At 41.1% G+C, this 288358-nt stretch overlaps 5 protein-coding genes and 2 long non-coding RNA genes across 13 annotated transcripts; 5 read left to right on the top strand and 2 right to left on the bottom strand.

The window, feature by feature from the left end:
* The first annotated feature begins 109215 nt into the window (after window positions 1–109215).
* On the top strand, window positions 109216–112236 carry msx3 (muscle segment homeobox 3). The gene is made up of 2 exons (XM_067972362.1): window positions 109216–109740; window positions 111264–112236. Exons 1-2 carry the CDS (start codon window positions 109323–109325, stop codon window positions 111677–111679), a joined length of 834 nt encoding a protein of 277 aa, XP_067828463.1. The 5' UTR covers window positions 109216–109322; the 3' UTR covers window positions 111680–112236.
* Window positions 112237–124119: 11883 nt separating this feature from the next.
* znf511 (zinc finger protein 511) lies at window positions 124120–135412 on the bottom strand. Its single transcript, XM_067972592.1, has 6 exons — window positions 135128–135412; window positions 132505–132575; window positions 132164–132365; window positions 129224–129348; window positions 126204–126413; window positions 124120–124627 (listed from the first exon to the last, which is right to left on the bottom strand). Exons 1-6 carry the CDS (start codon window positions 135320–135322, stop codon window positions 124558–124560), a joined length of 873 nt encoding a protein of 290 aa, XP_067828693.1. The 5' UTR covers window positions 135323–135412; the 3' UTR covers window positions 124120–124557.
* Window positions 135413–135483: 71 nt separating this feature from the next.
* tubgcp2 (tubulin gamma complex component 2) lies at window positions 135484–167275 on the top strand. Of its 4 annotated transcripts, none has more exons than XM_067972591.1 (18): window positions 135484–135590; window positions 138151–138309; window positions 138683–138811; window positions 142257–142433; window positions 143500–143659; window positions 144426–144633; window positions 144871–145070; window positions 145447–145636; window positions 146079–146224; window positions 147807–147987; window positions 150003–150183; window positions 152481–152653; window positions 156061–156189; window positions 157914–158034; window positions 160611–160754; window positions 163743–163871; window positions 164501–164664; window positions 166413–167275. In XM_067972591.1, the coding sequence occupies exons 2-18, from the start codon at window positions 138160–138162 to the stop codon at window positions 166522–166524; spliced, it is 2694 nt and encodes an 897-aa protein (XP_067828692.1). In that variant the 5' UTR covers window positions 135484–135590; window positions 138151–138159; the 3' UTR covers window positions 166525–167275. The 4 variants fall into 4 exon arrangements, with proteins under 4 accessions (XP_067828692.1, XP_067828691.1, XP_067828690.1 ...); XM_067972590.1 differs by having other exon boundaries at window positions 138124–138309; XM_067972589.1 differs by having other exon boundaries at window positions 135484–135976.
* A 13454-nt stretch (window positions 167276–180729) lies between these two features.
* adam8a (ADAM metallopeptidase domain 8a) lies at window positions 180730–229155 on the top strand. Of its 2 annotated transcripts, XM_067972584.1 has the most exons (25): window positions 180730–180832; window positions 181465–181574; window positions 184767–184843; window positions 188141–188219; window positions 188323–188399; window positions 191027–191210; window positions 191353–191418; window positions 192161–192232; window positions 193936–194105; window positions 195501–195582; window positions 196229–196380; window positions 197079–197256; window positions 198204–198293; window positions 207244–207439; window positions 208931–209033; window positions 211342–211519; window positions 212309–212386; window positions 213051–213135; window positions 214343–214466; window positions 216273–216453; window positions 221527–221586; window positions 222360–222431; window positions 223053–223106; window positions 223898–223975; window positions 225644–229155. In XM_067972584.1, exons 1-25 carry the CDS (start codon window positions 180781–180783, stop codon window positions 225692–225694), a joined length of 2649 nt encoding a protein of 882 aa, XP_067828685.1. In that variant the 5' UTR covers window positions 180730–180780; the 3' UTR covers window positions 225695–229155. The 2 variants fall into 2 exon arrangements, with proteins under 2 accessions (XP_067828685.1, XP_067828686.1); XM_067972585.1 differs by lacking the exon at window positions 222360–222431.
* LOC137304110 (uncharacterized) lies at window positions 185278–186224 on the top strand. The gene is made up of 2 exons (XR_010958513.1): window positions 185278–185425; window positions 185986–186224. It is a non-coding gene; the product is annotated as an uncharacterized lncRNA (long non-coding RNA).
* Window positions 215249–231863, bottom strand: LOC137304108 (uncharacterized). 2 transcript variants are annotated; one of them, XR_010958512.1, is made up of 3 exons: window positions 231782–231863; window positions 222884–223242; window positions 215249–216704 (listed from the first exon to the last, which is right to left on the bottom strand). It is a non-coding gene; the product is annotated as an uncharacterized lncRNA (long non-coding RNA). The 2 variants fall into 2 exon arrangements; XR_010958511.1 differs by lacking the exon at window positions 231782–231863 and adding an exon at window positions 231180–231684.
* spef1 (sperm flagellar 1) lies at window positions 231305–265865 on the top strand. Of its 2 annotated transcripts, none has more exons than XM_067972587.1 (7): window positions 231305–231510; window positions 233754–233865; window positions 240569–240704; window positions 246543–246585; window positions 249192–249273; window positions 257933–258029; window positions 265316–265865. In XM_067972587.1, the coding sequence occupies exons 1-7, from the start codon at window positions 231402–231404 to the stop codon at window positions 265427–265429; spliced, it is 693 nt and encodes a 230-aa protein (XP_067828688.1). In that variant the 5' UTR covers window positions 231305–231401; the 3' UTR covers window positions 265430–265865. The 2 variants fall into 2 exon arrangements, with proteins under 2 accessions (XP_067828688.1, XP_067828687.1); XM_067972586.1 differs by having other exon boundaries at window positions 240569–240734.
* The last annotated feature ends 22493 nt before the right edge of the window (window positions 265866–288358 follow it).

Genomic DNA, 288358 nt, shown 5'->3' with positions numbered 1-288358 from the left:
TTCGTGTTTATCCTATGTTTACTCGAATATCTGATTAGGAATGATATCTGTCATGAAGTTTACTTGGGATTCCCCATTGATTTTTGTGAAATCTTCTGCCAAATTCCATAGCCGTCTGCTGGGACAACCAAAGCTGGCTTCACCAAAAAGCCCATTGGCAACCCTTTATTTCTCTTTGTTTTTACGTATTAGCGTAGATTTTATGTACTTTCACTTCTGTGGAGCTTCGTGCACTGGTACAGCACATGCACTCCTGAGGAACTGAGCTCCACGCTGGGACCATGGCTTTCTAAGATCTATCTTGTTGTGTTACCAAACCAGTTTGTTACGCTACTGCCTCATATTTCTCCAATTTCTATTACATTTATGACATACCAGTAGCATCCTGTTATAAACTAGCATATTGTAAGATAAATTTCCACAGTTGTATTGGAGTTGCACTGTGTTATGCCACCTAACATAAAAAGCACAAGCTATTCCGGCACAGGCTCAATGGGCTGAATGGCCTCCTTCTGTGCCGTAACCATTCTATGATTCTATTCTATGATTTTATGAAGAGGTGTAAAACAAATAAATGCCACCGTGCAAGTTTAGCTTCCATGTTTCTCATCATCAGTAAAAGTAGAACTGCCATTTGTAGATTAAAGAAAGAACTTGCATTTATATAGCGCCTTTCACAACCTCAGGATGTCCCAAAGCGCTTTACAACCAATGAAGTATTTTTGAAGTGTAGTCACTGTTGTAATACTTGTTAAAACAGCAATCAAAGAAATATCATACGAATGCATTAAATGTTTGCAATTATTGGCAACAGTAACTTGTTGCTTTGTGTTTTAAGGGTTTTAAAGCAGGTTAATCAGAATTGAAATGAGGGAAAAATGTGTTAACATTTGGGTGTCAGCCTTTATTAGAACTCAATTCTACTTTTTTTCTGATAGTATTGACTCACCCTTGTCACTGATGAAGATATTCAAGAAGATATTTAAAAATATATATATTTTTTAAATAGTTAATTGAGCAAACCCCCCACTGCACCATCTGCTTCTGAGCTGCTGTGGGGTATGGGATGGGGGACAGGTGTTATAGAGAGCTAGTTTTGTCTTGTGAATGTATAAAGCACTGTTATAGGCACACAGGAACAGAAGTAGGCCATTCAGCTCCTCGAGCCTGTTCCACCATTCAATTAGGTCATGGCTGATCTGTATCTTAACTTTATCTACTCGCCTTGGTTCCATAACCCTTCATACCTTTGCCTAACAAAAATCGATCAATCTCAGTTTTGAATTTTTCAATTGACCCCTTGCCTCAACAGCTTTTTGGGGGAAGAGAGTTCCAGATTTCCACTATCCTTTGTGTAAAAAAGTGCTTCCTGATATCATCCCTGAATGGCCTAGCTCTAATTTTAAGGTTATCATAGAATCATAGAATGGTTACAGCATGAAAGGAGGCCATTCGGCCTATCGAGCCTGTGCCGGCTCTCTGCAAGAGCAATCCAGCTAGTCCCTCTCCCTTGCCCTTTCCCCGTAGTCCTGCAAATTTTTTCCCTTCAAATACTTATTCAATTCCCTTTTGAAAGCCAAAATTGAATCTGCCTCCACCACCCCCTCAGGCAGTGCAGTCCAGATCTTAACCACTCGCTGTGTAAAAAAGTTTTCTTCAGGTTGCCTTTGGTTCTTTTACCAATCACTTTAAATCTATGTCCTGTGGTTCTTGATCCTTTCGCCAATGAGAACAGTTTCTCTCTATCTACTCTGTCTAGACCATTCATGATTTTGAATACCTCTATCAAATCTCCTCACAACCTTCTCTGTTCTAAGGAGAACAACCCCAGCTTCTCCATTCTAGCCACTGGAGTCCCTCATCCCTGGAACCATTCTAGTAAATCTCTTCTGCACCCTCTCCAAGGCCTTCACATCCTTCCGAAATTGCGGTGCCCAGAACTGGACACATTACTCCAGTTGTGGCCGAACCAGTGTTTTATAAAGGTTCATCATAACTTCCTTGCTTTTGTACTCTATGCCTCTATTTATAAAGCCCAGGATACTGTATACTTTTTTAAACCGCTTTCTCAACCTGCCCTGCCACCTTCAACGATTTGTGCACATATACCCCCAGATCTCTCTGTTCCTGCACCCCTTTTAGAATTGTACCCTTGAGTTTATATTGCCTGTCCTCATTCTTCCTACCAAAATGTATCACTTCGCACTTTTCTGCGTTAAAATTCATCTGCCACATGTCCGTCCGTTCCACCAGCCTGTCTGTGTCCTTTCGAAGTCTACCACTATCCTCCTCACTGTTCACTGCACTTCCAAGTTTTGTGTCATCTGCAAATTTTGAAATTGTGCCCTGTACACCCAAGTCCAAGACATTAAATATATCAAGAAAAGCAGTGGTCCTAGTCCCGACCCCTGGGGAAGACTACTGTATACCTCCCTCCAGTCTGAAAAACAACCGTTCACCACTCTGTTTCCTGTCACTTAGCCAATTTCCTATCCATGCTGCCACTGTCCCTTTTATTCCATGGGCTTCAACTTTGATGACAAGCCTATTATGCGGCACTTTATCAAACACCTTTTGGAAATCCATATACACCACATTGCCCTCATCAACCCTTTCTGTTACCTCATCAAAAAACTCAATCAAGTTAGTTAAACATGATTGGCCTTTAACAAATCTGTGCTGGCTTTCCTTAATTAATCCACACTTGTCCAAATGACTATTAACTTTGTCCCAGATTATCATTTCTAAAAGTTACCCCAATGCCGAGGTTAAACTGACTGGCCTGTAGTTGTTGGGTTTATCCTGACAATCCTAACATTTGCAATCCTCCAGTCCTCTGGCACCACCCCCATATTGAAGGATGTTTGGAAGATTATGGCCAGTACCTCCGCAAATTCCACCCTTACTCCCCTCAGTAACCTAGGATGCATCCCTTCCGGACTGGGTGATTTATTTACTTTAAGTACAGCTAGCCTTTCTAGTACCTCCTCTTTATCAGTTTTATGTCCATCCACTATCTCTACCTTTTCTTTTACTGTGATTTTGGCAGCATCTTCTTCCTTTGCAAAGACAGATGCAAAGTACTCATTTAGTACCTCAGCCATGCCCTCTGCCTCCATGCGTAGAACTCCTTTTTGGTCCCACCCCTCCTCTTACTACCCGTTTACATGCTTATTGTAGACTTTTGGATTCCCTTTTATGTTAGCTGCCAGTCTATTCTCATACTCTCTCTTTGCCCCTCTTATTTCCTTTTTCACTTCCCCTCTGAACTTTCTATATTCAGCCTGGTTCTCACTTGTATTATCAACCTGACATCTATCATACGCCCCTTTTTTCTGCTTCATCTTACTCTCTATCTCTTTCATCATCCAGGGAGCTCTGGCTTTAGTTGGCCTACCTTTCTCCCTTGTAGGAATGTACCTAGACTGTACCCGAACCATCACTTCTTTGAAGGCCGCCCATTGTTCAATTACAGTTTTGCCTGCCAATCTTTCATTCCAATTTACCCAGGCCAGATCCATTCTCATCCCATTGAAATTGGCCCTCCTCCAATTGAGTATTTTTACTCTGGATTGCTCCTTATTCTGGACTCCCCCACCAAAGGACATGGTTTCTCTCTATCTATCCTATCAAATCCTTTAATCATCTTAAATACTTCAATTAGATCACCCCTTAATCTTCTATACTCAAGGGAATACATAACTTAACCCTTTTAGCCCTAGTATTATTCTGACTATTAGGATCATTGTAGGTGCCTGTTGAAAATAGTTTCAATTCACAAATTAACATGATCTGTCTGGGGTTAGATTCCCAATGAAAGGCGACGGGCCCTGAAAAGTTGTATTGTAGCCTGTAACCCACGTTTATATTCAGATATGAAATATCTGTAACCCTTCCACGATACACTGGTTTTGGTTTGAAAGATAGAATTACAGTAGGCTTCAAATTGCCAGAAACTGCATCATTAAACAATTTCTGAATGGCATGTCCCCAGACACTCTAAGAAAGTAAATCTTGGCCTTTCAAGATTCACATTCTCCATCAGTAATTTCTAAATCCACTACTGCTGCAAACTGTATTTCTGATTTTGCCCCTGCAATAAAAGTGATTGAATGGTGGACTAGATCTACTGCCCATTCATAGTTATTATACAGAAAATCTAACCCACACATGTCATACGGTCTATATTCATCTCTGGTCTTTAACTGTTAGCTTTTTTGAAGCTGTTGATTAGCTTTTGCTAGTTTTCTACACCAACAGGTAAGCAATGATTAAACATCACATAACAAAAGCCCTATTGAGCATTAAACACCCAATGCATTACTTCACTTCAATAGAACAGATTTGATGCCTCATTTCTCCATGTGCGTCCAACCAATAAAAGTTTCATAGGCAAACTCAACATTGAGATAATACTGCAGAAGAAAGGAGAGAAAAAAAATCACTAATTCTTGGTCATACAGTCTGTACTAGGGAAGATCCTTCAGTGATGAAAGATTCTTATCCAGTAAATCTTCATGTAACTTTTAAAAATATGACAGAAACCTCTGTTTATCAGTATGAGGGCCAATTTTAATTGTATTTTGTTTGAGGGGTGGTGGTGGTGGTGTTGGTAAGTTAAAGAATATAACTATTACTTAAGATTAATCAACCATAAATACAATCAGGTGAAGTACTACAGGTGCTAGCCACAATGATGGTGTGGCTCGAGAGGGCTCTTAATTAAATCCACATAGAGATTGAGCAATAGTTGTAGAAGGTCACAAGACAAAGTAGACCAATCGGCCCATTCATCCCAAAAGAACCTATAGAGTCCCTGTCACAGTGTTTAACTTTCTTAAATGAGTCCAGGTTTTGATTTTGCCTTCTCCAAGAGCCCATTCCACGTGTTGATCACTATTTTAATTGGAGAAAAACTTCCACACAGCGGTTCTAAATTTGTCTTTTGCCTTCTGTCTTGCTGTAATGGTTTAGTGTGTTCTGGATTCATCTTTTCTAAGCTTTTTTCTATCTGATGTACCTTTATGAGGTCCCCTTTTCGTCACTTCCTTTCAAGACTACACAACCCAATTTTTGCCCAGTTTTTCCCCATAACCCAATGGTCTGAAGCTAAGACCCAGCCTTTAGTTCTTCTCTGCACTGCCTCAGAGATTGACTGTATCCCTTGGTGACCAGAGCTGAATACAATACTCAAGGTGTTCTGACCAGAGTGCTGTAAATCTTAGCAAGACTTTGTACAACTTGTACTCTACTGTCTAGATCAGCAGTCCATTTGCTACTGAGCAGTAACTAGACATGTTAGAAACTGACTCTACTAATACCCCCAGGGCTGGTCAGAAACATTGTACTTAATTTGGTTAGCTAATTCACCATCACCCCACTAAGTACCTTATTAATCCATTCAGGAGCAAGCCATTAGTTAGTTATCCAGTTAAACAATTAACTATGTTTAACTAAGCCTGCTCAGTTGCATGCTATAAGATCCCATGTATAGCAAAGCAGTTCAATTGGTGGGAGGAGAACACTGGAATAAGCCATCATGATCCAGAGCCAATATGCATGATTTTATGGGGCTGTCTTAAAAGTTCAAAGTTTTCCTAAATGTACATTGTTCCTTTAGTGGTGGATGGTTTCTATCTGATTATACCATGGAAGTGAGGAGGTACACTATTAATAAAAACACTATCACTATTTAAAAAAAATTCATTCTCAGGTTATGGGCATTGCTGGCGAGGCCGTAATTTATTGCCCATCCCTAGTTGCCCAGGAGAAGGTGGTGGTGGTCCTTCTTCATAAACCGCTGCAGTCTATGTGGAGAAGGTACTCCCAGAATGCTGTTAGATAGGGAGGTCCAGGATTTTAACATCCTAACTCCCAATGTTAGAAACAATCGATAACATACTCGGACAATTGATCTGTTCCTGACAGCCGTGCTGTGACAGAGATATACTAAATCCTGGATCTTCCGAATAGGTAATGGCCATTTCAAACCTCTGAACTCAGACAACTTCATTGTAGACCTTTGCAACCCCCAGGCTTACAGAGAAGGCTTTATCTCAGTTCGGTCATTGAGAACAGCACTCTTCTTGCTGATGGAGGAAAGAACAACAACATGCATTTATATAGCGCCTTTAACGTAGCAAAACATCCCAAGGCGCTTCACGTGAGCGTAATCAAACAACATTTCACACCAAGCCACATAAGAAGATATTAGGGCAGGTGATTAAAAGCTTGGTTAAAATGGTAGGTTTTAAGGAGCGTCTCAAAGGAGAAGAGAGAGGTAGAGAGGTGGCGAGGTTTATGGAGGGAATGTCAGAGCTTAGGGCTTAGGCAGCTGAAGGCACGGCCGCCAATAGTGGGTCGAAGGAAATCGGGGATGCGCAAAAGGCCAGAATTGGAAGTGCGCTGGGATCTCGGAGGGTTGTTGGGCTGGAGGAGGTTACAGAGACAGGGAGGGGCGAGGCCATGGAGGGATTGGAATACAAGGGTGTGAATTTTAAAATAGAGGTGTTCTGCCAATGTCACTCAGTGAGTACAGGGGTGATAGGTGAACGAGACTTGGTGCGAGTTATGACTTGGCACTGTGTTTAATGTCAACTCAGGGCGCAGTGGATATTTAAAAGCAGGGTCAATTGCTGCTGAAGTAGGGGTGTGTTTTTGGCCTGATTGCACCTTATCATCAAGTGAATAGTGAAACAAAGTCAGCCACAAATTTCAGATACACCTGTGAGCTGAGCCTAAGGTAGTTCACATGGATTACATCAAAATCTATCAGACCGAGTACATATACATCCGGTTACTCACAGCCATGGAAGAAATGGAGGGATATTTCCAAATGGAGCCAAGAAAGGAACCATGAAGCTGAAGACCAAAATTTAGTCCCTCAAATGGGACACTTTGTGATCTATTTTGGAACACAAGGAGAATCAGACCAAAGACATATTAGACTCAATTACAAGAGATCTGAGACATGGCCTGTGGCAAATCCATCCTCAGGAGGTACATTCAGGACTAACCAAAATGTGGTGGTTTATTATTACTGTACATAATGAAATCTTGTTTGTGTTTAAATATAAACCTTTTGACAGTTTGTCCTACATAAAGATTCATGTGAGAGCACATGATATTTTCTCGGTGTGAGTAGAATAATAAGTTGTGTATTGGCACATTGCTTACTGCAGCTGCGGAAAATATTCATCATGTTGTGTTGAAAAAGAAATACTTATTTTGTATGATTACAGAATGTTAATTAATTACAGTCCTAAGTATTGAAAATGGGTAAACAATTATAGAGTTCATGAGTGCAATTGTGCAGCACACAAGTGTATGCATGTACCTAAATAATCAAGAATTCCTACTCCAATATTGGTGGTACATGCAACTTTACTCTCCGAATGTGTTAACTGATAGTATCTACCCCATACGGCATAAAGTCTAGCATAATCAGGCTAGAAGATCATCAAAGAGAGTTGCCAGGAGCCTTGAAGTTAAAGGCACTGTGGTTCTGATCTAACAGTTATACAATAAATTACCATCTTTTTTAAAAGTCTCGCAGTCTCAGAAAATGTTGTCCTATGTAGAGTTACTTGAATGATGATCCCTTGGGTTAGAGTCCAGAGGGCTGATGATGCTCATACACCTGTATCCCAGCTTGAAATACCAGGTTCGGGAGGGAATGGGGAGAAAGCTGTTTCAAAACGTGTATTTTAAACTGTATGCAGTGAAAACAATTCAGGATATCACAATAACGGCTCTGAGGTCGCAGCAGCTTTTCATGAGATTCATATTTTCAGTCCAAAATAAACAGCAGAGAGATTTTGACAGTCATTGGAGGCGATTTTAACCCTACCTGCTGCGTTATCCGGGTGGAGGGGCCGTTTAAAACGAGTAGGTTACTCACCCACTCAGATCTTGACCATTTGCGATGTAAACTTCCAGGCAGACGAGGTGGCCACATAAAGCAGGCCGAAGCCTCACAAATTTAGGCAAATTGGGGTCCTATTAAGTCAATAGGACCCCGTTGCAATTCTAACTGGGCCCGAGCCGGAAGCCATCATGGTTTTCCCACTGGGCAGAAGCAGGTCTGCAGCTGGCATAAAGACAGAAGAGGCGCTTCCGATAAGTCAAACACTTTCCTTTGAGGGGCCAGAAGGAGCAAGAGTACTCCTGTGAAGCGCCTTGGGACATTTTACTATGTTACAGGCGCTATATAAATACAAATTGTTGTTGTTGAGAGCCCTGGTCCCACAAGGGTTTTCCAGCGGGTCCAAAGAGGTCGCCGAGGTCATCAGATTTCTGTCGCTCTGCCATCAGGCCTCTGTACTTGCCTACATTTGTTGTTCATGTCTGTTGCTGCCAAAAACATGTTTTCTGCAATGATTGTGTCGTTTGCTTTTGAGTAACTGACAGTCTTTCAGATGTTAGGACAGTGTGTCCCTGTGAGGGTGTTAAAATTTGCAGGGGTTCCCCCCACACAGAAAAGTTTTGAAAACCATTGCTTCAGACTGAATGTCATAAGTTCTTGGCAGTGCCAATAAATGGAGCACATCCCAGGAAAAGAGGGGAAAAAATGGTTTAGTCAACTCGGCATGCCGATCAACCGTTGGCCAAACATGAAGAGCCATTTGGCAGTGGTCATGGTGAAAGACCAAAGACAATTCCATCAACCCTGCCAAAACAGGCTGTCTCATCAAACAACTCCAGGAAAACAATGGGGGAAAAAATCAGGAACAAAAAAAATACAGAAAGAATTATAGTCACTTTTTTTTTTGTACTGTAGCTGCAGTCACCAACTTTTCTTTGAGAAGCCTTTTATTTTAAGTAGCTCAAATGTATTAATCTCATCTCCCCTGAGAGACTTGATTATCAGGGGATGTAAAATTCCACTTAGGAGCTGCACTAGGCTACCCATTCTTTAAAGAATTAACAAAACGGTTTTGATAATAAGCTGGTATTTATGCCCATGGTAACTTGCTTTCTAATTTAGGGTGCAAAATGCAAAATGTTTCCAGCAAGAAATTTCTTGGGATAGATTCAACACTAGCACAGCTGGGAAGATTTTTCTTGGCATGGCCCTCAATGTGATTACTTGAGACGAGTTGAAACATGGAGAAGCTTTACTTGGCAAACTGGTCTTAAATTGGTATTCGAACCTCACTGGGTGCTGTTTTTATATAGAATAAACATTTTCTTAAGTCAAGACAACTCTCTTTGGCAACATATTAATCCCCGTCAGTGTAGCTTCAGGTTATTTTCTTTTTTGGTCAGGTAAGATGCTCATTACACTAGCAAAGCAGTGCATTTGGTTACAGGCTGATCATTTCACAGACTAGATCATGAAGCGTTAAAAAAAAATCAGTTTTAAAAAAAATGCCATTTTCTCATTCTTTCCGAAATTTAAAAAAAAATGTTCTTAACTTCAACAGTCGGGGATCTGTTTCCAGTAAGAAAGAACTGTTTTGTTGCAAAAATTCTTGTTGTCACCATTCTTACAAGGGGATTGGCTGTGTAGAGTCCAATGGGCCAGACTAATTACAGGGTAAAGACTCTGAATAGCGTTCCATGAACCTTGTCCAAGTCTATTGTACAGTTAAGTGGAAATCTCTAAGCATTTAAGAGTCTCCTTATGGTTATGGAGAAAATGGATAGGAGCTACATGACACTCGGGAATATAAACATGGAGCTTTTTTCACTTGTGGGCAAGAAAAAAAAAATGAACGGGGAGAATAAAGCTCAGCCCAATCATTTGAATTTATATGGTATTATTTACAAAGTGTGTTTCTCATATTATTTTACCCAAGGGCTCTCCAGGGGAAACTGGCACAGGAGCGCACATCGGATCACTGCCCACAGCCAGGGGCAGTAAGCTGTAAAATTCCTCCTGATCAAACGCCACTTTAATCATGCAGCTAAAAATGTAATTAAAACAATATAAAACCTTCTTTCAAATGAAGGTTCGAGGGTGGGAGGCTGTTTGCAGATCTATAGTACACAACATGTTGGTGGGGGGGTGGGGTGGGGACTAACAATGCTTAAACTGTATGATAGGTTGGCTTCGGGTTTTGGATACAAAAAGGTTCTGTGAATCTAAAATGAATTAAAAGCAGCTGTTGGTTGAAAACACCATTATACTGAGAGCAGCTCCAAACAGCTATCACTCTCAACTTCCATTAGACTCAGATATCATCATTTATTTTTATAGCTGAATTTGCAAAAGGTCCAAGTCAAAAATTAATTCAGATTTCCGCAAGCCAACATCAGCAGTAGGTACCAATGGATGAATAGCTTGTTAAAAAAAATCACTGGGTTAAAAAGAAAATTAATGTATCCAAGTGTAGAGCTTACTGTGCATTGCCTCAAAGATGCACTGCTGAGCAGCTCAGTCCAACAGAAACAGACTGATCTCGCGGATGCAATCGTTCTACGAGCCTCCTTTAAACAAGTGTGTGTGTGTGTGTGTGTGTGGGTGTGTGTGTGGGTGTGCAAATATCAGAAAAATATATTGGCAGTCATTTGACTAGGTTATCGTGCACTGATGAAGATTGCCAAAGGTTAGCACAAGTTCCTAAACATTCTGCTTATTTACAGTTCTTTCAAAATATATTTCAAATTACATCAACTGATACTTTATACCCATTAACCCACTGTAATTATTGTATCCATTAACCCACCATTATAAAAGCCTGTCCTAAAACAGCCACTGACTGTGTTGCCACAGCAACAGGCATTTTTTAGTCATTGCAAATGTATCACTGTTTTCCTCGCATTGGTTCGAATCTCTGCTATGTTTACCTGGAGTTATAATGTGATTATAGATACCCATATTTAGCACTATAACCAAACTACAACTCCCGGAACATATAAGGGACTTTACTTGCCTGTGTAGTCGGGCTGAATAGCCTGTTTCTGTGTTGAATTTCTACCACATGTCATTAGATTTCATTAAAATTCTGAGCGTTATCACAGCTTAATTAATTCTAATCATAAATGCTAGCATTACATAAATATTTATTTTCCTGAACTAAATGTTCTCCTGTTAGCCCGACTTCAAACTACAGGTGATTGTTACCATGGTACCGGCAAATAATTAGGTGTCTGTTTCTCATTGGCTTCAAGTCGTCCAATAAATACTGGCAGCAATCTCATTGTAGGTTTCCTGAAGTATTTTTTTGCATGTTACATACATTACCGGACATCGCAGCGTGACAAGCTAGATGACATGATAATTCTGCTATTCACTGAGATAAATATTAAACAGACATTAGATAATTTTAGAAAGTAAATTTTGAAGTAATTTGTGACATGACTTTTGCAACAAACAGTGCAGTTAAAAAACAGACAGCAATAGAGCTCAAATTAAAGTTAGTTCTCTATTCGTCACTGCTCTGTAGCACCACACTGCTCAATGTTTCATCTATCTGGTGGCATTTAAACCATGCAAAAGTAAAATAATTAGCAGATGAGAAAGGAGCCAAAATTGGGAGCATGTGCTGAACGGAGCAGGCATGAAGGTTCAGGCACAAGTCTTCAGCACTACAGTTGCTTCATCAATTGTTCAGAAAAGGGACTTGGAGATTATAGCAGAAAGTCATTGAAACCACCAGGCCAATGCATTGCTGCAGGAGAAGATAAGACAATGGGTTGCATTATCAGAGAGATAGAATGAAAATCAAAAGAGGTAGCGATGTTACTGTCTATATCCCATGTAGAGTAGTATCTACAATAATGGCATATAACTTACAAGGGATATTATTGACCTGACAGTGTGCAGCGAAGGGAAACAAAGATGATACAAGGTCTCAGGGATGTAAATTGTGTGGAAAGGCTAAAGAAGTTGGACTTGTCATTTGAAAAGAGGCAACTGAGAGGCCCAAGTAGAAGGGGACCATTAAAGTTGATCTAAAGAAATTGTTCTCAGCAATAAAAGGCTTAAAAACTAAAGGACAGAATTTTAAAAAAAATTAAATTGGAGTAATTTGAGAATTCATGTAATTTTTTTTTCCACACAGAATGCAATGGATGTGGGGAATAAGATTCCAGGGAAGCAGGAATTATAAATAGGTTCAAGAGACAACTCGATATATTTATAGGGAATTGAGGGATTCAGTGAGGAAGTAGAAAGGTGGGTCGAGATTAACAGATGAGTCGGTTCGATTTAATGATCTTTTCCAATTAAAATTTCCTCTCTTCCTATCAGCAGTGGTGCTGAAATTAAAAAGCATCTACGCAGAGTAATACGGAGTAATATGGAGTAATACGGAGTAATATGGAGGAAAATGGAGGAAAATACCAGAAGCTAAATTTCTCAAGATTTTGGTTGTGGTATATCAGCCTTGGCTCTTCACAGTCAATCCCACCAATATCTCTAAGACAAGTGAAAGGGCGAGAATGCTCAACATTGAATTTTTAAAGTTTTTCACACGCCTATCTTTCTTTTCTGCCCCATGGTCACTGCTGAGCTGCCGGGCGGGAATTTCGTTGTTGTGGTATCTTTCTTCACCGTGGACAAAATGATTCCTTAAACTTCCTGTGCCGCAAAGGACAGTTCCCAGATCGCAGTCGTGATCATTATCGTTAATGTTCTTTCCTGTGGCACGCAGGCTAGGATGAGCAGCGAGAAGTCCAGGCCTCGGGATTACCGGCCCAGTAACTACCAACACACCCTTCAGGATTAATAGTCCATTTATCAGTGTAATCAGATTAGACCTAGAGAGAGTAGATCAGAACACCTGGTCAACATTCTTTGGACCATCATGGTTTCAGCATCTAGGACAAGAAAACTCTGTCGAATGTAATTAGTTCAAAACAATTTACATTTCCTCCAATGTATGTTTAAAATCATCAGAGACAAAACCATCCTCCTTTCAAGAGATGCACCAGTTGATTTTTTTTTATTCGTTCATGGGATGTGGGCATCGCTGGCGAGGCCGGCATTTATTGCCCATCCCTAATTGCCCTTGAGAAGGTGGTGAGCCGCCTTCTTGAACCGCTGCAGTCCATGTGGTGAAGGTTCTCCCACAGTGCTCTTAGGAAGGGAGTTCCAGGATTTTGACCCAGTGACGATGAAGGAACGGCGATATATTTCCAAGTCGGGATGGTGTGTGACTTGGCGGGGAACGTGCAGGTGGTGTTGTTCCCATGTGCCTGCTGCTCTTGTCCTTCTAGGTGGTAGAGATCGCGGGTTTGGGAGCTGCTGTTGAAGAAGCCTTGGCGTGTTGCTGCAGTGCATCCTGTGGATGGTACACACTGCAGCCACGGTGCGCCGGTGGTGAAGGGAGTGAATGTTTAGGGTGGTGGATGGGGTCATTGATGAAGCAACTGAAGATGGTTGGGCCTAGGACACTGCCCTGAGGAACCCCTGCAGCAATGTCCTGGGGCAAGATGATTGGCCTCCAACAACCACTACCATCTTCCTTTGTGGACAGGACATACCTGGGCAATTTTCCACATTGTTGGGTAGATGCCAGTGTTGTAGCTGTACTGGAACAGCTTGGCTAGAGGCGCATTTAGTTCTGGAGCACAAGTCTTCAGCACTACAGTTGGGATGTTGTTGGGGCCCATAGCCTTTGCTGTATCCAGTGCACTCAGTCGTTTCTCGATATCACGTGGAGTGAATCGAATTGGCTGAAGACTGGCTTCTGTGATGGTGGGGATATCGGGAGGAGGCCGAGATAGATCATCCACTCGGCACTTCTGGCTGAAGTTGGTTGCAAATGCTTCAGCCTTGTCTTTTGCACTCACGTGCTGGACATTTGATTAGACGTTTGTCAAAGATTACTGGAATTCCTCAGGGAACATGTGCATTCACTCATTCCACCCTCCCTTCCCCTCAAGAGGTGCAAAGACAACAAGAGATCTCTTCCAGAAAGCGGTCAACAGACATCATTTTAAATTGCTACAATGCCAGGATAAGGGAAGAATTTAATGGAAAGACTGAAATTGAAACAGCGCAGATCCTAGATCCATGCCACTGGTTCTAAAATTGCAAATATTGACCCATTTCTGTGGACCCACAACAAATATTGACACCCTCCCATGGCCCGAGTTAGGTTGATATTTTCTCTCCTTAATAGCAGAGTCTCTGTCAAACACGGCGAAATTGGCCCCAGTTTTAATGAGTTAGTAACCTAGTGCTGAGTGTTGCCTTTACCCACTACATCACTGGGGCTGGGGGCTAACTCTTGCAGAATCAAAGTTACCCTGTGGGTATATTTACATCTTAAATAAGCAAACACATGAATAGATTACATTCTTCGTGATATTCACACAAACATTATCTGATTCCCAACATCCTGCCAATTTTGTACGATAAAATCCAAAGTCAGGGCTGTGTTTTTTTTTGCTCCAGGTTGAGGTGAGGCTTCTCTGCCCAGCTGTTGGTTCACAGACGGCCAGTAGGGGGCAGTGAGTCGACTGGACGCAAAGTTTTGTGTCAGCTCATATCAATAATTACTCAAAGCTGCCTTGTGCAGCTTTAACCTTGTGCAGGGATCCAGTCTAATGGAGGATGCAGAACAATGGGCTGGGGATCAAATTTAAAGGGATTTGCACACTTTAAGGTGAATGGCTGCATACAGGGACAGATATTGTTTCAGTTTTTCTTACAAAGCTTCAAAATGAATTTTAATTATTTCAGCCTTTGCCAAGGCCAGAATCTGAAGGCAAGAAACAAACTCTATGGGCAAGTGCCAGAACAGTAGAGCCATGTTTTGACGCCTGGCCTGTATGTGCAGCTGGAGTAGGTGGGTACAAAGGGAGTAAACATCCTCCTCAGAGAACGATAGTTTTCCATTCCTGGCAGGAGCAAGTGACTAGGCTCAATACTGTGTACATTACTATAAGGACTGGGAACAGATGCATAAAAAGACAACACCCATTGAGGAACCTGGCAGGTTAAGACTACTCGACTGTGTCATGCATTGGGTAAACAGCCCAAAACTACTCGCCATGAAGTGTTGTCTGTCAACCTGTTCCAAATTTACTGGCCCTCATATGGCATTATAGCTCTTCCCTTGCATCTCCGCTGTCCCCTATACCTCAGTAGGGCATGCCTTCAAGATGCAATGTACAATTGAAAGCCTCGCCTTGCCCATATCTTCCAACGGTATTGTGCCTCATGTTATTGTGCAGCAACCCAGCTGCATGACCCATAGTCATTTACATATGGGGCATTCAGGTCCTGCATGACTTTCACTGTGAATACACCCCCTCATCTTTCAACATCTCAAGATGATTTTTCTGCTTGTACAAGATGGCATATTGAGGCCCCAACCTTGACCTGTAGAAAGGCCCTCCTTTACTGAAACATGTGGGTTAGGGTTAGGGTAAAGGCACATCTCCTATGACGAGTAGCTCTGGTGGCTTTTGTGGACCCACAGTTGCGCTGTGCAAACCGGCTCTGTTGCAGGCAGACCATGCTTACCATTCCTCTGCATCATCCTCAAGCAGGTAAGAGCAATTCCCAGAAGAATGCCCCTCCTAACAGTGTACGGTGTCAGAATTAAAAGTAGAATTCCCTTCAACAGTAAGAATTGAAAAAATAAATTAAAATGATCCAAAATTTCATTGCAAAATGACCAAAAGTTGCAACTATTGAAACACAATAGAGGAAACCAAAAAGTACACCTGCACTGTCACTTGTAAAACCAGGGGACAGACATCTCTTAAGAACTTAAGTTCTCAAGGTCAGGAAGTCAGGTTGAAAACATTCTGTGCGCAACAATGATGTTACATTTCACGTGAAACTATCAGAAAATCTGCGATGGGGATGCCCTGCTTCCCTCCTTTAAGACTCTTCTTAAAACCTATCTCTTTGACCAAGCTTTTGGTCACCCATTCTAACTTAAGTCCTAACGTCTCCTCCTTTGGCTTGGTGTCAATTTTTGTCTGATAACACTCTTGCGAAGCACCTTGGGACGTCTGACTACGTTAAAGGCGCTATATAAATGCAAGTTGCTGTTGTTGTCCTTTTTGCACATTTTTGAGACCTTTATTGAAAATCTCACACTCCAGTGGTGTGAAATCTCCTGAGTACCCAGTACTGTTCTGTTGGATATGCAGCATGCTTTGATACGTTGATAGGATGAGATGAAGTAAGGTGGGAGGAGGCTTGTGTGCAGCATAAACACCAGCATGGACCTATTGGGCCGAAAGGCCTGTTTCTGTGCTGTAAAATTCTATGTAATTCCAGCGCACTTTCACCATTCCTGCTCTGCCCCGAATTCCTCCCTCCAGCACATTGGAGCAGAATATCTCCCATGTAGATACTATCAGCTTTGGGTTTGTTATCAGCACAACGGGCACCTGGTTTAAGAATTCAAATGAAAACCCAGTTCTCAAAGGGTTAACTTAAGAGATTCTGGTTGAGACAGAATTTTGCAGCAACCAGTGTAAGATGTTTTATTCATAGTTTCTCAACAGTTGCTTTGATTTTCTCTTGAATGTACACTGTGTTTTGCTGACATTACAGTCAATAACACCTCATTATGGGGATACACTTTGAAACCTAATTGGCAGAAACATTTATTTTTGGTTAATAACATACCAAAAATAATGTCTCACTTTATAATTCTGTAATTCAAAACTAATCAGTACACTTAATTAAAAACATTAGGAGGGTGTTTGAAGGAAGACAGCCTTTAACTGTGAGTGGTTTTCATGATGAGTGGAGGAGGAACTGTCTATGGTCAGCCTTTGATCTCATTACTTGTCTGCCATTCTGTTTTGCTTAACAGTTTCCTGGTTTGTTTCACTAAGCACTGTCGCACTCCTGGGGATAGGATGTTAATGCATCAGTTCTAAAAAAGCTATTCATGAGTTGCCGGGCTAAATGTTACCAGCTGGGAATGTACCTTGGCACCAGCTTTTTTTTTGCAGGACACAATCAATTAAACACTTAGAGATAATGTATTGAAGTTGATTTGCTAACAGTAAATAAAATGGTCTCTGCAATAATTATTTCCAATTGCTAGGAAATTATATATTTTTGTTTAAACTGCTATTCACTTCCGCTTAATATTTTCAAAGCAAGAATCGTCCAATTATCTTCAGTCATGTTAGTGAAGTTCAAAGGTTTCATTTTCTCCTTGAAGCAAGACTGGATTGCGATCATCTGCAGCCAGAACTGGTGTCAATAAAATGGTCTAGCAGCCATATTTCTATCACCCCCACTCCCTCACTCACACAATTGCCGAGTAAGTTAGGGCTGTGGCAAGGCAGGGAGGAAGTGTTGGTTGAAATTGGAAGGTCAGCCCTTGTGAGTCATGACTATTGTCGTCTAATTTGCATCATCTGCAGAGCTTCCAAAAGTGTATGGTCACATGACCAATAAGTGGCTACAAAACGGGACTTCTTTTTAAAGCCTAAAAAAGAGAAATTTTACATGAGCCAAGAGTCTAGGAATTCTGCTGAAAATATCGTTATTTAGTGTGGGCTTTGGTTCAGTGGGTAGCACTCTTGTCTCTTGAGTCAGAAGGTTGTGGGTTCAAGCCCCTATCCAGTGACTTGAGCACATAATCCAGGCTAACACTACTGTGCAGTAGTGAGGGAGTGCTACATTGTTGGAGGTGCCATCTTTCAGATGAGATGTTAATCTGAGGCCCTGTCTTCCTTCTTATGTGGACATAAAAGATCCCATGGCTCTAATCGAAGAAGAGCGGAGGAGTTCTCCCAGTGTCCTCACTACTGTTTAGCCCTTAACCAACATGGCTAATTTGGCCACTATCTCATTTGCTATTTGTGGGACCTCACTCTGCGCTATTTGGTTGCCGCTTTTCCCTACATTACAACAGTGACTAGACTTCGAAAAAAAATGCTTCAGGGCAAACCTGAGATTGTGAAAGGAATTGTATAAATGCAAGTTCTTCCTCCTTATTTGAAATAATTTGCTGTCTGCTTGCAATCCTTCTTGGTGGGCTACTCTGATGGTTCACTAGGTTTATTCAGTGTGTAATTGAGTCACACAGACTTAGAACATTCCAGGTTTGACTGCCGGCTGGACTGAATTTAGTTGATCTCAGCCACGGCGGCAGTAAAGATGCCAGTGATTTAAGGAGGTGGATATTGGTCAGGGTTCCTGCCCCTGATCGTGAACCAGTGTACCCTGCTAGAAAGAAAGAAAAAACTTCATTTATATAACACCTCAAGACATCCCAAATGGCTTCACAGCCAATGAAGTACTTTTGAAGTGTAGTCACTGTTGTAATGTAGGAAACATGGCAGCCAATTTGCACACAGCAAGGTCCCACAAACAGCAGTGAGATAATGACCAGATAATCTGTTTTAGCGATGTTGGTTCAGGGATAAATTTGGCCAGGAGAACTCCCCTGCTCTTCTTCGAAAAGAGCCATGGAATCTTTTACATCCACCCGAGAGGGCAAGTGCTGCCCCGGTTTAACGTCTCATCCGAAAGACCGCACTTCCATCACTGCAGCGCTCCCTCAGTACTGCACTGGAGTGTCAGCCTGGATTATGTACTCAAGACTCTGGAGTGGGAAATGTGGTGAGGACAGGATCAGGCGCACCTGTTACAGCTTCCACAGCCTGCTGTCACTTGCCGCTGAGGCTCACATATGAATGATAGCCAATTGGACAAGGTGTGCGAGGACTACCAGCAACTATGGAAAGTATACCCCAGCCAGGAGACAGTGCCTTGAGAAAGGAAAGGGATGAGAGGGGAGAAAATTGGTGCGGAAAATTGGCATATTTAAAAGGAAATATTTCTTGGTTCAGAGATCAAAATGTCAGAAAAAGCAAAGTTTTGACATGTAGTAATTTACAAAGCATTAAAACTCCGGCAGAGAATTAACATTTTTCTATACGCAATTCTGCCCAACTTTGAGTACTACTTTGTAAACATTCCTGTTTGGAGACTGTTGTAAATATATTGCATTCAAGTAAAACACTTGGACCAATTGGGTCCAGAAAAGACAAACATCTCCAAGGTTTTGATTCTAAACAATGCTCAACACTCCGAAATCACAATTTGTTTTAATGGAATTGGTAGCTGTGCAATGATTTAGGAATTCATCAGTCAAATTCTTTTTATTTTTTCATGGGTCAAGGAGGAGTCAGGAAACCAAAAACTGATGTGAAACTATTAATACCCCACGCTGTGATATCCTTGTTCTCCTGACCCTCTTGTACGGAGAGTCGGTTAACAGATCATAAAATACAATATTACACAGACAGAGCCGCATATGACATCCCCTGTGTCATCTATTGTTGAAGTTCGAGGAATGTGTGGGTCAGTTAATGTGACCAGGGCACATCCTGCAGTGAATAAATTAGAAGCTGATTGAGTAGGTCACATGTTCTACTCATCCTATTGATGTATTCTATTGACACATATGGAAGGATGGTCTGTGTTGCAAGAAGATACATTTCAAAGGTTTTGCATCAAGATTAAATAACGCAATGTGCTTAACCCTTTCTGACCTACTGACTTTTCTCAGATTAAAGCTTCTGTAGAGCAGATTGACACCATTTGCCATCCTGAGCAGTAAAGGTATCTCCAGCTAGCAGAATGGGTATATTTTATTGTATTCCATCATTTAAGCAGTTTAAAAATCCATAGTGAACAGAAGCTCATCCCGTGTGCAATCCAGTGCTCATCATTTGCCAGCTAGGGAATGAATGTCAACTCCCAGTTATCACCCAGCAACATAAAGGCCAGTGCTGGCCCTCGGGTTGCAAATCCTCCAGGATTGCCCTGGGGTCTTCAGAAATTAAAGACTAATCTCCAGGACATTGCTGCGAGCAAACCAGGGAGAAAAATCAGAGGGGCAACAAAAAAAAATACTTTAAAAAAAAATTTTCTTTAAACACTTCTGTTTACTGGTATTAAAAATATTGGACATGGGGAAAAAAGGCTGTTTGACTGACGGTCAAGAATCATCCAATCGGGTAACGAGGAGTCTATTCACTTTCTGATTGGAGTAGGAAGGCGGTGCACTGCGAGGATGGACGTGTCGGACGACCAACGGCGAGAGCTTGGGGGCGGGGCGGTCGGAGGCAGGAGGTCATGTGATGAAACCTCCAGGAATATGTCCAACCAGGGATGGCTATCCCATCAGGCCCTCAAGGATTGAGCCCATTCATGGCTGCCATCACTGAGTCTCCGCCTCAACCTCAAGACTCCTCAATGACAACAGTATAAATCTTGATTTCTCCAGGCAGGTTGGATTTTTAAAAACGAACGATTTGTTTCTGACATTAAATCGAGAAACACTCAACATTGAAAGTATTTTCCTACAGAATATTTTACCCCCTTAAAAGTCTATTGTAAATAAAATGAAGACACTTTATCATGATATTAAGACGGGCATTTATATGATGTTGGTAACCAACTAGATCAATATTAAATATACGTACTCAATAAAAAAATCAGTAAGTAAATAAAATTTGTAGGAGGAAATGCACTTTGCAATTTCTATTGAGTACTTCTCCAGTTGATGTTTGAGGGATTGGAATTGCCCAAGAAGATGATAGCGACTCTTTAAATGGCCAATTTAACTCCAGCTGGATGTAATTACCTTTAGTGACAATTTAAAAGGCAGTAATATTCTGAGCTGTCCGATAACCCCTCAATGTAATAATATTTAACTGCTGGATAGAAGCATGCTGAGAGTAGACATAATAATAACATTAGGATTACTGACTGCTCGTCCCACTGTTCCACTGGAGTAGGACATTATTGTGTCACGCAAGAGAATTCTTTCCAAATCGTCTGTTCCCCATCTGCCATAACCAGCAATTCTATGAATGAAACACAATGCAAGGAAGAAAGGAGGGGCACTAGTAATGGGTCATATATCTATTTCTTTAATTTTTAGTATTAGGGAGGAATTCAGTAGTGTCTACTACCCTTTAATAGTACTCCGCTACATTCAGACTGATAAAGCTCTTCCGATCTAGAGGAATGATGTGGAGATGCCGGTGATGGACTGGGGTTGACAATTGTAAACAATTTTACAACACCAAGTTATAGTCCAGCAATTTTATTTTAAATTCACAAGCTTTCGGAGATTCTCTCCTTCCTCAGGTAAATGTTTGATTTAGAGGATCTAGAGGAACATCAGGACCATCTCCATTTGGATGACTCAATTAGAAGTGGACCAAGGTCCAGCAAGAGATCCAGAATCTGGGATTAAATAACGACTGTATTGCAGTGTCTGGAGGGGAGAAAGAATTTAAGAAGGCAAGGACATCCAGTTTGAAAAACTTGCCATCTTTGTACGACTTCACTTATTTCCAGTTACATTTCTCTAAAGACCTCTCTGTAGAATCTAGCTAAGCTAAATTCAATCACTGAGTTACTTCAACAGCTCGGGATCCATGATAGATTTCATCCAGTAAGAACCATTCACTTTAGTGTTTTCCATCTGCCTGTAATCTTATCAGGACACGATAAGGAACGCTTCATAAATACAAGCACTCTTCCTGATTGGTTGTGTGCCAGCTGGGCTGCACTGAAGAGGAACAGGATTGCTCTTCAAAGGCGGGGCTTCTGTTTGAAACCAATTCTGTGGGATGTGCAAGAGGATAAATATCTTACAGTGTCAGTTCCTCCCTGGCCCACATCATAGTGCAGCACGTGAAGGGTAGGATTCCGTCCACAATCTTTCACGTACTGAACTCCCATTCACGGTAAGAGAGGCTGGGGTAGAGGCCAGTCACTTCCCCACAGTGAGAGATGGAGCATCAGCAACAATACCCTTGGCCTCTTGCAGCACCAGTTTCATTGTGACATTGGCAGATTTCACCTGACTGCCCTCTTAACCCGGGGTGGAGCTACACCTTGAGAGATCGAGATAAGGAGGTGAAAATACCATTTTAAAAAGGGAGCGTCGCCCAAAGCTAAATTACATAGAATGTACAGCACATTAACAGGCCATTCAGCCCAACTGGTCAATGCTGGTGTTGATGCTCCACACAATCCTCCTCTCACCCCTCTTCATCTAACCCCATCAGCATAACCTTCTATTCCTTTCTCCCTCATGTATTTATCTAGCTTCCCCTTAAATGCATCTTTGCTATTTGCCTCAGCTACTCCTTGTGGTAGCAAGTTCCACATTCTACCCATTCTTTTTACGCATACTTTGGTAAAGATAAACTACATTGGATATTGTGACAAGGTTTCCATTTTTCTGTTTGCATTTTGATCCCTTCAATGTTTTTTAACCTCACTTGACAGAATTCAGGTTTTGATCATCACAACTGATAATTGACGCAGCTGTTTTAACCTTTTGCAACTTTTTGTAAAGTCCACACATCTAGTGTGCTGATGCACCAAATCCTATCCGAAAACATCAAGTTAACTCTCTCAGCTTCCTGGAGGTATATATGTGGATTTATACGTCCATAAGTACAGTGGCCTTGATGTGATATAATGGGTAAGTACCAGCTGTGTAGGCCAGAGGAGAACAAAAACACAATTTTATCAGTTAAAACCAAAATAATTCACTCCGTAACTCTAGGGCAATTTATGTTATCAACACATTGACTATAAGGGATGTCAACCTGGGTTCACTTAATCCAGCAACAGTCAGGTAACTGCCTCAACATTACCACGAACATGCCTCAGTCTGGACAACACTGAGACACTTTAACACTGATGATGTGTGTATGCGTGGTGCTGTTTTGTCTTGTTTCGTCTAAGAGTTAAGAGCATTAGATTTTTTACACTAATTCTGTTTTGCAGCATAACAAACAGACATTTGACAAAAGAGCTTCAAATATCGGTCATGTTTCTACACATTTGAGCATACTATTGCTAGAACTGGCTGTGTTATGGTGCACTGTAATTGTGGAGAGTATTAATAATTGTTTTGGTAAACCTCGTTCAATTATTTCTTGCGTTGTCAAATGTTTTCAAATGTTCAGACTGCTTGCTTGTAAGCCCAATTACAAACTAGCAGAATTGCATAAAAATGACTCCGTTCCCCATCCTGTACCCTGTCCCTCTGCTCCATTCCCCATCCCGGGCCCTGTCCCTCTGCTCCATTCCCCATCCTGTACTCTGTCCCTCTGCTCCATTCCCCATCCTGTACCCTGTCCCTCTGCTCTATCCTCGAGCTTTCTACTTCCTGATATCGATGGTCAAAGTTCAGATTCATTGCTGCTCTTCTCTCCTGCTTTCCAGTGAGTGAGTGAGAGGGAGGGGGATAGGCCAAGCAGGGGAATGATTTTACTGTTATCCTATCAGCTATTGTTTAAGTAAAAAAATCTATTAAAACTACCTTCCAAACATTGCTATAGAGATATAAAGGTGGAATGGCCAGCCTGGAGAGCACAGCAGATGCATATAGGGTGAGATGGGCAACCTAAGGGATGGGACAAAGGCACAACAGGCAAGTGGAGTGTCCTGGAGAACGAAGCAAAAGCACAGAGGATGGTTTGGTGGCAGGAAAACAGTGTGGAGTCACAATCGTATTGCCTGCAATATAATTCTGCTTTTTAAGCCAGTTGTTTACATAGTTACAAATAGAATTTACTGCTAAACAACTTACAAACCAGCAAACTTTGAGTGCAAAAAACTTGATTAGTTGGGGAATTCAGGAAACTTGTAAACAAACCGGATTTGCATGCAAGTGGGCTTCATTATTAAAACACCAGAGGGGGTTCTGATAGGAACTGAAGAATGTTACAGGAGTTTCTAGGTAATGAGAAAATTCCAGTTGTGTATAATCATTATTGCAGACGACAGTGTAATTGCCCTTATGACATGAGGTTATTCTGTGTGTGTCGAATTCTTCCTTGATGATATTGTGTTGTCCCCGTGTAATCTGATCTAAACTGTATATACGTGACCGGGATACTGGAAAATTCCTATCTTCATCAAGCCCATTGTGTTCGGCCTAACAAGAGTTAATTGGAATGTGCGTGTTGTTGTTACTATGGTTTTGAATGATCAGATCTTTGGAAAAAATTGTAGCCCTATTGTGCGGAACTGAAACAAAAACAGAAAATGCTGGAAACGCCACAGCAGGTCAGTCAGTATCTGTGGAGAGAACAGGCTGGTTTACATTTCTGGTATGGCTCTTTCTTAGAACTTGTCTGTTCACTCCACAGATGCTCGCTGACCTGCTGTGTGTTTCCAGCATCTCTGTTTTAGATTTCTAGTATCTGCAGTATTTTGCTTTTTACTTGTGAAGAACTGGTTCTCCCTCCTGAGGAGCTCCTATAGTGAAGTGGCAATGCTACATGACATTAATGTGATATGAGTGCATCTACCAACCCTAACCCTAACCCTAACCCAAATCATTGCTGTGCTGTGACTCCAGTGGGTTCAATTTGCACTCTGCAGTTAACCATGGAGCATGTGGTCACCTCAAAGGACACTGAAGCTAGACCCTCCCTGCAGGAGTCTCTGGTACCAGTAACAGCATCTCTCAGGGATGCTCATACTGGGGCCATGTAGGCTGTGGGCTCCACCATCTCCTCCGCCTTGAACAGGGTGGGAGACCAAATGGACGGGGGACACTACTCGGATCACGGATCTCTTATAGTCTACTCTCCCGCAGATCAGTGGCCGTGCTGAGCTGAGCCCGAGATAAGGGGGCAGTCATGCAATGGAAAGGGAACAGCTTGCCATCTGTCAGGAAGACAGCATGTCTGGGCCCTTGCCACCCCCCCACCCCCACCCGGAACCAATGCCTCCCTTGGCACCAGAAAGCCAGCTGAGCCACCCTGTCTGCTGTGGGACCATCTCGGGCCTAAGCTGCTAGCAGTTGCTGACCACAAGCAACTCATCCACCGCCTTAAACATTCACTCTCTCCACCACTGGCGTACCGTGGCTGCAGTGTGTACCATCTACAGGATGCACTGCAGCAACTCGCCAAGGCTTCTTGGACAGCACCTCCCAAACCCGTGACCTCTATCACCTAGAAGGGCAAGGCGCAAGGGAACACCACCATCTGCACGTTCCCCTCCAAGTCGCACACCGTCCTGACTTGGAAATATATCGCCGTTCCTTTATCGTCGCTGAATCAAAATCCTGGAACTCCTTACCTAACAGCACTGTGGGGGAACCGTCACCACACGGACTGCAGCGGTTCGAGAAGGCGGCTCACCACCGCCTTCTCAAGGGCAATTAGGGATGGGCAATAAATGCTGGCCTCGCCAGCGACGCCCACATCCCATGAATGAATTTTTAAAAAGCCCTTGACTGAGCAACAGCAGCTTCCCATACTGCAGCAACTGGGGGAGTACCCCATAGGAGCACTAGACGAAATAAGAGAGCACCTCAGATAGGCACCGGGGGATAATTAGTATGAAGCATGAGTCCAAACCTGTAAAATTATAATCCTATCTGAAATCTTTGTGCGCAGAGCATGTTCCTGTAATAACAGGTGGCCTTGCAGTGTTAGTTGACATGAATATCATTGTTGGTCTTAATGTGGAGATGCCGGTGATGGACTGGGGTGGACAAATGTAAGGAGTCTTACAACACCAGGTTATAGTCCAACAGCTGTTGTAAGACTCCTTACAATTGTTGGTCTTAGGGCAGGTGCAGTTTATTTGAGGGTGGAAGGACGCAAAGAGATGTTGGACATGTCTATGAATGCAGGGGAGCAGGAATTGTTTGACTGAAATGCTCTTCAATGAGCTGCTGCAGGCAAGTCCTGGAGTGGTCTCCCTTCTTTGCCATCCTCTAGGTCGCCAGTGTGCGCTCCCTCATCAGGCTGAAGGTCCTCATCCAGTGGTGGCTCCATGTGTTGTCTCTTTCTATCTGCTCCTCCTTACTGCTGCTCTTCCTCCTCCTCTTGGCAGAGTGGGATTACCAGAAAGAAACGCCCCCATGAAGTAAAAGCTGCGTTGCCAGTAGCCCTGTGTGAGTTCAGAACATTCCACAGCAACTACAAGCACTTTGAAATGGTCTAAGTAGCCAAAAAACTACAATGCAATACAAGCAAAATGACTCCCAGAACTTTCGAGTGTTTTACCTAAGAGCAGCTGAGGGTCCCTTTAAATACCACTTAAAATGGCCGCCTCCTGACATGTACCGGTCATGGTTTGCGGGCAGGGTGAGGGCCTGACGATAGCGATGTGGGCAAATACCAAAGTGCTGTTGGGATTCCTGACAAAGTTACTTGACCGCGATTTGCATATATTCATCTGGCCCCACTAGTTCCAGGCAGGAACTCTCACTCTCTAATTTGAGGTCCGCCTGAATATTAAAACAGGCAGATGACCAGCAGTAAGTCAGCAGGACTCTTCTCCACGTGATTTGTGCCTCACTGCTGCCCCATTTTGTGGCGTAAACAGGACAATAGAGAGACAAATATCGCCCGCCGTGTTTTCTCCATGTAGCTGATTCTTTCACAGAAAGTCCTGCCCTTTTGAGTTAATGAAGCTCCTTTTAGAGGAGACTTTTTTCAGTTCTGTTTTAAAAACCATTTCAGCAAATTTTTCACTTTTTTTTCCAGTAAAAGTGGCAAAAGCTACTTGAGAATTTGCAGGTATATGAAATTCAAAAAAATCAGGCTGAGGTGGGAATTATATTGAGCCACTGCGATTTTACTGAATTCCAATATTAAACAATAAAACTCAAGGTATGGAATCGGTAATCCTGCACATTAACACTCCAAGTAGAGTTGATGCTGGATTTTCAATCTGTGCTTACGTGTCACTGTCAAATTGCTCTGTCGCTGATTTCATCTCTTGTCCGGGCTGTTCATTCCTCGTTAACCATGTGGCAACAAGCTGGGAACTAGCAACAAGCACCCCAGGAGAGAGCACTGAATTCCCCTCTGTCCCCATCATCCATCAGCCTACGGAGGATCCTGAGCTCAGCACTGCCCGGGGTCGTGTTCTTTCTGTCCTTGCAGAAATTGCATGTGCGTCAACTTCTTATTAGATTAGAAAACATTTCTACGCACAAAGGGTGGTAGAAGTTTGGAACTCTCTTCCGCAAACGGCATTTGATACTAGCTCAATTGCTAAATTTAAATCTGAGATAGATAGCTTTTTGGCAACCAAAGGTATTAAGGGATATGGGCCAAAGGCAGGTATATGGAGTTAGATCACAGATCAGCCATGATCTTATCTAATGGTGGAGCAGGCACGAGGGGCTGAATGGCCTACTCCTGTTCCTATGTTCCTATCTTTCCTATGTTCCTATGTTTTATCCATAAGCACATGAAGGAGAAAGGAATAGAAGGGTATCCCGATTGAGTTAGATGAAGTAGGGAGGGAGGAGGCTCGTGTGGAGCATAAACGCCAGCATAGACCAGTTGGGCCGAATGGCCTGTTTCTGTGCTGTAGTTTCGATGTAACTCAATGTAACTATCCCTCATTGTCATTTCAGATGCCAGAAGGGAGTCTAGCTTCAACATATCGACATCCAGTTCAGAGTGTGCATCTCTTGTGGCAGATAAGCACGTCCTGTTGGTATTCCTTTTGAACTCAGTGGCACCATCACACACTCCCAAGAGTCCCTGCAAAGAATGGCATAAGTTAGATGATGCAGAGAGCTCCTACTGCACAATCCTGGCAAAGGGTCTTAGCTCCAGCTGTGCAAGTTTACAGATGTGCTGAAGAATCTCTACCATATTCTGCAAAACAATGTTGCTATTTTTAAAAGGGCACTGTCTTCATGAAAAAGTATTTTTTGTTGTTGCTTGCAAACACAAAACAAGAGGGTTAATTGACCTGGCCTGCTCTCCCAGAGGGAAGCCATGTTCCGAGGAGCACAGTTTGGAGAATTGATGTTAGTGTTACAGCCCTAACGCTGACCTGTGTTTACTTTGAACACCAAACCCCTTTGGGAGCACGGGACCGGTGAACTTATTCTGTCATGACATAGTTCACCTCTATTGTGTGTCTTCTCCACCCTCAGAAATAGGTTTGACAAACAGTTTCTTCATGAAGACAGCCCCCCTTTAAAGAATTACAGATGTTTCTAAAATCATGCACTGTGATGCCAGTTCAAATAGAAGAGCTATCTCAATTGCATAACAATGTTGCACAGGGTGCAACTGGAGCCCGACGTGCAATTTTTGTACCAAAATCAATACAGGACAGGAAAAATGGTGACCAGTAATTCTTGGAAATACTGTGAAAATTCAACAGCAATAGAAGCCAACACAAGCAAGGTATGAGTAGCTGGGATACGTGGAAGGCTCAGAGTTCACCAATTCATGAAAACTGAAGCTAAAGCCACAGCAACATCAAACCAATAAGGACACTGAGAAAGGCTGCATACTGTCACTCAATATTATTAGTGCCCCTCCACTCACCAGCAATATCTCACTCTCACTAATTCATATTCCCCCACTAAGTATACTCTCCTCTAGACCTTCAGCAAATACATTTGCACCCTCTGCATTCAACCACCTATCATACCTTTCATTGACCAGCAGGGTCCACCCTCCTAAGGTCAGGTATATACGAGCTCCCCAATGGTTTACTGGGTACAAAGCCATAAACAACAAACATGCTCTCTGGTTCAATCCTTCATCTGTGTTGAGTGCATTCATCTCAAGTCAGAGCAGTAGTGGGAGGTGCTGAATTTGGCCTCAGCACTCTAGGTCTAGGGAAGGGGGGGAAACCAGACGGAGTTCCCATTTCTGGTTGCTATCCAATGCCCCTTCCCTTGCTGGAAAGTGTACATTTGCAGATGTTGGGTGAAGACAGGATGCCCCCCCCATGGCAGAATTGCCCGTTGCCTTTCACTGTTGCGGCTCACATGAAAAATGGCCACTTGGAAGTTCGGGAGAGCTACCAGCATCTGTGGGACCATACCCCAGCACGACTCAGTGCCACATTTGTATCTTCCAAGGGCTTCATACACCAAACCATCGTAACTCACATATGGCCACTTACAGATGCCCAGTAGGAAACTGGAAAACAAATCTTAAAAATCTGATGCGTACTGGGTTACTAGGCAACCAAAGATCAGATTCCACCAAAGGGCTACAGTTCCAAATAAAAGAGATGAAAAGTTATGGGGCTTAAAAATGCGTGAGGGCAAAAGGAGGGACAACTCACTGTGGTGACGAGAAATGGAGTCCGTGGGTAAATGGGAGAGCAGCGTTACCCCCCTCCCCTGTTAGCTGGCTTGCAAAATGGACGTGCTGCTACATTAGGAGGGTGTAAGGAGGACTGTCCTATGGCACCATCCCCAAAGGATAACAGTGCACTATGCCTGGCAAGAGGTGACGGCCTGGCTCAGCATTGTGCTCAGTACCTGTAGGACCTGGAAACAGATGGAGAAGATGGCACTCAAGGAATCTGGCAATGGAAGACTAACCAGCAGCCTCATGCAGCAGGTCAACTGCCCTCAGATTCCATGCCACAAATATTGCCCACCAACCTGTTCCACATTGACTGCTTGCCTATGGTCTTGCACAAACTTACCGCTCTTTCATTGCATCCCATGCCTTAGCAGGGCATGCATTCAAGCTGCAACTTACAATAGAAACCACACTTGTATCTTCCAAGGGCTTCATACATCAAAGCATCCTTACTCAAATGTGGTAACTTACTGATACCCAGGATGGTCATTTTGGGCACATGGCAGCCTGCTGTGTTGTGAGAAATGCAAAAGGCGCAGTGACATTGAGCAGCTGTGCCGTGCTAGTCAGGGGGGAAGGAGGTGAGAAAGTGCAGAGCTTGCTGATCATTGCATCAGTCGCCTGTTTGTTTCTTGTGTGGGCAGTACATTACCTAATATTGCAATGCAAGCTGTGAATGTACCACTGGCATAACATTTGAGGGCAGCGGTGACTCAGCCAACCACATGCAGTGCCTCCCTATGTTGCGAGTTGGCTGCAGGTGATAAAACTCAGTCCTCCTGACTTGGAACAAGCTGAGGCAGTTGTCCTTTCTGATTGACAGGTGGGTATACCAAGGCCAGCTGGTCTCCATGACATGCCACCTTTTATTTTGTTCCACCTCAACCATGAAAGAATGTGTCTGAGGTCAGGTTCCGAAAACCAACTCACCATAACAAATAAATCAAACATGGCCCTCAAAAATTTATCAGAAAATAAGTATTGATAAAAATTTGGGAAATATAAAAAAAAAATTTTTTTACAAAAAGCCTTCACTAAAAAGGTGTTGTAAACATAACACATACAAAGGCAGTTTAAGAACTCTGTGCCCATCGAGCTTCCCTTGCTCAAAGTCCAATTGGGCAAACAAGGAAAAAAGAGCAAACCTGAGGCAAATACCAGATACCATGCAAATGGCATGTTGGCCTTTATTGCAAGGGGGTTGGATAAAAGAGTAAGGACGTCTTGCTGCAATCGTACAGGGCTTTGGTGAGACCACATCTGGAGTACTGTGTACAGTTTTGGTCTCCTTATCTAAGGAAGGATATACTTGCCTCAGAGGCAATGCAACGAAGGTTCACTAGATTGATTCCTGGGATGAGAGGGTTGTCCTATGAGAAAAGATTGAGTAGATTGGGCCTATACTCTCTGGAGTTTAGAAGAATGAGAGGTGATCTTATTGAAACATATAAGATTCTGAGGGGGCTTGACAGGATAGATGCTGAGAGGTTGTTTCCCCTTGCTGGAGAATCTAGAACTAGGGGGCATAGTCTCAGGATAAAGGGTCAGACATTTAGGACTGAGATGAGATGGAATATCTTCAGAGGGTCATGAATCTTTGGAATTCTCTACCCCAGAAGGCTGTGGATGCTCAGTCGTTGAGTATATTCAAGACTGAGATCAATAGATTTTTAGACTCTAAGGGAATCAAGGGATATGGGGATTGGACGGGAAAGTGGAGTTGAGGTCGAAGATCAGCCATGATCTTATTGAATGGTGGAGCAGGCTCAAGGGGGCGTATGGCCTACTCCTGCTCCTATTTCTTATGTTCTTACCACTAAATTACGTTAGGTGTTCATTTAAATATTTTTGCATCAAATCTGGTGCTTTGATGATGCTTGCAAACCAAATAAGCCGAAGTAATTCAGCTCAGTAAATGCAGGCGAGGGCTGAATTGCGACCCAAAAACAAATTGCTACAGGGCCTATTCTCCTAATTTAGTCCTCCCTTTGAGCCGATTAATCACTTGCTGCCCAGGACTCCTGAGTCAGCCCACACGTACTTACCTATCCCCTCTTATTGTACAGTAAAATCCCAAATAAAAGCCCAAAATATGCCCAATTGAGATGTTGGATTTGTAATTCAGTTCATCATTCATTACTTATGGCAACCTCCCCAAAAGCAAATGGACAGTTACAAACGCATCTGTAGGTACACTCTCAATCTCCGTGTATTTTCCCAACATGCTTTATCATGTGTTTTAGTGCATTCCAGATCATCACAACTCGCTGTGTAAAAAAATATTTCCTCATGTCGCCTCTGGTTCTTTTGCCGATCACCTTAAATCTGTGTCCTCTGGTTACCGACCCTTCTGCCACTGGAAACAGTTTCTCCTTATTTACTCTGTCAAAGTGGTTCATGATTTTGAACACCTCTATCAAATCTCCCCTTAACCTTCTCTATTCTAAAGAGAACAATCCCAGCTTCGCCAACCTCTCCACATAACTGAAGTCCCTCATCCCTGGTACCATTCTAGTAAATCTCTTCTGCACCCTCTCTAAAACCTTGACATCCTTCCCAAAATATGGTACTCCAGCTGAGGCCTAACCATTTTTTTAATGAAGATTCAGCATAACTTCCTTGCTTTTGTACTCTCTGCCTCTATTAATAAAGCCCAGGATCCCGTATGCATTTTTAACAGCCGTCTCAACTTGTCCTGCCACCTTTAAAGATTTGTGTATGTGCACCCCCAGGTCTCTCTGTTCCTGCACTCCCTTTAAAATTGTACCATTTAATTTAAATTGCCTCTCCTAATTTTTTCTACCAAAATATATCACTTCACACTTCTCTGCGTTAAATTTCATCTGCCATGTGTCTGCCCATTTCTCCAGTCTGTCTATGTCCTTCTGAAATCCTCCTTGTTTACTACATTTCCGAGGTTTGTGTCATCTGCAAACTTAGTTGTATCATAACCGGTACAAAGGATAGCAGTGTGGGAGCAACTTCAACACGCTGACTGCACCGGTTCAAGAAGGCAGCTTTCTCAAGGCAACTAGGGATGTGCAATAAATGCTGGCCTTGCCAGTGCCACCCACATCCCGAGAATGAATTTAAAAATATTATAATGTTTTAAGAGCAAAAGTGTAAGGGGCACAAACACTGGAGTGTCACATTTAATGGTTGGACACCAGAAAATGGTTTGATGTCAGATCCTTCTCTCATCTTTTGTCTCCAACCTCTTTGTCTCTCAGCACAGCCTTCCTTGTCTGTCTTTTTTTGTTCAACACAACTCCAGATGGTGCTCCTCTGAACTTCTCTCTCTTTCTCGTTCCTCCTAAACTCCAAATGTATCATCTCACATGTTGTTCCTCTTTCCTGTATCCTTACTGTGGCAAATTCAAGATTCACTGCACCATCTCTCTCATTAGTTTGTCTCCATGGTCTCAAAACTGTGGAACTGCCGACCCAGTTCAGTCTTCCCTTCATCCTACAATCTGGAGGCCTTTAAAACCCAAGCTTAGTGGCAGCTAACCACCACTTCTTGAATTAATTGATTCTCTCAATTATTTTCAATCTTGATAGTGTCTTGAGTTATGGGACTTGGGCCAACAGCTAAGTTTTTAAAAAATGAAGTTGAACTAACATAAAGTGGATATGAGAAAATAGAGGGAAAGTAAAAAAAAAGTAATGTGTTATGGGGACTGGATGATGCAGTGAATTATACTTATCACTCATTTTCATCTCTAGGACCTAAATTGGAACCCAGCCCAGACTGGCAGGACAGAAGTTTCCTCTCTCGTGGCTGAAAGGGACCTCTGTGAAATTAGTTGGAGTTGAAATTGTTTCTGTGTGGTTTATAATATATAAACTTACATAACCCCCATTTTCCTATAAGGTACTTTATTCCATTACAAAATAGCCCAAAGAAAACATTGTGAAAGATCGTTGACCAATTACGAGGCACTTGCACAAGTTGGAGTTTTTGAAAATAACATAGACCACAAATAAATACCACAAGCCCATCTTGTGCAATATCAGGAATCCTGCAAATGACATATTATGGAGCCGCAGAGCAATATAGTCGAAAGTGACTAAGCCTTAACAGAAGGAGGTTCTCCAATGCCTATTGTACTATTTCCATTTCCCAGGCTACTTTCCCTTATGGTTTTCTTTCAGGCTGTTGAATTAATGCCAGCTAATTCAGAGTTATAAACAGTTTGTGCCACGTAATCATGCCTGCTCAAAAAAAGATGAGAGAGACTGTCTGAAAGAAGACAAGCGTGAGCCTTGGAGAAAGCGAGCGCTCCCATTATCTAACTATATATAATAGCCCATCTACTTGTTCATGTCACTGTAAAACATTCCATGGCACTTTTTTTAAAGATGTGCAGGAAGTGCCCCTGATGTCCTGGCCAATCCCACAACCAACATTGCCAGAACAGACTAAGCAGTCGTTTGAATCACTGCTGTTTGTGGGACTTTGCTGTGGGTGCTGTGTTTGCCTGCACAACAACAGTGACTACAATTTAAGATGTCCAGAGATATCAAAGATGCTATATAAATGCAAGTTCTATTCTTCCTTCTATTAGCATCCATGGTCAGCATCAAGCACTCCCAGGTCAGAAGCAGCATGGGCAGCTCCTTCAACTTTGCTCCAACACCTTAATCTCATTCTCCAGAAAGTCATCCCTATGGCAGCAGTATGAACTTCTCCACTTCCCATACCAGTCACCCTGCCAATTTAGTGCTAGTTCATGCCAAATTATGGGCCATTTTGTGCTGCCTGCTCAATCTCTCGGGTTGAAACTGCCCTAGCTATTTCTCTCAGAACCTTGACAGCTGGCAAAGAGAGGAGACTCAATCCATCAGTCTGCGTGGATTCAAACTCAGGATCCAGATGTCAAAAGGAAAGGGTACAAACCTGGACATCATCTCCCGAGCGTGTGCTAGCAGTGAGAAACCTTGCCGGCACTACCACATCAGAAAATGGTGATTCTCCAGTATACACTGTCGGCGAGCAAGAAACCCCACCGTCAGCAAACCCTTGGTAAAATTATGAGCCCTTTCAGGTGGACGTAAAAGACCCCATGGCACTATTTCGAAGAAGAGCAGGAGAGTTCTCCTTAGTTATTTATCCCTCAGCCAACATCACTAAAACAGATTATCTGGTTGTGGGACCTCGCTGTCCGCAAATTGGCTGCCACGTTTCCTACATTACAACAGTGACTACACTTCAAATAGTACTTCATGGGCTGTAAAGAGCTTTGGGACATCCTGAGGTCATGAAAGGCACTATATAAATGCAAGTTCTTTCTTTCATTTGTCCTCCGAATATGGCGCTCAGTTCATCTTATAATGGGGCCTTAATCTAGATTTCACCTTGTTTATTGTGTTCTTCATTTTCATTACTTTTACTGATTTTCTCTGGTAGATTTTTTAATTATTCAGATTGTGAGGATTTTCATCCCCCAAAAATTAACATTCCTCACCAAGTTATGTAATTTCCTGAAATCTTATAACTTTTGTGCATGTTGACGTCTTTCAGCCACACAGGGAGAGTGTCTGGTGTGGCACCTGTGCCATTTCTGCTTATATTCTCTTCAGTACACAATCAGAAAGTACATCATACAAGCGATAATTAAATTATATTATTTTAAATCAAATTAAATTCGAGAAATTGTATTCCGAACTATATAACCAGCGAAAAGTGCTACATTTTCTCTATCGTCGAATTCCCCACCCTCCCAGTTTTCATCAACAAAGTTTATTTATTCATCTTCACTTTCCTGCCAATCTTCGCCTTGCTTCATTCTTTAAAGTAAAAGCATCTCCAGTGATTTTGAGCATACATGGACCATCCAATGTGGAACTGAGCCTACCGACTAGGCAATTGAATTCCCGATCGATGCCTGCTTCCACTGATCTCAGCCAGAGTGGCACTGAGGGCATTATGACTGGCCACGGTATCCGTTGGCAAGGAAGGGGTAAAGATCAGCCTTTCCTCATTGCTATTAGTGACTCCTGCTGGAAGTGCATGTATATGGATGTCAGGTGAGGACAGGATGGGGCTTGGCTGTGAAGCTCTACATGGTCGAATAGTTTGCCAACACTCACATGCCAGGGCCACTGATGAAGAATGGCCATGTTGGCAGGGAATGGATCTGTACCCCAGCATGAGTCTGTGCTTTCAGGAAGGGGAGAAAAATCAAAGGGAAAGAAAAAAATAAACCTGCAAAAACTCCTGGGGAATTAAAAAGCAAATAAGAACTGCAAACTAGGAACACAAAGAATGTTCCATTCATCTTTATTGTGAAAATACAATTGATATACATCTTTTCTTGAAGTGATAAACAATTAAAAGTGTGCTATAATTAATTACAACTCATTATTGAATGATTAATTACTGCCGAATCCATCAAGGTGTCTTTGACTGACCTTTACTGTTTGTGCCGTGATTTAAAGGCTGTCTGAGGTATAACAATGAGTGGTTCAGTTCCTTATGTGAATCCCACTGTGCTGCGGATCTAAAGGGACTGAACTGCATATCTGCCTCTCTTCTGCATGTACCACTTGCTTGCTGTTCATAGAAAGTCAAAGAACCTCACTGTGCTGTGAAACGGTTAAAAACAATTCAGCGATGTGTTATTTTCTTCCGGGTGCTAAAGTTTTAAAAAAAAGTTTAGAATTCAGAACGGGAAGCAAAGAGCCTTCAACTATTGGCTGAAACGTGTAATAAATGTGACATGGGTTCAGCGTTTAGCAAATATATCTGTCAAAACTCAACAGCTCTTTTGAGGAGTAGTAGCGGATCCTGTCAGTTTTATATATACATCTGCTCCGACAGGAATGAGCAGCACAGCCAGACGGCTGAAAAGAAAATCAAACAGTGGTCACCAAGGGCATTCGGCACCAGATGGAATATGAGCTGTCGGTTCAGGGAACCCAGCATGGAGTGAAGTGTGAGCCAGCAGTAACTGGAGGAACGAGGGAAACCTCCTGTAAAATAAAGCAAGACAAAGCAACGTGACTCTGGGGTCAGGTCTATCCTTACATGTTCACTTTTCAATTCTGTACAAGTGTTACTTAATTGACCCAATTTTATATGTAAAAATAAGATATATTAAACCTTCCACCAACATTCTAGGACATACTGTAATCTGTCCATGGATGCGTTATTGGGCAAGTTTTAAAAGATGCATGATTGATTCAGTCAATGGGCTCGTTGAAATATATCTGACAGTCTCTGTTGCTGGGTTTTAGAGTTATAATTATCCCACATATATTTTATGAGAAATTGTTGATTTTTATCTGCTGTTGGAACTTAACAAGAAATGTTGCAAAATTGAAAGTTTTATAAATTCCCGTTTCCGGTTGCAAAACTTCACTAACCAGGAATTCATATCAGGAACCTGGGCATACAAGCCCTACGATGTTCTGTCGTTAACCTTAATCGTCAGGAGCACGCAACTGAATTCTTGATTTTTTTCAAATTCATTCTCGGGATGTGGGCATCACTGGCAAGGCCAGCATTTATTGCCCATCCCTAGTTGTCCTTGAGAAGGTGGTGGTGAGCCTTCTTCTTGAACTGCTGCAGTCAGTGTGGTGAAGGTTCTCCCACAGTGCTGTTAGGTAGGGATTTCCAGGATATTGACCCAGCGACAATGGATGAAACTCCAAGGTAGGAGTGTGACTTGGTAAAATTACCACTATCCTTATGATGAAGGGAAAGTCATTGATGAAGTAGCTGAAGATGGTTGGGCCTAGGACACTACCCTGAGGAACTCCTGCAGCAATGCCCTGGGGCTGAGATGATTGGCCCCCAACAACCACTACCATCTTCCTTTGTGCTAGGTATTACTCCAGCCACTGGAAAATTTTCCCCCTGATTCACATTGACTTCAATTTTACTAGGGCTCCTTGGTGCCACACTCGGTCAAATGCTGCCTTGATGTCAAGGGCAGTCACTCTCACCTCACTTCTGGAATTCAGTTCTTTTGTCCATGTTTGGACCAACGCTGTAATGAGGTCTGGAGCCGAGTGGTCCTGGCAGAACCCAAACTGAGCATCGGAGAGCAGGTTATTGGTGAGTAAGTGCCGCTTGATAGCACTGTCGACGACACCTTCCATCATTTTTCTGATGATTGAGAGTAGACCGATGGGGCGGTAATTGGCCGGATTGGATTTGTCCTGATTTTTGTGGACAGGACATACCTGGGCAATTTGCCATATTGTCAGGTGGATTCCAGCACTGTAGCTATTTTGGAGCAGCTTGGCTAGAGGCATGGCTAGTTCTGGAGCACAAGCCTTCAGCACTGCAGCCGGGATGTTATCGGGGCCCATAGCCTTTGCTGTATCCAGTGCACTCAGCCGTTTCTTGATATCACGTGGAGTGAATCGAATTGGCTGAAGACTGGCTTCTGTGATGGTGGGAATATCGGGAAGAGGCCGAGATGGATCATCCACTCGGCACTTCTGGCTGAAGATGGTTGCAAATGCTTCAGCCTTGTCTTTTGCACTCGTGTGCTGGACTCTGCCATCATTGAGGATGGGAATGTTTACAGAGCCTCCTCCTCCAGTTAGTTGTTTATTTGTTCAGCACCATTCACAACTGGATGTGGCAGGACTGCAGAGCTTTGATCTGATCCGTTGGTTGTGGAATCGCTTAGCTCTGTTTATAGCATGTTGCTTCCGCTGTTTAGCATGCATGTAGTCCTGAGTTGTAGCTTCACCAGGTTGGCACCTCATTTTTAGGTACGCCTGGTGCTGCTCCTGGCATGCTCTTCTACACTCCTCATTGAACCAGGGTTGATCCCCTGGCTTGTTGGTAATGGTAGAGTGAGGAATATGCCGGGCCATGAGGTTACAGATTGTACTTGGCAGATCTAATTTCCGCTCAGGTTGAAATTGGCCAAATTCGGGCTCCCCATTGGATGAATAGACTGATGACACTGCTATCTGTGCTCGGACATAAACAATAGCAACTTGCACAAAGCACCAGATGCTGCCTGTGTCCACTGAACTACGTAGTGTCAGTTTGGCTCAGTCGGTAACATTCTTGCCACTGAGTCAGAAAGTTGTGGGTCATAAGAACCACTCAAAGACTTGAGCATGTAATCCAAAGTGACGCCTCAGTGCGGTACTGAGGGAAGGCTGCACTATTGAAGGTGCAGTTTTTTGGATAAGATGCTCCGACTGCCTGTTTGGGGGGATGTAAAAGATTCCATGGCATTATTTGAACAAAAGCAGGGAATCTTCCTGGTCTCCTAAGCAATATTCCACTCTTCATCCAACATCACCAAAAACAGATTAACTGGTCATTCATTCATTCATTCATTTGCTTACATAACAACAGTGACTACCTTTCAAAAATAGTTACATAGAATTATCTAGAATTTACAGCACGGAAACAGGCTATTTGGTCCAACTGGTCTATGCCAGTGATTAGTTCATTGGGTCTGGGTTGTCCTGAGGACATGAAAGTGGCTATAAAACCTAAGTTCTTTCTTGTACCCCAGCATGAAACCCCCCCTTCAGAGGCACAGCAGGATGGGGGTGGGGTGCGGAGTGGGACTAGAAGTACTACTATAAAGTTATCAATTAAATCCTGTTGAGCAACTCACTGCTACAAGCTATATGCACAAAATCAAACATTCTACAGCACTGTCCAATGGTTGTATGCGGGCAAAATTGCCAACAGCCAGTTAAGGGTGCCTGAAAATGAAATGGTTTCATACAGATCCCTTTATCTTTTGCACCGTGTATTTAATATTCATTCCAGAGTATTCATATGGAACAGGCTGCAACATGCGTTTGATCAAAACTTGGAACTGCACCTATGATAATATATGCAAAGCAGGCTAAAATCTCCATGTAATACAGATCCCAGGATGAAACTATTCAGTTAGCAAAAGTAAGTACGAGTATTTTATTCCTCGTCACTTAACATGGAGGATGGGCAACAGTTACTTTAGTAGACCCACTGCTTCAGGCAATGAAAAATGTTAGATGTGCTACTAAATTTTAAAAATCAGAAGTCTTGACAACCTGTTTTCGTTACTAAATGGAAGATAGCAATGGAATAACAGATGGCCCCTCTCTGATCTCCATTTGTTAAAATGTGCTAAAACACTTTTTTAAACCGGTAATAAAATGTCCCTTTTCACGCTGTAAAAACATGCTGTGACATATTTTATGCTTACTCTGCGCAGCTAAGGGAACAGAAAAAAGAAAGAAAAAGAAGGAAAGATGTGCATTTACATAGCGCCTTTCACAACCTCAGGACATCCCAAGACAGCAGCTGGGCCAGGCAGACTCAGCGGAATGAAGCATGGAATTATAAACGCATTTCAGTGCTGGATTTACCCCTGGGTGCTCAATGTGGTTTCTGCTCACACGTTTAAAACTCACATTAAATATTACTTCCTGCATGTGAAGGTGCTGATATTAGAATGTATCGGGGCACTCACAACCACTCCATCGCCAATATTCTTGTTGCTAAACAGGCTACACTAAATGCAAGCAGGTCTATACATAATTGATTAGCATTAATATTACATTAAAGAGCCGATTCACCTTTTAAAATAAAATTCATTCTCAATGTGGGTGTTGCTAGCGAGGCCAGCATTTGTCGCCTATCCCTAGATGCCCTGAGAAGGTGTTGGTGATGGGCCTCCTTGAGCGGTTTGATACAATTGAATGGCTTTGTAGGCCATTTCAGGGGGCAGTTAAGAGTCAACCACTCTGGTGTGGGACTGGAGTCACATACAAAGCAGGCCGGGTGAGGACGGCAGGTTTCCTTCCCTAAAGGACATTAATGAACCAGTTGGGTTTTTAACGACAATCCGACAGCTTCATGGTCACCTTTATGGCAGTCCCTAATCTCATTACACCTTAAAGCTTAATAAATTGCACATTAAAGCCTTTGGGTCCATTTATTTTTCTGGATGATTTTGCAAACATAGACACTGAACAAATGGGCCCAACAGTATCTGTTGTGTGACAAGTCAGTTTTGTTGTTGATGCTGGAAGCCGCTAACCTAACATTTAATAGTCAGGGTAATGAGATGGAGGCACTTGGAAGCATGTTAATTGGCCGGTATGAATGGGAGGGTCAGATGCACGAAGCTGTTCCTTGGTTTAGTGTTTGCCAGTAAGGAAGTCCAAGGTGTCAATGAAAAAATCTTCCCGCCTAATGCAATTTTCATGATGGAAAATAAAGCAATCGTCTGTGCATTATGAATAAATTAACCATCTGCTCCCTTTCCCCACCCCACCACTAAAGCCAAAGCCTTCAGTTGTCTCAACCCTACTGTCTGGAACTCCCTCCTAAACCCCCTTGACTCTCTTTTTTCCTCTCTCTATGAACCTAAGGATAACCCAGGGAACTATAGAACCATGAGCTGGATACTGGTGGTTGGAAAATCATGGTTAGTACACTTGAAAGAAGAGTGAAGCATCAGGAGAAGTATAGAATGGTAAGAAGCAGTTAGGTTGACCATTCATTTGGTAGAGCTGGTTTGGCACATAGGAACAGGAGTAGGCCATTCAGCCCCCCAAGCATGTTCCACCATTCAATTAGATCTTGGCTGATTTCTATCTCAACTCCATTTACACATCTTGGTTCCATATCCCTTACCTAACAAAAATCTATTAATCCCAGTTTTGAAATTTTTAACCGACCCCCCTAGCCTCAACAGCTTTTTGGGAGAGAGAGTTCCAGATTTCCACTACCCTTTGTGTGAAGAAGTGCTTCCTGACATCACCCCTGAACAGCCTAGCTCTAATTTTAAGGTTATGCCCCCTTGTTCTGGACTTCCCCCCCGCCCACCTCCACCAGAGGAAATAATTTCTCTCCATCTACCCTATCAAATCCTTTAATCATCTTAAACACTTCAATTAGATCACCCCTTAGTCTCCCATACTCAAGGGAATAGAAGCCTAGTCTATGCAACCGTCCTCATAATTTAACCTACTAGAATTCTTTGAGGACATACCAAACTAGTTGACAAGGGGAAATCAGTAGATCTAATACACCTAGACCTGAGCAAATCCTTTGATAAAGTACCACATAGGAAATTACTTTACAAATTAGAAAAGCATGGAAAAGGAGAGAAACGTTTGAAGTGGATAGCTAACTGGTTGAGTCAGAGGATGCAAACATACTTGTTAAGGGAGCAGCACCTACATGGAAAAATGTGATTGGCAGACAGCAAAAGGATTGGTTCTAGGGCCATTGGTGTTTTAGATATAGAGGGGGTTGTAAAGAAACTCTCCAAGTTTGCAGATCACAATAATTTTTTTTAATCATTCATGGGATGTGGGCATTGCTGGCAAGGCCAGCATTTATTGCCCATCCCTAATTGCCCTTGAGAAGGTGGTGGTGAGCTGCCTTCTTGAACTGCTGCAGTCTATGTGGTGAAGGCTCTCCCACAGTGCTGTTAGGAAGGGAGTTCCAGGATTTTGACCCAGCGACGATGAAGGAACGGCGATATATTTCCAAGTCAGGATGGTGTGTGACTTGGAGGGAATTGCAGCCCGAATTCACCCACAATTATATTTCATTGTAAATGACCGAACTAAATTACCCGGCTCAGTGCCAGGTTAGTGAGACCCCACTCTCGAGCAAGGATCATCCTCCTTGTCGGGGAACGGCTCACTGGAACTTTCCCAAGCAGAGCATTCCCAAATTCTTACTACTCTTACCCTATTACATCAATATTTCTGCCCCCTCTAGTCTAGAGCTCTGCATTAAGCCTAAAAGGAAAATAGAGCACAACTTTTTTAATCAAAAGAATTGCTGTGTCAGTTGTATTCTTTAAGGACTAAAAACATCTCTGTGTAACTTGAAATGACATGGCTTTGTGAACCAGCCATGTTTTGGCATCTGCCTCTTTTTACACAGCAGTTCTGCCTGGTTCCTAGTTAGGGGGAGATAGTTTGCACTGGTTATTTACCTAGCCTCCTACATGCTGTGCCCTTTGAACTTGCAGACCAATAATCGGTATCATTACGTCAATGGGAGGAGTTGGACGACAGCATTCAGACTGTATCCCTGGTGCCTCCTGTTCTGTGCACCTACCCCATGGTATGGGCAGTGTGGGTTCATGAAACAGGAGGTGTCAACTTCCAGTGCTGAGTCCAGGTTACAGGCTTCAGAATTCAGCTTTAAATACAGCACAAGTTCCCTACAAATACCTTAATCAACAATGAACAATCTAGAAAATATGGGGCTACCTAGGGGAATCTGTGGGATTTGTATGTAGGGGAGGGTGAGGAGCTGTGACTTACAACCTCATCATGCACAAGTGGTGGGAAGATTCATTTTGATGTGATTTATGTAGCTGTGGTGTGTATTTCTAAAATAATCCAGAAAGGGTTTGTCAACCAGTTTTATTTCATAAAAAGCATCATTCTTGTAAAGGACAGTCATTTTATAGTCTGTTTGTACTTTCTTTGAGAGTAAACAGGAACCAGGAATGAATGGGGGGCCTGGTTAAGTGGGGGGGGGGGAATTACATTTAATGAAGTTGTTGGAAAGTTATTCAGATCAGGTCTCCATTAAAAAAAACAGCTAATGTGCATCTCACCCTCATTAAATTGGCTTTCAGTTATAACAACCTTTATAACAAGGCAACTGGATCTTGGCTCCTAATTCTGTGCTGCCCTGTCATACATTCACTAACATGTGCCTTGCTATAACATATAAGATGCTGGGTCCCCAAGGGTCAAGTTATAATAAGGGCAGAATACACTTGGTAATTGATGCAAGAAAACATCCCTCTCCCCTTGTCTGGTGAGCAATCTCTGTGAATGGAATCTGCTAAAGTATCAGTGCTTATAATCATCTTTAGGGCTTTTCTTGCATGTTATTATCAATGATGGATGTTTGATAGATTAACTTCAACACGGTGGGAACATCCACACTTCCAGTATCCTTGACATTAAAATCCTGACTCTAGAAAATCAGAGTGAGCACTCGGTTGTTTGATGGGAAAATGAGTTTCATTCCAGTCTTCCCTCAGGGTGGCTGTTCTCCAGCAGTCTCCGTTCTGCAGCCTTCACTTGCTCCCACTGCCGCCTCGCTGTTTGAGCTGTCAAAGATCAGACGCTGCTTACAGCTTGGTGATCCGTGATTGACAGCTCTAACAGCAAACGAGCAATAGGAGAACGATCATTAGCAGCGCTGCACCTCAGTGCTGTGAGGAAAGGAGGACAGCGTAGAGCAATATACCAGTGAGGCTCCAATCAATTTCTCTCTGACTTTACAGGGGGACAAAAAAGGTAGAGACACAAAAGAAGGAAAATGCTTGATAATTATAAATGACCTTTCTGCCCCATTATATTGATCTCGGAACTGTCAATCATGATGCTTTCATGCAGCAACAATGCAAATGATATTTTTTGTACATACATAGGTCAGGCTTGACTATAGGTTACACATAGCCAGGCCTGCGTACAAAAAGAATGACAATAACACTGCATACTTCTTAAGGGGGACATTTGGGAATCAATAAAAAATAGGCATACATTGGGGAATTGCTAGGATTTACTCAGATCCACACTTCGACCATGTGGATTGGATTGTGTTTAAATCTCCTGCACTACTGGAATATACAAACAATGACTCAATATTAGGTCACTCCAAAGTTTGCATATCTGAACTTAATATCGAAGGGGCCCATCTCCCACAGAATGGATTGCTGCCAGCAAGAATTAGTCAGGGTCGCTGTCCAGTTGGAGCCATTTATGCCAACAGTTCAGTTCATTGCCAGTGGTGTTGTGTGTTCTGCGCTGTTCAGCAGCGGTGAAGGTGAGTGAAGATATCCAACCCAGGCGGTAATTTTGAGCAGGATGAACTTTGTAAAAATAAATCAGTAATTATAGTGTTTGGCTGTGGAGAATTGTATATCTGAGGTTTCAGTCCTGCTGAAGAAAGAAAGAACTTGCATTAATATAGCACCTTTCACGACCTCAGGACATCCCAAAGGGCTTTACAGCCAATGAGCTACTTTTGAAGTGTAGTCAATGCTGTAATGTAAGAAATGCAACAGCCAATTTGCGCAAAGCAAAATCCCACAAACTGCAATGTGATAACGAGCAGTTAATCTGTTTTAGTAATATTGGTTGAGGGATAAATATTGGCCAGGACACTGGGGAGAACACCCCTGCTCTTCTTTGAATAGTGCCATGGGATATTTTACGTCCACCTGAGAGGGCAGGTGAGAAGGTTTAACATCTCATCCAAAAGACAGCATCTCCGACCGTGCAGCACTCCCTCAGTACTACACTGGGAGCGTCGACCTAGATTATGTGCTCAAGTCCATGGAGTGGGGTTTGAACCCATGATCTTCTAGACTCAGAGGCTGAGAGTGCTACCCACTGAACCACAGCTATGATAAGATAAGATTTCAGCCATTTTGAATGAAGCCAAACCTTTAGTTGTTTGTATTATAAAAATATAACGTTGCTTGCAGTGTGTTGCAAGGATGTTCCACATCTCGAGTTCAGATGACATTGATGAACTATTCAAGCTTCTTCACTGTATATTCAAATTGACTTAAAAGCCTTGATATGTTGCTGCATTGCAACATGCTCCAGCTGTCAGGGAGAGCTTTGTAAACAAGTACAAGGATTGAAATCAAAGCTCTGGGGAATTGGAAGCCAGTGGAAGCCAAGGACTTGGGTGAGAAGTGAGCATGACTTAGTGTTTTATTTTATTCGTTCATGGGATGTGGGCGTCGCTGGCAAGGCCAGCATTTGTTGCCCATTCCTAATTGCCCTTGAGAAGGTGGTGGTGAGCCGCCTTCTTGAACCACTGCAGTCCGTGTGGTGAAGGTTCTCCCACAGTGCTGTTAAGTAGGGAGTTTCAGGATTTTGACCCAGAGACGATGAAGGAACGGCGATATATTTCCAAGTCGGGATGATGTGTGGGGGAGAATGTGGAGAATGGAGTAGATCTTTAGCTCATGTTTCTGGTACCTGTAGCAATGTAAATATCTACCAGCAGAGAGGAAATGCTAGCATATTACACTAAAGGCCCAAAATGATTTTCCCCTTTAAGATGGAAATGCTCCCTATTGCATTGCCAATTGAGCAATATTTCATCTGCTCAGTATTTGGTAACATTATTGAAACATTTCCAAAATAGAATGATATTTTTAAAAAGAACATGACAAGTATTTAGTCAACTCCCACTTTGGAGATTGCTAAACAGATGTGTCATCATTTGCGTCAGTCTGTATTTTCTGTACTTTTAATGACAAGTTAACCTGCTGTTGGTGGCCTTTGGGCAGACATCTTGGATCTGTTGGCTCTGTCATACCTGTGTTGTCCCCCAGACTTCACCCTTGCACTCTTTCTCTGTCACACCTGTGTTGTGCCCCAAGGTTCACCCTTGCACTCTTTCTCTGTCACACCTGTGTTGTGCCCCAAGGTTCATCCTTGCACTCTTTCTCTGTCGCACCTGTGTTGTGCCCCAGGATTCATCCTTGCACTCTTTCACTGTCACACCTGTGTTGTGCCCCAGGGTTCACCCTTGCACTCTTTCACTGTCACACCTGTGTTGTGCCCCAGGGTTCATCCTTGCACTCTTTTTCTGTCACACCTGTGTTGTGCCCCAGGGTTCATCCTTGCACTCTTTCACTGTCACACCTGTGTTGTGCACCAGGGTTCATCCTTGCACTCTTTTTCTGTCACACCTGTGTTGTGCCCCAGGGTTCACCCTTGCACTCTTACTTTTTAACATTTACATGCTACCCTTTGGCAGCATCTTCCAAAAACAGGGGGTCAGTTTTAAGTCAACAACATCTGGTTCTATTTTTCCATCACTATCATAGACTCTAAAGGTTTTGCTGTACTATCCAACTGCTTGTTTGATCTCAAGTCCCGGATGTCAAAATTCCCTTCAGCTCAATGTTGGCAAAGACTAAACTATCCTTTTCAGCTCCCATACATGCCTTTCAGCACAACACCATCAATCTCCGCAACTGCTCGCTCAGGTTTGATCCGGGCAACACAATCTTTGACTTTGAGATGAGCTTTTTAGCCCACATCTGGTCCATTGCCAAGGACCCTTTCTTCCACCTCCAGAACCTTTCCTGTTTGCGTCCCTATCTCTTCCCACTGCACTATTGAAATCCCCATCTACGCCTTCATCACATTGCGGATTTATTTTTCAACTGCTCTCTTGGTTGACCTCACTGTCCCCCCCACCCTTCCCACTTCACAGACTACGGTTAATCCAGAACTCCGCAGCCCAAGTCCTCTCTCTCTGCACTCCCATTGCTCAGTTTCACTGGCTCCCTGTGCCCCAGCGAGTCGAATTCAAGATCTTTATCCTCAATTTCAAATCACTTCATGGCTCTCTCCGCTGTATTTGAGTGATCCTATCATGCTATATGTCCCTGCCCGGACCCAATGCTTCTCTAACTCTTGTTGCCAATTCCCTCCATTCTACCATCAGAGACCAGTCATTGCACTTTGCCCTCTAGAATTCTCTCAGACGTCTATATTTGTAGGGCTTCCTCTCTGCCTGCCTTCAAAAACCTCCTTCTCTTTTCTTCTTTTCTCTTACTCTGTGACTTCATCCCCTTAATTCCTGATCAGTGTCACCTTGTGAAGAGCTCAGAGATATTCTTTTGCAATGCAGTGCTTTACAAATGTAAGTTGTTGTCAATTTGTTCAGAAGCAAACACAGGTCCTATCTCAACCCCTTCTCCTCCTGCTGCATCTCACTACCCCCCTTCCCATTGGCATCATGGACATGAGCTACGATAAGACCTTGTACCCCTTGAGCACTTTTTAAACTTAATTGGAGCTAATTTAAATGCTTAGAGTGTGGGTGTGCCTGCCCACTCTCTTTAAACACTTACATTTTACTGGCTAGTGGGGGAGCTCTGGGCAGGAGAACTAGAATTGGAGTCAGGCAATATATATGAGGTACTGCCTGACTGGGACCCATCTCCATATAAATGCACTGTAAAGTTGCTACTTATAATGCATATATTAATTATTCTGATAGGGATAGATGAAGTAAAGTGGGAGGAGGCTCGCGCGGAGCATGAACAGCGGCATAGAACAGTTGGGCCGAATGGCCTGTTTCTGTGCTGTAAATTCTATGTATGCAATTCTATGTGGTTTTTTTTAGCAAAAGCACACCGAAAAAGGGTTAGCATCCAAACACAGCCCCGTGTCGAGTTGTGGATCTGTAGGCAGATGAATTGTATTAACAGTGCGAGATGGGAAGTTGTCTCACAGACCCAAATAACGGACAATTCATTAGCCTTATCTGGTTATTCAGAAGGACACTTTGAATCTCGGTGTTGGAAACCTTTTGTGACCTCTAGCGGTGATGTGAGAGAGGCTCTTAAAAATCAGAACGCGAGCAGCAGGATGCTGCGATAGGAGCAAATCACTGTACTGGACAGTAGGACAGTGGACAGAGAGTCTGTGCCTTTAAGTTGACTTAGACAACCCACTGAAGTGGGCTAGAGTATGTATGTTCATTCTTTTATAATACTGCATGAATGGAAATCATACTGTCATATCAAGCATCTCTCCCATTATACTGTGTTCTGTATGCTTTGTCTAATGTGGAATAAAGCAGCTTACCAGTCAAACCCAACATTGTATCACCTAGTGTTAATGTGGTCTGACTTAGTAGAGATTGAAGGAATACAAGTGCACAAGACTCCGAGATCTGGTCTAGTACGCAAGGGTTACACTCCTGGATCCCGTTACGATGCCAGTAGATACAGGACAGTGGGAGTCAACTTCTGTATAAAGCAGGCAACCGGATCACTTTAGGAAGTCGCTGACTCCACTGAACCCAGTTAGATATCTGCTGTAGACCCAAATTTGTATCATCCCTTTTAGCTTAAGAAATGGAATTTGTTTTGATGTACATCACTCTGAAAAGTAAACACAACCCCATGTGTTTAAATGCCTTTCCAAAATGCGTCATTCTTGCTAAATCATAAATATCAATCTCAACATTTCCCCAATGTTGCCTGCTCGGCGTTACTTCCAGATGTTAACTCCCCACCTCCAATTTGCTTCATGTGGGAAGCTGTGTTGAGCTAATTCCCTGCTATTTGCCTCGTTGTTCATGACGCACATGTATTTACGTGCCAGTAACAAGCAGCTCCAGTTCCTGATCATTAAAATGATCTTTTCTCACGGCTGGCGTTGGACATTCTCTTTGCATCATATTCTGAAAGTACACTGCTGATCCCTACCTCAGTTATTGCTACACACACATTCACAATGCACTCATTCTCAGCTCACTAACACGATGCACATATTTTCCTGGCACACTAGGGCATCAGTGCTACAAGTGATGATGTGGGCAGTAGAGAGTCAAACTGTGGCACATAACCAAACTGCATTGGCACATATGGTGGCACCACATCACCAGGGTTGCCAACCCTCCAGGATTATCCCGGAGTCTCCAGGAATTAAAGATAATCTCCTGGACACGGCTGTGAGCAACCCAGGAGAAAGATCTGAGCATTAAAAACGAAAGTGTTTCTTAAAATTTTCTTTGAACACTTTTGCTTATTATATTGGAGATGGGAGGAAAATGGCTATTTGACTGTGTGGGGAGGTTGGAGGCGAGAGGCCATGTGATAAAATCTCCAGGAATATGTCGAGAGTTGGCGATTTGTTGGGGAAAATAGAGAGAAACTATTTCCTCTGGTGGGAGAGTCCAGAACAAAGGGGCATAACCTTAAAATTAGAACTAGACCATTCTGGGGGGGTGATGGCAGGAAGCACTTCTTCACAAAAAGGGTAGTGTAAATCCGGAACACTCTCCCCCAAAATCTGTTGAGGCTGGGGGTCAATTGAAAATGTCAAAACTGAGATTGATAGATTATTGTTAGGCAAGGGTTACAGAACCAAGGCGGGAAGATGGAGTTAAGATACAGATCAGCCATGATCTAATCGAATGGCGGAACAGGCTCGAGGGGCCGAATGGCCTACTCCTGTTCCTATGTTCATACACATCACCCACCTACACTTTTACACCAGGGAAAGAGTACAGCCAAGGCACAGAGTCACATGGAATGATGGAATGGGTCTTCTTTTCATTGACAGCAGTGTGCCTGGGGCCAACTGTATGATGAACCATGACACAGACTATGTCCTCAACCTGTACCTTCAACTGCTGGCTGGGGGCAAACGCACATCTGTTTGTTGCTCATCAAAATATTAATTCCCTCTTGTCCGAACAAAATCCAAACCTAAAAAAAATTAAGTCGTGTATAAAACAAAAGAAACTTTGAAGGTTGAGCTTTGTTTTTTCTTCTGCGTACTTGCGTTTTGAGTTTGTCAAGAGAAGTTAGTAACGTGATGCAGCGTGTGATTTAAGACTAGTGCGAAAAAGTGCTGAACTGACAAAAAAATGATGGGATGGCTTGGCCTGTAACCCTGAATAACTCCCAGCACGATCGCTCCATATCATCTAGTCCATTGTGAGATGCTGGAATCAATATGGTCTTTCACCACATGGACGAACAGGAAGATCAACTGCATGAACCCACTTACCTTGTTTGGCGACTGGTTAGACATTAAATACTGAGTTTTTTTATTCAACCACGCTGCATATTCCAAACGTTTTATGCTTTTCCAAAGTAATTGACATTTAATCACTTTAAGCGAAAGCCAAATTTGAAACCACAACATTTTCTGGTGGGTTCTGACACTGAATATTTTCAGTGATTATGCCTAGTGCCCTTTAGAATTATTGTGCAGTTTGAGTGCTTGCCAAACATATTGTAAAAAGACATTCAAATATTCCATCAATTAATGGAAAAACCCCATCAGTGTGCACTGTCAACTTTGTACCGTGCGTGGTTTTGACAAATAATATGAAACAGCAGGTTCAATTAGTGAGCGCAGACAGTACAATAGATGCAGAGGCACTCCCTGAAACACCAGTTACATTCTGTTTTGATGTTTGTCAGGGCCCGGTTCAGTGTGGGTTATCTGCTCTTAGAGGCCTCGTCCTCCTCCCCATCACAATAACTTTACTGGAGCCACCGTCTGCTGATGTTTAGAATGAGTAACATTTTATTGCTGCTCCTGTGCACTCTTATCAGCTGTTGACACGATTGTGCCTTCAAAATATAAATCAGCAACCACGTCCCCCTCCCCCGTTGGTTTAGTGGATACAGTGGCTGGTGTGATACTGAGCCATACAGATCGAGAAGGTGAGAGGTTTGGTCCCTGATCTGTGCTGAAATGGCTGATCCCTGCCAGCGTAGCTTGCTACAATTGGCTTCAGTGCACCTGGTGTGAGGAAGGGAAAATCAGCCAGTGATAATTCGGTTAACTCCACTAATGACTATCCAGCGACTCCAACTGGAAAGTTCGTGTGTGTGTGTGTGTGTGTGTGTGTGTGTGTGTGTTTGGGCCTCAGTTGAGAACAAGATCAGGCTTCGCTGTGATGCCCTCCACAGTTCAATAGCCTGCCTGCTGTCCCCTGCCATACCTGATGTGATCAACAGGGAACATCAGCATTGACTGTGCGGGCTGACGCGTGAAGAACAGACACTTGAGCAAAGAACTGAAGGACATACTGACGGTTTTCCCCTTACTAATACTTTCCTTCATTATTCTTGGTTGCAGCTGCCATTTAAATTACATCATACAAATTAGCAAAGGATGGGTATTTTTTGGGGGGATTTTGAAGGTGTTCCATGATTTGAGGTGAGGAAGAGGAAAGAATATAGGCACAGGAGTAGGCCATTCAGCCCCTCGAGCCTTTCCACCATTCAATTAGATCATGACTGATCTGTATCTTAACTCCATCTACTCGCTTTGGTTCCGTAACCCTTAATACCCTTGCCTAACAAAAAGGAGTTTGTGAGGGGCCAAGATATGCAGGTGCAATGACACCTAAGATGTTTTGTCACTATCCCAAGGCCTGCTGGAATGGTATAGACCCCTCCCGCATATACCTGGAGATATCAGAGCAGACTTGTCTTCACCGCTTCTGCATCACAGGACAAGGTGCGACCAACTGATGACCTGCGACAACATTTGGAACAAGGATGGTTCCCCTGTAGAAGTGAAGGTTTCCGCAGCTTCGAAGTTGTTCATGCTACTGGATCCATTCAAGCCACCCAGAGGGACATCTACCACCTCAGATAGTCAACAGTGCACACGTGTATCAAGCAAGTGACAAATGCTGTATTTGCAAGGGGCCAATGCCTACATCACTTTCCCTGTTGGAAAGGATGCTTCACCTGGACAGTGCACAGAAGTGTCATCAGATAGGAGTGTTGAATACAACAACAACAACTTGCATTTATATAGCGCCTTTAACATAGTAAAACGTCCCAAGGTATGTCACAGGAGCGTCATCAAACAAAATATGACACCGAGCCACATAAGGAGATATTAGGACAGGTGGTCAAAGAGGTAGGTTTTAAGGAGCGTCTTAAAGGAGGAGAGAGAGACAGAAAGGTTTAGGGAGGGAATTCCAGAGGTTAGGGCCAAGCCAGCTGAAGGCACGGCCGCCAATGGTGGAGCGAAGAAAATCGAAGAAGAGCAAGGCTTCAAAGATGGCATCCATGTAGGCATGAGGCTTCCTTACATCAACCGCACTGCCAGCGATGCCCACATCCCAGGAATGAATTAACAAAAAGACTTCCCAAACACATTGCACATAGGACCTTTACAGCTGAAATGTTAAAAACCTAAAACAGAGCTCACCACAGATATTAGTTGGAGGTTCCATGGGTTTGCCTCTCACTGAGTAGCAATTGGATTTTCAGCCTCAGTGTTCTGAATGAATGAAGCTTCATTTTTCATCTACTTTACATACTGCAAATTCACTACTGAGTTGGCATGCATGTCGTGCTTGAGTGGGGGGAATAATATACCAGTCCAGCAGCCATCACTAATGGCCTTTTATACACAGGAAAGATCTAAATTGGAAAATGGATGGAAAATGGGAAACTTATTCAACCAAGATGAGAGGTTTTGTAAAATATCAGATAAAATTGCTTTATTGGCAACTCCTATAGGAAAAAAATTATCATCTGTATTATCTAATACTAGATTGCCAGACAGTAAATAATGAGCTGACACTGCAAGCAAGACAAGATTTACAATTAATGCAGAATTGAACAGTACCTCCGTTTAGCATATTTAAGAATTAGGAGCAGATTTATTAACTATTAGATCGTACGTTAGAGTACTTGGATAAAAGACTGTGAGCCATTGGTTAATGGACTGGAGTAGTGATCCGATAGCTAATTCCCCCCATCCCCCGCACCGACATTTTGCAAGGACCCCTAAGTCTGCCATATCAGGATGTGCTGTGCTTTCCGTAACATTTGAACGATCGTAGTATGTTACTGAAAAAATCATCCGGGGAACAAGAACAAACTCTTCAAAAATATTTGGATTCTCTTTGAAATTGAACCGCGCGTGTGTCTATTCAATGAAAACAGGAGCACTAGGAAAAATAAATGATGGATTATCAATTTCCAGTTGTTTAGAACAGTTTCTGGCATAAGGATCCCACAAAATATCAAGTTGCCTTTCATGCTTTCTTATACTGGGTTATATTTTCCTCTGTAAGCTGATTATAACAAAAATGTAGGCAATAAGTAAACAGAGATTGATAGCAGTGATGGACTTTTCTTCAATTTTGACCAGGACTCTGAGTTTTGCTGGCTAAAATGTGCAAAGGAAAATTAGGGGTAAAATTTGCTTCTGAAGGACAGCTAAGGTCAACCCATGTTCAGAACTTGTGTTATGCAAAGGTTGGGAAAGATTTCAAAGTTTCAACACTTAGTGCATAATAACAACCAAAGGACCGCAGTTATACTGACAGTTGCGATAAAAGGAAGATTTGAGTGTGTTTCGATGCAGAAGTGTCATTATAACTCAGGAGTCAGATCAGCAATCAAAATATAGAATGCACTAACCTGAGAGATGGGAAACCACACTGAGTAGATAGTTTTGCACCAATTGGTCTTTGCACCACATGTAGTATAACTCTAGTCCGGTACAAAGCCACTGGACCTCCTGAGAACTTTATAAATTTATTAATTTATTTATTCTTAATTTCAGGAAAATATGACCACTCCTATCCAGTACATTGCGCTCCACAGACACCTGTCTGAGAGCAGTGGTATAACCAAAGCCTAAAGATAGCAGTGTGCAATAATGATACAACAATGTTATAGATAATTGAGATGTGTTTCATTAAAGTGTTATTATATAACTAAAATAATTTAGTGGCAATATTTTATTAAGCATCCAATTTAGTATTTATGTACCTAAATACTATAAAAGTTCAATTATTGCCAGTGAAGTGCATCCAAAACAGTGTTGTGGCCCCTTTAAGTTGCTGCAGCCCTTTAAGACCTGCCTAACCCTCAACTACACCCTTGGGGTATTGATAAATATACAGATTTGACGATGTTTAAGATCACAACAGTTCTGTAGAATAGACATCTCCCCTTAAATGATTTGCAAATGGCCCGGGTGAATTCCATTCACATCACGTAGATGCTTCAGGATTTTGTCCTTCCGGTTTTGTCCATCCGGTCACACCAAAATCAAGAAGGGACAATAGGGATCATTTTACTAATTCACATTTCCATCTTGGAACTTCACTCACCGAGAGAGCATATTGGGAATTCAGGCAGCTCCTCACAATTCTTCATCCATTTCATGTATTCAGTATCAATCTGAGATGTTCCCAAATGTACCCAGTGTATGGTGACCTGTGAAATCACTTTCCGTATATCAATTTTATTTAACAACTTTAGATCTTAACAAGCGCTCCCATTTTCTCTTGGACATTCTGTAACCCTTTACAGCTCCTCTGGACCCATCTTTTTGTTTCCATGTTTATCCCATGATCCCCTCCTTTTGCCTTTCACCATCATCCTTTTTGGTCATTTAATCACTCCTACCCTCCACCCTATTACAGACCTCTCCCTTTTCTTCTTTCCCTGCCCTCCCTTTTCCCTGGTTCTGCACTTGCTTAAAAGCTGTTCGTCACCAGCACCTTCCAGTCCTGACGAAAGGTCATCGACCTGAAATGTTAACTCTGTTTCTCTCTCCACAGATGCTGCCTGACCTGCTGAGTGTTTCCAGCATTTTCTGTTTTTATTTTGGATTTCCAGCATCCGCTGTATTTTGCTTCTGTTTTACGAGATTTATCTTCCCTCCCTGAGGGATGTTAAGTGTTACTATAGCACCCGCACTTACAGCCTGGCAATCCAAACAGGAGTGTTCCTTGTCCTTGCAGCTCAAAGCCAACCCTCTATCTCCCAAATGAAGCATTAAAGAAGTGATTACGCCATTTCTAAACATATCACACCCAGAATTAATCAGAGGCAGATACAAGTAAAACTAGAAGCCCTAGTAAAGGAATTACTTTAATACATGTGCTATGGAATTACTGTGTAGTTTATTTTGCCAGTGTGTTTTTTTTTTAAACAGATGCTGCATTGAATGCTGTGGCACTTTCAAATGTCTTATATCTTTCAAAAGTGATAATGTATTTTAGTGGAACTATCAGGTGCATTTATCGCTTTTTTAGTTTTGAATGTTAAAGTGAAATAGTTTCATATTAAAGTGAGTTTTACTCCCACAGAGTAGACAGAATGTAATGCTCCCAAAATGGCTGTGCAGTACAATGCATCAGCTTTTTTTGTTGTTGACTGGTAAATTTGTCCATAACACAGTAAAAAATGAAGGAAGATAAAAGAAGCCGGCGCAGGGAGCAATGGTCTCCTGTCGAGCTGGTTAATTAGCTGAGAAAGCTGTCCCGGTAACGAGTGCCCATTGAGTGAAGATGCCAATGCTGATAGCAGCCACATGTATCCCATCAGGCTAATTGAAGCCGTCTGGGATACGCAAACTCGTCGAAGAATATGACAAAAAAAAAATGAAGTGATTTCAGGAAATAAGAAAGGGGTTTTGGAGGATGAAACCTCCTGCCAGCTTAATGCAAAGCAGAGAGGCATGTCGTGGCTTTGGGTTTTCCGATAGATCTTTCGATGTAAACACTCGCCTCCAAGTACAATGGCTAATTGTGAATGTTTAACCCTTTCTCCAAATCACTCTCATCTCTACAGTGACGAAAGCACAATGTGATGCAGATAATCACAGCAGTCGAGGACGATAGTCGTAAACGTTTGTCCTGAGAGCGACTGAAGGCAGCCCATTTAAAGCAGAATATTACTGTGAGAATGGAAGTACTTTCAGGTGAAATTATTCCCTCTTATTTAGTTGTTTCATTAAATCCATTAAAAAAAAATCCTACCCGCTTGGGAACATCTGGTTTTACATTCCTCCACCCCCCCCACCCCGGCAGCCTCGTGAAGACCCGCCATTTTGGATACGGGAGGCCTGCAGGGTGACGTTAGCAGGAGGGCTTCCAATGTAATATCAGCTGGGAATGGCATCCTTTTTCATGCTGTATTTCCATGTGAAGCAGTCAGTGTTTTAAAATTCAGCACTGCTACGCTCAACAAGTTCATGCAACGAGTAGCCGAGCTGTTAACAGGACAGGAAAGAATGAAGGAAAGACTCGCGTTTATATAGTGCCTTTAATGACCTCAGGACGACCCAAAGCACTTTACAGCCAATGAAGAACTTTTGTAGTGTTGCCCCTGTTGTAATGTAGGAAATGCAGCAGCCATTTTGCGCACAGCAAAGTCCCACAAACAGCAATGACATAAATGACCAGATAATCTGTCCTGATGTTGGTCGAGGGATAAATATTGGCCAGGACACCGGGGAGAACTCCCATCCTCTGCTTTGAATAGTGCCATGGGATCTTTTACTCCCACCTGAGAGGGCAAACGGGGCCTCAGTTTAACGTCTCATCTGAAGGACGGGCCCAGGTGTGACCCTCAGCCCATGCTGGGCTAGCTGGACTCGCCAGGGCTTGGCAGAGGCACTACAAGTTGGTCTCCGCCTCGGTGGGTTCGTAGAAAGGGAAATCAGTCAGGTTACCCGTTACCTAGTGCCCGCTTCTGTGTGAAAGCACATGTGAGAAGCAGATTGGGCTTAGCCACTTCATCCCCATAAGCGAATGGTCTGCCAACACTCATAAAGAATGGCCGCTTCTTCCACAGCACCTCCCAATCCCGCGACCTCCACCACCTAGAAGGACAAGAGCAGCAGGTACATGGGAACACCATCCCCTCCAAGTTCCCCTCCAAGTCAAAATCCTGGCACTCCCTACCTATCAGCATTGTGGGAGAACCTTCACCACACGGACTGGAGTGGTTCAAAATAACAGCTCACCATCACCTTCTCAAGGTCAACCATGGATGGGCAGTAGATGCCAGCCTTGTCAGCAACACCATGTCCCAAGAATGAATAAAAAGAAACTAGGGCGAGATACATGAAGGTGACCAGTTCCTGTGGAAGTGTCCGCCAGTGAGGAGTCGACATTGTCTGCAGCGGAGGGGAGAAAAGTGACAACAAATAAAATAGCTGGTGTTCTTTTCATAATAATTAGGTCATTCTGGTGATGGTGGTGTGTGGCACTCATACTAGCCTCGGTTTTAACTGGTGGCGGGTGGGGTGTGAGGCAGGAGGAATCCTCGAAGGCCCGGGGCCATTTTAAATAATTTAAATGGTTCAGATGTGTCTCTTGCCTGAAACTATCATGGCCGGCTGGGGGGGGTGGGGGGGGTAGTGACGTCACGGCCGTGAGAACATAAGAACATAAGGAATAGGAGCAGGAGTAGGCCAATCGGCCCTTCGAGCCTGCTCCGCCATTCAATAAGATCATGGCTAATCTGATCCTAACCTCAAATCTAAATTCATGTCCAATTTCCTGCCCACTCCCCGTAACCCCTAATTCCCTTTACTTCTAGGAAACTGTCTATTTCTGTTTTAAATTTATTTAATGATGTAGCTTCCACAGCTTCCTGGGGCAGCAAATTCCACAGACCTACTACCCTCTGAGTGAAGAAGTTTCTCCTCATCTCAGTTTTGAAAGAGCAGCCCCTTATTCTAAGATTATGCCCCCTAGTTCTAGTTTCACCCATCCTTGGGAACATCCTCACCGCATCCACCCGATCAAGCCCCTTCACAATCTTATATGTTTCAATAAGATCGCCTCTCATTCTTCTGAACTCCAATGAGTAGAGTCCCAATCTACTCAACCTCTCCTCATATGTCCACCCCCTCATCCCTGGGATTAACCGAGTGAACCTTCTTTGTACTGCCTCGAGAGCAAGTATGCCTTTTTTTAAGAGTATGGACACCAAAACTGTATGCAGTATTCCAGGTGCGGTCTCACCAATACCTTATATAACTGCAGCAATACCTCCCTGTTTTTATATTCTATCCCCCTAGCAATAAAAGCCAACATTCCGTTGGCCTTCTTGATCACCTGCTGCACCTGCAAACTAACTTTTTGATTTTCTTGCACTAGGACCCTCAGATCCCTTTGTACTGCAGTACTTTCCAGTCTCTCGCCATTAAGATAATAATAAGGTGACGGCCGGGGGAGTGACGTCACAGCCGGGGGTGACATGACGGCCGGGGTGAGTGATGTCACAGCTGGGGGTGGGGGGGTGACAATTGGGCCAGGAATCGGGCTCTGCCAAGAAGCCAAGGGACGGTTCCTGGCATAAGGATGAGTGTTAGAGGGGAGTTGCGGAGCCGATGCTGGTCGGAGGAGGGAGAGGGAAAGGCCGCAGCGGGGGGGGGGCCTAAAGATTCCAGTCGGAGGAGCATTCCTGCTTCTCCTGGACCCCCATCGAATCCTTCCAAGGATTAAAAAGTTAAACTTACCTTGGCCTTTCTGGTCACGTTTCAATCTCCCGCCAGGATTCACTGGCAGGTCTGCCACTGTACAGGCCTCATAATCTCGTAACGGCACCAATGAAGCCATCGGGCCACAACTTTCACATTTTAATTAGGGCCCCACCTGCCCTCTCGTGCCTGAAATGATCCTGGTTAAAATGGCGGTGGGTGGGAATGAGTCGGGAACGCAGCGCGAACCTCCAAGACTGCCATTTTAACTAGTCGCCTGTCCCATTCGTGCCGGACGGGCTGGATTAAAATCGGGGCTACTGCATTTTAATGATTTGCATGTCAACCACTGCAAACATCATCACTTTGATCTCTGGCCAAGCTGAAAGAGCCGTTCTCACCGTCACTAACTCTCTGCAAAATTAAACAACTGTAGCTGATCTGTCATTTTCATTCAACCGAGGAGTGCTGAAAACATTCTTATAGAAGGGCAGGGAGGAATGACTGAATCATACACCGTGACAGGTAAGTACACAGTTGAAGTGACGTATTTACTGACGCACAACAATGCAAGAAGTAACATGGGGGACAGATGATATTTTAAACATTTTATTCCATTTACAGGAAAAAATCCAAAATAGACATCCTTGTATGGTGTCTTTGGGTAAGTTTCCCCTTTGCTTTATGGGGTATTTGGGTAAATTTCCTCATTCTTTTATGGGGCATTTGGATAAATTTCCCTTTTATTTTAGGAGAGATTTGGGTAAATTTCCTTGTTCTTTTGCACGAGTATTTGGGTAAATTTCCTTGTTCTTTTACAGAAGTATTTGGGTAAATTTCCTTGTTCTTTTACAGGAGTATTTGGGTAAATTTCCTTGTTCTTTTACAGAAGTATTTGGGTAAATTTCCTTGTTCTTTTACAGGAGTATTTGGGTAAATTTCCTTGTTCTTTTACAGGAGTATTTGGGTAAATTTCCTTGTTCTTTTATATGAGCATTTGGGTAAATTTCCTTGTTCTTTTACAGGAGTATTTGGGTAAATTTCCTTGTTCTTTTATATGAGCATTTGGGTAAATTTCCTTGTTCTTTTACAGGAGTATTTGGGTAAATTTCCTTGTTTTTTTATATGAGCATTTGGGTAAATTTCCTTGTTCTTTTACATGAGCGTTTCGGAAAGCTCCCACTTTATTTTGTGGGGTACTAGGTTATGTTTCCTCCTCATTTCTGTATTTCTGTCGCATTTCTTCAGCCTCTGGGCTTGGTGCCTCTAACAGAAAGGACAGCTTTACAGCCTGTTCCCAGGCCCTTTGTCAGACGCTGCCAGCGACTTGCCTTGGCATAGTTCATCCTTCTGATTTATCCTTCCCCTGCTGGGAGATGGCACAGCCTGTACTTGGCACCTCCCCACTCGTGAGCCAGATCAGAAGTGGTGGGGAATTAGAACCTGCATCCATTGGTGCTCAGCGTTACCTATTGGGTTGGTCTATTTTGATGGACCAATAAGGGTCATATTGGGTTGCCCCAGGGTCACCAAACAAGAATCAGCACAAGTGCCCCTTTTAGGGTACCACTAATATAAGAAAAAAACATATGGTCCAATCAAACTAAAAGAAGCTCAAAATAAGCAAGAAAAGTCCCAACAAAAGCAAAGGGAGCCTTCCCAGCTAAATCAGAATGTTGCTATAAGACACTCTATACCCTGCGGTGCCCACCAGTCACGAAAGGCCTCAAGCTTACTGACAGACAATTAGGGATGGGCAATAAATGCTGGCCTTGCCAGCGACGCCCACGTCCCATGAACTAATTTTTTAAAAAGACACCGCGTGCTCCCTCTCCAAGGCCACGGGGGCATGGAGAATTGTGCGGAAGAGAGACAGGATTGGCCTTTATTCATTGAAAGCAGTTAAAACAATTAAGATCCTTAAAAATAGAATCCTAATTGTATCCCTGAGCTTCTTGGTAAATGCCAATGTGGACAGTGTTTAATGATGTCAGGAGTAGCAATCTCCATTCTGATTCCGAATGACATCACCGCCAGCGGGCTGCCTCAATTAGTAAGCAATAACTGTTTTGTAACCCATGACGACACCAATGCTGTTTAGTGTTTTGGTCGAACTAACAATACGGCTTCACCTTGTCACAGTAAAAGTGGCCTCATTCCATTCAGGGCTCAGTTGTTTAACTTTTTAATTCAAACTGAGAACCATGTCCCTCCTAAACATAGAAACATAGAAAATAGGAGCAAGAGTAGGCCATTCGGCCCTACGGGCCTGCTCCGCCATTCAAAATGACCATGGTTGATCGTCTAACTCAGTACCCTGTTCTTGCTTTTTCCCCATATCCCTTGATCCCTTTAGCATTAAGAAATATATCTATCTCCTTCTTGAATACATCTAATGACTTGGCCTCCACTGCCTTCTGTGGTTGAGAATTCCACAGGTTCATCATCTCGGTTCTAAATGGCATACCCCGTATCCTGAGACTGTGACCCCTGGTTCTGGACTCCCCAACCATCGGGAACATCCTCCCTGCATCTAATCTGTCTAGTCCTGTTAGAATTTTATATGTTTTGATGAGATCACCTCTCATTCTTCTAAACTCTAGTGAATATAGGCCTAGTCGACCAAATCTCTCCTCATACGTCAGTCCTGCCATCCCAGGAATCAGTCTGGTAAACCTTCGTTGCACTCCCTCCATGGCAAAGACATCCTTCCTCAGATAAGGAGACCAAAACTGTACACAATACTCCAGATGTGGTCTCACCAAGGCCCTGTACAACTGCAGTAAGACATCCCTGTTCCTGTACTCAAATCCTCTTGCAATGAAGGCCAACATACCATTCACCTTCCTGGAAGACAATAAACAAGTCCCGACATTAATGTCTCGTTTGGAAATTGTGTGATGGCAAAGAATTATAATTAATCTTAACATAGAATCATACAGAAGGAGGCCATTCAGCCCATTGTGCCTGTGCTGGCTCTTTGAAACGGCCATCCAATTAGTCCCACTCCCTTGTTCTTTCCCCCACAGCCCTGCAAATTTTACCTTTTTGAGTAGAGATTAAATTCCATTTTGAAAGTCACTATTCAATCTGCTTCCACCCTTTCAGGCATTGCATTCCAGATCATAACAACTCGCCGAGTAAAAAAATTCCTCCTCGTCTTCCCTCTGGCTTTTTTGTCAAATATTTTAAATCTGTGTCCTTTAGTTACCGACCCTCCTGCCAGTTTTTTTTTTGTTTTTTTTTCTCTCTATGAATTTCTTTCAATACTTAAATTGCAAGCTGGTATAATTGAAACCAGCAGAGTGACAGAAATGAACTGATTGCAACGGAACAAGGAATAGCTGGCTGTTAGAAACATAAAAAATAGAAGCGGGAGTAGGCCGTAAGGCCCCTGGAGCCTGCTCCTCCATTCAATAAGATCGTGGCTTATCTTCGACCTTAATTCTATTTTTCTGCCCGATCCCCATATCTCTTGATCCCCTTAGATCTCAGCCTTGAATATATTCAATGACTCAACATCCACAGCCCTCTGGGGTAGAGAATTCCAAAGATTCACTACCCTCTGAGTGGAGAAATTTCTCCTCATCTCAGTCCTAAATGGCCGACCCCCTTATCCTGAGACGATGCTTCCTTGTTCTAGACTCTCCAGCCAGGGGAAACAACCTCTCAGCATCTACCCTGTCAAGCCCCCTCAGAATCCTATACGTTTTAATGTGATCACCTCTCATTCTTCTAAACTTCAGAGAGTATAGGCCCATTCTACTCAATCTCTCAATTAGGTGGGCCTTTATTAATTAAAACCAATTAAAAGGGCATTAATGCACATCAGAAAGCAGCAATGGATGCAGGATTGGTAAGTCCTGTACCGGTGTTAGCTCCCATGTACTACAGGTACGGTAGCATAGTGGTTATGTTACTGGGCTAGTAATCCAGAGGCCTGGACTAAAATCCAGAGTCATGAGTTCAAATCCTGCCACGGCAGCTGGCGAATTTAAATTCAATTAATTAATTAAATTCAATTAATTAAATTTTTTTAAAAATCTGGCATTAAAATACTAGTATCAGTAATGATGGCCATGAAACTACCGGATTGTCGTAAAAACCCATCTGGTTCACTAATGCCCTTTAGGGAAGGAAGCCTGCCGTCCTTACCCGGTCTGGCCTATATGTGACTCCAGACCCACAGCAATGTGGTTGATTCTTAATTGCCCTCTGAAATGGCCTAGCAAGCCACTCAGTTGTAAAACCTCACTACGAAAAGTCACAATAAGAATAAAACCGGACGAACCACCCGGCATCGGACCACTAGGCACCGGACACGACAACGGCAAAACACCAAGCCCAGTCGACCCTGCAAGGTCCTCCTTACTAACATCTGGGGACTTGTGCCAAAATTGGGAGAGCTGTCCCACAGACTAGTCAAGCTAACAGCCTGACATAGCCATACTCACAGAATCATATCTTTCAGCCAACGTCCCAGACTCTTCCATCACCATCCCTGGGTATGTCCTGTCCCACCAGCAGGACAGACCCACCAGAGGTGGCGGTACAGTGATATACAGTCAGGAGGGAGTGGCCCTGGGAGTCCTCAACATTGACTCTGGACCTCATGGCATCAGGTCAAACATGGGCAAGGAAACCTCCTGCTGATTACCACCTACCGTCCTCCCTCAGCTGATGAATCAGTCCTCCTCCATGTTGAGCACCACTTGGAGGAAGCACTGAGGGTAGCAAGGGCACAGAATGTACTCTGGGTGGGGGACTTCAATGTCCATCACCAAGAGTGGCTCGGTAGCACCACTACTGACCGAGCTGGCCGAGTCCTGAAGGACATAGCTGCTAGACTGGGCCTGCGGCAGGTGGTGAGCGAACCAACACGAGGGAAAAACTTACTTGACCTCGTCCTCACCAATCTACCTGTCGTAAATGCATCTGTCCATGACAGTATTGGTAGGAGTGACCACCGCACAGTCCTCGTGGAGATGAAGTCCCGTCTTCACACTGAGGACACCATCCAACGTGTTGTGTGGCACTACCACCGTGCTAAATGGGATAGATTCAGAACAGATCTAGCAGCTCAAAACTGGGCATCCATGAGGCGCTGTGGGCCATCAGAAGCAGAATTGTATTCCAGCACAATCTGTAACCTCATGGCCCGGCATATTCCTCACTTTACCATTACCAACAAGCCAGGGAATCAACCCTGGTTCAATGAGGAGCGTAGAAGAGCATGCCAGGAGCAGCACCAGGCGTACCTAAAAATGAGGTGCCAACCTGGTGAAGCTACAACTCAGGACTACATGCATGCTAAACAGCGGAAGCAACATGCTATAGACAGAGCTAAGCGATTCCACAACCAACGGATCAGATCAAAGCTCTGCAGTCCTGCCACATCCAGTTGTGAATGGTGGTGGACAATTAAACAACTAACGGGAGGAGGAGGCTCTGCAAACATCCCCATTCTCAATGATGGCGGAGTCCAGCACGTGAGTGCAAAAGACAAGGCTGAAGCGTTTGCAACCATCTTCAGCCAGAAGTGCCGAGTGGATGATACATCTCAGCCTCCTCCCGATATCCCCACCATCACGGAAGCCAGTCTTCGGCCAATTCGATTCACTCCACGTGATATCAAGAAACGGCTGAGTGCACTGGATACAGCAAAGGCTATGGGCCCCGACAACATCCCAGCTGTAGTGCTGAAGGCTTGTGCTCCAGAACTAGCTGCGCCTCTAGCCAAGCTGTTCCAGTACAGCTACAACACTGGCATCTACCCGACAATGTGGAAAATTGCCCAGGTATGTCCTGTCCACAAAAAGCAGAACAAATCCAATCCGGCCAATTACCGCCCCATCAGTCTACTCTCAATCATCAGCAAAGTGATGGAAGGTGTCGTCGACAGTTCTATCAAGCGGCACTTACTCACCAATAACCTGCTCACTGATGCTCAGTTTGGGTTCCGCCAGGACCACTCGGCTCCAGACCTCATTACAGCCTTGGTCCAAACATGGACAAAAGAGCTGAATTCCAGAGGTGAGGTGAGAGTGACTGCCCTTGACATCAAGGCAGCATTTGACCGAGTGTGGCACCGAGGAGCCCTAGTAAAATTGAAGTCAATGTGAAACAGGGGGCAAACTCTCCAGTGGCTGGAGTCATACCTAGCACAAAGGAAGATGGTAGTGGTTGTTGGAGGCCAATCATCTCAGCCCCAGGGCATTGCTGCAGGAGTTCCTCAGGGCAGTGTCCTAGGCCCAACCATCTTCAGCTGCTTCATCAATGACCTTCCCTCCATCATAAGGTCAGAAATGGGGATGTTCGCTGATGACTGCACAGTGTTCAGTTCCATTCGCAACCCCTCAGATAATGAAGCAGTCCGAGCCTGCATGCAGCAAGACCTGGACAACATCCAGGCTTGGGCTCATAAGTGGCAAGTAACATTCGCGCCAGATAAGTGCCAGGCAATGACCATCTCCAACAAGAGAGAGTCTAACCACCTCCCCTTGACATTCAACTGCATTACCATCGCCGAATCCCCCACCATCAACATCCTGGGGGTCACCATTGACCAGAAACTTAACTGGACCAGCCATATAAATACTGTGGCTACGAGAGCAGGTCAGAGTCTGGGTATTCTGCGGCGAGTGACTCACCTCCTGACTCCCCAAAGCCTTTCCACCATCTACAAGGCACAAGTCAGGAGTGTGATGGAATACTCTCCACTTGCCTGGATGAGTGCAGCTCCAACAACACTCAAGAAGCTCGACACCATCCAAGATAAAGCAGCCCACTTGATTGGCACCCCATCCACCACCCTAAACATTCACTCCCTTCACCACTGGCGCACAGTGGCTGCAGTGTGCACCATCCATAGGATGTACTGCAGCAACTCGCCAAGGCTTCTTCGACAGCACCTCCCAAACCCGCGACCTCTACCACCTAGAAGGACAAGAGCAGCAGGCGCATGGGATCAACACCACCTGCACGTTCCCCTCCAAGTCACACACCATCCCGACTTGGAAATATATCGCCGTTCCTTCGTTGTCGCTGGGTCAAAATCCTGGAACTCCCTTCCTAACAGCACTGTGGGAGAACCGTCACCACACGGACTGCAGCGGTTCAAGAAGGCGGCTCACCACCACCTTCTCAAGGGCAATTAGGGATGGGCAATAAATGCCGGCCTTGCCAGCGACGCCCACATCCCGTGAACGAATTAAAAAAAAGTACTGTTGGGCTTCGTAACCCTTGCCATGATGACATCATCATCGGTTTTAACAAAATCTTGAAGAAATAGACAGAAATGAATTAGAATTCCTCTTGCCCAATTCAATGCTGAAATGGGGGAGTGAGAGTGAGGTTCTCAAGCTTGTTTACTCTTCTCTTCTGAAGGCAGCAAGTCATGTTAGGGCATCCAACAGACTTCCAGTATCTCGGCCATTCTTCATATGTAGGCCTATATCGTCAGTGGGCTATTTGACCATTTGTCTCAGCCGAGCCAATCCTATCCTCATCAGGTTTTCACACCAAGGTCCAGCAGTGGTCACTGGTTAGTTATCGGGGCAGAAACCCCACACAGCTGTTTCCTCACCCAGGCACAGCACACAGAGGCCAATTACAGCATCTCCATCACCGTCTCAGTTGAGAATAACCAACTTAAAATGGTTCGGGGATTGAACATGAGTCCTTTTTTGAGAAAGAAAGAAAGACTTGCAATTATATAACACCTTTCATGACCTCAGGACGTCCCAAAGCACTTTACAGCCAATTAAGTACTTTTTGTTTGAAGTGTAGTCACTGTTATAATGTAGGAAACATGGCGGCCAATTTGTGCACAGCAAGGACCCACAAACAGCAATGTGATAATGACCAGATAATCTGTTCTAAGTAATGTTGGCTGACAAATAAATGTTGCCCAGGATAACTCCTCTGCTCTTTTTTGAAATAGTGCCATGGGAACTTTTACATTCACCTGAGAGGGCAGACAAGGCTTCGGTTTAATGTCTCATCCGAAATACGGCACATTCCGACAGTGCAGCACTCCTTCAGTACAGCGTTGGAGTGTCAGCTTAGATTTTGTGCTCAAGTCTCTGGAGTGGGACTTGAACCGACAACCTTCTGACTCAGAGGCGAGAGTGCGACTGCTGACTATGGTTCAGTACGCACGCTGGGAATTTTCTCGATCGGCCCCCTGATGAGCGTATCCATGGTTTCTGCTAATCTTTCCTTGAGTAGATTCCCAGCAATACGACCTGGGACTCCCTCTTTAAACTTTAATGCAGTCAGGAGGCAGCAAACACCTCAGTTCAAGATTTCACGCTAGTTTGACCCGAGGTGATCCTAAAAGAACTATTGCAATGAGCTGGAAAGCCGGAATCTCAACTAATGCTAAGCTGAACATTCAGCAAACACTTTTTTCACTATCTGAATAGGTTTCTTGTCCCTCCCCACAGTTCAAATGTTGATGCATAAAGTTCACAACCAACAACTCTCAGGCAAAGAAACAGCTCATCCGTGACTGCTTATGATTACTTTGTACTTTTGTGGATCTGCCTTACCGCATCAAAACTTAATGACAGACGGTGTTGATATTTTAACGAGTTCGAGTAGATTGTCCACGGCATTACTCCACAAGCTGGTACAGGTTTCTGATATTTGCTGTGGTTCTGCTGTAGCCTAAATGTGACAGTGAATCACCTGTCATATAATACAGCAAATGAAGGAAAATGTCACTCGTGTGCGACTGGTGATAAAAATTAACATACCATACTGATATTGAAAAATACCTCACACATTTATTAGGCATTTGTACCCTCCACTTTACAAAACTTGCTTAAGCTACAAGTCATTTTTTCTTCCCTCCTTAAAACCTCTTTCTTTCCAGTTATTTATATTATAAAATACTTTCTTTTGCTCTCTCCCGCTGGATTTGTTAAGATGCACATATTTTATATATCTATTTATTCCTCCCTCCCTAAAACCTTCCTCCTTTTTCTCAGTTATTTACGTGATTATAAAAGATTTTTTTTCTCTGACTTCCTTCCCACAGTGGATTTGTAGTTCTTGATGAAACTTCTTGTTGCCATAGTACTGCTCTGGGATTCTTTTTCCCAGCGTTGAATTTTTGCCATGCTCTGGGCCTGCTGGAATGACTGACATTGACTGCAGTGCCCCAGATTAGCATCAAAGTTTTTTTTTTAAATGTGTTCTCGGGATGTGGGCGTCTCTGGCAAGGCTGGCATTTATTGCACATCCCTACTTGCCCTTGAGAAAAGTGGTGGTTGGCCGCCTTCCTGAACTGCTGCAGACCATGTTTGCTCGGCCACTTCAGAGGGCAGTCAAGGGTCAACCACTTTAGTGTGGGACTGGAGTCACATATGGGCCAGACCGGGTAAGGACGACAGGTTTCCTTCCCTAAAGGACATTAGTGAACCAGTTGCGCTTTTATGACAATTCAACAGCTTTGTGGTCACTTTTACTAATTCCAGTGTTCTCATAAGCATCTTGGCCTTGCTATAAATATGAGTCCTGCTGACTGACACCAAAAAAACTCAACCCAAATAACACTGTTAAATTTTTTATTTAATGGCTCAAATATATAAAATGCTGAATTTATTTAACCTCATAGTTGTAATTTGTACATTTCCTGCCAGGTTGTCATGTGACATGGGTTATTGCAGAGCACTCTGGGTATTTGTAGTTCCACAGGAACAGAGTGAAAACTACAACTTCCTCCCTCTTACACCCACAGAATTTGTCTACAGTAGTTAGACATCCCCCATGACAAAGATTCCACTCAGAAAGTATTAATTAGGAAAGTATTTAGATTCCACTCATAGAATATTTATCGGGCAAGTATTTAGGTTCCATCATTAGAGTATTTATTGGGCGAGTATTTAGCTTCCACCATTAGAGTATTTATTGGGCGAGTATTTAGGTTCCATCATTAGAGTATTTATTGGGCGAGTATTTAGGTTCCATCATTAGAGTATTTATTGGGCGAGTATTTAGCTTCCACCATTAGAGTATTTATTGGGCGAGTATTTAGGTTCCATCATTAAAGTATTTATTGGGCGAGTATTTAGGTTCCATCATTAGAGTATTTATTGGGCGAGTATTTAGGTTCCATCATTAGAGTATTTATTGGGCGAGTATTTAGGTTCCATCATTAGAGTATTTATTGGGCGAGTATTTAAATTGCATGGTTTGGGATGGTAGAAAGTGGTAAGGGTGTCACAGTTGGATGTTGGAGCCCCAAAATACTGTGCATTAGATTCAGGACACAGGTTTGTGGCCGTTATCGCTCACTTGTTGACATCCTGTAAATGAACTTAATGAAGACCAGGTCTTCCCCAGGGGAGGGGAAGAAAAATCACAGAAAAGGTTATCCCTCTGGCCTCCAACAGCCAATTGCAGTGCGGTGCTGGCACAGGCCTGGGAGCAGGGACCCTGCCTGTTCATTGATCAGTGTATGGTGCGTGGAATAGTAAGAGGGGGTTGTTAGAAAGGGAAGCAAAAGAGTGAAAATACATTATTAAAAAAAAAATAGAGAAACAAACTTTAATGGCAGCAGAGCAAGAACCAAGAAATGGCCATCTCGTCCTCTTAGCCACTACTGACTGGGCTCTGATACTAATTTGATGATGACAATGCAATATTTTCAGAGCATTATTTTGTTCCCAAATCTGCTTCATCGTAAAGAAAATGAGGTCAGGCCATATTTGGCTGTAATATCTCTCCCTGTCAATGGAAATGGATAAAGAGGCCCGATGCCAGAAACAAGAATGTATTTCACCGCAATCGAAAAGCGAAATATGATGGTAATGGAAATAATACATATTATTTTTGCCCAATGTATTTATTCTAGGCCTTTGATTATTGTTTACATATAACCTCGGCAACTTTGAGGTGACATTTTTTAAGATGGAAAATTTTTCCCGGCAACATGAAAGATTAAGGGTCAACACAATTCGACCCCTCAGTGAATGGAAGGAGTGGGGTTGGATGGTGGGGGGTGTGTAGTTGTTGGGTGATTGGGGTGAGACTTTACATACAGCAACCTTTCAATGTCATTCAGAAAACTCTCCCGGTTGACAGCCTACTCTGAAGAACTTATTTCCTTAAGAGTTCTGGAGGTCTGAAGTTCTCTTCCTGGACGTTCAAAGTGTTTTATTTTTAATACTTTGTTCATATAATGTGGTTTCCTAGTTTTTTTGAACAACCTTGATGTGCCTGTAACCCTAATTATCCTCCAAGTTTGCAAAGGAAACAAGTCTTTCAAATTATTATGATAGCTCCGTAATTACAGCTGTTTGAAAACAAAAGGATATGAATATGGTCAGTGATATATTGTGCAGAGAGATCCTGTGTTTTGCCAGCCAGAGATCGCAGTTAGACAATAAATAGTGTAATGGGAATTTTTTTTTCTCCAGTTTTCTCCTGGTTCGTGCTGAGCCGAGGATCCTTGATTCTTGAAAGGCCTGCAGTGGTCACGTGAGCCTGGACACTGAGCGTCAGCAAGCTAATCGCACGAAATGCCATTCGCCAATCACCCCTGTGCTCGCCGACCTAAATTGATTCCCGGTTCGGCAACACCTCGAATTTAAAATTCTCATCCTTGTGTTCAAGTCCCTCCATGGCCTCACCCCTTCCTGTCTCTGTAACCTCCTCCGGCCCTACAACTCTCCGAGATCTCTGTGTTCCTCCAATTCTGGCCTCTTGCGCAACCCTGATATTCTTCGCTCCACCATTGGCGGCCGTGCCTTCAGCTGCCTAGGCCCAAAGTTCTGGAATTCCCTCCCCCAAACCTCTCCGCCTCTCTCTCCTCCTGTAAGGCGCTCCTTAAAACCTATCTGTTTGACCAAGCTTTTGGTCACCTGTCCTAATATCTCTTTATGTGGCTCGGTGTCAATTTTTGTTTGTAAGTTAAAGCCGCTATATAAGTGTGAGTTGTTGTTGTTGTTGTTGTTTGACCCTGGAGGAAATCGAGCTTGATCCTGCCCTCGTCCAATGTCCACGTGTTGGATAGCAATCAAAAGCAAGGGCCCTGGCTGATTCTTTTGCCTCCCCAGCCCAAAGACGTAGTGGCCAGTTGTAGTTTCCTCACCATATCACTGCCCAATGCAATTACTCACGGAGCCATTAGAGAAGCCAATAACTGGAAAATGTTAATTAAACAAGTGCAGGCTACATCAATAAATTGCCTCAGCTTCTGTCAGACGTAATGTGTGGTCTTAAGTCAACTAGTCCATCCACAGCTTGGCAAGACCGTACGCAGGTACCTCCATTATTAGCTTAATCAAGCACTGAAGGCATATAATTTGCTGGCTGGTTTAATATAATTTCACTCCAGCATGGTTTGAAATTTTCCTCTGATGCGTAATTGGCAACCTGGTAGGCCTATTATTTCCAAAGAGTCGATTTAGCTTGGCTTTCAGATATTTATGACTAAACTACTCAGGACTGGCGCCTTTAAGACTGCTGTTACCTTTTCTTCCGCCTTTGCTCGCTGTGAGGATCGTGCTGAAGGGAATAAATTAAAAGCAGTTTTTTTCAAGTTTATGTATCCCAATTAGGGCTCTTATTCTGATTTTAAACAGGTAAGTGCCAGGCAAGAAAATAGCTCTGAGTAACGGATTTGATAAAATGCAGAAGGGCTCAATGGTTTCGTCCATTGACTGGTGGCTGTATCTTCTTCATTCCACGTGATGTGGAGATGCCGGTGATGGACTGGGGTTGACAATTGTAAACAATTTTACAACACCAAGTTATAGTCCAGCAATTTTATTTTAAATTCACAAGCTTTCGGAGACTTCCTCCTTCCTCAGGTAAATGTTTCAGGAGCTCCTTGAAGCCTACGCATTTATACATAGAACAATACATGGTGTTTACAGACTGCCCCTGCAACTGCCCGTTGCCAAGGCAATCACCGTGTTCAGACAGAGAGGTGTCACCTGCAGAACCCCCGAATACACATTCAACAAAAAAACAAACAGGGAAAAAAAAACAGAGAAAAAAAACAGAGAGAGGCAGAAACATCCGGAAGGCCATTTGCTGGCTCTCTCTGCCTTCCGGATGTTTCTGCCTCTCTCTGTTTTTTTTCTCTGTTTTTTTTTCCCTGTTTGTTTTTTTGTTGAATGTGTATTCGGGGGTTCTGCAGGTGACACCTCTCTGTCTGAACACGGTGATTGCCTTGGCAACGGGCAGTTGCAGGGGCAGTCTGTAAACACCATGTATTGTTCTATGTATAAATGCGTAGGCTTCAAGGAGCTCCTGAAACATTTGCCTGAGGAAGGAGGAAGCCTCCGAAAGCTTGTGAATTTAAAATAAAATTGCTGGACTATAACTTGGTGTTGTAAAATTGTTTACAATCATTCCACGTGAGCAGTGATTTTTTTTTTGCAGCTGTTTTGAAAATTCAGACAAAATAACGACCGTATTTTGTGGGATTTTTGCACGGGGAATGTGTGCCCCGTGATACAGATTTGCGTTAATGTGATGTGGCAATATGACACTTTAAGAAATCAGGACGGAGGCCAACTATGTGGTGGAAAATAAAAAGCAGCATTCCTGTTGACATGCAGTAGGATGTACTGAGAAAGGTGGGGCTGAGAAACAGGAGAGAGTTTGAGGGGAAAAGGCATTAATGAGACAACCCCTTCACCAATTGCAATAAGCATAAAACAGAGATGAGGATAAGCAAGAGAGTTTACAATTGGTGTAAGGGAGTCTGCCATAACTAGTCCTGCACTTGTGTGTCACATGATATGTCACATGATTTCAGATGTTAGAAAGTGCTGCATCCAGAAATAAATCTACATTTAGGCCATACAGGTGATTAAAAGAAACATCGCACCCTGGTTTAGAAAATTCAAGTCATCCAATAAATATCGAAGGGTATTTTGTATCTGCTTGCATTTTGTCAATGAGCTGTTTTTTTCTCTCTCAATGTCTCTCTTTAGGTCTCCTGTACCACAGGCTGGTCCTTTGATAAAACCATGAGTGGGTGACACGCACCCAGGCTGCCGATAATGATACTGACCAATCCAAAAACTGCTAGTTTCTGCTCAGCACCTCCCTCTAGTGGCTCAGCTGGAATCAGCACTCACAGTTTGGAGAATTCCCACAGCATGAACCCATGTCTGCCTATACATTCCTTCACTTCAATCCTTCCTTCCTGTCGTTCTACTTTTCTGCCTAATTTTGACTTTCTTCTTGTCCTTGCCCCCCTGCTAACAATATATATTTCTCTTGTCGGCTCCCTTCCCTGCTCTCTCCTGCAAAGCAAAGGCTCTCAGTGGGGTGAGATTCCATAGGCGCTGGGCGCTCCCTGGTACCTTGCAAAGGTGGCCATCATTTCTGTGCGAGCCTCGACGCTGAGTGTTGGCCAACCTGTTGAACCATGGGCAACATCAAAGCCAAGCCTCAACCTGTCCTGACCTGGTTCCAGAGACTTGAGCACATAATCCAGGCTGACGCTCCAGTGCAGTACTGAGGGACTGCTGAACTGTTGGAGTTACCGTCTTTCAGGTGAGACATTAAACTAAGGCCCGTCTACCCGCTCAGGTGAACTCATTGCTGTTTGTGGGATCTTGCTGTGCACAAATTGGCTGCTGCATTTCCTACATTATAATGATGGCTACACTTCAGAAGTACTTCATTGGCTGTAAAGCGCTTTGGGACATCCTGAGGTCATGAAAGGTGCTATATAAATGCATGTATTTATTTTCTTTCTTTCTATTTATCACAAGATAAGTACAGATGAGGAATTCCATTCGGCCCCACTTAATTCCCCCATCCAGAGAGATCCTAATGACCCCAAACTCCCATTGCAGCATCCAATTGTTTCTCAAATGTCGTAGGATTTTCCTTCCACTATCTGGAAGTTTGTTCCACATGTTGGTCACTCGTTGAAGGATTTCCTGACATCAGCCCTAAATTTACCTTTTACCTTTTTACTAGTTTGAACCTGTGTCCCCTAGTTCTTCGTCCACAGTTTAGTTTAAAATAATATCCCAGGTTCACTTTCTCTATACCCTTAACAATCTTATGCACTTCCACTAGGTCACCTCTCGGACGCCTCCTTTCCAGGTAGAAAGCCCCAAGTTTCTTCAGTCGTTCCTCACAACTCAGACCCCTGACATTGGCTTTTCTGAGCACTGCCTCCAGCGCTTGAATGTTCCTCTTATTTCTTGGCGACCAGAACTGGACGCAATATTCAAGCTGCAGTCTGACCAGCACACCATAAACTTTGATCATTACCTCCTCTGACATATATTCTACATTTTGGCTTTGTTGATTACTGCTCTGCATTGGTTGGACCCTTAGGTCTCTTTGAGCTTCATCCTTAGCTGTTCATTCAGGAAGTACATGTGTGTCCATTCTTCCTTCCTGTGTAAAGTTTTCTGCATGACATTTTATCTGCTGCTGTCCACTTACATATTTTATCCAATTCATTCCATCGCATCACCCGTCTCCTCCCCGCCTCAGCTCATCTGCTGCTGAAACCCTCATCTATGCCTTTGTTACCTCTGGACTCGACTATTCCAATGCTCTCCTGGCCGGCCTCCCACCTTGCACCCTTCGTAAACTTGAGCTCATCCACATCTCTGCTGCCCGAATCCTAACTCACACCAAGTCGCGTTCACCCATCACCCCAGCGCTCGCTGACCTACATTGGCTCCCGTTCCGGCAGCGCCTCGATTTTAAATTTTCATCCTTCTCATCCATTCGTATCAGGAAGATGGACTCCAGCCATCTCCGTTCCACTGGCCGCACTGATCGGCGGGATGGCTGGTCTAATGGCAGCTATCAGATCCTGAAGGCCCTGAGAGACGGCAGCATGAATCATGGTCTCCTTGATCTGGAAGCAGTTATGCAGGTTGCTCTCTACTCTCTCGCCTCTTGCCACCAGTGCTGCAGTCAATGGAGGTGGAGGCACTAACTGGTCCCTGGCCGCTTCCGAGCAGGGAAAATGCTGCAGACTCCATTGAAGCTGCCACACACTCCTCTGGGTTCTGCAATGAAGATAAAGCTTCAGTGATGTTGCCACAAAGAAAAGCTGTATTATTGAGAGTTACACCTGTCAGTTGCTGCACATTCTCGGAGATTGACCTCAAAGCTGGCACGTAGATGTGACGTTCCTCGAACATTCTTTTCAAGTTAGCCCCCATGACTTCTGGATCCTATGACCCTGAAGCCATAGGATTGTTTCTTCTCAGCCTCTGCTGGGAAGATGCTACATCTTTATTATTATCAATTAAATCATCAACAGTGTTATCAAGCAGCACTTACTCACCAATAACCTGCTCACCGATACTCAATTTGGGCTTGGCCAGGGCCACCCAGCTCCAGACCTCAATAGAGCCTTGCTCCAAACATGGGCATTAGCTCAATTTCAGAGGTGAGGTGAGAGTGACTGCCCTTGACATCAAGGCAGTTTTTGACCGAATGTGGCACCATGGAGCCCTAAAAACTATTTCCTCCGGTGGGGGAAGCAAGAACAAGAGAACATAATCTTAAAATTAGAGCCAAGCCATTTAGGAGGAGAATCAGGAAGCATGCTTTCACACAAAGGGTGGTAGAAATCTAGAATTCTCTTCCCCAAAGGCTGTGCATGCTGGGACAATTGGAGCTTTCAAGACTGAGATCGATAGATTTTTGATAGGTAAGGGTATCAAGGGATATGGAGATAAGACGGGTAAATGGAGTTGAGGTACAGATCAGCCAGTATCTAACTGAATGGCGGAGCAAGCTCGAGGGGTTGAATGGCCTACACCTGTCCCTATGTTCCTAGAAGGCCAAGGGCAGCAGGTGCATGGGATCACCATCACCTCCAAACTGTGATGCACTTTGGGACAGCGTGAAGACATGAAAGGCAATATATAAATGTAAGTTCTTTTCTTTCTCTCTCAGTCCACGATGCTGAAACAAGTGTTGAGATTGAAGTTATTGTGTGATTGTCTGTTAGTAGAGAAAAAGGCCAATACTTTTGTCTACTTCCATATTCGTTTTTGGTATTTTGTCAAGTTTAGACAGTCAATACGAGGGCACTAGCACAGTACGTTGAGCTGGATGGATGACAGTTTATGCCCATGATTCCTTACGCAATCAGTTCTAGATTTTAACCATGTCGCAGGTGGGGTGGGGGGAGGTGCCAAGTGGAGGTCAAAGGGAGGGAGAGAAAATCAGAAAACAAGTCAGCTCTGTCCATTCTTTAGCAACAGAGCAGTTTTTGTACAACAAATCACTCAACTGGAATGTGGACCGGTGGGTGAAGATCTAGGAGATGGCAAACGCAGGAATGACCCAAGGCCAGCAAGACTTTTTCCCCCCTTCTCCTCCTCCCTCTTCCCCGAAGATATTACTTTTGGCTGGGATAAGATTCCACAGGCACTGGGCACCCTATTGTACCTCACTCAGCACCAAGCTCTCCTACATCACATGTAAGCTTGGATCAGACACGGGGGTAGAATTTCCACTGGGGGTCCACTATCTCCCGCTGTAACTTCGGTGGAAGAACGGCAGAAACGCTGGCCCAGAATTTCCTGGAATGGCGCACTTGGCCCTGAATGCCATAAGTTAGACCATTGTGCAACCTCCAGTGGCGAAATTGGGCCAAAATTTGCTGGAGAGCTCATTTGAATGCACCGCAGATAGGATAGTGGCGATTCGGAAGTGGCCATTGTCAAATATTTGCTATCAATTCCGATTTTGATCCCTTGAACGTTATCGCATTATTTATCCACTTTTTTTATACTGGATTATAAAAGTGTGAATTCGACCTGTGTGTCCTATTTCGCAAAGTTACACAAATCCATTAGTCAGTTTACTTTGTTTGTTAATCTAAAGTTGTGAAAATGTAATTCCTGGGTGTAATATGGGCAGCCTGTGTGTGGCTGCAGGTACCTGAGCTAATTGCAGGCTTCTAAATTGTAATCGTTTTCAGATGTTGGTGGGCAAATTAATTTCAAAGCATGTGTTTTGCAGGAGAAATATATTAAAAACCCAATACAAGATCTGCAGGAGGTAATTATTTAATAATTCATTTCTCAGGTAATCCCTGCCTTTAAATTCAGAGCAGCTGCAGGTGAAGGTCACTAATAGTCGTCTTAACACCTTAAATAGAACAATTCCACATTTATTCCCCTAACAAACTATTTACTGTTGCAGTATCCTATTGATATGGAATCAAATGTGTTTATCAATATTAATTCAGCAAGAAACACCTATTTGGATCAATATTCTATGTTAAAATTAGCGATTGACACTGTTAAGGAATCAGAGATCAGTGAATTGAAAACAAACATTAAATGGCTTTCAAAAATTCAATTCCATTTAACAAGGAAATGTTCCGACCAGCTAGTATGCCCGAAAGCCAATTATTTTTGCATTAGCTAGATAAATCGGCCAAGCTCAGTATAAAGACATCTATCTTTAAGGGAAAGTGATTTTGGAGCAATAAATCGCGTTGCTGCCAAGTAACCAGTGCCGTTCAGGCTCAGTCTAAGTGGCAGTGGCAATCAAAGCAGCGTCAATCCAGCAAATGGGACATTGCCATCAATTTTGCAGAGCTATGATAATGGAATTCTCACTCTTTTGACAAGGGTCCCGGCAGAGGGCCCCAGGAAATTTTGGCATAAGTAATGGGTACTGTCCACAGGATGCACTGCAGCAACTCGCCAAGGTTTCTTCGACAGCACCTCCCAAACCCGCGACCTCTACCACCTAGAAGGACAAGAGCAACAGGTACATGGGAACAACACCACCTCCCAAGTTCTCCTTCAAGTCACACACCAGCCCAACTTGGACATATATCGCCGTTCCTTCGTCGTCGCTGGGTCAAAATCCTGGAACGTACTGGAGCGCTCTGGGAGTACCTTCACCACATGAACTGCAGCGGTTCAAGAAGAAGGCTCATCTTCTCAAGGGCAACTAGGGTTCAGCAATAAATGCTGGCCTTGCTAGTGATGCCCATATCCTGAGAATGAATTTTTTTTTAAATCACTCACGCCATAATTTCCTGGAAGATCTGTGCCATAATAATGGTGCATGCTGTAGCTGTGTTATTACCACGGCACAAGTTTTCAGGAAATTCCAGGCCTCTGTGTCTCTGGGGTTTCCACCGAAGGTACAGCGAGAGATGGGAAGAACTCCCACGGAAAGTACTGGCAAGAGTTCCTACTCTCCCAACAATGTATCAACTTAATCTGAACCCAATTGTGCACCAATCTGATGTTTCCAGATCCCAAACTATTAATTGGCCTTTTTAGTACCTATAGGGTGTTTACTCAGTCCTCTCTGGGCCATTGGGCCTTTGATACTAAATCAGTCATCATACTCAAATATCTTTGTCCTGCAAACTCGATTCTAAAACTCGTTTTACTTAAGACCTCTGCAGTCATCAGAAAGGATAAACTTTCATCTGATTACTTTGGACCAAATTCAGAAAGAACAATCAAATGCTGTACCAATAACTGACTGCTTAAAGTTTCCACTCTGGGCTGGTTTACTCACAGTGGGTTATTTTTAGAAATCACAGGTCTTGACAAGTCAAAAGACCCACATAGGTGGGAAAAATCCTCACAAAACACTCAGCTGGCGAGTTCACACATAAGGTGCTCTATCTTTATTGATTTGTTATAAATCCATTTTCTTAACTCTGAAATACGTGAAACATTCAACAAGAAACTTAATATCAACAGAAACTAGTACAATGCCCATGTACTCTTTGCCTGTTGTTCTGATGCAACTTACTTTCCTAGAGTATTGGATTACAAAGAGATTGGATCAGAAACCTTTTGATTTGTGCCTGTAGAAGTATCGTGAATGCAGTTAATTAAAAACTCTTCAATTGGATTAAAGTCAGACTCAAAAGTTGGGTTCCAGTTCAATTAGATTTCAGTCTGAATTAAACCTCACGTTCAACTTAATTTTCAGGTGGTTTCCTTCAATGCAACCCATGCACCGGTAAATGGATTAAGAGGAGATCTCAAAGAGCCCACTTCACAGCCTTTGAGGTAAAGATTGAATGTTCTTTAGGTAATGGTTGATGGAAAGTCAAACCTTCATGTTAAACAGAACCTACAAAGGCTTTAGATGCAGTGGAACCTCATTATTACCAATTCCGTTATTACACACCTCTCATTACAACAAACCACTTCCCTGGTCCCAGCAGAATTCTCATTATAGTCAGCATGGGAGCTTAAGCAATAACGAGGTGAAGTCCTGATGGAAGAATTGCTTTTGCCTCCCCCAATGACTCAGTTGGCACAAGCACCACCAGTGTGGAACTGAGCCATATAGACCAAAAAGATTCCAGGTTCAATCCCTGGTCTGTGCTGAGTTACCTTATTTCAGCTGAAGATGCTACATTTGGCATCCGAGCCCTTGACCTAAGGAAGAAAAGATGTGAGGATTCCCAGAGAGGGAGTGGGCAAAGGGACGTTGCATTCCTCCTCCATGTGACGTGCCTCTAATGATCTGTTATTGGACTGGACCTGGTGCAGAGACATTAATAGGACCACATTAAGACTAATGGAGTAGAGGTGCATCATTTTCAACATAAAAAGCTTCACAACATATGGATTCCTGCATCCACTGAAGAATCTCTGTGTTCATTAACACTACTGTGTCAGCCAATGAGTTGGAGTTGGGGTGGGACTTATGGCAGGACTTACAGCAAAGAGTCTATTTTACAGCAAACAGAATCTATTTACTCAGCAAATAGAGCCCATTTAAACAGTGTACTATGGCAAACAATCTATTTACTCAGCAAACAGAATCTATTTAAAAAGAGCCTCTACGAACTACAGCAAACAGAACTCAACACGAAACTATAGCAAAGTCTCCAGATGAAAGCAGGGTTATTTCTCCAGCAAAATGCAGTGAGTGGAGGATAATTATATAATACAAATTATGTGCGAAAAATCAATACCAGTCACTTCCACCAGTGACTAACAGGGGAATTTCCCAATCATCTCCATTCTGGCTAAGAATAGTGGTGTCCCTATTTGCAGCCCTGAAGAATAGATCTCAAAAGACAGTTGGGCTATTTGCAGCTGCTTTTTAAAAAATATACATATTTATCCTTATCAGTGAGTGAGTGGCCCTTTAAGTACTCACTGGATGTGTACTCTGTCCTCTCTGGCATTGCAGTGATGGTGACTATTGTGCTGAGGTGTATAGAACAAACATTTATATAAAACAAAGATTGGCACTTAGATAGCACCTTATCAAGTCTCTCAAAAACATCCCAAAATAGCTTCACATACAATGAATTCCTTTAAAGTGAAGTGACTGTTGTTATGTAGGCAAAATCAGCAGCCAGTTCCACACAACCAGATCGCATCAATAGCAATTAGATGAATGACCAGTTCACCAATTGATGGTGGTGGTAGTTAAGGGAGGGATGTTGCCCAAGACACTGCAAATAGTGCCAAGGGAACATTAACATCCACGTACAAAGGCTTTAGATACAACATATTTTATCTGAAGGATTAAACCTACGACACTGCTGCACTCCCTCAGTGCTGCACTGGAGTGTCGGCCTAGTTTCATGTACTCAAGACCTAGAGTGGGACTTGAACTCACAACTTTGAGTCTGAAGTGAGATATATATTATATACACACATACTGCACCGCACTATTGAGAGCAGCTTTTTATGCTATGAGTACAACAGAACAATTGGCACCAATACTGCCACAAAGGAAGATAAAGAAAATTCTGCCAAGTTATGACAGTTACGGTGAATAAAACAGTGTTAATTTTATTCTTTTCAGTTGATGTTTAAGGCTCCAGTTTCCTGCTCTATGGGCAACACGACAGGAGAAAATCTGAAAATCAAAACGGAAAGGTTTATCATTTCCATCCACGTTCCTTAGTTTTATTCTTAATCTGGTTCTCCTTATTTTAATTTTTATTTGAAAGCAGTATCCCTGCATAAATAGATTGATGGAAGCAAGTCTGCAATGGATTGGAGGAGTCTCTCTTTTATCCATGACAGCTGATTCTGCAAAAGGTAAACAATAATCAGAGCCCCTCCCCATATATTACCAGATCTTCAACTTTATTAGCAGATGGGAAAGGGTAGAGACAGTGGGGGTCATTTTAACCTATCCCCCCTACCCCCACCCCCGGCGGGAAACTGGCTTGATCGGATCGGCCGACCAATGGAGAGTAAAATCTTGCGGAGTGCTAAACGGGTGACAGACCCACTCCCACCCCTTTCTCACCCGACGGATTGGGTTAAAATTAACCCCAGGGAGTCTTACGCCATTGTGGTGATGACATGAGGGATATGTTTCATAATCGCTTCCAATTTGTGTCAGGGATTGGCAAAAGACTTGCAAAATGACAGATGCAGAAATTATTCATGAATTAGGCACACATTAAGTTCAATATTTTTCAATGCCATAAGTTCAGGACATTCACAGGGTGTCAGAATACATGTAGCACAATTACACGTCTTTGCAATAATATATCGGAGCTGGGAAGGAAGGTTTTGTAAATGATATAAATTAACATTGCCACGCAGGGCTAATCAACATCAACATGATGCACTCCCAATAAACTGCCAACATAGGTTGAAACAGATGAACAGCAAAGGGCATTATGGTGGTTATCAGAATAGTGTGGCTAATAACTATAACTGTAGTCCATACAATTTATAATTGTAGGTGGTTGAGAGGGGAACCTAACAAATTGAACTGGTGCATTTACTGATTGAACTTTGTGATATTTCCAGGAAAGCTGAAGTTGGCAGCAAACCATGTGACTTGGTGGCTGCTCCTTAGAATCAACTCTACACGAACATAAACACTCTACAATCAAAATACAACTTCACTTGCTGCATCGCCCTCATTGTCAGCACTCAGTCTCTTAGTCACAAAGTGCATCAGTTCCCACCAACGCAGCTCTATAAGACCATAAGAGATAGGAGCAGGAGTAGGCCATTCGGCCCCTCGAGCCTGCTCCGCCATTCAATGAGATCATGGCTGATCGGATTTTTACCTCAACTCCACTTTCCCGCCTTTTCCCCATCTCCTTTGATTCCCTTGCTGATCAAAAATTTGTCTAACTCAGCCTTGAATGTATTCAATGACTCAGCCTCCACAACTTTTTGGGGTAAAGAATTCCAACGATTCATGACCCTCTGGGAGAAGAAATTCCTTCTCTTTTCCGTCTTAAACAGGCGACCCCTTATTCTGAGATTATGCCCTCTAGTTTTAGATTCCCCCATGAGGGGTAACATCCTCTCAGCATCTACCCTATCGAGTCCCCTCAGAATCTTGTATGTTTCAATAAGATCTCCTCTCATTCTTCTAAACTCCAATGAGTATGGACCCAACCTGTTCAATCTTTCCTCATAAGACAACCCTTCCATACCTGGAATCAACCCAGTGAACCTTCTCTGAACTGCCTCCAATGCAAGTATGTCCTTCCTTAAATAAGGGCACCGGAACTGTATGCAGTACTCCAGGTGTGGTCTCACCAGCACCCTTGTACGGTGCTTTTACATTCCATCCTCCTAGAAATAAAGGCCAATATTCCGTTTGCCTTCCGGATTACCTGCTGCACCTGTATGTTGAATTTTTCTGTTTCATGTACGAGGACACCAAGATCCCTCTGCATTGTAGCATTTTGTAGTATTTCTCCATTCAAATAATATTTTGCTTTTTTATTTTTCCTCCCAAAGTGGATGACTTCACATTTTCACACATTATATTCCATCTGCCAAATGTTTGCCCATTCGCTTAACCTGTCAATATCCCTTTGCAGACACTTTGTGTCCTCATCGCAACTTGCTTTTCCACCTATCTTTGTATCATCAGCAAATTTGGCCACAAGACACTCTATTCCTTCATCCAAGTCATTGATATGTATTGTAAATAGTTGAGGCCCCAGCACTGAGCCCTGCGGCACCCCACTAGGTACAGATTGCCATATTGAAAATGACCCTTTTATCCTGACTCTTTGTTTTCTGTTAGTTAGCCAATCCTCTATCCATGCCAGTATATTACCCCCAATACCATGAGCTCTTATCTTGTGCAGTAATCTTTTATGTGGCACCTTATCGAATGCCTTTTGGAAATCCAAATATACTGCATCCATTGGTTCCCCTTTATCCACCCTGCCCGTTACTTCCTCAAAGAACTCTAATAAATTTGTCAGACATGATTTCCCCTTCATAAAACCATGTTGACTCTCCTTGATTGTATTATGAGTCTCCAAATGTCCTGCTACTACTTCCTTAATAATGGATTCTAGCATTTTCCCCATGACAGATGTTAGGCTAACTGGTCTATAGTTACCTGCTTTCTGTCTCACTCCCTTCTTGAATAGGGGTGTTATGTTTGCGGTTTTCCAATCTGCTGGGACTTTTCCAGAATCTAGTGAATTCTGGAAGATTACAACCAATGCATCCACTATCTCTGTAGCCACTTCCTTTAAGACCCTCGAAGGCAAGCCATCAGGTCCAGGGGACTTGTCAACCTTTAGACCCATTAGTTTATCTGGTACTTTTTCTCTAGTGATAGTGATTGTTTTTAGTTCCTCCCTCCCCTTTGCCCCTTGATTTTCTACTATTATTGGTATATTATTAGTGTCTTCTACTGTAAAGACAGTTACAAAATATCTGTTCAATTCCTCTGCCATTTCCTTGTTTTCCATTATTATTTCCCCAGTCTCATCCTCTAAGGGACCAATGTTTACTTTAGCTACCCTTTTCCTTTTTATATACTTGTAGAAGCTTTTACTGTCAGTTTTTATATTTCTTGCTAGTTTACTCTCAATTTATTTTTTCCCTCTTAATTATTCTTTTAGTCATCCTTTGCTGGTTTTTAAAGTTTTCCCAATCTTCGGGCTTACCAGTAATCTTTGCCATGTTGTAAGCTTTTTCTTCTAACCTGATACCATCCTTGACTTCCTTAGTTAGCCATGGTTTGTTCACCCTTTTGTGGAGTCTTTCCTCCTCACAGGGATATATTTTTGTTGTGAGTCATAAAATATCTTTTTAAATGTTTGCCACCACTTATCCACCATCATACCATATAATCTGTTTACCCAGTCCACTTTAGCCAATTCCGCCCTCATTCCTTTATAATTGCCCTTATTTAAGTTTAATACAGTAGTTTCAGACCCAAGATCCTCGCTTTCAAACTGGATGTGAAATTCTATCATGTTATGATCACTGCTTCCCAAGGGATCCTTTACTTTGAGATCATTAATTAATCCTGTTTCGTTACCCATCACCAGATCCAAAATGGCCTGTTCCCTGGTTGGTACCCTGACGTATTGATCTAAGAAACAGTCCCTAATACACTCTATGAACTCCTCCTCAGAGCTATTTTTGCCAATTTGATTTGTCCGATCCATGTGAAAGTTGAAATTGCCCATAATTATTGCATTACCTTTTTTACAAACCCCCCTTATTTCCTGATTTATATTTTGCCCTACAGTGTAGCTACTGTTAGGGGGCCTATATACTACTCCCACCAGTGATTTCTTTCCCTTGCTATTTCTTACCTCCACCCAAATTGATCGACATCTTGATCTTCTGAGCCAAGATCATTTCTCACTATTATACCAATTTCATCCTTTATTAACAGGGCTACCCCACCACCTTTACCTCTTTTCCTATCCTTCCGAAATGTTAAATAACCCTGAATGTTTAGCTCCCAACTTTGGTCACCTTGCAACCACGTCTCTGTAATGGCCACGAGATCATACCCATTTGTTTCTATTTGTGCCATTAATTCATCTATCTTATTATGAAAGCTGCATGCATTCAGATAAAGAACCTTTAATTTTGTCTTTTTACCATTCTTTCCTACCCTGGCCCCATTTGCTAGTGCACTCTTATGTTTGTTCGCTCTGTCCCTTCCTGACACACTCTGTTTATCATTACCCCCATCACTTTCCCGTACTACTTCCTTGTCTTTTCTAAATGGGGGGGGGGGGGATTCAGGTGGGGCGAAGTTATCAATCTAAACTTCGCCCCACCTGAATCCCCCCCCCCCATTTAGTTTAAAGCCTTCGCTACCACCCTAGTTATTCAGTTTGCCAGAACACTGGTCCCAGCATGGTTCAGGTGAAGCCCGTCCCAAAGGAACAGCTCCTTTTTTCCCCAGTACTGGTGCCATGAATCGAAACCCACTTTCCCAACACCAATCTTTGAGCCACACATTCATCTCTCTGATCTGATTTACCCTGTGCCAATTTGCTCGTGGCTCAAGTAATAATCCGGAGATTATCACCTTTGTGGTTCTGCTTTTTAATTTGTTCTTCCTTAGTTCTTCAGCTCTGTTCTACAGCATGCCTAATCTTGTTAAAAATAGTCAGAAGATCATGGAGGTCAGCGTCTATGTGCAGTGTGGTACTACATAATACATTCTATTTGGACTTGGGATATAGTCATTTGTATATAAGTGTCCATATATATTTTGACATTGCCACAATGATGCTGATGAGGTGATGAATGTACCAGGGCCGTGAGCATCAAGACCGTGAGACCCTGCTGGAAATTACAAATGGTGAAGTGGTGGCCCCAAGTCATTGGATAAATACAACATTTCTGTATTTCATATGACTTGGGGCCCTCAATTCAACATTTGTAATTTGTAGCAGGACATAAGTAGCTGAATATGAGGGAGCTTGGATTCCTGCATCAGGCCCAATGCACCTCCCTATCTTTCTCCTAGCAGAAACAAAGGTTTCACTTGTAAGTGGAGTAAATTCATTATTTAACTATGAGGAAAGAAAGAAAGAAAGACTTGCATTTATATAGCGCCTTTCGTGACCTCAGGACATCCCAAAGCGCGTTACAGGCAATAAAGTTTTTTTCTTGAAGTGTACTTATTAGCTCGTTTTATGATATACTTGAAAAGGAAAAATCTGCAGGGCTATGGGGAAAGACCAGGGGAGTGGGACTAATTAGATAGCTCTTCAAAGAGCCAGCACAGACACGATGGACCAAATGGCCTCCTTCTGTGCTCTATGATTCTATGATTCTATGACCTCAGGACGTCCAAAAACGCTTTACAGCCAATTAAGTACTTTTGAAGTGTAATCCCTCTCTTGATTTATCCGCCATTTACTGGATTATTTGGGAGAGATTTGTGGGGCTTTGTGATGCAGGTGTTACACATTGAGTTGGATACCAGCTTGTATTTATTCGGTTAAATGTTTTGTCTTGTAGTTTGTGGTTCCAGCTCAAAAAATAAACACAATTTTATTCATTTTCTTAAAAAAAAACTCTGGAAATGCACAGCGGGTCCAATCAGCATCTAAAAATAAACAAGTTAATGTCTTCGGTTGAGATACTTCACCAGAATTTTCTGTAGATTGTGAACGGGCTTTCTTACAGTAATATTGCTAACTAAACTGTGTTACGATATTGAGGGCTAGTTTCAGGCAGACCCCACACTGCATCGATCCTAATCTGCTTGATATCTCCTTGATCCAAAAACAGCATTCAAGTCATGCTTTTGCTTTGGTTAAAGGAAAGGAAAAGGAATACCGGGGCTAAAAGGGTTAAATTACGAGGACAGGTTGCATAGGCTAGGCTTGTATTCCCTTGAGCGTAGAAGATTAGGGGGTGATCTAATTGAGGTGTTTAAGATGATGAAAGGATTTAATAGGGTAGATAGAGAGAAACTATTTCCTCTGGTGGGGGAGTCCAAGACAAGAGGGCATAACCTTAAAATTAGAGCTAGGCTGTTCAGGGGTGATGTCAGGAAGCACTTCTTTACTCAAGGGGTAGTGGAAATCTGGAACTCTCCTCCAAAACGCTGTTGAGGCTGGGGGTCAATTGAAAATGTCAAAACTGAGATTGATAGATTTTCGATAGACAAGGGTATTAAGGGTTACGGAACAAAGGCAGGTAGATGGAACTAAGATATAGATTATCCATGATCTAATTGAATGGCGGAACAGGCTCGAAGGGCTGAATGGCCTACTCCTGTTCCTATGTTCCTAATGCTTGAGCTCTAAGCGCAGTAATCTACTGTTACACAGTGTCAAACAGAAGCAGCTAGGGTGTTTATTAATAGAAGAACACGATGCTTCCTCTTCCCAGAGCTGCAACAGGGACGAGGAGGAAACCTTCCGAAGAGGATTGCTTTCATTCCAGAGGGAGTCCGGTGCGCCGCTTTGATTCTTGGTGCTGATCTGGTTATGGTGCGGTTAAAGTGAGCAGAAATCCCACTCGCCCGGCTCAGTGCCCGCGTGAAGTCACTGTCAGCACAACACAGCAGTGTCGCACTGGATACTAAAGCTGTTACTAATAAAGTTAAGAGGCAGAGGATGAAAAGGAGTCGAAACGGGGCAGCCTGGCAGTATTATCTCTGCTCGGTATGGGAGCTGCAGTTCCGAGGTGCTGAGGGGGTGGTGGTGTTACCATTACAGCCTGAGGACAGAGCAAATTATTTGGTACTCTCAGGCTTCAAAGAGAGCAATTATACTTAAGCAAAGCAATGACCTAATATTACAGCCTGCCAGCGGCTTTGAAGACAGAAAAGCTCTTTTGCTGAACACCACACCTTTGACTAACATATCCTAGCACGTATAATAATTGAACGCTGCCCTGCCCTGAACCACAGAAGCTCACGCCGACCATCAGCTCTCATAATAGACCCCAACGCAGAATGGCTCCACTCAGTATGATCTGCATATTTAGTGAGAGCAGTCATTGTTGGAGGGAGTTTGAGCGGTGGCACAAAACAAAGTCAGATTCCTTGTGAAGTTCTGAAAGAGTCTTTGATTGGAAATTGCTTTGGCAGGAGGGTTCACCTGCCGAGAGGACTCTAAAGCCTTTCAGGACTGAGCAGCTGCCAGGGCTGTAAGTCTGGGCACCTAGTGGGATGAAGAATAGGAGATGAGGGGTTGTTGAATATGGGGCCACTTAGTAACAGAAGGCATGTGCCAAGCTTGCGAGAGAGAAAAAAAGAAGTGTCTTTGCAAGTTTGCTAAATATTTGCAGGAGACTCCTCTCTCCCATTGTGCTGCTCATGCGCATAACAATGAATAACACAGGGCTGCATGACTGTAAAATATGCGAGCAGTTAGTAAATCAAGGGATTAGGTGAAAGGACTGCAGCAAAAGTTAGAAAATGCTACAGGAAATAGGTGCTTCAAGCTACAGTCGAAAGCCACAGTCATATGTTGCTTAAGTAACTGCGTTATATCGTCTTGCCTGGAAGAGTATAACAGTGCAGGCCTTTATATTCACTTCACACTCCATGTTCAATGTATTTTTAGCCCAGTTGCCCAGTCAAAATGGGGCCAGCTCCTATTGAAATGGCCCGGCTTTTGATCCTTCATAATTTGCTCAGTGCGCCTGCGGGAGGATGTGCCTGAACACAGGCCCTGCACAGAGAACACAAAGGCAAATCAATTTAAGTATCTCACAGCAGCTAATTTATGATGCCCTCAAAGCAACTTTCACAGCCAGGAAAGTGCAATTGTATTTTCCAGCTCATTAAGCAGGAGTACAACAAAGCAGCCCCAAAAATCTCAGCTGAAACAGACTCAGCCGCAGAATTAAATAAACTTGAGTGGACAACGCAGATCTCTTTTCCTCTCACGGAAATCTGTCTGCTACTTAACCATGTATATTCCTCAAATCCCACTTCTTTTGAGAGTTGAGCGGCTCATTGTCAAAAGAAAATTTAATGCTTGTTTATTCAGGATCCTTTTAACATTCCTCCCACTTATTGTTCCCGCGGATGGGAAGAATTCTAAACTGTAATCTGGGGACAATTGGGCCCACTTATTTGTTCTGACCTTTCTCTCTGGTAATCGAAGTCAACCCATAATCACATAAACATCTGTCACAGTGGTAAAGGAAAAAGGATTTTATGACCCTTTTTTGAGACTCCTACAGTGTAATTATAACATTAAATGGTAGGAATAACTCTGTCCAACGCTTTTATTTAAACAGAGGTCATAAAGCTACTGTGAAATGGATACTGTCAACAAGATCAACAGAACTGGATCACAATTTGCTGCAAGAAAGATACAGATAGAACGAAAATCTTTTTGAAATTGCACTGAGGTTAGTTTCACTCTGCCAGTTGCTATTTTACATTAATGCAAAAGCAGTCAATCATTTTTTTTATTGAAGTGATTTTTCTCAATAAAACAAACTCGCCAAACTGGCATTGCTTTTGCTGAGATTGTAAGCAGATAAACAGTGAGCCAAAGGGAAGAACACCATTTAAGCTGTGCAGAAACATAAGGATTTGGGAAAATAATCCTAAAAGGAAAAACTTGTACTCAAGTCATTGGTTTGATATCTTGATAATATCTTCCATCATTTTCCATTGTGTTCGCCAGTTCCTAAATGTACTTGGCTCCGCGCGTGACATAAAGAACTTTAAATGCACCAGCGTTTTATCATCTGTACCCATGGCAGCTCAAAACCATGATTCATCTGTCTGCTACTGCTGTAGTCAATGAATTTTACAACTGAGCTGGTTTCTGGTTAAAAAGTGCCGGTGAGGTTGGATTTCATATTTTATATTCAACAGCAAATAGTTAACTGAAACAAAATGAGGGATACCTGGGATGAGTTAACAGACTGTAACCAAATTGAAAGGACTCATATATTTTCATTGATTTTAATAATAACATATTTCGTGTCATTCTGTGGTCATCTGCAGTGTGACCATCACCTGCGCTGTGATTGTCGAGTCTGTCTATCTCCTTTGTCATACCAGCAACTGCTCCCTCTAAATAAACTTGCTGTTTGCTTGTCAGAAATATATACATTAGAGAGAACATGGGCATAGATGGCGATATAAATGCATTTAATGCTCTTTTTACATGAGTAAACCACATGACTACTTACGTGTATATTGTGCACTCCTCCCCCTGCAAACCACACTTTCTTCTCACCCTGTGAGACGTGATTATGGTGATGCTCTCTGTGTCCCTCTTCTGGTAATAGTACCACTGCCGGAAAGTAGCTTATCCAACTGTGGACTTTCAGACTGATCAAAGGGACTGGCGGAGGGATAGGCAGCCCTCCTTGATAGTGAAATATCAGGGCAAGGATTGCTTTACACATTTGTCTTAGAGGATACCCTGCCTTCCAGTGGGACACCAAAAGAAATGTGGCCCAGGTAGCCTGGTATCAAGGCCAGGCTGCTGGCATAAATTCCAACATTCTGGCTCTGAACTCGCAGTGCCTTACGTAGTCCACGGATAGTGGGCACCTGCTCATGGCACCCACTGTTCCATCTAAGGACAGAACAATGCGCATCTCTATTACACTAAACCCTGCCTATTAACTGACTGGCTCCCGGTTCGCTAACAGCTTGATTTTAAAATTCTCATCCTTGTGTTCAAATCCCTCCATGGCCTCGCCCTCTCTATCTCTGTAACTCCTCCAGCCCTACAACTCTCTGAGATCTGTGCGCTCCTCCCAAGTCTGGCCTCTTACACATCCCCGACTTTTATCGCTCCACCATTGGCGGTTGTACCTTCATCTGCCTGGGCCCTAAGCTCTGGAATTCCCTCCCTAAACCTCTCCGCCTCTCCACCTCTCTCCTCCTTCAAGTCGCTCCTTAAAACCTACCTCTTTGACCAAACTTTTGGTTACCTGTCCTAATATCTCTTTATATGGCTCAGTGTCAAATTTTGTCTGATAACATTCCTGTGAAGTGCCTTGGGAGGTTTTACTACATTAAAGGCGCTATATAAATGCAAGTTGCTGTTGTTGGCTGACTGTATTTGTTCTCCGCGACTATCTAGCTCTAAATGCAGACCTCTTGGATATTAACAAAACAGCAGAATTCAGAGCAGTAAAGAAAGAAAGAACTTGACTTTATATAGCATCTCTCTCATTCTCAGGACTTCCCAATGCACTTTACAGCCAATGAATTATTTTTGAAGTGTAGATGTTGTTGTTTTGTAGGCAAACATGGCACAGCAAGATCCCACAAACAGCAACTGAATGAATGATCAGGTAATCTCCTCTTGGTGACATTTGTTGAATGTTGGACAGGACAACTCCACTGCTCTTCAAATAGTGCCATGGGATCTTTCACCTGAGAGGGCAGATGGACCTCAGTTTAATGTCACATCTGAAAGGGACCTCCAACAATGCAGTGCTCCCTCAATACTGCACTGAATTGTCAACCTAGCTTACATGCTCAGGTTCTGGAGTAAGGATTGAACCCAAAACTTTCTGACTCAGAGGTGAGGATGCTACCACTGAGCCAAGGCTGATTATGGAGCAGTGTCTTTATTTTGCTCAATGTCCAGGTCAACAAGATTTCTACTTCAGCAAACCATTGGTCCAACACATTATGAATGTCAAAGGTAAAGATATTCATCCCTAAGATATGGTTATTTAGCTCAGACATGGAGGTCACCTGAGATGGACGTCTCCATTCTGCCCAACGTTTCTTCCACTATAATATACATGTTGACTCTAATGTTGTGAACATGGCAACAATTTCCCACTATCTTTAATTTTGTGCGGCAAGTCTAGGACCGCTGTAACCTCTCATTGGCTTCTCCAAATAGCATTCAATTAATGGAGGTCCTACCATGTTCTGTGATTCACAAGTTTTATAGTCACAGGTGGTCCTGTCTCTGTCCTGGTACATAGTGATGGTTGTGTCAATATCTTCTGATGGTGTGTGATGTAGCTGTGCTCTGGAGTCTAGATGGTTCCCATTCTTCTTTAGAAAGAACCCAAGTTTGCATAATACCCTGTAATGGTAGGGTAGAATATGAATTCAAAGCATTATTTGTACCAACTGCAGACAGAGGTTGTGCAATATGAAGACTAGCCTTATTGCAGACCAGAGTTTTTATCCAGCAAGGTGTATGAGATAGCTTAAGATAAGAAAGACACTTACTGGAGCATCTGTCATCCTCTCCAGACTTTTAAGGCCAAACTATTGCTCAGTTTCTTCTGGTAATGTGAACACTTTGGTCTCCTGTGGCTGGTCAATTAAAAGTTATATTTTGCTTGGGTTTCTTTGAACATCATGGAGTTTCTTCATGACCTCCTGCCACCTTTCACATGTGGCGCACATGGGCTGACTCAGCTGGTGATCTTCTCCTCCTCAGTTTGCTTCCAACATTGCGACAATAAAATGCACATTTCTGATTGATTTCATTTTTCCATTCTAGCCATTAAGTTGCCGCTCAAAATGTCGATATCACTGAACAGTTTGGGCTAGAGTTTCCGCTCGTTTGCACCAGTAATATCAGCACAATCCAGGCGGAATCGGCCGAGCCAGCGTAAAAGATGGGGGGAATTTAAACGTAGGTGAGTTACGGCCAAAACCATTTACGTACATGTTGCCCGCAATCTTTTATGCTGGTTCAAGATTCAGTTCGCCCGGATCAAGCCCCGCCCACAAAATTGGCCACGCCCCCCCCCCGTGTCAAAATTGCGAGATTCCAATGATTGAGCTGTTTCTGGAAGGCCCTTCAAAAATTTCAAATTGCGCTCATTTTCTTAGGCACACAGGCACTAGGAGGCACATTTTAAAAGTTTTTTCATATCAAAATGTATTTAATTTACTAAGAAACTGACTAGTGTACACCCATGAAACTACTAAATGGTTCAGTATAGTTTTTTTTAAGTCATTTTCAGTGATTTTAAATCAGGTTACTCACAGGTGGAGGACTGGACACTTATGAAAAATGCTTATTTTTGGTAATAAACCCATTTTCAGCTGTATTAATAAAACTGCACCAGGTTACCACTCTTAAATACATCAAGGAATACTTTTTAATGGAAAGAAAATAAAAGGAATAATTACGTTCTATTACACTGCCCAACTGCGCTGGCTCATGGAAGATTTTACCCTTGTGATTATGCAAATGAATTTTCACGGAAATTTGAGCCTAGCCTAACCAGCACAATTTTGAGCACATTTTGGGTGCAATTTCCCGATTGCACTCAAAGTGGAAACTCTACCCCAAGAGGCTTATCTCCTACTTGTTAAAATGCTAAACTCTGACAGTCACTGCTTTGCTGCGATGTATTTAAAATCACTTAGTAAAACTTTATGAACACTGAGAGGAAACGCCACTATTCCTATCAGGTCCAATTTTTGCAATTTAACTGACTGATTCCGTGTTTTTGTTAACTTGATACAAACTCTCAAGTTTCTGTCGTGCAGAATTTCACCACAGTTATGTATAACTGTAATGGAAGATCATTATCGAAAGGGAGAATGGAGTCATGGCATCACAACATGCTGATAGAAATTAAGAACAGGTTTGGAAAGCACACTTCAAGTCAACATAGGAGGAGAAAAGAAAAGAACTCAATGTGTGGAAAATATGAGATAGAGAGACCAGTGATGGTTACTGTGTATGAAAGACGGGGTCTTCTACATGGGATAGTCACTCAGGAGATGCACTGATGAGCTCATCTGCAGATAAGTGTCACCAGGATGCTCATTATTTTGTCATACAGAGTATGATTCAAGAGGCTCACTATAAGACTATCTTGTTGTATACAAGGAATGTCATTTAGGTAACTCACTGCACGACAGGCTTGTCTACAGAATCCACCATTAAGGTGGCTTAATAATGCACAACTTGTCTGTGTAAGCATCAGTGAAGAGGTTCATTCATGAATTGTTAGGGAGTATTGCTCGATAGGCCCAGTATTGGATAGGCTCGTCTGTAGGAAATGTCATTGAGAAACCCATTGGTGCATTGACTTTCCCAGTCTGTTGCTGTTTTCTTTATTTAAAACATACACATTCTTGTAATGTCATTCACACTCCATTTATCCTCTATTAGTTATATCAATGTCAAATAATTATATGTGCTGCTCAGCTTAGGTCTCAGCTCCAGCCCAGCCTCATACAGTATAATAATAGATTTACAACATTAGAGACAGAGAATTCAGAGACAACTTTGATCAAGTTGAAACGGCTTTCTCGGATATTGCAGTTATGTAGTAAGATCAAAGATGACTGTAGTCAGTGCAGAAAATCAAGTAATTTAATTGACTGACTCAATGCTTTAACTAACCTGATATAAACCCTGAAAAAGTTCAGATGTATATCTGTATAATTAGAAGTCTTACATCTGGCATGTCCATTACACTTCAAAGTGTCACGCATGTAAAATGTTTGTCACACTGTATGTCACACTTGCTTGTGATCTGCTTTTAATATTAAATTCATCTTAAAAAGATGACAGTTAACTGATGCTGATTCCTTGAAATATTACCGAACCTGCTTCCACCACTCTATCAGGCATTGCATTCCAGATCATAACTACTCGCTGCAAAAAATGTTTTTCCTCATGTCGCCTCTTTTTTTTTGCCAATTACCTTAAATCTGTGTCCTCTGGTTACCGACCCTTCTGCTACTGAAAGAAGTTTCTCCTTATTTACTCTATCAAAACCCTTCATGATTTTGAACACCTCTATCAAATCCCTCCTTAACCTTCTCTGCTCCAAGGAGAACAGTCTGACACATAACTGAAGTTCCACATCCCTGGTGCCAGTAAATCTCCTCTGCACCCTCTCCAAGGCCTTGACATCCTTCCTAAAATGTGGTGCCCAGAATTGGCCACAATACTCCAGCTGGGCCTAACCAGTGTTTTATAAAGGCTTTGCATAACTTCCTGCTTTTGTACTCTATGCCTCTATTTATAAAGCCAAGGATCCCATTTGCCTTTTTAACAGCCTTCTCAACTTGTCCTGCCACCTTCAAAGATTTGTGTACGTCCACCCCCAGGTTTCTCTGTTCCTGCACCCCCTTTAAAATTGTAAATGATTACCGGAGCTGCATTTTTTATGTGTGTGTATCTGAAAGAGAGTTTTAGCAACCAACAGAAAAAAATAATATTAGAGCAGGAAGGACTGTACCATTATTCAAATTTGGAAGGAGGTTCTGAATATAATTCGTGAAACTAAACATATTTATCTGAGTAAAACCTTTTAGTTACAATAAGTACTGCAGCAGATATATAAGAGGAGGGTGGAAAGGAAAAATACAAATTTTCATTTAAGTTCTTCATCTTCACTATAAAAACCCAAACCCTAAACCAATAGTATATTCTGCCCATCTGATATTCTAGGTAAGGGGGTATTATGACCAGTCTCACAAAGAATGTTTGAAAGGAAATATAATTTGTATTATTTTTGCTCAGAACATTGTATTTTATTTCTCTTAACATGAAGGAACCCTAGAAGAAATGCTAAGGCAAAACATTAATGTTTAAAGCTATGTTTGAAATTGAAAGTAAAACTTGATAAATACTTATGTCAAAATAGTAAGAATTGGGGCCTATTTTTAGCAAAATATAATGAGGAAAAGAATCATCAGTAATGTTTAGTTCATATATTGTAAGATAATGCCTGATTTGCCCTGCCCTAATCCTAGGAGATAATACTAGGACCTGGATGGGCTCATGGGTTGGGTGGGCCATTGCTGGATATAAATGCAAGTTCTTTCTTTGTGTTCAAAGTCCTGTAACTAAATGGCCTTTATTTGCTGCTAAAGCACTAAAATCCTTGAAGTATTGTTTTATTTTGTCTTCCTTTCCTCAAGTTTCAGTTAATTTATGTAAAACAAGTTAAATTGTGCTTTTGTGGACCAGCCTAAACTGCATAATTAGTAATGTGCTACTTAAATATTCATTATCCTACTTAAAATTTTATTACACTACAGGAAGTAAACCTTAGCCAATCAAAACACCTAAAAATGCTCAGCTGACTGAAATAGGCTCACTTATATAACTGTGGTTTTTCAACTGACACTTGACCATATTACAGAATTACCCAATTATGTCTGAGAACATTCATCGCTGGCACCAACTAACCATTCAAACTTAAAGCATGCCTTACTTGTCGAAGTTGGCTTTTGGAAAGCACTAAGGCCTGGAATTTCCTGGAAAGTTTGGGCATAGTTATGGCGTAAGAGCAGCATTGTGCCAATTTTCTTCCAAGGAAATTTGCACGCTACTGATTTACGCTGGTTTCACGCTAAAACAGCATGAATGTCCTCAATTGTTTATGACGCTTCCAAGAGTTGACCACTGAAACCCTCTGCCGCTCATTGGTATAGCTCCACCCCCTTGTAAAAAACTAGCTCACGCAAGTTTCCTGGATTTACGCTAATAATGAGTTGGTGTAGATCTATGCCCAAAAGTTTAGGCTCAGCATGGCATAAAGTCACCTGAAATCAGCATAAGTGAGATTTACGGAGTTTGATAGTGATTTTCTTTGCAGTTTTTTTTACTTGAGTTTTGAATTTTTCTTGCTGAGACCTGCACTATACTTACCCAAAATGCTGTCCGTCTCAGTGCACCTGAAATTCTTCAGACCCTCACCCCTCCCCCATGCATTCAGACGGACTAAGCAGCCAGAATGGCCTTTCCAGTGGGGATACCCCCGTCCTGTATAATAATGAAAGTTGAAGAGGCACACTAGAGGCAAGAGGCTCTGGAGTGAGGCTCCATGGCAGAAGACAGCAGCTCCATTTTATGCCGGTCTTTACGTTCCGGCACGGGCAAATGAGTTCTGCAGGAAATTTTGGTCCAAGTTCTCATCGGCAAAATGGGTGCAGAAACCGTGTAAATTTAGCAGTAATTTCTGCATAAATGCGATCCAGGAAACTATAGGCCTAAAACAAAATCTCATTCAACAAAATGCCGGACAAGCAGCATAATCAGTGCCTATTCATATTTCTAAAATGATACCAAAAGCTCCATCTGAAAACCACAAGATAAATCATGCAGTGTAATAGCAAAATGTACTGAGCCCCTGGTTAATATTGTGATGAACTGCATGTTATGATGTGGTGTTAGCTACAGTTGTGGGGCACATTGATAACTGTTGTGGTAAAAGATATATTTCTTTGTTTACAGAGTGTTCTAGTTAATTATAAGCTGAGCTCTGCGTTTCCAGATTTTTTTTTACCAAGTAAGGGATTAAGAGCTTCTTGCTTGTAATTTTTGTGGGTGCAGTACTTTGTTTTTCCTATGCGTCCTACAAAGCCATCTGAGTGATGTGAGGTCATTCAAACCAAGTGCATTTTCTCCATGCGATCAAATTGTAAGTGCACCGTTTGGAGGAACAATCCTTGATACTGAGTGTTGTGCCCCCCCCCTCTCCCGCTAAGTAAGGGTTTCTAATGGCCGTTTGCAATCTTGCGGTTGGCTACCAAAAATCTTACCCCTTGTTATAGGCCCAATATTCTTCAATGGGAATGAATATTGACGTATTTCAGACAGCACATACAATATTGCCTGTTTTGCTCTACCGCCAAAGGCAAATTTCTACCCCTTAGATCCCATTCACCCACCCCCCCCCACCCACCCCTTTCCCCCAAAGATTAGATCATTATCTTGAGCACATATACTCCAGGACAAGGGAGAAAAGTTCACATCGTAACTAAATTGCATATTTGAAACTGAAAAACCAGCAGAGTTGAGCATGTTATGCTGATGATCTTATTGACTGAAAAAGACGACAGGTTAAATTACCAGGAGGATTACCACGCCAACTAAAACTCAGCCCTTATTGACCAGTAAAAAGCAAAATATGTGGATGCTGGAAATCTGAAACATAAACGGTCAATGCTGGAAACAGCATCTGTGGAGAGAACAAAAACGCTGACATTTTGGGTGAGGATCCTTCTTCAAAACTTGTGTTTCCAGCATTTTCCATCTTTGTTACAAACTAGAGGATAGTTTCAACTCTGCGTAAAATAAAGTAACTGGGGACAACAGTTGTTGTGATGCCACAATGGTGGAAGTAACCATCATGCACCTGGCAAGGAGAACAAAAGACAATAAAGAGAGAAAAAGGGAAAAGATTGAAAAGCTGAGGAGAAAGATGCTTGTTTTCAAAAAACATATGAAGTAACAGATAACGGGATGGAGCAAATTGGGGAGAAAGCAAGCCACTTATTTCAAGCAAGTGGCAAGGAATGACAAATAACAATTAAAAGGAAAATCATTCTCTGAATTTTAAAAAATGAATAAAATAGAAAGCAACTTTCTTTAATGGTTTGATTTGTTTTTTGATCCCCATTAGTTAAAACTGTATGGTGTAACCCACCCCAGCCAACCTCGGCCCTGTTTCTCTGACAGCACTTTGTTGTGCTAACCCTGGGTTGCTTTCATATCTGACACCATGCCTGACCCATGATGATCAAGAACATATAGTTACGATTATTTTTGGGTAGAGGTTCTTAATTCCTTCCTTAACTCCCACATTATTTTTCTAGGTTGTTGGCCCAAGACTGTTGTTCTCAGGTATCTACCAGATCACAGGTTTAGGTAGCTGTCTGATTCTCTGTACCTCTATGGATTGGTGACTTTGAAGAAGCAGTGCCTCAGTACTACACTGATGAGCTGGTATGCTCAAGTCTGGAACGGGCCTTGAACCCACAACTCTCTGACTCAGAGGTAAGAGTGCTATCCCTGAGTCAAGGGTAAATATAATGTTAACAAGGTCAGCCTGATATCATTGAGCATTAACATTAGCACAGAGCAGGGACAGACTCAAGTTTGAGTTGAGCAGGGAGATGCTGAGTGTAAACTATCATGTCTCCCAACTGGTGTGGGTGGGTGGGGCACAAATCAGAAGTAAGAGTCATAGCTGACCGGGAGGGGAGGTCCTGGCATCATCTGCTATTGGGCTGAAGTTTGTCATCTAAACTGTTTCCTTTAAAATCCATTTGTGCCCTCTTTGTTTCCCCTAAATACCAGCCCATCTCAAATTTCTCTTTCTTTTTGATGTGTCCTGCATGCTTCATTACCACCCAGCTAAAATTATCTACTCTCACCTCCATAACATTGCCCACTTGTATTATTAGATTACCTCCACCCACCAAAGAAATCCTCATCCATGTTATCATCTCACCTCAGTCAGCCGTGGCACAGTGATAGCACTCTCACCTCTGAGTCAGAAGGTTGTGGGTTTAAGTCCCACACCAGAGACTTAAGCACATAATCTAGGCTGACACTCCAGTGCAATACCGAGGGAGTGCTGTGCTGTCAGAGGTCCCCTCCTTCAGATAAGACTTTAAACCAAAGCCCCATCTGCCCTCTCAGGTGGACGTAAAAGATCCCATTGCACTATTTGAAGAAGAGCAGAGGTGTACTCCCAGTGTTTATCTCTCAACATCACTTAAAAAGAAACAGATTTATCTGGTCATTTATCTCGTTGCTGTTTGTGGGATCTTGCTGTGTGCACATTGGCTGCCACGTTTGTTACATTACAACACGTCAAAAGTACTTCATTGGCTGTAAAGTGCTTTGGGACATTGTGAAAGGTGTTATATAAATGCAAGTCTTTCTTTTCTTTTCGCAAGGCCAAATTTTTTCCAGTGCTCTACTTGCCAGTATCCTGGGCTCCATGCAGCATAAACTCCCAACTCAAACAGAACTCTGCTGTTGGTATTGTGTGCCATATGAAGTCCCGCACACCTATTGCCCTTATCCTTGCCAATCTGCATTGGCCCACTATCCCCAAAAATAGGCTTTAAAATCCCCTTTCTTATTTGTATATTCCTCAATATCCTTTCTCCCAGTCCCACCCTCTGCTCTTCCAACTCTGGTCTACTGTGTATTTTCTCCTTCCCCCCAACCGTTCCACAGTAACCGAGCCTTCACCCACAATGTCCCTGCACTCTGGAATTCCCTTCCTAATCCCCTCCACCATTTCCATCCCCACCTTCAAAAGCCTCCTCAAAACCATCTCCTCAATTTGCCTTCAATCGCCTGCCATAACTTCTCGGCTTCATGCACAGTGCCCTCCAATCTTTTGTAAAGCACCTCGGGATATTTATTGCATGAAGCATGCTATATATAAATGTACATTGTTGGTGTCTACAGGGGCGGTGTTGGTAGTCTGGGAGCAGTGGTGCACCTGCCTTCTGGGCAACAGATGTCCAGCCGGATAGATGAAGAAAGAGATTTTATTTAATTAAAAAAACAAGGGAAGCTTACCCAAATAGCTCCATTTAAAAAAAAACTAACGTTAAAGAAGTAGGAAAACAGGATGGTGTTGGCAGGGCACAATTAGTTAAAGTGGTTCCACTAACTCAGCTCAATGAAAGTGCCAACCTACTTACCCAGCATGGCGTAGCGTGACTGTTGTGGACTAATCTGTGGACCAGATTGTCCCACCCTTCTGGCAAGAGGATATTGCAGGATAGAAAATGGCTTCCAAAGAAAAAATGTGGGAGGCAGGAATTCAGATCGAAAAAACCCCTCTCTTTTTATAACTTACAGTTCATGATGTTGAATGACATCTTCGCCTTTTCAATTTCAATGCTAATTTGTTTCCCCAACCTCATGTACATAACATGTGTCTACGAGCAAACCCATATGTGTGTGCGTCTGCCAAATAGTTGGGATCTACACCATATGTGTGCATATTCTGCACCCACAAATTTACATATGAATTTGAGACATAAGCTAAGAAGACTGCAGAGCTGGCTGAATTGGAGCATGGAGTATTATTAAATGTCACATTTCTGGAAGGTCTCCTAAAGAGATTGGCACACAGACTGATCCTCTGAAGTTGGTCATAAGGGAGACGGGTAGCTTTCTTGTGTGAGAGAGACAGCAGGTAATTCTGCAAAGAGTGAATTGTGCCACAACCCACTAGTCTGTATGGATCAGTGGGTGCAAGTCACCCTACTGGTTCAGTTGCTGAGTGCACTGCCTCATATGTAATTGAACTATACAGACCAGGAATATCCCAGGTTCAGTCCTCGGTCTGTGTTCAGTTAGGTAATCTCAGATGGCTGGTGATAGAATTGACTTCAGTGCCACTTGTGATCCCTGCTACAAAGTGTGGATGTAGAATGAGGATAGGATTAAGCTCTGCTATGATAATCGCTGCGGTTAAAAAGACTTAACTCAGCAGAATTGAATTTGCAATAAAGAATAAAGCCATTCATTCCATTGTGTCTGTGCTGGTGCCAGTTCGACACCTGGTGCTTTCTACTCTAATCCCATTGCCCTTTCCTTTCCCCATATCCTTGCATTACATAGAATTACATTGAATTTACAGCACAGAAACAGGCCATTCAGCCCAACTGGTCGAATATATTCTTCCTTTTCGTATACTTATCCAATTCCCTTTTCAAATAAAATGATTGTCTCTGTCTCAATAGCCATCTGTGGTAAAACATTGCATGATCTATTAACCATCTGTTGTGGAAAAACACATTATTTTCATTCTCCCCTTACAGACTCTAGTCATCTGGGCTGATGCATAAAGAGTAGCCACTTGGGAAAGGACTACAAGGTGGCCAATAGCTATTGAACTGTGCTCAGCATGAGGTAGAGCCTTCAGGAAAGGAGAGAAAAGTGCCGGGGAAAAAAGCTCAAATTGGTAGCCAGAAGAGCTCTTACCTGATAAAATATAGTTGGAGCAAACTGAAATAGTGCATTGTTAATTTTGTCCACACTCACTTAACTGTTTATAAAGGGCACTGGGATATTTGTTACTGTATTTGACAGTGCAGCATCTTGATCCACATCTATTGTCCTAATTCCAAGATACGTACACAGCACCTGCCTTACTTCTGTTACATTGTGTTAAGTCATTTTTAGATTAACCAAAATAGCACCTAGAAATTTAGCCTGCAGCTGCCACAGACATTTCAGAGTCTTGCCTTTGGATACATGAATACTCTTAGAATCATAGAATCATAGAATGATACAACAAAGGAGGCCATTTGGCCCAAAGTACCTGTGCTGGCCCTTTTGTAAGAGCTATCCAATCAGTCCCACTCCCCCGCCCTTTCCCCATAGCACGGCATTTTTTTCCCTTTGTGTATTTATCCAATTCCCTTTTGAAAGTTATTAATGAATCTGCTTCCATCACCCTATCAGCAGTGCATTCCAGATCATAACAACTCTGGAGGTTATTTCTACTGTCTGGCAGCTTGTGAAGTGATGCCACTGCTCTTTTCACTTAGTCATCTGTTGCATGGAAACAATGGGCCATCGAAGTCTTCCAATATCCCCAACAGAAAGAAAAAATAATCAGTAATAACGAAGTTCATTATGATTATTCATAACTAATTTCTAAGAGATTGAACTGAAGGACAAGGCACCTACTCATAGGAAGCACTTTCCAATTATCAAATATGATATATTTGGAACGATTGCACCAGTTCTATTCAGTTTCCATGTATGATATTATTATTTAATCATTCACACAGACCTTTATTCCATAGAACAGGAAATAGTACACAAGGAAATCAACTCATCCCTTCCTTCTCAATAGTCTACTATGCCCACGTCACTGTGCCTCTTTTTTTGTAAAATGCACTCAGGCAGTCACATGGAATAAACCTGTGCCCTTGCCAACTGATATTCTAGTCAGTCATGTATGCATGTGTTCTTGTTGCATCACGCTGCACTCATGCAGTCACGTGGTAGAAACAGAACCTCTGTAATGATATGTAAAAGTTGCACCCTTGTATCATGTGCCCAAAATTTCAAAAAAATGCAGAAATTATGCTCAAAATAATGACTCTACTGACAGTTCTTGAGACAACTAATGACCCAAGTCATGTTGAAGAGGTGCAAGATGTGCATGATGCTGAGGACAGAATTATTGTTATAATCCTGCATCTCTTTACTCAGAGAGTGGTGAGAATGTGGAATTCGCTACCACGTGGAGTGGTTGAGGCGAATAGCATAGATGCATTTAAGGGGAAACTAGATAAGTACATGAGGGAGAAACGAATAGGATATGCAGATAGGGTGAGATGAGGTAGGGTAGAGTCGTGTGGAGCATAAACACAGGCACAGACCAATGTAATTGAAAACTGCAGTTAGTATTTGTTTTATTGTATTTTTAGTCTATAGTTTTCTTTAAAAACAAAAAAAAAACCTTTTACAAATTAAAGCCTAAATTTTGCATTGCACATGGGCACATTCTCTTAGTACCTACTCAGGTGTATAGCATCGAAATGACTGTGGGAGATATTAGCGGATGAATGTTGAACAATTCTTCTCTCCACTATTTTAACGGAGGTGCTAATCCATTTATTTTTAATGGTTTAAAATCTCCACTAAGGTAGCAGATAGAGGAATGTCCTACAAATGGATGAAATGTTTGTCCACTAATATCACCAACAGTCATTTTGGGACTTATATAATCCGTCGCCGATTCGAAGAAATTAGGTGAAAGTTATTTCCATACAGGTGATGTCACTGCAACCCACCTATAGTAAATTAGATTGCAAGAAATGTTCAGTTTTGTTACATCTATGTGTAAAATATTCAGTCAGTGACAGCATAATCTGGCATTACATTGTGTAGGGATTTCCCAACAAATTTCGACTTCACCGCACGTCTTGAACTCATGATTGAATATACACAAGCAAATTTCCAATGGCACTGCTCATAATGACTGACTTGATACCTCGTTTATAACAACAGAGGTTTTGTCAATACAATGTGACTACACACCTTGAGGGGGAGCCGGTTACAAAACGTGAACGTGACATTTACAGACAAAGCAAGAATTTTCATATTATGGATATGGAGATATAGATAGCATACATTGAAGTGTATATTAACGATTTTTTTGCATATAGTGTAGGGTATATGTGTCTGTGAGATTGATGAAAGAGACTTTCTTACTGCCCTATATATAAAATTGTGTTTCTGTCCTATTCCTTCATCTGCGTAATTGGAGCTACTACTCGATTGGGAGTATTTGGAAAATTTATTCACTTCATAGGCCCGTTTTATGCAATTTCAAAGGTATTTACAACGAATGAATTTCCTTTCTAGGTGGGTAACTAATACTCATGCTCGTTAGGGTTCTCCCGGTTAATAGAAGATAAGGTGTGACTGTGCAGGAGCCGGGGCGGAGAGGCTTTGCTAGACAGGCGCTCTGTACTTCTGTGCACTGAGAGCTCTGAAGTACTGGCAACCTACGGGTGGTTGAGGAAAAAAAATTCTCTGCATCGTACACGTTTCCTTTTTAACCCACAACCAGCTACCTAAGCAAAATATGAGATGTGATTAACATCACTGACTCAGCGGGAGATTCTGGACAGTATCATCTCGGTTTGGCTAGTGCGCTTGATGGAGAATGGTAAAGTGATATATAGGACCAAAACGGTCCAGTGGTTTGTATTTCTAAAGCTCAACATTACTTGTTGGTTACATCAGCAGATTGCAAGTGCTCCTTACCGCTGCATAAGTGCTAGCAATGTGAGAAGTCTTGTGGAAAGGGACATAATGGAAGCCGCCGTACAGCGCCTTAACGCTTCAATATCTCCGATATAAATCGACAAAGCGACAACACCAACTGCTCTAAATCGACAAGGCCCCTGTGGGGTGTGTGAGGGAAAGTCTGTGACCCTTGTCTGGTCAAAAGATTTACCAGAAATATTGACATTCCTCAGTAAATGGTTCACATTTAACCATCAGGACAATACACGAGATCAGGGGAGCACCTCAGCTGTGAACAGACGGTGACCTGAGGAAAATCCGTTTTAGGCGGCATTGTAGCATCACAGAGCACCATAACCCCCCACCCCACCAGAGCAGCTTCATTGGGCGGAGGGGCTCACGTCTCACTGCTGCTGGAAGGTCGCAATAACACAGAATTTCTGCTCTCACATGTTCTTTCTCCCTGTGTAGGACAGTGCGCACAGGGATATGTCCATCAGTCTTAGTTACAATCACACGTGCACCTTCCCATTGCCATTTTGAAGTCGGCGAGTGATCCCCAAAGAACGCGGAGCTTTTAAAAGTCCTTATAAAGACATCAGGCAAGATGGGCTCAGCCTGCGCGCTTTTCACTGAAAATGTGTTTGGGATTTGTACGGTATTCCATCCAGAGTTTCCTCTCCTGGAATGAATGGGACACCTTCCCCCCCGTGCTTATTATGTGCTAGAAACCGGTTTCTATGTGAAAGGCACTTGCAATGAACTTGGATTGGGAGACATTGGACACAATCGAATCCTATCGGGCAGAAATAGCTGTTGCGTTAAGAAACTGTGACCAATAATCCAATTTTAACATGCAAATTGGACGAGATACCGCGCATTTAATGCTGCCGAAAACAGATGGCGAGAGATGTCATTACATCAACGTTTAAATGTAATGGCTTAAAGGTACTTTCGCCCCTTTGAAAAGATTGCCTAACATTTAAAGACTATCTCAACAAACAACTGTCCAACAGTATTATTTAACAGGAATACTCCCCGTCAGCTATTTCCTTGTGCAGTGCGCAATGTGCATAGTTCCGAATTATATTTTCTTTGTGTCGTTTAAGATTTTGGGGGGTGGGGGAGTCGGGGTGGGGCCGGAACGAACTCGGAAACGTTCCTTAAGTTTCAACTTCGGTCCTTTTACCTTTCAACAAGCTCTTTCAAACGGTCGAATTAAAAGCTGTAGTGGGGCTTGCATTAAAAGCTCTCCCGCGTGCATATGTTAACAATATCATTACTCACTGTCTGGTTCCACTTAAAATTAACAGTAAGTGAAAGACCAAAAATTAGGCTGGGCTGAATTAATTACTAACAACATATGTCAAGCTACAAAGAAGTTCTAACATGAATCCTCCCCCAGCTCCGTGCCTCCGCTCCTCGCTGACAGTCAGCTGGTTATGAACAAAAGTTTTTGTATGATTTTTCAAAAAATATATATTTCAGGCAATCACATAAATCATGAAACAGCCAAATAAAGACGGTGGCTCTTTTAGATGTGAAATAATGTAGGTTTTTGTAGAGCTTGCAATTTTCTTTGGTTGTATTCAAAACCCAGTAAGACTTTCTCTAGTGGTTCTATTTAGTTGCAGAGGTCAACTTTACTACAAAGTAGCCGTCTTGTTTTATAGGGAATGCGCTTGCAAACAGTTACACCCCAACACAAACATCTCCCCTTTACGTCAACGCTGTTCGCGTAAAACTTATTTCTAATGAAACGTTATAAAGCCATGTACAATCACTAAAGTGCTTTGAACCTACGCATATTATTTGAACCGTCCAGGTGTTGATGAAAATCCATTTCGGATGCAATTTGTTACTTTAAAAAAATAGCATTTAGAATCTGTTATAGAAAACGGCCTTAAAGTTGTGCATTTCATAAAGGTTTGGAGTTACATCTAGAAACGTGTATTATAAGACAGAGATGGGCGTTTTCTGTAACCCAGTAGTCACTGGGAGATAGTTTTATGATTTAAGCCGGTCATTAACTATAGTAAACGTACAAGTTTGATGATCTGAATAAATGAAAGTGCTTTTTCTTTTGGACTCTTGGAAGATTTTGTTTGAAAAAGTCCCAGATATCTTATGTCTTCTCTTGTCTTGATTTTAAAAAACATTTTTTGCTGAACACATTTCTCCTTTGTTTGTTGAACTCATTCTGCGGCCGAATTTTGCAATGAAAACAGAATTATCCACTAAATGTTTGTTTAAAATAAAATGGGTCCAGCCACAAACTCGGCAGCCATTCATCTTTAACTCGTCCAGAACCTCAGGCGAAAACTTTTATTTGCTGAGATATTGTACTGATTGAAATCTTAGTCACTGACTGGACGATAGAATCGGACAGTAATCGCCATGTGTTTTTGAAGTTTGATGACTTAATTAATTCGATCAGTTGCTAAATGAATTTAAGAATCCCGAAAATTAAGAGCATATTTTTATTTAATATGTATAGAAACTGGTTGCAATTCACCCGCGAAAAAACAGATATTCTGAAATACAGCAGTAGACAATCTAGTTTAACGCAAATAATGTAGGTGTAATTTGATTACACTCAAAGTGAATTTGCAAACTTGATACTAAAACTTATGTAACAACTGTTGATCCATATGTACGCCTATCTATATATGTGCATGTCTTTCATGTGTTACTGTATATATTTATTATGCACAGGTATAAAATTGCATGTACGGTGCAAATTCCTCACAACCACACGTGTTAACAACGTTGAATCTACGTCTAAACTTGAAAATAGTGTTTGTTTTTATTTCTACATATACATAACCCAACAAAAAAAAAACAAGTGCATCTTCCGAAGTGTCTTATTTGTGCTTATTGTAAAGTGAGAAATATTTAATGCCCAATTCGTTTAACACACAATCCTGACAAACTTGAAAGGAACTAATTAGCCACAAATAAAAAAAACGGTTCATTTGGGAAATCGAAATACATTTCGCAACTAATTATTTAAGCATACTTTGTTGGGGGGGAGGGGTGGAACCCGATCTACAATTTTTCGACGTATGTCAACATTCAATAAACCCGAAGACAGTTTAAGATTCTCTGTTAGGCAGGAATCCTACATTGGACTTCGAAACAAATAAATGTTTTATGGAGCTTTGAAAAACAGTTTTTTTCCCCTGAACTCAATAGCGATTCATTAAGCCCAGTATAATTATAAACGAACAATAATAGTAAAATGGTAACGAGAAATGATTTAAAAGTTTGTAACATACAGCTAACGGTAATATAACGGATAACGGTCGGGCACTTCACTCAAAATAACCAAGTTGCGTGACGAAGGAGTAAAGTTGCAATATAGCAAAGACAGTTTGGTCTGAAGATTAATAATTATTTGAAATATAGAAGTGCAGTCTTTGTTTCTAATTCCTCTTACACGTTACTCTGATGTTATGATAATTTATTGTAACGTTTATATATTCCGCTCCAAGGCATTTATTGCTCCACAAACGGACTTTCTTCTTGACGCTTATGATTATTACAGTAAAAAGGATTCCTAAGCTAGCAAACTTACTTTGAAGGTTCTGAATTGCAAGTTGGCTGAACTAGTTCTACCTGAATCATTTCAATGTGCCTGGAATTGACCAGTTAACTGCAGCGGGGGCCAGCAAGTAAGCAGCAAATACAGTACACTTTCAGTTTATCCCAAACACAGACATTTCGTTTCTGAAAAAGGAGAGAACAACAAGGTAGACCCCACCAAACTTTCATTTTTATACTCAGTTAAATTGATTAATTGTGTGTGTGTGTGTGTGTGTGGAGAGAGAGTCGGTTCAATATTAACAGATCTGATCTGATTATGTAACAATTTTAACAGTGTAAAAGCTGGGTCTTTCAATTAGTATTAAAACGAAATGAATACGATTGGATTTCGTTCTTTCAACATTCAAATGAATTAGAAATGTTATATAATTGATATACTGTGCAAAATAACACTTTTGTGGATGATTTTTAAAAATCAGTCTGTAATAAATGAAGATAATTCAAGAGTATATAATTGTGTTCAAGAGTATATAATTGTGATCTTTCCAAACCAATGCCCTGCGAAACTTTGTTTGGATTAACATGCGTTTGGCAGTTTTGAATTATTGGAGGGGAGCAAATTCAGGCAAGTCCGTGTTCTCGCATTTTGGGTTTGGTACATCCGTGGCAGATTGTTCCTGCTGATCTATCTTTCTCCCAGGCCCCAGTGGCTTTTTGCTTAGTCAGTGCTGATCCAGCGATTCTTGTTCAATACAAGTCTGGTTATAATGTCCCTCCCGACCTCTCGACAACTCGCTCCCAACTGTGGTACTCTCTCAAACTGCAAGAGGAGTCAGTTCTTAATAGCAAAGATCCAACAAGCTTATACTGGTTGCTGTAAATAATTCAGATATTTCACAAGTGCAGGAAGATGCACTTTAGATGAAGCGAATATACCTCTAGAAGTGAAATTTAAAAACCAAACTGGCTGCTTTAGTCACCCGAACCTGGGGAGACGTGGGGCGGGGGGAGGAGAGAGAGAAGGGTCTTTGTCCGTTTGAGGCGCGGGATGCTCTTTCCCTGGGAATGTGTCCTTACACTGTCTAATCTCCCAAATTCGGGTCAAAATGTTACACAGTCAGAAAATCTGCTTGAACAACATTTAATAAAAAATCTTTCTCGTTAATGCACGGCCGAATTGAAACAGTGGCAACTCTGTACAGTAAAATCATCTTATTTAATTAGAATTTGCATAAGCAAAATATCGATTTTTAACAATTCTTACGCTACAAGTTTTTTTTAAAAAGAGGATATGTATGACAAAGACTAGCACTGGACTTTATAAAAGTTTACATATCTCCCATTGTAAAACGCCATAGTAGCGTTCAAAGGCTTATGAGAAAAGTACATTTGACCTAAGAAATTATGTATTTCAATATTCTGCACCTCTAAACCGAGTGACTCATCCCACCGTTCTACCGCTTATATTATCTTCATTTATTACAGACCTGATGTTTTTAAGGTAGCGAATTCTTTATTACTAATAAACGCCCAACGATTGAAGCCCAATGCTCCCGTTATACTCAAATATAGAAAGTCATGGAATGAAAGCGGCAGCCGCTTGCTCCTGGTGTCTCTGTGCAGTAACCGGTTTCGAGCTGAGGGCTGGTCAGAATTCGCTGGTACCTTTTTAACGGGGCCCGGGTAAACTTGTCCAGCAATTTGTAGCGCGACTTTAATGATGTCAACAACGTGGTAATTTATGGTGTATCCAGGGAGTTTTATTTTAATTAACACAAACCAGCGAAGCACCACGTCGCTTTTGGTCGTCACACCGAACTGAACACTGAGAACAATCGTTTGAAACAAATTTTAAAAAAACTTTTCTTGCAGATGAAAAGAATAATTTCGTCAAACTTTTAACCACAAATATATAAAGTGACGGAAGTTAACAGAAGTTCGCCGAAATCCCTTTTAGAAATTAAATACAAAGAAGGTATTTCCGTACAGAATGTGTCTAACATGTAGAATATAATGTGTATATTATAGACAGCTTTTTAAAATCATACTTTGAGTTGTGAGAATGGCTTCAGCACAGGGTGAGAGTGATCGGAGGAAGACATGCAGGAGACATTAAAGTTTGAGGACAATTGGTTAAGTTGGGTTAACTGTTGCCTGTTCTCCCTGAGGTAGCTTCTCTGTTTGATCTTGCCGAAGCTGGCGCCTTCCATAACATAACTTGTCTGCCTATTAAATGCCTTGACTTATCTTGAAGAATTGCCTTTGCTTTTAGCTCAAGCATGGGGTTTGGGAGGGGGAAGAGAGAGAGAGAGCGAGAGAGGAGGCAGACACGTTACTAATAAAAAGATTATCCGAAGTGAAAATATGCAGAAAATGTATCCTGGACCTCTCATATTTAGGAGAAGCTTGTATTTAAATACCAGCCGAGCTGTTTTTTTCTCCTAAAGCATGGTTTCAATAAGTCACCAGTAATGAGAAAGGGATCTTGCTAAAGGCTGCCCTACTGCTTAATTGCGTTGAAATTGCTCTTGTGGGTCTGTGTTCCTAGGAGATTACAACCCCTTGAGCTATCAATAAACGTGCCCAGCAAGAGATCCATGATTAACTACTCATTTCTTTCAAAATGATTGTTGTTGCCTTTTAGAATCGAGAAGCCAATCGGGGCCGCACTTTCGTCGTCAGAACCCTGACCGAATCATCTCATTGGAGGGCGGCGAGATGACAGAAAAGTTCCAAGAACTTTATAGCCGAGCAACTCGGCTCCAAGTTAAGAAAAGTCAGACAGCGATTTTGGCAGATTGAGATTGGGAGAGTTAATTGATTGCCGTTGCTCCCCATGTCAAAAGAAAAGGACTGAGGGCTTTAAAAAAAAAGTGATCTGTAAAGGTGTATGGCCCCTTCCTCTCGGATGATGAATACTGTGCAAGGATCTCTCAACCAGGGAATTAAAGAGCAGGAGAAAGGCTCGGAAGCTACAGGAAAGGGGCGAGACTGCAGCGAAAGTTCACCCATGGACTCGAAGGGATGTAAGATCCAGATTTCCAGTCTCCCCTTCAGTGTGGAATCCCTCATATCAGATAGAAAATCGTTCAGGGCTCAGCTACCCTCCTCGGAGCCCGGGCTGGCCGCGGTTAACCCTTTAGCTTCTAAGGACCAGCCCTCCTCCAGAACTCATTACCCGGGTAAAAGTGACCCGTTGGAAGACTTTCAAAACTTTCCCGAGAATTCCTCCTCGCACGAATCGGAAAACCTTAGCGACAAGGAACAGTCGGCTTGGATTCAAAACGGTTCTTATTCACCGCCTCCAAGTAAGTCCCGTGAGCGGGTCACCCCTCTCGGGGCCGACTCACTGCTGTTAGAAGTTTTACAACCACTGGGGTACTTAAAGCGAGCGACGCTAAACTCACAATCGTGACTTCTTGCCGTTTCTCTCTGGGTTTTTTTCCCTGTGAGCTAGAATAATATATATATATATTTTTTTAAAAATACAAATCTCACAACTGTAATCTTTCCCACGAGTTTGGAAATTAAATGGTGGAGTCGGGCGGGATTCTAATAAGTTTACTTGAAGTCCTTCTGCTTCGAGCAGACAGGAAGATGAGCGCAACTGACGCCTGGGTTAGGGCGAGGAATGGCGATATCTGTACAGGACTCTGGGCCACAGACAGGACTGTGGGCCAGAGACAAGTTGGTAACCAAAAAAAAGTGGGAAGTGGCTGGTGCCAGATTTGCAAACTCCTAATATCTATTCCAAGGACTGCCTTTAATCCATGCCCTAACCCGGTTTAACTCGGAACCGTGCCTCCTGAATTATTTCTGTTTGTAATACAATAAATTAAAATCCGCATTTTACACTGCAGGAACAAGACATTTATTATTGGATAAACGGAACCCTGCCTGTAAATTGAAATTAATTCATGACATTTTGAAGGGAACAGCGAGTGCGTTCACCAGGGAAGAGATAAGTTACAACGTACGTTGCAACTCGGAACCGTCAGCCCTTGGAACACGGGGCACCTTTGCGCTGCCAAATACGAGGCGTGTCTGGCCTGCTGTGGAACAAGCTTGGGTGTCCTGTTTAGAACATTTTCGAGAGGCCATTAACTTGCACTGAATTCTTATTTATTGTATTTATTTAATACCCTAAAGTAGAGTTGAAAGTTCTGCGCGGACTGACCAGTTTATAATTTACACAACCGCAATTCAAAGCAGGTAATTTAATCTCCACCCCCCAGTAATTGCGAGTAGCCGTAAACTTCAGTAAAAAGTCTCTCATTTCTGAAGAGTTAGGAATTGGGGGTGAGTGGGGAGGGGCTTTGATTTCCCGTGGATCCCAAATTAATGGACGTTCTGGGGAACTAAAGCGTCTGTGTGGACATGACATTCCCCAAGTCCTGATCAAAAGTTCGGTGGAGTTGTATTCGGGCCTCCCTCAATGCGATATTGAACGAATTGTTCATTTAATATCGATTTTATTATCGTCAATGAAATACATGCATTTTTTCAGAATATGTGGACAACATTCTCCGCACTAAATCTGTGAGAATTCTTTGGTCCATTTACACTGTGCCGGGTTTTAAACCTAAAAGTACAGCTGCTAGAATGTGTAAGAATGTTGCATTCCGTTCGTGTATCCTAACTGTAAATAATAAAACCACACCCCACAAGGTCATGTCCTTTTAATTTAGGCATCCTTTGAAAATTCTATTCTTCTAGAAATAATTTCTGCCTATTTCGAATGCTTTGATGTCCTTCTGGATGTTTCAAAATTCCGCTACACGCAGAGAAGCTGAAATGGTTTGTTCCCTTCTTGCTTTTTTTTTAATTACAGGGCATCCCAGTCCCCCGCCATGCACACTGAGGAAACATAAAAACAACAGGAAGCCCAGAACTCCCTTCACGACGTCTCAGCTCCTGGCGTTGGAGCGCAAATTCCGTCAGAAACAGTACCTGTCGATCGCCGAGAGGGCGGAGTTCTCCAGCTCCCTCAACCTGACCGAGACCCAGGTCAAGATTTGGTTTCAAAACCGAAGAGCGAAGGCAAAAAGACTACAGGAAGCCGAACTGGAGAAACTCAAACTGGCCGCCAAACCTCTGCTGCCCTCGTTTGGGTTGCCATTTCCCATAGGGACCCATCTCACATCTCCATCTTTATATGGACCGTCCAACTCCTTCCAGCGCCCTGGTCTTCCTGTCCCGGGACTCTTTACAACCCCAGTCACATATGGAATGTATTATTTATCGTAAATTGTAACTGTTCTCCTGACTTGAGAAAGACATGATTCCCTTTTCCCTCTGATAATGAAGTCAGCTAGCCAAATTCTCCACCACGGTGTTTTTGGCTATTGAAACTTGCTTTTAAATAATTCAGATAGCCCTGGAATCACTGTAGCGGTCTGTGCTAGCCGCGCTAAACCCTCGAAAATTAAGAGTTTGTCTAGTTGATCTATCTAAACTGGGTCAACTGCTAAGATTATTTGTTATCCTATTTAGTCATTTTCCGGTATTATTGAACCCAAAGTGCAATTCAAGATCATCAAAAAAAAAATACAGAATAATTTATATAGAAAAGATAATTTTTCTAAGTCTGTTCCGTTCAACTCGATTTTTTAAAAAAAACTTTCTAAATTCCATAGCAAAAAGGCGACAAATCATTCACACAATAAAGCTGTCATCTTATTTGGTTTAAAGTGTCTCGGCTTTAATGATAAGTGGAAGAGAAAAGTTGACGCTTGAATGTTGCAGTGTCTCTAGACTGCGCATCATTCCTTGGAAAAAAATTACCCTCCAGGTTTTTTTTTGTTGTTAGGTGAATTATAAGTAATTCGGTTGCTCAGATTTCCGTGCAACCCTTAAGTTTGAAATTCATTGAATTGAGCTACTCTACGCACACACCCGTTCCCTTAAAACCAGCCCCGGCTGAAGAGATTTTAACATTTCACGGCGATGTAATTAACGAATATGCAGATTGAAAGCCGAACTTGCTGCAGGCCACGACAGGGAAAGAGATATCTGCTCTTTAAAAGGGAGTACTATGTCATTTTATAAAATTGTCACTTATAAAGCAGCCCATTAGAGACGGAAGTTGCACCTATACAGTGATTTTAAAAAAAATGTGTTTTGATCATTTGCTTAGGAACAAAATCTATTCCATCACTTTATAATAATAAAAACTGGTGACCCCGCGCTGTAAATATAGTGAATGTGTATCTATAGGACTAGGGTTTGCGTTTGGTTTTGGACATGTGTTGTCAGCCGCAACGTTTATAAATCAGACGAGACAACTCTGAAAATTGTTTACCAATATTTAAATATATATATTAAGTGCATTTAAAATACGTTTTTAAGAACTGTTTACATTTTCTTAAATAGTGTACAGGTTATTGTATGTACAGAAGGTAAATTCAGTCACAAGGATCCCATTTGTTTTTGTACATTAATCGTCCAATAAACTCTTAATTGTGTTTTTTCTAACTTACTTTAATTTTTTTGATAATTAAAGCAAACTCGCTGAAGTTACTAAAAATGTTTTGCGAAGGAGATTAGAACTATATATAATAGACCGAGTTTAAATTGATAACTGGGAGAGAAAAAAGTTTGGGATTGAGTGTCGAGCCTTTATTTATTTGGTGTGGGGTTTCGGGCTGTCGCCGCGGGAATTTATTGCTGCAATAAGCCCCAAAAGTCATTTCGATCGCAATAGGAACGGCGGAGGTCACGGATAAATGAACATTAGACTGGTGCGTTTTGATCCGGCGATTTATGAGAATTATACAGAAAACAGCGGATTTCTGGTGTTATTAGGACGCAGCTCTCGGTCGGATGACAGCAGCGGAAGTGTAGCCCCAATCTGGCTTGGTTCGTATTTTGGGTGAGATTTTGTTTGTATTGGATTTTTTTTAAAAAAGCAAATCACGAACCAAAAAAAAACTCAAAACTTTTTGAGTTGTGTCTCTGTTCTGCGGCGTGCGGTTTATCGATGGTGTCCGATCTTGAGTTAGATCTGGGGTTTTACCCCAACAAATACAGTAAACTTTTTTAAAAACTTTAATTTTACCTCCTGACATTTAAAATAAATTTAAAGAATCTACTTAGATTTGAATCAGCCGAATAGGTTAAACGATTAATTAACGATGCATCCGTTAACAAAGTCTTAATCACTACTATAACAATTATAAAGGTTTTAAACTTCAAGCTTCGTTGATTAAATTATTACTTAGAGGAACTTGTCTTTTAAATTCAGTTTTTTTTATGGGCTCTGCTGGCTGTTGATCGAGCGGGAGTCTTTGGGAGATTATTATATGACAATCCTGTGCATTTATTCCCTATCACCTATTTGGTCAGAGGCTGCGAGTCATGCATCGTTTAACGAGATCCCCTGTTTGATGCTGATGAATGTAACAGTCACATTAATTTGCCAACATAATTACAGGAGCTTTCTGTTTACGTAACAAAAGTTTGATGTAATTGTCTAGGATGCCGGAGGAGGGGATCTGGCGATTATTGTAATCATTTAAATGAGGAGTATGGGTCTACCGTTTTCCCCCAGCCTGAGCAACATTTTCTCGTGCCTCTGCCTGCCTCCGTAAAATGATCCTCAGCACCGAGCCCTGTGTTGGTTTAAGTAACGGTGGACTGTGGGTCAAAATTTCGGTCTGCGGTGTTTGATGTTTATTATCCCAAGTTCAAAAGGACTTGTAGAAATTAAAATATCAATGCGATTTTACATGACAGTGCTCGACAGAAAAGACACCACCACAGCAATCCGTGTGCTCGGGATAATTGCGGAGGATTTAATCATTTGAAAAGTCACTTAAAGGGTTAGAATTATTTCCGCTCGATATGGGCTGCATTTCAGTTAAAACAAGCCCCCGATGTCTGCAGACGACGGTCGTGTCCCAAACATAATGCAATATCCCCACCTAGCGTTCGTCTCATATATTCCCATTCAATAACCCCGCTTGTCTGTGTTGTTTGGGCAATCTACAAACCAGATTCTGCCCCCGCCGCACTTTAACGGCGCTGTTTTGAAACCTTGAGCGCATCCTAATCTTTGCGCTTGTCCCAGGCAAATCCCATTTTTTTTGAAAAATTGACTTTATTTGTATTCACCGTTACCGAGCATAGCTCCAGGAAATGGAACCGAGATACAATTTAAGAAAACACAATGTGCTGAGATTCCCAGTCAATGAATTTATTTTACAAATTTTGTGTAGACATAGATAATATCCCAAAACTCCATGTGGCAGAAAGATCCAACATTCAAAATGTCATTTACACTAGTTCACTAGAACGTGTGTGCTTTCCAAATCATAACCTCACAGGTTACTGCTGAGGGGATTTGTTATCCTGAGTCAATAAAGTTGAATTATAATTAACTAACTAGCTTGCTAAGATATATGCTTCGCTCAGGATTTACTACATATTGCAGATTTCTACCTCGATATGTTTAATCACTAACGCAGTGAGTTAATTAAAACAAAATAACTATCTTTTGCAAAACATTATAAGGCCTAAACAATAAATGGTGCACTGGAATAATAATATTCAGGGTGCTGAGCAATTAAGACATGAATAATTGGAAGGCATCTCATCCGTGTATCAGGATTACATGTAAATATTGGGCTGGAGTTATATAATAGGGGTAGCAGTGCATTCAAATTAAATGCATGGATTAGAATGATCACTGTGCATTACTGCATAGTATACCTAAAGTTAACTGTACATTTCATGGTTGTCATTGCTCCCTCCTTCGATTTGTTTTGATTGTTTATAATGCTGCTTTTAAAATCAAACATAATTCCTTTACACCATACTGTGAACTATATTACCATATCTCATCCTTATAAAATACTCACTTTTTCCAAATGTCTTTCCTTTCCTGAAGGCACTGACTGACGCTGAGATATGGTTCCACTGGCCAAATGGCCATTCTTCATGTGTGAGCCAGAATGGGGGGTGTCCAAAAGCTATTTGACTACGGGAGGACATCACAGTCATGCCTGATCCTGACCACACTTGACATCCATGTGTGTGCATTTTCCAGCAAGAGTGACTGAATACCAAACAGGAGTGGGAGCCATAGCTGATATTTTTGTTTTGTTTTACCTCTCTAACCAAGAAATGCTGGGTTAATTTTAGAGGGTGAACTGAGAACAGCTAAACCCAACACAGACCAAATTAGGGACTTTCCTGGTCTCAGTCCCAAAACAGGAAGTGCATTTTTCCATGGATCTATCAGAGTAGCTTCTTTAAACATTCTGAGCAGAGGTGCCTGGAACACACCTTTTCTATTTTCACCCCCCCCCCCCCCATCTCCATCCATCCTAGCACGTTTCATAAATTTTATAAAGCAGTGTTGACAGTGCCCTTTCTCAATTTCCTCTGGAGTGTCGGACTGCACAGTCTGACAGGCATTGTCAATGTAGCAATAAAATAATTCTTAGTGCTATGACAAAACTATTCTGTACAGAGATCATCAAAACAGCTTCACAGCCTTCAACCTTTGAGTAGTATTAGTGTGGTTTCTTTTTAATGGAGTTTTTATTTATATGTATTCTGATCTCCCACGGCATTGTTCATGGGTAAACCAGGAGGTGGATTGTAATTCTGATGTTTATCGCTATGTGTCTATAATCGTAATATAGCAAATTTATTGACCCCTATTATAGACAATTCTAAAAGTTTTTATTCTTCTCCCTCACTTCCACAAAGATTTGGAGTTCTTGCTAAAGCTACACCAGGGATGGTTTTCCCACCAATGAATTTCCAATGAATAGCAGCATGGGCAAATGGCCATTCACCATGATCTAGGTCCAGCTGACTGGCTGCAGTGTCTGAGGTCTAGCATCAAAGTGTTTCAAACATCACCTTCTGGTGCTGGCCAACTTGGTTGACACAAACAAAAACGTCATATGAAATACCTTTGTCTTAGGCTTTTATTTAGCAGCTTAAACTGCACCAAAAACATCTTTTAATTTTTTTAATGCTGCACAATTGCTACTTAAAAATTGTATGCTTAGTTGTCATGTGGCAATAGCTGTCATAGCACACTCTGCATATTGTAGTCCCAGAGAAGCAGAGTGTGTAAAAGGACAACTTTTTTTCAAAATTTCAAAATATACTTTATTTCATAAAATTTAAAGATACACACAGTTCATTGTAAAAAGACACAATTTCAAGCAATATAGTTCAAACCAATGCAATGCAGATCGTTCACAAAATGATCTCATTTTTACAATTCAAAACACACTACATATCTTGTAATATGTTCTGTACAATACAAGGTGGGGCAGCCTTTCACGGTGGCCTTTCCCCATAGAGCCTTTGCGTAGGCTGCACCTTGCTTCATTGCATCCCGCAGCATGTATTCCTGGACCTTGGAGTGAGCCAGTCGGCAACACTCGGTCATGGACAGCTCCTTCAGTTGGAAGACCGACTAGTTTCGGGCGGACCAAAGGGCCCCCTTCACCGAGTCGAGTGTGTAAAAGGATAACTCCCATGCTGCATTTACCCTCCCCCCCCCACCCACCCCCGACAGAATTTGTCAACAGGAGTTGGAAATCCTGGGCCAATTGATTCTTTTCCACCTCATTATCATGTCACATGGATTGACATGGTGCATTCTGGATACTGTAGTTCCAAAGCATAGGATGAAAAGTACAACTCCCATATGCATCTTTCTCATGCACACATTCTGTTCGTAAGAACTGGAAATCCACAGCACACAAAGCTCCTGAAATTTGTAATACTCAGACTAAAGCAGGATTGGAACCTCAGCCCCAGAGAGAAGGGCTGGTCTATGTGGGTGAAATTTCTTTCAAGGATTTCTAGCCTGGGTAAGTTTAATGATTTTGGTGCAAGTTATTGAATTCCCTGTGTCTTAGCGGGCTCATACCCTTTATATTCAGCTGGGTTAGTAATCACAATAGAATCATCTTAAAATAAAAAACTAAATTCAGTAATGTGATTGGTTCAAATTGCAGCTTTTGATTTCATTGTTTATTTATGAGAGAGCTTCCTGAATCTATATTTCGACCAATCAGCATGATTACGTTCTTTATTTGAACCAGTAAAAAAGTATGACAAGATGTTTTTGTTACAAATTCTGTGCCACCCTGCACATTTAATGCATTAGATGCAAGACATTTTAATTGTATAGATATGCATATCTATATAATGAAAAATCTTGCATCTTGCATATTATCGCGTCACATCTCAAACTGTTTGACTTCAGGATGTCAATCACCCGTTTGGGAAAAATGTGATTGGTCGAAATGAGGACTTCTCTGTTAAATAACCAATACCCAAATACTAAACATGAATAAATCAAAAGTAGTTTGATTCATTTACTAACAACAAATGAGAAATGTGTACGTAGAAGAAAAATTAACAGCTGACTTGCTCAACTTTTTTTTCCCACAAAACTGGCAATCAAATCACTTGAATTTTTTTGTAAATTTAGTCTGCCATTTTGATTTTTCAGCTACCTGGAAATATACCTATGTAAGTAATATTAGAACACAAGAAACCAGTAAAAAAAAGTAAAATGTATATTCTTACCCAGAGATGACTATGCCATATTGTAAATCCCCGGAACTTGTTTTCTTGCACAGGCCTAATTCTCTAGCGGGAGCTTAGAACCCAATTGAGTACTTGCCTGAAGCTTCAATTATTGAGTTAGGCCTTGTTGCCTCTGTTTTCGGCTGATGCCTTGATTCTCCCAATTGGCTGCAGTTCATGACATTCTCGGCAAATTGCTCCCCTCTTTATTGTGACTCTTGCAGATTACGTTCCATCGCACTAAGTCTGATAAACAAAGCATATTTTGGAGGTTGTGGGGTGGGGGGAGGAGTTGCATTGCACAGCAGGGTTGTATTTATGATTTGCCAGGACGTACTGTTTAAAAATCCTGTCCATTTCTCATACCACAGTCCACCAACTGAATCTGCTATATGTCAGGAAAAAAACAATTTAAATAACTATATGTTATTCAGTTATACACTTTATGTTCATTAAGTTCCAGAGACAAGACTCTCACAATTTCTCAGTCAGTCTCTGCAACTTCTCTCGAGAATAGTACTTGTGATTTGAATTTTACACCCACTGAACCAGATTTTGGCGTCTGTAGCGATAGGGTCTCCTGCATTCTCAATCAGCAATTGAGCTCTTTGCCACTTTGGCCCCATCCAGTACAGCATGGTCTTCCTTGAACTACTGTTCTCCCCCATGTTACATGCACAGATCTGTTTATGTAACTGGTGATGCGGAGATGCCGGTGATGGACTGGGGTTAACAATTGTAAACAATTTTACAACACCAAGTTATAGTCCAACGATTTTATTTTTAATCCCACAAGCTTTCGGGGGCTTTCCCCTTCCTCAGGCAGTGTGGGCCTGAGGAAGGGGAAAGCCCCCGAAAGCTTGTGGGATTAAAAATAAAATCGTTGGACTATAACTTGGTGTTGTAAAATTGTTTACAATATGTAACTGGTATGAGAGGAATAAACGTATCTCTTCATCTACCAGCAGCGGGTAAGGGAACTAATCAAAAACACTTCAGTGTTTCTGAAGCACATCTCTGGCAAACACCTTCCCAAATCCTCTAAATTGCCAAGTATATCATCACCACCCACTGCTGCAATAGTTTAATCTCCAACTCACTGTGAGCAATACCAAGGGAGGCCTGTATATCTAGTTGGATAGCAAAGAATGAGTTCAAGGCTGTGATTTAATCTCCAAGCTCAAGTGACACTCAGAAGTCACTACTGTTTTGCTTCCACAGGTTCATCACTTCAGCCCACAGTGAGTTACTCTTAAGCTCTTAGCCATTCAGGCTATTTTCTGTACAACGCAAATCTAAAAATTTAATCAAGACTGTTCTTGAAATTAAAAGTTATGTCTAGCAAATTTTACCCATATAGATCTACAGACAGGTGAATAAGTTGCGATTTACAATGTATAATATATATGAATTTTCATCACACTGAATGCTCTCTAATTGAGGTCACTAACTGTGCTTTACGGTACATTCGAGACAGCTTCTCCTATTACTTTCGATAGGAGCACTAAAAGAATATTAAGAACGAAAACTAGAATCGCACGGAACAACAGACCACCCAACAGCAGCAATAGCCACATGGAGGTTTTGTTTGAATAGATGGTCATAGAAAAGATACAGAATTGGAATCTTACTCGGGGTTTGTACAATTTAAAATAAAAACGTGATGTTCTTTTTCTATTGTCAACAACAAAAATTAAGGTTTTAATTTGAGTTAAATATTTCAAATCAAAATTGAAATATTATATTATGCAGTTACAATATTGAGATTCTTTTGAACTCAAATGCCAAATACAACTTGATTCTCCCCCCACACTCCCTCCCTATTCTATCCTACTTTTCTCCCCTTGCATGGCACCCAATACCACACATCTTCCTCCATCTAGGTGGTATGGGCAATGGATCACAACTGCCACCACAGCCACTCCACCCATCCCATAAGTGGTGCCGTTCAAGTGAAGATAGCAGCATGTGTTCAGCTATTCCCTGCCGTTGAGATGGCACAGCTAAACATCACCTCTCTTTGCTCACTATCATCTTAGCAAAAACAGAGGGAGTTATAGGTGCTACAATAACCTAGTGGGTAAAGCACCACTCCGTAACAGTTATATTGTAGTCTGTGCAGAGTTAGTCAATAGTAGCTACGGCAGTAGTTGGACAGTGGTTGGGAAGAGGGGGAAAAATCAGCTATTGTTCTTACTCCTGTTTGGTATCTGATGATATGCTGGAAAGTCCAGTTGGATGATGACAAGATCACGCTCAACTGAACAATCAAATAGCCTCCCAACACTGACTGTCCAGCCTCACATATGAAGAATGGTCACTTGGACAAGGTACAGCAGGCCTGCTTACACACCAATAAATACCTCAATATGAATCAACGTCTTGGGAGAAAATTGGAGGAAATAAAAAAGAGGGGATTCTCAAAACCTAGAAGATGCAAATCTCAGTGTCGTAGAGTCTTAGGACCCAACTGTCAAACTTATGGTTAAGAGCCAAACCTATAAGTTCGAGAATAACCAGGGTACTAGATACATTCAGCTTTATTATAAAGTTTCAGCAACACATTGTAATTGAAGACCAGAAATACATATAACTCTATACTAACCAATTTGACTTTTTTTCTAATTACATGTCAACATTTACACTGAATTAGCTCATTTGTACTATGGTTGTTATATCATTACATAACATGCTGGACCCAGAGTTTCCTGGTAATCAACTGCAGATTGTTTTTACAGTAATGGTGTCATAAAAGGCAATTCTCTTTTTCCATCAGGGAATGAACAGTTGGACATCTGTGCTGTTGGTTGTTCCTGGCTCACACGCAAAAAAAAAAGCTCCAAACTAACCCACACCCCCATGCCAATAGGATGTAAAATAAATCAAGTGCTACAGCATGATTTCAGAGTTCAGATGATAATTCTAAGCAGTTTAATCCTTGCTTCAATAGTTTGACATAAACAAAATTCCAATTGCCTTTTGATCATTCTCAACTATCCATTATTTTCAGTTTAATTCTTATACCAGCAAAAAACCCATGTTTAGGTTTAAAGACAGTACTCAAGATTGCATAAAGCTAAATCACTTGATATTGCATTTATCATGAAACTGATATCTGCACTCCATGCATTAAATGAAGCAGTTGCAGCAGATTGAACAATTAAATCCTATAATTTCTAATTAGCTATAGCTGAATAGGGGGAATAGCTCACAATATTCATTTTTTTTTCTCCAGTGGATTATTTTCCTTTAACTGGGAGTTCAGACCTTATAAGCTTTCAGATAATTTGCAGAAAGTGGCATGTTTGGTAACGTTGATTAGAGAATATATACAATGGATGTAATATCCCCTGGCAATCGATTGGAGAGCTTTTCTCAGTAACCTTTCAGTTGTGACGTCACAGTCATTAATCATCTTGTGCGTCAGGGTCACTGCGTACAATGGGTGTCCACTGTCAGCACAAAAAAATCAAAAACACATATAAAACTGAAACAGTACACAGAATAAATAATTAATTAGATTTCACGGAGTGACTTTAAAGTTGTATTCTGATCTTGGCGTTCCGATCCCATTATAAATAATAATCATAGAAAATTTATGGCACAGGAGGCCGCCATTCGGCCCACGTGTCCGCGCCGGCTGAGAAACGAGCCACCCAGCCTAATCCCACTTTCCCGTATTTGGTTCGTAGCCCTGCAGGTCACGACTCTTCAGGTGCACATCCAAGTATTTTTTAAATGAGTTGAGGGTTTCTGCCTCTACCACCCTCTCAGGCAGTGAGTTCCAGACCCCCACTACACTCTGGGTGAAAAATTTTTTCCTCATTTCCGCTCTAATCCTTCTACCAATCACTTTAAATCTATGCCCCCTGCTTATTGACCCCTCCACTAAGGGAAATAGGTCCTTCCTATCCACTCTATCTAGGCCCCTCATAATTTTGTACACCTCAATCAAATCACTCCTCAGCCTCCTCTGTTCCAAGGAAAACAACCCCAGACTAACCAATCTGTCATCATAGCTAAAATTCTCCAGTCCTGGTAACAACCTCGTAAATCTCCTCTGCACCCTCTCTGGTGCAATTACATCCTTCCTGTAGTGTGGTGACCAGAACTGTGTGCATTACTCAAGCTGTGGCCTAACTAGTGTTTTATACAGTTCCAGCATAACCTCCCTGCTTTTATATTCTATGCCTTGGCTAATAAAGCATTCCATATGCCTTCTTAACCACCTTATCTATCTGTCCTGCTACCTTCAGAGATCTGTGGACATGCACTCCAAGGTTCCTCACTTCCTCTACACCTCTCAGTTTCCTCCCATTTACTGTGTATTCCCTTGCCTATTTGGTCTCCCCAAATGCATTACCTCACACTTCTCCGGATTGAACTCCATTTGCCACTTTTCTGCCCATCTTACCAGTCCGTTGATATTTTCCTGTAGTCTACAGCTTTCCTCCTCACTATCAACCACACGGCCAATCTTTGTGTCATCCGCAAATTTCTTAATCATGCCTCCTACGTCTAAGTTCAAACCGGTAATCACCCCTCAGCCATGACAGACTCAATGAGAAGATTCTTTGTGAAGTGGCTTCCATGTTGCCACTATTGCAGATTGATGTTTTCTTCATAATCTAATAAATTTTAATATAAAATTGCTTAAGAGTAGGAGTGGTAGTTACACACGAATCCCAGTGTGTGACTGCTTTCCCAATTTCAGCTGTGTAAGCTGAGCTGAATGAAGGCCAGGTATTTCCCCATGGACAGGGAGAATTGTCTCTGTTATGCACCTCATACCAGCCTTATTCAAAGCTGCACTAAAAAAAGCCTGTGAGCTGGTCACTTACCTGCCTTTTTGGCTAAGGGTACAGTTTGGTTTTAGGAGACCAAATTTGGAAAGGGGGGAGGGGGAATTATTTTCACCCTAATTTTCTTCTCTCCTGAAGTACCTTGCCAAAGTAACCATTCTGCATGAGTGTGCCAAGCCTGCAAGTATTCAACCAAGATAGGCTACTTGACCATGGGGACACAGCTGTCCTCTTCCACATGTGTGCACGTGTAGCAGGAGTCATTGGATACCCGCTGGAATCGGAAACCCTGGCTGTGCCAACCCCCACCCCAACCCCAGCACTGGAAAGAAAAATAGTCTGTAAACATTTAAAATTTGCCACATTAATCAGTATGTTGCTTTCTTATTTAATTTATGTAAGACACTTTTGATGGGCTGGTTGCTTTTGAGAATTAATGGGAAGAGAAAGGGACTAGAAACAAAAATTAAACAAGCAGAAAACAGAAAATAAACCATAAATGAACCGGTATCTTGGAGATCATCTATATTCAATGGAGATGAAAATCTTGGTCAATATTGATGAGCGTACTCTACAACCCTCCACACCCCATAATTTAGTTTCTCTTCGCATTTTTGGAAAAGGGGAACTTCAACTTTTTGACCTCTTTTAGCTCTGGGAGTGGACAAGTCCTTTTTCAATCCTGGTGGGACTCCCATGTTCCAAGTAACAACTAATGTTGACCTTTCACAGATTTCTTCAATTTTAATGAAGAAATAATTTATACCTGTACAAAACACCATTCAAATACCAGTCTGTTAAAGGAGAGATGTGTAAATTGCTAAGCAATAATTTAATTTTCAATTTCAAAATTATTGACATCTTGAAACATGCCAAATTTTTATAACTGATGTTAAATGCGTTGTCCAAAGTCCAACATTTACTCAATCACAAATATAATAAAGTCCATGATACAGAACTTTTTGCAAAAAGGGGCACAGAACCAGCCCAGTGTTTGTGCTGGACATCAAATAACTGTCTGAAGCAGTAGGGACTAGAAGGCAGTGTAAATGTACAAAAGAAAAGAAAACAAGTCCTAGAGAATAAAACAAAGTATTATAGGGGAACACCATCTTATTTAAAATAAAGTGCTACATTTCAACATACTCAGCCAAGTATTTTGAACTATGTAATTGTACTGTTCCATAATTATGTATTTTATCACCACCTCAATAGGGAGGTGTCATCAGTTTTTCCATTGTGTATTGTATTCTAGTAAATTATATAACTGTGGCTGGTTTGTGCTCTTTAGCTGTCCTGGGAATCATTCCAAAAAATGTTGGCTTCTGAGTAAATCAAACCTTTTTAATATTGAATGAGCTAAAATTATGAGGCATTTTCTACAAGCAATATGATAGAATACAAACAGCCAGTAGTGTCATCCTATCCAGAATCCTACAGTGGAAATGTGCTTTGAAATGATGGGAAATGGATTTCTCTCCAGTAAGGATACATAGAAATGCGAAGCAAAAGATTTATTTTGCTAGTAAGTAATCAATATGTATCCGTTTTCTCAACAGTATAGGTCTTTCCCTTTTTAAAAAAATGCAGTTGCGACCACGTTGGCTGATAATTGTATCCGATTGCTTCTTGGAGGCTGAGATTGTTCCATCTGATCAAAGAAATTGTGACAAAATATTCTTCCAAGTTCACATTTTGACAGAAACGTCATTTACAGAACAATGTTTTAGTATCCAGTGACTAGTCAATTCACAACACAGTTCACTTCTTCTTCCTTGGATTCTTAAAGCCGCGAATTGACCCATGACCAAAGCAAATTGTTGCTGGCACCCTATAAAAGAAAAAAATATATAATATTGAGCCTTACTGGTCAGGAAGGACCAGGTTTCATCCTAGGTCTTTGCTGAGTTAGTTTATCTCAAACAAGGCAGTGGTGATGATGTTACAATTGGCCTCAGTGCTCCAGTCTATGAAGGTGGAAAATATAAAATGTCAGCCCAAGTTCCCGCTCCCAATTGTGACCCAATCACTCTTACTGGATAGTGCACAAGTTCAGATCTCAGGCAAGGACAGAATTGGTTCAGCTGTGATGTAAAACATCTTCCAATGCTCACTGCCTAGGCATATGAGAAGAACGACCACTCGGACAAGGTACTGGAGAGCAGATAGCACCTGTGGAATTGTACTTCAACGGCTTTGAGAAAGATGGGAGGGGAGAAATTAAACTACAATATGGCTAAAAGTACCAATAGATAAGATAGGTTCCTACTAATAGGAAATTTCATTAAATATAATGGAGGAAAAAAAGTGTCAACATTTCCACATTTTCTTTACATATAGTGTAATGCATCAGCTGCTACAGAGCTGTAACAGGAGTTATAACGAGCTCAAACTGCGAGAGCAAAGCTACCAGTCAACTTCAACTTGAGATGAGTAACTGCTTTGAAACATACACTGGCTTATTCTATATAATATTTACTACTAGAGTACCCATCGAGTTGCCCACAGGGAGTCAACTTCAAGTGTAGTCCTCAGTTGAAGCAGGATTAGAAAGCTGGGATGCCTGGATCAGGGTACACAGACGTAGTTCAGTCCCAATTTTAAAGTCATACACTCTGTCTTTATTTTTAGATTTCTATTTTTAAATTCCTATGTCCACATTTATAACGGAAACTGCCTATGTAATCTTGTTACGCTTTAATTACACCCATCTTCCAGTGGTGATGATACAATGCCTCCACTGGCAGGAGGGTGTATTTACAGTGTGACAAATTTACATGGGCGGTTTTGATTATAAATGTGGATATAGGAATTTTGTAATGGAAAAGTTGACTTGAAGTGTGTGCAGGCACAAAATGTTTTATTAGAGATAGAGGTGGCGATCTCAGGAGAGGGAGATGGGAAGGTGGTTCCACTTTTATTATTTTAGTTTGTTGGCAACTGGTGTGATAGTGGACAGCGGCAGAAGGGCAAGTGTCTAGGCCAAATCGCAGGACTTAAACTAAAGTGAACCACATGATTCATATTACAATGATGCCAGGTCTTATTTTCATACCTGTATATTTCTGTATAAAACAGATTTGAATGTAACTTCCAGACATTTTTCAGTCTTTAATTTTCTATTTTGTTTCAGATAGTGGGCTTTTTGCACTGCAGTTGATTTTCATTTTCTGAGTTCTGTAACTGCTGACAAATTATTTCCCAGCATGATTACAACCACTGTTTTAAAATAAAACATACCACAAGACGAAGTGTAAACTAACATTGAAATAACAGCATCATTTGAGTCTTTTACTATATATATTTTAAATAGAGTTAAAGTGATGTTCTGTACATATTGCGCACAATGCCACTCCTATTCTTTTGTACTTAGAAGGTAAAAGTAATAACAGTAGAAGGTCAGTAACCTGTAGGAGAAGTAAGGCCGTTGTTGCACTGTAGTAGTACTGGATCCACCTTGTCCTAGCACAGATGGACTCTCAGCCTCCATTATTTCTACTGGTGCATGGTCCATTGATTCTGTGGATACTCTGCAAAAAATGTCATGTGTTTCTTTTTGACAAATGGATGGTTCCACATCCATGTCGTGTGAACTCCTATCTTGATTCTTTTGATTGCTGTGGGGCAGGTAAGAAGAGAAAAACACGTTTGTTTTACTGTACTGTCACCTTAAAAAGTAGTGACAACGAGGAAAGTATAGTTAAAATGGTTTACAGCCATTATATGACTTTAAATTCTTTTTCATCACTTATTTTTAAAATGAACACAAAAATACAGTCAGGCTGGGATGACGACAACGATTACTGCCACTGAGCTGCAGGGACGCACTGCTCATCTCATCACTAAAAGACTATGGGGTTTATTGACCTGTTACTGGGTGCATTCGATTACCTGGGTGCGTGCACAGTGCAGAATTGGGTGGGGTCATTTGCATGCCTACATGGGAGCCTACAATTTTCCATCCACCAATCCTCCCCGACTGATTTTCCTCCATGTGCAGCGCCAGACAATCATATATGTCAAAGCACAAAACACCAAATTGTGCCACCCCTCTCTAAAAAAGCATCACCCAAAACTATTTTTCCAAGTTCATATTTTAACCCAGTCAGGATTCCAGTATCTTTTTGCACCTAAAACATCAGTTGTTATTTTATACTCCTACCAGGTCTCCTCTGCCATTGCTTACAGTGACTCAGAGGATGTATTGTTTTATAATAATAGTGCTATACCATGTAACTTACATTCTACTGTTATATTATATAGTTGATCTCCAGTGCTGATGCTTCTAGACAAAAAAAATAAAAACAAAACTGTCTTTCTCCTCCTACATCTATCTCTCTCATTCTTTCCTACTCTCTAATTCTCTATCTCATTCTGTCTATTTGTCATGTAATCTTTCTCACTGTTTATGTAACTCTCTCCTTTGCAGTGTCTACTCTTCTGTATTTCTCCCAATTGGATTAGGTGGCTCTCACATGTTCCAGGATATGCAGCAAGATGGTAGGCAACATGTACAAAGTTGGTGGTGGATATCAGGATCAGGCAGGGAGAGACTGTCTAGGAGATGGTGCAACAAACAAGTGAGAACTAGGGTCTCAAGCCCCAGGCTGGGAAGAAGTGGTATGCATCAGCACAGGAGATCAACTGTATTATATAATAATAGAATGTGAGTTACATGGGATGCACTGGGCTTAAGGGGTACAGCCTGGGAAAGAGCTGAAACAGGTTTGCCACCTGTGAGTACTGTGGGGAGGGCAGGAGTGGTGGGGGGGGGAGAAAGAGAACCGGTCCCTGGGGCTTAACAGCACTTTGTGGAATGGGTCGTGGGAACACTGAGGACCCTTCAAGGGGTGGGGATGGAGGAAGCTGGGATGTTGGATCTACCAGTGCGGCAGCAATTGGTGAAGCATTCTGAGGTTTGGGAGCACTCAGTGGGGAGGGCTGAGGGAGAATGTGGCAGCACTGAAGGGATATGGGAGTCCTGGAAGACATCTGCAAGGACAGCAGGGTGTTCTGAGTTTTGGCAGCCCTGGGATGGGAGATAAGGGGGATGTCTAACATTAGGGAGAAATTCAGAATTGCAAGTACAGACAGTAGCAATGGCCACACCAACATCACAAATGGCTGCACTGTCTCCAAACATAGCAGCCGTGGTCACGGGAACGCAGACAGCAGATATTTTCACTTTGGGAAATTCACTGTTCTGGAGGAGACACCGAGATTGGGAGACTGAATGGGGCAGTGAGGCTGCTCCTGCACAGAGCCCCCCAAAAATAAGGCAGGAGACCTAGGTGAACAAGGTAAGTTCCAGGAAATCTGCAAAGCTTTTCAACAGGACTCGGGCAACTTCACTTTTTTTGTGAATTATTTAAGTTTTTGTGTTTGTTATAAATTCTATTACCTTATAATCAACTGACTGAAGAGAGAAATTGAAAACAAATTTTTTGAGCACTTTGGTCTGTTTTTGCAGTTACTGATCCTGATTAGTAGCTCTTGAGCAATTTGGTTGGTTTTGTGTCTGATGGTGGTTTGAGACTGGTAGTTTTTCCTATCTGTCTACTGGTTCATAATTGGTAGATTTTCTTACCTTACCAGCATGGCAAATTTAACAGCAGGCCAATTAAGTGCAGGTATAATATGTACTTTGCTTCGACAAAACTTTCCAAGTGTGGCCATTTCAAGTCTGCACATTTTCCACATACTATTGAAACACATTCGACTAGACTTTTATATAGATTTCGTAAAATTAACAGAGAAATAAAATGTATTTTTTGTGAAGTTATTTAATGCTTTGCGAATGCAAGGAAACCTTGATCAACAACTGTAACAAGGGACAACTTCTGGCAGATGATGGAAACTAACAGATAATAAAGAGCCCCGCTAACAATAGCAATAAAGGATGCATTCTAATAACAATTCGACTTACATAAAATATACAATGCATTTTTCTGTTTGTGAGTCATTTTCTAAGAACTGAGACTCTAAGCCACTACGAATGCATATAATCTGATTCTTACTAGAAATTGTTTTGTAAGATAGAAAATTAGACCTACAAAGGGAATTTTGCTAATGGGTGATCTTTTGGTACCCACACTTATGCTTATACAGTTAATTTTCTGTCTGTAGTGTTTGACAGTGTGGACGGCAAATGCCCACACACTCCATCTCTTCAGTGTGAGGAGTCATTCACAATAAAGGATTAACGACTGAAATTTCATTACTATAAGTTTATCAAGAAATAACTTTCAACTGATTGTCCAGTAGCCAGTATGCCTTCTAAGACAAGAAGGCACTAAAGAAGACATAAAGAGGAAGACATTTGAGAAACGTGGCTCTATTGCTTTGAGATGCGAAACACATGTTATTCAATTTATTAATTCGCCCCAGTGATTTTGACATAAAATGCTGCAGAGAATAATTTCCTTACCGTCTAAGTTTCTTTGGTTTGTCAAATCTAAAGTCAGATGGATAACCGTGAACTTTGATCAAATGTTTTTTCCGGTCACTGGAAGTCTTGAATTTTTCTGTACAACTCTCTACCAAACACAGATACTAGAAAATAAATTAAAGCATTTGAGTTGCAAACATATAGAACTCAAAATGGCCTATAAATCCCAGTTTGATGAGTGAGTCTCGCATGCACCCACACCCCTGCGCACTTCAAAGGGTCATGTCTCAGGGAATTCTCAGACTATCACAGGAATTCTGCCCAGGATGCACTTATAAAAGCCCCAAAAAGTCCTCCAGGAAAGGTAAGTTAATCACCTTTCTGGACATGGGCATTTGCATCCTTAGGGACAGAAGATAATGGCCAGCTTCACCTTTCTGGCCCATCCTGGGAATAGGTATCCTGCAACCAACATCACTGAAACAGATTATCTGGTAATTTATCCCATTGGAGAAGTATGGCATCATTGATACACCTTCAAAGGCGTGGGCCATCCTTCCCAACTATGCTATGGCCCTGTTCCTGCTGCAATTTGGGACAGGTTCAGTGTCTTCCTCAATTGACAGAAGATAGGTTCTGCTCTGCCACACTGTACACAATCCTTCCTTCACCTGCATCACATCCTCCCTTTAATAGACAAGTGGTTTTGCCTCACTGTTTATTACAAGCTTAGTTACAATTAAAGTACTGAATAAAGTATACCTAGGTGATAGCCTTGGCTCAATGGTAGCACACTTTCTGCAGAATCACGTCATGGGTTCACCAGAGATCTAAGCACACATACTAGGCTTACACTTCAGTGACTGCTGCACTGTAAGAGGTACTGTCTTTTGGATGAGATATTAAATCAAGGCCCTGTCTGCCCTCTCAGGTGGTCATAAAAGATTCCATGGCACTATTCGAATAAGAGCAAGGTAACTCCCCAGGTATCCTGGCCAACATTTATCCTGCAACCAGCATCACTGAAACAGATTATCTGGTAATTTATCTCATTGCTGTTTGTAGGACCTTACTATGTGTAAATTGTCTGTCACGTTTTCCTACATTACAAAAGTGTCTATACTTCAAAATTACTTCATTGGCTGTGAAGCGCTTTGGGACAGCCTGAGGTCATGAACGGCGCTATATAAATGAAAGTTCTTTACTTAAAGCAAGCCATCAAACCAAGAAAAAAAGCTTCAAAATCATGTTTAAAAATCACCAAAAAGACAATAAGTTAATGCAAAATAGAGGAGAATTCATTAGGTAACAGCCACATTAGGAAACATTCTCTGTGAGGTACAGGAAAAAAGGAAAGAACAACAATCGCATGGGTCAGATGAAACAAGTACAACTTGGGTAAAAATTTGAGCTGCTAGAGATTAGAGAATCCTTTTATCATGGCAGATGAAGCAAAGGGCTCCAGTAATTAAAGCCTAGGCATTGCTAATTCTCTTGACTGACATCAGAGCTGTCTTCACAACTGTTTTCAAATTAAAAAGCATGTATTTATTTGCACAGCACAAGATTACACTATTAAGTTGGCATCAAAAAGTATGGAAGGAAGGCTGACATCCCAAGCCTGAAAGATTGAGAGATGTGACTGAACTGAATTCTCTTCCTATGGTAAACGGAAGGTAGATATGGCTGCTGCATACATCTTGATAGGGCCAGGCTTAAATTCTGTATTCAGCGGTTTTTGCAAGTAGTTCAAAACTGGTTGTACTGTAGGCTAGCTAGTCAAGGTCCTAATTTCAATAATTGGCCATCAGTATGGAATTAGATAAGACTGGATATTAGACTTCCATTCTGTATGGTAGAGAAATGGGAATTATTGAGGTAGACTAGGCCTTCACGGTCACCTTAGGATACTCTTGGTCCCCATCCGCGCTCTTCATGAAGTTAAGACCCACTAAGTAGATCTGTCAAATGATTTGTGACTCCAGCTGGGTATTGAATAGCCTTGTGAGACATCACAAATATAAATCTCCCCAACATCCTTTTCAGTGGAGCCATGTGCCAGACAGGACCAACACTTCTGGTGTTAGAAGGGTTCTTTGTTGGAATATTGGGCAATAAGAATGTAAATAACGCTATGGGATCTTTAATGTCCATCAATGAAAATCAGTCTTTTAACCTCACATTTGAAGAATGGTACTGTTAATAATATGGTGTCCTTGAATACTGCACTGGAATGTGGGATATGCCAGTGCTAGTTAGGAGCTTGAACCCACAATTTCTGTTCCAGAGGTGACTAAAAATGCAATCTCTTCTGAGGCTGGAGCAGATTAGAAAAGGTCTTTATTCTACATTTAATCTGTGCTGTATCCCACCTGGGAGTGCTCAATTCTGACACCATTCTGTTTTCTAACACTGACATAACCTTGCCTTGATTAGCATAAATTTGGATTACTTATGCATCTTAGAGCACAAAGTGTTTGCCTTCATTTTCTCCGACTCAACAGCCACATTGCTGAGTTAGCTCTACCCAAATAGTTAACTCTTAAAACTGTGTAAAATCACGGTATACATACATTAATAGAAGTTAATGAGATTCCTGGATCATCTTGCCACTATACACATACAAGAATTTCTTTTACGTAGCAAGTTGTTATGATCTGGAATGGACTACCTGAAAACGTGGCGTAAGCAGATTCAATAGTAACTTTCATAAGGGAATTGGATAAATACTTGAAAAGGAAAAAAACTGCAGGGCTATGGGGAAAGAGCAGGGAGTGGGACGAATTGGATAGCTTTTTCAAAGAGCCGACACAGACACGATGGGCCAAATGGCTTCCTTCTGTGTTGCATGATTCTATGTGTTCTTGGGTCTGCGCTGAATTCAGGAAAGCTCTGTTCTCTAAATTAGACATAATCGCACATACAAATTCAATACAAATCAGTGAATAACTCAAGAATTAGAATTTAATAGACACTTACCATGTTCTGTTTTGCTGCTAGAATTTGGAAAAGTGAGTCGTGCCATTCCAGGATGTGAATATCTAACAGGTGACTGGATGGAAAAGAGCGCTTGCAGGATGAGCAGACGTTGCGGTGGAATGTGTTATAATGATGTTCATAGTTTTCTAGGGTATCAAACAGTTGACTGCAACCTGCTATATGGCAACAGAATTCAGAAACCCTAGATTAAACAACAAATGGATATCCACAAGTTAGCACTTCAGGAAAAAGAGGAATAAAGCTGGGAGGGAAAATTCAAATAGCTTTGATTCAATATGGTTAGAAAAGGGGGATCCTTAAAAGCGAACAATTATTCTTACTTTGGTCTTTCCACGTCTCCCACACTTGTTATGGCATTTCGCAGATATAAATGCCGATGGATATCACCATCCTAAAATAAAATAAAAGGTGAAACTTATTTTCCATAAACCATTGGCTTGCTAATTGCAGATTTTTATAGTTGCACATTAATCAGTTACCCCCAAACTGTTATCCTTCATTGGTAAAACCTCCTTGTGGTGGACAGTGACCAACAAGTACATCCTGTCACTTATGGTGGAGAGTGACCAACAGTACATCCTGTCACAAGGATGTTTACTTCCTTTGTTATCCATGAACCAATGAAGAACAACATCCAACGGAGACACTGGAAGTAACAACAGGCTATAGGTGCGTCCATGTGATTTAGTTACATTTTAGTGAAGTGAATTTCAACTCCACTATCGCCATCAATTGGTACTGTCCCAAATAAGAGGAAAACAACCAACTATTGTGTTTACCTAGAAGATAAGATAGTCAGGCCCCTAAAACTACAGTCTAATATTTCTAAAGTCAATTGGGTTCAAAGGATAAGAAAACATATTTGTTGCAATATCTAAATCCCACTATCTAGTCACCAATTTGGCATCTGCGCAAATTGGCTGACTTGTGATGCTCTTGATCTCATGATCCAGAAACGGATCGATTCCTACCACGGAGTTATAGCAGTACCCTTTACTTTGCAGAGCATTCAAGAGCCTTAACAGGTTGGCCTATTTTGTTAGCTGCTGAATTGAATGCACAACTTTATCAGAGGGCATAGGCATTCGCTCGTTACATATTGCCCTTTGTCTTTGTACTGAAAAAGCTATAGAGATATCTCAGGGTAGCATGCTTGGCTCCACTCTTTCTCATCTCTGTCAATTACTTTGTACATATAACCTGCCCATTCGCCTGTACTCTAACTGCTGAATCTCTCCAGTTGCAAAAATTCAACTCCTTGGCTCCATCCTAGAGCAAACTACTTGTAAGGATACCTGCAAAAGTTGGTAGAAGCTCAGTATACTTCTCACTGCCAGTTGTTTAAATGTTCTATAAAACCCTTATCTGCCACTAATGGCAAAATTATAGTTCCGTTTGGCAGGACTGCAGATTATCCTGGACTCCGTTTGCAGTACAGCAAAAATCTTTTAAGGACAGAAGGGTATTTTGGCAAAAGGGAGAAAGAGGATTGTTCCTATACTGCCTTTTCCTTTTGGTACATTCCTTCCAGTACATTCCTTCCATGTGACCATTGACACTATTAACACACACTAATTTATTTGTCTAATCCTCTTAGGGAGGTGAATAAATTTACATAAAAACTTCCAAGAACATAAAATTCTGAAATTTCCCTTCAACCCTGAGGAATAATCCACGGTTGTTACACAGCCAGACGGTCTATGCAAAGTTGTTTCACTCTGCACTCAGCCAGTTGTAATGTAAATGCAGCCTCAGTCAATCCTGGCCAGTCTGCATGATGACATTTCCATGGTCACAGCACAGAAACTATTTTTGTCCTACAGGAAGAGTGTATGGTAGAGCATCCTCTAAGGTATGTTGTGAAATTGAATCCAATAAATCTGGTAATTCATGGGCTGGAAACAGAAAAACTGATCATGAAAGTTGCTGGATTGTCATAAAAACCCAAAGGTTCTCAAAGATCCTTCAGGGAAGAGAACCTGCTACCCCACCCGGTCTGACCAACATACAATTACAGTCCCAAACTACATGGTTGACTCGCAATGCCCTGTGAGATGCCCTAGCTAGACACTCAGTCTTAAGAAAAGAACTTGCATTGATATAGTGCTTTTCACAGTCTCAGAATGTCCCAAAGCAATTTACAGCTCCTGCTCTTCTTCAAATAGTGCCAAGGGATTTTTAACGCCCATCTGAGAGGGCAGACGGGGCCTTGGTTTAATATCTCACCCAAAAGAAGGCACCTCTGACAGTGCAGCATTTGCTCAGTACTGCACTGAGCCTGGATTTTGTGCTTAAGTCTCTGGAGTGGGACTTAAACGACTTTCTCAGTCAGAGGCGAGACTGTTACCACTGAGCCATGGCTAACGATCGTTACGAAGCAAGAAGATCCAGGGCGATGGGACCCGGCGGAGGTCAGGAGAGTGGGGCCCTACCTTCTCAGGGCAGCAAGGGTGGGCAGGGACTGTGGAACAGTCAGTGTCGCCCTCATCTAGGAAACAAATTACAATCGATTATGTGTGTCTGACACCTCCTGAAGGTCGTTGATCCTGGTTTAAAAATGTGGTCTGTTTTTTTTTAAATGGCTCCATCTGTTTAATGGTAGGACCAAGCTCTAGAGCAAACTTGCATTTATAACCCGCCTTTCACAACCTCAGGACGTCCCAAAAGCCTTTACAGCCAATGAAGTACTTTTGAAGTGTCTTCACTGTTGTAATGCAGGAAACGCCTCAGCCAATTTGCGCACAGCAAGATCCCACAAACAGCAATGTGACAATGACCAGATGATCTGTTTTTTTTAAATGATGTTTGGTTGAGGGATAACTATTGACCAGGACAGCGGGGCAAACTCTCCTGCTCTTCTTCGAAATAGTGCCGTGGGATTTTTTAAGTTCGCCTGAGAGGCTTCGGTTTAACGTCTCACCCGAAAGGCCCAAGACAACTTACTTCGAAGAAATCGTCGTCCTTCTGCAAGCGGATCCTCCTGGAGGTGAAGGTAAAAGGCGACTTTAACGGCAGCGGCTCCGAATCCCCGACCATCCCGTCCCCTCCGCCATCAGAGCCCGCCTCCGCCTCCGCCTCCAGGCCGGCCTGATCTCCCGTCCATTCCCGCTGGAGCTCGAGCGGCCCCGCGCTCAGCATCCCCACGCGCGCCTCCCCCGGGAGCAAACCGTCAACCGGCGCTCGCGCGCCAACGGTCTCTCTCTCTCTCTCTCTGCCCAGCTTCTGCCGGGTCCTAACGCCCGCCGGATTGCTCCCTCCTCGGCTGTCCTTTTGTCTATAGCGAGGCGGAACGGAGTGGCGGAGCCTCGGGTTTCCCTGAGGGAAGCAGTAACGTGGTTGCACCGCGGCTGTCTTTTTGTGTGTGTGTGTGTGTTTGGCGTTAGTGGAAGGGACCGGAGCGGAGAAGGTGAATTTGGAGCGGCCGGCGGCCTGAATAGAGTCGCGGCCCCGGTCTGTAGCGACGGTCGAGGAGAGTCGTAGACGCAAGCGGCGGCGTTGGGCCTCTTGGGGTCTTTAAAACAGAGCGCGGGGCTCCCGCCGCCCGGCCAGTTATTTGTTTATTTGTGTTTGTAAATAACGTAAGGCGGCGGCCCGCGTGCGTTATTGAAACGGGCAGTGAAGGGTCTTTAAAGCCGCAGTTACCCCGCCGCTGCAAAGTGCCCATCGACCCAAAAGTGGCAGCTGAGTGTGAACCGGATCCCCGAGGTGTGAGACCCCGTCCGGGAGGCCAGCTCACGCCGCTTTGAGGTCCCAAAAAATTCAGCCTAAAAAACGGAGGGAGCGCTGAGTTAGGTACGTGGGATGGGTAGAGATAAACCGGGACAAAGTAGGAAAGGTTGGAAACCGCTGGGGTAACAGTGACAGCGTTTTCCACAGTCACATTTGTGCGTTTTTAAGGGGTTGGGAGGGAAGGTGATCTTATTCTGCTTATTCTTGTTTTAAAGCAGCTCAGCTCTGTTTATTTTAAACAATTTTACAATTTGACAATTGTAAAATTGTTTACAATTGTCAACCCCAGTCCATCACCGGCATCTCCACATCCTGTTTATTTTAATGTGTTGCATTAAAGAGGTATCACTTGTATCGTCCCTGTCCAAGCAGGCACTATTTTGTGAAGTAGAGTTGAGCAGACAGCTCAGTTATACCGTCCGTTGGTATTCCCTGGAGTCCTCCCTGTATGCACACAATTGTGCTTCTGTTTTGATATTTTAAGGTAAATCTGCATGGCTCGTTGCATTGTGCAGCAATTGCATCCCAATGCCGTGTCGTTTGGGATATTGGAGCCAGGTCGGACCCACCTCGTCCCTTGTCGCAACCTGTGTGAGTTGTGCTGCACAAGTTGTATCGATGCAATGCAACAAATTGTTTTCCATTCCGTGCCATGAGCATAAATAAATGTTAACATTTATTTTTTAAATGTCTTAATAGTTATCTGATTGGTGTTAAACTGCGTAATGTGATGCAGAGTCATAGAATTTGAAGACACTTATACGAGGGTTTAGGCCCTGAGAGATTCTGGTGCTACAGCAGGTTCGATCTTAAGAGTTTGAGACAATGTGCAATCCCAATAACTGAGAGAGAGATGCGAGAGAAATTAGGAATGCAAAGGAATGAAAAATTGAAAGAGGGCAGAAAGGGTAGAAATTAATAAACCAGATATTGATGGGTAGGAGACATAAAATGATATTTGAATAAACACTATCTCTCTCATACAACTTTACTCCCTCTTGTCACCAATGCCACACGAGGTCAATTTATAATGGCCCAGATTTTGCTGAAAAAATAACGGCATCTGAATGACACGCGCCGTTATTAATGTGCAAATCGGCCAGCAACTAAATATTATCATTGTTCGGCTAATTTCCAAACAAGAATATTTTTTAAAGTTCTTTTGTGACTATCAGTTAGTATATCTCTCTACAGCTTAGTTTAAATAACTGATTATATTATCATTAAATGTATTTCTAGACAGGTGTAGATTTTTTTCAGTTCCATTCCTAAATATGTGTCACAAAGTTCAAACGTCGGTGGTTACAGTAGTTGTGATCTATGTACAAGTTAGTGGCTCAGAGATGTTCTTTCTTTATTGTTAAAATATGGACTATAGAAACTGATCTTCAGATTAGTAATTTGTACTAGTGGTTTTTGTGGTTCCAAAATAAAAAGCTTGTCTCACTGAAAAGTTAGGAAAAGCTCTATTTCTTGGATTCTTTTCCTACAACATGCATTTGATTTTAAGCTGTTATCTGCATGTGGAGAGTTGCTAGCCCTAACTGCTAAATTTGTAGTTAACTATATACCTAATGAATAATATAGTGGGAATTAGGGATGTTTCGTTTCAACTCAGTGAATGTTCTTTAAATATCACAGTTAGCGACAATTTGCTTGCCACAACGTTCACAGGTAATTTTGTTTCATACTCTTGTTGAAAGTTAGTCTTGAGACACATCTGTAATTTATTGCCCCTGAACCATTCTGCTTTCATACAAATCTTTTGTGAAAATTATAAGTGAGAATTTTCAACCTGTTCATATATCGTAGGGATTAGGTGTAACTTGGTAATGTGTCTACATAGACATAGATCTGAGAAATGGCTCCCCTAAGCTGTGATTCTTATCTGAACATTCTTGACTTTATAAATCCTTTGTTTCAGACAACACTTCGCCTATTCTTAAATAACCTATGGAAAATTGAAAAAAAAATATTTATTGAGTTAAGAGAACTGAGTGGTATCTTTAAATACAAAGTTTGGAACATTGCAATATTTTATTGTTGGTCACATCTGCCCTCTCCCTAGTTTTCTGAATTCTTTGTTTTGGACAGGTTTCTTGGGGCAATGAAAACTAGCCTCATGAATACTTGGCTGTAAAATACTGTACTTAGATGTATTGAAGGTTACAGTTATGATATGGTGATGAAATTATTTGGATTTTTTTCAGCACGTTTACAGTTTCTTGTTAACACAGGAAAGAATCATGAGTGAATTCCGAATCCATCATGATGTCAATGAGCTGCTCAGTTTGCTTCGAGTTCGTGGTGGCGATGGAGCTGAAGTGTACATTGATCTCCTTCAGAAAAATAGAACTCCATACGTCACAACCACTGTATCTTCCCACAGTGCAAAGGTAGTGTGTCCGACATGGATCCTGAACTATCTGCTTCACTTTCTAATAACCTGAATTGCTGTATTTAAAATACATTTTATTGGGGAGAGGGGTGATGAAGTAATATTACAGATTTGAACACCTGTGTACACTGCTACTGCGTGGAGTCTGGGAGTTGCTGAACAGAGGCTAGGTATTTCTTGTGGGGAGTTAGAAGGGGAAATTAGATGGGTTTTCAGCTGGCTGACGTTGACAAACGTGTCTGTGGCTGAATAAGGGCAGCATTGGTAGTGGCCGGGGAGAAGGCTGCAGGACTGATGGAGAGCGAGGGAGCAGAGAATGCTGCTTTGTATATGTTGCTTAAAAGCAAAGCATTTTTTGTTATATTTGCTAGGTAAAAATAGCTGAGTTTTCAAGAACGGCAGAGGAATTTCTCAGGAAATACGATGAGCTGAAATCGAAAAATGTTCGGAACGTGGATCCACTGGTTTACCTATTATCAAAACTTACTGAAGATAAAGAGGTAATGAGTTTTTAAATATATTTTCAGTCTTTCTGAGCTATTTAATGCCATAGTCTATAAAATTGACACCTTTTTATATTATCGATCTGTCTGTTTATTAGCATTACTTTTATTGAAATGGTTATTGAAATCTTTTTGATAAACTTACCTGGCTAACCTCCTGTGACATTGCTCAGAGGTTTGGAATCCAGTTGTGATATGTAGCATGGTTCCATTGCGTGCTGTGCAGTGGAGCACAGCGGGAAGGGAGCTAGGGTTTTCCTTCAGGTAACTGTTAACTTTAAAACAAATTGATAATGCACCAGAGCAGAAACAAAATCATGGTTTATTCAGTGCACTCAGTTCCACAATCTGTTAGTTATTACATGGAGTGCTCCAAAAGAGTCTCCCCTCCTCCCCAAGCAGTGTTCATGTTAGTTTGGCTAAACATTGCCTGCTTGTCCACTTACCTGTTTGAGTGCCAGGGACACAGTGAACTGTGGTGACAGGTGTTCTGAGATTTTTCTTTCTTTCATCTGACTTCTGATCAGAAGGCTGTATCTGGTTGAAAAATCATAAACTTCAACAAAAAAAAATTTGTTCCTGACAGTGTAGATTCTAGCAGCCTGATCAGAGTCACTGCCAACAGAGAAAATCCAGTTCTTACTGAATTAATTTAATCATAGGTAGCTTTGCCAAATATCTATGGGAATTTGCATTAATTTTCCTACAGTTTGTGGCATCGACATGTGGCTCCCTGTGACCCACCCAATTTTACAGATGGTGCTTGTGTAGCTTTTTGTGTCACTGTCTCAGCACTTTTATTACCCATACTTGTCAAACTGAGGCTGGTGACTTGCAACAATTGTTCTTGTCTGCAGTTGTAGTCAGTCAGTGGTCATGGATGTTTTTAGGTCACTCCAGTAAATTAAATTCCATGTTTCCATTTCTTTCACTAGAACAAACTGCCATAACGTTAAAGCAGACCAGGAAACCTAAAAATCAAAATTACTTAGAATTTTAACACAAATCCAATATTCTAATCTTCAACCTTTTATTATATTTGCCTCACCCACATTTCCTATTGATATTATTTTATTACTCTATCCAACCTCACCGATTTCACTCACTGAACTCTATCGGTTGTCTGTCCCTCGTCGTTTAGACTTCAAAATTCTTGTGCTCTCCCACAAATCCTCTCAGATACCCAACTGTGAAGTCCTTTAGACATTTTGCTATGTTAAAGGTGCTATATAGATATATAAGTTGTTACAGTGACACAGATAAACCAGATTAAATTATCCTATCTTAATACAATGGCATATTGTTGTGTGACATTGTTAGATTGCTGAGGGTGGAATTCCATTTTGGAAAGTCAAATTGAATTTGATTCTCTCTATAGAAAGTATTTTGTGCTGGGCAAAATGCAAATAAAAATTTGTGAAACTCATATAAAAGTATGGAAAAGGCAAAATAATGCAGTTGCTGGGAATCTGAAATAAAAACAGAAAATGCTGGAAACAGTCAGCAGGTCACTCAGCATCTCTCCACCAATGCTGCCTGACCTGAGTGTTTCCAGCATTTTCTGTTTTTATTTCATAAAAGATTGGCATTTTCATCATGTAGACTACATTTTATTATTCCAACCAGGTTTTAAGTGGGTAATTTTATTTTTGTTATCTAGCATGCCAGCCTATCAACAGTTGTTGCTAACTCTGCTGCCCGTATCCTAACTTGCACAAGGTCCCGCTCACCCATCTGTGCTCGCTGACCTACGTTGGCTCCCGGTCCTGCAACACCTTGATTTTAAAATTCTCATTCTTGTTTTCAGATCCCTCCATGATCTTGCCCCTCCCTATCTCTATAACCTCCTCCAGCCCCACAACCCTCCAAGATCTCTGCACTCCTCCAATTCTGGCCTCTTGTGCATCCCCGATTTTAATCGCTCCACCATTGGTGGTCGTGCCTTCAGCTGCCTGGGCCCTAAGTTCTGGAATTCCCTCTCTATCTCTCTCCTCCTCTTAAGACACTCCTTAAACCCTACTTCTTTGACCAAGCTTTTGGTCACCTGCCCTAATAGCTCCTTAGGTGGCCAGTGTCAAATTTTTTTAATAATGCTCCTGTGAAGAGCCTTGGGATGTTTTACTATGTTAAAGGCACTATATAAATTCAAGTTGTTGTTGTTGTAGTCATTCCTGTTGTATAATTTTGGTGGGACAATGTGGAAATTTAATCTTTTCATTTTTCATTACACTGAAATCTTCTATGAAGAAAATTTATTTTCAAGGCATCAAGGGTTTTCAATTTCATTCTATAACAATTATTTAACTGGGCAGATTTCTTTATACTCTTGGGGCATGTTTTTGACCCGGAGCTGGGAAGGGGGTGAGGGGTCAAATTGCGGACGGGAAACCCGGAAGTCCTTATGATTTTGACGTAAGGACGTCTTTTTCTTTGTTGGTTTGCCGTCCGACTGACCGGCCTAATTGACGGGCTGGCCTCCGTCGGACGGGAGAGCAGCCAGGTAGAGGACGTGTTCAGGTAAGTCTTTGATTGAATGGATGGGGGGGAGGTGGAGGCATGGGTTGGCACAGGGGTCGTCAGTTATGGGGGGGGGGGGATCGGGGGTCAGGGGTCAGTCACGGGGAGGGATGTCTGGATCGTGGGTCCATGATCGTTGAGGGGGCGATCGGGGTCAGGGGGTCCGCGATCATTTGTGGGGGGAGGATCTGGGTCGGGGGTCCGCGATCATTTGCAGGGGGAGGATCGGGGTCGGGGATCCACAATCGGGGAAGGGGGGGGGATCTGCAGTCATTGGGGGGTTACTGCAGGTAGGCTTGTTGGGCCTGGGGGAAACACTCCTGCTCCTCCTGGCCGGCAAGTTCTGCCAGAAAGGCATCTACCTGTTAGTCTCGGGCTTTTTTGCCTCCTTTCACGAGGCGTAAAAGAGGAGGCCAAGGAATTCCGCACCCCAACACCCCGGTGTTGAAATCGGAAACTGTGGGGAGAAAGGAGGCTTCAACTTCCTTGAAAGGTTATAAGGCCCAACCCGCCTCCTGGGAATGGGTTGGTTGCCCACCCCTCATCTCGCCCTGGTGAAAACTGGGAATGAGCAGGTCTGAAGTGGTTGAAATTTTGAATGCCCCTGCCTCAACCCACCCATTTTTCACTGTTAAAATCGTGCCGTTGCTGTTTGTGACAAAATTATATGCACAGATTCATAAGTAACAGTGTTTTTTCTCAGCATTGAAATGGGAAGGGGGGGGGGCGGGGAAGAAGCTTTTGCTGAAAAAAAAATTGATAGAAATTTCAGCAATTCAGTTTCATAAAGATGTTGACAGGTAAGTTGTCTAGCACGGCCTGTTGATTAACAATTATAGCCATGAAATTGTGAGTTGTGAATGTTTTCAATAAATATTTAAATGCTGCAAGCTTAAAAGCGGATTTATCTTTCACTTTATTGCAGACTCTGCAGTACTTGCAGCAGAATGCTAAGGACAGAGCAGAACATTCAGCTAATGTCTTGGCTAGCAGTAGTGCAACATTCAGCGTCCCTTCAACTACTGCCAAGCTCTCTATACAGGAACTTGAAGAACTCCGAAAACAGCTCGGTAGTGTCACTACTGGCTCAAGTTCACAACAGGTAGAGATTGAACTTCAGTTCTTTCCTTTAATCTATCTTGTACATTTATAGGATCTCCCATACTTCCGGTACAGATGAGTAACAACTAGAGCTTTAGTATGTGATGAGTCTGTACCAGTATTGTGCACTTCTAAATTTATTTAATTCACTATTTAAAAAGTTTTTAAAGCACAATAGTTAATGCTCTCCCTTCGCCATTGTGGATCGGAGAGTACTGCCATTAGTGGGTAATCCAGATCAGTGCTACTCCCCCAATTATATGCCCCATCTATTTGCGAAAAATAGCTTTCAGCTGCAGTTTATGCAAGATATTTTTCTCTCTAAATATGTAAACACTACAGTCTACTTTCCTTAATTGAAATGATGTGATAATTCAATTTTTTAAAGAATGAATTTTCTACTTTGCATGATTCACATTGATTAATTCAAATTATTAAATGATTTAAAATTTTCTAGAGCAAAAAATGATTGAATTGTCAACAGTAGACTGCTTATTTCCCCTCTTACTGAAGGTGCTGACTCTTACTGTGATTCCATGGAGGCCAGCGGCTTTCTGGTATTTTGTCCAAGTAGCTGTTCCTCATGTGAGCCCAGATGACCTGTCGGCAGGTTATTTACATTGGATGACATCACAGTCAAGCCTCTGATCCTGTCGACACATACGTGCTTTCCAACGTAGATCGTTGTGAACAGGATTTGGAGCACTCATTAATACTTAGAGCTTTTTACAGGATTTTAAAGAGCTTTGGAGAGAGATGAAAGTTGTTTTCCATGACTGAGGAAGTAAAACATCCCCTCTCTTGTTACAGAAGTCCCCCCCCAAAAAACTGAATGAAAGATATGCTTTAGAACTGATTTTAAACATAGAAGAAGCAAATATTTAATCGTCAACTAAAATATTGCTTAACCCAATATGAAGAAGGCATTTGTAGTACATTCTGGAGTTTTGTTGTAACATTTCATAGTTATGTTAAGTATCCTCTGTAATCATTTAATTTATCTGGTTACGGTATTATGCTTATGGTCGATGGAATCATATTTCATATTTTTAAATTTTCATTTCTAGCCGCTTGAAGTAGTCCGAAAGCTCCTTCGTGACAAGCACAACAAGAGAAATCCAGGGCTGATTATCCCATTTTTCCCACCATGGGTATATGAAAGACCAGCTCTACTGGGGGACTTTATAAACAGCTCCAGTCCAATCACTGAGACTGTAGTTTCTATAGGTATGTAAAGTATACATCATTGGATTTTTTTTTGATTGTTCTGAGTCTCATTCAACACTGAATTGAGTATTTGAAACTAGAAGAGCTATTTCATCAGATATTGTCCGTATTCTTTAATTATTAGTTACTAAGTTTATTTAACTTACTGGCATCAATACACTATAGGTAAAGTCATACTTAGCCTTTGTGTAATGTTGCACTGAAACACTTTGTGTGTATTCTTACTTCATTTATATATAAATATATTTGTATTCAGTATGTTATTTATAAAGATGTCAAACTACTTGTTCTGATATTAAAATTAAAAAGGCTTGTAGGTAATGCAAAGATGTGCTCCGTTCATATCCTGATATAACATCACCCAATTTCCCAGAGGTGCTAGCTCCAGATAAAAGCATACTCTACCCAAGCAGAGCTCTAATGTGCTGAACCAACTTCCCATTTATTCTGACTAGTTGAAATCCCTGACCAAGCATAATATATTGATAAATTGTCTTTTTGCTGACTAAATCTATTGCTAAATTTCACTGAGATTAAATATTGTAGAAATCCATTCCTCTTTCATACAAAATGTTTTTTTGCTTTTAAGATTGAACAGTTTTGTGAATGGTTTCAATGAACTAAAGTGCACTCATGCAGATTAACTTTTTTAAGATGCAACATGTAGAAAATCACAATACAGAATATTTCAAAACAAACTAGTTGTGACTATTAGAACTCCGCTGCCTTATATCTGTTTCAATATCAAACCTCTCCTCTCTATTAGGAACGGTGGCACTTGCTGCACAAGAGCAAATGATAGTTGAAGACTTGCTGTACATTCTGATTGGAGTAGATGGCAAATACATCACAGCCCAACCATTGATGGGAAGACAGAGTCGATCCTTTGCAGTTGATCCCACATTGGACATGTCTGTTAAAGAACTTGTAAATAGAATCCTTCCAATAGCAGCAAGCTACTCCTCTGTCACCAGGTGGGCAACCTCAAAGGTGTTGGAGACCTGATATTTACATGGCCTCTTTCTGCATCAGAAATTTTTGAGATTTTACTGGATGTTCAAGCAATGGCCCGGAGTCCAGACTGTCATGCCCTCTTGACTGATTAAGGGATTGTGACGTGCTAGACCTCAGTGAAACTTATGGTGGAAATAAAGTGTGTGTGAATTTTTGTTCTTAAGTATTTAATAATTCTACTTTGTGTGTCTGCTCAGGTTCATTGAAGATAAGTCCTCCTTTGAACATGGTCAGGTAAACCATGCTTTGGCTGCAGCAATGCGGACACTCGTGAAGGAGTACATGATCCTCGTGACTCAACTGGAACACTTACAGAGACAAGGGCTGCTCTCATTACAGAAACTTTGGTTTTATGTTCAGCCAACCATTAGAACAATGGAGATTTTGGCTTCAATAGGTATTGTTTTGTGTTACACTTGTCTTTTTTTAAATAGCTGGCATAATTGTAATTTCCATGTAAAGACAAGATTTAAAAATTTTGAAGAAAAATAAGGACAAAATTTACCCATGTAGATTAGCCTGTTTTGCTATCTTCTAAAAATATCACTGAAAAAGCAGCAACTATAAATAGAAAATTACGCTTACACACTATAATATTTATAATTATGGAAACTTTTAATAGCTGATATAGACAATATCCATATCAAACAGGATTTTTATTTTCTGGCAACAAACAACTGCAATAAGTACTTTTTGCAAAAGAAATAATAGCCAAACAAATCTAATTAGTAACTGATTCAGCAGGACATTATTTCCCTTTTTTTTTGTATCAGCTACTTCTGTGGAGAGAGGAGAATGCATGGGAGGATCAACGCTAAGTGTGCTCCATGATCGGACTTTTGACTACACAGGAGACACTCAGGCACAAGAGCTGTGTCTCTACCTGACTAAAGCAGCAAGTGTTCCTTACTTTGAAATTTTAGAGAAGTGGATCTACAGGGGAATCATACAAGATCCTTACAGGTATACAGTTACCCACTCCGAGAGGTTATTTTAAAATCACATTTAATCTGTTGAGTACTGAGACTCACACTCTTCTTCCCTATCCTTCCCCACTGGCACCATTCTCTTCCCTTTACCCCCACCCCTTCCTGGGCTCTGCAGTTCATGGAGTCATTCTTCCCCAACTTCGCCTCTCCTGCCTGATGCTGATGTTACTCCAGGAGATTAAATGTTGCTGCACAGTGTGAGTGGGAATTCTGGATTTTGGAGGTGTTCAGTTTAATTGTTTTCCAATGGGGTAACAGGTTATGCTGTTTGTATATTGCAGGTGATCTCAGTCAATAATGGGGCATCTGTTTTGCTTGGAATATTTTAATTGATGACGAGTAGTTTGGATCTTAAGATTAACACAGTAATTTTATTGTAAAAATATACAAATTAATCTTACTTTAATGTTGTACAGTGAGTTCATGGTGGAGGAACATGAACTTCAAAAGGAGAAAATTCAGGAGGATTACAATGACAAGTACTGGGATCAGAGGTATACTATCACCCAGCACAGAATCCCTTCATTTCTGCAGAAGTTGGCTGATAAGATACTTAGTACAGGTAATACAATACTTTGTGGACTCTTTCCATTATCTATTTGTCCCTTCGCATCATGTGGCCACCGTATAATTAGTTTAACTTACAATTAAATATGTCTTTCTCTAGTGTTGAATTCATTGATTTGTTTTTATTAAATATTAAATTAAACTAGCTTTCTTAGTATCTCTATTAAGGAATCCCACTGTACCAAAAATACACTATAGCTATACCCATTTAACTGTCATGAGTTAAATTTGTTGCGCTTTCTCCACTTTCAGGCTCTGAATATCTTGTTAAATTGCTGCACAGTCAAGCTATATTTGCCTGTGGACTCTTTAAATCATCTGAGTACCCTTTATGTATAACCACAATACTTTACACAGCCTACATGGATGAGTTCGATTGAGAGGGAATTTTATAAAAGGTTATAAATGCACTGTATTCGGGAACTGAAAATTCAAGGTTTCTGTAAAAAGATAGTTCATGTGATCTTGCTGCAGAGAAAGATTTCCTGGGTGGGGGTTGCATAACGTAAGTTTAGTATTACTCCTCAGTAACGTTGCCTTTGTCCATAATTCTTAGCAGGAAAGAATCAGCAAGATGACCAGGAAGACTAAATAGTTGCAGGTTTTGACTGCAGGGACTGAGAAAATGTACCTTTTTGGAAAAAGAAACCTTAGGAGCAGACTTCATCCTTGGGCTTAGTTCCACTTAATAAACTTTGAATAAGCAAATAGAAAAGACTTGTTTTATGTCCTTGTGTTGTAAAATGCTGATAGAATCTCCAAGGAAATTACATTTTAGAATGTCCTTCTCTGATGTAGATCCATGCTCTTTATGAATTTCTACTATAGTTTTAAAAAAAATCCCCTCCTTCCCTTGTCCCAACAAGATCCACTGATGTAACCTGCATTATTAATAGCTCCTTTTATTAATTCAACCCATATAAATTGTAATTCTATTCGGCACTTTTTTTTAAAAAGGCATCAAAGTACTAGTATGGCCACGGGTAAACATTGCACATGTCCTTAAACTGCTCTTGCCATCATTATGGGGTTTCAGGTTAGATGCAACAAGAAAAGTGTCTGTCCACTATTAACGAATATATTTACAATTCAGTTATAAACAGTGAACAGAGAAAGTCTTTCCCCAGCGAAAGTTACTGGAATTCAGGTATTTTCCCCCCAAGACACACTGAGATTCTCTGTTTCATATCGGGAGTACATGGTAGAGCACCCCAGCCTGTAACTTTCCTTCCATTAAAATGAGCAGACAGAAAATCACTGGCTAGGGGTGTGCAATTTCTTGATGTGCTGCAGGAGCTCTGAAATGGAAAATCTCCCTTACTGTCTGTCCCCCTCCTTCCCATTTTAAAGAAAGCACAAACAAACCAAGAATTCTGTTCATTTTTTTTTCTTTGTTTTAATTTTATGTGATCATATTTTAATCATTATTTTCTCTCAAACTCACTCCAAAATTCATTCTTTCCCCATCCTGGGCTGGATGGCCCAGGGTCAAAAGAATGGCCTGTAAGACACAAGTGAAAGTGGCTTATTTTGGCCAGTCAGTCTGAAGGTAAAGAACTTTTCTTTTTTTTTTGTAGGAAAATATCTTAATGTTGTGAGAGAATGTGGTCGTGATGTGACCTGTCCTGATGCCAAGGAAGTGATCTATACTCTGAAGGAACGAGCATATGTGGAACAAATTGAAAAATCTTACAACTATGCCAGCAAGGTTCTATTAGACTTCTTAATGAAGGAAAAAGAACTCCTGGCACGACTCAGGTACAAGGCCTCAAATGGTTTATTGAAAAAGGAAATGTTTCCTTATGTTTATTGTCTACATTATTTGGGTTGTCATAAAATTAATTTCCCAGTTTGGTTTAACTGCACTACTTTGTACTGTGCATGTGCAATCTAATAGATTACACAGCCAATACTCCCATGGGGGTGCTCTGAAATACTAAGCCATTTAGTGTGTTATGTTATTCCCTCGAATGGAATTAATTGTGTATTTCAGAGTTCCCTGGTAAGTATCTACTCGTATCATTATTTAGTATCTATCCATGTAAACTATTAAAAATGTAGAAGGGACTTTCACTCAGAAATGAGTAGTCACCATCTTGAAAATGCCTTTAATGGGGGATGAAGAAACATTTCACTGGACTAGTTTTGCCGCAGAACAGGTTGTAGTTCGTTTGAGTCAACGATGCAGGGATGACGTTTCTGCTCTGGTTTAATATATATGGTCAGAAAAAAACTTTACTAAATATGGGTTCAGCTATTGCATGGAATTAAAACTCACTGTCACATCTTTTATTCCATATAATGTTTAATCAAATTTGGAAAGTTTTTAAAAAATCAGTTTTTGTTTTTAGATAAAGTTACAATTGGCACTCTACCCAAACAGTATAACTGGAAAACATTCTATTCTTGGCTGAGAGCGCCTGGTGAATGTCATTCTTCATTTGATGAGGTGACTTTTTCAGGGAGGTGGAAAAACTATTTGCCAAATCCCTGTGGTTTGTATCCAATATGCAGTGATGGTTCCTGGTAGCATGACCTATATGTCTGGGCTTCTTTGGTAGTATTGTATAGATTTGTGTTAAAAATGTATTAAATACCAATAAACATTCCCCTTAAAACATTAACCGTGAATACGAAGTTTGTTCATTTCATTTTACAAACACAAATTTTTGATTTTTATGTTTCTGGTGTAAGTCAGCTATATTAGTAGAATCCCTTTATGACTGACTATTTGGTGCAACATTCTTTTGTCCACTATAGCTGGCAGTTTGTTTTACAATGACATCCCCAATATAGCAATCCTTAACTGCATATACCAAATGCATGTTACAGTATTAAATTAATTTTTATAATGATATAAAGAATAATATCGGTGTGTTCTTTAAGCTTTAACATTTGAAAACTTCTTCCCTTCTGAAAAAATCCCATTATTCTACTCGGCTGAGTACCATGGGCAGGGTAGGCTCATTGTCAAAAGCAGTTTTAAGCGCTCAGTGGATTGTTTGTTCATGAGCCTGTTACCGTAACGAAATATCATGATTGAAAGGCCATCAGGATGGTAGGTACTAACTGTCCAATTAAAGCAATATTAGCACCCACTAAAAATATTAATATGATTTGCGAATTTTAAACTTGTCCCAAACCAGTTTCCAGACTAAGCAGGTTACAGTAGGATTTTCTACGAGTCCCTATATATAAAATACAGTTAAAATTTGTGTTTTAAAAGAGGAAACCTTTGGGAGTTCAGGGAAGATTAGTTTACTGTCAGTTAATAGGTACATACTGTTAAAATGCAATATTGAAAAGAACTACGAGTTTATAAACTTGCTTTTGTGGTATTAGTCTGGATTTGAGAGAAGAAAACTGATTGTGTCTTATTTGCTCGGGCAGGTACTCTGTGACGTGGCACTTAGTTAACTTAATTTAGCAGTGTGCTGATTGGTGTTATTACCCATTGTGTCTCTGTTCTAGTGATGCTGAATCTGTTCGGAAGCCCTTTTGATTATGACCTGGTAGGGGATGAGTGATATTGCTCAAGAAGTTTTGATGCAAATTAATTCTACTGCACATTGTCAAAAGCTGTATTTCATTACGTGTTCTGTGCTAACATAATAAGACTGGGTAAATTGCTTCCAAATGTATTTTAAATCCTCCTTAGTCAGGCTTTATGCTTGTTAATTATCATTGTGCTGTACCATACTATAAAATCAGCATGCATTCATCAATATGGTTCTTCAGTAAAATGCTTGCTGTGTTGATTATTAATTCTTCAGATCAATAAAACACTACTTTCTGATGGACCAAGGAGATTTCTTTGTCCACTTCATGGACCTTACAGAAGAGGAGCTGAAAAAGTCAGTGGATGACATCATTGCCACCAGACTGGAAGCCCTGCTGGAACTAGCACTGAGAATGAGCACTGCCAACACTGACCCGTTTAAAGATGATTTGAAGGTGTGTTGGAACATAACTGATGGAACCTTGGGTTAAAAATAACTCCTGTAAATGTAATGGTCATGGAAAAAAGTTCAACTGTGATGAGTTTAGAATAAAGCTGTATTCATAAAGTACCTGAAATTTATGATGTGCTGGATTATAAGGAGCACTTTATAACAAATTTAACCTTGTGAACAGTGCAGTATAATTTCTGTACCAAAAATAAACTATTGCTGTTTAGTCACTAGGCACACATGCAGGGAATGTTGAGACTTGTGTAAATGAGTACAGTCTACATTGGAATAAGGGATGGACAGCTGTAGATTCAAATACTTTAACCGCTCCATGGCCCATATACCAGAATTAAAAACTCAATGTTAGCAAGTGATTTATGCCAAACCCCTTGTATACCCAGTGAGTAAACCAGTCAACCCTCCTCCCCCGAGAGACAGAGAAAAGTCAAAGTGAGGGAACTCTCTCATTTGTTATCTAGTGGTATTGACCGAGGTTGTTGAGGTCTGTGAGCTGTCCATTCTCTCATCCAGGTAATAGTGCGTAATTGGGAAAGCTAGAAGGACAATTAATCACAGACCAAACTCAGCTATATTGTTCATTGAAATCTATTAAATAGGTTTTGTTCCACTTCTTGATCTTGGCATTGTCAGCCCCTAACAAGAAACTAAGACTGGAGGTTATCTTGAAGCAGGTCATGCTAAGAATGGTTAATCCATGTCTCTGACTCCAGTCCTGTGTTAAGATTAGAAATTCAAGTTCCACACCCAAACATACATTAAGGATTAGTTGCTGGGAAGACCAGGTGTTACAGTGCCCACAATTAATGTAAGGAATGCATTGGAATTCACTTTTGTATACATAGGGCTTAGCATTTGTTCTATTTAGGGCAGAAAGCAAAGGGTAGTTGGCAAAGGAAGTTTTTCTGACTGGAAATATTGGGGTCACTCATTTCCAATGTAAACATAGAAATCAAGGGAATAATATTGAAATTTTTTGATGATAGATGGCATGGAGGGTATGGAAAATTGTGATGAGGACATGGGCAGATAGGTGGCAAATGCAGTTCAATGTAAAAGACAATTGCCACAGAATATATTTTGGAAGTAAGAATAGGGAAAGGAAATGCATCTTAACTGGTCAGATTTTAAATCGAGTAGTAGAGCAGAGGGACCTTGGTGTGTAGGTACACAGGCCATTAAAGATGGAACACAAGTAGATAAGGGCAAATAGAATTCTTGATTTTGCATCTACATGCATAGAATGCAAAAGCAAGAAGATGATGTTGATCTTATACAAGACGTTAAGCCACAGTTTGAGTGTTGTGTACAGTTTTGGCACCCCATTGTAGGTAAGACATTGAAAATGAGCAGCATAAATTAACCAGGATGTTACCAGGGATGAGGAGTTACAGTTATGAAGAGAAACATGAGAAGCTGGGGTATTGTTCACTAACGTTGAGTAGGATGCAGTGTGACCTAAGAGTTTTTCAATTTTATGAAGGGTTATGATTAATAATGGATTGTTTCTACTGGTTAGAGAAATGATAAGAGGACACAAATTTAAGACAATTGCAAAAAGAATTAAAGGGGTGGGGGAGGGGGGGTTAGAAAAACAATCTTTACACAAGGGTTGATTAGAAGGTGTCATTCTTTGCCATCAACCATTGCTGAAGCAGAGCCCATAAATTATTTTAAGAAACTTGGGTAGTTGCTTTAAAAAAAGGAATCCTGAAGGAAGTCGGCAGGAGAGTGGGATAAGACTAGGTGGCTCATGAAGAAAACAGCACAGACTTAATGGGCTGAATGACCTGTTTTTGTGATTCTTAACTGTAACTGAATAAATTGGTCACAATAACTGTTAATTCATTTCCTTCCTCCCTCCCTCCCTCCTCAAACATTTCTAAACTCCAAATTAACCACTAATTCTAAATTTCTCACCCTTACTGGCTTTTTAGAGCCCAAAAAACTTTCTCCAGCTTTGATCATCTGTTAAAAATATTTTAGGAATTTATGGTATGTGTTGTAAACAAAGATGGAATGAAATAAGTAGGATTTTTGTTTTTTTATATATAGGTTCTGCCTAGATGTTTGAGATCTACTGTATTTATGTACCTTTCCAAAGCATTTAATTATTCTGTAGTCTTAAATCTATTAAAAGAAATGTTTTCACATTCTAAAATTATATTACTAAGCAATGCATTAACGAAAATCCTAAATGACTCCCTCTGCCAATTTTTTGAGTTGACAATGCAAATTTGGATCTGGTAAATAAAACTAAATAATGATTTTATTCTTCTGCAGATTAATCTTATGCCACATGACCTCATCACTCAGCTCCTGCGGGTTCTGGCTATTGAAACCAAACAGGAAAAGGCCATCATCAATGCAGATCCAACAGAGATTGCTCTTAGCGGCCTGGAAGCTTTCTCCTTTGATTATGTTGTGAAATGGCCACTTTCGTTGATTATAAATAGGTAATTGGTCTTGTCTAGCTACAATGCAGCATACAATCCTACCAGCAAAGTCCTCCTAGTTTAGCTTATTTATTTTGTTGGGTCACAAATAGAACCTGATAGGAAGTGTGGATTTCTGGTGATGATGGAAACATAAGTGCTTCCTTAGAATCTAATTTAATTTCTGGAATTTCACTGCAGCCTTACAAAAGAAATGTTGCTTAGCAACTGAGCTGAGCCGACTAGTGTCATTTTGGCACAGTTGGTAGTGCTCTTGACTTGAGTCCAGGGTTGTGAGTTCAAGACTCACTATAGATTTGTGCACATAATCTAGACTGACTATTCAGTGCAGTACTGAGGAAGTTGCATTGTTGGAGGTGCCACCTTTCAGATGATGCATTCAACAGAGGCCCTATCTGGCTACTTAAGTGGACATAAAAGATCCCATGGCAATGTTCAAAGGAGAGCAAGGAGTTCTTCCGGTGTCTTAGCCAACATTTCTCCCTCAACCAACATTAACAAAAATGAGATTATTGGTCAGCTGTTCATTTGCTGTTTGTGGGATATTGCTGTGCACAAATTGACTGCTATATTTGCCCACATAACAAGTGATTGCAAAGTGCTTTGGTACATCTTGAAAATCTGATAAAGGACTCTACAGATACAAGTTCTTTCATTATTTTACACTGCTAAGGAAATCCAGTACAAATAAATGAAAGTACAAAAAATCTAGTATTGCTGGTTAAAAGATTGATTTGGAAGTTGATCAGAACTGTTAAGGCAAATGTTGTTGGAATTACTTTAAGCCTAATGTTTAATATAATGTTGCATGAATAGCTTAAAGAGTTCACCAACAGAAAGTTTCAAGTTCAAGACCTAAAGCTAGATGTCACTTGAAATTGCCTTGTTTGGTTTGGTACTGTCAATTCTTAAATGGGCTATTAAATATGGGGGCATACAATAGTGAAGAATTCTGATGTTTGAGAAATGAATGGGGTTATGTATGATATTGCCAATCTTTCTTCAATTGTGTCTTGTGTTGCCTGATTGTGCAGAGTTTTCAAACACCATTTTCACTTTCATGCAACCTGATTTCAGATTCCATAATTGATCCATATGCTTTACATTCTGGAATCTTTATCTTTTGCCCTCTTCCTTGTAGAGATAATACATCCCATGTCAAACAATTAGCCCTGATTACAATAAACGGCACGCTGGAATTTAAGTAGGAGTTCTAATATGTCCTGAGTCTGTTTAATGATGGAAAATATCATATGCTGAACCAGATCTGTACAGACTAAAATGTCTAATTTTGTTTACATTTAAATAATTTACAACAAGATATTAAACATGTACTATACAGCACAAGAAATAATTGACAATACATACAATTAGAACATCCACTTAAAGAACCTTTAACATTTAAGTGTCTGCACCCAAAAACCACGCCCACCTTAATAAATTGAGATGCACAACCCAAACCACATCTAGATAAAGGAATTATGTGACTGGAAGGTCTCTGAGCAGCCAGTTTAGGTTTTAATTTGGGTTAGCACAGATCTTAAGGATTCTTCAAAAATTCCTAAATTTGTCATATTGATTATGAAGTAGCTTTGAGGCTAGTCAAAGTTCTCATTGCAGTGGTATTTAGATATTTTATTAGCATCTTCATCTTTTTTTAAAATCCATGACATCAGTGGAAAAGATTCACGAGCTGTTGCCAGGATTTTTTTTTTGACTGCAACCCATTAAGCTGTGACATTTCAGCTTTCTGACTGATTTTCTGGCAGAATCTGTCACCCGGCTCTGAGAATTCATATGCCAGCAATCATCTGTCTGGCAGGAAATTCAGTTGGCAGATACTCAATCGAATTCAGGGTCATTAAAGGTACTTGGGAAGCTTGGCAGTGAATGCCTACCTGAGATTTCAATCTCTTATTAAATAAGCTTATGTTCGACGCATTTCACAGATTTGTTTTTGTAGGATCTTAAATTTCTTGTATTTAAAAATGTGTCTTGACTGCTTTAACTTAATATCAAATAAGATGAAGTGGATCTGCACCAATGCATAAGGTTCACTAACCCTTTATACTGAAATAAAAGTAAGCACAGCAACAGTCTAGGGAGTCTGTCATTTTGCTTGTAGCAAAAACCTTAAGTAAATTCTATCACTAAGCAGCAATTGAGAAATTGGATTGTAAAAAGAAACATTTGTATAGCACTTTCATGTTTCTCAAGCTTCTCAAAGTACTTCAAACATTGAATTACTTTTCAAGTGTTTTGGCAGTTTTGGAGGCAGAATTTATACTTTTGTTATCCCTTGTTGGTCAAGAACCAAAGAGAAAGTTAGAAACTATTCTACTTGAGGTATGGTCACTTCATGGCCTAATATATAGAAAGCTTCTCTTATTGCTATCCGCAAGACATTTACTTGGAATGATGAATCTGCTTTCATTAAGCTTTATTGTCTTGATCTGACCGCTCAAGCTAACAAATACTCTGCTCCAAGCCGGCCTCACTGTTAGATCAGTTTCCTGCCTCAGAGATTGTGTTATATACATTGGGCATAAGTGATTTGTTTATGGAGTAAAAATGAATGAATGAGGAAGAATTTTACATTACATGCAATAAGTATGTGACAGTCCTCTCCTTCTTTGAATCCAATTGAGTCTCCGTATAAAGACTATCCTTCTTGCCTTCGGTTCTTTTTTTAAACACCGTATGGCTTGCAGCTGCTTGTTGTAATTTTGTGCTTTTGACTTGTTATTATTGCTCTGCTGCTGCCTGTGGTCAAAAAGGCTACGGCGTGGCTTGGAGTTGAAGTCAAAATGGCCCTGGGATGATATGAATGACTTTCTTAAAGGAAGAATATCCATGTTGCTTTTTTTTCCTCCTGTTGGGTGGTACAGCATTAATTTTGTACATGAAAGACGAACTATATTCAAAGAAGGAGGAAGCCCAAACTTGTGTAATCTTAAAATGTTAAATACAGACAATTATAAATGTTAACTTTTTAATAGTAAATAATAGCATAATTTTAACTTCAACATCAAATTCAGATACTTTCACAATAAATACTAAAGAGAGCTATTATTATGGCCTATTAAGACATTGGATGATTTCCCCAATCTTGCATAAAATGACTTGTGTGGCAAAATGCTAGATAGCACAAGCAAAACTGGTTTTAACATGTTTTTTAACACTTGATTCTGACAAGTTACATGTTTTGTTTGGATTGCAAACTACTGGAATGTAAAATTATACACTTATGCTTTAAAAACACAATGCCATTGATGCATTCCAAACTTCTGTGCAAAAGAGGCTTTATGTAGTTGTTCCAATGAATGTTGCCAATAAAGATTTTATTTCTAGTTTTAGAGTTGTATTTCTGTAAGTTCACTATTCATTCATTTATTTATTTGCAATAGGAAAGCTTTGACTAGGTATCAAATGCTCTTCAGACATATGTTTTACTGCAAACATGTGGAACGGCAGCTGTGCAATGTGTGGATCAGTAATAAAGTTGCAAAACAGTATTCATTACACTCTGCTAAATGGTAAGTATGATGTTTTGGAACAGTGTTATACAGTATATTTTAAAAAGTGTACCATGCATTCTCAACATATACTGCATTATAGTATTGCCACTGAAACCGTATATTCCCAAGAATTGTGATTCCCTGTCTGTGAGCATGCTGGTTCAGAACCCAATGTCCAAGTGTTCAGATCCATTTGCATTTTGCTGCAGTGCCAGGTTTCTGCCAATAGAACTCTACAAATAAATAGTATTGCTTAAGTGAGTACAGCATCATTTCAGTTTACTTCCCAGATCTAATGGACTTGTGATTTGTGTAACATGCACAAAATTAGAGTAGAGTACTGGCTCACATGATCAATGAGCACTCTCAGGAATAGTGCTTTTCTCGTGGCAAAACTGTCCTATAATCTGGAAGATGTAAAATAATATGAGATTTGGCTAGTTAGAAGAGCACGGGTAAGATTATACAGAATAAGGTATAGATTTACTTATTGAAATACTATTTGTGAGCTTTTTTGACCATTTTGTTTCAATATTATGGGAATTGATAGTTAGCAATTTTGATTAATATAAATGTACGATACTTGATTGAAACCAACCTTTAAAATTATGCTTCTTGCATGAAAATTCCATTGATCAGACGTGTTTTGTAAATTGAGAAACCTTGTGGTATTTATCCACCCAAAATATTTAATGCACTCCATCAAAGCCATCTGCACAGAATACAAGGTGTGGCTCAAACTTCATATCACGCAAGACACAAACATTGGAACTTTCCTCTAGGGTTCTCCTGATCAGTTGCTATAATTTCGGCGGCAGACTGGCAGAAACCCCAGATAGACACACACGGGGTTTCCACTGAGGTTTCACCCAGCAATTGGGAGCAAGAACATTTCTGACAGAATTATTTTGAGCCCTATAATTGCAAAAATTTTCAATTTAAGTTGTCAAGCTGTCCCTGTTTTGAGATATTGTTGCCTACAGTTGTTTTTAATCCATCCATGTTTATTCAATCGTTTTAAATTGAATGCAGAAATATTCATGACATGAATTACTCTCAAGTTATTCAAACACTGCTGTAGATATTTCAAACCTATTATGCAAAATATCTGTTCCTGAAAAGCATTTTAACCTTTTAAAGGCTGGACTGTAATACCGTGTTCTCCATGAATTCTGAATTGATATCAATTAAAACAAATGTTAATTTGAATGTTATATTCTTTTTCTCTTTCGTGTCTAGAGGCACATGAGGCAACCTATTTCCATAACTATGTCCCTCCTTATGTGGACAGGTCGTTAGCCTGACTCCATACCAGGAGAACCGTCTAGATTCGAAGGGAGCGACACCCCTCCCGTCGGATGCGAGTATCCCGCTGGATGTCAACCCGGTATTCGGAGACCAGAACTCTCATCTCTCCTTGCCCAGGACTGTCTGGAGTGGGGCTCGAACCCATAACCTTCTGACTCAAGTGGGAATGCTACCACTGAGCCAAGGTTCACTCCACTTGAATGTCATAGTTCCAGGCAACTTCTTTTCTGCAAGGATGTTAGATTTTGGACTTGGCTTTTTTTCCTCATTAAAGTTATTTTTAACTTGAGACAAAAAATTGGTACATAAATCTTGTAAGAAATTATATCATAAGGAAATTATATCATAAGGAAAGGAACTTGTCACCTTTCATTTATAGGGTTTTATTAGTTCAGATTCCGGAAGTTTACCATCAGTGTTGCTTTTTCCTTTAGGTTTGCTGCTGCTTTCACCTTGAGACAGCGAATGCTGAATTTTGTGCAGAACATTCAGTACTACATGATGTTTGAGGTTATGGAGCCCAATTGGCACGTTATGGAAAATAATCTAAAATCTGTAAGTAATTAAAACTGCAAATTTGTGGGCTGGAGAACATTTAACAGAAATCTAATGATACCTCACTTTTGCCTAGTATTTTGCTCTCTAACTATTCTAATGTACAAAATATTACAGAACTTAAGTTTAATGTGTTCCGGACTGTCACTAATGTACTTAGTGCGGTGCAACTTTTAACTTGGTCAATATGGAAGAGATTAGTTCAGTATTTCTTTTCAGTTATAATCATGAGCCAAATTACATTAAGCAAATATAAATTACCTGCTGTTAAAAGCATTTAGCTTTAATGAATGCTCTGAATATGTTTTGTTTTTTCCCTACTTACTGCCCTCACATAAACCTTTGGCATTAATGAAAAAAATACTAAAGAATCATAACCTAAATGTGGAAGACATTACTGTAGAGACAGATAATTAACTCAAAATGTGTGCTAACCATATTTTTGTCATGTAGTCTTATGGTAGTTATTAAATCATTTAAGGACAAAATTTCATTGTTATTTAAGCTCTTGTTAATAGTGGCTATACTGTGTATTCTTTTAATATTCATAAATGGAAGTATCTGAAGTAGAAATTTATCTTGTATGTTTTCACATTGAAAGTAATGCTTTCGATTGTTATGTTGGTTAGAACTCTTTGTCACTGCCCTATTTCTTTTATGTAAGCAATCTTACAACACCAGGTTATAGTCCAACAGTTTTATTTGACAATCACAAGCTTTCGGAGCTTACCTCCTCCTTAGTTATGACCCATGAATCTAATTTTTTGATCAGGAGCTAGGTATGAATTTAACTGCTATCCACCTGGTTCTAGTCATTACAAAGAATGAGCAGCACAGAAACAGGCCATTTGGTCCAACAGGTCCATGCCAGTGTTTATGCTCCATGTGAGCCTCCTCTCACCCTTCTTCATCTCACCCTATCACATATCCTTCTATTCCCTTCTCCCTCATGTGTATATCTAGCTTTCCCCTTAAATGCCTCTATGCTATTCGCCTCAACTACTCCTTGTGGTAGTGAGTTCCACATTCTTACCACTCTCTGGGTGAAGAAGTTTCTCCTGAATTCTCTATTGGATTTGTTAGTGACTACCTTATATTTATGGCCCCTAGTTCTGGTCTCTCCTGCAAGTGGAAACATCTTCTCTACGTCTATCCTATCAAACCCTTTCATAATCTTAAAGACCTCTATTAGGTCACTCCTCAGTCTTTTTTCTAGAGAAAAGAGCCCCAGCCTATTCAGTCTTTCCTGATAGCTATAATCTCTAGTCTCTGGTATCATCCCAGTAAATCTTTTTTGCACCTTCTCCAGTGCCTCTATGTCTTTTTTATAGTGTGGAGACCAGAACTGTTCGAAATACTGCAAATGTGGTCCAACCAAGGTTCTATCCAAGTTTAGCATAACTTCTCTGCTTTTCAATTCTATCCCACTAGAAATGAACCCCACTGCTTGGTTTACTTTTTTTATGGTCTTATTAACCTGTGTCGCTACTTTTAGTGATTTGTGTATCTCTACCCCGTTTAGACTCTTATTTTCCAAGGAGTATGTGACCTCATTATTTCTACCAAAATGTACTATCTCACAATTACCTATATTGAAATTCATTTGCCAATTACACCCCCATTCTGCAGGTTTATTAATGTCTTCCTGTATTTTGTCGCAGTCCTCAGTATTAACTATACTCCGCGCCCCCCCCCCCCACCACAATTTGGCGTCGTGCAAAATTTTGAAATTGTACTTCCGATTCCTAAGTCCAAATTATTTATGTATATGTTGAATAACATTGATCCCAGCACCGATCCTCATGGAACACCACTTCCCACCTTTTGCCGGTTAGAGTAACTATCTTTAACCCATTTCTCTGCTTTGTGTTTTATAGCCAGCTTGCTTTCCATTCTGCTACTTGACCCCTGACTCCAGTGTACTATGCAGTAACTTATCAAAGGCCTTTTCAAAATCCAAATATATTCCAACTATTGCATTGCCCTTGTCAACACTTTCTGTCATGAAGATAATTTAGCTATATCAACTGGTCACTAGAAGACCCAAGGTGGTCATTGATATTGTGCATCACTGGACTTGCATGCTGAATGATAATTAGCACTGAAAGAAACTGAGCTGTATATTTGGAGGGGTGGGGGCAGAATTCAGGCCTATCAAAACAAATGTTAGGGGTTCTCCCAATTGGTTACTAACTTCAGCAGAAGATCATCAGTTCGCACAGTCTATTTGAGGTTTCTGCCAATCGTTTACTGAAGCTGCAGACACCTATTAAACAAAATGTAGCAGATTATGAAGTTATCTGTTCAGTTTAGTATCTCTTAAGTAAAGCTTCTTATAAGCTGAGCAGCAGTTTTTGGACGTTTAAATTATGGATGACGTTCAGCACTCCTCCCATCTCCCCCCCCCCCCCCAACCCCCTCCCCCCCCCCCCCCCCCCCCCCCAAAAACTCCGGCAGAGCTGACCATGTCCAATCGTAATCCAGCCACACAGTATTTATCTAAAGTTCATGTGCAAAGTTTCTTGGGGAGAACCAACACCTTTCATAACTTATGTAATTCTTTGGAACTTTGTTAGGCATCCAACATTGATGAGGTCTTGAGCTATCATACCAGTTTTCTGGACAACTGCATGAAGGACTGTATGTTGACCAATACAGTGCTGCTGAAGATCTTCTCAAAACTGATGTCTGTGTGTGTCATGTTTACCAATTGTATGCAGGTAAGCCCACATCTAGTCCATTGTATGTAGGTCTGACTGTTTAAGTTTCAATCCTATTTTCTTCCTTATTTATAATCCTTTGGATCTCCTTCCCACATCTTCATTAATCCTGGGTAAGGGGGGAATGGACAAACCTGTTTGTGACCGCCAACACCAGTGCTGCTTTGCTTTAAGCTGAAACCATGTGCTTCCCCTTTTCAGGGTAGGAGGAAAGAGAAAATTGATAGCTAAGTCTCCCCACTTGTACACTTCCAAGCAAGTGGTTACAGTGTGGCATGAATAGAGATCTGGAAGCCAGTCACTTACACATTTCCCAGACAGAGCATTCTGTATTCTCTCTGCTTTGACAGGAAGAGGAAAATAACTTTATTTTTAATGGGAGGGGGAGAAAAAGAAAAGGACTTTTTAATTACTTTTCATTCAATACAGTATATGTTTGTTCAAGTGTACGAACAGATGAGAGCAAAAATAAATGGGGAATGAGTTTACTTGTTGCCTCTTATTGAATCAGTACTGGTGAAAATATCAAGAAATCCAACTCTCTAATTCTGTGAATTATACAGATAGATGTTTATTAGTGAAAGGCATTCCAATGATGGGCTCTAATCTTTGATTTTAGTCCAGGTTTGATGGTGGATCAATGTATATGCTGCACCTCAAAGGGTGACTATGCTTTTATTTGTGACTCTTGCAGTCTTCAGTTATAACTTTGTTACCATTTGTTCCTCACCTCTCTCATTTGCCACGTTCTCCCCTGCTTTCCTTGCCCATTTTTTCCCTCCCCATTTCTCCTGAAGTTATTGACTCCTTCGTGGTCACTATTCACAGTGAGTGCCTGTGGATTATTTGGCCACAGGAGGCATCATAGCCAAACCCCATCCTATCCTTCCCCATTGCCCACACAAGCTCTTTTCTAGTAGGGGTCTCTGAAAATAGCGATCTGGAGCAGGGACACTGGCCAGTTTTTTTTAAATTCTGTAACCTGGAGGCACCAAGGCAAATTGTTGCGCCTGAACCACTGTCCCATCTGACATCAGCTAAGTTAGCATCGAGTGAATGTCAAAGCTAGGACTTCCTGATCAATGTTGCTCAGCTACTGAGTAAACTCTCACTGAATTAGTCAGTATTGTCACTCTGTTAACACTTTTGAGAACTGTTGTAGAACTTAAACTAAAAACATTTTAAAAATGTATCCAAGTTATGAGTATGAAAATGGTCTATAGTTCCATATGACCACTTAATGTTAATGCACAGTGTTCATTATACAAACTTCCCAGAATGTCTGCCTTTCTAGATATTCTGTAGTAAAACCTATGTGCATGCTTTTGAAAATTAACAAGAAAGTTAAGAGATCAAAGGGTTAAAACTGACGCTGCTTAAATTAATTGCATCCAATAAGTGATTCCAATCAGTGTGCATTTGAAACACAACCTGTGCCCTACACATTCCCTAATCAGTGGTAAACGGCACAAGTGCTGGCACTTGGTTGAATTCAAACCCCAAAAACCACCTACAATCTTAACCTTTTGATTTGTCATTTTGTGCCAAAAACAAATCATCTAACAAGGATAATTATTTAGTTCACTCGCAGTAACGCTGTGGTTCCAATCCTGCTTCAGTGTTCCAGGGAAGAAATGTGCACATTACCTGTCTGGCCCTTGCCTGATGAAGATGTACATATTTTTATACTGTACCATCATATTAAAAGTTACACAGCTACTGCAGCTGTCTCTCCCATTTAAAAATGAAGGGGCTGGGGGTTGGTGTTTACATATTGGAGATTTTAAAGTATCCTTTATACATCAAGGAAGGAGGTTACAAAGTTCCACCCTTCAATTACCAAATTCCTTTTGAAGAGCTTATTGCATCCGTCCTAAATTAAAGTGTAAATTATACCAAATGATTTAAGATACTTTAATGCAAAATATTACTTATCAACATTCTTTAACTAGCTGAATAGAACCTTGTCTTAAGTTTTTCAATTTTGGAGGGAAAATAATTCCAAAGTACTGAGAGGGGCCACTCTATCGGAGATGCCATCTTTCGGATGAGACAGTAAACTGAGGCCCCATCTACTCTCTCAGGCGGTGGTAAAAGATCAAGGGAGTTCTCCCCTGTGTCCTGGCCAATATTTATCCTTCAACCAGCATTACTAAAACAGATTATCTGGTCGTTATCACATTGCTGTCTGTTGGATCTTGCTGTGCGCAAATTGGCTGCCACATTTCCTACATTACAACAGTAACTACACTTCAAAAGCACTTCATTAGCTGTAAAGCACTTTGGGATGTCCTGTGGTCATGAAGGCAGTTTTATCAATGCAAGTGTGTTCTTTCTTTCTGGACTGTGTGGCTCGTGGAGAAAAACATTAGCGCAGACTTGATTGGTATATTTCTCTGCATGAAATACAAGATTTAACAACAACTAGTTCTTAACCCAAAATATTGGCCTCACTTCCACAATGATTTATTCCTCCTTACAAACCATATCAAATCATCTGATGAATTATTCTTTCCTTAGCCAATGCTTCCAACTGATGCTTTCCATATCCAAGGATCTAGATCTGGCCATCACTTAGTTAGTTGGTCAAATGTAGATAGTTTGTTTGCACAATTCTAACTACATTGAAATGTATCAAATAAAAACTACACATGTCACATGCCTCAATCTGTCAGTTATAAATGCAATTAGATCAGAATCAAGCCTTGGTAATGAACTTTCCATAAGTGGGACTATGTTCCATGGCTACATTTTAATTTAGTTCCTAAATAAATTGCACACTTCCAAATGATGGCAAGTCCAGGGCCCATAGTTCAGGATTTGTTCATTGTATTCAACTTGGTTCCTAAGCAAAGCCAGACTGGTTATGGGAACGTAATTGTTGCCCGTTATGAATAGTTGCTGTCTCCTACCTCATCATATACTTTTATTTAGGATTATCTGATGTACTGCATACAATAGCTTTAAATTTCATTGTGATATTCTCAGAGGTTTACTCAAAGCATAAAGATTGATAGTGAGATGATGCGTCTGACACTGGAGCATGGTACAATGAAGGGTCCGCCAACTCAGACAGAACGCTCCGAAGAGACTGAAAAGAAGAGGCTCACCAAAAAAGCAAGTATTCCGTCTGATACGTTTCATTCTTGGCATCGTACTGATCTTGGCAACGTGCTAGCAACAAATATTTTGCATTGAAATTGTGATTGAAAATACAGTAGTCTTGAAAATTTTGCTTCTGTAGTTTATTGTAGTGGTTTAAAAAGAACACAGTCCCTTTGTCTTTGGGACCTGCAATTTACATCCTTACCATCTGGAATGAAATAGTTCTATATGAAATTAATTTGGCAGTCACAACCCTTTTTGTTAATTGTATGGTCCTATAGCAGAAAACTACCAACAATTTGATACAAATTGGCAATATCACTGGCTGGTGTAGGAAATAGAAATATTCACACTAGTACAGTAGGTGTGTGACTAGGGTTAGGGTACACAGTTGGTGGAAATACAGAGAGTTTTACCTGCATGTGGGAGTGCTTGCGGCAGACACTGGAAGCAAAAATTGGAAATGTTTTCATTGTCCAGCATTGATTTTTTTTATATATGTAATTTTATAGCTTTTAAATTTCTCTTAAGTTGTGTGTAGTCACTTTCTTCATATCTGAATTAGACACCAGAAAGGTAAGTAAGAAATATTATTCTTATTGTTGTCCAGACCAGTTTCTAAAACTTGCCTGTTTTCACAGTTTGTAGCAGAGCATGCAGATGCACTGCATTCTACTTCTGGGTTCGAGGGTACCATCAATACATTTGACAACAATTTCTCTTCCAATCTGCTTGATCTGCTGGACAGATTAAGCATTTCAAGTACAAATGACTGCGAGCACAGTATGATCAACATAATATACAGGTAGGTTATTGGCTCTGTTTCCTTTTCATATACAGCATTTGAAAATTGTATATTTTTGTTGGTTTGATTATTCTGCATGTAAAATACAGGAGGCATGAGTTACAGCCAGTCTCATCGAATGAGAAAGGGCTATTTGGCCTATCAAGCCTTTGTATTTTTGTTTTTCTGACTAACCATCTCATCCAAGCTTTTATTTTCTAGCTCGGAATTAATAGAACTGTAGAAAGTTACAGCACAGAAATTGGCTATTTTTCCTGGTATTTATCTGCACATGAGCCACCCAGTCCAATCTCACTCTCCTGCTTGCTTTCCATTCCTTTTAATATTCTTCATTTTTAAGCAACAGTATAATTCCCTTTTAAAAGAAATTATGGACTCTGCTTCAACAATGATTGTGGCAGAGAATTCCACATTCTAACCACTCTCTGGGAAATAATTTTTTCCCGATTCTCTCCTTTAATTGCTCAACTAATTGCCCTCCATTCGTGTCTCTCAAACTGTTGTCAGAGCCCTCGCAATGCTTTGGATCCGAACTTTGATTCTTCCTGTGTACGGCATAAGCAGCATTTTTAACATCTTTTGCCACAACTTTGTTGTCTTTCCCTGATGTTCTTCAGCTCTGATGATACCTACTAGGTATCGCCGCAGTTAGTGTCACCTAAAAGCTAATAAATTCCCCTTGGAGAAGACTGATAATGGATCCAGGGAAAAGCCAGTTAGGTATATCTTCACCTTCTCGGTTTTCAGAATCATGTGGATCACTTGTAAATCATGTTAAAACGGAGAAAATGTAACTACAATTTATAATAAAAGATTGTTCATTGTGAATTAAGGAGAAATCTTTTGATAACAGAGGGCTCTTCAGCATTTAAAGTCACTCACCGGGAATTTCCTCGGGGGTTTCTCTTGATCGGCCACCGTAACTGCGGCAGAAGATCAGCAGTATCCCCGTTTACATGGTTTATCCAGAGTTTCCACCAGAGTTACTCCGGCCAATTAGGAGAACCCCCGAGGAAATTCCCAGCGACTGAGCGTGTTTGTAGATATTGACAGTATCTGCAAGTGAAACCAGTGATTGAGAAGTCAAAGTTGGTAATTGGGGAAAACCATGTAGGCTCTTCAAAGTGATGTTCTGCATATATTTTGGAGGCTTGAAAAGATAGATTAGTAATGCATATCTTCGATTTAATCCTTTTGATATATACCCTTTAAATCCCCAAGCTTTTCTTCCTTTTTTTCCTCACGGGTGTGTTTGCTAGTCTGCAGCCTTTTTTATTGGGTAGAAGGAAGGCATTATATGCTCTGCGGGCATCTCCTTATTTATAATTTAGGCGGTACATCAAAATACCGACTTAAAAGAGGCTCTATTGTAACAAGACCAGCAATTTGCTTTCCACACACATGATGCCCTGGCAAAGCTCAGTGTTCCATCTAGTGGCAGAATTAAAAATGAATAAGCTTACTGTCTACAGTGACGAGCAATTTGGGACTTTGAATCCGTGAAACTCAGGCTACGTGTCAAGCACAAGCATGTCATTGCCTAGTTCCATAGTTAATGTCACTTTGATCCAGTTATTTCATACTAATGTAAAGGATACTTCAACATGTAATTTTGTGTGGGGCTAAGAAGAATGTCCTCAAGATCATACTTGCAGATCCAGAGCGTGACCATTATATATTTTTTTCCTTCTTAAAATCCGTATGGATAATTTTATCTTTTTAACTGCTTTCGTATTTATCCATTGCAGGTTAGATTTTAATGGGTTCTACACTGAACGCCTTGAACACATGTCTGCAGAAAGAAGTAGACCACAGGGCCAGCAAGGAATTGTTACAAGAACAACTTTATCTGCTCAGTAAAAATGCTAGAAATGGCATTTTGTAGATTTGCCATCATAAATGACCAATAACTGCAAAAAAATCAGTATACCTGTGTGTAATAACTGAGGCTACTAGAAATTCATACTCAGCAATGTAAGTTTTCAAATATGTAATTAGATTATTTTGAAGCTTTTGTGAATAAGATTCATTTGTTAATACTATGTTAGTTTGCAACTAGCTGTCAGAAAGAAAAATAAAATGGAGTTATTTTTGTGTTTAGTATCTCTTGAATGATGAGAGGCTGGTGTGAATTCCAGCCGCTGCGGAGATTTGCACCCAAACCGTCCGTCTCCCCTTCCCGCTCGTCCCCTCCTCACGATGTGTTGCAATTCTCAGCTAGGTGTCATGGAATTGTGAGAAAGGAAGCAAAGAAAATCAGCAAAAGGGAACCCACCCCCACCCCTGCCACTACCGTGTAAGTAGAAGCTGATCCCAGCTGCAGGAGTGGGCCATGCCATCGTCCTCTACTTAACAGAGGACTGAAATGGGAAAGAGGGCAAGAGAGGGGGATCTGAGGGTAATGTTTCTGAATTTTCTATCAGTGTTATGTCGAGTGCAGGAATGTGTAAATGGGGTGGTATGTTTTTTCAAAAGCCTAGAATAATTTCTGATTTTTATTTTAAAGTCATAGTGCCTTCAATCATTTCACTTTATCTACACACTGCACTTCAATTTTTATTATATTTAGTATATCTGACTAACAATCTGTAATAAATATTTCAGTATGAAATTGTAGAATTGTGCTTTTTCTTTTAGTCCTGTGTTTTATGTGAGTGGAGTGCTGTAGACCCCAAGGAACTGAACTGAACCTCTCAATAGTCATCAAATAAAGGACATTTTTTCATATTTGTATAAACTGGATTCATACCCAGGTGCAGATTCGATTGGAGGTTTGTACTATGTTATACAGCTCAATTTTCACAAAACTCATTCAATTCTATTTGTTTTCATACTGTTATAATTGTCAGTTCAAGGATTATGTCCTCTTGTTAAAACCACTCATTTGGCAGGCAATCTACAGCAGAATCCAAAGAAAAGGCTGCTGCCACCCAATTGGTTGTTGCCCGATATTGTGACCTTTTCATTCCCACTTAATGAAGGAGATTGTCAGAATTGGGATCAAACTACAGGAAATCACAAGTATGAACCCTATAAAGTCATGCAGGCTTGTGCTGTCATTGAGAATATTTAGCATCTAGTGGAGCTAACAAGGAAATTAACTTTACAGTAAGCCAGAATGTATCCTACTCTGGTGTCTCACTATATTCTTTCTGATGATTTGTAATAAATCTCCCTTTAAGACTTTAGATTTTTGTGATTTAACCATCATTAATAAAAAGTCATTCGGACTTGAGATTGAATGACTCCCTTTAAGGTCAACTCTGTCCATATGCCTCCCAAGAGTTGCAACAGAAAATCTCGTTGCCATTTATTTCACCAGTATTAAAACTTGAATGGCACTTCCTTCTCAGAGTAAAAGTGCTACTCTATTCACTGATAAACTCGCACCAAATCACGTTCACCCATCACCCCTGTGCTTGCTGACCTATATTGGCTCCTGGTCCGGCAACACCTCGATTTTTAAAATTCTCATACTTGTTTTCAAATCCCTCCATGTCTTCGTCCCTCCCTATCTCTAACCTCCTACAACCCTCAGTGATCTCTGCGCTCCTCTAATTTTGGATTCTTGTGCATCCCTGAATTTCATCACTCCACCATTGGCGGCCATGCCTACATCTCTCCTCCTTTACGTCGCTCCTTAAAACCTACCTCACCTATCCTAATACCTCCCTATGTGGCTCGGTGTCAAATTTTGTTTGATAATCACTCCAGTGAAGTGCTTTGGGACGTTTTACTATGTTAAAGGCACTACATAAACGCAAGTTGTTGTTGATCAGTTTGTCTCGCCTGAAGGCACCAACTCTCACTAGGGTTATTGATCCACATGCGCTGGTAATTCTTCAGGATATCATCCAAGTGAACATTCTGCTTGTGCAAGTCTAGACAGTGAGTATCTGCAAGCTGTGGAGGGGGTCCTTAGCCCACTTACACTTGTGAGCATTTTTCAGCACAGGCAATTTGATATAAATTAGGACAGGTGTCCTGAGCTATTCATTTCTCCTCTTCACCCCCTCTTTCCCCGTGCGTCCCCCAGCCTAGGGTGATCAGACTATTTGTAAAGCCCAAACTGTTGCCTGTGCATCAAAACTGAAACCTCTTTGTCTGGCTTGATCTCATCCCATGCAATGTGTTTACATATTCTGCATAAAACTTGTGAAGGAAGCTACAACTACAAATGTTCTTTGTGTCCACTTGGTGGCACTGTCCTCTACCCAATGAGTTAGTACAGAATTCTTCCTTTTAGGGTAATCAGTTAACCAAAGACAGACTCCACTTCAAAGCAAATTCATTAACACCAAAGAGTGTAGCAGTGAATGAGTGTACAAATGTATAAAATTGCAATGTAGAATATTGATTACTTATCCTAAAGACTGCAATGCTAAAGTAAATAACCAAATATAAATTACTAATGAAATTAATTCAATTGAATGTCCAGTTTAGAACATGCATGAAGTTGAACTAATGAGACATTACCTCATTTTCCCAAACTAGATTCTTTTTGTTGGTTTTCATCTCAAATCACTGAACCCTCTTTGAACCCAAGTGAGAAATATTTACTGCTGCTCGTACTGAAGGTCAGAGTATGAAAATCAAATGTCTCTACAGTATTCGTATCGAAACGTTATCCCTGTCCCCTCCTGAAAGCATTGACACTGGGCTGGGATACAGTTCTATGGATGCCCTCCAGTAACTGTCCCAGTGGTCATTACTCATGTGTGAGTATTATCTCTAATTGTCAACAGTCCATTTGACCACAGAAGCTAGGATGGGGGGGAGGGGCGCAAGATAGCTGCCCGTATTCCTGCCCTTGTCCAAAATCCACATTCGCATACCCTGGCTGAGGTCAGCTAGCTTGGCATAGACCAGAAATCTAATCTACATAGAATTACATAGAATGTACAGCACAGAAACAGGCCATTTGGCCCAACAGGTCCATACCAGTGTTTATGCTCCACATGAGCCTCCTCCCGCCCTACTTCATCTAACCCTATCAGCATATACTTCTAGTCCTTTCTCCCCCTTGTGCTTATCTAGCTTCCCCTTAAATGCATCAATGCAAGTCGTCTCAACTACTTGCAAGTTCCACATTCTAACCACTCCCTGGATAAAGAAGTTTTTCCTGAATTCCCTATTAGATTTATTAGTGACTATCTTATATTTATTGCCCCTAGTTCTGGTCTCCCCCACAAGTGGAAACATCTTCTCTACATCTACCCTTTCATGATCTTAAAGATCTCTATTGGATCACCCATCTGTCTTCTCTTTTCTAGAGAAAAGAGCCCCAGCCTGCTCAATCTTTCCTGATAGGTATAACCCCTCTAGTTATGGTATCATCCTAGTAAATCTTTTTTGCACCTTCTGCAGTGCCTCTATATCCTTTTTATAATATGGAGACCAGAACTGTTCACAGTGATCTAACCAAAGTTCTATACGAGTTTAGCATAACTTCTCTGCTAGGTCTTTCATACTCAATATGATTCAGCAACACACTGAGCTACTGGTGGAACCTGGCCTACTCTTAAATACTTTCTTTTCTTGAAGCTCTTTAAATTTATTGTATTTTGCAATTTTTTGTGAAATTTTGTGTTCTTCCAGGCAAGAAATATCAGCTTTGGGAAACTGAACCTTTAATACACAAGTACTCCCAACTCAGAAGTAGCATAAGGTTACACGCAAAAGCTTTCTATGTCAGCTACTCCGCCAATGTGCCTCAACGCCAGTTTCCGAAAGCATCTACTGCCAGTGGATGTGGTGTACTTGGATTTTCAGAAGACTTTTGATAAGGTCCCACATGAGGTTAGTGTGCAAAATTAAAGCACATGGGATTGGGGGGGGGGGGGAGTATACTGGCATGGACTGAGAATTGGTTGATAGACAGGAAACAGAGAGTAGGAATAAACAGGTCTTTTTCTGGGTGGTAGGCAGTGACTAGTGCAGTACCGCAGGGATCAGTGCTTGGGCCCCAGCTATTCACAATATATATCATTGATTTGGATGAGGGAACGGAATGTAACATTTCCAAGTTTGCAGACGACACAAAGCTGGGGTGGAATGTGAGCTGTGAGGAGGATGCAGAGAGGCTCCAATGTGATTTAGACAAGTTGGGTGAGTGGGCAAGAACATGGCAGATGCAGTATAACGTGGATAAATGTGAGGTTATCCACTTTGGTTGTAAAAACAGAAAGACAGATTATTACCTGAATGGTGATAGATTGGGAAAAGGGGAGGTGTAACGAGACCTGGGTGTCCTTGTACACCAGTCGCTGAAAGCGAGCATTCAGGTGCAGCAAGCAGTTAGGAAGGCAAATGGTATGTTGGCATTCATTGTAAGAGGATTTGAGTACAGGAACAGAGATGTCTTACTGCAGTTATACAGGGCCTTGGTGAGACCACATCTGGAGTTTTGGTCTCCTTAACTGAAGAAGGATGTCCTTGCCATGGAGGGAGTGCAACGAAGGTTTACCAGACTGATTCCTGGGATGGCAGAACTGACGTATGAGGAGAGATTGGGTTGACTAGGCCTATATTCACTAGAGTTTAGAAGAATAAGAGGTGATCTCATCGAAACATATAAAATTCTAACAGGACTAGACAGACTAGGTGCAGGGAGGATGTTCCCAATGGTTGGGGAGTCCAGAACCAGGGGTCACTGTCTCAGGATACGGGGTATGCCATTTAGAACCGAAATGAGGAGAAATTTCTTCACTCAGAGGGTGGTGAACCTGTGGAATTCTCTACCACAGAAGGCAGTGGAGGCCAAGCCATTAGATGTATTCAAGAAGGAGATAGATATATTTCTTAATGCTAAAGGGATCAAGGGATATGGGGGAAAAGCGGGAACAGTGTACTGAGTTAGACGATCAACCATGATCATTTTGAATGGCAGAGAAGGGCCAAATGGCCTACTCTTGCTCCTATTTTCAATGTTTCTAGAGTTGCATCCATTTTCTGCACCAGCTGTTTGAGTTAGACTTACTCATTGCTGAATTATAGGTAATTCCTAATGTGGACGTGCATCCATCATAAGTAGATCAAAACTACCTAATATTGGTTGTGAAAAGCATGAAGTAAATGGGAGATTCTCACCTCTAGTCTCCCCAAGGAGACACATCTTCATGTGTGTTTTTTCTAAATCACTTTAATTAGTGTGAACCTTCACACCTCAGTATCTTGAATGAAACTCGGTGTCCAATTTGGTTCCCTATATGCAAATTTCACTGATGAGTAACCATTGAAGCTATTTATGCCTCCTCCCACTTTTTTTTTCCCCAGCAGATCTGGGGTGGAAAATTGTCCAGGGTCATGTTCTGTGTACCTCTGCCTTCTTTCCTCCCCCCACCCCATCATCTCCCAGTGGCTGTGCTCAGCAGTGCCGAATGTGCCTGCCCACTCTCCCTATGTCAGCAGGCACACATTAAATGTATGCAAATGAGGGAACACATCTTCCCTCAAAGGCCACCTGTTTAATGACTGTGCACCATCTCCGCTTCAGTGAGGTGCTAGTGAGGAAGGTGATCCTGTTTGCCATTCCAGCCCACCCTCTGAATAGGATGACATTGCAGTATACTTGGTAGCAGATGGAGGAAGAGGACATAAGGGTGCAGTTGACTGTTGCTACCACGGGCAGTGCCAGCTGTATGGTACATGTTAGCTCCAGTTCTTACAGCAGAGGGCGCAAGTCTTCATCTGAAGAACCTCTGCTGCTCTAGAGCCTGTGCAGCCAATTCCAGGTGGTCATTGCCGGGTAGTTACAGGTGTGAGGGTACTGGCACGTGGGCACAGTCCACCTTGTTCCAAAAAATATAAAGGGAGAAACCCGCTGTCCAAATATTATGGATGTACCAAAATAATGGCTGTGCCAAAACACTTGGCACAAACCCTAACCATTTAAGTGGAATCAGGAAAGAAACAAAAGCAGAAAAAAAATTCTGTAAAAGCGTGAAAATGCTGCTACAAATGTTAGTGTGGGCTTCTTTAAGTCCACATCTGTAAACAGCACAGGCCCCAGCAGCCCTGGGTACACGACTGACTGTAATTCCAGTGTAAACGTGGAGAAATTACATGAACATCTAAATGGTGTAATCAGGGCCTGACTTTAATACAGCAACCTGCAAACTGGTGGGTGCTTTCAATGCTGGTGCAAAACCCAACTCCATGATTGATTGGAACATTAATTGACCCAAAATCCAACGTAACTGATCTCTTGCCAATTTTACTACTCAGTTATGTCCACTTTCAGTTAGTCTATCAGGCATAACCAATCGGAAAACCTACCCTAGTGTGTCTAATATGAATCTGCAGCTGCTTCAAATAAAGAAAAAAAAACAGATTTTCTATATTTTGGAATGAATTGCCGAGTTTTATAATCAGTTTCTGCTGCAGGACAATTTAAGGAGCTGCTTTCATTTGATTTGAAATGCAAAAACTTACACTGATCATTACAATTTGTGAGAGTGCTTTGTGTCATAATTTTCCCAAGACCAGTTTTATCAGCCAAAAATATAATTTCACCCCTACACTAAAGGCAAAATAAAAATTAAACAAATTACTTTATCCCATCTAAGACTGGAGCTCCATTCTGCTGAGAAGGGGCCTTCGGGCCATGACACAGCTTCCTTGCCTCCAGGATGAGAGCATTTATTTTTTTGGTGTTGGCTTTTTATCTTGCCTTTTCACCAATGGTAGCACTAACCAAAAAATTTGGCAGTTCCATACTAGACCCAAACCATTGCCCCAGTGCAAGCTCGCTAAAAGAAAATTAAAATCTAGAATCCTGTTTTTGTTCCTACAACTATCAGTTGGCGATCAGGAGTATCAGATGCCTGGGCCCTTCAACTCTTAACTAACTAAATATAATCTTGTTCTTTGGAGGTATCTGATCATTTGGTATTAAACCAAATTTGTGGCTAGGGAGATAGCAGTCAGTCTACTTGATGTATAATTGAATAATAGGTATCCAGGTGTGTGGAAGACATAATGAACAGTGCCTTAATATAATTCTAATCTATAGCTTGCAGCACGAGAGGAGAAAATCTGTCTCCTGTTACCACATGGCTGCTATAAACACAATCAGCAAAGTGGCTTTTAACATGATGGACAGTAACTTGAAAGTGTCTGTAGGGGATATGTATGTGCCATCCTCACATCGTCATGTAATTGTTCTCAGTTAAAAGTACTTATAACATGATCCCTAGAACCTAAAGCTATTGTTTTTAGTTGAAAGTGCCCAATTGTTTTTGTGTGTGAGGTTGTACAACACATGGTGCATCCGGCCATGATAATAACTAGACAGATGTCTCAGAAACTTGACCCGGTTGGTTACGCGGAAAGGCTTGTAACAAGTTGTACTGGGATACCAGTGGGCACATCACAGGTTTCCCAAAGCTTAAAGCATTCTCTGATTATCCTGTCCATTTATTGTTTTCCGTTCCTCAAACTCTTTTTTTAATTAAATTTATTCCCCTCCCATTTTCTCCCCCCCTTTCCTGAATGTGCTGACTTGTGTGCTGGGTTACAGTTCCATGAGCAATCTCCAGTACCTTGACTACAGCCATCTTTCATGCATTAACCTAGACAATCAGTGTTTATAAGGCATTTGACTGTGGAGGTCATCGCTGCTGAACATAATCCTCCCTGACATCCATACAAGCACCCACACTTTCCAACAGGAATCAATGGATTGCAATCGAGAGAGGGAACCTTGACTGATTTTCTTCCCTTCCCTAGCTTAGGGGCACTGAGGACAGGCATAGTATCCCTAGTGCCAATCAGACTGGCATTAACTAAACTGGCATAAACTGTGACTCAAACATGAGAGCCTCATGTTCTGAATGTTTCCGTTCTGAACTGGGTGGTGCACTTACCAACTGAACCATTGGGGAACCTCACAGTGTTTCTGAATCAGAATCATCGTTCATCTTTCAATATTGAAGAAGACAGCCAAGATGTCATCTCATTTTTTTTTATTCATTCACGGGATGTGGGCGTCGCTGGCGAGGCCAGCATTAATTGCCCATCCCTAATTGCCCTCGAGAAGTAAGTTCTTTTATGACTGATGAGACCTATATTTGCTGGGAATGAGCATCCGCAGATTGAACAGTGGATCCTGGATACACCTGTTGGGAATCTTGATTTTTCATGTGCGACTTCCTCAGCTGGCATTTATATTCAGCATAAGCAATGCGATGGACCTCATAGGAGGAGATGCCTTCATTGATGGTTTTTCACCTTGGCATGAGACTAGAGGGATCCTGCTTAGGATGCAATATGTTTCTGTGCTTTAACAGTATGGACACACCATCCTTTATGATATCTCTAAACTATCTCAGTCTGAATTCAATGTAAAGTATGCAGCTCTGACCTTATCAAAGTGATACCTGCAGCCAACACGATGGCAATGAGACTTAGGGGCTGATTTTCAGATGGCCGAGCGGGTGCATTGGGGGCGGGGGGTCTCTGAAAATGACGGAATCCCGGAGCGGGTTCGGAGCCCGGCTCCAACCCGCTCACTTCCAGGTTCCCCAATGTCGCGTTCGGGTGCGCCGCAGCTCCTGCACGTGGGACTCCCACCGGCAATTAAAGCCGGCGGGATGATAATTTAGATACTTATTTAGCTAGTTGAGGTACTTGACAGATCTCATTGAGTGGAGATTTTGGCAGGGGTGCAATTTTGAAGGATCCTCAGCGTGTTTCCCATGCTGTGGGAAACACTCCCTGTTGGAGCAGACGTTTTTCAGCCAGCAGCCAGTGGGAGATGCAAAGGATTATTTGACAGTTGCGGGGAAATACCTCATTTATTGCAGCAAGGCACTCTGTCACTTCAGACAAAGTTTTGGCTGCAACACCTTTGTCATTCCACTCAAAATTATTAATTTATACCCTAAACTCTGCTGTGCAAACACATTTACCTACATTGCGGACCCCCTCAAACTCGCACTGTCAGGATGGGGGGGGGCGCCATAGCTGCATTCATCACTTCATCCGAGGACGAGAAACATCACCAGCCTCGCCAGGCACGCCGTCCACCTCCGTCACGTGGAGCTCCATAACACCGTGCTGCGCCACAGGCACCTGCACAAAATAGTCGTGCAACTACACATACACCCACTGTAGGGTGACCCAATGGGTGGCATCAAGTGTGGGTGTTCATGGTGTACCTCATGAAAAGAACTTATTACACAAGCCAGTCAAGAATGGCCAAGATGTGGCAGTAGTGGTTACAATAATATTTAATGTGCCATTAACAAAAATCAAATATAAATAAGAAACATGACAAACCGTTAAACACCCTTGTGCATCCCTATTGTGCTCGCAAAACCTTTGCCTTACGCTTACGAGTACTCCTACGTGGTGCTTCCCCTGTGGCTGCAGCAGAGGAAGTGGCAGGTTGCTTTTGTTCATGTTCTGACCGATTAGATGCTTTGGGCCGACGGCTTCTGGGTTTTGGTGCCCGTGAGGGCCCCTCCAAAGACTGCTCCACCTGCACCTGTGCAGGGGCAGACTCGACCACCTGGAGAGGAGGCAGCATTGCGGGTACTGGTTGAGAGGGGGGCAACGGGTAAGATGTGGGAGCGCTTTGAGTGGCGTCCCCACTTCCATGTCCCCTTTCGCCATCATCCCTCTCCTGGGCCAGGCCCACATCACTCCTACTGCCCTGCTGGACGACAGTTTGGAGGACATGTGTGAAGCCTTGTAAGGCCAGTGCTAGCGCATCTGCCTGCCTGTTTAAGGGCTGTTGTCAGGGCCTCAATGGACTCATTGGTGAGCCGTGCTTGAAACTCAATGGAGGCTAGCCTTCGCAGACATTTCCACACTAACCCGCGACACTATCTCAGAGATTCCCTCACGTCCCTGTGACAGTATCTCAGAGATTCCCTCCTGTACCTGTGCCACCATTCCACTCATGCAGGAGTTGGACTCCTCCATCCTCTGTGCGATTGTGGAGAGTGTACGTGGCACCTGTTCCAGCACCTCGCAAATGTACTGCTGCCCCTCGATTATTCTCCTTTTAAAGGTTGGCCCACAGGGTTCAGCATCTATGTCCAGCTGAGCAGAGCCTGGAAAAGAATGCTCCCACCGACGCGGACTCTTCACAGCTGCCCCTGCCACCAGTGTCTGCTCGTGCTCACATGTGTGGTGACTCACCATGTGCAACCCCAAGTAAGTGAGGACGGGGACTCACCGAGGTGTGTGTATCTGCGCTGGTGGATGGCTCGCTCAGATGTGACAGTGCCCCCTCAGAGGCCGGCAGGTCCTCTGAGGAATCGCCCTCTGCTGTCACAGCAGTCGCTGAAGGCCCTGTAAGAGAACAGGAGGCAATATTAAGCATGATGACAGATGTTGAGGTGCTGAAGATGGCAAGGCATGTTAACATCATATGCTATTGTGAGTGCTGAATGTTAAAGTTCCGTCAACAGCCATTTGTCGGGTGGCAGTCTCGGCGTCCCCGACCGACAGGCACTCGGGGGTGCGGCTCACTTCAAGAGCCTCCTGCTCCACGTGAGGACGCCCTGTTATTGCGGCTCCCCTCCGGTCTTCGCCCTCTCCCGTGCATTCTGGGCTCTCTTCTTCTCTAAGGGGAGAAAGTAGAGAGCACGAGTGAGGGATGGTGACGTGGCCAACCGCTGAATGCATTGGTTTGGGTGAGGCTGACCGTGAAAGATGCATCAGAGGGTGAGTATGAGACAGGGCCATGACATTGTATGAGGATTGGGTTGAGTGGTAGTGGTAGGATGAGTACTGGGGAGGTGAGTAAGTGCAGATAAGTTGAGGATGAGGTTTGAGTGGGTTGAGGAGTGATGTGATAGAGTAGTGTTGGCATGTACAGAATGAGTTGTGGGGTGGGGGCGGTGATGTGGAAGACGGAGTGTAGGGGAATAAGTGTACTCACTTTGGCTGATCTAGTTAGGTCATTGAAGCGCTTCCTGCACTGGATCCATGTGCTGGAGACATTGTTGCTGCTGGTGACCTCCTCTGCCACCTCGAGCCAGGCCTTGTTGGTGGCAGAGACAGGCCACTTCCTCCTGTCCGCCGATAGAAAATATCCCTCCTCCTCATCACGCCATCCAGTAAGACCTGGAGTGAGGCATCAGTAAATCTGGGAGCAGCCTTTCCCCTGGGCTGCTCCATTCTATAATTTTGGTTCTTTGCTGCAGGAGCAGCCATTGGAGAACTGCCCCTTTAAATAGGGCTCCTCCAGCTGACAGCCTGTGATGCGGGAACGCAGTCCGCCCGCTGCGCAGGTTTCCAACGGGAAACCCGGAAGCCACGTTAAGTAGCTTCAATTTACCCGCGATTGCGTGGGGAACGGACGGATTTCACTGGGCAGGTTACCCATGCGCCCAGTCGTCCCCCGCTGCCATCCCACCTCCATGGTAATATCGGGCCCCTGGTAGTTGCTCCAACACACAATGCACTGCTTGCTCCACTCCTCACTGAGCTGACAGTTTGGATGGCGGCCCACATGAACAGGTTATTCTTAGAGGTACACACGTCTTGCAGATGGAGCAAAGAGTGAAACATTTAACTATGTTTGTTGTTTTTACATTATGCAACATCAGTAAGTACATTGCCCTCGTAACAATAAAGGAAATGACATCCCAGTGAGACTGTGAAATTTGGGAGAAAGTCGTTAACTTCCACCACTACTATAAACAGTTTCTAAAACCGAAATAACAAGAGTATTTGAATCTAGTCCCTAAACTTATGAGTCTTATGATGAGTCTTTCTATCTCACCACCATGATATGGAAATATGGTTGGACAGACCTCTAGGCAAGCAGCTATTACAAGCTTTTATGCCAAAAGAAGGTTTTCACGATTACTGGTGCCAATTTTGAGACAACTGCCTTCCTTTCGGGAGGTTTCCAGATGGGTCAACCATTACATATAATGACTTTGCTGCTTCCTCAGTTAGGTCATTTGCATTCATAATGCATTGCCAAAGCCTGAGGTATTTGGCCAGACCTGAAGCAATTACCATATTGATGACTCCCTTCCTGGAAGTTGCCAGAACATAAATTCTGAAGTGGTCATGTCCTTCGATAACGTATTTGCTTAAACCTAGGCTCGAAGACAAAGGAAATCCTTTCAGAAGGAGCCAGTACATAGGCCTGGCTTCAATATCATACAAACAAAATACAACAAATATTTTATGATATGATGCACAATATATCTTCTGTCCTGAAAGTACAAGACTCACATGGAGTACAGTTCCACAGGTGAGGCCAGTCACCCAGGACCAGGGCCAAGTTGCTATTTTTTATATGTGTAAAGAAATTATTCCACTGTGGGAGTTATTAGATTTGTTGGAATGACATAGGTGCATTTGGGGAGGAAATTGAGACTACCCTTCCACTAAGTGCAGAGGAAGAGCCATTTTTTCCTACTGGAGGAAGAATGAAAAAAAGATAGGCTAAGTATCGATGAGGATACATTTTTGAAAGAATTGTGTTTCCATTGAAAAGAACGGCTAAGTAACATGTCACCAATATTGCCAGTGGCTCAAAGTTTCACCCAACTCTGAATTTGCAGCAATAAGATCATTGGCTGACATGGAGTTTTGGAACTGAGGATTAGACCATGAAATTCACCCGAGGAACTAAAATGACCTCTGACAGTAGTAACCTGTGCTGTTGAATGTTTTGCGCAGGTGATTTATGATATATTTTTTAAAATTAAATTTTATTGAGCATCCAGGCTAAGATTCTCTGGGCGCGGTATCATTTAGAATGGATTTATATTTCTACATTCAAAAAAATACAACTGAAGGATCAGACTCAAACAAGCTCTGGAAACTTTGGAGAGCCTTCCTTACATAATAATCAGAGAACTAGAGACAAGGGACCCAGCCGTAGTGATTTATTTTTATTTTATATTGTTTCTGTAGTTAAGCCAAAATCTTACTGTTTTGGGTCGGAATTCTGTCCTTGAAATTAAAAGGACAGCAAGTACATATATAACTGTCATCATCCTGCCTTGTGCCAAGACTCTATTTTCCATCCATTTTCCCTTGCTTTTTTCCCACTATTTTCGAGTACTTAATTTTAATTCCCTACTTATCTTCCTCCTGCTGTTAGCAGAACACTTACAAACGGAATCTCCTCCCAGGCCTCTGCCAATATTGCGGTATAACCAGCCACTAGACGGTGTGCGAGAGTCAGCCAGGGCGATGTTCTCACATTGTGGGAAAGTGCTCGCCCTCCACTCGTCATGACCGGGTCACAGCAATACTCGGGTTGTGGACTCATGGCACCGAGGTGTAACGTGGCATGCCCCCACACTGCCCACTTTCCAATTCCCAGTGGGAACACATAGAGAAAAGGATTTAACCCTTTTGTTAAACTTTCACATCATGGGGAAAGTAATGTTCTCATATTGAAAGCAATGAGAGATTGTGTAAAGAAAAACTCGAGTCCTAACCTAATAATAACAACCAGGACTGAGAGTCAAGGCACAAAGTTTCCCGAGGAGAAGAACGCATGACTTTATTGTCTTGCACTCATGGTTTATGTGAGTATTTGATCGGGAATTAATATGGGCATAACTTCCTATTCCCGTTTCCTTGACATTCTCGACGCTGGGACTGCTCATCGCAAAGGGCTTTTCCGGAAAGGGCGCTGGTCCAGGTCAAGGTCCAGGTCCAGGTCCGGTATTTCGCTGCTGACTCAGCCTGGCTCGGCTCCCTCCCGCTCCCAAAAACTAACGGTAAAGAACTGCCCCGCTCAGACCGAGTCCACTCTACACCCCCGCACTGCATTTCCCCTCTTTCCCAATGGCTTTCTTGCTAATTCCTCGCTTTCAAAACGATCTTTCCCATGCCTTAAAAATACAATTAACTAGAATAAAGGAAATAATTCCAGCGATTCATCTTTCAAAAAGAGAAACTTTGGGACTAACCCTGACTTCCAGCTACTTTGTGAATAATTGCATTGGATGGGTGTTCTTCTCCATCGATTGGAGGTTGAGCTTTTCGGTGATCCAATGGTAGTAAGACCCAGGCGGGGTTTGAGGCAATGAGTCAGGCAGTGTTCTGATCGCCACTTAACAACCCCTGCATGCTGGACAGGGATACGTCGTCTGCCTCCAACCGGGAGAAACCCTGTTCCAGAGCAGAATGCACTGGATTTCTGTTAGATTTGTTTTATTGATTGTATATGCAATACATGGTAAGATTAAATTCTTGCATTATTCATAAGTAATATTTTAATTAAATATAAATGAGTTTTTCTTTAAAATCTTTTCTCTTTAGTTGATAGGAGCGGTTACAATCTCTGACTAAATTCTTTTATCCGGGGATTACTCCGATATATCCCTAATGCCGATTCCCCCCTAAATCTAATTTAAACAATAATAGCATTTTAAACAACCAACAGGTTCGTGAAAAAGTAATTTTCAAACTATTTTTCCATCCCCTGATTAAACCTGCCTTCTGTCTTTGTAATATGTTACCTCATCAGTTGAATATGTTTAAAATGCTCCGAACTTTATGGGAAAGTTCAGAACATTTAAAGGGAAATATATAGTTGGTTGATTTTAGAAGTTTATACTTGTGTTACAGTTTTGAATCCCCTGGATATGGTACTTACACATCTAGAACGATCTTAAATGTTAAATGAAAACTGATGCTTGATCAATATGTCACTAAATCATAATTTGTTTCTTCCATTTGTATTCTATTTTATCATTGCTTCTGTTTGGTTGCACTTTAATGGTAACAATTATGCTGCAGTGTTATTAGTTATCTGAAGTTACAAAATTTGTGGTTATTCATATCTCACTGACTTGCTTTTTTCTACAGCTGGATGTTCTCCCTGGTCTGACTTGCTTCCTGAAGTAGAGAAATATGAAATAGTGAAACCTCGTTTAATGGACACCATTCTGAGGAAAAGGGAGCTGTCCCTTTCAGAGGTATGAACATAATATGACATGCTGTACTATTAAGAATGTGTTTACGGTCAATGTGTGATTTTCAAAATGACCAGAATAAAAGAAACTGTGTAATTGTACAAGTAATTCACTCCAGAATAGCAAATTATTTAAACAAGTGAGTCAAGTTAGTGCAACTGCAGAGTTACCAAGCAGGTACAGGCTGGAGTAACAACAGGAATATGTGAGTGAGACAGGCATAAAGCAATGGCACAGTTAACCAAGAAAGAATGGGTCACCTGGTTACTGCAGTGTGTAGATGAGCTATGCAAACCAGGAAGGTCTCGGGTTTGGTTTACAGTCTGTGCTGTTAGCTCATCTCAATAAAGGTAGTAGTTGAAGGCTGCCAATGGCCTCAGCAACTCCTGAGTTAGGGAGGGAAAATTGGTCAGGATTCCACTGCTAATTGCTGTTTGATAATTTGTGCACTTGTCAGATGACCGGATTGGGTTCACCTGTGGCACTTCATGCAGTTGAATAGTCTGCTGATACTCTACTGTTTAGGCTAGATGTATCCAAATGTCTTCTCTTCCTGGACTAAGTTGTGTACCATTGGACTCTGAATTCCACCAATTCTTTTGTTTAGCTAAAAGTGTAGGAAACTTTCTATTTCAACATGAAATATCATAATTGTGTGTATGTGGTCCTCAAAGTGGAAAAGGCACCAGGGTATGGGTACGATAGCATAGTGGTTATGTTACTGGACTAGTAATCTAGAGGCCTGGACTAATAATCTGGAGACATGAGTTCAAATCCCGCCACGGCAGCTGGGGAATTTAAATTCAGTTAATTGAATAAAAAAGCTAGTATCAGTGATGGTGACCTTGTAACTACCGGATTGTTGTAAAAACCCATGTGGTTCACTTTAGGGAAGGAAACCTGCCATCCTTACCTGGTCCAGCCTATATGTGACTCCAGACCTACAGTGATGTGGCTGACTGCCCTCTGAAATGGTCTAGCAAGCCACTCAGTTGTCAAGAAGGTGGCTCACCACCACCTTCTCAAGGGCAATTAGGGATGGACAATAAATGCGGGCCTTGCCAGCGACACTCACATCCCATGAATGAATTTTTTTTAAAAAGGCCCTGTGGCACACATCCTAGAACGCTGAGGTAAATCAGAGGAAATAGCAGAGACTTTGACCACAATCTTTCAAACATATTTGGATATGAAAATTTTGCCAGTGGACTGGAAAGTTGCCTGTGCAATGGTTCCATTCAAAAAGTGGTAAAACCACTAACATCAGAATTTGCAAATAACACAAAAATAGGTGTGGTTTACAGTGAAGAGGGCTGATGTGACTTCAGAAGATGCAAACATGTTATTATTAGATTGAACTGATAGATGCCAGATAAAATTTAAAGCAGAGCAGTATGAAGGGATACATTTTTGGAGGACGTATAGAGAGAAAACAAGTACATTAAATGGTAAAACTTTAAGAGGAGCAGAGAGATTTAGAGGATGCACAAATCTTTAAAAGTAGGAGGACAAGTTGATAATTTTTTTTTTAAAAAAGCAAATGAGATCTCAGGTTTTAGAAATAGGGTCATGGAGTAGGAAAGCAGAGAGGTAATGCTAAACATATACAAGTTATCAGTTAGAATATTGAGTCTTGTTTTGGGTGCCCTACTTTAGGAAGGATGTCAAGGCCGTGGAGAAGGTGCAGAAAAGATTCACTAAGATGATACTAGGGATGAGCGGCTTTAGTTATAAGAAGAGACTGGAGAAACTGGGTCTCTTTTCACTGGAGCACAGAAGGTTAAGAGGTGGTTTGATAGAGATGTTCAAAATTCTGAAGAGTTTTAATAAAGTAAGTCGAGAAGAACTATTTCCACTGGCTGATGAGTCAGTAACTAGAGGGCGTGGGGTAGATTTTCGTCTTCACTGCCTGGGTGGTGATCTGGCAGAGCAGATCACCTGCCTTTTTAAAAAAGAAACCCGCAAGCCAATTTGCGCACAGCAAGTTCCCACAAATGGTAATGAGCTGAATGGCCCATTAATCTGTTCTGGTGTTTGTTGAGGGATAAATGTTGGCCAAGACACTGTGAGGATGCCTTGGTCTTCAAATAGTTCCATGGGACATTTTCCTGCATTAAGTATGCTATATAAATGCAAGTTGTTGTTGTGGATCTTTTACATCCATAGAAGGGTATGGTAGTGTGGTGGTTATATTATTGGACTAGTAATTCAGAGGCGTGGGCTAGTAATCCAGAGGAGGAAAAGAAAGATTTGCATTTATATAGCGCCTTTCACAACCTCAGGATGTTCCAAAGCGCTTTACAGCCAATGAAGTACTTTTGAAGCATAGTCACAGTTGTAATCATAGAATCATACAGCACAGAAGGAGGCCATTCGGCTCATCGTGTAATATTGGAAATGTGGCAGCCAATTTGTGCACAGCAATGTCCCACAAATAGCAATGTGATAAATGACCAGATAATCTGTTTGTGATGTTGGTTGAGGGATAAATATTGGCCAGGACACGGGGAAAGCTCCCCTGCTCTCCTTCGAATAGTGCCATTGGATCTTTTACGTCCACCTGAAAGGGCAGACGGGGCCTCAGTTTAATGTCATCCAAAAGACGGCACCTTTTGACAATGCAGCTCGCTCTCAGTACTGCACTGAAGTGTCGGCTTAGATTTATGTGCTCAATTCCTAGAGTGGGGCTTGAACCCACAAACTTCCGATTCTGAGGTAAGAATGCTACCACTGAGCCAAGCTGATAGAGGCTGGGCAGAAAGGGTTGAATGTTGAAAACTATTATTAATTTGTATTTATGCGTTCCCAGGGCTCTTTGAAATAACCAGCACAGTTCATTCACACCTGGCTAGGTGTGGAACAGTTTAGATGAGTTCATAAATAAAATTCAGCCAAGTTATTGCTAGTTCGTGCTTTAACCATGAAGACATAAAATAGGCCAGACTATCTAGAAACGAGGAACGGTTTGTGGTGTAAAACTCTGTTAAACATATGGGATAAAATGTCTCTGGTTTCTAGATAAAGCCATTCTCTCAGAATGTGTTCACAATTTCTCTTGAACAGAGGAAGTCTTTACAAATACAAATTCATGCACCAGAGGAATCCTTGCCCTATTGTGGTGTAAAATTGCACAACAATAAGTGGTCTTGATTATAAGAACAATATCTCTTGACTTTTTTTTTCCCATTTGTACAGATCTTCTATCCAGAAAAAGTCACATATTCTGTAAATCTGGAAGGGAATGAAGTCTTTGTTCATCTTGAAAAGAATGGGTAAGATTGTGGCTTCCCCTTTTAATAACATCCCAGCACAGTACTGCTTTTTTAAGTTGTTTTCCAAGATGATGCTTTTTTTTTTGATTTATAAAGACACTTTTTGTTGCTGTTTTAAAGGGGCAATGTCACTGCATTGCAAGCCAGAAATTCTGGTTTGAATGGAGGCTGTCCCATGGGGTCATGCTGGTTGCCACATGGATCATTGTGACATTAAGCAGCTGCAAAACTTGGAACGTACACACTGATATTCACACATTGATTTGCACTAACTAAACCACAAGCCTACGTCATCGCACTGCAGGAGTGAGCTGGTTACGCTGGTCATGACACGACTGCTTTGTTTTGCGGAAGCCACCAGTCTCCATCATGTGTTGGAGATCTACAATGCAGAAAGTTTAAATTAAATTTTCACTGTCTTTTTGCTCGTTCCAGTCAGGCAGTGTGGATTAATTGAGTAGCCACTTAGTTGCAAACATGAAGTGGCTTAGAACAAGTTTAAAAATTAATTTGAATGTAAACCACTTCCTTTCCTGTTCTGCCAGCTTGGAGTAAGAGTTCTGCTGGTGGGAGCATATACCAGTGAGTGTAAACCACTGTTCTAACTCAAGCATGTGTTGTATGAATGGAATTAATGTTACCTTGGTTACATATATGCAGTTTAAGTTAAAGTCTATTGCAGTAGATGGATAGCACAGAAGTTATAGACAAGTACCTTGAAGAACAGGAGTGTGGATGGTCCAAAAGAAATGGATAATGCTGATCATTCTATACTTTATTCTTAAAGAGGGATTTTTGTGACATATTTTAACATGAATATTTTCGGTGTTTCATCACAAAAAAAATTGAAAACTTTTCAAATGTGGGATGGGCACAATATGTAGGTCAATACTCTATGGGTACTTTTTGTCTTTGAATAGCAGTACTGAAGAGGAAGACAGTTTAGAAAAACAGGAAATATGGTGGTGGTGAACTAATCCGATAGCCTGATAACAAGTTAGAGCCTCTAAGGTTATATTAGAAGAAGCATAAACTCATTTGCTTTAAACAGGTTAACACTTCTGCTAAAATAACAGAGAAAGAGAAATTTAAGATGACGACATTAAGTGTTTGAATGCTTATATGCCGCGATATAATTTCAGAAAAGAGTAGGCGTGCAGAGCGATGCCAGCAGAAGATTGGGAAAATGACGCTGAGACACACAACTGGAAAGAGACACACACACTGATTGGAAATATTCAGAAAAATGGAGAGAAAAGGAGGGAGAGAAGATATTGAGTGGGACACTAAGCATGGAAGGGACCACTGAATGGGGCACAAAAAGATATATGTACACCGATGACACTCAGCTCTATCTCTCCACCCCTCCACTGACTCTATGCCAACAGATTACTTGTCCGACATGCAGTCTTGGATGGCCTACAGTTTTCACCAGCTAAACATTGGGAAGGCCAAAGCCATCATCTTTGGCCCCTACCAGAAACTCCATACCCTCACTGCAGACTCCATCACCCTCCCTGGCCGGGGTCTCAGGTTGAACCAGACTTAATGTCTTATATGATCCTGAGCTGAGTTTCCAACCCCATACCCTTCCCATCACTAAGACCACCTGCTTCCAAGTCTGTAATACTGGTCACCAGCACCCCTACCTCAGCTCATCTGCTGCAGAAGCCCTCACCTGTGCCTTTGTCAACTCCAGACTTGTCTATTATAATGCTTTCCTGGCCAGTCTCCAATCCCCAGCTCATCTAAAACTCTACTGCCTGTTTCCTAGCCGCACCAAGCCCCCTTCGACCAGCGCCCCTGTCCTTCCTGACCTAGTTGACTCCATGTTCCCCCAGTGCCTCAAATTTATCATTCTTATTCTTGTGTTTAAAACACTCCATGGCATTATTGCCCCCTTTCTCTGTAACCTCCTCCTTGCCCCCGACCCCTCCCGTACTCTCCATTCCTATGACTCTAATAAATACCTCGCTGCCTTCACTCCACTATTGGTGGCCATGTCTTCAGCTGCCTAGGCTCCACACTCTGGAATTCCCTAGGCCTCTCCACCTCCCTTTCCTCCTTTTAAGACCCTGCTTAAAAAACACTTCTTTGACCAAGCTTTTGATCACCTCTTCTCCTTCTTTAGCTCAGAGTTCATTTTTTCCCCTTATGCCTTTTGTGAAGCATCTTAGGACATTTTTCTAAGTTGAAGGCACTATTTAAATGCAAGCTGTTGTGGTGAGAAAATATACGCCTAGAAATTACTGTTGGCACATTGGTACATCGTTTTCACATCGTTCACCTGACGAAGGAGGAAGCCTCCGAAAGCTTGTGAATTTAAAATAAAATTGCTGGACTATAACTTGGTGTTGTAAAATTGTTTACAATTGTTGGCACATTGGCAAACAAACATTGAATGCATTTGTATGATTCTTTTCTCTCTTTAATTTTAATAAATGCATTAAGACCTCTATACTAATATCCCAAAAAGTAATATGATCTCTTCTCCAGACAGATACTCATTTAGGTGATTGCTTCAGTCTCCAATGCAAATTCTACAGGCCCTTCTAATAAATTAGTCATCTTAAGACACAATGCTAAACCGCTTAAGCTGAATACTTTTTTTTATTCGTTCATGGGATGTGGGCATCGCTGGCAAGGCCAGCATTTATAAACATCCTTAATTGCCCTTGAGAAGGTGGTGGTGAGCAGCCTTCTTGAACCGCTGCAGTCCGTGTAGTGAAGGTTCTCCCACAGTGCTGTTAGGAAGGGAGTTCCAGGATTTTGACCCAATGAGGATGAAGGAACGGCGATATATTTCCAAGTTACATTTTACTAATTCTTTGACCTGATCAGATCTCCAGCAATTTATCATGAGTACAGTCCCCAGCACATTTCCATTCATAATATGATGGAGAATGAGGCCTTTAAGTTTTTAATCGCAGACCATTTACTTCTTCAGCATTATGTACTCAGGACTGTTAAGTAGATTGCATTTAGTTTTAGATTAATATGAAGAAACCTAAGTGAAGGACCAATACCCATATTGCAGGATACCACTAAGTTTGAAATTATTGGGGGAGAAGATGAGATAAATTAAGAGCTAGTGATTAGGTGATGCCAAGCTTATGGAGGAAGGAAAAGCTGGAGGAGTTAAGGAGCTCCACAGAATGAGTTAGAGTAGAAATCAATGCAATGAGGTTTAATTTCAAAATGGTAAGGATGCAGGATTATATACAGCTGTCTCATCTCTCAATTGTTTATTGAAACTCCTCAGTACGGTGCCAATTATTTTACATTGTGCTTTAATAGGGGTCTACTGGTCAAACATTATTCTGAAACCCATTACTTGGAAAATGGAACTGAAGTGGTAGAAACACCACAATTTGAGGTATTTCTCTGCCATTTACTTGACAACAATTGGCTTAGTTAAAATATTTTATATTTTATTATTCTGCTGATACTTTAAATTATAACCGTGTGGTTTATCACAGGATCATTGTTATTATCACGGTGTTATTGAAGGCATCAATGATTCTTCTGTCAGTATCAGCACCTGCGCTGGACTCAGGTATATAATAGCACTCTTACTTCTTTTAAGCTGTCTTTTTATACCACTTTTTGCTCTAAGAACCCATTTGGCACCAGGGGCATGAGTTTAGCACGGAGCCGGGAATTGAGTGTGTGGGTGGGTCGATGTTTGTGTGGGAAACCCGGAAGCAAATTGAGTGCGTCAGAATCTGCGATCGCAACTCAACTGAAGGTAATTCGTTTTGCTTCCGGGTTTCCTGCATGCCAACCAGCCAGATTGACAGGCTGGCTGCATGTCAGGAGGGAACGCAGCCGGGAATTGGAGAGGAGGGAGGGAGAGATCGTGGGCCGTGGAGGACATGGGGGGCCTTGGAGAAGATCGCGAGCCAGGAGGTGATTGGGTCGGCGGAAGATCGGAGCCATGCAGAAGTTCAGAGGTCGGGATGGGGGTCGGCCATCGGGGGTTGTTTGGGAGGGGAGGGGGCGACTGACCGGGCAGGTAAGCTTGTTGGGCTTGGAGGGAGCACTCCTGCTCCTCCTAGCCCATAAGCAGTGCTATAAAAGGCATTCACCTCATGGATCGGCCCTTCTCTCCTCCTTTCTGATACTCGGTCTCGCAGGCAGGCTAAGACCAATACAACTCATTTTCAACAGTGTTAGCTCAATTTAGTTAGTAACTATCAGTTGTAATTTAACCTATAACCATATAGTTGAAAGACCACAGCAGTCTATGCAGTTAGACTGACACTTAAATATTCCATGGGTAGGAAAGCTCTGTTAAAGTATAAAGTGGCTTGATTTTTTTTATTGGGTAATGGTGTAATACGATAGCCTCTGATTTGCAGTAAAAGCATGACTTTCCCAAAGCCCAATAGTGTAAGCATTAATATATAGGGGAGTAATGGACCAGTCTGTACAAGGTACAGTACATTTGGCACTAAGAAATGGCTGCCAAATTGTGGAACTTTGCCAAAACAATTCTACAGTGAACAATAGAAATAGTCTGAAAAGAAGTATTCATTCACAACACTGCAGATCGAACAATAAAACTGCCTGAGAAAGGCAGCGTAAGAAGTATTGAAATAATTGATTAGTGCCACAAAAAATAAGAGCTATAATTCATTTGGGTTTAAGCTATATTTAATTATACAACCACATACTGAAGTACTGAAAGCTATGCTGAGGTGGACTTTCAAATTATCTTGCATTAAGCTAGAGTAAAAGTTATTAATGTTCAGTGTAACTGGATGAGGGGAATCTGAAAATGGTTTTAAACAAGCAATACCTGTTTAATAATGGAGTACAATGTTATTTTCAAGTTGGAGTATAAAAACATGATATTGGGGTTTCTATTGAGAGATTTTAAATAATAATATGTGCAGTGTAGATAATACAACAGATACCACATCTTTCGCAAAGCCATTCCAAATTCTAGTGTTTCAAACTCAAACAGGAAGGAAAGTCTTAGTGAAGTACTTTTTACTCAAAGTTCTTTGCTCTTTTTACAGAAGAAAATGGTAAATTTCATAGAATGATAGAATAATACAGAACTGAAGGAGGCCATTGAGCCCATCGTGCCTTTGCCGATTCTTTGAGAATGCTATCCAATTAGTCCAATCTCCTGCTCTTTCCCCATAGCCCTGCAAATTTTTTCTTTACAAATTCCCTTTTGAAAATTACTATTGAGTTTGCTTACACTATCTTTTCAGAAAGTCCATTCCAGATCATAACAACTCGCTACGTAAAAGAAAATTTCTCCTCATCTCCCCTCGGGTTCTTTTGCCAATTATCTTAAATCTGTGTCCTCTGGTTATCAACCCTGTTGCCAGTGGAAACAGTGTCTCCTTATTTACCCTATCAAAACCCCTCATAATTTTGAACAACTCTATTAAATCTCCCCTTTCCTAAATTACAACAGTGACTACACTTCAAAAGTACTTTATTGGCTGTAAAACGCTTTGGGACGTCCTGAGTTCGTGAAAGGCACTGTAGACACGTACATTCTTTCTTCCATCAACTTTCTCTGCTCTAAGGAGAACAATCCCAGCTCCTCTGGTCTCTCCACAAAACTGAAGTCTCTCGTTCTTGAAATTTTCTGAAATTTGTTTGACATTTTTCAAGTGTCAATTTTCCTGTCAGCAAGGAGAGCGTAGAGTGTGATCCCTTGCTGCAGTGATGTCCAATGAGGAGAAGGTCCACGTGTGTCCTAGAGCAGCTCTATTGCATACAGTGGGGAGCGTGAATACTGAGCCAAGCTGAGAGCGAGTCCAGAGCCACCTGACCCATGCAGCCATGTTGGCACATTTGCATCCCAGCTGTAGTGTGGTTTCCCAGGGTCAGGCTGGGTTGGAACTGCCACTGGGCCAGTTTGAAGTTACATTTTCCTCCTCCCTGTTTTCAATGGTGCCATTCCAGAACTGACATGACCAGAGTGCCTTGCAGGGAGAAAGATGCTGAGCAAATCCATGCCAGAAAAACAGCAAATAAATTCCTGCTAATTCCATACTTTTTCTTTTATAATGGGAGTACTTTGAATAACAAGTATTCCTCCTAGACTTTCCCTCCCCTTTTATCTTCTGTGACATTTGGCCGTCCTTTATAAACTGCCATCAGCATTCATCGAGTTAGTATCGCTGTGTTTGGTAATGTTGCCTTGTGTTACTCTAGGGGGATTCTCATGGCTGGGAGTAAGGTCTACTTAATTGAACCACTGGAAGGAGCTCAAACTGGGGAACATGCATTGTACAGGCAGGAGCACCTGAGAGTTAAACGTGGAGCGTGCCGCACGCATAACTTTACACTTTATGACAATGGACCCAAAATGGCAGCACTTTACCAACCTCCTGGCAGGGTACGACACTCATTTGAACTATATTCATGTTTGTGATACTTTTACAACTACAAGCAAAACATTTGGATAAATGCTGTCATGTTAATCCTTACATTTCATGTTAATAACTGTATTCAAATTGTCTATTTTTCCCCTTTTTTAGAGATCTGCACAGGTTTCACAAGGCACCCGATATGTGGAACTTTTCTTAGTCGTTGACAATGCTGAGGTAAACCTGCTCTCACGTTAAATAAGGATGCATTTTTTAAGCTGGTTAAATTTTACAATTTGCCTTGAATTCTATTAACTAGCCAAGACTTTCAGCATCTGATTTCAAAGAACAGATACACTTCCAATAGCCATTCTGGGAGAAAAATGATTGTTTATAGACAGTTTTTCATATTGCATTATATTTCTACTGATCAAGTTGTGGCTCATGTTGTTAATATTGAAACTTAATGTAATTTAACATTTAGTTGTAAAATTTGTCAATCCATGTTGAAGACAACTTAATAACCTCATGTAGTATTAGAAGTCTCTGAAGCACATGTAATCAGTTTGAGTCCTAGGGTTGGTTGGTTGCCTATTGTCCGGTATTTGTGTGGAAAATTTTTGTCACACTATTGTTGATTAATATAATTGTAATAAATGAAATCCACTGTTCAAATTGGGTTTCAATTGTCCTGTTTCTGGTCATTGTGGAGCTCCTGTTGTTATAAGTCCTTGCAGTCTCCATCCAAGTTCACAAAGGCACAGAAACATTGGATGTGTGTGTCAGTAAATGTTTAAACTAATCAGTGAGGAAGACCACAGAATCAAAATGAGGGTGATCATCGTTCAATAAATAAATGAAGTGATTTTGTTTCAGGGGAACCTAGCGAAGGTTTTTTTTCATAGGTAGGTTTATGCAACAACTTCTTGAAAGTTTTGGTTTATATCAGTCAAGTTCATTTGGATATTTTTCATTTCAGTATCAAAAATTCAACAGAGACTTTCTAACAATACGACAACGCATGATGGAAATAGCAAACCATGTGGACAAGGTAATTGGGGGAGCTAAATAAAAGAGAAAAAAATACAAATGATAGAAATCAGAAATAAAAACAGGAACTGCAAAGCATCAATCAGCATCTGAAAGAGGAAGATAGGTTACTGTTTGGTGTGGGACCCCCTCACTGGAACTAGCATGACCATTTTAGAGAGGATCCTTAGCAGGACCGATCAAAGCAAAGAGGGGAAGAGAAAACCAGTTGATATCAAGGTCAAATATGCTTAACTATTTTCACAAAAAGGCAGATAATGGAATCAGTCGTTCATAAGTAAATAAGACTATACGAGGATCATCATAGGCATTTGAAAAGGATTGGAAAACAAAGGAATCAGACGTGGCTCCAAAAATAAAAAATAGCAAAATGTGAATGGGCAAATCCAGCAAGAAAATTGGGGACAGAGTTAAAAGGAAATGTTGTTTCTTTCCAACTACGTTGCCTGTGAAATATTTATCTGTCTGTATTATCCTATTGAATCAATTTAATTATAGATATTAATTCCTCAAATACTAAATGTTTTTGCTTATACTTAATTATTTTATAGTTTACAATAAATATTCTACAATCTGGCTACCTGTAACATATTTTACAACACTGCATGAATGGGGAAGTTTGTAAAATTTTGCACTAATCAAAGTAAAGGATGTTAGTGCTGTGAAATTAACACTTGCCATTTTGGGCACCCAGTGATCACATCAAACAGTCCCAGGTCAAGTATAGGATAGATATAGATACATGGAAAAGCTATCTCTACTCAACAAAGTTCCACAACCTTAGAAGAGCATCCCTTACTGCACGAGTGTGACAATTTTCCACATAAACCATCCTCTGACTTCTCCACATAAGATGGCCAATTAACTTTCTGCTCTGCGCCCGTTCTCAATAGGAATTCGATTGAAACTACCTGAATTAATTTCACATAGGAATTCAAAGCCAATAGACTATTCTTAAACAGTTCTTTAACTTTTCATGGATTTCTTTGTAACAGCCTTAGTTTTCCATGTGCTTTAAGAAGGATTCATTAAAAATGAATGTGTAAAACTGCATAATATAACATATCCTTGTACATCAATAGAGTTTTAAGATTAAGTATACAAAAGTACTCCATTTTAAATACATAAATTCTGTTGAAATGCTATTTCTAGAAGACTGTCAAACTATCAACTATTTAGGGATGGGCAATAAATGCTGGCCTTGCCAGCGACGCCCACATCCCATGAATGAATTAAAAAACAACCCTCGATGCCCATTCATCTTTGGAACCTGGCTTTGAATCCAGCCCAGTATGATGAATGAAACTCTTTTATTTCTTTTGGCTGCAAGGGTCCTTTGTAAAAACACATTTAGGAATTTCAACCCAGTTTAAAGTGGTTACAATCCAAGTCTAAATTGGATAGCCTTGTTCGGGAGGGCCACCAGTATTTCTAGGGAAAGAGAAGAAAGCAGTGGTAGTGTAAGCATGGCACTTCTGAGATTGTGGCCCATCGTTGGACAGGGAAGAACGGGCCTGTTTCATGCATGAAATTAATGAAATCCTTTGACTATGAATTCCACACAACAAAAATATATTAAGAGGATAGTTTTTATTTTATTTATAATGCTTTTAACAAATACTTTGGTAAATTGGATGGCTTCTTCTAAAACCTTAATTGTGTATTGCATTACATTGTTCTGATTTTGTATTTCACTTCTGTTAGCTGTACAGATCATTAAATATCCGTGTAGCATTGGTTGGGTTAGAAGTATGGACACGTTCAAACAAAATTGCTGTCAGCTCAAATCCTGATACCACTCTAGATAACTTCCTTAAGTGGCGTGGAAAGGACCTACTATTAAAGAAGAAACACGATAACGCACAGTTTGTCACGTAAGTATCTAGAAAACACCAAATTCGGAACGACGCGGTTGTTAGTGTAATATAAATATCTTAAATATGTGGTTTACTGTTGGCATGGGAATTGTTAATAGCTGCTCGGGTCTAAAAATTGGATCAGGTTCTGAGATTCTTCCAGAAAATTATTGTCTTTTTAGATCTATTATTCCATGTGACTTAATAAGGGAATCAAATTTGTAACTATTCAGGTAATAAATGCCTGTAATTTTCTATGGGATTGGGAAGTGTCCTCAGTCGAACCATCTTCAGTTGCTTCATCAATGACTCCCCTCTGACATAATGTCATGATTGGGGCTGTTCACTGATGATTTCAGTGTTCAGCTCATTTCCCTACTCCTCTGATAATGAGGCAGCAAGATACCAACCTACAGCAGGACCTGGATAACATCCAGGCTTGTGCTGACAAGTTAGAGCTACACATTCACGCCACATTAGCGCCAGTAATGACCAGCTCGAACAAGACAAAGCCCAGCCAACTCTTGACTTTCAAAGGCACTGCACCACCGAGTCCCTTCCCCCATCTACATTTTGGAGGCCACAATTGACCAGAAGTTCAACTGGATCAGCCCTATCAAGACCAAGGCTGCACGAGCAGGGACAAAGATATGTACTCTGCAACAAATGGTCCACCTCCTGATCCTTCAAAGCCTATCCCCTATCTACAAGGCTGAGGTCAAGAGTGTGATGGAATACTCACCACTCACCTATAGGGATGCAGCCGCAACAACTTTCAAGAATCTTGACACCATCCCAGACACAGCAGTTCATTTGATTGGCGCCTCTATCGTCTGGGCCCAATATGCACCCCCTCCATCATGTACGGAATGCAGTGCATCAAGTTAACTTCAGCACCCTCTTCCCCATCAAAAAAGGACAAAGCATTAATGTCACAGGAACACCGTCACCTTCAAGTTCCCCTCCAAGTCACACAACATCTTGACTTGGACACGTATCACTGTCCCTTCATCGTCGTTGGCTAATATTATGGAGCATTGTGGGAGCAACATCACCACAAGGACTGCAATGGTTCAGGGTGATAGGAAAACTAGGAACAGGTAATGAATGCGGCCTTGCCAGCGTCGCCCATGTCCCGAGAACAAATTATAAAATAGTTGTTACCGAAGGTTACATATTGACTAGTGTAAGCAACCTCAGGTTTTCCATCTTGGTGAATAATGGAAAGTTTTTGTGGCTTCAGTTACTGTAGTGCTGAACTAGCAGTTCTTAATATTACCATTCTCCAGGGGTTTGAGAATGTATCTGGATTTTCTTTGCAGGATCTCCTAAAATTAACCATCATTATCACAATGTTATTTTTAACATTTGCAAAAAATATTATTGGTTACATTCGATATCTCTCTTTTTCAGTGGAATAAGTTTTGAAGGAACAACTGTTGGATTGGCAACAAAATCTGCCATGTGCTCCTATCAGTCCGGTGGAGTGAATGAGGTAAATTATGCATGCTGGTATCTTCATGGCACCTAGTACAATTTGAAAGACTAAAAGTCCCCCTTTCTCAAAATCCTCATTTAAGAACATAAATTATGGAGTAAGAAACCCCCCTGTCTAACCTTTTTGTATAAAAAAATATTCAATTTTTTAAATATTAAAAACAACAAACCTACTGCTTTCAACAAATATGTACGAGAGTTGTGTCATCACTGGTACTGGCAGCCAGCAAAAAGCATAATTCAATTTGGCTGAGATGGAAGATGCCAGTTTTTCACTCTTCATTAAATGGAACCTCTCCCGTCCTCATTGTTCTCTATCTAGTAGCCCAGCTAAGAAATACTGTGAAACTCACTTGAGTGGGATTAAGTGACAGACAGGCCTATCAATAGAATGCATGATTTTTTTTTTAATGGAGATTAAAAGGTCATGCGTTCAGCTGGCAGGACGATCTATACATTAGTCTTTGGGAGTCAAACAGTTTCAGCTATGCTTGCATTTTTGGTAACTGTTTTGTGGTAATGTTATTTTTGTAACACAAGTTATGCAGCGCTATAATACTTGCGGCCTTAATCAAATCTCATTACTTTGACCCATATTCTTGATGGTAATAATTTCTAAATTATATTCTATCCATTATATTCAGGACCACAATAGGAACCCAATAGGATTGGCATCAACGATTGCGCATGAGATGGGTCACAATTTGGGCATGTCTCACGATGAAGATCACAATACACACTGTAGCTGCGACTCATCAAAGGACAATGGTGGCTGTGTCATGGCAGCGAAAACAGGGTAAGAATAGAACTGTCATTAACAAGCCCAAAAGAGGGAACCAATTGCCTAGCTGTCAATGTAATGTTATGCCACTAGATATTTGAAGGAAATACCTGTGTTTGGTTTCAAGTTTTTAAATCTTCTGTATAGTGAGAAAGTAGAAATGTTTGGATACTTTTGTGTTTTTAAATAGCACTTTCTTATGTCGTCGTTCCATCAATATAATGCATGAAATGCCTCAACCAGTGCATGAGGGTGTTCCAAAGTGAAGAATTACATTTAACTGCTTTTCAAATTCTAGTTGGTCGAGGATGAGATTTTTTTCCCATATTGGCTGAATTTAAATTGTTTTCTGAGGGGGAACTCACTGAGAAGAAACCCCCAACTATATTAACACTTGATTTGGTATTACACAGCGTCAATTAGCAGCTATAGTACAGTTTGGAGAAAGGCTCTGTGCTGTCATTTAAGTTAGCACAGCATTACAGTTGACTCTCCTTTTTATGTTAATTTGCACCTTGGTGATACTGAAGTAACATAAATCGCAACTCTGTTTTCACTTTGCCATGCTCAATTTTGAACGTTCTGGTTTTGTGATAATCAAAAGTTTCATTTTAATTCTAATTTTTTACAAATTAAAAAATGGGATAATTTGAAGGTAATGTGAATCTTGCCCCAAAACCTTATTTGCTGCTCTTGTCTCAATTTGTTTGCAGGATAGTGTTCCCTAAAAGCTTTAGCAGCTGCAGTCATCAAGAGCTGCAGAAGTTTCTGACATCAGAAATGACAAACTGTCTATTGAACAGCCCCAGAGCAGATGAACTGTACGGAAGTCCAGCATGTGGGAATCAGTTTCTTGAGCGTGGGGAGGAGTGCGATTGTGGCACTGTTAAGGTAATACTGAATTCCCTTAGTTTTAAAGCATCCACTCTTTTTTTCAAAAAAATGAGTTCACTTTTCTATGAACAAAACTTTAACAAGCTAAAGCTCACAACAGTATGTTACAAAATTGGTGCCGTGAACCAAAGAGTGGTGTGACATAGGTTTATACACACACTGCCTCCCAGGGCAATCTTCCAATCTCAGCTGTGAGAACACTTTATCAAAAAGAATTGAAATCAGACAGTGAGTCAAACCAAGTCACCACTTCACTGCCAGTTTCAGAGCAGCATTGCCAGAGAACTGAGAGCATGACACTGGCCCATGCTCTCAACTAGATATTACTGTAGTTCATAGTTAATAGGATACAACAGCTTGCATTTATATAGGTGCCTTTAACGTAGTAAAAACATCCCAAGGCTCTTCACAGGAGTGTTAAGTGTATTAAGCTTGTGTGTGTGGGGAGAGGGGGGAGCAGACTGTTTGAAAACAAAATCTGGAACACTTAAGGACAGAAAAGACCGTATCAAGAGAATTTGAGACCAGAAGTTTCAAATTCACCCTGACCACCAAACTAGTAAATGTAAAGTTGCTCTTCTGTTTAGTCAGGGAAGAGTTTGCCATTTTGCTGATTTAATTTAAGCTAAACTGCATAGCTCCCAGCAGCAATGTTTAACAAGAACTTTAAATATTAGCCCCAACACCAGAGACCTGTAGCTGCAAACAGTCTCCCACGAGTTATTTTATATTACTTGGCAGATTGGAAGAATTAATAGGCTGTTGCTGTGTTTTTTTAAATTTGTACTAAATTATTGTTAGCGTCAGAGGTTCATTTTCAGTTTGTAATTTATGACACACGTTTTTTTTGCATTTGAATTGAAACATAATTCCTTAATTAAGGTGGTCACCAGCTGCTATCCTGGAGTTCATTTTCTCTTACTGATTGGTTTTTTGCCCTATAGGAATGTACCAATCCTTGTTGCAATGCTACGACCTGCAAATTCAAGGAGGGAGTGGAGTGTTCTGATGGAGAATGCTGCCAGAACTGCAAGGTACAAATACAAGTGACCTGTAATTATCGTTGTTTACAGTAATAATATTGATCCATACATTTGAGGCTGTAATCTAGACTGACACACTTGTGCAGCACTGAGGAAGTCGGAGGTGCCTTGTTTCTGATGAGACATTAACTGGAGGTCTCGTCTGCCTGTTCAGATGGATATTACATATCACATGGCACAGTGAGGATAAGAGTAGAGAGTTCTTCCAGTGTCCTTCCATGGCTTCCTCAACTAATATCACCAAAAAATAGATTATATGGTCATTCGTCTCATTCCTGTTTGTGACATGTTCCTGGTGTAGAATGGCTGCTTTGTTTACTGACACAACATAGTTACCATATTCCAAAACAAATTCATTGTCTGAAGTGCTGAATTATTGCAAGTGTTATCCATCTCTACTAGTGTTGTCCATGGGAATGTAATAATGATGTAGAGTCCCTTCCATCAATTGGACTGCAAATCATAATCCAGATGCTGCTTCTCCCTTCCATTGGCTGCTGTTGGTTAGTGGGCAGTTTTGCTGGGCCTGAGCTTTGCTTGTTGTGGCCTTCTTCCTCTCGCTAGGGAGGAACGTAGTGGTTCTGCTGCTCACAGCAGATGTGTGTGGTGAGAAGGAGTAAAGATATAGAGGTACCGGGGGTGGGAGTGTTTCTGAACTTGGAAAATGGGGTGGGGTATGGTGGGGATGAAGGCTGAGCTTGGGGCGGCAGGTCATGATTCTTCATATATAAGTAGGTGCTTGCAACTGCAGTGAGAATATGTCATGCATGAGTGGCAGGTAGCTTCCTCTGAACCCCTATTTTAGTCTTGTTACTCCCACACCTGAATGCCCAAAATGTTGCATGGACTAACTCTGAAGTTGGGTCAATCAAGGAGTTAGCCTCATAAAGAGAAAAGTTAAAGTCGGTGAATCCAAAGGAAAAGGCTAATTTTCTAACTTGTTTGTGCAAGCTGCATCTAGTTACTCACCTACGCCTGAGCTTTGAGAGTGAGGATGTACATTCCTGAAACCTTGGTCACTGGCTCTGCCGATGTGAAAATGACATGCTTAAAACGTACTGTTTATAATGAGAACATGTTTTAGATTCTCAGTACTGCTGAATCTGAACTAAATATTACGCAAGATTTTTCATTAGTGTTTGTGTGTGATAGAAATGACAAAACTGTTGGTCTGATGTTATTCTGTGCGCTGATATCTCCAGTCTCTTCCACCCCCCACCCCCCCCCCCAAACCTTGATTGGCTTAATTGAAGGATAATATTACACAACTCTGCATGTCCACCATAAAACTTCTTGTCCAACTCAAGTTCATTGATATACAACCATACTTTTTTTTTTCTATTTAAAAGTATTATTTTGTCAAATAACCTGGTAATGCTGCAGGTCCCGAGTCATCAATCCAATATCCCACCAGATCCTACCTCTCCGATCCAATATTCTGCATTGTTATGGTGGTCTATGATGTAATTTCAACTCCTTAATTGGATTGCTGTGACTGGTATCAAATTCTGCTAAGGAACTCCTTTATCCTCTTGCATAGCTGAAGCCTTTGAGTGAGTGAAGAGTGGGAAACGCATCCATCTTTAGTTTTTATCCATGAAGCTGAATATAAAATAATTGCTTTTTATTTCTGTGATCATTGCAGCAAATTTTTGGGGGTAAGAGGGTGAGATTTAATAGGAATATAGGAACAGGAGTAGGCCATTCAGCTCCTCGTGCCTGCTCTGCCATTTGATAAGATCATGGCTGATCTGTGATCTAACTCCATATACCTGCCTTTGGCCCATATCCCTTAATACCTTTGGTTGCCAAAAAGCTATCTAACTCAGATTTAAATTTAGCAATTGAGCTAGTATCGATTGCCGTTTGCAGAAGAGAGTTCCAAACTTCAAACTTCTACCACCCTTTGTGTGTAGAAATGTTTTCTAATCTCACTCCTGAAAGGTCTGGCTCTAATTTTTAGACTGTGTCCCCAACTCCTAGAATCCCCAACCAGCGGAAATAGTTTCTCTCTATCCACCCTATCTGTTCCCCTTAATATCTTATAAACTTCGATCAGATCACCCCTTAACCTTCTAAACTCCAGAGAATACAACCCCAATTTGTGTAATTTCTCCTCGTAACTTAACCCTTGAAGTCCGGGTATCATTCTAGTAAACCTACGCTGCACTCCCTCCAAGGCCAATATGTCCTTCCGAAGGTGCGGTGCCCAGAACTGCTCACGGTACTCCAGGTGCGGTCTAACCATGGTTTTGTATAGCTGCAGCATAACTTCTGCCCCCTTGTACTCTCGTCCTCTAGATATAAAGGCCAGCATTCCATTAGCCTTATTGATTATTTTCTGTACCTGTTCATGACACTTCAATGATCTATGTACCTGAACCCCTAAGTCCCTTTGGACATCCACTGTTTTTAACTTTTTACCATTTAGAAAGCTCCCCGTTCTATCCTTTTTTGATCCAAAGTGGATGACCTCTCATTTGCCTACATTGAATTCCATTTGCCACAGTTTTGCCCATTCACCTAATCTATCAATATCCCTTTGTAATTTTATGTTTTCATCTCCACTGCTTACAATGCCACCAATCTTTGTGTCATCGGCAAACTTGGATATGAGACTTTCTATGCCTTCATCTAAGTCGTTAATAAATATTGTGAATAATTGAGGCCCCAAGACAGATCCCTGTGGGACTCCACTAGTCACATCCTGCCAATGTGAGTACCTACCCATCATCCCTATTCTCTGTCGCCTTTCGCTCAGCCAACTTCCTAACCAAGTCCGTACTTTCCCTCGATTCCATGGGCTTCTATCTTAGCTAACAGTCTCTTATGTGGGACCTTATCAAATGCCTTCTGGAAGTCCATATAAATAACATCCATTGACATTCCCCTGTCCACTACTTTAGTTAGCTCTTCAAAAAATTCAATCAGGTTTGTCAGGCACGACCTACCTTTCACAAATCCATGCTGGCTCTCTCTGATTAAATGAAAATTCTCGAGGTGTTCAGTCACCCCATCCTTAATTATAGACTCCAGCATTTTCCCCACAACAGATGTTAAGCTAACTGGTCTATAATTCCCTGTTTTCCCTCTCTCTCCTTTCTTAAAAAGCAGAGTGATATTAATAATTTTCCAATCTAGAGGGACAGTTCCTGAATCTAGAGAACTTTGAAAGATTATAGTTAGGGCATCTGCAATGTACTCACCTACTTCCTTTAAAACCCTGGGATGGAAACCATCTGGTCCTGGGGATTTGTTCTTCATTATTTTCTTCATTACTGTTGTTTTACTTATGTTAATTTTATTGAGTCCCTGTCCCCGATTCAATATTAGTTTTCTTGGGATTTCCGGCATGCTATCCTCTCTTTCTACTGTAAATACTGACGCAAAGTAATTATTCAACATGTCTGCCATTTCCCCATCGTCAATGACAATATCCCCACTTTCAGTTTTTAAGAGGCCAACACTGCTCCTGACCACCCTCTTTTTCCTAATATAACTATAAGTTCTTCATATTGGTTTTGATATCTCTTGCAAGTCTCTTTTCATGCTCTCTTTTTGTAGCTCTGTGTACCCTGTGAGATGCTTTAAAGGGTTATGTTAATAGACACTCGTTTCTTTCTAGTCTACAAATGACTAATACTGCCTTGTTATTCAGGGAACAATGAGGATGTGAATGTCTGGTAATTATACAGTGAAATTCAAGGGAGCGCCTGTGACTACACAATAAGTGAAAGGCAGGACGAGTGGCACAGCAAAAAGCACCAGTACAAGAAAGTTGATTTTAGGAGGTTGCACATAAGTATGACTGGTAAAACAACTTCGAGATGTTCACTTTGGCTCAGTGCTAAACAATCTCGCCTCTGAGTCAGAAGGTTGTGGGTTCAAGTTACACTCGGAGACTTGAGCAAACAATCTAGGCTAGCACCCCAGTGCAGTACTGAGGGAGTGCTGCTCTGTCGGACGTGCCGTCTTTCGGATGAGACGCTAAACCGAATCTCCATCCGCCCTCGGGTGGACGTAAAAGATCCCATTGTACTATTCAAAGAGGAGGAGGAGAGTTCTCCCCGGTGTCCTGGCCAATATTTATCCCTCAACCAACATCACTAAAATAGATTATTTCATCATTATCTCATTGCTGTTTGTGGGACCAGTTTGGCTGACGTGTTTGTCACAGGATCAGTGACTACACTTCAAGAGGAATTCATTTGCTGTAAAGCACTTTGGGACATGTTCAACTCTTAGAATGTGACTTGAACCCATGATTTTCCAGCTTGAGCCAAGGTGACACATCTGGCACTTCAGAATAGGTTCTTGTAGCTGTGTTGAAGGTTTTTTTTTTGCTGGTTGAGGCTCACAGTAACTGGGCTCCTCCACTTGCTGAGAAGTATGATCAAAAAATCATCAATATAGTAGGCGTGAGATACGAGGCATTCTGGTAACATCCATTATTAATATTCATTTCCCAGAATAGTGGTGGTGTCATCACTGAGACAGGGACCTCGTATGACTTAATTCACATCTCTCAACCAACAAAATCATAAAACATTGTTTGTAAAAATAAATTCTATGACCATCTGTGCAATTACTTCTTACCCCATTCCTGAGGCTGACGTAAACCTTCTGAGGTTGTGGCTTCCTTATTTGTGGAAGTAAAAATCCCAACCTAAAAATCTCTGAACTGCGTCTCCTATGTGTCTAAATTGGTGCATATTATATCTTGACTTTCCAAAGGCAGTAGTTAAGTGCTTCGCCAGAGAGTTGTTGAAGTGAAAGTTTGTGGGACACAGAAACTGTAAATTAGATAATTTGGCTTCAAAAATAGATTGGTGATTGGAGAGCTGTGAGCAGAGATCTACCTCCTCCCCCGCCTCCCTCGGTCAGTCTGGGGGTCCTTCCATTTGAGTAGAATGTCTGCAGCAGCAGATGAAGCACAGTGTCGGGGGGAAAGCAGGATGTTTGGGGAATGGGTAGAATTCCATGATCTGCACTGAGATTTAATACTGTTCATTAACTGAATAAACCCATGAACGCTGCCGTCAGTGCTTTCAAATGCAAACTTAGAGTACATGTCAACATAGTGACAGTGATGCAGTAGTAAGGCTCTGTGTGGAACACTGTCTGAGGCTGTAATAACTGTGTTTAAAACAATAAAGGTGGTGGAATGGCTCAGAAGAGTAATCAAGGACATTCCAGATTTTAGGTAATTGATTTATGAATAGTGTACGAGAGTGATGTACCATGCTGGAGTCGGGGGTGGGGGGGGGTGGAAATCCATTAACAACAACTTGCATTTATATAGCGCCTTTAATGTCGTAAAACGTCCCAAGGCACTTCACAGGGGCGTTATCAAACAAAATTTGACACCGAACCACAAAAGATGGTATTAGGACAGGTGGGTAAGAAAGCAGATTTTTTTCTTTTTGATTCTTCCTTGTGCTGTAACTGTATGTCATTGAAGTTTTGAAGGTACAGTATGTGGATGCCGATTGAGATGCTCAAGTCAGGAATGTTCGATTGGTTGGGTATTGTTGTGTGATGCGTTTCTGTCTTGATGCAATTACTGCATTGTAATTAACAAGAATCTATTCCACACTCTCATTTCTACCTTCTGTTAGCCGGTAAGGAATAAGTTCCACCTGTGAAAGAAATAAGGAAACAAATCTGAGAAATATTTGGGTGTAGCAGCGACATTGAATCTGAGCCAAACGTGTTTGTACGGTGCGAGTGTGACTGACCGGTGTATTTTTGACGGGTGGGGGATGTGTATGATCAAAGTGCATTTGAAGGATCAGTGTACATGGCTACATTCCAGTGTTTTGGGAACATTATTAAATGTAGCTACGTTGTGAAAAATACAGTCAATGGGAAATGCTTATGCTGTAGTAGCATGAGGTCCCTATAAATCCAATAGGGAATTCAGGAGAAACTTCTTTACCCAAAGAGTGGTGAGAATGTAGAACTTGCTACCACAAGGAGTAGTTGAGACAAATATCATAGAAACATTGAAGGGGAAGCTAGATAAACACATGAGGGAGAAAGGAATAGAAGGATATGCTGATAGGGTGGGAGGAGGTTCGTGTGGAGCATAAACACCGGTACAGACCAGTTGGTCTGAATGGCATGTTTCTATGCCATAGACTCGATGTAAAGGTCAGAGTTCATACCTTCTGATTCTCCAAATTTCCTTTTTTCAAACTTGCTGGTTAAAATTAAAAAATTGATTTGTTAGTCACATCATAGCACCTTGCTAGGGGAAGCTAAAGGATGTTTTACTCCTGATGGATACAGAACATATTCTCTGCTTCAACTGTGAATGAAAGCATCTGCTTCTGCTTTATTTAGTATTCAGGGGCCTCCACCGTCAGTTTGCCTGTAACATCAACCTCCTGCGTAGTATGGGAGGAAAAAGGAGCTGATAAGATCCGAGATATTGAAGAATGAGCCAGCACACTATTCTATAAGAAGCAATTATCCCTTAACTAACGCAGCCCATGACAGGCCAGAAATTGGATAAATACTTGAAGGGAAAATATTTACAGGGCTATGGGGAAAGAGCAGGAGAATGGGACTAATTGGATAGCTCTTTCAAAGAGTCGGCATGGGCACAATAGGCCGAATGGCCTGCTTCTGTGCTGTACCTACTATCTTACTATGTTTCCTGGTCCCTGTGATCTAGTTGGTTGAACAATCAGATCCCAGTGCTATATCTAAAATATAAATAACCAAATCACATTCTATTAAAAACACTGTCATTTACAGATGCTATTGCATATAACCTGTAACACTGAAAATAAAATTTATGACAAACACTTTTTTTTTAAAAATCACAAACTTATTCATAAGGTTGACGTCAACTGCTCCCCACCCCATCCTGCAGGGCCCTTGAACTCCAGGTGCACCCTTCCCCTCCCCCCAATACTTCATGATTCCCATCTGGTCAGCTGACTCCCTCCGTCATGAGGCCCAATGTAAACAAAATGTGTTGTCTCCGATGGAAAAGACTAGGAGAAAAGTTCTGTTGGAGGGTGGAGACAAGGTGAACCACATTGAGGGAGGGAGAACGAGAGAGATCCTTTTCAGGAGCTAGTTGGGGGACAAAGAAAAAGAGATGCCCTGTTTGGGGTAGTGGAGAGAAGACTGCCTTTAGAACAGACTGCAAGTGGCTTTTGTTGGTCTCTTGGTCCATGTTTAAGTGTGAATCATTAACCTTTTACAAATCCAAATGGCTTTGCATTCATAATGCAAATAATAGAAATGGCTGAAACTTGTGGAACTGGAGCCTATTGCTGGGATGATGTGATTTGGTCACTATAGACCACTTTTGTTTTTCATTTTCATTGTAGTAAATTCAAAATAAGTCCAAGCAGCAGTCTACTACTGAGCATTCCGAATAAGAATTTGTAACCTGCAAGCCAGATTTGTCCATTTACAAAATTTCAGACTGTGATGATACTGTAAGAAAGCGGCCAGATCACTTTTGATTGTGGCAATAGACCAAATCCACCATTAATTTTATATTAAACATCGTTGTCTCATGCAGGGTTTAAAAGCTGTTGATGTGAAAACCCCACTTTTAATATAAGAACATAAGAAATAGGAGCAGGAGTAGGCCAATCGGCCCCTCGAGCCTGCTCCGCCATTCAATAAGATCATGGCTGATCCGATCCCAACCACAAATCTAAAGAACACAAGAAGCAGGAGCAGGACCCGGCCACTCAGCCCCTGGGCCCTCTCCGCCACCCACAGGGCCTTGACCGATCCGAACTCAGCTTCATGTCCAATTTCCTGCCCGCTCCCCATAACCCCTAATTCCCTTTACATCTAGGAAACTGTCTATTTCTGTTCTAAATTTATCTAATGATGTAGCTTCCACAGCTTCCTGGGGCAGCAAATTCCACAGACCCACCACCCTCTGAGTGAAGAAGTTTCTCCTCATCTCAGTTTTGAAAGAGCAGCCCCTTATTCTAAGATTATGCCCCCTAGTTCTAGTTTCACCCATCTTTGGGAACATCCTTACTGCATCCACCCGATCAAGCCCCTTCACAATCTTCTATGTTTCAATAAGATCGCCTCTCATTCTTCTGAACTCCAATGAGTAGAGTCCCAATCTACTCAACCTCTCCTCATATGTCCGCCCCCTCATCCCCGGGATTAACCGAGTGAACCTTCTTTGTACTGCCTCGAGAGCAAGTATGTCTTTTCTTAAGTGTGGACACCAAAACTGTATGCAGTATTCCAGGTGCGGTCTCACCAATACCTTATATAACTGCAGCAATACCTCCCTGTTTTTGTATTCTATCCCCCTAACAATAAAAGCCAACATTCCGTTGGCCTTCTTGATCACCTGCTGCACCTGCATACTAACTTTTTGATTTTCTTGCACTAGGACCCCCAAATCCCTTTGTACTGCAGTACTTTCCAGTTTCTCGCCATTAAGATAATAACTTGCTCTCTGATTTTTCCTGCCAAAGTGCATAACCTCACATTTTCCAATATTATATTGCATCTGCCAAATCTCCGCCCACTCACCCAGCCTGTCTATATCCCCTTGTAGGTTTTTTATGTCCTCCTCACTCTCTACTTTCCCTCCCATCTTTGTATCATCTGCAAATTTTGATATGTTGCATTCGGTCCCCTCCTCCAAATCATTGATATAGATTGTACTGTCCATAATCAATCTGTATTTAATCTGTCTGTAAATAGCTTTGATAACACTCAACTGACTAATTTCTCCCGACACGGATATCATGGAATGGCATTACAATTTTCATATTTGCACATCACAAATTCCTACTGATCCAGGATCTTGTAATCTATATACTCTAATGTGGTGACTGTGCCTTACCATTGCTTTTTATGGGCATGCTTTAACTTAAAATAATTTATTTTGTCATTTTGTGAATTGACTTTTAAGTACTCTTTGCTTGTTTTAATTCAGATCAAACCAGCGGGCCAATTATGTAGGGCCACACAGCACGACTGTGATCTGCCTGACTACTGCAATGGTGTGAGTGCTCAGTGTCCAGAAGATGACTTCAAAATGAATGGTTCACCCTGCAGCAACCGGGAAGGCTACTGCTACAATGGACAGTGCCCTACTCATAAACAGCACTGTGTTACTCTATGGGGAACAGGTACTTTATGCAAATGTTTACTCACCTCATCTAAAATCTAACATGTTAAGCATCCTATTATGTCTAGCATTTTCCACTGCCATTTAGATAGAAAGTCCTTCAAACTCTACATTCTATTATCACTTTCACATTTCAGTATTGATTGTCATTTTTATACTTTACATTTCAACAGAGCAATGGCTGCACTTATAGTTTTTTCAGACAGCTTCAGTTTGTGGAATAGCCTGCTCTGGATCTCAATAACTGAGCCAGCATGTTGGCTGTCATGTTAAGCTTGAGATGCAGCAGATGATGATGTATCTGCTTCCGTGTCATTTTTTAAAATTTTATTTTAAGAGGCCAATCATCACAAATAAGTGTTTAATTGTTTTGTTGTTTGAATTTGTAATTTAATATTTGTAGAAATATTTTTAACTTTCATGTCATTTTAATATTTTATATTAGCTTCTGTTAAAACAGAGATTAAAAATAAATTTTACGTGTAAGAAACGATTGGCAATGATATCACAATACAATTGTGACATTGCACCTCACTCTGTTTAAACATAATGTAATTCACAATTCACTTTAGTTTTGTTTCTGCAGAATTTTTGAACTCTAATTTCAAATTAAGGACCAAAATCCCTTCATTTATTATTTGGAAGCTTTTAATTTCCCATTTCTCATAAATGTCAACAAGGAATTCTGTTCCTACAGCCATTGTGCCACCATACAGCCACTCATTATTTAGTATATCTCTGTTTCACTTTCTAATATCATGCATTTGAAATTTACAGAAAGTTAGATTGCCAATGCTATATGATGGAATCTTCCTGTTACTAATTGTATATGGCAGGAAGATAATATCTTCGGAAAACAGCAAAGACTAATCAGGAAAGAAGGGTTAAATGATTATGCTTGAAAACAAATTGAAGGGACTTGATAGTTGCTAACATTGTACTCAAAGGGAGTAATGGAAAATGAATGAGATAAAGTGCTGAAACAAAAACGCCAGAGACATAGGAACATCCTCGAATCTGGTCTCGCTCCATCACCGTAACTTCACTAGAAAAGCAGCAAAAGCCCCGCACTTTCCTTGCACTTCAGGCAAAGTTACAGCAGCGGAGCGGAAACAGCTCCGAGGAAGTTCCCAGCCGTAACGTGAGATTAATTTGAAACCAGGTCAACAATGGCATTGGCCCACATAGTGGGAAGCAGATGCATTCCAAGGAGGTCCTCCTAGCCAATGTCAGCAGAAAACATCCACTTCACTAAATGCACAAATTGAGGACTTGCACAATCTGACAGAGAAGCTTTCAGTACGGAAATATTTTCAAATTAAGTTAATATAATGATGACTTTGTGCCCGTCATTCATAGTACTCTCATCAAGTTACTTTCTGCGTTGAAAAATTGCCAGTATGTGTAATCTGTTTTTTTTTCTCTGTGGATGCATTAATTAAACCCAGCAGACATACTGAGTACGAGAAATATTTTCTCTGGTATTACACAGGTGCAATGGTGGCACACGATGACTGCTTTCAACAGAATATGAAAGGAGATAAATATGTTCATTGCAGAACATCTAAAAATGTTTATGAAGCATGCCGGAGAAAGTAAGTGTAAACAAATTTTTTTAATGCAACCATTGGAGACCGTGCCTTCAGCTGCCTAGGCCCTAAGCTCTGGAATTCCATCCCTAAACCTCTCCAACTCTCTCCTTTTAGTCGCTCCTTAAAACCTACCTCTTTGACCAAGCTTTTGGTCACCTGAGCTAATATCTCCATATGTGGCTCGTTGTCAAAGTTTGTTTGTAACACTCCTGTAAAACGTCTTGGAATGTTTTGCTATGTTAATAATGCTATATAAATGCAAGTTGTTGTTGTGCCAGGGGCTCAATTTTTGGATGTCCGAGCCGGCGGGGCGGGGGGGCTCCGAAAATCAGGGATTCCCGGGGTGGGTCCGGAGCCCGGCTCCAACCCGCCCACTTCCAGGTTCCCCATGATGTGCTTAGATGCGCGCACAGCCCCCGCATGTGGGACTCCCGCACTCAGCTGCTTCTTAATGGCAGATAGAGACAATAGCTCAAGGAGAGACCAAGTACTTTTAGCTGCAGACATTTGCAAACAGTTCAGCCTTGTCTCTTAGAGCCCAGCGTTTGAGTGCATCATGGCTTGAGGATACTGTGATTTTTTTTCTCAGTGAAGCATAAGTGTACTGCTGGGTTTCATTGTGAGTCGCTTGGGATCTCCTTGCATCTCCTGCTGATTCCTCAGATGGCTCTAAAACTGTTTCAGACACATCTGCTGCTGTGGCTGGATGGTCCTTCCAAATCTCTGGCGCATCTGAATTTTGCACAGGAGGGCTGAATGATCCAGATGTGCCATTACTCTGACAGACAGCAACTTCAGCCACACCTTCTCCAGCCATGCCCCTGATGCTGAGCATTCCTGTAGCATGACTGCTGATCTGCATGGATGTGGAGATGCCGGTGATGGACTGGGGTGGACAAATGTAAGGAATCTTACAACACCAGGTTATAGTCCAACAATTTTATTTTAAAATCACAAGCTTTTGGAGATTATCTCCTTCGTCAGGTGAGTGAGTGAATGAGAGGTTCTCAAATCGCATATCTTATATTAGGCTGGGACACCATCACACCAATCAAAGGTGTCGTTGGTGTTCAGACAGGTTAGCCACGGAAAACAGTAGGTCCCAGTATGCTGAATACACAATGTGTCAAATTACACAGACAGAGAGAAAGAGACCCGAAAGGCAGAGAGAGAGAATTTCCAGTTGTATTAAAAACAGATAACTTTTTTTTCCCTGCTGGTGGGGTTACGTGTAGCGTGACATGAACCCAAGATCCCGGTTGAGGCCGTCCTCATGGGTGCGGAACTTGGCTATCAATTTCTGCTCGACGATTTTGCGTTGTCGTGTGTCTCGAAGGCCACCTTGGAGAACGCTTACCCGAAGATCGGTGGCCGAATGTCCTTGACTGCTAAAGTGTTCCCCAACTGGGAGGGAACCCTCCTGTCTGGCGATTGTTGCGCGGTGTCCGTTCATCCGTTGTCGGGTAAGCGTTCTCCAAGGCGGCCTTCGAGACACACGACAACGCAAAATCGTCGAGCAGAAATTGATAGCCAAGTTCCGCACCCATGAGGACAGCCTCAACCGGGATCTTGGGTTCATGTCACGCTACACGTAACCCCACCAGCAGGGGGAAAAAAAGTTATCTGTTTTTAATACAACTGGAAATTCTCTCTCTCTCTCTCTGCCTTTCGGGTCTCTTTCTCTGTCTGTGTAATTTGACACATTGTGTATTCAGCATACTGGGACCTACTGTTTTCCGTGGCTAACCTGTCTGAACACCAACGACACCTTTGATTGGTGTGATGGTGTCCCAGCCTAATATAAGATATGCGATTTGAGAACCTCTCATTCACTACTCACCTGACGAAGGAGATAATCTCCGAAAGCTTGTGATTTTAAAATAAAATTGTTGGACTATAACCTGGTGTTGTAAGATTCCTTACATTGATCTGCATGGAAACAGATCTGAAGGCAGCAAAGAGGTCTACAAAGCTCTGCCTCGAGAGAGTCTCTTCTATATTGAAACCCAAGCCCTTTATCTCCATAGGTCTAAGCATTCATGAGTTATTGCAACTGGGTTTGGAGCCTGTGCCTCTGGGAACACCTCTTCAGATGTGTTCAAGAATTTCTAGGTTCCAATGTTTAGTGCACTGCTTAGAAATTTTATGGGGAAATATGGTAAAGCTACTTACATTTCAAGAAATTACTTTAATCTGTTAACTAGAAACCACTTGAGTTCCAGGTATTGAACACTTGAGCAATTAGAGCTAGGTCTAGAAAATATCATTCTTTTCAATTCAATTCTCCATGCCCTGTTTATTCTTTTCACAGGGATATGAAATGTGGTAAAATGCACTGTGTCAGGGGAAACAAGTTTCCAGTCACTCATGCAACGTATGAAATAAAACTATTCGGGAACAAATTATGTAAAATTGCATTGAATGAACGGAGTGAAGTAACTACTGACCTTGGACTTGTGCCATCAGGAACAAAATGTGGAGATGAGATGGTAAGAAGTGATAGCAATAACTATCATGAGCAATCTTTCTGAAAGAATTTCTTGGGGTAGCAATAGCATAGCGCCAGCCTGCTGGCGCAGGGAACGATCCCTGTGCCGGAACAAATAGGGCCGATCGAAATTGTTCCTCGAGCCTCATTTAAATTAGACTGGTGAGCTGTGGATGGTTGCTGAATTCCAATGTGCCATCTTTCAGATGACATTTTAAACCAAGGCCCTGTCTGCTTGTTCTTGGCACTATTTGTAGAAGAGCAGGGAGTTCTCCTAGTGTCTTGACTAACATTCATCCCTCAACCAACACCAGCAGAAATAAGTTAACTGGTCATTCATTCATTCGCTGTGTGTGGCATCTTGCTGTGTGCAAATTGGCTGCTGCATTTGCCTACATAGCAACAATGACTGCACTTCAAAAGTAATTCTTTGGATGTGAAACACTTTGGAACGTCCTAAGGACATGATAAAGCATTATGTAAATGCGGGTTCTTTCTTTATTTGTGGTGTCTCTTTTGCTAACCCAATGGGTGAGAGAAAGTAATGTATCAATAATACAGGTAGAATGTGATTCTTGCCACGTTATAATCTAAGCCACCCACTACCTAATGACTAGGCACACCATATAGTACATATCTTGCAGCAGGAAATGTAACACAAATATTCCATGAAGTGTCCTATGATACTTTAGATTTCATTGGCAAGTACTTCACTTATGATTTTTGGACAAATGACTGGTCAGATCTTGCATTGTTTTAAGTATAAAATATATAATTTGTCTATTTACAGGTCTGCTACAATGGTCAGTGCCAGAATCTTTTACTTTATGGATCAAGAAACTGTTCAGGCAAATGCAATAACCATGGGGTATGGCTCATGTAGAATTCTTTATCCATTTTTCATCAATGCAAACTACTCATTAGCATTCCTACAGGGAGATTTAACAGATGTTCAAAATTATGAAGGGTTTTGGTATAGTAAATAAGGAGAAACTGTTTCCATTGACCAGAGGTTCAGTAACCGGAGGACACAGATTTAAGATAATTGGCAAAAAAACCCCAGAGAAGAGAATTTTTTTTTTACGCAGCAAGTTGTTATGATCTGGAATTCATCGCCTGAAAGGGTGGTGGAAGTAGATTCAATACTAACTTTCAAAAGGAAATTGGTTATATACTTGAAAAAATTACAGAGCTATGGGGAAAGAGCAGGGGAGTGGGACTAATTGGATAGTTCTTTCAAAGAGCCGGCACAGGCACGACGGGCTGTACTGCTTCTGTACTGCATGATTCTATGTGCAAAGTTGATTTTAGCTTCTGTTGGTGAGAGACTAGATCACTTTAATTGATGTAATATGCTTTGGCTAAGTGGCGTATGAACTATATTACCGAGAGTAACTCTTAGATTGAGAAGCTGCACGTAGCACTATGTAACACATCTGTCTATTACATTGAAAAGTGATGGTTATCGACATGAATTTATTCCATGTCAGGTGAGATTCAAATTGTTGTTAACCTTCTGAATTGTTTTTAAGGTTTGTAATCACAAGAGAGAATGTCACTGTGATCCAGGCTGGGCGCCACCATATTGTGTTACACGAAAGGATGGCTTATCACCAGGTAAGAATCCAATCAACCGCACAGAAATGAAGTGACACTTCATGTGCACAAACCTTTATACATACCTCCTTAGATGTGTGAAGTTATAGCTTCCCACATCTATAAATGGATTATGCTGTAAGGCTATTCATTTTCTGCACAATTACTTTCTACCAGTTCCAATGCAAACTGTAACCTTTGATTTTAAAAAAAGTAAATCATAGACCTAGAGATTATTGAATTTGTTTCATTTGATTAGCCAATGCATATTATTTGTTTATAGAAATTATTTTTGAACAATATTCATTCCATAACACAAAAATGCATTTTAGGATAAAAAATTATAGGTCTCTAAAAATGTCCATTTTCACCAAAAGCAAAAAGTCCAGTTACTGTTATTAGGAATGCAGTTAGCATTTCTGCATCCATATCAAAATTGTAATATGAACATTTTTAGTTTATTCTAATACTGTCAATTAAGAAACATTTTCCCATTTAAAAAAAAAGTTTTTGCAATGCACGCTTAAGAATTGTTTAATCCTAAATGGTTTAAAGACTAAATTTAGTTCAAAATGTCTGAATTTCTTGGAATTGATTTTTTTTCCTCTGAAGATTCCCACTAATTGTGTCCTGCTCCTATGATATGGATTTGTGCACAACTGGTATCAATGCCATTTTATGACCAGCCTGGTAGAAACACTCTTCCACTCAGTGTCCTGTTTAGTACCTGTGGCTGAAGCAGATAACTTTGTTGTACAATCCTTGGATATGAATCTGTGACCTCTCGTTTCGGGGGTGGGGGGGTCCAAATGTTTCACCCCTTGAACTGATGGGCTACTAAGAAAAATTCTTTATTGGTCTGGCACTACTCCCTCCAATTTTTTCATGCTGTCCCTCCCCAATTTTCTCATGCTATATGTGTGGATGTGCTTGCCTCACTCCTCACATTTAGATTGAGCTCAGAAGTTCATTGTGTGGGAAATCACAAGAGTAAACTCATGTTGTACCACCCCATAACATGGAGCGTTGAAGCACCAGTGTGTCCAACAAAGGATTTTTGTTTTCTGGACAGAATCCCAGTGATTTTTGTCGTCGTTATCAAAGTTTCAAATCATTTTTAGGAAGGTGTGTTAAGGACTTCATTCTGCCTTTTGTTTGTATAGCTCAATGGGCAGAGTTTCTCACACTGTACTTGCAGAGATGAATTAATTTACAATTTTCTTTTCAGTGGGAAATGCTGCTACAATCATTATTCTCTCCGTGGTCCTGCCCTTCATAATTTTACTTATCCTGATAAGTGGTGCACTTCTGTATTATAAAAGATGCTTAATGAAGAAATATACAAACAAAATGTGAGTACTGTGTGAGAACTCCTTTTTTCCCCTGACTTCAGTCACTGTTGTTGAACATTTTTTAATTCTGTGGTATTGCTCACTGTTAGTCTGAGGTTTTATTGTTGCAAGTGTACCTCTCTCACACCATTTTAGGCACAGGAGTTGGCTGGGTGTGGTTAAAACAACTACTTAAAACAACCATTTTTTTTCCTCTTACAGGCAATTGGGAGAAATATGGCCAGTAGTATTTTTCCATAAACATGAGTACTTCCTTAAATGTATACACCTGAATCTGAGCAAACATTACATAACAAGTTAACTGGAACATTTTATAGTAGTTCAGGAATCATGTATAAAAGGAATGCAATATTTGAATTTGCACTAATCAGAATTGGGTTTGAGTCAATTATGTAGCTATCCTGACTCTAGTGTATTGAAGTGCCATATTGAAGCAAATTAGCTATTCTTCACATCTGTACTTTCCAAGGAAACTAAAGCCACCTGTAAACCACAACTTTTATTCATTTTCTCTTTTAAAAACTGATCTTTTTTGTTTTGTTTCTAATTCTGCGGTCCGTCTGTAAAGCAAACACTTGTTTCAGCCTCCTGAGTTGCATAAGAATTTTTTTTCTGTAAAGAACTGTGGGTATATAATGTCAACGAGGACTGTTTTGTCTAGACCAGGATTATTCAATTGAAATCACTGACTAACCAGCGGTGTAGCTACAGCAACACTGTTCTAGCCACATTCTCTAATTTTAGTAGAAAACGCCTTACACACAACACAGGTAAATGTATCTTGTGTATATATTTAACAAACATTTACAACCATTCAGTGCGAAACTTTGCAGTGTTTTGTCTTTCATAAAAGTTTGGAATTCAGGCCTGATTTGATCAGACAGCACATCTTAATGCAACTTCCCGATTTTTGTCCAGCTGTTGCGAGCGGCACTTTGACTTCTTCAGAATATTAACTCCCACATCAAGACGCGCCAGACCCGCCCTTGCTCTCCATCCAGAACATGGTTGGATGTTGCTTGCCATTTGTCATGACGTGCCCTGTTGGAGCTGCTCATTGTTGCTTGGTTTCTTCTGCTGGCCTAGTGTGATTACTCCGATTAGTTGAGCTGACCGTGATCACAGCTCCCCTCTCCATACAATGTTATTGGTCTTTTCATATTGCTGAAGTAGGGCATTTTCACCAGTGTAACACACCATTTTAGCAGATAACCAATAAGCATTAACCAAAGAAGCCTACACAACAATCAAGAACACTCACACACTCTGCCTTTCGTGCTACCATTTTACCAACAAACATACAAAAAGGTTAAAGTACACATGCATATGTCGTGCGAATGTGTATTGAGATCATATGCCCAAGAATGGTGTCAATTACTCTAATTTACTAATCAAAAATACAATCAGCCACATCTCCATTCCCAATTAGCCACATATGGCTAATATCTTAAACAACACAAGATCTTTTCTTAATGGCATTACGTTTAATTCTGGCTGAAAAAATGTGAAGGGGTGGGGTTGAATTTGCATTGTGAAGTTAGCATAGGAAGGAGTTCATCTGACCACTATTATAATTAAATGATTAATTTGTTTATATTACACAGATGTTACTTTGTTAAAGTAGCAGCCACCGGAATTTCATACTGCATATTGCAGTTTCATCCTACAAGTGTATTAATGCAACAACAAAATTACCTAGGCTATGGTACCACTCCCAAAGCAGAGAGAAGGAGGCCAACATTAATGATGGTAATTGATTTGGGTTTAAATGTTGGACATAAATTTTACATTTTAATTTCATTGCAGACAAATAAAATCAAGTTCATGTGGTTTATCAAATCCAATGTTTGTTGAAGGAAAAGACAGAACCAACTCTATAGTGTATCCTAGCAACAGGAGCCCACGTGTAAAACATTCATTACTTGTTGCCTCAAACAATGATCATCAATTGCAGATTACGGTGATACCCAACCGTGCTCCACCTCAGGTAAATCCATTACCGTTATATATTCAGCTTTTTCCTGTTGGTTCCAAAATCTTTGCTATGTATCACTTCTACTATATTTAATCATAGTCAACTTCTGTGACACAGTTACATCATGTACTAAATACAATTGTGTATTCTTCTACATCTCCTACAAGTCATTCATTGGTAGAATCCTCTAACGTCCAAGACCTTCCAGAACTTCACAAGGTTGCCATATCTGAGGGAGCTTTTATAATGCCTCTTCTGTATTCCTGCACATGAAAGAAGAAAAAGTTTGTTGTATGATGAGCAATCTTTTTCTCACCTCTAGCCTCCAAATTCTGCCTCTCTTTTTAAAAAAAAATCTTTATTTTATCAATTCAACTGTAGTCATTGCTCCTGTGAACTTCTCTTGTTCAAGTTTCAAATATGTCACTCAGACTCCACCTCCCTACTGTTGAAATCAAGACTCATTGCATTCAGCACCTCAAACAACAACTTGCATTTATATAGCGCCTATAGTGAAGTGCCCCAAGGCGCTTCACAGGAGCGTTATCAGATAAATTTTTACACCAAGCCACATAAGGTGATATTGGGACAGGTGACCTGAAGTAAATTTTCAGGAGTGTCTTAAAGGAGGAGAGAGGGGTTTAGGGAGGGAATTCCAAAGCTTAGGGCCTAGGCAGCTGAAGGCATGACTGCCAATGAAGGAGTGAAGGAAATCGGCGATGCACAAGAGTCCAGAATTGGAGGAATGCAGAGTTCTTGGGAGGGTAATAGGGCTGGAGGAGGCTATAGAGATAGAGAGGGGTAAGTCCACGGAGGGATTTGAACACAAGGATGAGAATTTTAAATTTGGGTCGTTGCTGTACCAGAAGCCAATGTAGGTCAGCGAGGACAATGAGTGAACGGGACTTGGTGCGAGTCAGGATACAGGCAGAAGAGCTTTGGATGAGCTGAAGTTTATGGAGGATGGAAAGCTGGCTTAAAGAGGGGGATAATTGGCAGGATAGAGTGGGTGATTAAAAATAAAAGGAGGGGAGGGGTAGCATTATTGGTTAAAGAATCAATTACAGTTATGAGAAGGGATGATATGCTAAATGGATCATCAATCGAGGCCATATGGGTTGAGCTAAGAAATAAAAAAGGGGCAGTCACACTACTAGGAGTGTACTATAGACCCCCGAATAGCGAAAGGGAGATAGAAGAACAAATATGTAGGCAAATTTCTAAGTGCAAAAATAAGAAGGCAATAGTAGTAGGGTAGTTGAAGTCCCCTAACATCAATAAGGATTCAAACAGCGTGAGGGGCACAGAGGGCGCAAAATTCTTGATCGGTGTCCAGGAGAACTTTTTTAGCCAGTATGTGACAAGCCCAACAAGAGGGGATGCAATTCTAGATTTAGTCCTGGGAAATGAAGATGGGTAAGTGGGTGAAGTGACAGTGGGTGACCATATTGGGGATAGTGACCACAATTCAGTTAGTTTTAGCATTATTATGGAAAAGGACAGAGTTAAATCAGGAGTAAATGTTTTAAATTGGGGGGAAGGCAAATTTTACAGAACTAAGAGGTAATTTGGCAGACGTGGACTGGACACAACTACTTGAGAAATCAGTGGCAAGCCAGTGGGAGGCACTAAAAAGTGAAATTCTATGGGTACAATGCGGACACGTCCCCTCAAAGAAAAAGGGTGGCACTGCCAAATTTAAAGCCCCCTGGTTGTCTAGAAGTATACGGGGCAAGATAAAGCAGAAAAAGAAAGCTTATGACTGTCACAGAAAACTAAATACTGCAGAAAGTCTAGAGGAGTATAGAAAGTACAAGGATGATGTAAAAAAGGAAATAAGGAAAGTAGAGAGAGGGCATGAAAAAGTACTAGCTGGTAAGATTAAAGAAAACCCAAAGATGTTTTATCAGTACATTAAGAACAATAGGATAGCTAAGGAAAAGGTGAGACCTATCAGGGATGATAAGGGTAATTTGTGTGTAGAAGCAGAGGATGTGGGTAGGGTTTTAAATGAATATTTTGTCTCCTTATTTACGAAGGAAAGGGATGATCCGGACGTAGGAGTTAAAGAGGAGAGGTGTGAAATATTGAATAAGGTAAACATAACGAGAGAGGAAGTACTAGAGGGACTGGAATCCTTGAAAGTTGATAAGTCACCAGGGCCGGATGGATTGTTTCCTACGCTATTGAAGGAAGCCGGGGAGGAAATAGCGGATGCTCTGAGGATCATTTTCCAATCCTCGCTAGATACAGGGGAGGTACCGGAGGACTGGAAGACTGCAAACTAGTACCATTGTTTAAAAAGGGTACGAGGGAAAGGCCGGACAATTATAGGCCGGTCAGTCTTACCTCGGTGGTGGGCAAACTATTAGAATCAATACTGAGAGATAGGATAAACTATCACTTGGAAAGGCATGGTTTGATCAGGGATAGTCAGCATGGATTTGTTCAGGGAAGGTCATGCCTTACAAATCTGATTGAATTCTTTGAGGAAGTGACCAGGAGGATTGATGAGGGTAGTGCAGTGGATGTTGTCTACATGGATTTTAGTAAGGCATTTGACAAGGTCCCACATGGCAGACTGGTCATAAAGGTAAGAGCCCATGGGATACGGGGAAATGTATTAGATCCAAAATTGGCTCAGTAACAGGAAACAAACGGTAAAAGTCGATGGATGTCTTTGCGAATGGAAATCAGTTTCCAGTGGTGTGCCACAGGGCTCAGTGTTGGGTCCCTTGCTATTTGTGGTATATATTAATGAGTTGGACTTGAATGTAGGGGGCATGATTGGCAAATTTGCAGATGACACAAAAATTGGCCGTGTAGTTGATAGTGAAGAGGATAGCTGTAGACTCCAAGAAAATATCAATGGGTTGGTGGAGTGGGCGGAAAAGTGGCAAATGGCGTTCAACCCGGAGAAGTGTGAGGTAATGCACTTAGGGGGGGCAAACAGTAAAAGGGAATACGCAGTAAACGGGAATATATTGAGAGGGGTAGAGGAAGTGAGAGACCTTGGAGTGCATGTGCACAGGTCCCTGAAGGTGGCAGTGCAGGTAGATAAGGTTGTGAAGAAGGCATACGGAATTATTAGCCGAGGTATAGAATACAAAAGCAGGGATGTAATGATGGAACTGTATAAAACGCTGGTAAGGCCACAGCTGGAGTATTGTGCGCAGTTCTGTTCACCACATTACAGGAAGGACGTAATTGCTCTGGAGAGAGTGCAGAGAAGATTTACAAGAATGTTGCCAGGGCTTGAAAATTGCAGCTACGAGGAGAGATTGGATAGGCTGGGATTGTTTTCCTTGGAGCAGAGGAAGCTGAGGGGAGACTTGATTGAGGTGTACAAAATTATGAGGGGCCTAGATAGAGTAGACAGGAAGTACCTGTTTCCCCTAGCGGAGAGTTCAAGAACTAGAGGACATAAATTTAAGCTGATTGGCAGAAGGATTAGAGGGGACATGAGGAAAAACATTTTTACCCAGAGGGTGGTGGGTGTATGGAATTCGCTGCCCGAATTGGTGGTAGAGGCAGGGACCCTCAACTCTTTTAAAAAGTACCTGGACCTGCACCTAAAGTGTTGTAAGCTGCAGGGCTATGGAAGGTGGGATTAGAATGGGCACCTGGTTGTTCTTCGAGACAGCGGGGACACGATGTGCTGAATGGCCCCCTTCTGTGCTGTATCTTTTCTATGGTTCTATGGATGAGGGTTTCAGCAGCAGATGGACTGAGGGAGGGGCCGAGACGGGGCGATATTATGGAGGTGGAAGTAGGCAGTCTTGGTGATGGAGAGGATATGGGTCAGTAGCTCATATCAGGGTCAAATAGGACAACGAGGTTGCGAACAGTCTAGTTCAGCCTCTGGCCATAGAGGGGGATGAAATCGGTGGCCATAGAACTCCTTACTTCATTCAGTCTTCCTTTTCGCCTATAATTTATAAGCTTTTAATACGCAAGCTTGGCACCACTTCTCTTCAAACTTAATGGTATCCAGGACTTATGGGCTATAGTCCTTTACTTATTTCTCAATAATTTTGAAGTACAAGATCTGTGGATGGAACTGGTTTGATGTGTCAAATGACCTCTTCTCATTCCTTGAGCGGGGGAGGAGGGAGCAGATTGGGGGGAGAGGGGGAGGAGGGAGCGGATCGGGGGGGGATGGTGATCAGATCTTGGGGGGAGGTCTGGAGATCGGGGTGGTGGGGAAAAAAGAGAGAATCGCAGCACATTTGCTTGGGGGACCGATGGGAAGCACTCCTGCTCCTCCTAGCCCACAAGCAGTGCTAGAAAAGCACTTTCCTGCTATATCCGACAGTTCTCACCTACCTTTTAGCTGCTGTAGGAAACCCCCGCGCTGAAGGCATTAAATCCAAATGACTGACAAAATCTGAGCCACGGAGCCTCATTAACATATAATTAGTGACCCGGCTCTCGAAAGCGGGTTGCTCTGCCGACACCCAACCTGCCCCAGTTAAACCAGAAGTAGGTGCGTTCACGGTGGGCTGGGGTCATGTTTCCCATTTTTAACAATTTAACACTCCCCCGCCAGACCTAAAAATATATTTTATTGCTTAGAAAGCATTATAAAATGAGAGGGCTAGTTAGACAATGTTATGCAATTACATCACCGTCATTGAAGATTTGATGTGATTTAAGAAAAATGTAGTTGGTTCTGTAGCTGTTGTCATGCCTATGATTCTGTGGACCATTTTAATTGGTTACTTTAAATCTGTTCATTGGTGTCAGTGTAGTTGCTAAGGTTGTGTATGGATAACAGGTAAACAGAACTTGGAACTTCAATATTAAGCTTCTTCTGCTCAACCTTATGAAAAATAGCTGCACAACAACTGTTCATAATGTGCATACTTAAGGAAATGAAAAGTATGTTTGGTAATCTAAAATAAGTTAATTATTTGGGGAAAAAAACATGCAACCAAAATCTTATAGATGTGTCAGAATAAGCTATTAATTCTAATAAAATCCAATGAGTAAAAGTTGAGATGATAGTGAGGATATTATAAATAAAGTTTCAGCCATCTGCCTGAGTTGGTTTTATTTGTTTTTTTTACTTTTATTTCCTTGTAGCCTCCAAAACCAGCCCCCCTCAAGAGTTTTCCTACAAGCAAGACAGCAAAACCTATGCAGGTATAATAATGTCACAAAATTTTACTTGTGAATTTATTACACATACATATGGCTATTATTTCCTGGTAAATAACTGATTTATCATTTGACAAACTTGTAGTTATTGCATCACAATCATTTTACTATTCAGTGTGGACTTAAGAATGCCAAATCTGCCTTCACAGTCACTACTAGCAAAATAAAAAGTCCCAAGACCATTTCCTAGAAATTTCACAGCCTTACTTCAAAAAAAAAATTCTTTGGGGGGGATTTTCAAAACTGTAGTTTAATATTAAGATTCAGATGATGGTCATAAACTGCTTGTGTTTCACTCTGGCAGTTTATGACCTCAATTAGATTACTGCCTTGTAGCCAATTGGGTATATTCTCTATTTAATAAGTTTGTGAGCATTTGGAGTCACTTCCATACTTATTTTAGTCTTTATATCATCGATCCTAATAGTACAACTGGATTAAACACTGCTACTGAAGGCTTAAGCAGTTATAAGAACCTACAATTTTGCCATTCCCCATTCTCTTTTTACTAACATTCAGATACTCCATCCATTTGTCTGGATGTCCCCCCTCAATACAGTGAGGGTGAGTCCGAGTCCATTCTTAGGCTCACTTTATTCACACCTGCCTGACTCTATGAACACATCAATCCAGCCAAGTTGTAAAATCCCCTGATGGCCACAACCATATTTTTGTGCATGTTTAGCTGGCTTTATTTTGATCATTTTTCTCAAGTAGAATCTAGAACAGGAAATTAAAATCTATCTTTCTGACCCTAGCGCACAATCGCAAAACCGAGTGTACCACCTCCAATCCCTTCTCCCAAACCAGTTCCAGCTCTGCGTGTGCCGGTGAGTGTTAAAAGTCTAATCCATTTGTTCTATTTTTATAATTAATTTTTTCATCAGGTTTTAAAATATGATTGGAAAGAAAATGAGGGCAACACTCATTTGTGAATCTCTGGTCCCTTGTGCTTATGACTACTGCACAACTGATGAAGAAATATCACCAAATTAAGTCAGCAGAACTGGTGATATAATTACGTAATTTCTCTATGTTTTAAGTATAGTGAGCTTATGTGGCAGGAAACAGCTGCATTTTTTTGTACTTAAAAATTAAAATATTAAATATTTCCATAATGAAATGATTTGTGCTTTTTTAAAATAAAAAGTCATTTTCAGTTTTCTTTATGAAACATTTTGCTTTTAGACTTGTTACGATACCTCTGAGTTAAAAGATTTTAAACTTAATTTGAAAAATATATCCTGTTTCTTGTTGAAACTCAAAAGAATTTCCAAAGTACCTGTTTTGGTGGCTCCTAGTAGTACTCAGAGGATAAAAATGGAAGTGTAGCCACATTGTTGTTTCTGCAAAACAAGTCCTTGAATAGAGATATGAGAAGTTAAGTTACATTTATGCAGTTAATGATAAGACATCTTCGCACCTGAAATGTTTTTGATTTTTGTCTACAGGCCAGACCTCCTCCTCCCCCAACAAAGCCATTGCCAGAACTGAAGAATAAACAGGTAGGTAATCATTTCTAGGAGTTACCACTTTAAAGCTGACGTGCAATGATACTCATCACTCTGTTACTGCACTTGCTTCTCTTTGATTGGAGTTCTGCTCATTCACAGGATAGTACTGTGAGCTGGATATAGTAACCTATAGAAAGAGACAACTCTCAATGTGATAATGATCCTGTGTCAGACTGAAAACACAGAAACCAATCAAGTGTTTTTTTCTCCAGTTTAACAAGACCCCACGATCACTCATTATTTACTTTTGAAATCAATTTTCATTTTCACCAGGTTTTTCAACTAACCTGTTCCCAGAAACCTTTTGCTCTAAATTTGACCATTCAAGAATCACTTTAAAGGAAAATAAACTGTGTGTGCATGTGTTCATATGTGTGTTTCTGTATGTCTCTGCAGGCATGCTGACATTTGTATACATGATTTTGTGCATGTGTACCAATAAGTTTGTTTTTATATATATATATGCACATGATTGTGTGTATAGATATGCATATTACACAATGTGTTTATGCAGCTGAATTATCTGTCAAAATCCAGTCTTTAAAACATTTAGCCTAGCTATACACAAGACAGGCTTAAAAGTCATTTTGTGCTGAATCCATAATTTAAAGTCAAAATGCTACAATTTCAAAACTAAGTACCAAATAGAATTTCAGTTGTAACTTTTTTTTTAAAAGTTCAATTAAACTATTTGTATGAACTAAACGGATGTAATTAGCAGAAAAGGAAAGGAAGTGATTGTGGTTTCTACAAGATGACAAAAATAAGCTTTTGTTTTCCAGATAGTAAAGCCTACTGCTCGGCCTCCACTACCTCCTGTAAAACCAGGCTTTCCGGCTGTACCCTCCATCCAACCGCAGGTAAGCCTCCAATTAAGAAAAAGCACTGCCAGTGCCACCTTTATAAACCATTTGAAGGGAGGACTGCAAATCCAGGCCAGGAGGTGAACTTAACTTTGGATTGTTTAACCAGGCTGGCCCAATTGTGAAGCTGACCTGCAGTCAGGCTCATATCTTGTAAATGGGGGAGTTTTTATTTTTTTTTAGTTGCACTTTTATTTTATAGTTGATTTCTACAAGGTAGCACAAGTTATTTGACACTTCAATGTTCAGTCTGTGACAAAAATGATGTATTTTTATCTAGTTTTGACATAATAGCTATCATTTAAAATCGAGTCACAATACATAGGCCAGCTGCAATTAAATTCCATGTCACCATTCTAAATTGATACAAATATTGCACTGTTTAGTAGTTTGTCTCCAAGGTAACATGCTTGAGAGAGGAACCAAGCCATATAATTCAAAGATAAACAACACTGTTATTCAGTTATGTGCATGATTGAAAGCTCCTTTTTCAATTGAATTGAATTGAATTTTAAATCCAAAGAGTCTGTTTTATGGGCATTTAAGTAAGTTGAGTTGTTCAACTTACTTAAATGCCCAATAAGACAAAATGTTAATTCAAAAGAATAGTAATTTAGTAAAGACAGAGATTGTGATTATTTGTTTTATTCCTTTCGAAGAGCTATATAGTAACTTCTATAAATAAATGTTATTTATTCACTTGTTTATAACATGAAAAACCTTAAGGGTGATTAGCTATCGGGCTGCCAGCACGAGCCAGCCTTCCAATCCCTCCGGCAGGGCCTCTCGGGCGGCCAGCACAAGCCAGCCTTCCAATCCCTCCGGCAGGGCCTCTCTGGTGGCCAGCACAAGCCAGCCTTCCAATCCCTCCGGCAGGGCCTCATCAGCATGCCGCCTGTGAGCTGCACACTCCAAATGGGTGCCCCACTGCATCTTGCCAGCTCTGGGTCGGTGCAATATTGAGTGACCCAAAGGCCAACCTGACCGGAAGGAAGATGCATTGAGGGAGGGAGGGAGATAGCAGATTGCAGATTAAGCCAATTTGCATTGTTCAGTGATGACTGTTGACTCTGGGGGAGATGTGCAGGACCAGATTGTCATTTGGGTACATTTGAATGTGCCCATCAATAGCAGTGTAAATGGAACTGCATTTATGTGACTTCTGAAATGGGAAAGAAAGAAATGCTGACATGAAGAGCAAAATTAAGTCATCAGTGTACAAACCAAAATGTGTTTTTTTTTGTTCATGGGATGTGGGCGTCGCTGGCGAGGCCGGCATTTATTGCCCATCCCTAATTGCCCTTGAGAAGGTGGTGGTGAGCCGCCTTCTTGAACCGCTGCAGTCAGTGTGGTGACGGTTCTCCCACAGTGCTGTTAGGAAGGGAGTTCCAGGATTTTGACCCAGCGACCATGAAGGAACGGCGATATATTTCCAAGTCGGGATGGTGTGTGACTTGGAGGGGAACGTGCAGGCAGTGTTGTTCCCATGTGCCTGCTGCTCTTGTCCTTCTAGGTGGTAGAGGTCGCAAGTTTGGGAGGATCTGTCTAAGAAGCCTTGGCGAATTGCTGCAGTGCATCCTGTGGATGTATTGCTCTGCATTGTAATCTAAGTCTGATATTAAGTGTCATCATGACTAAACACCAATATCATCTTGATCTGCTTAGGTTGGTTTCAAGCCAAAAGTTGCTTTAAAGCCACCAAATCGGCACAGATGAAGAGGAAATGTGTAGCAACATCATTGCATTACAGAAGCACAGCTGTGGAACTGCTGGACTTGCTGTCTTTTTACTGGCATGTCAGGAAGAAGATTAAAAATATCTTTGGTTTCTTGTCATACAAGTGTACGAAATTATAAGACGAAGGAGAAAACATAAAACACAGTATAACAATACAGTGCCTAGGTTGAAATAACAGAAAACCAAGTAAAGAAAACTAAACATCTCCAGCAATGCTGATTTCATTGTACTGTTGCTTTGGTACTATTAAGGACATTTTTTCCTGATTTTTTTTTTTAATTATACAAATTAAAATGATTCTGCTGCAAACAGAGTGATGAGATACAATTTGTGGAGTAACCCTTCTATTTACAAAGGAGTCATTTAGAAAAACCAAAGTGAAGAGGAGAAATTGAATAAAGTATTACATTTGTCTGGCTTGACTTGGTCTTGCAGAAAGTGCTAAGCTTGGGTGTGTATCAGGAAGCTCATTTTCCAGATCTCTTCCTGGATTTTTCATAGAACTTTGAGTTTAACTGTCCAGCTGCACCATTGAATCTGAATTGATCCAATTAAGGCAAATTTAGAATCAGTCACACAAACCCCATTTATGCTGGTTGGATTCAGACTAGCTGGCTCATGTGGCGAAAAAGACTGGTGCAGACTTAACGGGCTAAATGGCCTGTTTCTGTGCAGTACCATATAATGATTCTATGAAATTGGCCACAATCTAAACCTTGCCACTAAAACTGTCCAAAATATGTTCCAATTAGCAGAAAAGGAAACTAGCCCAATGTCTGAGTACTGCCTCATAAAGATTCCTTTCATATTGGAACTGATTTACTTGCACATCAGTGTGAACTAGCATTAAATGACCCATGATCTGAATTACCCTCCATTAATGGCTAATTCATCCCCCCCCCCCTTGCTACTTGCGGGATCTTGTCATACCATTGTCTCTTCACCAATATTACACCATTTCATTTAAAAATAGTAAAATTGTACATGGACAAAAATTTATCATTTACTAGGAAAAAAAACACACACACACAAAGACCAAGAAGTGTAAATTGCACAGCTCATCTTAGTCTGCTTGCATGGATTTGATTACTGAACTTGGATTACAGCCCTAAGACAAAGTATCCAAACCCAAATAAGCACATGCAGATCAGTTTAGAGCTCTTCACTAAAATGTACATTATTTCCTATCAACTTTGAGCCTTGACAAAATCACAGAATCATGGCAATGCTTGAAATATAAAAAGTTTGAATGGAATAGAATGTATTTATAATTCTACTTGTATGTCATCTACCAGTGCTTTGTCCATTTGTATACAAGGAACAATGTTTTAATGATCTGCTTTTGTTTGCATACATTTGTTTTTGGAAGATGTGAGATAAATGGTTGAAAGCAAAATTGGTGTCCATTACAGGAGTTAAAGTTCTGTGTTTTAAGTTGGCATTCACAATTAAGCACAGGTTTTGGAAAATCTGACCAAAAGCTCATTCAGGGGGAAAATACATTTCAGTATCTGGTGCAGAAACCATGAACTGAAGTTTTGCTTGAATTACTTTACTTTTTAATTTAAAAAATGTTACTGTTAACAGGAAAAAATAATGTAAATTTCTAAATTGAATTAGTATTTTTGCTAGCTAATAAAGGTACATAGAAACATTATGATGGGAACATATAAGTTCTTTTAGACATTTCTTCATGGTGCTTGAACTGGGAAGAATGCCTTTAATCACATCAGATGATTGAGGGGAGGTGGAGCCTCCCATAATTTGCTTTAAATAAATGCCATTTTGAGTAGATTCAGAAGCAGAATCACTGTGAGCACTTTTTCTAAATGAATATCCTCATTGAAAGCAAAAAGCCTTTAACAGACTTTGTCCCTGTTCATGGAAACTACCTGTTGCACAGATGAATGTTTGTCTTTTTTAAACTCTTCTCTACCACCATTTTAGTCAGTGCCAAGTACTTACTGCCGATTTTATGTTGTGAAAGGTTAATCAGATTTTCCCATGATTTTTATCCAAATTTGGTGAATTGTGATGTCAATTATTATCGCGTTTTAGTATTTGATTTTAAATCCATTGTGCCTAATCCCACGGAGATGTCCTAATTAAATTGTATGCACTTTTTCAGCTGGACTGAATGAATATTTGTCAGTTTGAAATGGGTTATTTATTTTCTTTAGCAAATAAATACTGTACTTTATTGCAATAATGTATAACTACCATTTCTTTTAAGTATATTATTTCTGTTCATCTGTTTGCTCATAAGTACAGAAGTACAACTGAACCCAAATCATTGAGTTTCTATAAAAAAAAATGATTAGTGCAATTTAAAAGTAGAATTCTAAGGTCATATATATGGAACCACAAAGTTATTTATGCCTTTAATTTGAACTTTAGGACATTTTAAATCTAATTTTCCATTTCAAAATATTTACTATTTTAATTGTAATGTTTTTGTTCACCTCTTGGGAATGTCAGTACATTGTATGAGTTGTCCTTTCAGGCAACCACCAGAACCTAAAGCAAGAGGTGTCGCCTATGATTCTAAATTTAAAAATAAAAAGTATTCTGCAGCTGCTTCCCTCCTCTCCTGAAGGTGTGACTCATGTTAAGGTACAGTTCCAAGGGCACCAGGGGCTCTTTGGAACCTCATGCAACTGGCCAATCTTCATGTGGGGCAAAATATCTTAAAAGAACTTGGAATGCGCACAGTACATTTATTACATTGCGACCTTTTCTCGCCAATGGCCGTTTCAAGTCCCTCACAGTTGAGTGACCATACATTCAGTGCTGGTTAAAATTTGCCACTTATTTCCATTTCTGAGCTGTTTCAAAAAATGCTCTACAACAAAATTTAAAAAAAAAATTTTTGGATCCATCAGTGACTGGGAATATTGCACAGAACCTAGCAATAATTTGGCAGCAGCTATTTTCCTGATTCACCTTTCGATGCTGTGTATGCAACACCTAAAGTGAAGTTGGAAATGGGAACCATTAGTATTTGAATGTCCGACTGGTGCTACTGATGGCAGTGTTTACTAATGGCTTTAGATTTGTCTCTGGTGTGTTCTGTTCTGGAATGTGGACCTCAAGCTAATTGAAGAGTGTGGTGCTTTTTAATAATTTAAAGGCATAGTCACTAATAAATCCATTAAAGAATTCAGGAGAAACTTCTTTACCCAGAGAGTGGTTAGAATGTGGAACTTGCTACCACATGGAATAGTTGACGCGAATAGCATAGGTGCATTTAAGGGGAAGCTAGGTAAGTATATGAGGGAGAAAGGAATAGAAAGATATGTTGATAGGGTGGGAGGAGGCTCATGGAATATAAACACCATAGACCTGTTGGGCTGAATGGCCTGTTGGTGCTTTAATTATGTAATTCTATGTATGTACTTTCTTGCACAGAATATATAATAAATTCAACAGTGATAATGAAATGATTCAGAAGTGACATTTCTCCAGGGGCTACATACAGATTTATGTATTCCTGAAAATGAAGTACACTTTGATTACACTGAGCTTTCAAGAGTGTACATTGGTACATTTACCTTTGTTGCTATAGATGTGTTAGGAGCAGTGCATATTTAGCATATTTATTGGTCCATGAGATACTGACTGATTAGGCTGGGACAGAGGGTCCTGCTAGTGGCCCTACTTGTTAAGGTCAGTGTCTTTTCCTAGTTTTAAATGGGTCATTGGTGCTGGCTTATTCACCCCACCCAGATGCTTGTTGTCTCTTCCTGGAAGATGATGTGGTGTTGAGTGCTGAGCTTGTGTTGCATGATGTTTGGTGTATTTTTCTTGGATGATTTGTTAGTCATTAAACCTTTTTTTTGTGACTGCTCATCAGGGTAGCGAATGGAACACTTTCCATTTCAGTAGGCTATACATTTTTTAAATTTTTGATGTAAACCATGCAGTAAATGTTTGGTTTTCTGAATTTTTGTCTAGTTTTTGGAGGATTTTTTCCTCATGTTATACAGTTTGCAGTGAAACATTAAAAGCCCGCTAATTGAACCTGTTCTTTTAATGGCAAAATGATTAGAGTCTCAAGATGTAAATGCAGTGTTGCCAGCAAGGAGAGGAGCAGGTGGTTCAGGAGGTTAATGGTGTGCACCTGAATGTGCAGTCATACTAGAAGTTTAATGTCAACAGGAAGCGGTTGTGATTTTGCACTGCCGCTAAACGTGGGGCCTGGAATTTCTCCCTGTAGGCACAACTCGGAAGTTAGACCTGAAAATGCACCCATTCCCACACTCATTCTGTCATTCAAGTTACGCTTAAATTTCCTGTGAATCTCATTACAAATAGATCCAAACGTAAAATGGACGTAAATCAACGTAAAACAATTGAGGCCCAAGGAAAATGCTAAACTCGTACTGTGTATTGAAGTATGAAAATTAAAGTTTCAACTCATTCAACCATCATTTACGCATATTAGGTGTAGCATGTTTCAGAACCGTCAATCAGAGAAGCTTTTCAATTTTTTATGTGATTTACACTTGTACCATAAAAATCCAATCAAAGAAACAGAAAACACAGTGCAGGACTTGGTGAGGATAATTTTTTTAAATCGCCCAAAAAAAATCGCAATGAAACACCAGAAAAAGGACTGTTTCCTGCTCTGCCTGGAAAATCTGATCGTAATTTGAAGAGAATCTCTGAGCAAGTGCAATTGCAGGAAACTTGTGCATAATTATGGAGGCGATTTGGGCGAATTGTACCTGCATAAATAACTTACAAAAGTCAGCAATTTTTTTTAGCTGTGCATTTGATTTGCTTGTGTATCTGGGTGCAAATACACCGGAAATTCCAGGCCGTGGCGTATAAATCTAGTTTAACGACTTGAGTTGACTCCAGGGCAAAGCAGAGTGACGCTATCTTCTCGATGGACCGGTGTTTGGTGGGTCCTGACTCTGGTTTCGGGTTGCATTTATAGTGTAATTGCAGGGCCATGCAAAGTCATTTTGTTTCGCATCGATTCTACAGTTGTAGTGTAAATGTACCCTAAATTTCTAGCATCCAAAGAGCTGGCAATTGAGCAGCAGCCACGAAATCTTATGAGAGAGATTGCATGGAAGTAAATGCATCCCCTTTGAATGTTGAGGTCACACAATAATTTAACTTAATAGAATTGTTTTCCCCAAACACACCCCTACCCCCAACCTTATTCTGTCCAGTTAATTTGTAGATTAATTAAGTAGATTTGTGAACAATAAGTGAGAGACTTGTGATCAAAACCATAGAGCCATTGTAAGGATGGTTACAACAAACTAAGTCATTTTCAAACCAAAATGAGTCTCACTCCTAATGGTTTGACACGTCCGCTTAGAAGGACGTCTGAATGCAATGTGAGCTGATTAAAAAAACGATTGTAAGAGGTTGAACAGGCTTTTTTAAAAGAGTTCTATAAGCTTAAAGGGCTAGCAAAGAACTTTTTTTTGTAAATACAGGGGATTACCTTGGTGCAATACATTGGTGGTGCATTTAGCTTGGCTCGGCTCATTCTCCCCACGCACCTTTTGCACTTCTTGGCACACCGTACACGCACCACTTTCCGTGGTAACCAAGCAACGCGCTGGAAACACAGCCACCTCCAGCAGTAGCCTGAGCTGGAAGGCTAACGGTAAAAACAAAACCGCGAGCTCCCGTTCCGTTACACCGCAGCCGCCAAGCGCTTGCCATGACCACGGAGCTGAGCAAAGACTCCCTGCAGGAACTGTACGCTTGGATCGACCAAATCCCGCTCTCCAGACCGAAGCGCAACATAGCGAGGGATTTCAGCGACGGAGGTACTGAGCCCGAGCGGGGGCGCGCAGCCGCAGTTTAGAGAGCGCGAGCCCCCTTCTCCCCGGAGCCGTTAACGGTCGCTTCTGGAACGCTCGAGACAAAGGGCGCTCGAGCGCCCCGGCGCGCGCGCGCGCTGTTTGCAACCAGGCCCCCGTCACGCATTTAGCATCGCGTCGGATTTTCGTCCCTTCCACTTTGCTGCTGAAGCCTCGCTGGGTACGTGTCCAACGGGCGGATGAGTGGGCCCCCCCCCAGTCTCCCTCCCTCGGGTACCTGGCCGAAGTGACCATGATTCATGAGTGACTCCTAGGTAGTGAGCGCCAACATCGTCGTCCAGCCCAATCTTGCCTCCCCCCTTCCACAAATCTACACTTCCCAGCAGAGGTCACTAACCAGGCAGTGGGCAGGAATGGGAATCTTGTCCAATTTCCTCCATGCTAACCCAGGCTGCTGAGGCTAATTTATTCACCCTACCACCACCCTGGCTAAAAGCAGCTGGCATAGCTCGAAATGGGGATACAACCCATTTATGTTAAACTTGTATAGAGCCTTGGTTAAACCACAATTTGATTACTGTGCACAGTTCTCTCCTCCATATGATAAAAGGAATATAGAAGCACTGGAGAAGGTGCAAAAATGATTTACAAGGATGATACGAGAACTGAGAGGTTATAACTATTAGTAAAGATTGAACAGGCTGGGGCTCTTTTCTCTAGAATGGGTGATCTGATAGTCTTTAAGATTATGGAAGGGCGGATGTGGAGAAGATGTTCCACTTAGATGGGAGACCATAAATATAAGATAGTCACTAATAAATCCAATAGGGAATTCAGGAGAAACGTCTTCACCCAGAAAATAGTTGAGACAAATAGCAAAGATGCATTTATTGGGAATCTAGATAAACACATGAGGGAGAAAGGAATACAAGGTTATGCTGGTGGGGTTAGATGAAGAGGGGTAGAGGAGGCTCGTGTGGAGCATCAACATTGGCATAGACCAGTTGGGCCAAATGGCCTGTTTTTGTGCTGTAAATTCTATGTAACCCAGGCCTGTGCCACTGCAGTATACCACATGGTACATTTGCTAAACTGTAGAGGACCCTTAATTATATTTTCAACAATAAAATTGCAGGTGATAAAATAATCCCCAGTATTTACAAAAAAAAGTTCTTTGCTAACCATTTAAGCTTGTGGAACTTTATTTTTTTAAAGTAGATTGACAAATGAGTGAGACTTTTGTAATGACTGTTCTCTGAACTTCATAAAATTGCTGTTCAGCAATTGCTCCCATGTATCCATCATTTATTATAAAATACATGAGTTGCTGGAAATAGATTTATTCAGTTTTTGCTATCTTTTTTCCTCCTCATATTTATTCTTCATTGAAGACATAACCACATGTCAACGATATGGAAGTTCCTGGATGTTTGTCTATCTACCATGATAGCAACAGCAGGAGGAGAGGGGGAAGTGCAGAATGAAACTGTCTTCACCAAGTTTGAAGTATTCATTATAATAAATGGATGTATGGGAATGATTATTGAGCAGCGATCTTAACTCATGAGTCTGGAAAATTTTGAAAAGATGTCAACAGCGCAAGGACAAAAATTTGGACATTGCAAGTTTAAATTCTAAACATTACACACAGATGTTTACAAAATACTAGTGGATCTCCCAGCATTGCTCGTGCTGAGTTGGAGTATATGCCGTTTTATAAGCTCAGCAATATTATACTGTGTAACGCATAATGTTTTTGCTGCTCAGGTTATATGGTCTAACTGTTGTAGCATCTTTTGTGTTCCAGCCCCCTTGAGATAATAGCAAACATTCCATTAGCCTTTTTGATTACATTTTGTACCTGTGCACTAGCTTTTAGTGATTTATGTACAATATAGAGAAGAATTCTAGGAGGTAATGTTATGAGTTTGTTCTGATAGCATGGAGCCTTGCCTGTTGGCAACATATTTTGGAAAATTGTAGGAATAGTACCTGCGATTTTCCAATGCATACTCGGAAAATAAGCACTATTAATTTAATCGTCAATATTCAGTAAAAAAAACATTTTTCACTATATCTGTTTTGTAATTGTGGAAAAAAAACTAAGAATGTGATAATTTTACAAAAGTAACACAGAAGTTTTGATGAATTAATTTTATAATCTTAATGAAGACATGCTATTCAAATGGCTGGGCAGTGATTATTTTTAACCAACAAATCTCAATTGATTTTTATTTCTTTCTTTCAAGTAATGGTTGCAGAAGTAGTGAAGCACTTTTTGCCAAAACTGGTAGAAATACACAACTATATCCCAGCAAACTCTACCCAGCAAAAACTGAGTAACTGGCAGATATTAAACAGGCAAGTGCACTGATATTTAATACTTAACCGTCTGCTACAAACAGCTTTTGCTTTACAGTGGAGCCCCCTGTTGCCCTTTCCATTTTGCCAGATAGAAAAGTGATAATACGCTGGAATTGCCAATGGCAGAATTTCACTCCCACATAAAACCATTTTCTTTAATGAATATTTAAGAGGAACTACTTTGTGATAAAATCAATATTATATTGACCTCCCATGGCACTGCTCACAGGTAGCCTGCGTTCTGGAGTACGGTTGTAATGATTAGCTACCAACCTGGCCTGTCCCTTTAAGACCACTGTTCAGGCACTTCCTATAGGAAAGTGGCCTAAATCGGTCCTGAGGTCAGTTGGGGTTATTACCGTTGTAACTTTCTCTAGATTGGCAGCTGTTTGGTTCCTCTCCATGTTATCTCAACAACCTCCCCAGGTAACATTAAGGTCAGAAAAAACAGCAAGAAATAACTTTTCCCTCTCTTTTCCTATATATTTTGTAAAGTTTGTCTGGTGGCAGTTTTACAGTGTGATGCCTGGAGTGCAATGGATACTCAAAACTTTTAAATAAGTATATAAATAAGTAAACCAGCGCTGTTTGAAAATGGCAATAAAGCATATTCCATATAGGCCTGAAAATATGTATTAAAGGAAATTGTAAGAAATTGACAATAAAAAGTAACATTTACTCGAAGGAATTCTGCCCTCGTTTCCTGTGCTCTGAAGTGGTAAGACACTGGTATGTGCCTGCAATTCCCCATGTGGAGAACTACCAAGTAGCTGGTTGCAAAGCTGAACGGCAGAAGTGAGAGCCAGTAATTGCCCATCAGTTTAATTTGGGAACTTAGATGGGTGCATGGAACACACAAAAGGACCAAAAAAAAGGTAAAACTAACTGGGCCTTTAGTAAAAAGTGACAATTTTTTAAAAAGGGGGGCTCCACTACATTTAGTTTTATTTTTAGTATTTTGCTGTCTATAGGAACCTATTTTTTATCCCTCAAAGTATACAGAGGTGGTGTACAGATAAGTTTTAGTTTGTGCTGATTTTCATTATACACTTACTACCATTTTACCAATTTTAAGCTTGCCTCCTTTGTGATGGACGAGTTAAACTAGAATTTTCAATTTCATAAAAACACAAGTTTAACTGATTACTTTTAAAGAAATCTCTTCCCATTTGTAGTTTCATTTCTGGATATCTGATATCTATTTGCATAATCACATTCATGGGGGTATATGGCAACCCCTCTCACCTGTGTATGTATTGTACACACGCACAATATTTAATGTTACTGAATCAGACTAACCACACATGGCTGCAGCTATTATCCTGATACGTTCCCTTGGCTTTCCTCTTTTAGTCTTTTCCCCTGTTCCCTTTGTTCATTCTCTTTCTGTGTCTGCACTCTTTCCTAAATCAGTTGACTTTTCTTTTTTCTCCATCTCACTTTTTTTAGTCCTTCAACTAACTCAGCAGAGGAATCTAGGTACTTCAGATCTGCATGGCCCATTTGCAACGTGCTGTTACCAAATAAGTCACTGAGAGAGCTTGCTGTCTATCTCTGAGGATGAAACGAAACACATGGAAATAAAAGAATGGAAAAAATAGAAAACAAGAGATAAAAGGGAGTGGAAACATTGAAGAACCTGAAAGAAGAAATTAAAAGATAGGAAGGGAGAAGGAACTGTTAAGAAGCCAAGAGTTGGTGTGAAAATATCCTCTACAGGAGGGAGAGGAAGAAAGCTTACCACAGCACTAGAGCACACCTTTGTTGACCAACAAGTTGTGTTGACAGCACCCATAGAGAAGTTAAATGGAAATTACAGCACTGAAACAGGCCATTCAGCCCAACTGATCTATGCCAGTGTTTATCCTCCCACCCTACTTCATCTAATCAGAGATTAGCATATCTTTCCATTCCTTTCTCCCTCACGACTTACCTAGCTTCCCCTTAAATGCATCTACGCCATTTGCTTCAACTGCTCCATGTAATAGCACGTTCCACATTCTAACCACTCTGTGGGTAAAGAAGTTTCTCCTGAATTTCTTATTGGATTTATTAGTGACAACCTTATATTTATGTCCCCCAGTTTTAGACTCCTCCATAGGTGGAAACATCTTCTCTGTCTGCCCTGTCAAACCCCTTCATAATTTTAAAGACTTCTATTAAGTCATCCCTCAACATTCTCTTTTCTAGAGAAAAGAGCCCCAGCCTGTTCAGTCTTTCCTAATAGTTATAACCTTTCAGTACTGGAATAAACAACACTACCTCTTCAGCTGGTTTAATCTGGGCAGCAATTATCATCAATTCTACTTGTGGAAAATCTGGACTAAAGTTTCTTGGCTTCCACTTTGAGCAGACTAACATAGAAACAGACCACTAATGAGATTCATGGAAGGGGACGGGAACATCAGCCCCTCCCAAGATGAGTTAAGTCTAATTCATAAGTTCATGTACGTGCCTCTCCCTTAAATTCCATGACTTCTTGGGATTGAAAATACCTGTCCTGAAATACAGCCTCTGATTAGGGAGTTACTGGCCATAGAGACACATCCTTCAAAGCAACAGATTACTGGGCAGTGTTTTGGCTGCTCCTATCTAAATTTCAGTTTAATTTGGATTACGAAGTATCTATTTTATATTTTTTTCCTGCTCCTTACAAGTGAAAGATGGTTATGACTCTTGAAGGAAATCTGAAAATAAATATGAAAGATACATTAGTGTATTAATTATTCTCCAAATGAAGGTCTCCTCCACATACTTGAATTCACAACTTCTTCCTCAGACTTGCTGGTCAGCTGAGATTAAGGAAGCGCAGGAACTACGTCAGAATATCTAAATCACTGTCACTAACCCTGCCCAAGATTTATTGTATGTTACATTGCCTTATTGACTCTATTATCCTAATAACCATTACCTATGTGAAACCATTACCTGTGTAGGATGTAAGTTGAAACTAGATGTTATTTGTGGATTGAGGAGGGTAAGTGCCCCCATTCAATTTATAAATTTCAAAATAGAACAGGATAGATGTTCTAGGCAAGCATGCCTCTCAATTGTGGGTTTTTTTGGAATTAAATCATGGCACTGAGAAAAGGATTCGTGCTGTGTAAGACTCCAAAGCCACACAATCAGCAGTTCTACCGGAAAACCACACTCCCATTCCAAGCCAGAATTAAACTCTCAATACGTTGCAGATTGAGGAGTATAAAGGCAAGAAAAAATCTTGTAGTGAGAGAAAGAATGCACTATACATATGAACAGCCTGTGAATGTTATAATAAAAATTCCTAAACAACTGGGTGGACAACTTTTTGGAATGCTGCCCCATGGGCACATCTTTTGAGGATGATTTCCATCACCCCACCATTAGTGACTGTGCCTTCAGCTGCCTAGCCCCTAAGCTCTGGAATTACCTCCCTAAACCTCTCTACCTTTCTCTCCTCCTTTAAGACGCTCCTTAAAACCTACCTCTTTGACCAAGTTTTTGGTCACCTGTCCTAATACCTCTTTATGTAGCTCAGTGTCAAATTTTGTTCCATGACGCTCTCGTGTGAAGCACCTTGGGACATTTTATTACATTAAAGGGGCTATATAAACACAAGTTGTTGTTATTAATTAGCAAACTAGGGGGTGAAACTTGTCTGTGCATTCAAGCTAATCACGTGATAAGTGTGAGTTAACATATAATAATTTTATTCATTAGCAGTAATGGAGCATTTGCTCATTTTTGCCCACCCTCCAAAAAGTTGGTTTGCTGAGAGCTTGTAGGGCACCAATTAAAGGATAACATGTGGATTAACTCATGCTTGCCTTCAAGGCCAAGTTACATTAATGATACTTGCTACAAAAGTGGCAGCAGAGGGAATGGGTGGAGATGCAGCATGGAAGAAGCAGATCAGCTATTCCAGTCCATACAGCAGCAAGTCTCACTTTGCTGAACATATTAGAATTCTCTACCCAAGAGAGCTGTGGATGCTGAGTCGTTGAATATATTCAAGGCTGAGATAGACAGATTTCTGGACTCTAGGGGAATCAAGGGATATGGGGATCAGGCAGGAAAGTGGAGTTGAGGTCGAAGATCAGCCATGATCTGATTGAATGGCGGAGCAGGCTCGAGGGGCCACGTGGCCTACTCCTGCTCCTATTTCTTATGTTCTTATATTGGCAGAAGAGGGACAGCAAAGCAAAGCCAGAAAGGTCCAAGACCATAAAAGGAAGATCACCAGGACTTACTCAAGGGAATTATGGCTTCCTGTATTATTCCATAATTAGAACAGATTGAATAGTTGGCTTCTTAGAGTTACGGGTTAGCCACTCAAAATGAGGACGTGACACCATTATACAGTCCCACACCACTCAGCAGAGCCCCTACAATGAAACGCATGCGAGGAACCTCATCAAGAATGTGACTGCACGCGGTGAGCTGCATTGCAATATATCCCAGAGAGATCTGACAGAGTAATAGTGGTCTGCTGAATGCTGCATAACATAACCTTGTTACCACTGATTACCTGTAAAACATCAGTTTTGAATCAAAACATTGACTGCACAGTTGAAAATGTATTGTTTCATTATTTCATTAATAGTTAATATGCAGTGTGTATTTAAAATAATGTGCCACTATGGTTTCTGTGGTGGTGTGTCTTTCAGGTTATCACCTGTAGCTTTTGAGGGTTTTTTTTGGGTGGCCTGCTCCAGTCGTTCTCATCTACCTATTAAGAACATAAGAAATTGGAGCAGGAGTAGGCCATACGGCCCCTCGAGCCTGCTCTGCCATTCAATAAGACCCATTTGACCTCAACTCCACTTTCGCACCCGATCCCCATATCCCTTGATTCCATTAGAGTCCAAGGGCTCAATTTTAAAAGGGACGCCAGCGGGAGTGAAGGTGTGCGTGGCAAGCCTGAATTTTAAAAAGTACCTTTTCCGATGCGATCGCAATGTCATTGATGGTGATTAAAGTTGTTTCCGGGTTTCGCGCCCGGCAGCCAGCCTCGTTGATAGGCTGGCTGCTGACAGGAGCTGCAATGCCGAGGTAGGGGGGGAGAAAGAAAGAGAGAGAGAGAGGTCATCCGGCAATAGAACAGAGAGTGGAGGGCGCTGAAGACCGGGGGAGGAGAGGGGAAGATTGGTTATTTCTGCCTGATCCGGCCCTTCATGCCTGGTTGAATCGGAAGCCGTGGGAAAGCCACCCAGGTAAGTTTAAAAGCGTTTTAACTATCTACTACGTCAGAAATAAAATACCTTAAATATCTCAATAAGGTACATTTGGTTCTTTAACTATCATCCCGCCAGCTTTAATTGCCAGCGGAACTTCCGCATTCGTGAGGCGTGCGTGCACATAGATGCGTTTGTGGGGAACCCGGAGGTCAGTGGGTTGGAGCCGGCTTCCTCACCAGCTCGGGATTTCCCCGATTTTCGCAGCCCCCAACCTTTGAAAATCGGGGCCCAAAAATCTGTCGATCTCAGTCTTGAATATACTCAATGACTGAGCATCCACAGCCCTCTGGGGTAAAGAATTCCAAATATTCACAACCCTCTGAATGAAGAGATTCCTCCTCATCTCAGTCCTAAATGTCTGACCCTTTATTGTGAGACTGTTACTTTCCTTTGTATTGTAATTCCAGCAAGTTACTGGATCAGAAGCTAAGCTACTCACTCAATCAACACATCTGATATCAGTAACTTACTTTGATTGGCATAAATAGATTCAGACTACATATATGGCAGTCTTTGTTTATTCAAAGTTATCCTTATTGTTCACTTGACAACTTTTTCCAAATATCCCTTCAGCTTCTCGTCATACATCCTTGCATTCACAGCAAGAGTGATGGCCTCCTATGTCTTGTTTACCCTTGGGTAGGTTACCCCTCCACAATGTAGAGACCAGTCCTCTGGCCTCATGCCATCTACAATGAGTTGCAGATTGTCACTGCTGAATTTAGGTTCACAGCTTCTGTGTTCCCCCTCTATTTTGCTCAAAAATTGTGCACTGCAGTGTGTGCTATTTATACTGGTTAAGTGGCTGTTAAGCAGCATTCCTGCAGGTCATTTTGGAGTGGCCGTTCAGTTATGCATTAGTTTTAGCATTATCCCAAAGCAACCAAATTCTGAAAATACAGAGTAAAGCTGTACATTCCTAATAGTGCAGTAAAAGAAAAAGAGCAATAATCTAACTCCCATTTATTGCATGGCCTATACGCTTGGAGAGTTGCACCCTCCATCCCCAGGTGAGGAATTTATCTTTGCTTCTAGTTTTCTCGTTGATAAAGAAATTACCTATGGCACCCTCTCTGTTTTCTGCATACTACCCAAAGTCAGCATTATAGAAAATTGGACTATATGTTCCATTTTACATACTATATAATGTTCCCAATCAGATGGGCCAAATGGCCTCCTTCTGTGCCGTAAATTTCTATGATTCTATATCCTGCACTAAAAATTGAATAAGGACACATTTTACAGTAAAATACAATTGTGGCTTTCAAACAAAGTTAATTATTTATAGATGAGATGGTTAGAAACAGGAAATCAAGTAGTTTAGTATGAATGACAATATCATTGACTCCCTAAGACAACCTGTTACACTTATTCCAGAAAGCCTTAATTTTTGTGATATCTAAGTAGTCCCATAGTATTTATGTGAGTATTGATAGTTTAAAATGTGTTTAATTGAAACATTTTTCACAATTCTTTTCACACAGGAAGATATTTTCCAAACTACATTTTCATATTCCTGAAGATACATTAAAAAAGTTGGTTAAGAGTTCTCCTGGAATTATTGAACCAGTTTTGTATTTGCTGAGACAGAAGATTGAGGAGGAACTTAATAGGATACAAGTAAGAAACAGACACCTTATTCATATACAGGTACATTTTACTACTGTATTATCTTCACCTCCCTTTGATCTTAATGGAGTTCTGTAAGCAATAACCAACAACACAGCATAAAGTGATGGTCTGAATCTTAATTTAAGAGCAGCATTGTACTGCTGTCAGTAAACATGCAAACCATGCTTTGTTCTCATCTCATGGTACTGGTCTTGCACTACTCAGGAAGCCTTGCATGAGAATCAAATCTGAGACTAATAGCAGTCATTAAAAAAAACAGGCCTCGTACATGGCTACTAATTGAAATACTTTGTTCAGTAGGCAGCTTAGTGGTACATTTCATGCCTACAATACCCCACATTGTGATCTCAGCTGCACTGTAAGGGAGACACTGAGCAGAAGCTACTGTCTGTTTATCCTCAAAAGAGTTGGTGAGGCTACCCAAACACAGCCTTGTCTGTACAGACTAGTTATGCACTTTCTTCAACTATGGCTTGTACAGACCTTCCCCAGACAACTGAAAGGTCTATAGCCAGACAAGGGACTGATAATTGCAAATTTCAAACACCTATGCATGTGGATGCTTGCAAGTGTGCAGTTATTTTTGTGTTGTCACCTATGCAGTCTACCCTGCAAATAAATGGGGCTTCTCAGTACTAGAAGTAGATGACAGAATTACTTCAAGTAGAAATGGGTCTTTAATATCAATTTGAGCTGCCTGCTTTTTATCCACTCGAGCCATTTAATGAAGGCCAGGTGCCACCTTATCCAGAAATCGTTAAAATTGATGGTAATAATTAGAAAGAAAGGGCTTGCATTTATATAGTGCATTTTACAACATCCCAAAGCGCATCACAGCCAATTAATTACTTTTGAAATGTAGTCATTGTTGTAATGTAGGAAACGTGGCAGCCAATTTTGCGCTCAGCACAGTTCCACAAACAGCAATGAGATAAATGATTGTTTTGCTGGTGTTGACTGAGGAATAAATATTGGCCAGGACTCCAGGAGGACACCACTGCTCTTCTTCAAATAGTGCCGCAGGATATTTTACGTCCACTTGAGAGAACCTCAGTTTACCATCTCATCAAAAGATGACACTTATGACAATGCAGCAATCCCTCAGTACTGCATTGGAGTGGCAGCCTAGATTATGTGCTCAAGTCTCTGGTGTAGAACTTGAACTCACAACCTTCTGACTCAGAAGCGAGAGTGCTACCACTCAAATCATTAATTTCAGTTATAGTTCTATGATTTCAAGCATTTTATTTAATTGTTATTTAGATGTTAAATTGTTACTTGGATACCAGAGGCAATTAACAGTTGCTACCATGCTTGACTTACACAGCACCTATTACTTTGTAATGCATTTACCTCACATTGATGTCGTTGGTGACAGGCCCCATTTTTGGCAGCACCACTGTAATGTAAATGAAGCATTGCTACTGCCTCCAGAGGTACCAAGACTCACTTGAAGAGGTGTCCTTCTCTAGCATCTCCAGAGGCAGTAGCACGGGAGCAGCAATGTAAATGCTGTTTCCAGCAGCATCTGCCACCAGTTTTTCTGGGTATGGCCAGGCTGAATGCTCAATCTGCCCAGACAGAGCAGCAATGCAGTTTTTCTAGTGGATGGCACAGCTATTGGGGAATGTCTAGTGACCATAAAATAAAATTGTTATTTGTGACTTTCAAGCAGTTATGTTCATGCACACAGTCGTTTATCTATTACCTCCACACTACAGTTGGATTTCACAGCATCGGGAGTCCCGGATATTTTAGGACCCCTTCTACTTGAAGTGGTTCTGTAACATAAACCTAACATGAGATAAGGAGGCTTTGAAGATAAATGCCTTTGTGGGTAGCTGCTGCCTTAATCTTCATATTGCTGGTATAAGTTCATAGGGTAGAAGTTCCGATCAACAAATTTAATGTACAAGTGATTAACATGCTTGGACTACATGTCTCCACTATTTTTGCACAGGCATTATGCAAACGGAGTAATGCTTGCATTAAAAATAATGCACACACGAATCTAATATGAGCACGTTAAACGTTTGCCCATAAAGTTCGATGATTGGAATTTCTGCCCTAATGTATTGTAGTTACAAGTACCTGTCAAAGGAGATCAACTACTACAGTTGGGAGGGAGTTAAAATTAATAGGGGTAATTCCATAATCCCTTCATCCCAGCAGGGAAGCCATGCTTGGAAGGAAAGCGGGTCGGAGATAGGGCTACAACATTGTCACTGAATTTTGCGGCCCTTGCTACCTGCAGGCGTGGCTCCTAACAGAAAGTGCAGGATCACAGGATTACCCTTTATATCCTGGTGTTTACCTCATAAACTACTCAAGCTAACTCCTTGCATTTATCGTGCCATTTACGTTTTTACATTCCCTTCCCAGTATCTAATCATTTTGTAATGTAAGCCTGTCAAAGATAAAACTTCTTTGCTTTACAGTTTTTCCATTGTTTGCATTCTGATCTGCTTCAATTCAAGATGCCCATATAAAAACAGTTTTTTGTGAGCAAAATTAAAAGAACGGTTGCAATGGCCCTAGTTGTTCTTCCCATTATACTTTACATGTTTTTTTTAAAAATTATCCTTTAATTTTAACTAAAAATAATACATAGTCAGTTTTGTGTGCCAAAACAATAAAAATTATCCAGTAATTTGAATTAAGCAATTTAAATAAAACAACACAGGAGTCAGTTTGTGCATGAAAAGAATCAAATAAACAGATTATTCGAATTAAGTGACTTTGAGTTAACCAAATTAGATTCTGCCAGACAAAAGTAGTGTATTTGGGATAATGTGCATAGACAAAATTAACATATTGATTTATAGTCATGATGAAGTCTATGCTATAACCTTTTTGCAATGTGGTACTTGGTTGTACTTTTGTTAGAAAAGGCTATTGGCTCTTTGTATGAACAAAAAAAATTAAAAAGCTGGAAATCTGAAATAATAACAGGAAACGCTGGAAATACAGAGCAGGTAATTCAGCATCAGTAAGTAGAAATGGCAAGTTAACATTTCGGGTGCATACCCTTAGCAGAACCATCATTAGTATGCATCCAAAATGTTAACTTGTCTTTTCTCTTTACAGACACTGATTGGCCTGCTGTATATTTTCTGCTTTTATAAGCCAATTAGGCTGCAGTGCATTAATATTCTAAGATATGGTGGGATCCTGAGTTCATACCAATCACCCACATAACTGGCTGATATCTATTTATATTTGCAGATTGCCGCTGACAGCACCTCTGAAGTCAGCAGCAAACTCGCAATGTGAACAGAGCAGTGCAGCTGTCGTCGGAGGTGATGCACAGTACCAAAGTAAGTAGTTTTCAGCCATGCCTCCAACGGCAGAGCCACCTCAGCCTCTTATGTAAACATAGCCATTGGAGCCAGAAGAAATCATTAAATATGGCTGCCAGCAGTTGAAATGGAGCCTGCCTCCATACAGACCACAAAGCACATTGCCCTTATAGGCCATCCCCAGTCATTTGGCAGGGTATTAGCCCACAAGGAAATACCGACAAATAGTAACTCGAAATCAATTGCACTTGCATAAGTTTGCACATGTAGAGTTGTTTTAAAGTGGATCTGGATGCTGCAGAATGTGCCTTCAATATAAACAGGGTGGTTTATATAGTAGTCAGCCAGGGAGATAGCACTGAACAACAACTTAAGAGAGTGATTCTCTAATATTAATGAGTCATTAGTTATTCCATGTAGAGGATGGCATCAATAGCCATTTCCCCACAGAGAATGAGACAATCCTGGCTGTTTTTATGCATCTCTTAGTGACTTGCTCAAGAGCAATATTAGCAGAAGCCCAAAGGTGAGAATGAGAAAAGAATAGATAGTAGCATTTTACAAATGAAGTGTTCTTGCGTGAAACCTTTCATACTTCAGATTTTCACTACGTCACTTTGGTAGAAGTCTGTAAACAAAATAATGGTGGTTTTTTGTGCATCAGATATCTTCTACGATTAACATTTACATTCAAGTAAAATACCCCAAAACCAACTGAAGGGATCTAGAAAAACAACTGATGAGTAAATTTGATCCATCAGAACTGCTTTATTCTTAGAATCTGCGAGACAATACTAGTGGATGCTGTTTTTTTGTAGGACTACTTATAATCCAAATATGAAAATTACTTTCCCTAAGTTCCATTAAGAGCAACTGAAACTCAGTAAACTTCTATGACGGGTAGCCAACCTATGTATCATGAACTGCACAAGGCTCTTCTGTGACCGAAATGCGGCTCTTTGAATGCTTTGTCAAGCTGCCCTACTCACAGTCTCAGTCCCTATGTGAGATGTGCAGAATAATAAAGGACTTGATTAACCACATAGAGATTGAGTGCAAGGGCAAGGCAGTTAAATAAAGCATTTAAAGAAAGGCACTTCAGCTAAAAAGTGGGAAGTGATGCCTCACTTGTGCTCCAGGTTCTGTTCAATTTGTGCTGAATTTGAATATATTCCAAATTCAGTTACATCATAAAATGTTGAAAATGATTGAACATTTATGAAGTAAACCTGATGACATTCCACATATTTAATCAGACTTTGTGAAGCCTACTGATAACTAGAGAATACACCATGTATGTTGGACAGTAACATTGTACTGCCCTGTGCAAGTACTCTAAGAGTGCATTTGCACCTCAAGTTTTGCATTGGTGCACAAAGCTTTCAGCTTTGCACTAATGCTAAACTCAGGTAGTGTAAATCAAATGTTAAGCCTGAACTGACATTGAAACAAGACATAGTGAGACTCCTTCTTTCAGCTTGTCTCACTCTGCTAACATCCAGGATCAGGCAGGGCTCTGACTGCAGATTCTGGTTGCATTTACTGTAAAACTGCAGTGTCAGTGCAAAGGGAAGACACTTCACACCCACGCCACCATTGTAGTGTAAATGCACCCTAAAGCAGATCAGATTTAAATATCACTAATACATGGAAGCTGGATTTTAATCTCCATTTAAATTTGAAGAAGTATTGTAATGTGACTGCTATTACTTAGCAATGGGAAAAATGTGCTTAACACTTGAATATTACATCCATTTTCCTAATAACACACCGTAAAAATAATTTTCATAGGTACCCCTACCTCAAGTAAAGAAAAATAATAGAAGCCCAAGTATCAGCTAAATGTTAATGGTGTAAGAAGCAGATGGTAATATTTTGTGAAGTTGCATTTATTTTAGCACTATGATCATAATGCAAATTTTCAAATGAATACTGAATGGGAGAAAGAGGGAAGGACAGAAATAATGAGAAAATGGGGAAAGAAAGAACAAGATCAGCAAGAGAGAAATTGAGGGATAAACAGGGAAAGGGAATGAGAGGCAAGGACTGCAGGGATTAGGGAGAGCCCAGAGTAACCAGAATCCCCACTATAAGACAATCCCTCCATTAAGTCTAGCCAGTCCACAGGAAGAAAAAGTTGTTTTTCTTCAATAATTGCACAATAATCCGACCAATGCCACAGTGAAACACACAGCAGCTTTCCACTATGTATGATACCTCCCGGGACTCAATATTGTAATGCACTCGTAGGCACCTATGTAATGTTCAGTTATGAAGGATACACTAGGTGTAAATCAATTTCAGTGGGGATTCTCCTGATCATCCACTTCTTCAGCAGAAGAAACGCAGAAACCCTGGAGAAATGGCGTAACACTTACGGTGGATGATCAGGAAAGCCCCCACCAAAATTCTACCCCATAGTATACAACAGCACCCTGACGTTCATGCTTGTGGAGTCACTAAACAAGTTAGAATATTCTATAATCTGTCTAACGCATGAATAAATAGTTTCCTTTAATGTTGGCAGGATGTGGAATATTACAGTACTGGTGCTGACAAGAGAATTCTAGGTAAGGTGCTTTCTTGCTTTTATTAATTATTGTTTTACACAGCTACCTTGAAATAGAATATATTGACTTCTACTTTTTTATTTGCCTGAACATAATGTTGGCTACAAATATAAATGAGGCATTTTATGACGGTGCAGCATTTGAAAAATGAAGCTACTTCTGTTGTGTGTTTGTTATAAAACAAAATCTTGAGCCAGAAATGTTGTGTGGAAGAGCAACTTCTGGATCCTCAGATTAATCAATGAGTGTGTTTTTTTCTTGTTCTTGGGATGTGGGTGATGCTAGTAAGGCTGCATTTATTATCTTCCGTAGTCACCCTGAGAAATTGGTGATGGGCCCTCTCCTTGAACAGCTGCAGTTCTTGTGGTGATAGTGTTCGCATAATAGTGTCAGGTAGGGAATTCCATGATTTTGACCCAGCAACGATGAAGGAATGACAGTAAATATCCAAGTCAGGATGGTCTGTGACTTGGAGATGATGGTGCTCCCATGGCATTGCTGTCGTTGTCCTACTCGGTGGTAGAGGTTGTGGAGTTGGATCGTTAGAAGAGATGGGCTAAGCGCTAATGAAAGTTTAAGTGTTTTCCTTGGAAGCACTGAATAGAGGAAAGACTTCTGTGGAGGTTTTGAGAAAATCTTTTTGGAGAATGTGCATTTATACCATTATATATATATATACTCCTTTGAACCATCAAGAGTAATTCTTCAGCACTGAGGTTTTATTCAAACCAATTCAGCAGAAATAATGGCTAAAAAAAGTTAGTGATTTTGAAAAGCAGTATTGACGGTGGGATTGCGTCTTTAATATGGTCTGTCACCCTCCCAATTAAGACATTACAGTAATGGCTTGTGACATTTCCTTACGTTGCTTGAAGCTAACATAAAGGAAATGTTGCAATTTTATCAGCTGTGAAAGTTGCAAAATGTCACCCTTTCAGTCTTTGACTCTGCCCTCCACTGTACTGTATCTAAAACCTTTGCAGGATCTAATTGCAGAAATGTGTTCTGGAAAATGTTCTAAAATGTAGCATGAAGTTTTCATAAGCAATCCTCTTAAATATTCCTGATGGTTGTTATTAAGACTACAGAGACCTTGCGTGGCAAAGGCTTCTGCTACATTGCTGACGATGCAAATTGGCAGCGTAAGCGGAAGAAGGTGCACTCCGCCAAGGGAGGCAGTTTTTATTGGCACTTGGGTGGCAGCAGGGCTCCAGCATGAATATTAACATAAGCAGGCTTGCCATTTGAGGTGGAGGCAGCTGTGTGTTTTGGCCATCGGTGGGTAGGACCACCTGAAGTCTTCTCACTCAATCTGTCAAGGTATTTTGATCTTTCCCAGCTATCACAAAACAGTAATGTTTCCCAAGTCCTGTAGGCAACATCACAGCGTCTTTTGTTTTTACAATCAACTATTGGAGCAAAATAATCCTCACCTAATGGTTCTGAATTGTTCAAAAAAAGAAAATCTGACCAAATAAACATTTTTATCTTTGAGTCCAGTAATTCATAGTTGGAAAAAAATCATGTTCAAAAGAATTAAAGCCTAGACACTTTTTGCAATATTAATGTATAAATGGTTAACACCTCCATTAAAACAGTGGACAGAAGAATGTTATACCATTGTGTTAAGGATTCATTTGCTAATACCACTAATTGCAATTTCTCGGTTTAATGTTTTAAAGGGAACTCAAATATGTTTATAATGAAAGTAAATGTCAATAGTTTATTCACAGTCCTTTCGCTCATGGTCCGAATCATATGTTAAGTGTTGTTAATCTAATCTGAAACATTGCATTTGTACCACTTCTGATGTTTCAGCTTCCTGTAGTATATTGTTGTAAACAATTTTACAACACCATGTTATAGTCCAGCAATTTTATTTTAAATTCACAAGCTTTCGGAGGCTTCCTCCTTCGTCAGGTGAACGATGTGAAAAACAATAGTATATTGTTAGGTAGCATGACATTAAGACTGGCTTTGGACCTGTGGTTTGTAACTCCAGTTTATAAACTTGAACAGAATGTGTCTCAGAAAATATAGCTATCTGTCTTATTCATGAGCCAAAAAGTCTTTAGGGACAGGTCTGCAGTGTCAGGTGTTAATGTCCCTTTGTCACAAATCAATGTGAGGAACAGTTAGCATTTTGTTGGAATTATATTGTTTTACATTTCCAAGGGGCTGAGAGAGAATGCGAGATGCTCATTCCTCTACCATTGTGCTGACAAATGATATGCAAAGGAACAGGATTTCCTTTAATATTAATCAACAGTGTGTAAATCTGCCAGAAGTAATGAGTTCATAGCAGTTAAGCTGAAAGCCAGTAGTGGAATCTGACTAATTTAATTGAACTATTTAAACTGCTGAGATGGCACTATAAGGCATCCTTTTACATAATTCTTCACTTATCTACTTACTTTTTGTATTGTAAGTGCAATGCTCTGTGCAGAAATCAGTGCAACACTAAAACTACATTGCGGGTAACCAAAAGCACTTAATATGTAGGAAACTAGTGCTGTGCTATCTTCAAGTGTATGTGTGCCTTGAATTGTTACAATTAAGGCAAAATGTACACATTCTGCACAAAGTCATTCTATTTTGTTTTCTAGATTACGCACCTCTCACCATGCATTCATTTGCAAAGGACCGCCAACTCCAACCAGAAAAGTGGTACCACAGTCAGAGGCAAAGGTAATTTAGAATATTTGTTCTAGTTCCTATTGATAGAGGTTGCCCACCACCCATTCATGGTCTGTAGACTATCTAGCCCATAGGCATTTTAATTTTATCTTTGTGTGCACCCTCTAACACTCAGCATAATTGGGTAGAAAGTTAGAACAATTATCTTTTCACCTCTGCATTCTAAGTTTGATTCTAGCCCAGACCATCTGTGTATAGTGACTGTAAGGGTCTTAAATTAAATATGTTTGGGCAGTTTCAGTCCAGTTCCAAGTAAAGGGGACTTCACAGAATAAATTGATCTGATTTGCAATTTATCATTACTAAATTGTCAGTTCTGAGAATAACTGGCATGGAATATAGAAATGTCATAATGGTCATTGGGATCCTCTGGTGAGGCAACACTGTTGGGGAAATATACAGAGTTTCACCCTGCATTTAACTTATGCTGGACCTTACCTGGGAGTACTTAATATTGAAAATGTGAGAAAATGATCCATTTCCAAGTGCTTGCATCTTTCACTGTGATCAGTATAAACACTCACTAAAAACAGAACAACAGGTTTTCTAGTCTGTCAAAGTTCTGTAAGCACTGAGAGTTTCCGAATTAAACCCATTTAAACTAATTTCAAAATTGTTGCTTTCTACAAGTTATTTCTACATTTTTTGCAGGCTATGCCAAAACTATTCAGTATTCTTTGTAATAATGAACAGAGAGCATAACCTATCGATCTTGGTAAATCAGAGGCATGGCTGTTTTTCTGGCCCCACTTTGAAGAAGAGCAGGGAGTTCTCCCAATGTCCCGGCTAATATTCATCCCTCAACCAACATCACCAAAACAGATAACTGGTCATTTATCTCATTGTTTTGGGGACCTTGCTGTGTGCAGATTGACTGCTGCATTGTCTACATTACAACAATGACTACACTTCAAAAGTAATTCATTGGCTATAAAGCACTTTGAGATGTCCCAAAGACATGAAAGGCAATATATAAATGCAAGTTCTTTCTTTCTATTTTGGGCAGACTCAAGTGACTCCCAGAGGCAATCCTGCTCAGATAGCAGTTGCCTTTTATAAGCAGGCTTTATGCTTTTATAATAAGATCCCATGAGGTATGAATTCTTAGTCGCTGCAGCTAAGGAAGGAAATGAGCTGGCCTACTAGCCAGCTGGTTCCTATACCATTGCTGCCACCAACACTTGATCGTCCTCTCTCTTCACTGTGGAACTCATTGTTCTCCTCGGGCATGAGTATAGCTGCGCTGGCGTTTGCAACAGTTAGTATGAATGATGCAGCGTGCTGCGAAGTGCTGATTTGCTCTGGCCCAATTGCAACATTGTCAATCTGTTATTCCAGGCCTACAAAAACAAACTGTGTCATACTACCTTCAAGGAGTGATTGCATTGTATGTGATGCTTTGTGCTTGAATGTATATATGTTTGTATGTAAATGACTAGTTAATAGCCTTGATGTTGGAAACTTCACCTTCCCCTATTACCTCTAGGCTTTCACAGCCTATAATGTCCAATGTAGCCTCTTCAAATGGAGTCAGTGACATTTCAGGGCCTTTTTTCAATTTTGTTCTCTAATGTGCCAATTACTGTATTGACTGTTCAGTTGAATAAAATAATTGCTTATTCAAAGATGGAACTGTTTTGGCTTTTTCTTTCTTTTTTGTATATCCTCTAATTACATTCTTTATCCAGTCATTTCCATGTTACACAGCCTGTTCATCAACCATAACAAATCAAAAACATTTTATTCTCAGTTTATAATTCTCTTTGTTAACATTGTTGTTATGATAATGAGGCATTTCATAAACATCAAACTTGTTAGTAAAATTCAATTTCGGCGGGAGGGGGCGCAAAACAGGCAGTAGCGGATCAGCTGCCTGCTATACACCCCACCCGATTCTCCTATCCACAGTGGGAAAGAAAATGGGGCAGAGTGTATAACGGGCGGGTGTGTAACGGGCAGGGTGTGTAACGGGCAGCCGATCCACAATCGCCTCTTTGTGCCCCCACCAAAGTTGAATTTCACATCGTCAACTCTTGTGTTGATTGCCGTATCTTCATTCTTTCCCTGCTTGCCCTCGACTTTTTGCCACTGTTTTTCCAATCTTACAATAAATCTTACAATTTACGATATCTGTTTATCTTTTAGTGTTCAATTCTGATGGAGTTACACATCCAAAATATCATAATCTCTCTTTTCTCCTTATGGATGCTGTGGCTTGCTGTGTATTTCCACTGTTTGCAGATTTTTTCTTTTATTTATCAGTTCTTATATATTATTGCTGTTCAGGTTATTATTGCATAATAACTACAGACAGCAATTATGAACTTTTTTCCATAGTAATTCTTCATTTTATTTGAGCATTTTTTAAAGTTTGCCCTCTTTCATTTTTTCCTGCATAAATAAGTTGCCATACATTGCTAATTGTGAAATAATTGTAAATGTTTTCTTTTTGGGTTACAATAAACATTAACAATCAGAATGCCTTTTCTTGATTAGAGAAGAAAAGCAATATGAAATCACAAATTACATTTTATCATAGATGAATCATAGAATGATTACAGCACAGAAAGAGGCCATTCAGCCCGTCAAGTCCGTGCCGGCTCTCTGCAAGAGCAATCCAACTAGTCCCACTCCCCCGCCCTTTCCCTGTAGCCCCACCAAATATTTATCCAATTCCCTTTTGAAAGCCACAATTGAATCTGCCTCCACCACCCCTTCAGGCAGTGTATTCCAGATCTTAACCCCTCGCTACGTAAAAAAGTTTTTCCTCATGTCACCTTTGGTCCTTTTGCCAATCACCATAAATCTATGTCCTCTGGTTCTTGATCCTTCCACCAATGGGAACAGTTTCTCTCTATCTAGTCTGTCTAGACCCTTCATGATTTTGAATACCTCTATCAAATCTCCTCTCAACTTCTCTGCTCTGAACAACCCCAGCTTCTTCAGTCTATCCACCTAACTAAAGTCCTTCATCCCTGGAACCATTGTACTAAATCTCTTCTGCACCCTCTCTAAGGTGTTCACATCCTTCCGAAAGTGCGGTGCCCACTTTTTTGAACAAGGGTGTAACATTTGCAATTCTCTAGTCCTCCAGCACCACTCCATATCTAAGGATGATTAGAAGATTATGGCCAATACCTCCGCAATTTCCACCTTTACTTCCCTCAGCAACCTAGGATGCATCCCATCTGGACCGGGTGACTTATCTACTTTAAGTACAGCTAGCCTTTTTAATATCACCTCTTTATCAATTTTTAGCCTAACCAGTATCTCAACTACCTCTTCTTTTACTGTAACTTTGGCAGCATCTTCTTCCTTTGTAAAGACAGATGCAGAGTACTCATTTAGTACCTCAGCCATGCCCTCTGCCACCATGCGTACATCTCCTTTTTGGTCCCTAATCAATCCTAACCCTCCTCTTACTACCCGTTTACTGTTTATATGCCTATAGTAGACTTTTGGATTCCCTTTTATGTTAGCCGCCAGTCTATTCTTACACTCTCTCTTTGCTCCTCTTATTTCCTTTTTCATTTCCCCTCTGAATTTTCTATATTCAGCCTGGTTCTAACTTGTATTATCAACCTGACATCTGTCATACGCCCCTTTTTTCAGCTTCATCTTATAGCCTGTACCTGAACCATCACTTCTTTAAAGGCCGCCCATTGTTCAATTACAGTTTTGCCTGCCAATCTGTGATTCCAATTTACCCGGGCAAGATCCGTTCTCATCCCACTGAAATTGGCCCTCCTCCAATTGAGTATTTTTACTCTAGATTGCTCCTTGTTCTTTTCCATAGCTAATCTAAACCTTATGATACTATGATCGCTGTTCCCTAAATGTTCCTGCACTGACACTTGCGCCACTTGGCCCACCTCATTTCCCAGAACCAGATCCAGCAATGCCTCCTTCCTCATTAGGATGGAAGCGAACTGGTCAAGAAAGTTCTCCTGAACACACTTCAAAAATTCCTCCCCCTCTTTGCCCTTTACAATATTACTATCCCAGTCTACATTAGGATAGTTGAAGTCCCCCATTATCACTACTCTATGGCTCTTGCACCTCTCTGTAATTTCCCTGCAAATTTGCTCCTCTATATCCTTTCCACTAGTTGGTGCCCTATAGAATGCACCCAGTAGTGTAATGGCACCTCTATTGTTTCTTAACTCTAGCCAAATAGATTCTATCCTTTTAACATAAATCTTAGAGGTATTTCATAACATTTTTGGTTAATACATAGGCTATGAAAGTAATTGTAATTTCAGGTCACATGTACATATTATTCAAGCCACTGTCAGTGATGTCAGCATTGGAATGTTTAGTGTGTGGAGAAAAGAACAAAAAAAAATGAGAATGTTTATCAGGTCCTAGAAAATATACATAAAATGATAATTAATAATAATCCATAGCTGGCCTCAGTGACTTTGTGCTAAGAAGGGAAAGATTTGTCAGGTTCCCGTCCACAGCCCTGCTGAAATTACATATTCATGGATGCCAAATTAAGACAGGATTGGCTCAGTTGTGATGCTACGGTCAAATACGTTGCTGCGATGTTTAGGCTCAACACATGAAGAATAACCACTCGGTTAATGTACCGCAGGAAGAAAGGGGTAAAGGGAATAAATCAGGGGAAAATAACTAATAATCGTAAAGTGGTAGAGCATATTCATTCAAACACTTCATAAGTGCTGTAATATAGGAAAATTCAATGGCATAATCAGCTAATTGCCTTGTGCACAATGGCCCAATGTGTGATTTATTTTGAACAGTGTTTTGTTAAACTTATTAGTTACTATAGTCATTTGTTATAATTTATCACAACCTACTGTAACTTGTCTTAGAAATATATATCACGTAGACACACATATTGTTAAAATTGGATAGCCATGTGGTGAAGGATACTAGAGCCTGGTCTTTAGATGTTTCCAAACCTTTATTCAGAGATTCCCCTTACACAAACACCACACCCTAGATAAGCTCTGCCATATAAGGATACAAGAGAGTCCCCAATTGATACCCACCACCTGAATACAATTAACACTCATTGATATAAATCATACAATTAACATATATATATAATAGTTTTTAAAAATCCAATAACATCATTTTGATGCAAGCTGGATTTTTGCAGAAAAATAGAAACATACAGAGAATCATACAAATTACAGCACAGAAAGGAAGCAGTTTGGTGCATTATACCTGTGCTGTTGTGGTTGGTAGTTTTTCAATTGGTCCCATGTTACAGTAATGAAATGAAAGAACATATAGTAGTTTCTGAACTGAATTTGGATTTAAACAGTTCATGCCCTTGAAACATTGCTGCTATCAGATAAAATCGTGGAAGTTAGGTGAGAGCTGTGACATGTTTGGGATTTCCTTGTTATCCTGATAAGAATGGAGAAAGGGGCACAAGCATCCATTATGTGTTTCACTTCTTTCTTCTCAACCCATATCTAAACAATGGAGAGTTTTCAAAGGCAAATCTGAGATCTCACTAATTCGTATATCCAGATCTGAGGTCTCACTGCTTTGTATATCCATAGCTTTACTTGAAATCAACAGATGCTAGCATTTTAAATTATCATTCAGTTTGTTGCTTACTTTGTAAAAATCACAGTTACTTGGAAGTCAGGCATATATAATGGAAGCTTGTGTCCCTTTCTCCATTCTCATCAGGATAGCATAGAAAGCCCAAACATGTCATTGCTCTCACCTAACTTGCAGGATTTTATCTGAAAGCATTAATGTTTCAAGGGCATGAACTGTTTAAGTCCATATTCAGTTCAGAAATTGCTGTCTTCTCTTACATTTCATTACCTTAAAATATTTGAAAATCCAGCATTAATAAAAATCTCTGCTATAAAAATATTTTGTTATGAGCTTCAAGTATCCATGTACTTAGCTTTTTTCGTGGGGCAAATGTGGCCACAAACTTTTTTTTAAATGCTTTTGTTTTGGACTCAAGTTCCATACATTGTCTTTTGCTTGGGTTTCTTCACCAGTTTTATTACTGTTCCCAGTCTAAAAATGATTTATGTTTGTCAGAGAGTAAAGCGTTCGGAGTGGCAAAATCTTAATTAGTAATCCAACATTCATCAAGTTTGAGTTCTGCATTTATAGAATTGCAAAAGTGTCACACATTTAATGTACAGTTACTACAGTGTCCACAGCCAGTTTGTAGAGGGGCACAAGAAACAAGCAGATATGAGAGAGATGAAGAGGTGAAGAAGAGATTGAAAATAAAATTTTACAATCAGTAAATCTGTAACCAGGAAGGTTAGAAAAGTTAAAACACTAAGAAGTATTTAAAAAATGTAAGTCTGATGGGAGGAGACAAGAGAGCTGGAAAGCTAATAGAGGATGGGGAAGAATAGGGAACTTACTTATAATTAAAAGTAAAGTATCTACCAATAACATCTAAAAATGTCTGTATAAATCAGTACAATTGTCAAAAATGTGGCACTAGGCACCAAATTATGATGATCAATATTATTAGCATTTGTGTTATGCAATGAATACATTTTAAATATATATGTTTTAATCCAGGCATAAGTGAATTTACATTGTTAAGCTGTTATGATGAAACATTGCCTGCACTACAAAAACATGGTTGTCCAAGGTTCTCCTGTCAAACATCTACATTCAATTTTCCATTATTGTTGACTGTAGTATGATCAAAAAGGTTCTGCTTTTGGACAGCAGATATACTAAAAATGATGCCTAGTGTCAGAGCAGAATATCATTTTAGTATTCCAGTGCAAATTCACTGAGCTTTGCTTTGACTTTGCTCTAATCTTTAGTACTAGTAAAACGCTGGTGAGCATTCTTCACACTTGTTTATCTTTTGATTGTAAAACATGGTGTCACAGTACAAAGTTCTGCGTTAGGCATGGATGTTAGGGAACTTGGGGAAATAAATAGTGATGTCTTGAGGAGTGTACATATTACAGAGAGGGAGGTGCTGGAAGTCTTAACGCGCATCAAGGTAGATAAATCTCCGGGACCTGATGAAATGTATCCCAGGACGTTATGGGAGGTTAGGGAGGAAATTGCGGGTCCCCTAGCAGAGATATTTGAATCATCCACCGCTACAGGTGAGGTGCCTGAAGATTGGAGGGTAGCAAATGTTGTGCCTTTGTTTAAGAAGGGCGGCAGGGAAAAGCCTGGGAACTACAGACCAGTGAGCCTGACATCTGTAGTGGGTAAGTTGTTAGAGGGTATTCTGAGGGACAGAATCTACAGGCATTTGGAGAGGCAGGGACTAATTAGGAACAGTCAGCATGGTTTTGTGAGAGGAAAATCATGTCTCACGAATTTGATTGAGTTTTTTGAAGGGGTAACCAAGAAGATAGATGAGGGCTGTGCAGTAGACGTGGTCTACATGGACTTCAGCAAAGCATTTGACAAGGTACCGCATGGTAGGTTGTTACATAAGGTTAAATCTCATGGGATCCAAGGTGAGGTAGCCAATTGGATACAAAATTGGCTTGACGACAGAAGACAGAGGGTGGTTGTCGAGGGTTGTTTTTCAAACTGGATGCCTGTGTCCAGCGGTGTGCCTCAGGGATCGGTGCTGGGTCCGCTGTTATTTGTTATTTATATTAATGATTTGGATGAGAATTTAGGAGGCATGGTTAGTAAGTTTGCAGATGACACCAAGATTGGTGGCATTGTGGACAGTGAAGAAGGTTATCTAGGATTGCAACGGGATCTTGATAAATTGGGCCAGTGGGCCGATGAATGGCAGATGGAGTTTAATTTAGATAAATGTGAGGTGATGCATTTTGGTAGATCGAATCGGGCCAGGACCTACTCCGTTAATGGTAGGGCGTTGGGGAGAGTTATAGAACAAAGAGATCTAGGAGTACAGATTCATAGCTCCTTGAAAGTGGAGTCACAGGTGGATAGGGTGGTGAAGAAGGCATTCAGCATGCTTGGTTTCATTGGTCAGAACATTGAATGCAGGAGTTGGGATGTCTTGTTGAAGTTGTACAGGGCATTGGTGAGGCCACACTTGGAGTACTGTGTACAGTTCTGGTCACCCTATTATAGAAAGGATATTATTAAACTAGAAAGAGTGCAGAAAAGATTTACTAGGATGCTACCGGGACTTGATGGTTTGACTTACAGGGAGAGGTTAGACAGACTGGGACTTTATTCCCTGGAGAGTAGGAGGTTAAGGGGTGATCTTATAGAAGTCTATAAAATAATGAGGGGCATAGATAAGGTCGATAGTCAAAATCTTTTCCCAAAGGTAGGGGAGTCTATAACGAGGGGGCACAGATTTAAGGTGAGAGGGGAGAGATACAAAAGGATCCAGAGGGGCAATTTTTTCACTCAAAGGGTGGTGAGTGTCTGGAACGAGCTGCCAGAGGCAGTAGTAGAGGCGGGTACAATTTTGTCTTTTAAAAAGCATTTGGACAGTTACATGGGGAAGATGGGTATCGAGGGATATGGGCCAAGTGCAGGCAATTGGGACTAGCTTAGTGGTATAAACTGGGCGACATGGACATGTTGGGCCGAAGGGCCTGTTTCCATGTTGTAACTTCTATGATTCTATGATAAAGTTCTGCATTACAGTTACTGTATTGTTACTGGAAGGAAGTGAAAATGTTTCCTTTTGAATGACACTTCACTGTTTCATTCATTTTAGGTCATTTTGTGAGCAGTATTCTCATCTGGACCCTGAAATCCGTCTCCTATTAGAGGAAAAAGAACAAGCTCTGTTAGCTCTTCACGAAACAGTGGAGGTAAGTAGAGTAACAAAGAAAGACCAGTTTTGCCTCATGCTGCTACATAATCTTCAATTGGTATCAATAGTAATGTTTACCATGGAACCTCTAAATTGTGGAGCACAGTTGGAGCCTCCAAAGGAAATCCTATGCTGAGAATTTTGTTTGCTATAAGCATCATTGCAGCTGTAAGCAAGACTGAGTAGGAAACAAAGTAGTAACTGAAGGTTTTGCAATGCATAAAAAAAATCAATGTCAATTAATGCACAAGGGAAAATGTAGAAGAAAGTACCCAGTAAGTTTTTAAAAAATGAAAGTTTACAGCCAACATTCAAAACTGTAACACAGCTTTAAGAAGACAACCTCTACAGGCCAACCAAACACTCATGCGTCCATTTTATAAAGGCAAGTTGCACTGTGGGAGAGCAGCTGGCAAAAAAAAAGTGAAATCATGCATCAGAGTCATTATCGTATTATTCAAAGGCCTAATGAGGCTTGTACTGTCTGGCAGCATGGCCTCAAAATGTAGCCACTTTTCTTCACTATAAAATGCGACTTGCTGAGAACTGAGCATGCAGGTGTCATACGCCTGATTTTAGATGCGATCCATGGCCATCGAGGGTCTGCACAGCCAGTGGAACCTCACAAGATTTTATTCTTTTAAATGCCAGATCAAATGGGTGATGCTTGGGAGTGAAGGAATCGAGTGCAGATAGTGAAAAGCTTTATTTATTATTGGATTCCAATGTGCAGTGCTACAAAGTGGTAGGATTCAGGTTCACATTTCCCAATTCCTTCATACGATGAATTTAAGTCTCAACCATGACATTAGGAGAGGTATTGAACAGAAACTCAGGTAAAATCGACAGTTGAATCGCCTTAGCAGAAGCATAGGAACAGAGTACCTACCCTCCCTCTCAGCTGGCAAGGGAGGGATCAAAAAGGAGGGAAAGAAAAGACATTTAAAATTGCCTGTAAAATAAATGTAGTAAAATTAAAACACTTTTACTGTACTGTTTCATAGTGTATATGTTGAGATTTTTGGCCTACTAAATAATGGTCCTTCTCCTTTGTACGCAGAATTAGCTGGATTGGGTACAGCGTTTAAACACAGCACTGGTGCTTCCTGGCTACTTTTGTTACGATGATAAGTCTTTATAATTCATTTCCCTTGTTAAACATTGCAGAGGAAGGGCTGGTCTACTATTGAGCAGTGTGTTGGTATTGAGGTTCCGCGTGGTAATGGTAAGGGAAGCGTGGGGCAGTAAAAGCTGCTCTGGCTCAGAAAATTAGTCATATCCTTTCTACCCATCTTGGCTTCTGTCACCGGCATGCAGCACAGTGACAGTGAGTCAGGAGTGTAAACTATACATGTGATGTGCTGAAGAAAGAGGCTAACTTTTCCTGTCTGAGAATAAATCTGTTCAATGGTCATCATCTAACGGAAAAAGTTTTTGGCAAACCACTTTTCAGTTGCAAGCAATGATGTGACTCACGTTGAAAAGTATCATTGAATAACCTGCACATTACAAAGTGACACTGGGCTCCTCTGGCCATTTGCCTTTCCCACATACAAAAAGCTTTGCCAAACATTTTTTCATGAATACAGTGCCTCTTTTACCTCTTTTAGGATTGCAGTAGAATTTCTCATGCAAGCACAAGATCACAGGCCCTGAAATTATGCCTTGCATACCAATTATACCAGCATACGTATGCTTAACATATTCTGAATTTTCTCTCTGCAATATTAGTGTACGTGTTCACCTATTTAAAGTAAAGAGATAATGGAGTCGATATTAACTCCCCACGACAGGCGGGAGAAGGTCGGGAGGTTAAAAATTAAAAATCGCAAATCGCGACCCCAACCCACCGCATATACGCTTGCCACCATTTTAACGGCGCGTGTTGCAAGCCATGTCTGTGCCCTGTGTTGGAGAGGCGAGACACTTCATTATAATATTTAAATCAGGCTCCCACAGTGCAATTGGGAACCTGATTTAATTTTAACGCTGACCAGATGGATTTCCCAGGGCTCGGGGAGCCTGGCAGCTAAATGGAGACAGGAACTGCCAGGTCAAGCAGGTAAGTGCTTTTTATAACACTGCATGTGAGCCAGGAGCAGCAGGAGTGCATCCCTCGGTCCCTCAAGCAAACCTTCTGCTGATCGTGGCCTCTCCTCGCTGCCGCGATTGGCCGATCCCTTCCCCCGCGATCCCAAGTCTGCCCCACGATCTGCCCCCACTACCCAGCCTCCCAATTGCTGGTTCGATTTCCCCCACCCCACCCCACCCCCCCGCTTTAACCTGTGATCTTTCCTGATTGTCATGGACCGTCCCCAAATGTCCCCGACTGCGGCCTTCTGCCACTGGCTTTCCTGCCCGCCAACCAGCCAGCCTCTCAATCTGGCCAGCTGCCGGGCGGGAAATGGAATTAAAAAATGATAATGCCATTAAATTCAGCAGGACCTCCATGTTCCCGGGATTTCCGGGTTTCCCTCCCCCGCAAACACGCTCCCCGCCTCCCCGTAAATATCGGGGCCAGTGCCTCTGCCAAAATAGCAGAGGGAGAACTTTCAGGCTAAACATTCAGACTCTAGTATCTCAATGTAATTTCAAGGCCATATTATTCTTTTTGGGGGACTATATTTAACCCTTTGAATATTGAATCTGTTTTGTAATCTTCACAATACCTATTTTTTTAACGATAGAACATTTGCAAAGTTGATGTATGTATTTTAATGGCAGACAGGATGGACACTGTCTCACTACTAACTGGAGCATCAGCCCTGTTTATGTGCTCAAATCTTGGATTGAGACATGAACTCACAGTCTGCTTCCTTTGTATCAGATTTTAAACCAAGGCCCCATCTACATGTTCCAGTAATTTAGTTGGCAGTTAAAGATCCCATGTTACTTAAAGTCAAATAGGGAGTTGTCCTGGTGTCGTACCCAACCTTCTCCCTCGGCCAGTATCACTAGAAACAGATTCATTGGTCATTCTTCTCTTTGTTTCCTGACAGTTTCCTAGAAGTAAAGGGAATTAGGGGTTACGGGGAGCGGGCAGGAAATTGGACATGAATTTAGATTTGAGGTTAGGATCAGATCAGCCATTATCTTATTGAATGGCGGAGCAGGCTCGAGGGGCCGATGAGGCCTACTCCTGCTCCTATTTCTTATGTTCTTATGTTATTTGTGGGATCTTGCTCTGTGCAAAATGGCTGTCATGCTTATCTATATAACAACTGACAGTACACTTCAAAGTAATTCATATGAGCTCATGATACAAATACGAAGAAAGACTTGAAAAATTGGGTCTTTTTCCGTTAGGACAATGCAGATTACAGGGCGATATAATAGAATTTTAGAATTATGAAAGGATGGGACAGGGTAGATAGAAGAGACTGTTACCAGTAGTTTAGGGGTCAAGAACAAGGGGCCATAGATACAAGATTAAATGTAAGAGATTTAGTGTAGAGAGCAGGAGAAACTTCTTCACAGGGAGTTGTGAGGCTGTGGAATTCACTTTGAGGGTTAGTGGTTGAGACAGAAACTGTATCAATATTCAGGAGTAGATTGGATAGATGGATGAAGTAACAGGGGTTGAAGGATTATGGGAACAGGGTGTAAACATGATTAGAACGATTTGTTCATGTGGAGGGTAAATGCTAGCACGGACTGATTGAACCGAATGGCCTGTCTCCATGTTGTAACTTCTGTGTATTTCTTTGTAATGCAACATGATAGGTGCCCCAATTGCTGTAGCACTTCGGGTGTCGGGGCATTTTATAATTGGGCACAGAAGTCCGAGGCCTACTCCCCTATGAGCATAAGGAAATGCAGGTGGGAAGCACACTAGGAGCCTGCACACCACCAAAATTAGCTCAATTCAAGAGAAAACACAGAGGATGCTGATAAATCGATGGTTTTTGCTACTTTTCCCTCCGAAAGGCTTGTTGAGGCCCTACTTTTAATGCAAATTAGAGGGCCTCCCCATAATGCAACTGAAGCACTCCAGGTTCTGAGTGCCCATTTCCAACAAGCACTTTAGAGGAGGCCCATGCTAAAACTGTTACTCCTCGGTGGCCCTCTCTTTTTAATAGGCCCATCCTTGGTTACTGACCCTGCTTTCCTTTGGCCTCCAGTGATAATTCCTTGAAAGGATGTTTGTACCACAAAGCATCTAAAGAAAGAAAAATGGCAGCACTTCGAGGCCAGCCAACAGCCCTGCCCCAGCTGCCAGCGCCTGACGTTGCAGCCCCCAACTCCCCTGGGTTTCCTAGCGTATCATGCGCTAAGTGCAGAGTGCCACAAACATATTTAAATGAGCTGACTTCGCATTATAGGGCGATGTTAACTCAGAGCCATACAGATGGATGCAGCACCTGAGTAGCGGTGCAAGTAGTGGTGCCTTAGCTCTGCACTATACACCTGTGTGTGAGGCAATTGGGACATTCCTGAGTAATGGGTAAGGCATAAAGATTTGTACGTCTCTTTTTATATTTCTAATGCTGTATATTATAAAGTAGACTTTGAAAAATGTGCACAATTGTAGTTTGTAGACCTGTTTTAATGCCTAATTTATATCTAGAGTTCTCGCAAAAGAACACTAGAGACCATTTTAAAATCTTATTTCTAGTTCCTCCATTTTCATTGTCTTGAGTTTTTTACTTTCTGGGGACACACAAGACTTCTGCCGGTACTACTCTCCAGTATGGTACTTGAGCATATCCTGGGCTGACTGTCTCTAGTACTCACTCGCATTGTACCAATCTCTTATCCTTTGGGGCTGTCTCTAAAGAGCCTGGTGTTGTGATTGATAGCTCAGGATGTGAGGAATCACAAACATAATCCCAAATGATACATAAAGTTCATTTATACATACTCTGCAGTTCATCCTAATTTTAGTTTTCAGGAGTAGATTGAATAGATGGATGAAGTAAAAGGGGTTGAAGGATTGTGGGAACAGGGTGGTAAACATGATTAGAACGATTTGCTCATGTGGAGGGTAAATGCTAGCATTTTAATATTGTCTTATTGTCTTCCTGCAAAATATCCTTTTTAGAAAGCAAATATTTAATCGCATCACGTCGCTTAGACAGTAGAGCAAAGCTTTCAGTTCTGGGTGCCTTAAACAGAGAAGACCTCTGGTATTTGTCGACATTCAACTTACATTACTTTAGTTTGACTCTTTCACTGACACATCCCTATATTTGAAGAATCTGAGTTTCAGACAGCATTAACCTATAATCTTATTTATTCTTTTTAATGGATTAAATTGGCCAAGAATTTTAAGCAAAGACGACCTGTAATTAACAGACAAAAACAATATTCAAAGATAGGTTCACAACAAATGGAACACAGAACTATACAAAGAGCTGTATGGTCAGAAGTGACTCAGGGAGGATTAATCCACCCCCTCACCAGTCTAACATTACACAGGAACAGCCACCTCTAGGAGCAGTTAGGCTTAGGAGCAAAACGGTGGTTGCATTTTTTGCGACTAGTATCATCTTAAGCTGAAATTTCACCATTTTAAATTAATAACTGTGATTGTACAGTGACCACAGTGATACATAATTGAATGCTTGAGTATGAATCAAAGCTTCAACTGATGTGTGAATGACATGGGTGGGCACTTATGAATCATTCAGCTCGGCTGCATAGACATGTTGTTGCTTTAGCTTAGATCCCTAGAGGTGGGTTCCACCTCTAGCCCCTACCCAATCCCAACTCTGCCTCTTCCACAAAAACAAAAATGCTGCATCATTATTTATGACAGTCAAAATATGCTGCACATTTTACCTGGTGTTAACTGCCTTTGCACTACGGACCATGCACTAGTGTATTCATTGCCAACATAATTCTAATGAAGTGTAACCTGAAGTCATCATAACATGCCTCTGATACCAACTCCATCAATCTACTTGGCTGTTGCTCAGGCTGAGCTGGTCGTGTGCAAGCTCGAGGTTCTGTTTTCACCATGAGCTGAGCTTTCTACGCCACATCCGGTTCATTGCCAAAACAGTCTTCTATCACATGTGCCTACTTCACCCGCTCTACTGCCCAAACCGCCAGTTATGCCTCACTCCTTTTTGGGTACTTTTTGTCCAACTATACATCTCAGCTTACACCCTCAATTCATCTGATTCCAGAATATTACTGGTCGCACCCCCCCACCCTCACCTCTGTTCCACTATCTGAGCCCAAACTTTCAGCCATCACACCCATTACATGCCGGGCCACCTGTGTTCAGGACAACCAGGTCTACATGTGGCCTGGAGATCGCCACCAAAAAGGTACATTTTTTCAAAAAAAGATTTATCTGAAATGTGGATCCAAGAGGAGTAGGGGTGCCCCTCTGGGCTCCACAGCCATTTCGAAAACTGTTGCTGGCTTAAAACGGGCTAAAACGAATTTCGCCTTGGTCTCCTCGCCCCCTCCCCCCCCCCCCCCCCACTCCATAACTTCCTTCACTTCCTGCTCAGTGTCCACCTTTGCTCCTTGTAAAGAGCTTGGAGGAGCACACTATAAAAGCAAGATGTTTTCTGGAGTCAGTTTCTAATCAGCCTTGATCTATAAGTGTTTTTAAAACAGGAATTATATACACCTTTTTCACGCATGCTGCTTTGTGACATCAGCAAAAAAAATGTGTCCTATTGTCCACGGACATCATTTAATCAATTATAATGAAAATAATTTTCTCATGATGGTATTTCAGTAAATCATGTTTTGCATTTCAACCCAAAAGTTCTAAATTTGATAAGCAGTCAAGCAGACTGGTGTTTTAGATAGAAACCTGCTGCTCACATCCTCTGTTTAGTAATCCAAACAGGCATCAGGTTTGAATGCCAATTTTGCTGAATATAGTGACCAATTACAAACAAAAAGTTCAACTTCAAATGTTACATTATGTCTTTCAAGTTATAAAAGGGGCTTTGTCCAATAACATCTAAATCCTTTGGCTTAGGCCAAGTAACATATTTCCCATTAATTTTGTGCCTCTCAGAGATTTACTTCCATCGTGTTAGTTCTCAAATGGAATCAGTATTGTTACTTCATAGCATTTTATAAACTTTCAGTGTCCAAAAGCTAACCAAGCAAAGCAGTAAACATAGGTGATATAAAGCAGTAAACATAGGTGATATTTTGCGATATTCAATTTTTCTCATTGTTGGAGCTGGGTGCTTCTGTTTCCTTTAAACCTTTATAGGTATGCTCTGTGTTCCATAACAAAACACCAAGTTGAAGTGAAATGTTGTTGCAAATATTGTAAATTATGCAGAAACTTTTTTTTTGTGTTATCAGATTCTGCAGATGAAAGTACACAGACTTGAGCATCTGGTTCAGCTGAAAGACCTGCGAATCGATGATCTGACAAGACACTTGGAGAAACATAAATCAAAGAGGACAGCGAAATAACTTCAACCGAAAGCAAAAAAGGATTATTAAAATTTTCACAGAAAAAACATTTGGTAAACCTTTTTTTTCATTTGTTTGCAAGCACCTGATGTGTTTGTACACATAACGTTACTGGGATGAAAATGGCAAATGGGTGTTCTCCCTCGCTCAACAAAACAAAAGATTTGCCAACACTTTTTCACAGGGACTGGAGCCTTTTAAGATTATTGTGCCCTTTAGAATGAAGGTTGAACCGTGTTACGATTGCACTGATCTGATTTACCTTGTTTTTACTTCAGGAATTACAAGAGAATTGGATTACAAATTATTTTTATTTAAAGGCCCTTTCTGATTTAATAGTGCTTAGAGTGTTTTGTTGTAAAAGGTTGTCATAGACAAAGATTCTACTCTTTGTATGTCTTTGTGCTGCTAGTCATGAGATGTGTAAAGTGTAATTTAATACAAACATGTATTTGTGAATAAATCATATTTTGTCTAGTTATATATTTTCAGCATTATTGGAAAACTGTAGTTTAGTAACTTTATTTCAAATTCCACAATTGAAGTCTAAAATATTTTAGAACTGACATTGATTGAGACATGACAGCCTAGTTTTACCATGAATTCAGAATCCTGTCTGATTGATGTTTTTTACCATGTGCTAATGGTATAAGTGTTTCACATAGATAATTCTGTAAACTATCAATAGTGCATAACAAATTCACAAAATCAATCAGATTTGCATTCTATTAATTTTTGGACTATTGAGTGTCTTCTGGAGGTGTAGGGTTTGACTTCTAATGCATTCCCCAAACAACACCCCAGTGCAATTAAGTAGGTACACCCCTACTTCTTTCAAGCACTACTACTTTTGATTTTAAAATGCTTTATACTGCTCCCTTCCCCTTTAGAGAGCATAATAGCCAGTGTGACCCTGTCCTCATTCCACACTCAGTTCTGAGGGGGGCTCACCAGATAGCAATCAGGAGCGGAATGCCTCCAGTGCAGAGCAGGAATCGAATCCTGGACCTTCCTGATCTATACAGATAAGCATAACACCATATGGTCCATTTACCTACTCAACAGGCTGCAATAACACCCTGATGTTACCCATGCCATCAGGATTAGACAAAGGGCGTAGAGCAGAAGCTTCCTTACAAATTTGCAGGGCTACAGGGCAAGAGTGAGGGAGTGGGACTAGCTGGATTGCTCCTGCATAGAGCCAGCATGGACTCGATAGGCTGAATGGCCTCCTTCCATGCTGTATCCTTTCTATGATTCTACAGGGAGATAGAAAGTCAACATGCAATTGATCTGTTTCCATGCACCTTGAAGTAGCTGCAGCATGGCACTAGCCTGGCAGGATCACTTCTTCACCCTCTTTGCTTGGCTCTAGTGTATGGTGAATGGAGATATGGCCCAAGAAAGGGTAAAAAAAAATGGAGGAGACAAAAGAAAAACCAGCAGATTGGAAAGTTGTTCTCTATAACTCACTCCACAGTATTATTCTACAGAATATGGGGAGCCTATATAGTTTTCCCACCAGCTATAGTAATGAGGAATCTTCCAGGACTTTAGAGTTGACTATAATCGTCTTTTGAAGTTGGCAGCAATATTTGGACCACATACCAAAAAGAAGGTGCACAACACTCGTTATGACATTTTTTTTGCTGTAACTGGAGAGGCCTAATGATGCAGCAAAGTGTTTCGCTGTGTTATTTAAAAATTGCATTGACCCTGGGGTAAAATGTGAATATGCACTTGCACCGTGGAACCTCACCGGCCAGAAACGCCTATTGGGAATTTGCACGCGCTCCCACGATTTGCCGCCCATTATGGAACACTGGTGGGGGGGCGGGGGGGTTGTCAATGCAATTTTCTGATATGTGCTCCCAGTGGACAAAACTCCACACCAGGAACACACATTTGTAAAATTTACCCTATTTTTTTTCACACTGATGTACTGTATTGGAATGTCGCTAGGTGATTCACAGGAGTGTAATCAGACAAAAATTGACACCAAGCCAAAGAAAGTGGCATTAGGACAGGCAACCAAGCACTTGGTCAATGAGGTCGGTTTTAAGCAGGGTCTTAAAGAAGGTGAGAGTGGCGAAGAGTTTTAGGGAGGGAATTCGAGAGCTCAGGGCTGAATGCATGGCCGCCAATGGTGGGCCGAAGGAAGTGGGGGATGCACAAGAAGCTAGAGTTTGAGGAACGCAGAGTTCTTGGATGGTTGTATTACTGGAAGAGGTTACAGAGATAGGGGTGAGGCCATAGAGAGTTTTGAACACGAGGGTGAGAATTTTAAAATTGAGGCGTTGCTGGACCGGGAGCCAATGAGAGTGGTATAGAACTTCCCTCTAAAAGAAGAATTCTTACTTTCTGGATGGCCTGAATGAGATCATAAACACATCATGGAGAAAGCATTATGTTCTTGTACTCCATCCTATCTATATAGCATGTCAGTGCACCAATGTGATTGATCAGCAGTGTACCACATTTACTCCCTACACTGCTGGGCACTCCAATAGCCTAGTATAATACAGCTTTCATATGTAATGCACTACTTCAAATGCATTTCCCCTTTATGATGTATTGTTCAAATCATATGCCTCACTCTAAAACACGGTTAAATTCACCCTAATCTGTGACTAGCACTTTATAGGCAGTGGTGTCACTGAGAACAAAGCATAACACAGTAAACTAAACAATTTTTCCACTGTTCAGTAGTCTACTAACCCACAACCATTATCCCTAAGGAAATGTTTTGTCTGATGAACTACTTAGTTTTCAAGGTCTCCAGCTGTCCATAAGAATGCGAGAAACCAGTGGCTCAAGGCTTTCCTGTCTCGTGGAAAACTGAAGCACTAGATTTTTGGTAATGGCCAGATTCTTAGCATGTCTGCTGTAACCATCCCCAGCTATTAATGCTGGAGCTATGAACATGTAATTATGTTTCTCTTTGTAAGAAGAGACGTTGAGCTTTTTTGTGAAATGTTTCCATGCTTCAGAAATTAATACAGCTGGGATTTCAAAAGACAAGCAGCAGTCAATGTCTGAATCCCTCAATAAATAATTCATTATTAGTATTTTTTAAGTTAACTTTTTATTTACCTTTTGAAACTCCGAGTATATAAATTCCAATTTTTTTTACATAGGGATGGAACCTCTAGAAACCTTTTTTGGAGAAATACTCTTCTGTAAATAAACTAGTTTATTAATAATAGTTTTGACATTCTTGACTGGATTTTGTGCTAATCTTGGTACAAGTTTTGTGTGAACCACTCCAGCAGAATATTGTACATCCAAAATGTGCACTTATAAATCATAGGGCAACAGCATACCCTTAATATTCTAGCACTTTTACACCCAAATGGAGACATTTTTAAAGGCAATAAGAGACAGGCAGTTCAAACACCATTTAAAGGATGTTATGGTAGATTTATTGATTGCAGAAATCCTTCATAGCAAAAAAAAATGTAACTTATCACCATGGCCTAACCCTTGCAAACAGAAAGAAAACTCTCAGGGGAAATTATAATTAAGATCAACATAGTGTCTCCAGTCTACAGTATTAGAGGCCACAGAAAAACTGGGAGCCATTTTGTCCTCAATGATACCACCAAGAGCTCTACAACAGCAACTGAACACAAATCTGGCATTGTGTAGTGACTCACTCTGATTGAGGACAGACTAACCAACTATTTGGTACATGAATAAAAAACAGTTTGGTGATACATAATTGAATTAAAACATTTTGAAATTTAAAATGGGTTACTTTAAATGGTTTAACACCTTTCTTGAATAGTGTACAAAAAATTTGATTTGATTCCATTATTAACTCTGTTCATTGTAATTTCAGCCCATTTGCCTTGAAGCGTATACCTATTTGATAGTTATTTTGATTTTATGTTGTTCAAGCATAATCCATAGACCATTTAGAGCAGGTCTGTTTCCAGGACCCCTGCACTTAGCTTGTCATTTCATGATATGTCCGTCTGGGCTGAGCAACGCAGCATATCTTCTCTAGTGAAAGACTATAGACCAGGGACAAAGGACGTGTGATCTCCAGATGACACCAATGATGAAGATCTAGAAAGATAACCTTCAGAATGTAATTTTCAGCTTCTCCTCACTACAAGATTTGCATCGAAAGGTGTACAAGAACCTTTCAAGTAGAAGACCATCCTTACACTGGAGTACCAGATTAGTTTCCCCTTCAGTCCTGGTAATAAGTACATTCAGATTAAGCAAAGCTCGACAGATCCATCTTGTCCAGTGTGAAGGAACCTCAGGTGTTTCTAGACTGGTTTTGGTTTCCTGTAAACTCAAGCAGTCTGGATTGGTAGAATTGAGTGTGTGGCCTGGAGTGATTCAGTATCTTAACTCAGGTCTGGGGCATGTGTATTAGAGATGTTGTCTATTGCTATGAAATGTAGCTTGCAAACCCTGCTTAAGGCATCCAAGTAATTACCAACAGAAAAAGATCACCCGCACAACAAGCTGCCCAGTTAAGGAGTGCCACTGATTAGTAATCTATGAAATGAGCCACAACAGTAACTTTAAGTTTGGAGACTGGATACAAGACTGAGTCAGGGATTAGAGATCCTGCAAATGAAAGAACTGTGTTATATCTCTCAGAATGAGGATAGGACTGCTATTACCAATCAGCAGAAAATGAGAAATATTTAGTCCTTTGGGTGCAGAAAGGAGATAAAACTACAAGTTAAATCTATAGGGCACTCTGACAAAGTAAACAACTTCTAAATATTAACATCAGGTGATATAACATCAATAGTTATTGATAGTTTTAAAAAATAATGTACAAGTCTTGTCTTCTGTCTCTGGCAACACATGACTACACACCCTGATGTCTCCTCAGCAATCACATGTGAGTGTTCAGCTGTTTGCACAGATCCTGACTGTAGAAAGGCCAATTGAAAGTTGATTTCATTAATGCAAGGAGTTAACAATGGAGAAATATCTCATATGATGCTCTTAACAGAAATAGCCCTTCTAATTAATTTTTGACTTTACACAGGATAGTGGTGTTTGGTGCTTGCACTGAGTATAAAAGATGGAGGAGAGAGGAATGTGACACAGTGCAAACCATGGTAAAGCCAGACACAAATGGGAAACAGTTTTGCACCAATATTTGTGCTACTGTACCAAGGTCCAACATCTTACCATAAGCAGGTAACCAATGCAAGCAGCAAACATTTAGCTGGGAAGCCCAGAACCTTACCTTTCTAAACGACTAAAAGTAGCTCTTCAAATAATCATCATCAACTACCCTCTCCCAGCTGCATTGTGAACTAATCCTGTCTACAAAGGAAATAAGTATTCTACCGCATTTAAACTTTGTGTTTCCTCCGACTTATCGACATTGCTTTACCCTAATATTTAGAAGTTATTTAAAGACACTGTCAAAGGTGAACAATAATACAAGCTGCAGAAACATGACATTGGAGAAAATGAGAAATGTCTAGTCCTTTGGGTGTAGAAAGGAAGCCAAACTACACACGTGTTAAATCTATAGGGCACCGTGACAAAAAAAACTTCTAAATATGCATATTCATAATATCTAGATATAGAGTCAATAGTTAGTGATAGTTCAAAAAAATAATGTACAAGTCTTGTCTTCTGTCTCTGGCAACAAATGACCACGTACAGAAAGATAGAAAGACTTACTTGCATTTATATAGCGCCTTTCACAACCTCAGGATGTCCCAAAGCGCTTTACCGCCAATTAAGTACTTTTTTGAACTGTGATCACGGTTGTAATGTAGGAAATCACTTGCCAATTGAAACTAGTCAGAGCCAACCTCCACCACCCAGGCAGATTCCTCGGGATCCCACAAAAGCAGAAAATGCCAGCCACTACCTTTATTTCCATTGGCACTATGTCATGTACCATCGACAAAATCTCGTTAGCCTCGAAATTATTGTTGGCAATGTTAACGGATGAATGTTTAACGCAATCATAGAATCATAGAAGTTTACAACATGGAAACAGGCCCTTCGGCCCAACATGTCCATGTCGCCCAGTTTATACCACTAAACTAGTCCCAATTGCCTGCACTTGGCCCATATCCCTCTATACCCATCTTACCCATGTAACTGTCCAAATGCTTTTTAAAAGACAAAATTGTACCCGCCTCTACTACTGCCTCTGGCAGCTCGTTCCAGACACTCACCACCCTTTGAGTGAAAAAATTGCCCCTCTGGACCCTTTTGTATCTCTCCCCTCTCACCTTAAATCTATGCCCCCTCGTTATAGACTCCCCTACCTTTGGGAAAAGATTTTGACTATCTACCTTATCTATGCCCCTCATTATTTTATAGACTTCTATAAGATCACCCCTAAACCTCCTACTCTCCACGGAAAAAAGTCTCAGTCTATCCAACCTCTCCCTATAAGTCAAACCATCAAGTCCCGGTAGCATCCTAATAAATCTTTTCTGCACTCTTTCTAGTTTAATAATATCCTTTCTATAATAGGGTGACCAGAACTGTACACAGTATTCCAAGTGTGGCCTTACTAATGTCTTGTACAACTTCAACAAGACATCCCAACTCCTGTATTCAATGTTCTGACCAATGAAACCAAGCATGCTGAATGCCTTCTTCACCACCCTATCCACCTGTGACTCCACTTTCAAGGAGCTATGAACCTGTACTCCTAGATCTCTTTGTTCTCTAACTCTCCCCAACGCCCTACCATTGACGGAGTAGGTCCTGGCCCGATTCGATCTACCAAAATGCATCACCTCACATTTATCTAAATTAAACTCCATCTGCCATTCATCGGCCCACTGGCCCAATTTATCAAGATCCCATTGCAATCCTAGATAACCTTCTTCACTGTCCACAATGCCACCAATCTTGGTGTCATCTGCAAACTTACTAACCATGCCTCCTAAATGAGATGGCATTACTCTGTCCACTAATTTAGCAGAGGTGTTAAACCATTTAAAATAAATGGGTTACTTTGGCACTAAAACAACAGACGATGGAATGCAGCGTTAAACGTTTGTCAGCTAATGTCGCCATCAGTCATTTCTCGGCTATTATTTTCTAAAATTCCAGCCATTTTAAACAGTAATTGGAGGTATAAAGTTTTAAATTGCTGCTTAGATTGTTCATGATCTGTGAGGGGGTGCTATCTCTTCAAAATAAATGAAAACATTTTTCTTGTTACAGTAGTGATTTGTAGCGTTCGGTATGTAATGCTGTAATCTGAGGCCTTAAACAGCAGTTATAAACACACCATGCAGCGCTGACCATAAATGTTTTATGGTTCATTGTAACTCCTGTAATTGGGGGAAAAACTCTTTTTCAAACCAATGGAAAAAATGAGCTGAAGCAGATGGAAATCATTGACCTTTACACAGCAGGGTGTAAGGCACATAATTTGGCTCAAAATATTTCAGCACACTACTAACTAATGTTTTTATATGAAGTACAAATTTGCACTTGTTTCACAGAATTTCAAAAGAAATTTCTCCATATTCTGCCCTATAACTAACTTAATGCTGTGGGATTAGAAAGAATGAAAGACTTGCATTTATATAGCGCTTTTCATGACCTCAGGACGTGCCAAAGCGCTTTATAGCCAATGAAATACTTTTGAAGTGTGGTCACTGTTGTAATGTAGGAAATTTTTAGTTGAATTTAATTAGTTTAATTTAGTGATGTGGGTTTGGTTTAATTTAATTAGTTTAATTTAGTGATGTGGGTTTAGTTTAATTTAATTAGTTTAATTTAGTGATGTGGGTTTAATTTTATTTAATTAGTTTAATTTAGTGATGTGGGTTTAGTTTTATTTAATTAGTTTAATTTAGTGACGTGGGTTTAGTTTTATTTAATTAGTTTAATTTAGTGATGTGGGTTTAGTTTTATTTAATTAGTTTAATTTAGTGATGTGGGTTTAGTTTTATTTAATTAGTTTAATTTTGTTTAGTTTTATTCCCATTCTGAGAAAGGCACTTTCTTGCAGCAGTGCAGTGGATGTAGAATCTAGTTAGGCCACAGTTCAAGTATTGTGTGCAGTTTTGGGCACTGCATTATAGGAAGTAGATAGAAGCAAAGGAAAAATGCAGCATAGACTCACTGGGATATTATTGGAGATGAGGAGTTTTCAGATTGAAGGGAGACTCGAGAAGTTAGGGTTTTTTTTCAATAGAGCTGAAAGGCTAAAGGGTGACCTGATAGAGCTTTAAGATTTTGAAGGATCATGATATAGTAAATAATGATAGATTGTTTCCACTGGTCAATGAAACAGTAAGGAGAGAGGCACAAATTTAAGATAATTAAAGATAATTAAAAATAATTGAAGGGAAGGTTAGAAAATGATTCTTGGCAGAGAGAGTGGGATTCTCTGCTGCAAACCATTGTCAAAGCAGAGTCCATAAGTTCTTTAAAAAGGGAATTAGATAGTTGCTCAACAAAGAGGAATATTAAAGGATTTGGGGACTGAGCAGGAGAGTGGGATTAAGACAACAACAACAACAATTTGCATTTATATAGCGCCTTTAACATAGTAAAACACCCCAGGAACATTCACAGGATCATTATCAGACAAAATTTAACACCAAGCCACAAAAGGAGATATTAGGACAGGTGACCAAAAACTTGGTCGAGCATCTTAAAGGAGGAGAGAGAGGGAGAGAGGCGGAGATGTTTAGGGAAGGAATTCCATTGCTTAAGGCCTAGCTGAAGGCACGGCCGCCAATGGTGGAGCGATAAAAATCGGGGATGTGCAAGAGGCCATAAAGTGGCACATGTGGAGAAAAATACAGGCACAGATTTGATGGACCAAATGGCCTGTTTCTACGCTCTAATGTTCTATGGTTCTAGTAAGTCAGCTCATGATGGCAGTCTACAGTGAAGGAACTAATATGCTGGTTCACTGTTGTAATTGGATTCTGAAGATAATTTGTGCTTTTAGAGAATTTTTTGAACAAGAGTTTCACACATTTGCTGATGAAAATTGTGTTTGAATTGATTATTTCGAAATCTTGTGACAGAATAAAACACTGGTTAGGCCACAGCTGGAGTATTGTGTGCAGTTCTGGTCGCCACACTACAGGAAGGATGTGATCGCTTTGGAGAGGGTGCAGAGGAGATTCACCAGGATGTTACCAGGGCTGGAGCGCTTCAGCTATGAAGAGAGACTGGGAAGATTGGGTTTGTTTTCCTTGGAGCAGAGGAGGCTGAGGGGGGACATGATTGAGGTGTACAAAATTATGAGGGGCACAGATAGGATGGATACTAAGGAGCTTTTTCCCTTCGTTGAGGGTTCTATAACAAGGGGACATAGATTCAAGGTGAAAGGCGGGAGGTTTAGAGGGGATTTGAGAAAGAACTTTTTCACCCAGAGGGTGGTTGGAGTCTGGAACTCACTGCCTGAAAGGGTTGTGGAGGCAGGAACCCTCACAACATTCAAGAAGCATTTGGATGAGCACTTGAAATGCCATAGCATACAAGGCTACGGACCAAATGCTGGAATATGGGATTAGAGTAGACAGGGCTTGATGGCCGGCGTGGACACGATGGGCCGAAGGGCCTCTATCCGTGCTGTATAACTCTATGACTCTATGACTCTATGAGAAGTTATATAGAAGTTTCATACATTAACTGCAACAGAACTTCATGAAACACATTGGGTTGTCCTTAATTAACAGAGTTTCAGGAACTCCTTGAAAGATACACCACTAGCAGGAAGTACAGCCCTTATCACAGAACACCACACACCACAATACAGAGTCCTTCATGGGAAGACTTACAGCTACACCCATTCTACACTATTTTTAACTGTAAATACCATTTACAGGGAGGGGGTATGGAGTGGCTGGAAAGTTAGTTAGTCTGTAACATTACTTCATTCTTGTAAGTATTTACAAAAATGTTTAATTCGTTCAAATAATTTGTGTGGAAGTAGTCAGATTAATCTACATCTTTCTGAGCCCTTCTGGCATTTTTAGCTATTGTAGTCTGCGACTTCCCACTTGCTGTAAATTTAGCTTGTTGGTCTGCGAGCGATATTCTACTTTATCGCTGCCATCACTGTTTTGTGTTTGGGGTTACATAGAATGACATTTTACATAGAATGACATTTTACATAGAATTTACAGCACAGAAACAGGCCATTTGACCAAACAGGTCCATGCCGGTGTTTATGCTCCACACGAGCCTCCTCTCACCCTACTTCATCTCACACTATTAACATATCCTTCTATTCCTTTCTCCCTCATTTACTTATCTAGCTTCCACTTAAGTGCATCTATGTTATTCACCCCAACTACTCCATGTGGTAGCGAGTTCCACATTCTAACCACTCTCTGGGTAAAGACGTTTATCCTGAATTCCCTATTGGATTTATTGGTGACTATCTTATATTTATGACCCCTAGTTTTGGATTCTCCCACAAGCGGAAACATTTTCTTTACATCTACCCTATCAAACCCTTTCATAATTTTAAAGCCCTCTATTAGGGTTTATTTACACTTTTTTTGCTCCAGATATTTTTGGATTCCAACTCTCAGACTTCTCTTGTACACGATCCCTACCTCCATCTGTCCCATCCGCATTTTCAGATATCTAGATAAATTTGTAGCATGCTCAGGGAATGATCAAAGAGCCATCTTCAGTTTTTTGTTCAAATTTGGTTTTATCCTGTGCTCTTACATGATGTTCCCTTTCTTTGGGAGGTGACCGAGTAACAATGCACTAGACTTGGTTTTTAACTGACAAACAAATTTCTTGAACAGCAAATAGTAGCATAAACATGACATGTATATTTGCAGTTGTTTAAGTATTTGGGAAGTATCTGAACGGTTGCTAGACAGCTGTGCATCATCCCTCCGTGAAGCAGCACCATGCTTACAATGAAATGCTATTAAGCTACCCGATGAAACAACATTGTTAAATTGCAAGTGTGAACGCACTTAGCTGGACAACCTTGCACAGCCCAGCAAATTTCTTGCTCACCTCTTTCCCAGGTTTGGTCACAGTGAGACAGCATCAACTCCGTCCAGGTAGCTTTGGTGGTTTTCTTGACTGGAGCATGATTCCTCTGCTTCACCATTCTCTGCAACATCTCCTGCAAAAGCATCTTCAAAGCAAATGGTGCTGTCCTGCCTTTTCACCTTGCGTCTGCCTATTTTCCAATTTGGAGCCGCTTCCCCTTTAAGAGCAACCAGCAGTCCTTTAAGAACTGCTGGTATCTGATATTCCGTCCCCCCGACTCCTGTGTGCTCTCAGTACATCATGTGCTGTGCACCGGAACCCCGATAACTTATTTAAATCGACTGACCTTTCTAGTGCGAGGTCAGTGATACATGCTATCGGTGCATAGAACCTAGCGGGCAGCTGTCCTGGGGCCTCTGTGATGGGGCTGCATTATCTGGACCACAATTACACTGAAGATGCAGTGAGACACAGGCTTGTCTTAAAATTGTTTCTATGGTTGTCACAGTGACGTGGAGGCACTCTTTCCCCCCTCTTCTCAGTTCTTGGAGGCACTCTTCACTGCCCCGCCACCCCCAAGATCAGACTGGCATTATTCCCTCTCTCCCCAGTTCACACTAGCACTCATCTCCCCCTTCACCCCTCAGTTCATGATGGCACTCACTGCCCCTCCCCATCCTGACTCACCCTGGCAACCTTCTTTCCATCTTCTCACAGCCGCTGTGTGCATAAGAATAACATGAGGCTAATTTGCTTGCTGACTTTGTTTGGCCTCCCTTCATATGCTCCTCTCTCGGAGATAATATCTTGCCGATGCCTAGCGATTCCTGTAGGAGCTCATCTCCTGTGAAATCACCACCATTCCCAATCCCTAACTGATGTGACTCGGAGGGACAAATCTCCTGATCTTGCGAAACTATCACGAGAATTCACACCCACAGTGTGATCCCATCCCTCAGAGTTTGCCAATTGCCTTTAAAAGAGCATCTGTGCTCTCTGGAGTGAAATAAGTGGTGTGTCTCTACAGGGAGAGAGCGTGCACCCCATGTTGGGCAAACAGAAACTCTACCTGTGCCGATTTCTCAGTAGCTTGGTTTGCAGACTCTTAAGCACAGTGATGGGTTGCAGTGCGTGTAAGGTACCTGGATAACCAAAAAAAAGCATAGTATGTTGAAGAGTTGTCAGCATTTAAAGAGTTAAACTGTTCCTCACTTAGCAGAGGAAGGAGAATTTATCATAGTTTTAATAACAATGAGTGTAAAGAGATTGTGTGAAAAATATTTTCGTCACACACGTTTGCTCAGCCCTCTGAAAGTCTTTTTTTTTTAACTTTAGCCAATGGTTACAGTCATCAGTTTGTCATACAGCTTCAAAGGCAGAAACTCTCCCCTTTGCTCTGCCAGGCTTATCTTATTGTAAACAATTTTACAACACCAAGTTATAGTCCAACAATTTTATTTTTAATCCCACAAGCTTATCTTAGTTACCACATCAAGGCTTATCTTAGTTACCACAGAAACTGAGATTTGGAGTCCTGATTGTGACTCATTACAGAATCACTGCTGGTCACTGATTGTTAGGCAGGAGATGAACTGACTGTCAAAGCAGAAATCTTGAACTTCAGTGCCAAGGCATTTTCTAAAATGAAAGCTGACATTTGTAAGACTTGGCGGCCATCTCCGAGACCTTTCACCCCATTCATAGTCAATGGGTGACAGTGTATTGGCATCTACAAAATTTCACTTATGCTACCCATACATTTTGTTCAGCCTTTGAAACAATTTCTAATGTTATGGGTGTGTTTGCAATGCAAATACATAGAGGCACTATAACCATTAATGTTAAAAGGTTATAAAATGTGCAGGGCGTATCCTTATACATTACGCTGAGTAACTCACTGAGTCAGTGCTGCGATTCTGACCCTGGAGTTATATAGAAGAAAATACATGCATTTGCAGGCGTTGCTTCGCCCTATTGTTGCTAAAGGGATTGTCGGAGACAGGAATTAGATGTGCATGTGGCCAGACTGAATGCGTAATCAAAATAACACGGTGCGAGACAGAATGTTTCACTGTTACCACAGATATGAAAATTCTAACTGAATCTAACAAAACACCAAATAGTACTTGAGGAACAGACAATCTGGAAGAAAATTGGATGCATGTGCTAAAAGGCAACTGTGCCATAACAGCTGAACTGGCTGTTGCATATATCAGTGGTGACCCCTGCAGAGATGCTGATGAAGGGAGTCTCTGTGAAGGTGGTAGATGATGTGTGCTAGAGCCCTGGAATCAGAGAAACCTCAAGAATTAATGGAGGACAAATGTTGCAACCACTAAGTCTCTTGTTTTGATAGTTATTGTTGGGGTGGGTTACAACAATATACTATAACTCACAACTTAGTGAGTTACGAGTGCCTTAGCCACCAAGTTATTGATCTTACAAATGATGTGCAAATTAATGACAATAATAAGACATACCCAAGTCACCGATTGTCACAGATGTTGTACAGATCCTTGAGAACACTAAATGTCATGTCAGGAGCTAATGGGTTATAAAACATCTTAACCACTGATCTTTGCAGATGTTGCCTTGGTGACTGGTGGGAATAATAAGCCATGGGCATTAAAGTGCTAGAATGGAGACAAAGGGAAGGACCTTTGATGTTTAATAGAAGTTGAACTCCCAGAGAGAAAATGGAAGAATCCCAAGTATGGAAAAGGACAGGCAATATCAATTCAGATGTTTAGAAAAGAGAATTGGGGCTGAAAATAGTAAAAAAATGTTTCTATCACTTCAGCCCAACAACCAAATCTTTTATCAGGCAGAATAGATCACATTCCATTTATTTCAGAACACAAGGAAGGTGAAGACCCTTTTGATCAGTGTCTAAGTATTCGGAAGGTAGAGATAACATAGACAACGGCAGAACGGTTTTATGGTTGGCCATTTTGGTGGGGGTTGGAAAATGTATTTTGAAGATACTACAGTGCAACAGGTACCTCCGATGCCTCTGAATATTCTTAACTTGACATCATACTTTGGAGGCTGGTTTTGGTTGTATTTTACAGTGCTACAACAAAATGATTTCTTACCCCTTTTTGTCAGTTATTTTCACTAGATCCTGATCCAAACCATAGACAGGCACCCTGGGGTGGGATACTTTCTGGGTGTCAAGCATCATTGGGCAGAGCACAGAAAAGAAAATGGTCAGGGAGGATCATGAACCCAATTTTCCTTCCATTAATTTAAACGGAAGGAAAATTAGATAGGTTCTGTCACCAGCATGTGATCCTTCGCTTCCTTCTGCGACCCTCCCCAGGTGGTAAAGATGAAAACCAAGCGTCACTCGTTCCTAGGCTTCTGCCATTATGAACAGGCTCTCAGAAAGTGAATGAGTGGTGATGATAGACATGTCCTCTGATTTCATCCCCTTCCATTTAAAGATGTGCCTTTAGTTCACTCAGTGAATCCTGGCAGAGATAAAAGATTCACCTGGTGGGCAATGAAAGAAAAAAAGAAAGTCTTGCATTTATATAGTGCTTTTCATGACCTCAGGCGTCCCAAAGCGCTTTACAACCAATGAAGTATTTTTGAAGTATAGTCACTGTTATAATATAGGAAACGCGGCAGCCAATTTGCACACATCAAGATTCCACAAACAGCAATTTGATAATGACCAGATAATCTGTTTTTTCAGTGATGTTGGTTGAGAGATAAATATGGGCCAGGACACCATGGATAACTCCCCTGCTCTTCTTCAAAATAGTGCCGTGGGATCTTTTACATCCACCTGAGAGGGCAGACGGGGTCTCAGTTTAACATCTCATCCAAAAGACAGCACCTCCAACAGTACTACACTAGAGCGTCAGCCTAGATTTTGTGTTCAAGTCTCTAGAATAGGACTTGAACCCACAACCTTCTGACTCAGAGGCGAGAGTGCTACCAACTGAGCCACAGCTGACAACCACATGGTGAAGAACCACATCCCACCATCCATGGTTCAACATATTTGAATGCTAATGTGCTTTACCACCAAGTGGCATGTCCAACTTTTGCCAACTACAATGAAGAATTAAATTAACTTTTAAATTCATTACAATATACAGAGATTAGTGGATAGTCTGGGATGTATTACAAAGGTCCATTGGCCATGAGTTGACTTGAGAATATCAGCCATACAAAGTAAACTTCAAAATCAGTGAGGGCCACACACAAATCACCATGCAATGCAGCACTTAATCATCAGTTCATTCTTTCTGATTTACACAATGAACTTTGTATTAACTCTCTTAAAAAAAATGCCTTGGTCTCGTGCCACACCAAGCAGGCTGTGGGAGCAGACTGATGAGCAAGCAGCTTATAATGAAGAACAATTACAGATAACATTGGAGATCCAACATTAACTTCAAGCCCGCATTTTGACATTAGAAAGTGCCTAATACTGTTCCTATTCATCCTTCAGAACATGCACAAGGGTTCAGTGCAGATAAAAAGAAAAAGTTGTGCGCACTGGAAGTCTGAAACAAAACAGAAGACAGTGGAAACGTACAACAGGTCAAACAGCAAAGAGAAAAGATAGATTAACATTTCAGGAGTGACAATTCATCAAAAACTGTTGTACAGAACCAATGAAGGGTCATATCCAAAGTGTTAACCTTTCTCTTTCAGATGCTGTTGGATCTAAGCTGCATTACCAGCTATTTCTGTTTTTCCTAGTGATTCAGTAAGAAAGGCTTAGAGGGGGCAATTTTATCCTAACTCGCCCGTCGGGAAACTGATGGGATTGGGTGCAACGCTAGTTTTATACCCCACCCGGATTTACTCTCTAGTGAAGTCAATGGAGAGTAATATTGAACGTGGTGTTAAACCAGCGTCCCATTCGATCCTGTGGGTTTCCCACCTGGCAGGTTAGGTTAAAATTACCCCCGTTGTGAATTTGCACTCCTGGGAATGCTTATCGAAATTTGCCGTCCAAATTTTGGGGAATGAATGCGCTCTTAGAAGATGAAGCTCAGTGCCAGGACTACAAGTTTGTACAGTTACCCCTTATATATTGCAGAAAAAATGAATTCACGGTTTGCAACCTGCATTAATTATTTAATGATTAAATTATAGTTTTGGGTTCCATGTTGCTATAACTGGATAGCCTGGTGGTGAAGGATAGAATATTGGAACCTGGTTTCCAAGCCTTTATTCACATAGAGATTCCCCTTACACACTCACCACACCTTAGATAAGCTCTCATATAAAAAAGATACAACAGAGTCCTCAATTGACACACACCACCTGAATACAATTGACACTAATTGATATAAATCACATGATACAATTAACACAAGTCACCCCACCATAAAGACAATCACTGCAGCTCAGGGAGTTAGTGGATAACCTTGGAGAGATCAAAGATTGGATGCAACTCATGGTGGGTGAGGATCATGAAATCAGATGTGTAGGCTAGTGCAGCCAATTCTCAGTGCAACTCATTTTGCAGCAAAGTAAGTTGGTGGGTTTTTGGAGGGTGTGCTGGTGACTGGTGCAAACCTGAATAAACCCACCAATGTTATTCACACCTGGTACAAAGCACTTTGACTTAATTGACTTCTGATCAAAGGCAAGGAGCTGCCTTCCTGCCGCTAAGGTGATACCAGTTGCCATCTTAAAACCTGCTGTTGTTGCCAGTCTTAAAGCTATTGTAAAACTAAAGAGACAATATCCATTTTTGTAACAACCATAATCATATGACAGAGGAACTAATGGGCTCTTCCCACCACTATTCCAGTAACAGGGATGCTATCAGAACTGAGGATGTACTTTTCAGGAAAGGCTGAACAGGTTGGGTATCTTTTCTCTAGAAAAGAGAAGGCTGAGGGGTGACCTGATAGAGGTCTTTGTGATAATGAAAGGGTTTGATAGAGTAGACATAGAGGAAGTGTTTCCACTTGTGTGAGAGTCCAAAACTAGAGACCATAAATATAAGATAGTCACTAATAAATCCAGTAGGGAATTCAGGAGAAACCTCTTCACCCAAAGAATGGTGAGAATGTGGAACATGCTATCACAAGGAGCAGTTGAAGCAAATAGCATTGATGCATTTAAGGGGAAGCTAGATAAGCACAAGAGGGAGAAAGGACTAGAAGTGTTAAATGAAGATAGGTGGGAGGGGTCTCGAGTGGAGAATAAACACCGCCAAAGATCAGTTGAGCTGAATGGCCTGTTTCTATGCTGTAGATTCAATGTAACTCGATGTAAAGAGTTAAGTGTTTCTGATGACTCAGTAGGTTAAGCAACTGAGTGTTTGCCAAACAGAAATACCATGATTCTGAGTTCTAACTTACCTGTTCCTTTCAGCCTGATGAAGTCAGCATTCTTGATGCATCAATTTTCAGTGATTACTGTTACTGCCCTTTAGTGGATAGCAACAAAGGAAAAAATTGTTTCAGACTTTAGTTTGTTCATTGGATATATCCCTAGTAAATGTGTTTGTGCTGGGATATGGTTTACTGAATTATTAATTTGCAATAGTAACTATCAGTGATTTCACCATATAAAGGGCCAACATGTCTTGGAAGACATTAGAGCTGCAATCAGCTAGGAGCCATGGAGAAGGAATTTGTATGTCCATGTATAAAAATCACTAAAAACTATTGCGCAAGTACAAAAGGTAATCAAAAAGGCCACTAGAATGTTGGCCTTTATCTCAAGGGGGTTGGAATGCAAAATTTAGAAATGTAGTTGTACTGAGCCTTGGTCAGACCCCAACTGGAGTATTGTGTTCAATTTTGGGCACAGACCCTCAGAAAAGATAGATAGGCCTTGGAGGAGATGCCACGCAGATTCACCAGAATGATACCTGGGCTTAAAGGGTTAAATTATGAGGCCAGATTGCTTAAACTTGTTTTGTGTTCCCTTGAGTCTGGAAGATTGAGGTTTGATCTAGTTGAAGTCTTTAAAATGATAAAGGGATTTGATAGGATAGATACAGAGAAATTATTTCCCCTGGTGGGGGAATCCAGACCAAGGGGGCATAATCTTAAAATTAGAGCTAGGCCATTCAGGAGCGAAATCAGGAAGCACTTTTTCACAAAAAGGCTAGTGGAAATCTGGAACTCTCTTCCCCCCCAAAAGGTTGTGGATGCTGAGTCAAGTGAAATTTTCACAACTAGATTTTTGTTAGGTAAGAGTGTCAAAGGATATAGAACAAAGGCGAGTAAATGGAGTTAAAGTAAAGATCAGCCATGGTTTAATTAAATGGCGGACAGGCTTGAGGAGCTGAATGGCCTCCTCCTGTTCCTATGTTCTGATGTTCCTATGTAATGATGTGATCATATTACAACAATGTGATTGTATTGTAATGATCTGATCGTATTGTAATGATGTAATTGAGTTACAATGATGTGATTGCATTGTAACAATGTGATGGTATTATAATGATATATTGGCAATCATATTTGCTGCTAACATTTTTAGTATTAATACAAATAAAGATTAAAAACCCAAAAGTCACACTGAAAAAGATCTCCCAGCACTAGACACCAGTATGCAGTTTTACTAATGAATACATCACTACATCTATATTAAAGGAAGTAACACCTTTGTTCAAATACAGGAATGAGGAGTTTTTTATGGTCGTGTTAAAATTGCACAATGATCAGTGACTTGGTGGTTAAGATGTTTTTCAACCTCATACTTCCTAATGTAACTGAATTTTTCAGAAGTAACTGTTTCTATTTGTTCCAGTAATTAAATCTGCACAAAGTCCAGCCTCGCCATCACTTCATGAGTAATATGTATATGATGGAACAGATATGTTTATCAAGCACAATCTTGAAATTACAGCTTGTCACAATCCTGACACCATCAATGAAATTACAGGGAAATACAGAGAAACGATAAGCTCTGCTTCAGCTTACGGTATTGGCTTTTTAATTATTCACCAATATTTCATTTTAGGAACGGAGGAACAGGAGTAGGCCATTCAGTGCTGCTCCGCCATTCAACTAGATCATGGCTGATCTGTACTTTAACTCCATTTACCCGCCTTTGCTCCATATCCCTCGATACCCTTACCTAATAAAAATCCATCAATCTCCGTTTTGAAAGCTCTAATTGTCCTAGCATTCACAGCCTTTTGGGGGAGACAATTCTAGATTTCTACCACCCTTTGAATGAAAAAGTACTTCCTGATTTCCCTCCTAACTGGCCTAGCTCTAATTTGATTCCCCCATCAGAGGAAATAATTTCTCTGCATCTACCCTATCGAATCTTTCAACAATTTAAACACCTCGATCAGATTGCCCCTCAATCTTCTATAGTCAAGGGAATACAAGCCAAAATTTTATCAATAAATCAACTCAAGTCCTGACATTTTTGATCTTTCCATAACTGCTTTCAATTCAGCGAGTTTGGCTGTAATCAGTCCCTTTGAAGTGAATGGAAACATGTGTCAAACAGCAACAATTTGCAGAACAATGAAACCACAACCAAAGGACTAAAGATCAGCCAGAAATTTATCTGGAGGATTATTTGGCAAATAAAATGGAGGAGATTTTGGTGGAAGGAATAGCCCACTGTTTGGTCACATCCAGAATTCCTCCCTGGTATCCGGCATAATAATATTTGCAGGTAACTGCTTTCGAGGTTGTTAAAAAGCAAACTAAGGGGATCTCACACTAAATTCCCAAACCTTTCACTCCCCACAGGACATGGGTGGGTAACAGCTGCTCAAAGCTAGAGTTAGAGCAGTGGAAGGAGTGGGAAGGTGTAGGAGGTGACCCGGAACAAAGAGGTCAGGCAGTGGGGAAGCTGAGACAAATATGAAGAATCATACAGCACAGAAGGAGGCCATTCGGCCCTTTGTGCCTGTGCCGGCAATTTGAAAGCGCTAACCACTCCCCTGCTCTTTCCCCATAGTGCTGCAAATTTTTCCTTTTCAAGTATATATCCAAGTCCCTTTTGAAAGTCACTATTGAATCTGCTTCCACCACCCTTTCAGGCAGTGCATTCCAGATCATAGCAACTCGCAGCGTAAAAAGATTTTCCTCATCTCCCTGCTGGTTCCTTTTGCCAATTATCTTAAATCTGTGTCCTCCGGTTACCGAACCCCCTGCCAGTGGAAACAATTTCTCCTTATTTACTCTATCAAAACCCTTTATGATTTTGAACACCTCTATTAAATCTCCCATTAATCTTCTCTGCTCTAAATAGAACAATCGCAGTCTCTCCACATAACTGAAGTCTCTCATTCCCTGGTATCATTCTGGTGAGTGAGTGAGTGAGGGAGGGAAAATAAAATCCAGGCTGTCCCGACGGAAAGATGCTCCCAATGTCTCAAACATACCTGTGAGTACCTAGTGCATGTGTTACCGTTAACGTCAAGACTATCAGTTATTTGTTATGATACTGTGTAGCTTCACATAAGGTGACAGTACCACAGAGTAGTGTTGCAAAATTCCAGCATTAGCTAGGTGTTAGCTGTGGCTCAGTGGTAGCACTCTCGCCTCTGAGGCAGAAAGTCGTGGGTTAAGTCCCACTCCAGTGACTTAAGCACAAAGTCTAGGCTAATACTTCAGTGCAGTACTGAGGGAGCGCTGCACTGTTGGAGATGCTGTCTCTCAGATAAGATGTTAAACCAAGCCCCTGTGTGACGTAAAAGATCCCACAGCACCATTTTGATGAAAAGCAGAGTTATATTTATCCCTCAACCAACATCACTGAAATAGATTATCTGGTCATTATCTCATTGCTGTTTGTGGGAGCTTGCTGTGTGCAAATTGGCTGCCATGTTTCCTACATTACAACAGTAACTACACTTCAAAAGAGCTTAATTGGCTATAAAGCACTTTGGGACATCCTGAGGTCGTAAAAGCGCTATATAAATGCAAATCTTTCTTTCTTTTACACTATGAATGTGTGCACAGGATCAGCACGAGGACTGCCTGAATGCACCAAAATTGCTGACAGTCAACTTGTCGTGATCGTGGCTTGATTGTGTTTTAATCTTCCACAGAAAATCAGAACTGAGAACGGGATGTCTGAGTGTCGAAAGTATTTACAAGTTGTGATGTGTCTAAGTGACTCTGGAGTGAAGGCTGGAATTGACTGCTGTGAGGATCATGAGCAGCAACTGTGACAGTAAACGGTTACTCACCACTGTGGTGTCAAACATGTACTGTCAGTGTTCTGCTACACTGACAGATTTACACATGATTTATTAGTGTGATAGAACAGAAACATTACCAGGTGCAGCCGCAAAGTGAGAACACATCCCACAATCCCAGCATCTACATAGAGATTACAGAGATAAAGACAATCAACTCTTGTTTCCTTTATTTTTTATTTGTTCATGGGATGTGGGCGTCGCTGGCGAGGCCGGCATTTATTGCTCATCCTTAATTGCCCCTGAGAAGGTGGTGGTGAGCCGCCTTCTTGAACCGCTGCAGTCCGTGTGGTGAAGATTCTCCCACAGTGGTCACAGAGATTACAGAGATAAAGACGATCAGCTCTGTTTCTGCTTATAGTATTGGCTTTTTAATTATTCATCGACATCTGATCTCATCATTAAATGCGCTCAAGTGCTGACATTTTTGGTTTCTTCCATAACTCCTCTCAGTTCATTAGATTCAGCTGTAGCCGAACCCCTTGATATTAATGAAAACAAGAAGCAAACAGCAACAATCTTCGGTAATGAAGTTGTGCCTTATGAAATGGGTGCGTGAAGTTATTAGGGCAATGTTTGCATGTGTACAGTTTTTAAATACTTTGTAAATATTTTTATTTCTTTATGGTATGGATCATTTTCTCACTGTATCTTGTACCATCCCAGGTGCTGCTCCCAGTTATTATGAGGTGCCCAGGGCACTGCTGCCACTCCATGGCCAGGTATTGTGGCAATTCAATGCTGCTCCAACACATGGCTCCTTCTGTTGGTTTTTTATTTTTTTGGGTATCCAACATCTCTTTTATGTTTAAAAAAAATTCAAAAGAAAAATACACACGTACATTCAGCGAGGTCGCTGTCAAGCTCTGTCCTCCAGTACTTCATAAGAGAATGGATCGGTACACTGGCTTATCAATATTGTCAGGCTCAGGGGGCAGTATTACATTTCTAAGACCCCCACACACTCGCACCTTGGCCGGATCCTTGATCAAAGTCCTTTGCAGTGTCCCTGTGGTCTTAACCACATTCGCTCATAATGTTCTGAGTCCTGAATTGCAGTCAGTCACAGTGTAAGTTAAATGTCAGAGGCTACACAGCTCTTGTGGGGATTTTAGCTACATGCTTACCTCTTTATTTTTAAGTGTAAGTGTTTGCATGTATTGTGCATAATTTTGAGTTCTAAAGGCCCGATTTTAACCTATCCTGACCGGCGAGAACAGGACTGGTTTGAGTCGGACACCCGTTTAACACCTAACCTGAACTTATTCTCCAGCAGATAGTAAAATCAGGCGGAATATAAAGCAGGTGACCCACTTGAACCCGTTCCCGCCAGGCAGGTTAGGTTAAAATAAGTGTTTTAACAACTATTGTAAAATAACTTTAAGATATATAATCATTATAATATTCCTGAGCCGCACAATTTTCATAAACAATTATAAAATTACTAAACTGGAAGGAAACTGTATCAGCACTAAAAAGGATAGAGAATAGTCTGTAATTGCTCCCTCCATCTTCTATCCACTTTACCCTCTGCAGTGCGAGGGTGGGATCAGCCTATTAGGATAGCAGCAATACTGCCCCTTGGTCAACCAAGCCATGGTTGGCAAACTCATCTTCTAGAGAAAACCCGAGTGCTTGAGAATGAAAGGCATTGAAGATTGATCTTCCAATTAGGGTCTCCCTGTGATGTTCCGCCACTCCAACAGTGCAGCTACCAACCTGGAGTTGGAGAACAGGTCGCAACAGAATGATCTGCGCACATCATTTCAGAATTTCATTCCACTCCCTCATTTAAAAGCACCAGTATCTGGGTAGATGTA

The sequence above is a fragment of the Heptranchias perlo genome, chromosome 36, assembly GCF_035084215.1.
Source record: "Heptranchias perlo isolate sHepPer1 chromosome 36, sHepPer1.hap1, whole genome shotgun sequence".
Classification (NCBI taxonomy): Eukaryota; Metazoa; Chordata; class Chondrichthyes; order Hexanchiformes; family Hexanchidae; genus Heptranchias; species Heptranchias perlo.
Note: the sequence above shows the minus strand (reverse complement) of the source record. Positions and strands in the feature narration are given on the sequence as shown.

Bases quoted from the DNA above. Each gene is read 5' to 3' on its own strand.
- znf511 (XM_067972592.1), bottom strand. From the start codon at position 135,322: ATGCTGAGCGCGGGGCCGCTCGAGCTCCAGCGGGAATGGACGGGAGAT. The intron at 132,576-135,127 runs GTAAGTTGTCTT...ATTTTATTTTAG, and splicing joins AGGACGACGATTTCTTCGAA to GATGGTGATATCCATCGGCA. The intron at 126,414-129,223 runs GTAAGGAAATTA...CCTGCCCCACAG, and splicing joins AAACCAAAGAAACTTAGACG to CAATCAAAAGAATCAAGATA.
- tubgcp2 (XM_067972591.1), top strand. From the start codon at position 138,160: ATGAGTGAATTCCGAATCCATCATGATGTCAATGAGCTGCTCAGTTTG. The intron at 147,988-150,002 runs GTACAAGGCCTC...TTAATTCTTCAG, and splicing joins GAACTCCTGGCACGACTCAG to ATCAATAAAACACTACTTTC. The intron at 152,654-156,060 runs GTAATTGGTCTT...TATTTGCAATAG, and splicing joins CTTTCGTTGATTATAAATAG to GAAAGCTTTGACTAGGTATC.
- adam8a (XM_067972584.1), top strand. From the start codon at position 180,781: ATGCACTGGATTTCTGTTAGATTTGTTTTATTGATTGTATATGCAATA. The intron at 188,400-191,026 runs GTATATAATAGC...GTGTTACTCTAG, and splicing joins AGCACCTGCGCTGGACTCAG to GGGGATTCTCATGGCTGGGA. The intron at 223,107-223,897 runs GTAGGTAATCAT...TTTGTTTTCCAG, and splicing joins CAGAACTGAAGAATAAACAG to ATAGTAAAGCCTACTGCTCG.
- msx3 (XM_067972362.1), top strand. From the start codon at position 109,323: ATGGCCCCTTCCTCTCGGATGATGAATACTGTGCAAGGATCTCTCAAC. The intron at 109,741-111,263 runs GTAAGTCCCGTG...TTTTAATTACAG, and splicing joins TTCTTATTCACCGCCTCCAA to GGCATCCCAGTCCCCCGCCA.
- spef1 (XM_067972586.1), top strand. From the start codon at position 231,402: ATGACCACGGAGCTGAGCAAAGACTCCCTGCAGGAACTGTACGCTTGG. The intron at 231,511-233,753 runs GTACTGAGCCCG...CTTTCTTTCAAG, and splicing joins GAGGGATTTCAGCGACGGAG to TAATGGTTGCAGAAGTAGTG. The intron at 233,866-240,568 runs GCAAGTGCACTG...CTTTTCACACAG, and splicing joins AACTGGCAGATATTAAACAG to GAAGATATTTTCCAAACTAC.